At 43.9% G+C, this 284,265-nt stretch overlaps 4 protein-coding genes across 5 annotated transcripts; 1 reads left to right on the forward strand and 3 right to left on the reverse strand.

Annotated features, from left to right (window-relative positions):
* Positions 1-118,990: 118,990 nt before the first annotated feature.
* plekha6 (pleckstrin homology domain containing, family A member 6) lies at positions 118,991-168,642 on the reverse strand (the record flags this gene model as incomplete). The annotated part of the gene is made up of 21 exons (XM_080494428.1): positions 118,991-122,128; positions 126,338-126,448; positions 128,654-128,802; positions 129,710-129,843; positions 130,489-130,635; positions 130,843-131,001; positions 136,434-136,573; positions 136,678-136,789; positions 137,833-137,928; positions 139,272-139,421; positions 139,936-140,016; positions 140,259-140,330; positions 143,359-143,845; positions 147,224-147,790; positions 149,604-149,785; positions 161,556-161,656; positions 162,027-162,072; positions 166,973-167,077; positions 167,277-167,388; positions 168,404-168,469; positions 168,542-168,642. The coding sequence occupies 20 exons, from the start codon at positions 168,640-168,642 to the stop codon at positions 126,348-126,350; spliced, it is 3,108 nt and encodes a 1,035-aa protein (XP_080350554.1). The 3' UTR covers positions 118,991-122,128; positions 126,338-126,347.
* Positions 168,643-189,951: 21,309 nt separating this feature from the next.
* On the reverse strand, positions 189,952-208,622 carry aldh1l1 (aldehyde dehydrogenase 1 family, member L1). Its single transcript, XM_080495071.1, has 23 exons — positions 208,580-208,622; positions 207,536-207,676; positions 206,729-206,963; positions 206,490-206,655; positions 204,390-204,491; positions 200,560-200,649; positions 199,396-199,530; positions 198,600-198,725; positions 198,416-198,507; positions 197,917-198,061; positions 197,713-197,832; positions 196,134-196,261; positions 195,864-196,014; positions 195,690-195,760; positions 193,400-193,505; positions 193,230-193,317; positions 193,066-193,159; positions 192,876-192,975; positions 192,704-192,802; positions 191,737-191,902; positions 191,213-191,318; positions 190,929-191,128; positions 189,952-190,296 (listed from the first exon to the last, which is right to left on the reverse strand). The coding sequence occupies exons 2-23, from the start codon at positions 207,660-207,662 to the stop codon at positions 190,241-190,243; spliced, it is 2,703 nt and encodes a 900-aa protein (XP_080351197.1). The 5' UTR covers positions 207,663-207,676; positions 208,580-208,622; the 3' UTR covers positions 189,952-190,240.
* A 4,182-nt stretch (positions 208,623-212,804) lies between these two features.
* Positions 212,805-228,339, reverse strand: LOC308129647 (zinc finger protein ZXDC; the record flags this gene model as incomplete). Of its 2 annotated transcripts, none has more annotated exons than XM_080495638.1 (10): positions 212,805-213,394; positions 214,420-214,521; positions 216,358-216,512; positions 216,598-216,682; positions 219,639-220,396; positions 221,184-221,354; positions 221,486-221,616; positions 222,779-222,857; positions 224,876-225,028; positions 226,431-228,339. In XM_080495638.1, the coding sequence occupies 10 exons, from the start codon at positions 228,337-228,339 to the stop codon at positions 213,308-213,310; spliced, it is 3,630 nt and encodes a 1,209-aa protein (XP_080351764.1). In that variant the 3' UTR covers positions 212,805-213,307. The 2 variants fall into 2 exon arrangements, with proteins under 2 accessions (XP_080351764.1, XP_080351763.1); XM_080495637.1 differs by having other exon boundaries at positions 221,169-221,354.
* A 22,097-nt stretch (positions 228,340-250,436) lies between these two features.
* Positions 250,437-274,135, forward strand: nucks1a (nuclear casein kinase and cyclin-dependent kinase substrate 1a). The gene is made up of 8 exons (XM_080495502.1): positions 250,437-250,685; positions 257,922-257,968; positions 260,201-260,291; positions 263,970-264,016; positions 264,104-264,253; positions 266,553-266,702; positions 270,625-270,777; positions 272,989-274,135. The coding sequence occupies exons 1-8, from the start codon at positions 250,669-250,671 to the stop codon at positions 273,246-273,248; spliced, it is 915 nt and encodes a 304-aa protein (XP_080351628.1). The 5' UTR covers positions 250,437-250,668; the 3' UTR covers positions 273,249-274,135.
* The last annotated feature ends 10,130 nt before the right edge of the window (positions 274,136-284,265 follow it).

Here is a 284,265-nt window from a genome sequence, read left to right on the forward strand (position 1 = left end):
ATTTATGCTGTTCAGGGTTGTGGGGCTAACTCTGGCTGAAGGCAGCTTATGCCCTGGCCAGGAAGCAAAAATTTTCTAGCTAATATTCACATTTAGACTCAATCAGGGGTGTCAAACATGAAGCCTGAGGGCCAAAACCAGCCTACAACAGGCTCTAATCTGGCCTGACACACTGCAAAGCAAATTCTAAACATTTCAAAGAGAGTACTTTTTTAAAGCAAATTTTTGGACATAACATGACACAGAGCACGCTTTCTCATTGTTAAACTATCGGTAGCTTTAGGCCCTATTTACAAGACATTAAAATGGAAAACAAGTGAAAATGGAAAACTTAGGTCGTGTTTTGCAGGTCTTTTTGAAAATGGTCCAACTTTATCTCCTTGTAGATGGTGGAAACACAACTACTCTGCTACTACTCTACCACTACCACGGACACAGTAACTAGTAGTTCTGCACATGCTCAGTAAATAGACAGTAAAAACAATGTTTCCTCTATCACGTCATGACTCCCAGTGTGCATTCTACTGGGAAGATTTCATCAGCTGAAGACTTTAAAAGATTAAAACACAAAAACAGAACGGAAATATCTTGAATGTTAAAATGACGAAAATGGTTTTGAACATCTTCAGTTTCACCTCTATAGGGTTCCTTCTTCACTACCACTAAAAATGTTTACGATATTAAGATCAAGCTGTATCTTTCACAAGCCTAACCTTCCTCATCACTACACCTTACATTGAGGATCCATCCATCCATTATCTGCCGCTTATCCGGGGCCGGGTTGCAGAGGCAACAGTCTAAGCAGGGTTACCCAGACTTCCCTCGCCCCAGACTCTTCCTCCAGCTCTTCCGGTGGCACCCCAAGACGTTCCCAGGTCAGCCGAGAGACATAGTCCCTCCAGTGTGTCCTCGGTCTGCCCCGAGGGACACACGCCCACACCTCCCTGTGGAGGTGTCTGGGTGGCACCCGAAACAGAAGCCCGAGCCACCTCAGCTGGCTCCTCTACTCCATGTCCTCCCTGGTGACGGAGCTCCTCACCCTATCTCTAAGGGTACGCCCAGCCACCCTACGGAGGAAACTCATTTCAGCCGCTTGTATCCAATATCTCATTCTTTTGGTTATGACGCAAAACTAATGACCATAGGTGAGGGGAGGAACGAAGATTGACCGGTAAACTGAGAGCTTCATCCTCTGGCTCAGCTCCTTCTCCACCACGACGGTTTGATACGACGATCACATAACTGCAGACGCTGCACCGATCCACCTGTCGATCTCGCGCTCCATCTCACGCCCACGCTGCCTGGGGTTGGGGCTCGTATGCGAGCGCCTGGTGGCCGGGCCCTTTGCCCGCGGGACCCGGCTCAGCCCGAAGGGACGATGCAGGCCCCTCCTCTTCTTCCTCCTGAGAGCCCACCACCCACAAAATGCCACCGTAGGGGTCGGGTGCAGTGTGGATTTGGTGGCAGTCGACAGCTGGGGCCTCGACGACCCAATCCCCAGACACAGAATCTGGTTTTTGGGACATTTAGGATCAGCAGCTGAAATAATTACTGAACTTCCAATGAGGAAAGAACAGTCATGGACTGAATTTGGTTGCTTTTTGCAGTCAGACTTGATCTCACCTCTGCAGATGTTCTCTAAATAGCATCTCCACCTCTGCTGTCAGTCACCAGTGTGCCATTTATAGTTCAATGTATAAAAACCACAGCTCTGCCATTAATCCAACCACATGAGGTCTCTAAAATATCAGACACTGCTGGATTTAATGCTTGAGAAAATGGACAATTTGTCATTTTAATCTGTAAGAAGGAGGAAGTATCCACATTAATAGCATCTTCAGTAACCAGTCAGTCACTCGCGTCAGCTCTGGAGGACATGTCTCTTTATTCTATTAATCCGCCAGGACCTGAAGCAACATTTGCATGTATCGCTTCCAGACAACAGCAGCGGCATGGCTCGGTTGGTAGAGTGGTCATCTCACAATCTGAAGGTTGCAGGTTTTATTCCCATCTCTGCCTGCCCACATGCCGAAGTGTTCTTGAGCAAGACACTGATCCCCAAAACTGCCTGTGTGAATACAGTGTGAGAATGAGTGGTTGGTGGTGTTCAGAAGGGCTGATGGTGCAGATCGGCAGCCTCGCTTCCGTCAGTCTGCCCCAGGGCAGCTATGGCTACCTACGTAGTTTACCACCATCCAGTATAGAGTGAATGAATAATGCAATGTAAAGCATTTTTGAGTGCCAAGAAAAGCACTATATAAAACCAATGCATTATTACTATTAACAGTTGTGTGTTTCTCTCTCTCTCCAGCTGGTGGTAATTTCCTTCTTTCATTTCTATATTTCAGCTAAATGCAAGGTATTTCATCAGTGGTGGATCTTGAAACAATGCCATCATTTCAAATATCAGAACCAGCTGCACATGGAAGCATTTTGAAGGGTTTTAATGGGTTGTATTCTTAATGATGTGCTCATTTCGAGAGATTTGTTTTTTCTTTTTATAGATTCTCGTATAAATGTGCAGATTTTTTGCCTCACTGACCATATTTCCTCCTGGTTTCCCTCAATTGAAGGTCAAACCCAATACTCTTAATTCCTGGTTTATTGACGGGTACATGGACATTCTAGTGGACAGCAGACGAAGTTGGATTGGTATTACGGTGACTGTCAAAATAAAACTACTAAGTCACAGGAGAATATGGACTGGGAGTCATGACACAACGGAGGAAACGTTATTCTGATCATCCATCTACTGAGCATGTGCACAAAAGTTAGTTACGACATTTCAGAAAAGTCGCCTTTCTGCTCGTTTACACTGTGATTGATTTGGTGCGTTTTCAAAAATGAACATTTTGAGTGGCTCTGACCACTGTTGTTGTGTAAACAGACAAAATTGGCTTCATGTTGAGATCGTAGTCATTTTCAGTACTAGTTATTTGTTTTGGTTAAAATAGATATTTTCATCACATATGCTCTGCACCACAAAGACAGAAACACTTAAAGTTTAAAGTTTGTCTACCAGAAAAAAAATATTTTAAACATACTTCTCATCAAAAGTCTCACTTCTGCACAGACAATAAACCAATACACCAAAACAAGACCATTACCACTAATTTCCAACCTGGAGTTTCCTAAATCGATCACACCAAAGCCAATATGTTTACAAACAAACCAGACGTTGTCGCCATCAAAAGCTAATTGACGTCATTAGATTGCGTAGCGTCACCTCCAGTGAAAATATAAACATTTGACCAAGTCAGGGTGAAAAACATCCAGTCTTTCTCAAAGAAAGAGTCAGGACTGTTGCAGTCGCCACAGTGGAGCGTCTCGAGACATTTATTGATCACTACTACTACCAGTGAGCCCTGCAATCTACCGGCGTCCCGCCCCCACACAAGACGGCAAAGGGACACAAGAACAACTCGTCCACCGATCCTGCGGACCTTTGAAGCAACTCGGATGCAGTAAGTATCCTGGAAAGGATACATAATTGTTAATTGTGATAATTGTTTGAGTGATTAGGTGTTCTCCTGGTGTAGTGTATTGTTATTCACATGGACGTTGCACCGTCTCGGTATAACTTTTGGGGGGGCGGGGGCTAATTGCGCAAGTCTCCAATATTGGGGGGGGGTTGAGCACATGAGCACTCACCCAACCCCCCACCGCCACCCTGGTTCCTATGCCTATGGCTCCCATACAGTGATCATGTCAGCCGCTGAGTCAGACGTTACACAGGCGAAGCCAGACTGGCCTCATTCATGCTTCCTTTTTATATTTTCACTATTTTTTTTCTCTTTTCAAAGCTTCCCTTTCTGTGGCTCACCTTTGAACCGTGTCACATTTTCAAAGTAGCTATAAACACCTCTGCCCTTCAGCCTTTCCACCCTGCTCTGCTGACCATACATACTTTGCTGATTCGACTCTTCATCCAAATCGATGCATATTCAAACAGAGCACATGCCCTCAGTGTCAGGCAGCTGTAAGATGCTCACAGATTTACATGAGGACCCTCTGTGAAGGCATTTCAGTGGGCAGTGTTTGCTCCAGCATGACATTTAAACACAATCAGCTCACAGCTGTGAGCTTTAATGAAGGTTCAGCAAAGTGCCACATCACCGGAGCTGCAGCGGTTTGCACCTGCACATCTTCAGAAGCACAGCTTATTACTGTGTCACACAGCTGACAACTGAACACAATGGATGCTAATGGAGCACTTAAAGACAACATACAGTGATTTTCTTTACAAAATCACATCTTCATGTTTGAGTCTGTCACTTCTGCTGCAATGCAAACAGCCTGTGTGTCGGACTTGTCATGCTCCACTCCTCAGAGGCCTCATCGGGGGCGTGGTTGGGCTTTTCCCTCTCCTGTCTCTCCAGGCTGTGTTTGAGGATGTGGAGATGCTGGGGCTTAATTAACTGCTTCAGTTCAACTGCGACGACCGGGTGGAGCTCGTTTCTACTGATCATCTGCACTTCTTAAACGGGTGCTCGACGCCACTCTGGGCTGGATCATACAGGCCAATTCATCCTCCATAAGAACAAGACGAAACTTCGGCATTACGCCCCTTCTGTCGTCGAGCTCCGTCAAATTTGTTTCGGCAGTGCCAGCTGTCCTGGTCGAACTGTGTGGGAGCCGAAACTTCGGCACTGACGTGTGTTGCTCATGGTGTTCCAGCTCTCTAATCACTATCAGTCATATTTTAATCATATTGAGCTTCTAACATCGCTACTGTCTGAGCGCCGCAGCTCGTTAAAATGTCGTGATGCACCTGAACGCATCACTCAAAGCGGTCAGCTCCCGCAGTTAAAACCGGACCAACATCGCGCTCGTTTAAAAAGTCTCTTTTATGACTGGAACAGTTCAGAGGAGTATATTTCTGACAGCACAGGAGGTGAGAAATAAGCTGTGCAGTTGAAAAGTGAAAACGCCATTTCACAGACATGTGGCTCCTGTGAGGGGGCGTGGCCTGTGAGACCTGATTACGAGTTGACACTTGCTTTAACTTTTTTCACTTTTGGGGGGTCCGTTTACACGACACCAGTGTGAGGATGCACTGTATCCGCAAAGTTGTTATCCCGGCTCCCAAGGTGGAAAGATTCTTTCACGGCCACTAATCTCTCCTGCAGAGACTGCTGGAAGCTATTTAGTCTGTTACTGTGCGTGCGCAACTCCCCCCCTCCCTTCCCCTTCCATCCCTTGTAAACCAAAATGGCCGACCCATAGTGGTATGGCCCGTGGTCCGTATTCTCATTTTATTGTCCATATCAGTAGTTTTATAGTTGAGGCTCACCCTTGATAGCATCCAATCTCCATTTTCTTCATGTTTATAGTGTATTCTTCTCTGCACATATGTCTGTGTAGTTTCATTACAAAATCAAGCAACAGCACCCTCCTGTGGCCCGGCATACCAACTCCATCGTTGTCTCTGTATCCGCTGCTGCAGTGTAAACACACTTCTTTTTTTTTAACGGATTAGGTGTCGCCACGTGAAACGAGCCTCCGAAGTCACACCATAACAGGACCTGGTGCTGCAATGTGAAGCAGCCTCATTATTGTCGTCACCGCCACCACCTGATGAAGCCATCGGTCAGCAAGTTCACAAACAAAGAGGCAAAATCACATAAAACTTCAACACTGACATTGAAACTTTGAAAGTTTTGAATCAGTTTCTGCGACATGTATGATATATGAACAATTGATAGGAAGCAGAATCTAGAAAATCCCCTTTAATCAAGGGATCTTAGCTGGTTAGCTTTAATATTTTGATATATGTAATACGCTGATTATGTTTAAAATCTCATATCAGCATTCCTTCCATATGGGGAGAAAATACTTTGATGAGCCACCTTCTATACCACTTTATCCTGTTCAGGATCCCGGGGCACTGGAGCCAATCCCAGATTACTATTGTCAGGGGAAGGAAACACCTGGGCAGATGACGGCAGGTGTCCATTACATCACAGGACAAACACACAGAGACAGACAACTACCCACACTCACATCCACACCTTGGGGCAATTTAGAATCACCAATTAACCTCACACCCATGATTCTGGACTGTGGGAGCAAATTGAAGTACTTGGAGGAAATACATTGCAAACTCCACACAGAAAGGCCTCGGGAGGTATTTGAAAACCCATGACATACTCGCTGTGAGGGGAGAGCTCTTACTACTGCTCCATCATGCAACCCTATTTTATTCATCCCAGAGGGGAATTCTTTACAGTTGCTGTACACCAAATAAAGTAATTAAATATCAAATAAGTAAGAATAAAATATGACATAAATACATATGAATATTATATTGGTATGAAAAATGAAATATTAATATGCACATGGAAATATTAATATTTACAAGGCAAATGGTTGGTAAATATATACAGAGCAGAATATTGAAAACTATTTACAAAGCTTAATTTACTGTCAAGTCTGATTAAAAACAGCATGTTGGACAGAGCAGCATGAAACTCCCCAAACAGAGAAGAAAGAAACCAAAAGTGATGACAATAGTTGAAAGAGTGTGAAAAGAGTGAATGAAAACAGCGCAAAAGAAACGGCAAGCATCAATAAACTGTACACACGACGCACATTTAAGTCAAAGAAAATGTCCGAAAAATGTTTTACCTTTACTTTTCAATGAAGTTCCTCTGCAGATACTTCTGGACAAAGTTTGATCCAGCCTATATTATCCTCCATTTTATAAAAAAAAAGTGTAGATTTTAAACACTGCAGCTACAGCAGAAGAGTCTCTGGACTCATGAGCGCCCCCTACCAGGAGGCGGAAGAATTGCCTGCTTCACCTGCTGCCTCTTAACTGCTGCTGGAAGATCAAGAGTCAGTAAACACATTACACACATCAGATAAACTCAGCTTCCTCCGTCTCCTCAGTCCCACCGCTGTGGCCGAGTTCCACCTTGGGAGCTGCTCTGCAACTCCAGTTGCCCTATGGGGACGCAAACGAAAGCTGAACTGAGCTGAACCTGGCTTTTCTTCAGACCGGCCACTTGTAACTTTTATTTTGACTACTTAGCATCATTAACCGGAGGAGATGATTGGTTTGGATCTGTGTGAAATAATCAAGTTAAGTAGTGTTTCCCCGAGGTTTACAGCTTAGGAGGCTTTATGATGTGTGCTCGTGCACACCAGGCTGTCTCGAAATCCAAACACACAGCTAGCCAGGACACTTGTTTCCCTTTCCACAGCCCAGCATGGTCAAAACCTGTCCTTCGGTGGCGCCTGGACGTCTACGTCAGGGCGTTATGCACTCCAGCTGTTTTCCGTAGCAAGCCAGAGCATCTGAGGCACACTGCCTGTCTGCTTTTGGGAATGTGCTCACCGGTGTGTGTGCGTGTGTGTGTTAAATAATTGCGCTATAGAAAACTAAACTGAATCAGATTTCCAGGGAATTCTGTTGGAGGACCAGGTGATGACAGCAGACGAGCCAGACAGGGGGTTACGACTCATTGTTTGCTAGCTTTCAGAGACGCCAATTATATGACAATGAAAATGTGGCTTAATTAATTTGACATTAACCAAATTGAAACCCACTGTCTCATCGCCTAGGGCTAAAACACAGAGCAGTCCTTGAGAGTTTGTCGAGGACGGCTAACATGTTATCTGATTCACGCAGGGTGTGCTGGGCTCAGCAGGGTGGCGGCTCCACGAACTGAGGCCCCATTTCACTGGGCGGAGAAAAGTTTTACCAAGTGAGAATATGAACTGGGAGTCATGACACTCGGAGGCAAATGTTGTGTTATTATCCATCTACTGAGCATGTGCAGAACAACTGTTTACCATGGCCGTAGTGCAGATGACCAGCAACAGCATTGCCACCATCTACAAGGAGCCCAGGCGTCTCCATACAGGTTTTTGTTGGGGTTTTTCTGGGGGTGGGGGGGGTTGTATTCTGGCATGCTGGGTATTTTTTCAAACTCCCCCTGACAGCATGGCTTTGAGGCAAGTTTGGCAGGAACAAGGTAGCTTTCCTTACAGTGTCGCATTATCTCAGCTCGGGTCTCAGTGTTGTGTTGTGTCCAAAACTCTGAAGAAATTTGTTTAGAAAATAAAATTGAAACTTTTACAGTATCATTGGTGGTTTGGAGTGTCCTGTCAATTTTGGCCCCCGGGGCCTAACTGTGAGACAGAGAGAAACAAGGTCTCGCTGCTCTACCTTCTTGTTTGCATTGTGTTCATGGATGAAGTTATTTTGACTGTTTTAACCTGAATTATAAAATAAAAAAAATAAAAAAAATTGTCCCTGTATGTGTAGTTTATGTTTTTATCTCAAGCAAACAGCCGCCGCCGCCGCTGTGGTTGAGAAGCATGTCACCTCCTTCAAGCTGACTTTGCCCTGGATATTATGTCATTGCACGCCGCTGTAAGCTGAAAAACAACAAACGCTGTTTATGTGAACATATCTCACAATAATTAAAGCACCATTTGTTTATTATGGTGAATGTTAGTGGGGGAATAGTCACCGAGGAGGAACAGAACAGTGAGGGGAACCTTTAAAAGTGTGACGGCACGCACCTCCTCCTCCTGTCATCTCCAAACACATCGCCTCCCCTCATTTCCACTTCTGAAGCGAAGTCTACCTGCCTCGCGGACGCTCTGCGCGTGCACACAGGTAAGTATAGTCATGCCTGTGCCAGGCTAATTAGTGGAAGCGATCCGTCTCTGTACCCTCCAGGGTTATTTTACAAGCTAGAAACACTGGCGTCAATTCATTTCTCTATGTTTTATGATTCTCCCTGCGCCCATTTTCATTTGAGGCGTTAGAATCGATATGGGACACATTTTGCAGCTGATAAACTGTGACGGCCCCTTTGAGTGTGTGTGTGTGTGTATGTGTGTGCGTGTGTGTGTGTGTGTGACCCATCAGAGTCCACACAGCCCTATGCTTGAATAAAGGAGGATAGAAATAGAGCTTCAACTATTGTGCAACTCGCCACAGAGACAAAAGGGTCGTCTTCGCACAATCCGAGCCTGCATCGAAGGAGCCTCTTTATCCATGACAGGCGCTCTCAGAGGGGCGGTTTATTAAAAAAAAAAAAAAAAAAAGAAAGAAAGAAAGAGAGGCCAGGAATAAGAAGAGGAGGAGAGAGAAGGTAAACAAGGACTGTCACCAAAAAGCCTGAGAGCTCTTTGTCACTGAGAGAGAGAGCGAAGCAGAAGCTGGAGCAGGGAGACGGAGTGTGTGGAGGTGTGTGCTCATGTCAGCAGCTCTGCATTAAGTGTGCGTCTCTACCAGCCACTCTCAATGTATCTTTGTGCCCGTGACTGAAAAGGACAGGAGGGATTGTGGGAAGCCGTGGGAGGTTACTCGCAGCGTTGCATGATGGGAGGTGGGGTCAAACAGAGTTCAGCGCTGAGCGAGTTGACCCAGAAGCATTGTCAGGATAAGGCGCAGCAAAGGATAATAAGCGAGTCCAAAATTTTGCATCTTGGGGGCATAATACCCGTGGTGCCTTCAAGCACTGTCTAAAGCCTTTAATGCACACACACACACACACACACACACACACACACACACACACACACACACACACACACACACACACACACACACACACACACACACACACACACACACACAGAGAAAAGCATACAGTTGATGAGCTTATCTGGTGTGAATGTGAGCTATTCATTTGTTTGCCAACGGTGCAGATAAAGCTGAGGGACAAAAAAACACCAGACACTGTAAATCCATTTAAGTGTGAGAAGTATGTGTGTGTACGTGTGTGTGTGTGTGTGTGTGTGTGTGTGGGGGGGGGGGGGGGGGGGGGGGTAACCCCAGGGTTCCACTACAATTATGGGGTCCAACCTTTCTTTTAGGGGCTGAAGGACCCAACAACATTTTCCATCTTTTTTCAAAGTTATAGGGCTTAGTTGAACCAAGGTTAGGGTTGGGTGACAGGAAAAGACTCCAGGGGACACAGAAACATGGGGATTTGAGCCAGATTAAGAAAAAAAACCCAAAAAACTCTCCTCTTTGGAAACTGTGTAAAATATCAATTTCAAACATGAAAATGAAAAAGATGCTGCATTTTGAGTGTGTCTACACGACAACACAGCCATTGAAAACACAACTTTAAAAAATGGCAGCCAAGGTGGAACTTTTCCAAAATGCTCGGGTTCCCTCCTCATGGGAAACGGACAGATTCAGTCCAGAAGACACGAGGGACATACTGTTCCTGCTCCTGGTCACCACGGCTACAGTAACTAGTACATCTGCATATGCTCATTAAAGACAATCAGGACAATGTTTCCTCCATGGTGTCTACCATGTCCATTCTCCTGGGACATTGGTAGTTTTATTTTGACAGTCACATAAACGTTTGTCCACTCGAATATCCGTGGCCGTTGTTAATGTTTGTAGAGTATTGTTCTCCGTTTTGAATACCATGTCCTGTTTTTGTGATGAAACCACACACACATGCAGCAGAGAACAATACGCCATAAACATTAACGGTCAACTATGAAACTACCAAGTCCAAGCAGAATATGTACTGGGAGTCATGACACGACAGAGGCTGCCATGTTTGTTATTGTCCATCTACTGACCATGTGCAGAAGAACGGCAGCAAGTGTAGCATCACCATTTCCGCCGTCAACAAGCATGAGCGTGTCCAGCTGGAGCCCGAGCTTTCCCAAAAGCTCTACCTTGGACTCCATTTTCACAAAGTTGCATTTTCAGAAGCTGTGAGCATCGCTGCTGCGCAAAAGGACATTTGGAACACATCTAAAGTTTTACAAGTTCACTTGAAATTGTTGCCATGGAAACGTGGAAGAGAAAACTGTTTGGGCAAAAGTACATGAACTTGTTTGACTCATGTTTGACTCCCATTGACACATAAAGCATCTAACCAAGCAGTCTGCCGTTACAAGCCTCCGTGAAAGAATGGGTTCATCCAAAGGGCTCAGTGAATTCGAGTATGGTTCTATAATAGGACGCTATTGTTGGCAAGAAACCTCCCATGGAGCAGAAGAGCAACGACTGGATTGATCTTGATAGTCAGTACACATTGAAAGCCTCAAAGCGGGGCCTCATGATTCTTCCAGTTCTTGCCGTTCTCAGCAGGAATGTGTCAGAAAACTTTTTACAGGCGTTTGGGATTGGTGATTGGGAAAATTACTATGACTTTGTACACTGTGGGTTCCTCACCCTCGTTCACCACACAGACAGGTAAGTGTCCAGAATGACCAGGACAGGAGGCGGACAGCTCACAAAAATGTAGAAGTTTATTACAGTAAAATGAGATACAATTCAAATAATCAAAGGGGAGCAACAGACGGGCTATGGCCACGGAGTAGCAGATCTGCAGGTGGAAAATGCAAATGTACATTCTGTTAAAATAGACTGTAATAGGGAGACGATAGAATAGAACAGTAACAACACATTTCAATCAGATAAAAGACCACTGCACACATTTAAAAATCACCAATAATAAAATAGCACACAAAAGGGTCACTAAATAAATAGTCCACAACTCCTAGGCAGCTACTACACAATGTCCATTATGTATTGCACCGAGCCGTATTATAATAAAAATGCCAAAAGAAAGCAAAATGAGAAAACGGGTAAATAAAAAGGCACATTAAGAGGTGGAAAAGAAACCAGTGACAGTCATTGCACTTGTGGACAGTCCTATAAAACAAACAGGTGCTAAGCAACGTATGGCATATTACAAATCACTTTTGGTAAGATAATTAACCTATATGCCATACCTTCAAGTTTGATTTATACTCACTCCAGTGGTGTGTGTAGTGTTGTGTGTGTGTGTGTGTGTGTGTGTGTGTGTGTGTATACATATATACATATATAGATATATACATATATACATATATATATATATACACACACACACACACACACACACACACACACACACACACACACACATACACACACACACACACACATTTCAAAATCAGAATTTTGGAGGAAAAAACTGAAACTTTATACTTATATACATGTATATTTAAATGATTTTTTTTTTTTTTTTTTTTTTTAAACAAGAAACAAAATTGTAGAATAAAGAGAAAAGTGCCACTAAAAACCAGTGTGTACTTATTGTTTATTTCACTCAGAGGTGTTTAAGCATCTTCCTATTGAAGCTCCACGCGCTTCGCGACACAGTTCAGCAGGTCCTGGAGAGGCTTGAAATGCATACGCAACTCACTCAAAAGACTGAAATGACTCAGACACCCGGTTCACTTGGGTGGACAACTCAGAAACCCGTGAGTCAGTTTAAGGAGTGGGGTTTCTCATCACGAGTGTCAATTGTTAGGTGTGTTTCATGCGTCTGCGCACTGGTAGAGAGAGAGAGAGGGAGAGAGAGAGAGAGAGAGAGAGAGAGAGAGAGAGAGAGAGAGAGAGAGAGAGAGAGAGAGAGAGAGAGAGAGTGCTGTTTCCGTCCCGTTTAAAGACTGCCCAGGGTCCTAAAACCATCCCTGTTACACAGGGACAATCATCTTATGGTGCCCAAGTGTTGGTCAGGATTACCCGACCAGCGATGTTCCACTGTCCGATTAAGTGGGTTCATTACACAGTGAAACAGCTAGAACCCAAAGCTTTGCAGAACATGTGAGTAGTGAACGCTCTGCAACAACGGCAGAGGTCCAGACCTCTGATGGCAGGCAGGGCATGGCTGAACAGCTGCATGCAAGCACAATGCCAACCGTTGAAGGAAGTGTGCAGGCTGCCACCGCACTCTGGAGGAGTGGAGACGTATCCTATAGACCAGTGATTTTCAACCACTGAGATATAGTCAGGTGTGCCGTGGGAAATTATCCAATGTCACATTTTTTCTAATAAACATTTGCTCTCACAGCCACTGTCAGCTGTGAAAGCAGTGTGCGGAGTAATTATGTATAAATATCACGGAATAATTACTTTGAGTCGAGATTCTTTTCTGCCAACCGATCACCAGAGGCTTTTATTTTGACATGAACACACACAACCAGATCTTCATAACAGCATGACACTCCCCACAACACATTTCTCACACATGGTTGCACACCAACATCCAACAAACCAAACCAAACTAGACGAAATAATGAACTATCTGAACCGAGGAACAAAAACACAACACAAGCACAAATCAACACACACAACAACCCCGACAATAACCCTCAATAACCTCCGGCAACACATAACCTGAACTCCCATCATGCCCTGCAGCGACCAACCCCGTGATTGCTACAATACTCTTCACCAATAGATGGCAGCACAGAATTTTGCCAGTGAAATCAAAACTTTTAGTGCGGTGGAAACGGGGCTTTAACTGATGTTAGTCTCGTTAATCACCACCACCTCCTGCTCCCATCTTGTATCAAAGTACTGTGTCAGTGACAGTGATGGAGAAGTTTTTGAAAAGGAAGAATCTCACCAGGATATCAGCTCTTCATCCATCAGGTCCAGGTTTCACACTGAGGGAGTAAAAATAAAAAATAGAAATTGGGAAATACTTTTTTTCTGTATTTATTTGATTCCTGTTGATAAAGCATTGATGAGAATGACTTTATATTGTTAATAGAGGTTACAGAGTTTTACATTTTAACATTTCCGGGTGGTGGTGTGTCTCCAGATTTTTCCAAAGACAAAAGTGTGCCTTGGCTCAAAAAAGGTTGAAAAACACTGGTATAGACCACATGTGTCCAACTCAAGGCCCCCCGAGGACTTAAAGGTTTGATTGTCCAACAGATGAGCAGTGCACGCCTTGGGTTGTGCATCTATTGAGAACAATACGGTAATTACACGTGCCTTTGTTGACACGGACGTAGTTCCCCACACCGACGTGACAGCGAACAACCCACCGTGAGAAACCGCACGTGGGGGCCACATCTTTGTGAAACTGTGTTGACCATAAACTACATTTCCCACAATGCATGACTGCATTTTGTAGACTGTGGATTGTATTTTTATTGTACTAAACATTTAAATTTGCAGTTTTCCTACAATCTGGCACATTAATGTGTGTTGTCCCAGTCAAATGAATAAATGAATGAATAAATAAATAAATAAATATTATGTTACCCGTGAAGATTGCAGTGTATAAACGTCAATGCAATTTTCAACAAGTAGAATTTAGAAATACAAATGATCCCAAAATGCCGAGGAAAAGAAAACTATGCAGATGAAAAGCTGTTTCATGAACGATGGGAAGGAGAACACACGTTTGTACTTCAAGGAGAAAAGACGGTTTGTCTTTTGTGTTCTGAAGCTTGTCGGTTCTCAAAGAGACAATATTAGTCTACATTTTGACACCAAGCAGAGCCAAGTAGGTCAAAGTTAGACTGAACAGAGCAACTAGCAAACACATATTTTTACATCAATGCAAATGCATATGTAATGTTTCTAATATGAATAAGTAATAATGTCGGTTACTTCAAATTGAGTAGTTATTTTACATTTACTTATATTTATACCGTCTTGGCTACAGCTGGCCCCTCGAGGGCAAACATTATGCTGATGTGGCCCTCGGTGAAAATGAGTTTGATAGCCCTGTTGTACACTTATCTACCATGCCCTTTCGGTGTTCTCATAGTTGAACCTGAGTATGTAACGGCCAGATGAGCATCACCGGCGTATCTGCACTGTGAAGATTGCTAGATGAGGGATAATGGTCGATACTGTTAGGTCATGGTCTCTTCCTGTCATTGTCATGTTCTTCAGAACAGATAAACAGAAAGAACACATAACCTCTGTGCAGTTCGGATTCCAAGAGTGTAATTTAACCATGAAAATCCATAGTATGAAAAGTTTGCCAACAACATTACCCTCACCCGAGGGTTCTACGAAAGGGAAAACTTTAATTACTGAGGCCTTGTTTCCACGGGAACGATTTCAAGTGAAAGCGCAACACTTTTGCTGTTGGGTGTCTGTTTCCAATGGTGCTTAGAGTCATTGAAAACACAATTTTTTTTCAAAACAACTCCCAAGGTGGACCTTTTTGAAAACGCTCGGTCTCCATCCTGAACAGATGGTCAAAGTTTTCTGCCGTTGCCATGCAGACAGACATTGTTTTCATAACAGTGCTCTTTTCTAACATAAAAACACAAGAACAATGCATTATTTCACTTGAAATGTTGTTATATATATAGTGCTGTCAAAAACAACATGCTAATTTAATTAATTCATTTGACACATTTTATTCATTAAAACAATTTCACGTAATTAACATAGTTTTGTTTACTTCCTTTTTGGGTTTTTTTCCCCCTCCCTTACCGGAGCAGCAGTATGAGCAGCGTCTCTTGCTGCAACATCGTGACTACAGAGCAGCACAATACCAAGTGGAATAATATTAAGGAAGAAAGTTTCACTTTAAAAGGTCCCTGATGGCTGATTGAGAAAGTGAAAGTCATGAGCTTTACTTTAAAAAGCCGAATTTAACGACCTCAGTAGTAATTCTGCAGCAGGTTGCCATGTTGGCTGACCAGGAGCCACCAAACTGGTAAAACTGGAGGAAATACTTGCAGGCAAAATATTAATTTATACTCTTATATGTAGTGTGTGTGTGTGTGTGTGTGTGTGTGTGTGTGTGTGTGTGTGTGTGTGTGTGTGTGTGTGTGTGTGTGTGTGTGTGTGTGTGTGTGTGTGTGTGTGTGTGTGTGTGTGTGTGTGTGCGCAGTATATTATTGCCACTTTGTTTATGTAATAAGTTATAAGTTCACAACATGTTTCTAGAAATACTCAAACCCTCAAAGTGGTGGACCTGCACTCTGACAAAACCCAGACTTATGTTAGATATGTGTTTATATTCTTCTCATTTTGCTGATCTTGGAGTGAAAAACAGTTTCACCAAAATCTAAAAGGACATTATAAAATCATTGAATTTAAATGTAGTCTCTGTGTGTCGAGTCAATATTAATTTTGTGGTTTTCACTCAATAAATATCCATTTTCAGGAGAAGACCATAGCGATTAATTGTGCAATTAATTAGTAAATTGTTTTAATCGACTGACAGAACTATATATAAGTGATGCCTTAATCTAAAACTTAATTGGCAGAGCCGGCTCTCTACTAAAAGTATATAAAATGGTTGAGGAGAATTTTTAAGGAAGTGAACTGCACTATTCTCAGGGTCCGTCCACACCATGAAACCGGTTCACCTAAACATGCTCTTTTTGGCCTGTTGTCCACATGAGGCAGTTTTAGAAGCATGAAAACAGGTTTTTTTGAACACGGGGAAATTCTAAAACCCCGGCTCGTGCCGTCCAACCCCCCGGGGTCTTGGCAGCAAAGTTAGCAAAAATGAACAGCTGTGGAAATAAGATGACGTAATCGCCCCCCGCCTGCGGTCCATGATGTCATCAAATAACCACAACAATCAGGGACTACAAGCTCCGGTGGAGCTGCATAAGGTACATCACGCTAGCAGCAGGAAGAGCGCTGCCATAAACCTATAGAATGAGAATTATATAGAGGTTTCTCAGCAGGATCTACTTCCAAAGTTCTATGTGCTTTGTCTTCTTCTGCATTTTTGGTGTGTTTAGTGAGTCACAGCCCCCTAAAGGCCTGGCATGTGTACTACAGGCCCTGAAGCCTCGTGTTGAGCCGTGTTCATAGTGACGCTTGGGTGGAGGTTTTTTGTAGAAGGCTGGGGAGAAAAAAGATATTTTTTCTCATTGTGTGGCCTCATTTTGTTGGGAAAGTTTTCATGACGATCCTCAGTGAAATGCTTTGCTTGCCCGGTACAAACCGTTACAGAAACACAGTCGAGTGAAGAGGTTCCATATAATAAAATGTGCTTATGTCAGAAGAATATTGATGGCAGAAGAACGTGTAAACAAAATGGTACAGAGGCGCCTTGTGTGTGAAGAAGTGTGCACATGTTACAAACAGTATATAGGATGAGAAAGAGCTTCAGACTCTGAACCTGTACCACACATGAAACCCTGAACCAGGCAAAACTCCATTTACCAAAGCCAAACAAGACAGCGCCATTGAAATGCAAAACAGGCTACTCGGTGTCAGAGACGCACCACAGTCAGTCTGGAATCTCGTTCTGTGGGCACATGAAACCAAAGTGAATCTCCTTTGGAATGCAGAGCATCAATGTGCATCAATGAATGAAGCCCAGAGGAAAGAGTCACGCCGAACATAGTGGAGGTATCATCATGCCGTGGGGCTGCTGTGCAGCATTTGATTCCGAAGGCTTTGACGTTTGAAAGGAATCCTTAAATTTGAAAACTCTTTGAGAGAGAAATGTGCTCTGCAGTGCCTCAAGTATGAGGAGAAACCTCTTCTCTTGCTGATCGAACAGCATGAAGTGAAATATGAACATTCCTCAAGTGGCCAGAAAAGAGTCCTGATCTAAATCTTACTGTCAACATTTGGAGATAGCTGAAACCTGTTACTTTAAAAGAGGTTTGTCTATTCTATTCTTTGGTTGCGACTTGTTTCTCTTGAATAAGTACTTCTGCCTCCCTTTGGTCCACAAATACGTATAGTCTGTGGCTGAATTTAAAACTACTGAACTATTATACTACGCTGGCTTGAACTCAGTTATAGAGTGAGCCAACTTTACATGCAGTACAGGCTCAGCAAACAACATAGTACACATAGTTGCGGCATGCTAACTGAATATGATAACTTCATACAACATTTATTGATCAAAAACAACCAACAGATGGGTTCCTTTTAACAATCGATAACGTTCCTTCTTCAAGAATGCATTTTGGGTTGATGAGAAGCTTAGACATATGATGTTTAATCTAAACATCACGAGGAGCCGACAACGCACCTGAGCTGTCCACAAAGATGCCCGACTAAAAACTCACATCACATCCTAAAATTATCAAAAAATCACTTTGCAACAGCTTCCACCTGAATACCTTAGCTATTCTGAAATAGAGTAAATTCACTAAGAGGCTACAATGGACACTTCCAGGTTCCTGATCAACACCGTCATCTGGAACAGCCACCACCTTGAGGCGTGCTGCTGGTATTACATAAGTCCCGTCCCTAATTTTGAGCTCAGCCCAGCGAATGCATATTTTGGCACTTGACCACCTTCCCGATGGGCCAATAGGCACGTGGAAGCTGAAGATCAATAATCATCAGTGTGTCACTTCAGCTCATGGCAGAATTGATGCAATGAACTGCTGGAGAAGTGCTGCACCATCATCTGACAGTGACAGAACCTTCTGTTAGTGAGTGGATCTGAAGCACAGGACATTTATGGCAAGGAGACATCACGCTGTAGGTTTCCCTACATGAACCCCAGGAATGGACGGTGCTCAGGTAGGAAAGAAACTTGATAGAACATTGACCTGATATCCCCACCAAGGGTGACAACAAACTGCCGGAATCACTGGAGGACTTCAGAGATGTGATGGTGTGAGTGTTGGAGTTGCTCATTAAGAGAGAGACCATGAGCTTCACCGTGCCTCCAAGAGCCCGGCAGCCTCTTGGTCCTGACAGGATTACACTGCTTGGTACAAGGTGCCAGAAACATTCAGCATGTTGGTAAAGAAGGAAATACTGGACCTGTGTATAGGCAACAATGCCTAAAGACACTCACTCAAGCACATGGACCGATTGAGACTGGGATTAACCTGAAAAGCATGAACTCCTCTGCTGCCCGATCACCACACAGCCTGGTGTGTTGCAACATTACATCACATTCTCTGGGGATTTCTGCTGTTTTGGGAGACGGTTTATCCCATTAATGCATCAGCTGATAGTTGGTCAACTATCAGAACTGTCCAGCGAGACCTGGATTTAAATGGCTCATTTAAAGGACCAAATTTGGAAATATTACTTTAAATGACCAAAATGATATTGACATCTGGGAAGCAAGAATAAACTGACATGATGCAACTGATTCCTCAGTTTTATGAAGAGTGACTGAAGCGCTTGCAGTTCAGATATGTGGCATCTCTGACAGATCCTATGGAAAATCATCTGGGCCTGTAGATACGCCTTGGGGAAAACTCTGCCCTTTCTACATATTTCACAAAATTAACTTTTATTTTTCTATTTCCGCCTATATTGTCTTTGCTGTGCAGCACGTAAGCTGTGAATAATATCGACTTCATGCTAGCCAGCGGCCATACTTGAATGAAATCCAATGCATGGAAAATTGTGTTGTTAAAATGGGCTTTACTGTCATTAAGCATTAACAGACAAAGCAGCAACAACCGCTGGGATGGGGGCATGAGGCTGCATTCACAATCACCCCCTCAAAGTCCGTGTGGCTTTGAGAGATAGTTTGGCGTATCAGGTGAGAAATTCCAAATTGCATATTGTCTAACACTTCAAAGGTCAAGTTATGCGTAACCATGATAATGCGTGCTCAAAAGTAATGGCCGAGTTACATGGTCATTATCCACGCTTTCGCACTGATTGTTGCTGTGAGTGGCTGTCTCAAATGGTAATGAGGCTAAAAACATCCACATGTAATTCAAATTATTATTACAGACGGAATTTTACTTCAGAATCTCACAAGAAATGAAAAACAGATCAGATGGAGCAGTGTTTTATTCACAGTGACACTTCTCAAAGACAATCATTTTCATCCACGCCTTCATTTTCTCTAAATCAAAACTTCGTGGAGGAGCTTCACTCTGTAACCGCTTTATAATTCTGCCAATCGTTTCTGACACACTCACGCTTATGTAACCACTGGAGTCTAGTATGTAAAGTTATGAGAGGGTGCAGCAGGAAAGTGGCAGTGACGCTTATATGAATTGAGTGGTACTGGAATTACTTTGTTTATGATGGAGTAATACAAGTTTCACTTGTACACACTGCAAGAGCAGCTACACCTTTTACTGTTGGATTCACCTTCATTCTTAGTATTGTAGATCCTGCAAGGAACTAGAGACCTGCAGAGATTCTCCTCCATATCAACTTGACAGCGTTGTGTGAGGCTGTCAAGCTGATATGGAGCAGACTGGAGACGCTGGAGATTTGTCTGCTGCATGTCCATGATGTGAAAAAATAATAATGAAGAAATATACATCCATCCATCCATCTTCTTTACGGTTTAGTCTGTTTGGGGTTGTGGTGGCACTATAGAGAGCAGAGAAGCTCAAGCATCCCTGTCCCCTGCAACTTCCTCCATCTCTTCTGAGGCGACCCTGAGCCGCTCCCAGGTGCCAAGTCAGAAATATGATCTCTCCAGCGAGTCCTGGGCCGACCTCGGGGCCTCCCCCCAGTTGGACGTGCCTGGTAGACCTCTAAAGGGAGGCTACCGAGGGGTGTCCTGATCTGATCCCTGAACTACCTCAACTGGTTCCTCTCAATGTGGACGAGTAGCAGCTCGACTTTCAGTCTCTCCTGATAGCTGAGCTCCTCACCCGATCACGAATAGTGACGCCCGCCACCCTGCGGAGAAAACTCATTTCGGCCGCTTGTAACCGCGACCTCATTCTTTCAGTCGTGACCCAAAGTTCATGACAATAGATGAGGGTGGCGATGTAGACCAACTGTTATTCTGGTATGGTATGGAGAGCTTTGCTTTATAGCTCAGCTCCCTCTTCACCACAGCGTTCTGATACCATGGCTGCATTACTGCAGTCACTCATGAATAAGACCCCAAGATACTTGAACTCCTCCACCTGGGGAAGGTCCATCCCTCCTACCTGGAGAGGGCATGCCATCCTTTTCAGCGAGAGGACCATGGACTCAGACTTTGAGGTGCTGATCCGCATCCCAACAGCTTCACACTCCGCTGCAAACCATTCCAGTGAATACTGGAGGCCCTCATCCGACGCCTCCAGAAGGATGTCATCCGTAAACAGCAGAGAGGTCACCCTCCAGCCCCCCCAACATGATGCCCTCCTGCTCCCTGCTGCGCCTTGATGCCCTACCCATGAAGATCACAAACAAAAGCGGTGACAAGGCACAACCCTAGCAGAGACCTGCTAGCCTGGCCTGTTGTCCACAGGAGGCAGTTTTAGAAGCATGAAAACAGGTTTTTTTCCACAGAGTCGGCAACCCTAACCTGTGTCTGGGTCTAACCCGGCAATTTACTCCAACTTCTTCACACACATGCTCCGTGTGGCGTATCTCAGGTGTTGTTCTCCATTGTCATGATCTTGTTCAGTTTTGTATTAAACTGTGTGACAACTTGAGTGAGAGGAATGTTGCTGTGCTCTGAGTGATGTGTTTAGGTACGAATAAAGACAATCCAAACTCCGAGTTTTGCACAAGAAGGAAGAACACTGCTGAAGTTTTAATCAAAAACATCCAAGGGCTGCATATTGACAGGCAAAGAGCCGCATGCAACTCGCGAGCCGCAGGGTTGGCCACCCGGAGTATGGTATAGAACAGAGTGAAGTAGTTCTGGTGTCTGATAGATGTGACACAGCTCTATGAGACTCTGGTGTTTTGATGACATACAAAAAAAATCATTGAGGAGATATTAAACAGAATGTAGGATGATTATTGGTGTAGCCACCCTGACTGATGAACTGCAGTTGTTATTGGAAAATTAACTCAGTTTTTACAGTCCTTGGCTCCATAAACAGCTCTGAAAATGCTTTGTCCTGGTAAATGAGCTCACAAATAGTGAAACACTGTAGTAATCTCTAACCTGGCAAATCCGCTTTTCTATGTTCTGTTCAGAAATTGATGATTTTTAACTGAGAGTTTCCGTTAAGACCCATAAAAACCAGCATCACACTGCAGTACATTATTCATGAAATAACAGATGAGAAACAGCAGCCAGGATCATTACAGAGATCAATGAGTATTAGTGGCTACAATCAGGTTTATGCACCAGATAGGATCAATACACACATGTGTAGTGAGGAGGTAGAAACACTCATTAAGACAGCCAGGGCTTCGGGAGAACATACACAAGAGGGGAATCTCCTAAAGGCGAAGCCAGAAGAAATGGTTCAAACCAGGCATGAAATTAATAGTGGCTAAAATACACTGGCCTGTATTCAGGTGCAAACTATTACATTCTGTTGTGTTCAGTTGCTCAGTCTTAGTCACACACCTTTGGTGGAGCTCACTTCACTTGTTAGCAACACACAAACCGTTTGCAGAGTACCCAGTGCAAGGTGCATTTCATGAACAACAGTATTAACATCAAGTCACACTTCACATATGACAACAAGGACCCAGAGGCCGTCCAAAAAACCACTATGTGGAGCAGAAATCTTTGGAAAAACTCCACCGAGCGAGAGAGAGAGAGAGAGAAAAAGAGGGAGAGGGAGAGAGAGATCTGAGAAGATTGGAAGAAAAAAATCGCTATATTCCTCCTTCATTTATTTACGCAAGAGTATTAGGGCCACTCGCCACCAACAACAAAAATATTGGAGGTAAAAAAGAAATTCATCTTCATCCAAAGATCAAAACACAATGCTGAGTTTTCTGGGTTGTTTTTTTTTTTTTTTCATTGTTCATTTAAAAAAAATAAAAAGGAGAAAAAAAAGGCAAAATACAAAGTGGAACTTCTCCTCTGGTCCATCCCTCATCGTGTTTCCGTGGTTGCCGAAATAATCATAATTAAATCACATCATTCTGACTCTGTGGAGTTTCTCACCGCTTCTGATCATCTGAGTTCATCATCTGGCTTGTGGGCGTCCGATGTCATGGTTGTGCCATAGAGCTAGTAAAGGGCTGTCTTTAAGTGGGCAAACAAGGGGATTTATATGATATGGTATGATTGATAGATAGATAGATAGATAGATAGATAGATAGATAGATAGATAGATAGATAGATAGATAGATAGATAGATAGATAGATAGATAGATAGATAGATAGATAGATAGATAGATAGATAGATAGATAGATAGATAGATAGATAGATAGATAGATAGATAGATAGATAGATAGATAGATGGATGGATGGATGGATGGATGGATGGATGGATGGATGGATGGATGGATGGATGGATGGATGGATGGATGGATGGATGGATGGATGGATGGATGGATGGATGGATGGATGGATAGATAGATAGATAGATAGATAGATAGATAGATAGATAGATAGATAGATAGATAGATAGATAGATAGATAGATAGATAGATAGATAGATAGATAGATAGATAGATAGATAGATAGATACATACATACATACATACATACATACATACATACATACATACATACATACATACATACATACATACATACATACATACATACATACATACATACATACATACATACATACATACATACATACATACATACATACATACATAAATAAATAAATAAATACATAAATACGTAAATAAATAAATAGCAGACTGAGCCAGAAGTGTGTGAGAACTTGCTTTATTTGTGCACAGTTACCACGTTAGCACGTCTACATACAAATGCTTACAAAATAAACAAGAGTGTCCAAACTGGATCGCAGACCAATGGGAGCCTAGTGAGATGGACCAACAAACACAACGACAAGACACAGTAAGCGGTTTGATAGCGATCAAACTTCAATGGAGGAATATCTTGGTGGTAGCTGAATAGTAAACTGCCCAGGAAAAGGCAGGTGGTCATATTGTTATGGCTGAATAGTGCATGCAAAGTGCATGATATCTAGAGCTATTAGATATTCAAGCAGCATGCCACCATTTCTGTCCTTTGTATAGGACACAACACCCATCAATGCTCTCCATAGCCCACTGATGTTGTTCATTTACATACTTCACACATGATTATCTTATATTTTATGTAAATCTTTGGATAAAGGACAAGTGGCTATCTTTTCTTTGACCTTCCCTTGAGCTGCATGTTCTTGAAGTAGAATCATTTGAATCTAAAAAAAAAAAAAAAAAAAATCTTTCCCCATTAGTGATGCCTCAAATCTTACATTTTTTTAATAGAAAGCTATTTGACAGAAGAATTTGCATCGAGAAAATGATAATCTTTCTGCTTTGGAACAGGGTCAACACCAGTTCCTACATCGTCCCGCATGTACACCAACAGGGCTTCGTGTCGTACATGCGCAGGGAATGGGGAACAGTGGAGTAATGTTTCCCAGCCCACAGCTGCTAAGTGACAACAAAAGGCCTGTCAGTGTGATTAATGACGGGGGAAGAGTTCCGGCGAGTTTCCTGGGTGCACGACTGGAGCATCGGCACTGGATGAGGCTGAACGCAGGATGAGGATCTGTGTTGATCTTTTCCCGTTTTATTTCCCCACTTATCTGCGACCTTGTCTGCTCCCACTGGCTGTTCTCCCACTAGCTCTTAGCAGGCTCATGTTCCCCGATGTGTTTTGGATCAGGGATGAAAGGGAAAAGAGGACGGAAGAAAAAGACAAAGACGAAGCCAGAATGCGCCGTGACAACATGACACATCTACCAAGGTGTTCTGGAGGCTACACAGCTTTGCCTTTTTGTCATAAAGTTGTTTTCAAACCACCTCACTAGTCTACCACAAATGACATCTCTTTGATTGGCCAGTCTTTTGAGGTGAGGAAAACCAGAGAGCATCCAAGCAGGAGGGAGCGTATTGATCAACGTTTCTGATTCTCCCATCAGGTAGCAAGCACCAAACCCAGCTGGAGAGAAATCACATCAGCCATGGGTGATAAACACCATGAAATAATCCATACTTTTAAGGTGTATTCCTGCAATTTGGTTGCCCTGTGCATGCAGTGCTGCACATTGAGCAAAGACGAAGGACCCTCCTGATTTGTTTTCCCCCCAACGCCAGTTCCAGTTTAAAACAGCTTGGTCTTAAGTCACATTCACGTTTACCGAGGGCCTGAGTCAAGACCAGCATGAAAGACTGCATTTAGACTGTCAGTGGTGAGTTGAAACCAGAAACCAGAGATTGTGGAGAAAGAAAATGCGGTGGTGCGTAAATGCAAAGCGCAAAACTTTGTTGAGGCTCCCGGTGATGAGCTTCATTGTGATGTTTAGGACATGGTCATGGATGCAGTGGTGGGTGAGGAGGGACACCTGGGACTCGACTCTGAGTGGGTCAGGGAGCAAGTGGAGCGTCTTCAGGTGCTCATGTTTATTAACCCTCGTCAGGATCCTGGCGACGAGGTTCTGCATGTACTGTAGTCTCTGGAGGATCTATTCTCTATAGCTTCTGCAGTCTAAGAAAATCTTTTTTTTGCATATTGATATCTTTTCTTTAGGAATCACTTTGGGGCAGGATCACCATAAATGCAATTAATTTAAATAATGTAAACCAAACTCATTCATTTTGTGATTATCCTTAACATGTTTAAGACTAATCAGTTTCACTTCTGAAAAAAACATGGTATATTAATTTTGTATTTGTTTTTCCACAACTCTTTACCTACAAAAACTTCAATCATGAAAATAATTGAACGTTGGATGGTTTGTAGAGGGTTTGAAGTTAAAGGGAACAATAAAAAAAAAACCTGAATTGAAAATTGATGTATGCTGATCCAACAACAGTTGAAGGGTTTATATACAGTGGGAAGGATGAGAAACAGGACAAGCACATCGGGCAGAGAGGAAGGACACGTGTGAAACGACAGAGACGAGACCGATAAGTGTCAAAGTAAAGCCGTCCTCACACCGACTTCTTTGGTCATGGTCAAACTTTTCATATATTTGACAGGCTCATATTTCATGAGGTGAACGAGGATATCTTGAGGCATCAGTGATGCCGTTCTACATTGACCTTTAGGCTGAAATCAGGAACTATCAACATAAACAAACTGTCCCTCGTCTTAACAAGTTTTAAAAAAGAAACCCAGAATCTTGAGGCGTCAATTGACGGTCATGTTCTGTAAGTGGTGCCGTCTTTATAAACTTGTTAAAATCAGGCCATTGTTTATTTATTTTTTTAATATAGAAAAGGTCACTCATGTTCTAAATAGTAGCTTTTTTCCTAAATATTGCTGGCAAGTTTTTTTTTAACAAGTTCTAAAATACACAGCATACCTGTGCTGACCTTCATGTTTTACCTGTCCTGTTATGTGCTCAAATCCTATTTTAGGCTGTTTTTTAACGTTACAATAGGACGAATGTGAGAACAGATTTTTTTTCTCCACTAGTTTGTGGGTTGATCACTAACAAAGCACCATATGGTAGAAAATAGATCATTTGTGCGTGAGAATCTTCCCACAAAGCTGCCTTGACATCTCTCTGACCCTTTTATTGATTTCTGAGGTATTTGATGTGAGGTATTATTTATTCCCATTGTGTTAAAATCCTCTTTCATACCCTCCCAAACGCAGCTTTAACCAATGTAGACGAGAAACCCAACACTGCAAAGTGAATTAATGAAAACACGTGGGAGTGGGGATGTAATGTTTATGCCATTTCAGTGAGTAATCAGATTATTGCCCCTAGTATCGTTAATATAGTTAATAAAGTGTTATCTGACAGCACAGTGTTTCTTCACAAACCTCTCCAAACATTTAGAGTCCCTTTACTTGAATGGAGCGATGATCTCTTGTTGGGTTCCACCAAACAAAACTCAGATTTAAGCTCAGAAGCTGATTGATTGTTGACAAAAATACAATGACAAGAACTGTCCTTGTAATCTTTCTGATCCGCCACCAGGCACCAACATAACGTGTGGCTGTTTGGTGAATGCCAAAATGTCCTAGTGTCACTGACTTCACATACAGTTAATTGAATATTGTATGATGGCAATGGATTGTTGCTTCCAGTTCCAATAACAAGAAATTCAATGGAGCAAGACTTTTAAGAAATGTTCTGTAAGAATCTATTCTGTTGCACTATAACTGTGTTCCAGTGCACAAAGCTGAAAAGAAAGAAACAACCAGAAGACTCTGACAATCCAAACCTCAACCCAGGATGAACTGGGGCTCCCCTGACACCACACATTTTTTTGTAAATGCAGTTTTTGCACGTTTGTCTCTGGAAAGTTTAATGTTCACATGGCAAATGGAAAACAACTCTTGTTTACATGTTTACACGTCAGAAACGCTGAAACAGTGTAGTTTTCATGTAGGACAACTAGTGGATGTTGTTTGTTTTTATAATGAAACTACACATGCAGCAGAGAATAATCTGCTCTAAACATTAACGAGGGGAGAATCCAGACATTCTAGTGGACAGACGACCAAGTTGGATTGTTATTATGGTGACTGCCAAAATAAAACTACCAAGTCCGGGAGAATTTGGACTGGGAATCGTGACATGATGGAGAAAACTTTGTTTTTGTTGTCGATCTGCCGAGTATGTGCAAAAGTGTAAAAGTGTAAATGTGCAGTAGCAGCTTTTCAGAAATGTTCGTTTTCCCCTGTTTCCACAGAGACGGAGTCAAAGCATTTCAGAAAAGTTCCACCTTGGAAGCTGTTTTCAAAAAGATGTTTTCAATGGCATCATGCACCATTGACATGTAAACGGACTAACTAATCAAACCTTATTTATCCTGTCTGAGAGATTTTATTTTCTGCATTACCCCATTCTATTTCTGGAGTGCAGAGTGGCCACATGATGGCGCTCCAGGGAGCTGGTGGGGGTCAAGGGTCATGCTCAGGGACCTTTATAGGGCTTTTCCACCAAAAAGAACCAGGTGCTAGTTCAGGGCTGTTTTTCCTTTGTCAACAGAGCCAAGTGATGGCCACGTCATTGTGTCACTCCAAAACGTGATACTCACCAGCAGTGCACATACAGGAAGGAGGATACGGACTGTATTCATTGGGTTCCTCCAGGTCGCTCCACCTCGTCTGTCCTGAACCTCGGATTCAGACCAAAGAGACAGAAACATTTCGTCTCCTCGTATCTTACCTGCAGTAAAAACACAATCCGAATCCAATGTAAGGCCATTACTTTGCATCAGTACTTAATCCACACCAACATGGCAGCTGATCAACAACTACAACACATCAAGACACCACTGTGCAGCTTCGCCATCACATCATCTTCCAGTGTTTCCAACAGGTTTAGTCTTGTGCTCTACTGTCATGCATGCACACTTTGTCTGTTTGTGGGAAACACCACTTTACAATCAAAAAACAGCACCAAATGTCAACAGCAGCGCCATTCTAATCCAGAGAAAGTTAAAAAAAGAAGAAAAAAAACTATCACTCACCATCTCTTGTAGATTAAATCCATCCTGCTGTAAAATGCTGCACAAATCCTTTGTCGGTCTGAGTTTAGCTCCTCCATTTCTGGTGTCGGTCTTCTTCTACTCACAACTGAAAAAGGTCCTGAAGCAGGTCCGCTACCGCGTCATCGATCTTACTGTTAAATTAGCCGCCATCATCACTCCAGAGTAGCAGATAGTAACAGTATGTCATCGCTACCTGCCTATAGGCCAATCAGTCAAGCTCATTTCAATGACTACAACAAGACCAGCGCGAGATTGAAACCTTGCCAGTGCGGTATAAAAATGGCGGTGTACAGCCACTGACATACTTGTTTGCGGACGCCGCCATTATTGCTCACGGTCAGCGCCATACTATTCTCAAAACTCAAACCTCGCCAGTGCGGTATCGTAATGGTGGCTTACGGGCGCCGACATACATCGTTTGCGGTTGTCGACATACTTGGCCACGCCGCCATATTTAAAAGGACAACTGACGTCAGTGGCTTAACATTGCGTTACGGTTTCATGGATCACGTTCAGTTCGAGGAAGCACAAGAACACTAGAGGAGCATCCTGGTAGATATAATGTGAATAAAGCTCAGAGAGTATTTATAAGGGCCAGAGTCAAGTGGATTGAAGAGAGAGAACCACCCCCATCATATTCCATATTCAATTTATACAAACACAGCCTAGGAAAAAAACTCATGATGAATGGGGAAGAATGATTTGAACAAGAAGTATAATGAAGGAGGTTTTGAGTTTCTTTATCAACCTCTATGCATCTTCTTAAGAAAATGCTGAATAACCTCAATTACATAAATGATCTGATTCTCGTAAACCAAGAAAAATGTACAAATGTAGAAGAGGATGTAACCACATTTTGAACAATTCAATTCAATGTCTCATCATATAAACAGCCTCTGATCTCCAGGCTCAGATGGAATAACTACAAACATTTTTGAAAAGGAATTAAACGTTGCTATTTGAGGCAATAATGTATTACTGGTTTGGAATTATTGACAATGAAATGAGGCAGAATTCTTTCAGACTTCCTGAATAAGCTTTCATTCTATTTGACATGTTTCCTGACCTTCAGGACAACGTAGTGTCTCATCAAACTCCACTCTTCTCTATTCTAAATACTGTAGTACATTTACATTTCACATCACTGCACCTCTTATTTTATATCCCAGATTGTTGTTGAGCCACGTAGCAAGTATTTATTCTGTATACACTTTCTGTGTACATGATTGACCAAGTTGTCCAACTCGCTCTGAACCTATTTCAGCAAGACACTGCAGCTGGAACCACATCTGTAGAGTTCAGCTACTAAACTGATCTGCCTGCTTCATTCATGCAGTGACAATGTGTGGTGCATTAAGCAAAACAAACTACAAGAATGGAGAGTAACTGTAGTTACTTTAGCAGGAAAGGAGTAAATGTCCATGACAAACCTTCAAAAAGTACCTCTGACAACTGTAAAAGAATCAAACCATCCATGAATCATGTGATTGTTCTTTATTTTATACACAAGCACAGGTGACTTTGATAGAGAAAACTCATATGAGCAAGTGTGGAAAGAAAAAGTCCCTCTAACAGGAAGAAACCTTTGGAGAAACCAGAGTCAGAGGTGGCGTCTTTTCTGCTGACCTGTTGAGGTGAGAGGACAGAAGAGAGGGCAGAGGAGAGGACAGACAGACAGATAGATAAGAGAGAGATCCACTCTGAAAGCTCCGCCTCCATTCTACTTTTAGAAAACCTAGAACCTCCAGTAAACCAGCAGTCTGAGAGCCAAAAGTGAAGGTAAATATTCCAATAGATAAGACAGTAATGAGCAGCAGCAGTGCAGCTACACTCTACTATCAGGTGAAAACAGGAAGTTATAAGATTACTACACTATAACCAGATGTATTCAGACTCTCTTGTTCATCATGTCTGATTGGTTAGCCTGTGAGAGTGTTAGAACTTTCTCCCACTGGCTATGATGACCTCTGCCTCAAGTTTCAAAAGACACAAAATATTGACCAGTCTACTTCTATGATGTCCTCCATTTGATTGATCATCTTATTTCTGGGACTATAACATCAAAAACATAACTGATGAGTCTCTGGTCTCTCTTCTTGGTTCCTGTGACCTTCTCCATCTCTTCCAGTAGCTCCAACATCTGTTGCAATACAGAGGAATACAAATAAACAAATCAAGCTTGTGTTACGTAAAAACTCTCAAACTTGATTGAAGAGATGTTTTCTGACCTGCTGGTCACTGAAACATCTTCATGATGACGTGCTGCTGGAGGGCAGGTAATGCAGGTGACATCTTCCAGAGGTTCATTCTGTCTGAACGGACCCTCCAGTCCATGAGATCGTCATGAAGCTCTGAAGCCAAAGCGCAAAGAGAGAAGAGAGAACATACTGTATATTAGCACAAGAGAATAGAATCACTAACAGCACAGTTTGTTTCACTCACCTTGATCTCCTCTCTGGAAAACACAGTGAGGATCCTCCTCCTCCTTCAACAGCCTCAATGATCCTGCAGAGAAAAATACGTTGTGAAAACCAATGAAAAGACGCAGCAGGAAAGTTACACTTAAAGTCAAAACTGTCTGGGAATTATTGTTTCTGTGATTTAAACAATATTAATCAGTCAACTGTAGACAAGATGCAGAATCAGTTGATATTTTACTTTGACAATGTGATCATCAAACTACTGTTGATGATTAAACCTTTATGAAAGTAGTGACCTCATATAAAGACACAACATCAACACACAGAGTGCAGAATAAATATCTCACCAAGTGGTTCAGTCATTTCTGCCATACGACACACATCTATTGAATAACTGTACAAACTATTGTTGTAGTACCTTGTGCTCTCATTCATGGTGTTACATCCACAGCTGGATGACTCCTCCAGATGTTTGTGGGATTTTCAGGCACAGCCGACATGCAGACATTTCTGTGTCTGGACTAAAAAATCCTGCAAAACAAGAGACGTATTCACATTATTTTTGTTTAATTTAATTTAAAATAGAAGATTGCCTCTGAAAAAAGAACAAGTCAATCATCATCATTTATATTTGTTATAACTTTCTGTTCACTTTACTGTGTTGATTTCACTGCAGTGTTTACATTATTTATCTTTTTATACTTCTCTTAACTTATTATATCCATAGCCTGTATATATGTTACGTCAATTATTTCTATTTTTAGTGTATGAAATTCTTTTTTAAATCCAATTTCAGTTCTCTATATGTGTGGCACAGACAGATATAAACATTTAACTTTATTGATAAACATCCAAATGATTCATTGCATTATGTTATACATTTGATTTAAAATTTCTCTCAAAACCTTTAATAATTTTCTCATGTGAATGCACTGATAAAAAGTTTCATCCCAGATAGATGACTGAGGATGAATAGTAATGTAATTTAACACATAAAGACACATAGGGACACAAAGGGAATATATCTAATTAAAAAAAATTCCCCTCTCGCCCTCCGCGGGCGGTCACCTGTTTTTCTATTCCAAGCTCGGGTCCTCTACCAGAGGCCTGGGAGCTTGAGGGTCCTGCGCAGTATCTTTGCTGTTCCAAGTACTGCACTTTTCTGGACTGAGATGTCCGAGGTTGTTCCAGGGATCTGCTGGAGCCACTCCTCCAGTTTGGGGGTTACTGCCCCGAGTGCTCCGATTACCACGGGCACAACTGTCACCTTCATCTTCCAAGCCCTCTCCAGCTCCTCTCTGAGCACCTTGGTATTTCTCAAGTTTCTCAAGTTCCTTCTTTCTGTTGTTACCATCACTTGGTATTGCTACATCCACCACGATTGCTTTCCTCTGCCCTTTATCAACCACCACGATGTCTGGTTGGTTCGCCATTACCATCCTGTCTGTCTGTATCTGGAAGTCCCACAGGATCTTGGCTCGGTCATTCTCCACCACCTTTGGGGGTGTCTCCCACTGTGACCTTGGGGTTTCCAGACCATACTCCGCACAGATGTTTCGGTACACTATGCCAGCCACTTGGTTATGGCGTTCCATGTATGCTTTCCCAGCCAGCATCTTGCCCCCTGCAGTTATGTGCTGGATTGTCTCAGGTGCCTCTTTGCACAGTCTACACCTTGGGTCATGTCTGGTGTGGTAGATCTGGGCTTCTATGGCTCTGGTGCTCAGAGCCTGCTCCTGTGCAGCCAGGATGAGGGCCTCTGTGCTGTCCTGTAGGCCAGCCCTCTCTAGCCATTGGTAGGACTTCTTGAGATCAGCCACTTCAGTTAAGTTCCGGTGGTACATCCCATGTAGGGTCTTGTCCTCCCATGATGGTCCCTCTTCCAGCACCTCCTCATCTCGCCATTGTCTGAGAATTTCGTTGAGTATGTCATCCGTTGGAGCCCTGTCCTTGATGTACGTAAGGAGCTTGGATGCACCTTATATATATATATATATAGCATCTATCTGGGATAAAAACACAGCAGCAAGCTTGTTGTATACATCCATTAATACAGAATGATATGATTACTGGTGCAGTTCAATGTCGGCACGTTCTTAATTCTTAACACACCAAAAGTTACTGAAGAAAGACTGGAAAAAAGAAACGATAAATGTGCGTCTTTTCAGCGAATGACTTATTTTTAGCGTCATGTGTTCATGTCGTCTCCATACCTTCCTGCATGTTCGATCGGAACGTAACTAACTGTGGGTCGGCCTCCGTAAGCGGGATTCCCTACGTTTTGAGTCCCATACATCACTTCCTGTATGTCGCTTATGTGAACGTCACTTCCTTGCGTCATTTTGCGTCATTTCCGGTCACGCTTCCGCCTCGCACGATTTCAAGATGGCGGCGACCTATAAATAAGTATGGTGGCGCCCGCAACACCAGCTTCCATCAGAGGGCAGCAATGAAGTTCCTGCTGGCCCCAGCAGAGGAAAGGAGCTGTGATGCGTTTAGAGGACATAGGAGATTTGACCTGAACAAAATGTAACCAGTCGTCTTCCGAATAAAGTTGCTAAAGTCACTAATTGATTCCAGACACAGATTTCACAATCACTTTTTAATTATTAAAAAAAATAATAATAATCATTTTTGATAGGGCTAGCAGTGCTAACTCTGCTGCCCCGGACTGCACACCACTGCCCAACGCATGACCAGCATCTTCTAATAACACCCACATGCCAACTTTTCTGAGATGAAACAAATGTGCTGACAGAAAGTGATATGTTCCTTATTGGCTTTTCGGTTTAGAGTAATTTATGAACAGAGAGTTTGAACCTCATATGTACTCACTTTGTTTGTTTTTTTTTTCTTGTTTGCAAAGTATCAGGATTCAATATGCTGGTTCATTGGTTGAGAATTAAATTTCTCCCTCACTGGAAGTACTTCCTGCTACAACTGGAGTTATCATACAAGTCAACATGTTCCGAACCAAAAAACAAACAGATTTAAATCTATTTTTTTTTACTTTTGGTTAAACATCAAAACAGGAGGGAAAAAAATTACACAGCGAGAAGTTATTCTCATTTATTTACCAAGTTTCAATACTTGTGAATAATGAAACATCACAGTCATGATATGTCATACCATCTGAGGAAATCAGGTAAAAATAAAACCAAAGATCCAAGTTTTAATGAAGTAGAATTACGGATGCAACACTTTCCACTCTAGCAGTTTCTGGAGAAGGCTCATCACTAATTAAAGTTTGACTACGGCCACTTGAGAAGCTCGCTGGGCTCCGCACTCACAATGAAGAGGCCGTCTGGTGTGACTATGAATGAGACTGGCTGGTGCATCTGTTGTCCTTGCTTTTTACTCACTGAAATTTGGAAGAGCTTGTAGAATTGTTTTGAAAAAGAATCAACGACAGGCAGCATGATGGTTCAGTGGTTGGCCTCAGGGCAAGTAAATCACAGTTTAATTCCAGACTGGAGTCTTTGTATTTGAAGTTTCCTTGTTCTTTCTTTGTCTGTTGAGAATTTCCTCTGGTACTTCACCATCTTCCAACGATGTCCAACAAATAGTACCACTTTTTAAGAGACAAGTACAAGTACGAGAGTAATGTATCAGTCATACCAGCAATAAAGCATTGCTGGTGTGTGAGCCTCGGAACTCTTTAGCATGTAGCGCGACTCGTTAAAGTGACTCTTCCAGAATCCACACAGGAAAAATGAAAACATCTAGGAGGCAGTTTTAGTTGCTGATGTGCGGCGGGCTGTGGGCGGCCGCTCAGGATGCAATCTGTGAAGGGGTGTACAGGGCATGGGAAAAAAAGAGAATCATATATATATATACAGTATATATATATATATATATATATATATATATATGGCTCCAAACATCCAAACGCACCCCAGTCTTTCTATCATCAGGTGCTGAACAGTTCACGTTGCTCCAGATCGCTCAGCTTTCAGATAAATGCCATAGAGTTGTGCAGAGAGGAGGATGCTGCCATGCTCTATTACGCCTCACCACACATCACAGCTCATGGACATACTCAGTTGCAAACTTCACGTATTGAGGTGTGTCTTTTTATTTTTTGCAGCCAAAAACATGTTCCACGATTATCAGGAAAGTCACACACGGATACGCCCATTTAAGGAACTTATTCAGATGCATTACGGCACATAAAGAATGTCAGGAATGTTCCAGGGATGACAGGAAAATGATATTCGTATCTCGTCGTGCGCATGTGTAAAGGCACCGTTCCTGGTCACGGACACTCCTGAGGATTTCAGATGCATTGTGTCACAATATCCCATTTCTACACTCAATCTCGTGAGATCTGGTTTTGTACTGGAAAAATGATCAACGATCAATTTCACAACATTTGAGACTATTGTCGTGGCTTAAATTCTCTTTCTTTGAAAAAGTCAGTTTTTTTCTGGCTGATCGGTCAAATGCTGATATTTTCGCCTGATCTACCGCAGCAACATCTTTGATATTCCAGAAACCCTTGTGACAGATTTTCCAAGATGAAGTCCATTAGCAAAATACAAACACAGTTGGATGGATAAAAATCTTGGTTTGGTTTCGCTGGCGATTAAGTTGCTGGTCAAGTACAAACTTTCTTTCTCCTCCTCTTGATATTTGGCCAGAACATAATTTACAGTCAATCTTATTAATATTAAAGAATCTCCAAACTGCGGACATTGCTCGACCTCTCTTGTCTACCTTCTGCTGATGTTGCTGATGGATGATGTCACATAGTACTCGGCAGGTTGTATCGGCAATCATTTTACTAGTACTCAGTGCAGTATCGGAACCGATATCCAATACTGGTATTGGTCTTGGTGCATCCCAAATTTAAGGCAGTGGTTTTCAGGGCATTTTGATGTCTTATAATCAGTCATAAATACTGTGTGTAGAACAGTTGAAGTGTCTCTGTTTGTGCTGTCATGGACTACTAGTCATGAATGGATTTCACTTACATAGCACGTTTCCACTGATTGATCAGCCTCCAGAGTTATTTACACTGTTAATTACATTCACCCATTGATACTTTCACACACCAATGGAGAGAGCTGCCATGCAAGGTAGTCAGGTAGTCAGTTTGGGGTTCAGTGTCTTGTTGAAGGGCACTTCAACGTGTGGAAAGGAGGAGGAGGGGAATCGAACCTGCAACCTTTCAATTGAGAGACGACCACTCTTGTGGTATTTACTGATAGCTGGTGTGTTTAGATGCTTCTGGCTTACAGTTTGTGGTTGGGCTTTTGAAAGGTGCTGTGTTAGTGTCAGAAGTTCAAGAACGCCACTATGCCCTCTTGATAAAGTATTCCAATAGCAGTGGTGTGCCGTGCATTTCAGACCCAGGCCTTCACTGCTGGTCTGAGTCAATCTACCCCCCAATGACTTTTTATGGCTACAAAAACCATGTTACCATGCAGAAATGCAGTATAAAAAGCATTTGCATCACAGATAGATACTTGTGTAGCCAGAATAGATACCTTTAGAAAGAAAAATATCCAAGTTCACGACTCTCCTTCTGCGGCAGTTACATAAAAAAAGCTGCTGCTTTTCCCAAAACTTCTGGGGGTCAAGGAGGGAGACAAACGTCAGCTTTTCATGGTCTTGAAAACAACATAATGACAAATTATATAATCCTGAATCCTGCCATGGAGTTTGTAGTGAGTGCAGGGAAATTGCATTGCGTTCAATGACCTCTTGGAAAAGTTCGTCTTGAATATTGTTTCGACAATAAATCTGCAACAAAATGTCTTTAACTTCTCCTTTAGTCATTGTAGGTTGACAAAACTGCGAATAAATAAACACAACTATATTTTTGTTGGTGCAGTTAACTACAGATGGAGCCGGCGAGCTGGAGGGTGAACTCTCGGACCCTCCAATCAGAGGGCTTGAATACGCCGACGTCACCGAGGCCTTCTAGAAGCCTCCCCACTATCAAAATCTGATTGGTTCAAGCAGCAGTGTGACCAACACTAGTTTTACACTGCAAATGTCTGCAGAACTGAATCTGAAGGGCTCAGGCAGATTTCTTTACCCGGAAACAGATGATAGCTAAAATGTGATTGGTTAAAAGGTTTCATGTAGAAGTACGCATCTGGAAGCAGCGCAGCCGGGGAGAAGCTATGAGAAGAAGTAGACAGACTGTTTCAAATTATTTTATAAGTATTCATTGACAACATATAATCAACATCAGTCTGTGATTCAGATCTTTTTCTCAGGCCTGCAGAGAATCCTTGAAGGCCCTGACGGCCCACTACTGTCCAATAGGCAGCAGATTCCACATCAACTGTGCAAGTAATGGACAATAGTGGACTTGAATTCACTTCAGGTTTAATAAACAGTTAATTTGGGTCATAAATCCTTATTAGTGTTTGAATCTGGACCCAATGGCCTCCGTTATATCACCAAATATTCCGTGTCTTGATTATAGACATCTCTCCCTTAAAAAAGCGTGAGACCCTGACACCAATCCAAGGAGAAGACATGTTCAAATTCACAAAAGTTTGATATAAATGACGTAGTGCCAGTCATAACCATCATCTCACACTACTTTACAAAATGAGGTTGAGATTTAGGACAGGGACACCAGCAGACTCAAGGCTGGCGCTCAGACAAGAGCTATTGGTGGTGGTGTTGTCTTGAATGATGTCCCAATGTGCCACCATGGAAGTCATAAAACTATCTGCAGCCTCCACCTACGTCAAAGCTCTCCTGTTTGTTTGCTTTGCAGAATCCATATAGTTTGTAACCGATCTATATCGGATAAAATCAGAATTCTATTGCAGTTCAACACAACAGATACAGACTTTGTGAGGAACTTGTATTCAGTGGTGTCCTGCTCCCTGAAGAAGTGTGTATAGGCACGATTTTTACCTTCTATCAAAGCACCTAGAAACGCCGTGTTTTACGGACGGCAGAATGTAAGACGACTATTTAGTGAATGTCTTTCAATAGTATGTGTTTATTGTCACATAACTTTGGTGTAATCTACTGGTTAGCAATATTTGCCTTGTCATCACTACTCTGTCTCTGATTGGCTGGTCAGTCCTCATGCTGCACAGTAAACATTGACATTAACCAATCAAATCAGTGAATTTAGAGAGTACAAGTCAATTAGAGGCAGAGTCATGTGGTTCATCGCTTCATCCCCCGTCATTTGAACGGTCAATTTTTGGAAAGGATGGCTGAAAAATAGTGGATCTGCCTCTGAGATATGTGCATTATGGTCATCACTACTTGTCACTGTCTCATTTTGTTTAAATGAATCTTTTTTTGCTAAAATATAGCGAATTATCGGTTCGGGTACACAACTCACAACTGACTTCAGCTTTAGTATTATATTGAGTAACGAGCAACATGATTGGTCAATTGAAACCAGGTGGTATATAGTTTTGAAAGGTGGCTTCTAATTGGTTCATGATTCTCTGACTCATCCTGATGCCTTCAAATGGTAGGCCAGAGATTAGATTAGATTAGATTAGATTAGATTAGATTAGATTAGATTAGATTAGATTAGATTAGATTAGATTAGATTAAACTTTATTGTCAATACAAATGCAACTAAATGCAGTTTAGCATCTAACCAGAAGTGCAATATCGCAAGTACTAGATAGTATATACACAAATAAACATATATGCATGCAGAGGGGGGGAATTTGGACTGATTGTCTTTCCTAGATGCTGAGGAATTCTATCTGCAGAATCCAAACAGGTGGGACTGATTCTAAAGACCTATGATCAATCTAATGTTTCATTTCCAAAATGTTGACACATGTTTGGATACCTGCACATCAATCATGCTTTTCATAGAAAAATGAAATATTTTTGCTGGGAAAATTCCGATTTTGATATAAGTATTTACAGTCATGGTCCAGCACCAATTTATTTGTGACTGACATACCGAGGCCTTGGATTAACATGTAGGAGTCTTGCAGATAACAAATAATAATCTAATATTAAATTAAAAACTAATAAGAGGATAAGAGAAACTATTTCAGAGTTCAGAGTCTACAGATTCTGAGTTTAGGGGGGCAGATAGAAGTAGCATCCGGTACTGCAGCCTTGAGGATTGGCCGATAGCGATCCGATTCTTTTTGTCACTCTAAAAGTTGTTAATAATACGTGGATGTAATTTGCTTGATACCAACATCTGAAAACATCACGTTCACTGAACCACAACTATTGTGGCCCCCTAAAGAAAGAAGGAAAATATGTGAGCACAACTGAAGTGATGTAACTCCTGTGGCTTTATTAAAACGTAAAGCTCACTTAGCTTTTAACAGCATTTGTAAAACACAACAGACCAGCTGCACCATTCAAATGTTTGAAATAAAATAAAAGTGCAACTTGGTGCAAATATTTTAATTAAATTAAATAATTCCAGTGTATAAACAGAAAAGTCACATTATACCTCAATGACATTGCAAAGCTCCGATAAATCCTTTTATGAATTAACTTAAAAATATAGCATCCCCACTAGAATAACGTAGGAAGACGCAGGTTACATGTGATTTCTTAATACACACAATCAAAACAAAACAACTCTACACTGCTATACACCTGAGACCTGAACTACAAAGCGTGATCAACATATCCAGATATCCAGGAGTTTCCTGGGTTAACTTATCCAGACACACACGATCCTGATCACCGTTACTAAGAAGCAGGTTTTCAGTTGTTTTGAGTTTCTCTTGTGAGTTTTTTGTGTTGGAATATTAATTCGTCACCGCGACGGGACGAATAGTTCTGGTTCCATGGATTCATGTTTCTGCAGTTCTGTCAGGTGAGATCATTAACCTCATCATCACAGGTCAACTCTCGTGGAGATAAAAAGACTTGGAACAAGTAAAAAAAAAAACATTCATGAAAGCCTCAGTCATGAGGATTTATTTGATCATATCAAAAGATCGCTCTAAATTAACTTCTCATCTCCTCTCCGCTGCAGCTCAGCACTGAACCCGTCTGGTTTTGCTGCCTCCCCTTGAGACACTCGCTTTGTAAACGTTGCACTCATCTGTTTTACTTTTATCCTCCTTCAGTGTAAAATAATTCCACACGGCAGACATGACTACAGCTCTGGAGGCTTCTGGTCACATTACAAAAAGAGGAGCATGGTGACCATGGCGACAGCGAGTATGTGTTACGGCATGTCACGCAAAGTGAAGTTGAGGATATATGAGATAGTTTTGGCTTATGGATTGGATCGGATGATTTTTTTTTTTTTTTTAATAAAATAATCAGATACCTGATCCATTCATTTTGGTCTGGATCGGACCCGGTACTGATCCAGTGGATTGGACCAGACCATCCCAAGATAGAAGCAACAGAAGAATCTACAGGGGGCATAAACAAGTACATGTAGTGATGTTTGGAGTGACGTGAGTCAAGTTATTACTGGTGACGGCCAAATGAAGCTTCAATGAAGGTTAACGAACCACTTTCTTTATTTTCTGACTCCACCAGAGGGCTCTCTTGGTTTGCAGATTGAGTCTGAAAAACTGGCAATGAAGTGTGCATTCAAACATTTATTGAACAGACAGTGCCACCTAGTGGCTTCAGAAAATAAAGGCAGTGGTTCATGAACCTTCATTGAAGCTTCATTTGGCCGTCACTAGTTATTACCTTAAAGAATACTTTCTAACAAAGCAAGAACGTTTATTAGATGCATCAGCAAAAATGTCAAAGAGAAAAGGAAACCTACTGCTAAGAAGCACAATCTACATGTCACAATGTGGTGTTTAGTAGTCCAGAATACATTAGAATACAACATTTATGAACGTTATGGTCTATCTCTATCTATGTTCCCTTTTAAAGGGCCACACCCCAACCCCCATTTTTGGGATGAACACACAAAACACAGATTACTGCCTAAATCCATGATGAAGAGCCTCCTTCCCAGTCTCATACCAGCTGGGTCAGGCCCAACAGAGCCTGTCCCTCCTCAGGATGTTAAAACAGGCTCGTCTTTCACCGAGTGCCTCTCCACTCGCTGCAGACATATGTTTATTTCCCATAACCTGTTTGCCAATAAGTTAGAACCAGGCCGGATGGAAAGACCCACCTGAAGGTGCAGATTCGCCGGTGCAGTGGTGTTGATCGTAGATGTGAGGCGCCCACTGGCAGGCGTGCTAACGAGGCCACGGCGCCGCTCGACGTGCTCTGGATCTGAGCTGGTAAAGTGTCCTCTCCCCGAACACTGGAGACAACCACAGGGGGAAGTGAACCGTCTCATATTGTCCCAGGTGGACTCATTATCCGATTAATGAATCTCTCCCTCATGCACACTTGTGCACTCACACTGTTTCTCTTTTTCTTCTCTCCTCCTCGTCCTCGCGCTCTGTCTCTCCGTCATGTCTCTCGTGAGAACATCAAACAAAAGGCTGATGAGAGAAAAGTGCGGCAAGCCAGACGAGAGCAGAGCTTTTCCTGATTAAAGATGGCGGGAGGATTTTTCTCAGTTTGCCGTCTTCAGCCTCGCTCAACTTGATAGGCGTCCACTGACACTTGAAGATGGCCTCAGATTTCAAACTCGGCGAGGAAACAGACACAGAGTGTTCACGCTAATCAACCGAAAGAGAGTTTTGAATACTTTGCCGCCACTCCGCACACCGTGCTTGGCTGGCGAACTTAGCGCCGGCCACTTGGCAGTGGTGTCTTTGGACAGTGTGTCCTGGGGATTCAAACACACACACACACACACACACACACACACACACACACACACACACACACACACACACACACACACACACACACACACACACACACACACACACACCCACAGCAGGATTAAACTGCATAGCGGGGGCAGCGGTCTTTCTGTGCTGCTGTTGGCAGCTTGGCCATCGCTGAAAATCAAGTGTGAGCGTGCACGGGCAATGGTGGCCCGTCGTTGCTGCTTGTTTTTGTGTGGCGCAGAAAAGAGCATTGTGATCAACACAACGGTGCCTCAGTGCCTCTATTGGCCCCCGCTAACACCGGAGACTCTGAGCACAATCGAAACAAGCTTGCTGCAATTATCAGCAAACTCACCTCCTCATCTCATTTCTTCTTCTTCCTTCTCCTCCTAATTCTCTCTCACCTCCTCCTCCTTCTCTTTACCCTCCCTCTTCTTTTCTTTTTAAAAACAGAGATAAAGCCGAGCCTCCACTGACTGTAATCTCCGCCATTTGGAAACACTGCAGACCAAAGCAAAAGGAGGGACTGAGGACATTAAAGATCACATTTAAAACAAATCAAAATAGTTTTTGTGTGTTTCTTCTATTAGCTGCTGATCGCAGCATGTATATGTGGGGAGAAATAAATGACCCAGTAACATTAAAATTACACTGAGAAGCGGCAATGTAATACTGAGTGCTTTGAGACATGTTAGATTTCCTGGAGTCTTTTGTATCTCCTCCTTCTAAACACTAAACTATCTGAAATGATGCACTATAAGAATTATAAGATGTAGTTCAGACTGGAGCAATAAGGGTTTATACTGTCAGCAGTCTAAAAATTCTACATTTTCACTGGAAATGTGTAAACGGGGCTTCCATTTCCCACTGGATTTCCATGAAAGATTAAAAAAAATAATGTTCCATATAACCTTGCAATAGTTTCATATGCACTGTCCACACAGAAAAAGAAAACATTTAATTGTTTATACTGTGAATGTGACCAAGTTACAATTTTTTTTGAAAGGAAGAAATACAGATGTTTTCCAGTTGTGAAGCAGGAAATTATATCAAAAACCACATCAAGAGGTTAACTTGCGTGCTCATAATAAGCTTGCAATAAATAACCATAAGATTAAGTAGATTTTCCTTTAATTCTCATATGAACAATATCAGTCTCCATCTGCTTTGGTCAGATTATTTGTGTGACCTTTTAATTAGAGATGCACAGATCAACATTTTTTCACTTCCGATCCAATCCCGATACCTGAATTTGGATATCTGTCGATGCCAATACTATTCTGATACCAGAGCTCTTTAAGATTGTTATTATCATTATTGTTGATTTTATATGAGGCTGTAATAAACTCCTCTCTACAAGAAAATTATGAAATGTATGCATCTATTCTCTCAAAAGACAACTTGAGGTTAGTAGAAGGTCAGAAAAGGAAGCAGTACAAAGTATTTTTGTTCACTTTGGACAATGTGGGGTTTTGCAGTTCTGCAGAGCTGCAGTTCATTGTGTTGATGCCGCGGTCTGCGCCGTTCTCCTCGGCGAGCTGGCGTTCTAAAACGGTGACGTCTGGCGGCAAAGAAAGCCGCCTCGCTGTACAACGGCTTTGCATTTCAGCAGACAGCTCATGGAAATCACTGCAGGTTGGATTAGAAAATTCCAATCCGTGAATTACATTGGTATGGGAACCTGGAACCAATGCTGGACCGGATCGGCCACATCCCCGCTTTTAGTTGTTTATTCAAATTTGCGACTGTCGTAACAATTTGTTTCGGAAGATAAATGTTAGAGAAATCTTGTTTTGTCTCATAAATAAGGATGTGTAATTTTGTAGTCTGTGTTCCAGGATGATGTGTCAGCACTGTTGAAAGCTCTGTGTTGCTTTTGGTGTCTCTCAATGCAGACTCAAAACAATCCCAGCCTGTAGGAAGGCACTGACTTCAGAGTTAGACAAACTCCTGGACAACCAGGTTGTACTGACTTTGACTTTCTCTTCTTGCTAGAATAATGTAATAAAATTGTCTTAAACCTTTTCATATCACTTTCAGTCTGAGTCCTGTGTATTCTGTCTCCCCGAGGACTGTTACAAAGGAAAATACTCCTGACATTAAACCTTTTTTTTTTTTTTTTACATTTTTATTTATTTCTGAAAAAAAAATGTAAATGAAAAGCAGGTAAATGTTATGATGATGCATCTGCACATAATGCACTGGGCTGCACATTGCATTATGTCAAAGGCCTGTTTCCACCTGGTGTCCGTATCGTGTTTTTCAGGCTAACAACTCGAGATCGGACGGTGTAACTCCCTTCACGTCACTTCCACGAAAAGGCCCGGCACTCTGTTATGAGTCACCCAGCTTGTGTTGCACAGATCTTCTGCGCAGGATGCTATAAGGCTCCGTGTCTCTGCAGACCCTCAGGCAGGACGTCCATGTTCTTTTAACAAATTTGGAGGGAAGTTAGAAAGACTGGAACTCAGGCCGACTCATTCTCTTAAATGAAAACACGGCACGCACTCATCATGTTTACGAATTACATATGATGTATTGTCCTCTGCGACGCATGCTGTTGACACTACACTGACCCTGTGGTCAGAAGCTCCCTGACCACCTTGAAAAGACGTTTGGTGAAATCACTTTGAAACGTATTTACACTTTGCTTTGGGGCACGACGCTGTGATCGGATCACCTGAAACTCATGTTAACACAGGTGTGAACCGGCCCTCTGTGATACAAATGGCCATGCATGCGTGCGTGCGTGTGTGCGTGGGTGCGTGTGTGCGTGTGTGTGTGTGCGTGTGTGTGTGCGCACGCTCAGGGGGTGGGTGTTCCTAATCTAAGGTGGAGGCCTGCAGCTCTGTCAATCTCACACTGTTTAGGAGAGGCTTATCGAGAACTCCAGCTTAGTTACAACACAGCACACTTCAGTCTCTCTCGCTCTCTCTCTCTCTCTCTCTCTCTCTCTCTCTCTCTGTCACACACACACACACACACACACACACACACACACACACACACACACACACACACACACACACACACACACACACACACACACACACACACACACACACACACCTCCACCTCGAGCTCCCACTGCGCCTCTTGGAAGACAGCAGAGGAAGCAGACAGTGGAATGAGGGCAGAGCACCGATGCAGGACGACGGCAGGCCGAGATGTCATGAGAGAAATGAAGTGAGATTTCAGACATGGAGGGAAAGAAGCTGCCAAAGGAACAGCAGGGGTGAAGTCCAGCCAAACTACACCCACACACACACACACACACACACACACACACACACCTCTCGACGGAGCCGCCCTGACTCTCCACCCGCTCACCCTCCTTCCTCTGACTTCTGCTCCGTTCTCTTCTTTGACATGTTGTGTCTCTGTCCTGGCCTCACCCAGCTTAACCCTCTCCTTCTCCCCCTTTTCCTTCTCCTCCTCCTCCTCCTCCCCCCCTCTTACTCCACCCTCTCCTCCCTCACTTGCTCCTCTTCCTCCACATCTTCCTCCTCCTTCCTCCTCCGTCAGCCCACCCCCAGCGTCACCCTGGAAAGCGGTGCAGTGGGCCTACGCTGTGCCTCACTGTCCTCACACACTGATGCGGGGATTGTGCCAGAAACCATTTCCACGGCTCCTGATCACAAAGTGGAGCTGAGTAGAGATGACACAGGCTAACCAACAACAACAACAAAAACACACGACAGCCTTAATACAAATTAAGGAAAACAAACCTACAGATTTAAATACGCGAGCTGTAAAAAAAACATTGCGGTTCCTGTCCTGGCACGAGCACCAAGCCCAGTTCATTAGTTCAGCTTACATAAGTATGCTAACGAGGCGCTGATTTTATTGGCCTCATTACACCACCGGGAATCGGCCTCATCGAGTGGAGCTACATAAGACAGGGAGGACCAGGGTTTAACATCTGGCCCTGCGTGGCTCTGAGCCCACCAGACTCACCTGCAGCACCGAGCGAGAACTGGGTGGAGATTCACATTTGGCCGGCGTGCCGGCCTCTAAATGCCGGTGTGATTTCTCTATTTCTCTCTCGCTCTTTTTTTCTCCCCCACCCTTTGTCTCCTCTATTCATGCGCCCCGCGTCCCCTCCAAAGCTGAAATTTCATGGCTGGGGACCATCAGAGGTGACCGTGAGTGCACAGCTGAATTATTCCTTTTCGTTGTCTGCTATAAGCGCGGCGGGATGTCCTCGTGTGTTCTCCCAGCAGAAACATTCTGTTCGGGCATTTGTTCTCATTCCAGTGCATCGGCAAAACACCGAGCTATGAAACGGACCGCTTCTGGGAGTCGGGAATGAGCTGCCAGTGAGATAACCGCATCACGGACTTGAAACGTGAAAACCCGTTTTATTGTTTGGAGCCGAAAGTAAAACAGGGAATGCAGTCGGACGTTCCACAGGAGGCTTGGGGTCACATCAGATGAGAGAAAAACAACTGTGAATGGACGGAGATCAAAACTCAGCAACCGTGGTTCAGGCTCTTTGAAAACGCCGACATGGATGTAACGTTGGTCGTTCCAGACTCACCAGAGCTCAGATCACAGCACCTGACTTCTTTATTACTCATTATTAAAGCTCATTTATGTTTCACAGATGCATGAGGACAAATGTGTCCACTTCAAACTACGTTTTTAATTGTTCCCGCTTCTATAATCCTTCATAGACGTTATGCTGTACCTCCACCAGGGGCAGCAATGAGTCAGCGGTCCCTTAGCAACCATTTCTATGGCAACCGACTTGAAAAGGTAGTGTGTAGAGACCATCATAATGGAATGTTTAAGAAGGAGAATGGAGTGAAGGAGAGGTGGTCCGCGGTTGCTGACACCGTTAAATACGTGGCGTCTGGAGGACATGCTTTTCTCTCTGCTGTTGATGTAGTTTGATGTGAACTAACATTTTCAAATAATTCAGAATTTTCACCGGGGCGTTTCATGACTTTGAGTCCGAACAGCTTGCTGTCCCTCTGAGCTTTCTCACTCCAATCAATGCAGGAAGCTTTGAAAACATGTTTTTCAAACAGCGTGCTGCGTCGTCATATTGAGTCTTTAGTTTGTCTTTTCTTTTCAGTCAGTCAGTTGTTCTCAGTGGCCACACTGCCCCCCCCCCCCCCCCCCCCCCCTGCTGGTACTGCTCTGAAATATGGATGGAATATGGAGGAAAGGCTGGATGAACCATCGACCTTATATGAACTTTACTCCCTGATAGCTTTATTTTATTTTCTTCTGAATTTTTCCCTGGGTTTTTCTCCAGGTTCTCCAATTTCCTCCTGCAGTGCAAACATCTGGAGTTTTACTAATGACTCTGACCATAGATGTGAATGTGACTCTAAAGGCCTGATTCACTAAGACCCCCATTTACACAGTGAAGTGGAAATGTATCGTTTTTGAGTTTTGGTTTTAGAAATCTTTTATATTGAATGTTGCAATGTTTTGAAAATTAACACAGAAAACTATGTAGTTTTCATGTTCAACCACAAGTGGGCACTGTTGGTTGTTTTTGTACTGAAACAAAGGGAGGACACAGACATTCCAGTGGACAGATGACCAAATTGCATTATTATTACGGCAACTGTCAAAATAAAAGATAGATCAAAATAAAATAAGTCCCAGGAGAATATGAACTGGGAGTCATGACACAACAGAGCAAACATTGTTCTTATTGTCCACCTATGTCGCCATGGTGACCAGGACCAGTATCAATGTTTCTGTCGTCTTCGTGTTCCATCTTGGGAGACATTTTCAAAAAGTTTCATTTTCTGTAGCTCCGAGAACTGTTGTCGTGTTTTCACTTGAAAATGTTGCAGCATAAACAGGGCCTTAATACCCTGTGTAAATCACACTAAATTGCTCATATATTGCATTTTGGTTTGTGTCAGCGAGTAATACCACCATGAGTGACACTATGCCCAATAGAATTATTCAAATCTATTGGAAATGTATTGCTCGTCTTTCTTGTTTTGGCCACGGAAGGATTGGAAGAAGCTCAAAATCAAATGGGATTTTATGGAGATGAATGTGTTGGTAAAGAAAGTTATCAACCTTATCAGAGCAGAACATGAATACGAATTTCAAAAAAGAGAAAATGAAAAATAAAAAAATAAAGTTACAAAAAATTCTGAAAAAGAACAATAGGAAGAATATCTTCTAATAAAATATAAGTAAAAGAAACATTTTATAGTATTTTTACATGCATAAAGGATGTAATTTTATGCAGCGAGTGGATTCATCACTTAATATGTTTTGTTTTATTTTTGCTTGTCACTCCAAACCAAACTAGGATTTGATTCCTGCCCAACAATCTGTCTGTCTGTCCTCTCCTTTTCGCTCCTGTCATCCAACACTTGAACAGCAGAAAGTCTCCACCTCTGAGTCACTCTGTAGGTTTCCTCTCGTTCAAGATTTTGCTCTCTATTATCTCCTCAACTTGCTCAAGTGTTGTTTTTCTCTATAAAAATACCTTAAAATGACGGTATTGTATTTGTCACTATAGAAATTGAATTGGATTGAATTGAATTGAATTGAATTGAATTGAATTGAATTGAATATATGTGCCACAAATGATATGTTCTCCATGCTGACAAGCTTTGGGACTTGCACAGTAGCGAGGCTACTCGCTAAACATGATTAAAATACAGTGTGACTGATACACTCTTTAGCGAGCTGGAATGCAGCACACGGCAGTGTGTAAATACAAAATGCACAGCCGTGTCGCGGACTTGTGGCAGGATGCAGAAGAAAAGAGAAGAGTTTGCGGCAGTGTGGCACCGAGACACTTCGGCCCCGAAGATTGGCACTGCCAAACAACATTTGTTTGGCCAGAGGGAGGTGGTCGAGGAAAATGATGTCATTTTGTCCAGCAAGGCCCTGAAGTGCTGAACTGTCTTCTTGTTCTTCCAAATCAGCCTTTACTCTGTGGAGTTTGCATTTCTCCCTGTGCGTACATAGGTTTTTCTCAGAGTGTGTTGGTCTCCTGACATCCCATCACTCAACTCTATTTGTATAGTGCTTCTCCATGCATCGTGTGCTCATTGGCGGCACCAACAAGCTGAGATTCTCATTTCTCACAGTGTTTATATGAAGCACCTGTGGAAAAGCAGCATCGATATGCATTCATCTCACAGTCAAACTAACCTGAGTGACAGTTTTCACATATGAATATATGCAAATGATCCCAGCAGCTGGGCACTTGACAGGTAGCTCATGCTGAGGTTATCAGAGCTGGTTTAATAGGCTTAATGCAGCTGCTGGACCAAACAGTAAATGTGTCATCAAACAAAAACAACAAGCTGAGGAGAATGTACAGCAGCAGTTTCACCATCCTGTTGCCCACTGTGGAGGCCTTTATCATTATGGCTGCCTTTCAATTATTCCAAGCATTGTTTTTCACATTCATAATTGGTAAAATGTATGTTTTAATTACAGTATTTACAACGGCTTCGTATCACCTCGGTGTCAGGCAACATATTCTGACAGTGCCAAATTCAGATTGACAAACAAGAAAAGAAACTGAAAATTTCTGCAGGATAAAAAGCCCGCTTGTCTAAACCAACCAATTTAAATACTGAAACAACACAATAGTTTGACTTTCTCTCATTGCCAAAGCAGCATCCTGACTCTTACACAGTGTAGACACACATTGTAAAACACAGCTGAGTCAATCGTATAGAAAATGAATGGATGGTTTGCATCAGCAGCAAATTATGAGACTTCATTTAAATCTCTTTAATCTTAAATAATATTTTATCTACCATAAATGCTATTCTCATTAACTGATAGCAGGTTTAATGAGGATGTTGATCCAGTATTTAGACCTTGATGATCAATCCCCGTCTGATAGGGACTCACACTGCAGTCCATTGTGCTTTCAGAGCTTTTCCATTAAAATGTTCCCAGCTTTCTATCTGCTGCTCCTCGGCTGTCTCATCACTCCTGTCCGCTCCGCCGATGTCCTGAGAGCTGCATCATAGCACATTTAAGCCCAGAATAAATGCATAGACGATGGTGAGACCCAGACCGTCAGGATTTATTCACCGCGGCTCAAAGAGAAAGATTAAAGAGGGAATGAACTCATACAACTAAATAAGGACTGCAGGATTGTATTAGAGACGGAAGATGAGTATGGGAGAGATGCAAAAGGACAGTTCTGAATGTGAAGAATCCAAAAACACTAATAAATATTGGAAGGAAAAGAACGTTCATTAGCTATTTGCAATTTGTTTACGATCACAATATGTAATGCTGTGTCTTTGGTCCATATCAGAGGAGGTTTTATTCACACTTACAAAGAGTTCATGTTTATGAGGTGTTTGCTGTTGTGACAATGAGAGATCAGTACTGCAGCAGTGGAAGTTACACACATATCTGTCTTTTGTTTGGGGCCAATGAGGAGCCGTAGAAAAACAACACCCACAGTTCAAATTGCCATCATGTTGTACTGACATGAAACTTAAAGGTGGAACTAATGTGAGCAGCAGGGCTCAGCGGACAGGTTGAGGAACACTGAATGATTTGGTGCGGAGCTGCCATGGAACCTGAGGACAATCCCATGTAGAGTCCATGTGGTATTTGCACAAATGCTCGCTGGGTCGTTAATCGTTGCCAGCAAATTAGCATCAGCAGCTCAGATTTAATCTTTTTTTTAAAAAACACATTGTATATTCTTCAGCTTTAGTAAAAAAAAAAGATAGGAAAAGGTATTAAACGTGGATTTCTTTCTGAGAGAAAACATGTCGTTGTGAGTTTTAAAGCTATTATGCCAATACTTTACTGTCCCGACCAAATGGGACTGTGTGTGCATTAAGATATAGAATGAGTTCAACATCCTGTGCAGCACTCCAGAGAGCAGGTGTATCATCATTAGACTATTGGTATTCATGAATGTAAGTAATCTTTTGTCAGTCAAAGGGCAGTCCTATAACAGGCCAATACATCCCATGTGCTCTGTGAATATTCAGGTTACACATTTAATGACTTTTTCTGTAGAATTTAAGACTGATTTAATTCAGCACACAGAACATTGGAGAGTCCAGAGATAAAAGTGGACTAAACTCACGACCTGCTAAATGTTATGATCCTGGTGAAGGAAACTCAACATGGTGAGAAAAGATGTGACATACTTAGAGCACAGTGAGCAATAACCTGCGGAGCTCTGTGTGTGTTTGTGCGTGTGTGTGTGTGTGTGTGTGTGTGTGTGTGTGTGTGTGTGTGTGTGTGTTTTACAAATGAAACTGAAATTTTGGTATTAGCTATTCCCAGTTTAGCTGGTGGTGCCCCATTTAATTATTAATTAATAAATAACCAATTTATTCAAATTAATAATTTTTCAATAATAAATTAGTTTTGATAAATCATTAACTTTTAAGTAATTACTCACTTACTTTAGGAGTTGTTAATGAAGAAATGTCAGTCTACTTCCATTCATAATTTCTTTACTTCCAGTGATTTATTACTTTCAATAATCTATTACTTACAGTAATTTAATGCTAACAACCAACCATGAGTCCCAACAGTGAGTATTCATAAATATGCAGGCCAGATGTTAAACATGAGGGTAAATAAAGTTGGTCAAGCAGTACATGATGTAGTGTATTGTCATTACAGATAGAATATAGTCTCTTGTGGTGAGTGAAGTCATATCTTGTCCACTTTATTTACCACGTTAGCCAGGGAACTGCTCGGAAAGGAGAGCCTGTGCTGTGTTAGCTTTAGTTCAGTTTATCTTAGCTGAGCTCAGTTCGCCTCCGTCACCTCAGTTTATCTTCTGGACGCCGCCTGCGACGTTTTCTGGTGGATCTCGTAGACTTCACTAATCTGGAGATTTCAGGGATGAGTTTGGTAGGTTGGTAATAAGAATGTTGGCGTAGCAAAGTGAAATATCCAGACACTGTTGTCGGGTGTAGGATGTTAAACCGAAGCTGTTCTGTAGGAACAGACCTGATATGAGCTATAAAATAACTGGAAAAATGTTATACTGTAATTATATCTACTTATTGATTCCTGTGAAAAAAAGGATCAATCCTTGAAAGCCTTGTGAGAGTTGGGAGAAAGTTCCGCCTCATCTATCTTTGGATGTAATGTTGTAAAGCAGGCTGTCTTCGGCATTAATAACTTCCAGCCCAGTAGAACTCGAAATAGCCTTTATTCTCAGATGCCTTTTTAAAATAGTTTATTCTTTGTTTCTGTTCAGTAAAACCAAACAGCAGCTGAACCGTATTTGCTGACATGTACAATATGGCGGAGCTCTGGAGAACTCCCTCCTATTACCGAATGACAGTGACCTTTAAAGCCTCCCATCAGGCACCCTGGGTGTTCTTGGTGAAACATCTGGTACCGGAGCGCCAAGCCACAACTGAGTGTCCTGCTCTGCTCGCTTCAGTTCTGCTCTAAAAACCTCACATCGCATTCTCTGGATGCTGCAGGATTTTGCATAATACATAGCATGACAGAGGCCATACTCTTCTTTACTGTCTGCTGGACATGATTCAACAATCATAGCGTTCGGCTGTTTCACAAACAGACTTATTCTGTGTCTGCGGCTGATAAGCTTGATATTTCCGTATCTGGTCGACATCTTAACAGAATGCAGCCAGTTTGTTTACAGTGTAAAATTAGGATTATGGACCGTGATGCACTCGACGCAGCGGCTTCGCTGTGACTCTGCCCTCGCACAGGGTTGAACCCGCTGAAATATCTGCTTTGTCCCAGAAACGCAATTTGTAACGGCACTATCGGGTTTTCCTTCAGCCTTTGGCCAACGCTGGGCCACATCAAAACAAACACACTGAGGCTCGGTGTCAACACGGCAGGACGCTTATTTAGTGAATGCTCTAAACATGAAATATCTGAAAGATCTCTGTCACAGACAAATGCCAGAGTTAACTGATAAATCAAAATAACTACAAACAGAAAAAGGTTCCTACAGAATAGTTTAGCTGTCTTATATACTGAGTTACCTGCTGCACTGAGCTGTTGATTTCTTAACATGTGAATAAGTTTAACTGCACGCTATGTTTTTCCACTGACATCCACAATGACGTCCGCAAGAATAACACTGTCATACTTCTATTTACACCTCCAGCGCGTTCAGGAAATAAATAAACGGAGGCAACCAGGAGTGGAGTCATTGCTCAGTATGGATTTAGATCAGGAATGAACAAGTTTTACCTCCTGAAAAACTAGTTACAGTGGAGCGTTTGTGTAGATTTCAATAGTAGTATTAGTAGCTGTAGTTTGTAGCAGCAGACGTGCCGTGCGGTTTAGACTGACGGCGATCCTCCTGTGAGAAGATTATCCAAGGCCGTCTATGCTCACAAGATTATTCTATTCAAATCAATTCCATTTTATTTATGTCGTGCCATTTACAATACATTTCAAGACACTTTTACGAAGACAAATCAACAATTCCACATGAGAAAACCACAGACTATGACCAGAAATCATCTTTCTATCATAATTATGAAAGAAGTTATAACGAATATGAATAGTGAGGGTTTTCACCTGTACCTGTACCTGTACCTGTACCTGTACCTGTACCTGTACCTGTACCTGACTCACATCACTCCAAACTACATGTACTTGTACTTATTCTCCTCTAATTGGATTTTCCCTGAATATTGGATCTTATTTGTTATCTGCATGCCACCTGGAGCTTGGTCCCAAGGCCTCATAATGCCACAGACAAACATAATGAAACTGCTGATGGAGCGAGCATTATTGTCAACACTAAATCAGCATTTTCACAAGGAAGAATGTTTAACTCTTCAATGAAAAGCATGGAATGTGTGCAGGTATCCAAGCATGTGTCAACATTTTGAAAATGAAACATTAGATTGATCATAGGTCTTTAGAATCAGTCCCACCTGTTTGGATTCTGCAGATAGAATTCCTCAGCATCTTGGAAAGACAATCCGTCCAAATTCCCCCCTTTAGACCTACCATTTGAATGCATCAGGATGGGTCAGAGAATCATGAACCAATCAGAAACCGCCTTTCAAAACATGGTTTCAATTGACTAATCATGTGTAACACCAAACCTGGAGTCAGTTACAAGGTAATTTGCTATATTTTAGCATAAAAAGATGGATTTAAACAAAATGAGACAGTGACAAGTAGCGATAGCCATTATGCACCTATCTTAGAGGCTTTGTGTTGTGGTCCAGCGTCGTTCTGTGTATCCCCCTCTACCTCTGTGTTTCTCTGCAGGCAGTGTGAGGCAGGGGGCGTGGCCTACTGCGCCTGGAGTTGCAGACCAGGACCACCTGTACCTGTTTGACCAATCAACTCCAGTATAAAAGCTTGGCGGTCTCAGCACCACGCTGCCAGGTGATTCCCTCCTGTTCAGTCTGGCTCGTGGTTGTTGTTCCTGCTCCAGTTGGCCAGCTGCCTGCCTTTCCTGCCTGCTCAAGATTTTTTGTGAATGAAAGCCTTAGTTTGAAGTTGCCGCACGCCTCTGTCCCTGCTTTTGGGTCCGCTCTGCTAAAACCTAACACTTTGAGCATTCTTTCCGCTGTCTTTTCCGAAAAATGAACCGTCCAAATGATGACTGGACGGCTCCCCACCTAAAACCATGACCCACAGTCTCAATGTCCAAATCCTTCTTGTTCACTAGTGTGAAGGAGTGCGCCCGCCTGAATAAGTCAATTGTCATCTTCTTTGTCCTACTATAAAAGTTTGCTTGTAGCCAAAAGAAGTTATATCATCACAAGTTCACAGTCCCATGAAAAACACAGTAGTGCGTTAATGAGATGGTTTCCAGTCCGACTTCAGTTGCTTTCTTGTTAAAATCTGTTTGTACTGCATCAGTCGGTGTTCTGACGTTTGACCTGTCGTGGAGTCACAACCACAGATTTTACGAATGATTCTCCCGTGATCCAGTCACTCTTTTCCGACGGCCAAAAATTGCATATGTATATGAGCCATTTGAGTCAATACTCCAAACTCCAGCCGCTGTACCTCATCTGTTTAGGAGTCATTGTGTTTGGTATTCAGCCCCACCAAGTTCATGTCACCTGTAAAATGTAGCTGTAGTACATGTGCTCGGATGCACCAAGAAATGACTGTGTTGTATTCGGTGCCATATCAATAAAGTTGAATTAAAAGTCGAATTCACCTTTTCCAAGTGAAAATGCAAAACTTCTTGGGTGTGTGTTTACACAACAGTGCTTGGAGCCAGTCTGTTGTCTTGTAAATGGGCAAAAATGACACTTTCAGGAAAGAGTCCAACTCCGTCTCCTTGTCGATGGCAGAGACGCTGCTCATGCACATGGCCACCATAACTAGTTCTTCTGCACATGCTCGGTAGATGGAGACTAAGAACATTGTTTCCTCCATGGTGTGATGGCTCCCAGTCTATAATCTCCTGGACTTGGTAGTTTTATTTTGACAGTCACCATAATCAAAATCCAACTTGGGCATCTGTCCAAGAGAATGTCCGTGTTCTCCCATTGTTAATGTTTAGAGCCCATTGTTCTCTGCTGCATGTGTGTGTGGTTTCAGTACCAAAACAAACAATAGCATCCACTAGTTTCTGATCAGTTTCTGCTGTTAAAAATGTTAAATAAACATGAAACGAAAGCGCAAAAATTACAAGTTTTCACTTGAGACATTGTCATGTGAACGGAGCCTGGGACTCCATGCTGACTTTTAGAGGAATGTGCCTAGTTTTTCCAAGAAATCCACAGACAGCTGTTGTACTCCGTGCCCCCTGTTGCTCCAGGTGGTGCAGTAATGTTTGGATGACCGTTAACGTGCCTGCAGACCTGTTTGCTCTGTATGCATATTGAGTGGCTGCACGGGAGCCTTGGTGTGCTGCAGAACCACTCTCTCAAGGTAAATCATGAGTCCGGCTGTCAGTGCTGCTGGGCTGCAATCATGGAGGGACGTTGTGTCAGTCGACTTAACTGGTGCAATCATGGACGTCTGCAGGCAGGTGGGGACTTTACATTGTTGCACAGAGGATGAAGACATATATGGAAATTCTCTGCGGGACCAGCCACTTGGTTATTTTCACTACTCTGATCATCGCTGGTTTTAAACCTCATCCTATGCTTGTGTGCTTTCAATTGACCCAATGACCTCTCAAATCCTGCAATGTGGGTTTTACCAAAAACTGAATATTGATCATTTTTCCTCGTGTCATTGACTCATGTGCAGTGATGCCAGTAACGTGTTACTATGTAACTTTTCCAAACCAGTAATCAGATTAGAGTTACTTCTCCAAGTCACTGTGTGTTGCTATTGTAGCGTTCCGCAGGACGAGTCTCACGTCTGCAAAGTCGCTTTATTATTAGACAGAACCGGGCCGCTCCCCAGTTCTCCTCCAAATGGACACATAGGCAGTGAATGCAATCTGACCCGCCCCCTTCTCCACTCTCAGCCAATCACAGACCAACTCGGTCTAACATTCGTTCAGTTCACACAAAAGAATTGGAACGCAGAAATGTCAACATTACACCATATCATTGCAACAATAACACAACTGCAGAGATGTTGAACTCTTTTTGTAATTTTTTTCTTTTTCAATCAATCAATCAATCAATCAATCAATCAATCAAAGACTTTATTTGTCTCCAGGGGGCATTTAAAAGATTGCGCAGTGCAAATATATCAATATATAAATAGTGTAACAACAGACTACAAAAGTACAAATCTGAGTCATATATAAATACAACAAAGAATGAAGGTCAAAGGTTAAATATGTATCAGCAGATTTTTTGTTAAAACCAGTTGTCCTTTTTATTTTGAGACGCTAGGGCTGGTGACAGCTATTGAAAGTAACTAAAAAGTTAATTGTAATCTAACTTAGTTACTTTTAAAAACAAGCAAACAGTAAAGTAACTAAATTACCTTTAGAGGAGTAACTAGTAATCACTAATCAGATTACTTTTTCATGGTAACTATGATAACACTGGTCATGTGAGAGTCCTGTGTTCCACTGACGGTGTCATACTCAAGCCAGCTGCTGGCTATGTCCACAACTACTCAACGCGTCCACATCTATTTTTTTTCAGCATTATTGATTTGAAGTATATTTGACACATTTGGAAGGATTATTAAGTGTATTTGGGACGCTTAAAATACAGCGCCCCAAATACACACTGTGTGCACCGGCTCAGATATGGTCTTCAGAAATATGGTTTTCAGAAAGGTATTAGCGCCGCTTCGTAGGTGACAGCTTTGAGTGATGCCTTCAGGTGCATCATGTAAGAGCACCTTCCGACATATTAATGAGCTGGGGGGGCTCTTATACAGTAGCAACGTTACATGGTAAACATGACTGATTAAAATATGACTGATAGTGATTCGCCTGCTGGAACATGCATGCGCAGCACAGTTTCGGGTTGGGGGGGGGGGGGGGTCACAAGCTCAAAGAAGATCATTCTTCGCGAGAAACAAAGCCATTTATATTATACTAAATATATATGGACATATACTAAATAAATGAAAAATATATTAAATATTGTAGCTCCGCAGTGCACATGCAGGGACCAGGAGACTCGGGAATGTCGTTATTTGAACCACACTTAACATGCCCTGCTCCGAGGGGGGCGCTCACCAGCCACCTCCCCTCAGCTCAGGGTGTCACACACAATGCACATAAGTCCCATGTAAGACAAGACACAGAAATGCACAAACTGTGACTGACAATAACAATAACACTCAAACATGGAACTATAACACATAACCAGGGCAACACAAACAAAATTACAAGGAGCACTTCCCATGATCCCTTGCGCTGCCCACCCTCGCTCCACAGCGGCCGCTACAATATCAATTAGAGACAATATGTAAAACTACACTGAACAGGATTTATTTTCTCCAAAAAAATTCTGAAATCTCATCCGTGGATGAGGTCCTCCGATGGTTCTGTCCGTGGACGAGTTGTCCGGGGTTGCAGTCTTGTGGACGAGTCGCCCTACAATGGGGTGTTCATGACTCAGCAGGCCTGATGATTTGAGCAGAGGACCTTGTCAGATCAGGACAGCCTCTGGCAGCGTCTCCTGTCTGGCACTGGTTGTCTGGTAAGAGTGTTTTCAGCTGTCTAGTCACGGAATTTGGATGACTTTAACTTTGTGCTGTGCCATGGCGCCACGGAGCACCTCGGCTGCACAGCATGCGAGCAGTCAACCAGTCTGCCACTCTGCTGCACTGACTCTCCGCCCCTATTTCTGCCATACATACCAGCATGTATGCATTGTGTGTGTGTGTGTGTGTGTGTGTGTGTGTGTGTGTGTGTGTGTGTGTGTGTGTGTGTGTGTGTGTGTGTGTGTGTGTGTGTGTGTGTGTGTGTGTGTGTGTGTGTGTGGCGGTAGCGTGAGCAGGAGTGTATGTTTTCAGAGCTTCCGTGACTTGCCAGGAAGCCCCCCTGCTGTGCTGCTGAGTGCCTCCCCTTCAGATGCATTAAAATAAGATGAGTGTGTTGCGACTGGTGTGTGTGCGTGCGTGCGTGTGTGTGTGTGTGTGTGTGTGTGTGCACGTGTGCACGTGCGTGCGTGTGAGCTGCTGCGTGTTTGTGTGTGAAGTGGAGAGCGGGGGATTGAGATAGTGAAATAACAGAATGGGGAGAGTTAAAGGGGGAGATTAAAGGATTGCTTACACACACATCATGAGGCCGATCTTTGTGTGCACAGTCACATGAAAAAAGTGTGTGCGTGTGCGTGTGTGTGTGTGTGTGTGTGTGTGTGTGTGTGTGTGTGTGTGTGTGTGTGTGTGTGTGTGTGTGTGTGTGTGTGTGTGTGTGTGTGTGTGTGTGTGTGTGTGTGTGTGTGTGCTGGAATGTGTGTGCCGGCATCCCTGTGGGCCATTAAACTAAGATGAGTACCATGTTGGAAAGCAGAGAGGGAGACATAGAGGGAGGAAGAGGAGGAGATGTGTACACGGTGGGTAATTGGCTCTTAAGTGCAGCACGCGTCTTCACCCGAGAGCCTCTCCTCTCATGGTTGCTGTTTGTGGGGCTGCAACTCCGTCCACTTATCTCCGCAGCCAGCAATCGCTGCAACCTTAAACACACACACTCTTTATCAGTGACTTACATGTTCTCTTCTCCTCTGCAGTTTTGTCTGCCTCTTCCATTACTCCGCACACACACACACACACACACGCACACGCACACGCGCACACGCACACGCACCACACGCACACACACACACACACACACACACACACAGAAGGAGAGAGAGCTCCGCAGGTTATTGCTCTCTGTGCTCTAAGTATGTCACATATTTACTCACCATGTTGAGTTTCCTTCACCAGGATCATAACATTTAGCAGGTCGTGAGTTTACTCCACTTTTATCTCTGGACTCTCCAGTGTTCTGTGTGCTGAATTAAATCAGGCTTAAATTCTACAGAAAAAGTCACAGCGCACATGGGAGATATTGGTCCGTTGTCCTGAAGCAGACACTAGTTTCTTATTTGAGCAGAAGGGGGCAGTGATGCACCGACAAGCTGTTCAAGACTGAAAGCAGACTGAACACAAACAGACAACACACTGATCAGAGACTGATTGTAGAACCAACCCACAGCCCGGAGACAGACTAAGTGAAGTCTGAATGCAGAATGAATACTGACTGATTACAGACTGATTGCAGATGAATCACAGACTAATCACACACTTGATGGAAAGATCACAGGCTAAATACTGACTCATCAAACACCAACTTCAGACTGCTTGCAGACAAAACCAATCACAGTATGACTGCAGAGAGGTTGTAGACCCAATGAAGACTGATCACTGACAGAAGTAAAACTGATCGTCAACTAAATAAGGACAGATTTCAGAGTCGATACAAACTGATTAGAGTGATCAGGGACTAAATGCAGACAGATCACAGACAGACCATTCACTGACAGAAAGTCAAACCAATGGAGACTTTTTGCAGATTCAAGTCAGATCAACCACAGAATGACTACAACAAGCACTGTTGACACAATACAAACTAACTACAGACTGGGCCAAGTGTGAGGGGCTCCTTCCGGGGCAGTGGAACAATCAGCAACCCCAACTTTACCTGCTGGGCTGCAGTGGAGCACTGAGGGAATGAAATGTCTTGGCGTCTTTGTAGGAGCCAAAAAACAACAACTGGGAAGGTTTGGCAGAGAGAGTCAGTTCCCGATTGTCTCGATGGACCTGGGTCGGGCCACAGCTGTCTTACCCGGGGAGGACTTTGGTTGCTAACAGCCTGGCTGCTTCGATGCTCTAGGACTGGTTCATGTGCTGGAGCTTCCTGCAGCCCCGATAAAAGATATACAGAGCAGACTGGTGAACTTTTTCTGGAGCGGAGCTCACTGGACCAGAGCCTCTGTCCTGTACCTTCCTGTAAAATCAAGAATTTCCTTTATAACAAACATCTGTTCCTCCTGAACCTGGCTGAAGTGGATCCATCGAGCACATCAGTCTTCTACCAGTCTGTCCTGGGAGCCTGTAGAACTGTCTTCACTGCCTGGAGAGACTCGTCCCAGGTGTTTGGCAACATAAGAGAAGAGCCACTGTTCCATGACCACATGATCCAAGCCAGGCTACTCCGCTCCTTGAGCATACAGAGGGTCTTAACATCAACTGGTCTGACTCGAGTAGAGTAGAGAGTAGAGTAGAGTAGAGAGCTTTATTCCTCCCCAGGGGGAAACACAAACTTACAACAGCTCAAAGTAAAAAGGTGAAGAACCTAGAAAGTTAAGGAATTAAAATATGTAAACATATGTAAAAATCTAAACAAGAGCAAAAAAGAGCACAAAAAATAGAATTAGATAGATAACAATCCAGTAAAAAAGAAAAATCCTCTAAAAAAAGAGTAAATTGCCAGGATTGTTATACACACGCTGTAGATAGGTAAAGAGCTGTGCACAGTGCAGGTGTAACGGTACATGTAGGACATTACAGTGAGTTGTTAAATGTCTTAACAGCTGTTGGGTTGAATGACTTCCGGTAGCGTTCTGTTTTACACTGTGGGTGTCGGAGGCTGCCGATGAAGGAGCTGCTGAGCTCCTCCACTGTCGGGTGCAGTGGGTGGAGTGTGTTGTCCATGATGGAGGACATTCTGGTTAACGTCCTCCTCTGTCCCACCTCCTCCAGCGAGCGGCCCAGGACAGAGCCGGCCCTCCTGACCAGCCTGTTCAGTCTCTTCCTGTCCCGGTCCGTGCTGCCCGCTCCCCAACAGACCACAGCATAATGGACGGCAGAGGCCACCACAGAGTCATAGACAGTCCGGAGTAGAGGTCTGCACAGCTGGGCGACCTGAGGATGGCGGGACAGTGGAAGACTGCAGGTCAGTTGAGCCAAGAGACCAAGCTCAAATCACAAAGACTGATGGAGAAACCGCTGGAGGAGGTGATGAGAGCTCGGCCAGGCTCCTTCCGTAATGCTGGAAAGGCTGGAAAGCCGTGTGTAGACGTTTTGTGAGTTTGGTTTTGAGACACTTTAATAAACAACTACGGTTAAGCTCGGACTCTGCGTCTCTGTGAGGGAACCCGGTGGTGGCATGCTCAACTGCCACACTGGCTCCCTGTCAGACCCACAGAGCACAGAGGTGCACCCTGGGAGCAGCGGCCCCAGAGAAGACGGCGGTGGAGACGGGCGCCCAGCTGCTTATTAACTTTACCTGGTGGCGGGGGGAGCAGATAGTGCAGAACCAGGAGCTGATGGCAGCAGTAGGCGAGGCAGGAATGCCTCCTCGGTGCACTGCTGTCGAGTTGGGGAAACACGCTGGAGGACAGTTCGGGCTCAGCGCTAGTTGAGCCGGCATCGCCGTCCCACATCCTGGAAGGGGAGAAGTATGTAAATGTTGACATCAATTACTATATGACTATATCATATACTCCACCACGGTATACTGTAAGAAAATATGTTTCAGTACATCACTGTGCCAAAGTATGGTAGTATTGTAATGGAGAGTTAGGCTAACTGTTTGTATGCCCAGTATTCCATGTATATTATTGTAACTGCATGTTTTGTTTTTGTAGAATTGGAAGAGTGCCACATGGGGGTGGTAAGACAGGTATGTTCTCCCCACACCAAGAGACCTTAATTGTTGATATGGGCTGTACGAACAACAGCATTAAACTGTGTGAAATTGAGCAGATGATCATTGATGACCATGTAAATTTTGAGGGTATCAATAGTGTCAGCCTCTCTACTGTTGATCGTGTCCTCAAGTGCAAGAGACTGCTCATGAAACCACTGTAGAAGAGTGCCCTTTGATTGCAACTCAGAGTCAAAGAGCAAAGGTTCCAGAATGTACAGGTTGGTAAATATATCCAGACACATTCAATGTTGATTGCTGCAAGTAGTGATTCACTGTAGTGGCCTAAATCACTTTTCCTGCATCACTTACAAAACTACATCTATTTCCACAGAGAGTTTTTCAATTGCATGTTATGGAAAGACCCCATGAATACATCTACATGGATGAAGCTGGGTTTAAACTCACCAAAAGGAGAAGGAGGGGCCGTAGTGTGATTGGCCAATGGGCCATTGTTGGTGTCCCTGGGCAGCGAAGTGGCAGTGTCACAATGTGTGCTGCCATCAGCAATCATGCGCCTTTCTACCATCATGCCAACCTGGGGCCCTACAACACTCAACAGCTCCTTATTGTCCTCAATCACATGAAAGATGCTCTGTTGGGGCAGCATCCCATCTCTGTTGTTTGTTGTTTTGGACAATGTGAGTTTTCACAGAGCCCCCAGGTTACAGATATAAACCAAGGATTTATCAATCTTTTCCTTCCACCATACTTCCCTTTCCTGAACCCCATTGAAGAATTCTTCTTCTCATGGTGGTGGAAGGTATATGAACACCAACCTTACACCAGGGTAAATCTCCTGCAAGCCATGGAACTAACCTGTAGTGACATAGGTGCGGGGGCATGCCAAGCCTGGATACAGCATGCCCGGGGCTTTTTCCCCCGTTGCTTGGCCAGACAAAATGTGGCATGTGATGTGAATGACGTCCCGTGGCCTGACCAAGTACAGAGACATGATGCTGTGGCTGAGTTATGCACTTCTTTAATTGTGTATTTTTGTACTTTATTTTTACGCAGGCTTACTGTACAAAAGTGTGAAATGCACAAGAATTCCATTTGTTTTCGAACAGTGCAAGTGCTACGTCAAAATGCACAAGATTTCAGTTTTTTGTACTATTTATTTTAATATGTACCAGTGTAAAAGCACAGGTTATTTTGTTTTGCTACATGCATTTTTTTCTACAGTGAACAATAAACATTCATTTCTAAAGCTTCATGTTCTCAGCACTGTTTTCTATTTGTCTATGTCGTATTTAATGACTGCTCAGTAGTGTTTTGAATTTTGACTGACTCGGGGCACGATTTGACACCATAGTTCAGTTTTGGGCACAGATTGAACTGTTCTGAGGTGAAAGTTTGGTTTTGCAAGGGGAGTCTGAGGTCTTCTGCACAGAGCTTGAGAATTGGGTTTTGTGTTCCACGTTTAGAGAAAAGGAGAGCAACTTTTGAGAAATGTGTCTTTGCAATCGGTAAAAACTGTAAACTGGAATAGCAAATTATTCCATCTCATGGTTTTCCATGTGAAAATGACCACTGGTGGCAGGTTAGGTCCATCTCCACAACATGGCAGCACCACTGTGAAGTGTGATTTCTCCTGACCAGTTGTCACTATATTCACACATGTTATAGTATATTGTGACATATACAGTGGTATGAAAAAGTTTGGGCACCCCTGTACATTTTCATGATTTTCCTTTATAAATCATTGGTTGTTTGGATAAAAAAAAATTCCAGTTAAATATATCTTATAGGAGACAAACACAGTGGTATTTGAGAAGTGAAATAAAGTTTATATGATTTACAGAAAGTGTGCAAGAATTATTTAAACAAAATTAGGCATGCGCATAAATTTAGGCATCACAAAAGAAAAATGACTCAATATTTTGTGCATCCTCCTTTTTCAGAAATAACAGCCTCTAAACGCTTCCTATAGCTTCCAGTTAGACTCTGGATTCTGGTGGAAGTTATTTTGGACCATTCTTCTTTACAGATCCTCTCCAGTTCAGTCAGGTTTGATGGTTTCCGAGCATGGACCGCCCGCTTTAAATCACACCATACATTTTCAAAAATATTCAGGTCTGGGGACTGAGATGGCCATTCCAGAACGTTCTACTTGTTCCTCTGCATGAACGCCTTAGTAGATTTTGAGCAGTGTTTAGGATCATTGTCGCAACTTCAACTTTGTTACTGATTCCTGGACATTGTTCTCCACAATCTGCTGGTATTGAGAGGAATCCATGCGCCCCTCAACTGGAACAAGATTCCCAGTCCCTGCACTGGCCACACAGCCCCACAGCATGATGGGACCACCACCACATTTTACTGTAGGCAGCAAGTTCTTCTCTTGGAATGCTGAGTTCTCTTTCCGCCATGCAGAACGCCCCTGGTTATGCCCAAATAACTCTATTGTAGTTTCATCAGTCCACAGCACCTTATTCCAAAATGAAGCTGGCTTGTCCAGATGTGCTTTAGCAGACCTCAAGCCACCCCGTTTGTGGCGTGTGCAGAGAAAAGGCTTTTTCCGCATTACTCTTCCATAAAGCATGTCCTTGTGTAAAGTGCGCTGAACAGTTGAACGATGCACAGTGACACCATCTGCAGCAAGTTGACGTTGCAGGTCTTTGGAGCTGCTCTGTGGGTCGACTGTGATGTTCTCACCATCCTGCCCTCTGTTTATCTGACATTTTCCTTGGTCTGCCCCTCCGGGCCTTAACTAGAACTGTGCCTGTGGTCTTCCACTTCCTCACAATGTTCCTCACAGTTGAAACTGAGAGCTTCAATCTCTGAGAGAGTTTTCTATGTGCTTCCCCTAAACCATGATGTTGAACAATCATTGTTTTCAGCTTATTTGAGACTTGTTTTGAGGCTCCATGTTGCCACTCTTCAGAGAAGATGCAAAGAGGAGAAACACTTACAATTGGCCTCCTTAAATACCATTTCTCATGATTGGACTCACCTGTGTATGGAGGTCAAGGGTCACTGAGGTTACCAAACCAAATTTGAGTTCCAATAATTAGTGCTAAAGGTATTAAAATCAATAAGATATAAGGGTGCCTACATTTATGCACATGCCTAATTTTGTTTAAATAATTCTTGCACACTTTCTGTAAATCATATAAACTTTATTTCACTTCTCAAATATCACTGTGTTTGTCTCCTATAAGATGTATTTAGCTGGAATTTTTTATCCAAACAACCAAAATAAAGGAAAATCATGAACATTTACAGGGGTGCCCAAACTTTTTCATACCACTATAAGTAGCTCCTGACGAGCCAAAATATGAAAAAAAGTGGAACTTACAGTCGAAAATATGGTACTTGTTGCTCTCTATGTCTGTCCTGACAACCTGCCAACCACAATTGAAAGACTCCACCTCTGAGACTGGTTTTGCAGGTTTCTTGCACAGAATCTTCCTCGATCTTATTCTCCTCCACTTTGACCACAACACATCCTAATATGATCCTGAAGCCTGCTCTTGCTTCTGTTTTCTCATCAAAAAGTCTGTAAACCTCTTTTTGCAATCGTTAGAGCCAAAGTCCATTGTTCACTCACTTCACTTAATTAATTATAACTCCTTCTTGATTACTTCTCTGATTGTTGATAAATAAATAACCACATTTGTTTAATTAATAATCTAATCTAAATTACTTATGGATCGCTCTCAGTGATTCATCCCACTGAAGTAATTTAACCTACCTTCAATCAATAATGTATAAATCCCAGATTTATTCCATTAATAATCTGAATCGTAAATTACTTCCCGTAATTTAATATGTAATCAAGTACCGATGATTGTTGATTGGTGAAAAGCCATTCATAACAGCTAGCAGTTTGACTTATTCTCAGGTTGCTTCAGCGAGTCGCCTCCTGTGGGTTCACAGACGCTTCAGTAGTTCACGCTGGTTGTCAACCAAGGAGTGACCAGTCACTCCTATTGACAGTAGTATCACTTGTGAACCAATATAGCGCTCTGACGTCTTTGGAGGATCCTCCTGTTGGTCGATAACGGACTATTTACTTCAATTAATACTCGTAGTCCTGCACAACTTGCACTCAGTAGATTGCATTAGGAATCATTACCTTAGTGGTTTACTGCTCGTAATCAGCAATTATTATTGAGTAAAGAACAATTTAATTCCATTTGATAATTAGTTTATACTGTATGTAAATTACCTCCAGTATCTCAGAACCTTCCAGTAACTTATCACCATCGTAATGTACATATTCTGATCAAACGCTGACCCCAACACAATGTCAGTCATTTTATGAAAGAGATGTCATGTATATCTGCACACAAGTGCCAGATTATGGACAGTGAGATCATGTCTCCTTTCCTGAACCCGAAGGTTTAAAATCTAGTGATTTACTTTTTTTCAAGCACACGTGACACAACCGTGCAGCTATGAGAACCAGTTGCAGGTGATTTAATGGTCCTTTCCTTTGATAAATACACTCTTAAAATGCTCCCCCTCCTCTGCATGTTGAGCAGGTCTGTGAGCCTCGCATGCATGAACACGCTGAACAACAATAAGAAGTAATTTATTCCAAAACCAATAAATCTCTTTTTTTAATTCTGTGGCACACCTGAGTGTACTGTTACAAGGTTTGCTGGAAGCCGTGAACTTTCTCTTCTCCTCCCCAGTGACACCATAGTGTCAAACACTTTTAAAGTTTGTCTCCCCAGTGCATTTTAAATAACATCTGCTTCGTGCTGATAGCATTTGTTCCAAAGACCGAAGGGACCTAGAAAAGGACAAAAAACAATCTCCCTCCAACTTTCTCCTGCTGGCGTGGAAAGCATCTGGCAAGTATAGCTGGCCAATTAAATTATGAAATACCAGCCGAGTCTTTTTTCACATTTTTAGGAATCATACAAATGATCAAAACCTTTCCGTTACGAAATCTGGCCTGGCGGGCCCACGGCCAGATTTAGCACCAGTTCTTTGTCTTTTCACAGCCAAAGCCCCGGCCTATCAGGTGCTAAACTGGCCCCACTTGGTTGCTGGGCCAGAGGTGGGGCCAGAGTGGGGCCTGACATGTCACCAGCTGGGGGCGGAGTAATCAGTGGAATTATCGCAACCTACGAGGTGGAAGAGAGGCTGAACCGGCTTTCTGAAATCTACAGCGAACACGGAGCCCCGGAGTGGTTATAGAGAAAAAAAAATAATGCAAGGGAACGAGATGAGTCATTCCCTGAAGTTAATAGTACGAGGGAACGAGCTAATTTAATCCACGATCGCAGAGCCGTGGGTCAAGAACTGTTGTGCTGCAGAGCTCCTCCGCTGTCAGTCAGTTGTGTCAATATATCATGTAGAAGCAGTTTTCCGTTGTTGGTTTTTTCACGCTTCTCATCGTAACATCATTGTGACTAACTTCACTTTCACATCATGTATCACATTATAACCGCAGGCTGAGGTCTGCATGCGGCTGCGTTGTTCTCCGGTGTGAGACGCTCCAATATTATCTTCTAACCCACAGAACGTCTTTATAATGAAGTCATACTTTCGGTTTCTCAGCAAATACTTGCACACCTCCATTGCTCCTGCAATGTTGAAGCATTTGATTCACATACAGAAATGAAGTAGAAGGAGCAGAAATTCAGAATGTGATGCTTAAATGTTGAAACATATTGAGTCCCAAGCTCATTCATTTATGGTAAAGAGGGCATACATGAATCAGAACTGCTGAGATTGTACATCCTCTCCTTATGGACCAAGATGAGTTTTACATGTCTGTATTTCATATGGTTTAGAAAAATCTTATGTGGTTTTATGTGGTAAGAAATATAAGGCGAGGGAACGAGATAGTAACTTGAGGTAACGAGTTATTATCTCGTGGCCACAGATTAAATTATTTTATTCTCTTCACATACATTACATACATCAGGGAATGACCCATCATCTCATTCCTACGTGTTATTTTCTTTTCCTCTATGGCCACTCCAGGGCTACGAACTAAAGCAAGACGGATGGGAAAAACTACCAATAGAGGGGTGAGGAGACTCAATGTTTTCTGTCTCTTTGGTCTGAATCCGAGGTTCAGGACAGACTAGATGAAGAGACCTGGACCAAACAGGCGAATACAGTCCGTCTCCTGGTTCTTCTAGAAGCACTGTCTGCTACATTGGTGAAATCAGTGACGTATCACGTTTTGGAGAGACGTAATGACGTAGCTCTCACTTGGCTCCATCAACTGTGGAAAAAGAACCGGTTCTTTGGAGGTGCTCATTTAAGAACTGGCCCTGAACGAGAACCTGGTTCTTCTGGTGGAAAAGCCCTAAAAGGCAAATTGGAAATTTAAACCCCCTTTTAGACGCCATTCCTGCAAGTGAATCGCATAATCTTTACATTTTCATTTGAGAAAAGTTTCACATTTACACATCAGCGTTTCGAAAATAATGTCCGAAAACACAGAAACAATAGAAACGCTGACAGCATGCCAGGCCATGAGTTAGCACTGTTGTTTGTTTTTGTAATGAAACCACACACATATACAGTACATAAAGAGAACAATGCGCTATAAACATTAACAATACAAGGACATTCATATGGACAGACACTCACTATTCAGGGGGACTCTACTTGATGAGCAGCAGAACTATTGATCATAACCATGTTGCACAAGTGCCAGAGATGTACTTTCACTGTCTACTTAGGATGAGTTTTCAAAAAGTTCCACCTTGGGAGCCTTTTTTAGAAAGTTGCGTTTTTAGTGTCTCCGAGCACCTTTGTCATGTAAACAAAGCCTATTTGACTGAATAGAGTGAAGGGCAGCACATGTGAGGCAATCCCATCCCATGACCCTATGTCCCCCCCCCCCCCCCCCCCCCCCCCCGCTGGTAACAAGAACACCAGACGCATGATTTTTAGAGTGTTAACAGTGGAAGATAAGCCGCTCTGCTTGGGGACAGAAAAAAATACTCCTGCAGTGATAAACAGCTGCCAGAGAGGGAAAGAAAAATAATATTCCTCAATAGAGAGAGAGAGAGAGAGAGAGAGAGAGAAAAGGCTTATGTTTATGATTTCTCAAAACAACTTTTTTTCTGACCTCTTCGTAATCCCCAGAAAGTCTTTCAATTAGAGAATGGCTGAGATTCCCCCTTATTTCTAAGCACCGTGCTCCCAGACAGACTTGGGAGAGCGGGAGATAATTGGCCAATAAAAATGTAAATAGGCTGGTGAAGCAAACCAGCATGTGATGTGGAAACGTGTGTGTGTGTGTGTGTGTGTGTGTGTGTGTGTGTGTGTGTGTGTGTGTGTGTGTGTGTGTGTGTGTGTGTGTGTGTGTGTGTGTGTGTGTGAGTGAGAGAGAGAGTGATGGGGATGTGTTGGGGTGTTATGGAGAGGGGGTTAAGGGGGGGAGGGGGTGTTAATCCACTGACAGGTTGTGTTGGTTTTGTTGGTTGCTAATTGGATGCTCGTGGAGTTCTCCTCTGCACGAACACCAGAACAGAACACAAGCGTGATTACTGACGGGAGCTAAATGAGAAGAGGGAGGGTCCATAGATGTGGCTCTTCAAGATGGGACCCGCCTGAGTCCCCCCATACCACACCTCAGTAGACCTCCCCACAGATTCATGGAGCTGGTGAATTGTACGGTGATATTATTTGATGTGTTTGGGTGAAGTTCAGAGTGGGTGGAGGACCTGTAATTGTAACTGTAATTGAAAAACCTCCCTCTGACTCTCATATACTCATGGAAAACACCAGCAGCCAATTCACGTGTAATGTCCTCCTGAACCATGCTCAGAATTTTTTGTTTGAATTCTGACTTTTTCTCCATCTTAGTACTGAGTTTAGATAAAGTCATTATAGTGGGTGACTTTAACATTCATGTAGATGTTGACTATTGTAACTCCCTATTATCAGGGTGTCCAAATAAATGCATAGAAAGTCTTCAATTAATTCAAAATGCTGCAGTGAGAGTCCAGACAAGGACCAGCATAAGTGATCACATCACTCCAATACTAACCTCTCTTCATTGGCTCCCTGTTAAATCTAGAATAGAATTTAAAATCCTTCTTGTAACATATAAAGCTCTTAACAACCAGGCTCCATCATATCTTAAAGAACTGTTAGTCCCGTATCTCCCAAGAAGAACACTTGGTTCTCAGAGTGCTGCTTTCTGGAGGTTCCTCGGTTTTCTAAAAGTAGAATGGAGGCAGAGCCTTCAGCTCTCAAGCTCCCGTCTTGTGGAACCAGATCCCAGTTTCATTTAGGGAGGCTGAAACAATCTCTACTTTTAAGGTCAGACTCAAGACTTTTCTATTTACTAAAGCTTACAGTTAGGGCTGCATCAAAACACTCTGAGGCCACATTCACACATACCTGGGTATCTGAAAAAAGGATGATATTACTCTGCGTTCGGGCTGCTCAGCTACGACTCACCACAAATGATGCATCCTGAAAACTCCGGCCACAGTAGAGATCTGGATAAAATCCATGGGGACGTTTGAGTTGTCCCTCCTATCTCCTTATCTATCCATTTTCACTTAACCCCGGATGTGTTTTGTGTAGCGGCCATGATAAGGACTGTCAGAATTTGCAATAAGCAGAGGAACGGAGGCTTGTTGCTTCCTTTAAAACCTCCTTTAGCTGAGGAACCACTGATGCATCCTTTGCCAAAGGAAGTGAGCTCATGCTGCCCCACAATTCCTTGTGGCGATAACATTTAAAGGGACCCGCTCATCCGAGTGTTCAGGGAAACTCAGGATGGCGGACAAAGATCATGTAAGTTACCAAAGCAATAATCTGCATTGAACAACTTTAAATCATCTGAAACCCAAATATGCTTTATATAGTCCATTTTGGAAGACTTGTAGTTCTTCCCCCGCCACAGCCAACGTCACTAACTCGTGCCACCGTTGGATTATTATGACGTCACTGTGAAGTGACAGTGTGGTCTGACTGCCACACCAACATGATGGCCTTTCACTAACTCCTTTAGGAAGCCTCCTAACTCCTTTCCTTAACCCTGTGATGTCATCCAAGGGGTTAAGTGAAAGTCTATACAGAAGGACAAACCAACATCAATTATGAAAAACCTGAAGGGGGTCTGTATCCCCTACCCTACCCCTACCCTCCGCCCGAACTATTGCTCTATAAATAAAGTGTGACATAAATAAAGTTGAATTGAATGGAATTGAAATCCCTCAGTCACATCATTGCTCAAGAACAACAAGCTCGAGGTTCATGGATTAATACCCTTTCATGTCCAAATGTGTGTGAACATGTTACTGATGTGTTTGTCCTGAAAACACTCACCGTGACACAAACCGACTTTAATCAGTGCTCCGCTTTGTATTTACTCCAACAGCGCCCAGCATGCCTCTTTGATATGTTTCATCACTCTGGAGGAACGAGGAAGTTGTCACACTTTGAAATCACTGGGAAACAAATGAAGATATTTGGGAATGAAGAAACAAGTTCAAAGTCCTTTCCTGCTGCTCATATTACACGACAAAAGCAACATAATCTCTGTCAACTCTGAAGCTCGGCTCTCGGAGGGTTTGTTCTTTGGAAATTCTCTTTCATACTGTGTTTTCTTGTGTTCTCGTGACCCTGCTGCTTTATAAAAGAACAATCACAGCAGCAGCAGTAACCAGCGTTTGATTAACGAGGAGCCATGATAGTACTCAGAGCAGGACCGGGGGCAGAGCTTCAGCGGTGGCATGGTGGTGTCAACGGCCTCGCCCACATTAGAATCTTTAGATTTCTGCCTCGATGTCGATCGGATTTTGAAATAACAGACAATCCACCTCTGTGGCGCTTCAACAGACATTGTCCACTGACAGGTGCCTTTATATGAGGTCATTCCTTCAGTTGCTATTATGTAACGGACGTGAGCACATTGACTAAAAGTGCATGTCAAGCGTGGGAAAAATCTGGATTTTTGGTGAATAACATGTTGCTATATTCCTAAATAACATTGCTAATTTATGGGCATATTATTGATGTTTTTTGACAAGGAGACTTCTGTATCTATCTGCAATGCAGCGGCTCTTTGCTGCATTTCTGCATGATAACATGGATGGATTGATTCAGACGGAGTCCGACCGAAGGCCCCGGTCTGATATGCACAGCTCGCCACTGACATAACAACAATCCAACTTGGTCGTCTGTCCACCAGAATGTCTGTGAACTGCCATTGTTAATGTTTAGAGCGTATTGTTCTCTGCTGCAGTTGTGTGTGTTTTCATTACAAAAACAACACCCACTAGTGGTCCAACATGACAACAGCATTGTTTCAGCATTTTTGCCATATCTGTGTAAACAAAGAGTTGCTTTTAAAAACGTTCCCATAAAAAAAATTGTTCAGAAACAAAAGTGCAAAGACGATACAGTTTCACTTGAAACATTGTGGTGTAAATGAAGCCCCACTTCATCGTGTCGGCGTTCAACTGGCTTGAGGGCGGGCCTGTCCGATTTTTCTGATGGTGTCTTTAGAGTCAGCTTTGCGTACAGTCAGAACGCAACAGAATGGATTCGTACAGAAAATTGTCTTAATTGTCTTAGTATATTGATTTTCTCAATCCATTGCATTCATACAATATCCATCAAACTTTATGTGCAGTCAGTGACCCGAGGGCATTTTGGCATTGACCAAACCAAACAGCACCCACTAGTGACCCAACATTAACAGTTCATCGTTTTAAGTTTGCTGCCATTTCCGTTTTCAAAACATTGTGTGAATATTTTCTGAAAAGCTTTCATCTGAGAAATTGCCGTATAAACGCTTGAAACCAAAAGTGACTTTGTTTGTTGTTTTTTTAATCCATGACTAATTTGTCAAAAGGTATAACTTGAAAGTCCAGAATACACTGAATGGCTATTTCTCCTCCAGAAGCATGACTCAGAGCACAGACTGGACACGTGGAGGGTTCAAGTGTTTGTACAACTGAGTCTGCGACCCCATGCAGAAGAATGAAGCGCTGCAGCGAGCCCACAGTGAGGGAGAGCTTGGGGGCATGCCAGCGTGTGGACAGTGTGGGTTTCCACTCTTCTTCTTCTCCTCTGTTCAATGATTTCCATTCAGCAGGTTCTCCAGACCCCTGAGAAAAATCTAACCTCGGCATGAACCTGCATCCCACCTCAAATATGACAGCTTACACTTCCCTTCTCATCTTCCTCTGCTGCGCTCCTCACTCTGACACACACACACACACACACACACACACACACACACACACACACACACACACACACACACACACACACACACACACACACACACACACACACACACACACACACACACACACACCTCAGATTCCCTCTCATCTTGACACACAGGCAGAGGAAAGTTTGCAGCTTCACCCTTCCCTTCCTCACTCTTCTTTCTCGCTCACGCACACGCATGCGCACACGCAGTGGAGAAGTACCTGGAAGAAAGAGATGTCTGATGTGTCACTGTGACCTTTGATGGTGACAAGTGTGAGAGTGCTGCCATACAACTGGTGTCTTAACCCCCCCACCCCCCCACACACACCTCCACCCTATGCCTCCTTTCTTCCTGCTTCGTCTTCCTCCTCCTCCAGAATATGTGGATGAAGAGCAGCTCATGTTTGTTTCAAGATGTGAGAAGAGTCTGGTTTTGAAGTCTTGCCAGCTGAAGTGATTCAAAATTTATTACAGCTGGTTGTTTGGTTCCAGCGAGACGATTCAGAACCGCCTGCAGTGCCAAAGAAGAAGAAAAGAAGAACAGCAATACAACCAAGAGCGTCTCAAAAATATTGCATGTAAACAGAAGATCCAAAGTGCCAAAACATTTTTTAGTTTTCCTTTAAAAACGTCATGTAAATTGAGTTTCAATTGTGCGTCCACCTTTGTTTTTATGGACATTTTTCTTGTCGGTTAAACACAGCAGTTTTGTTTTTTTTGGTACTTTGCTTTCTGTCATCATGCAGTGACATCTAGTGGTCACATGCAGCCCAGACTCTACAATCGCACTTAAAACAATTATCCCCGAAAACAGTACATTAGGAAAGAACTCTTAAATGGTTTAGTTATTTATTTCAAAATATAATCAAATGTTTTAAGTAGATTTACATGTAGGCAAAATCAAATGTGATTAAAGAATAAATACTTGTGTAAATAACATTGGATTTAGTCACAAATATATACATTTGATAAAAGCTCATTTAAAATCACGGCACTATCATAAATTCTATTATATTTATGGTGAAAGATAATTGGAAGGAAAAAAACTTGGTCATAAGTAGAAATGAAATTTTGTGCATTTTATTGTGAAGGGCCAATTCAACAATCCTCTGTGGTACTCTATAAGCCTATGGGCAAACTCTGTGAGATGTTGGCAAACTCCATATCTGGGTTACAGACAGATGGTTTAAGTATTTGAGCCGGAACTGAAGCTCAAACTTTGAAACTGGTGGACTCCAGTGGTTTCAGAAACACTTCAGAAATCATTGTCAACACTCTAAAATCCACTGATTCAAGCTATATGCATCCCAAAACATTTATCTTCAAAATATTCTTATTTAATGTTACATTTGCGCGGCTCATAAAATATTGGGAATGCTTCTTTTTAACACATGGCGACAAAGTTGAAAGAACATTTAAAATAAAAATCAACATGGGAAAGGTACAGTAAAATAAAAAAGGGTGAAATTAATATAATAATGGGGGTATAAATGGGGGTTTAAAATTAAAAGATAAAACTAAACAGTGGAAAAACAAAGTAAAAAGTAAAACCATATGAAGGAAAAAGAAAACAAAAATGTAATGCATAAAAATATATAAATATATAGAGAAATAATATACCTATTGTTTAATAAGAAACAAAAAAATGCCATTAAAACTGTGAGAATGTAAAAAGTTGGACAATACTACTCTGAAAAAGAACAAGGAAAAACTTTAAAGTTGAAAATGGAAGGTAATTATGGCACTATGTTACTGAGCCAGTATTTCATCACTCAGGATGAACTTTTTTATTTTTTTGCTGATGTTTAGTTACATGAAGTAAAGAGGAGAAATCTTAGGCTGATGAAAGAAACTCCAGATGAAGAGGCTAAATGAAGTTTGAGAGACTCAATAAGATGCCTTCAACCTCATTGTTTTAGACCAAACCTGTTTTTTTTCCTATACCTCATCAATAAAGTAACTTTTTCAAAGAAGATTTCTTTATTTCAAATATCAGCATGTGTCCTGTTGGCCATTTCTCATTGTGAATTTTCAGGTAAAAACCCATGGTAATCCAGCCAGTCATTAGCAATACTTCAGCTAACGCAAATAAAAGACTGTGGACTCCTTTGACTTGTTTTTTATAAAAAGGTTTTTCCTCGTCTTGGCGTATCTGCAAATGGAGAGCTGAAAATAGTCCTGACTCAAAGCAGTTAATGAGTGGCTTCCTCGCTCTGATCCTCTCTCACATCCAGCTCTATTTTAAGAATAAAGCCTCGCTCATAAACCCACGCACTTTTACACATGCTGATGTTTGGTAATTGATGCAGCACCTTGTCTCCAATTAGTACATTAACTTCTAATTCCAGCCTGCGGTTTTCTTCGTCTTCTTGTGTCTCTGTCTTTTTCTTTGAGATCTCAGGGATGTTTTGGTCTTTCGTTTATACGTCCCTCAGAATCCACATGAGTCAGACATCCAGGAATATTCCAAGAAATAATTATTTACTAGTTGCAACCTAATATACACCTCCTGCAGTTGTAACCATAAGAAAAACAGCAGGCTGAGCTTCAGTAGCAGCTTTGAGCTTTCATGGAAATATAAATATTCACATGAATCATTAACCATCATCTATAACGTCTTTGTGCGGCTAAAACAGCTGGTGGCACTGTTCCGCCTGTCAGTTGGCAAAAACTACACAAACATTAAAAATATGAAACATTTTTATTCAGCTAAAACACATGCAAGTAGAATCAATCAATCAATCAAATCTTGAAAGCTCAGCGAGATAGGGCCTGGTCAGTGCCTGGATGGGGGGGATGGGGGGGGGGGGGGGGGGGGGCATGAGGGGACACCAGGAAGCTGCAGTGAGAGAGTGAATGGTGGGCGGAGGGGCCGAAGGCACAGATTGGCATTATTATTATTATTGTTATTATTATTATTATTATTATTATTATTATTATTATTATTATTATTATTATTATTATTATTATTATTATTATTATTATTATTATGTACAGCCCACTCATTAACTATTTCACCCAAGGATACAAATGTTTCATTAATCATCCGGCTTTCATTCATCATTGTTTCCTTCATTTTACCATCTCAGGCCATGTTTACAATACAAAGAAAATCCCCCCAGCATGATTCTGCAGATTTCTTCCCATAACCACAGGAGTTTTTTCTTTAAACAGTCACTTATTGTTGCACGCACCTCAGCTTCCCTCTCATCCTCCCACACAGGCAGAGGAAGGTTTGGAGGCGGCTTGTGTCTCAGTCCATCCAGTGGGAGCAGTTTGGGGTTCAGTGTCTGGCTCAAGGACACTTCAACGTGCGACACATGAGGCATCAAACCGGCGACCCTAATAATTCTGGTTTTATCTTCTGTACAGAAAAATGTTAATATTCAATAAAACATGTTCTTTTCATTCCCCAGTATCTTTTCAAGGTGACTTTAAGTGGCGGCTTTCTTCAGTTCTTGTCATTCAGTTTGCTTCAATTCGCTGTGTCCTGATTGGAAGCAAAGCTGCTCACACGTCTGCTCGCCCTGTTTGTGAGAATAATACATTCACCACAAAGATTCACACACATCAAAGCACAGGACATAAAAAGTGGACGTGTCCAGGCAGAGAAAATGTTCGGAGACCAGAGTTAGAATGACTGTGCTTTTCCGGCACGAAAAACTACAGCAGCCAGAACGAACTGCCACCACGACGTCATGTAAAACTCTCCTGGTTGTATCGGAGGGTTTTAACGAGTACGAGAACTCTGTGCAGTACCGGGCCTCCGTACCCCGGTATCTGTGTCGGTGCATCTCCAACACGGACACTTGAACACATCAGGCCGATCAGCGAAGTGCTCCACAAATGTGTTTCTCATGAGTAAAACTCACACTGATAAGAGAATCTGTATCATATTGAACCTCGCGTTCATTTGGAACCGCATTTTAACAAAACACAGTTGAATCCACTAAAGTAAAATTAATTCTGTTCTGGCACTGAGTTGTGTTGTGGAAGCTGCATTAATGATTCATTTTTAGCAGAAATGACTCGGGTGTGGGTGGAAATCGCAAGCCTCAGAACACACACACACGCACGCACGCGCATACACACACACACACACACACACACACACACACACACACACACACACACAGAAACAAACATGCTGCTTCATTGAATTCATTTTTCAAGTTTGTCTTTTAGTCATTTTTGGAATTCCTCACAGAACTTCTTTGGTCCGCTGTGAGATCACAGCAGCAGAACATTAGACGTCTGATGTTTCTCATGCTTCCTGCTGGTTGTGGGCGGTGAAGCCGAACTTTTCTCATGCTGTCCGTGGAGGTTTTATCCCACTTTGAAATCCTGCCCATGCTCCATGTGATCCTTCACTCTCACTCGGGCACATTCACATCCATGTCTCCGTCCCCACCTGTTGTTCAGAGCACCTGCACCTCCCTCCACCTCCTCTTAAAAAAAAAAAAAAAAAAAAAAAAACCCTCTGGGGGCCATACAAAGCCCGGCCCGGGGCCCCCAGCCATCAATGCCCCTGTTGTTGGGCGCTGAGCTTGTTCCCGAGCCTGGGAATTAGATGCATTAGATGCTTCTGTTCCCACTGTGTGATGCCGGTCCGGGCATACCTGCATACGCCGTGCAAGACAATCCCCCGGTATGTGGGAGCTGCTGTGAGGGGCTGCCGTTGTTCGCAGCTTTACAGGATTTCTCCGAGGCCCCGAGGGGCAGACCTGAGGGAGTATTGGTTTGTGGTGTGCAAAAAAAAAAAAGAAAAGAAGCAAAAATACATTTTTCTCTTGTTTCTAAACAGATTCTTCTGCTCAGCTTACCTCTCGGCTTCTGCAACATAGCGAGGAAATACGTGAGGGAGAAAGATGGTCGTGGAAAAGAGTAGAAAGAGAAAGCAGAGTCGGTGGGGGAGGGAGGGGAGGGTGAGGGACGGGACAGTGGGGGGGGGGGGCAGTTTTGGTCTGCGCATCAGGGCGCCGTCACATTTATAAATAACAGTAATCAATGGCTCAGCTGGCTCTGTCCTCACCGCTAATTGCTTTAAGTGCTTAAAAACCGTCCGGGGCACTTTGGGTTTTTTTTTTCTCCTGCATACAGGTCTTATAGCGTCCTTATAGCGGCTCCAGCACAGCGTTATGTTTACAGTTCAGTATTGTTGCTGGTTGTTTAGGCTGTAAACAGCTCAGTGCAGAAGAAGCTCACCGCCTGAGGTCCCATCTACACAATAACAAGTTCAAGTGGAGACAGAAGAGTCTTTCATAGCGTTTTGGTCTCAAACAACTTTCTAAAAATGCACCATCTCCGTGGAAACGGCGGAAAAACGCAACTTTTCTGAAACGCTGACGCTATGCTGCAGTAAACTTGGTAGTTTTATTTTGACAGTCAAAGTAATAATCTAATCTGGTCGCCTGTCCACTAGAATGCCCGTGTTCTCCCAGTGTTCAGGTTTAGAGCCGATTGTTCTCTGCTGCATGTGTGTGTGGTTTCATTACAAAAACAAACAAACAGCCTTACGTGAAAACATAGGGCCGTGGAAACAGACATTGTTTATTGCCGTTCAGCACCATGTCAGTAACCCAGCTGATAAAAGACACAACATCCAACACCGGGGGACGTTTCTGATGGAAGAACAACATCAAAACATGTTAAAGGTATGTTGGAAAAACCTTGCCTGAAGAGAATTTTAAAGAAACAGTATCTGCGAGAGTTTGAAGAAAACATACTGTTATACATTTACTTCTTTTTTTAATCATTCAATATAAGAACAACAACAAGTTGACCGAAAGTCATCAAAACTAAAACCTTTTTAACTTTGTGTTACACATTTCAGCCCCCAGATTTCTTTGCCTGGTCGTTCACACTACATTTTAAACGGGACGGCCATCAGACAGCAGTTGTGAATGTCATCGACCCCAAAGTGAGCCGCATGAAAGCAGAAGAAGGTGTGACATCACGCCAATTACGCTGTTGACGAAATAAATATGGATGCAACACAGGTCAACAGGTGTGAATCCATTTTGTTGGTTGTACAATACAAGCTGACAAAAAGGAGAAGGGAAAGAAGAAGATTGAGAAAACAGAGAGCAGAACTTCTTCCGATGGCCGTCAGTGGAGCAGCGGCAGCTTCCTCCGTACAGACAGAGGAGCGGTGGGTAAGACACCAACGTTCACTCCGTCACTAAACAGGTTGGGTGTGGGTCAGCTGTGAGCAGAAAACCTAAACCCTGTGACAAAATCTCAACTGAAAAAAAATCGATTGAGATTTTGAGACAACTGAAGGGGGAAAAAAAAGTTTTCTTCATTAACTTTTGGTTTAATGTCGCTTTATTTGTGCCTTTATTATGTTAAAATAAAACTTCCACCATCCTGCCAACATGCACATTGGATGTGTGTGACAGACAGCAGAGGATGAACTTTGGACTGAAGTATGTCTGTCAAAGGTAACATTCATATCTAGAAAAACACGAAGGATTCTCCTTTGGCGTCTGTTCGTCAAAAAACGTGTAAAAAGAATCAGTTGGAGATTGAAGGTTACCTGCGATCCTTTACCTTGTTTCCTTGTTGCACAGAAGATGATGGGCTCAGTGCCGAAACTGAAGAAGACGGGGAAGCGTTCGCTCGTTAGGCGCTCTCACACACACACACACACACACACACACACACACACACGCTTCTGAGTGTGAACTCAGCAGGTTGGGTTCATCTTCACACATCCCTCCCAGAAGCACTTGGACCAGGGACGTGTCCTATATTCCAGCTCCTGGCAGGGATCCACCGTTGCCGTGAACACAGTGACGACGCCAAGTCTGCTGCCGCTCGCAAATGACAAATAAATCCTTTTGACTTTTTGAGTCTCCACTTTTAGAAAGCAGTCTGTTTCAACTCCTAAAATGTCAGTTTCTGAGAATTAGTGGAATTTCAAACACACATAATTGCCATTAATAACTGAGACGTCTCACAAAGGACTCATAAAAGATCTGTTGAATTAAGAATGATATAATTGCCCTTCGATGCCAAATACATTGAAGTAACTGCATAGAGTGTATTTTCAGGGTCAGGGTACAGCCTGGAGTGTCAACAGATGGTATATATGTACAGATTCCGCTGCAGTCTGGAAATAAACCACATCTCTCTCAAAGTGAGTGAACCTGGTCAACTGGACTGGTCAGACACCATGACAGCGTTTCATCACTTTGTGCTGCTCCCTTAACTCATCAGCACTGATGGGCAGTAACGCATTACAAATAATATGTGACTGTAACCTGATTACTTTTTTCAAGTAATGAGTAAAGTACAGGATTGCATTTGCAAACAGTAATTAGATTACCGATCATCGGTGAATCATTAGCCAGTAACTAAATACTATTTCCAAATAACTTGACCAAGAGGAGCTTTAATACGAAAGGAAAAAGAATGAATGGATGAATGAATGAATGAAGGTTTATTTGGTTACTAAACATTGGAAAAAATGTTTGTACAGCAAATTCATTTCAAACAAGAAGGGTAACCGAAAAGGTGTAGGCTGATAGCCGTGGATGATTATGCCTACCATAGTTACAGAACAACACCTACCCATCCAAAGTAAAAAAAAAAATATATATATATATATATATGTTAAAATAAATAAGAAATACAACTCTAATAATCAACAGTGATTGCAATCAACAATCACTTTGTTGCTTGCTTTGTTTCAATTTCTGCACAACCATTTTACATAAACTCATCTAAGCCATGTTCTCTCAAGCATCCATATATTTGTCAAAAATTAAGATTTTAGACTGGTTTTTTTTATAATGAATGGAATTGCTCCTCTTAAGATCATCGGCGAGACCATTCCACAAGTCGACCCCTTTAACCGACCTGGTGTGCATTCTCAAGTTTGTTCTGGCCATTTGTTTTTTAAACATGTTCTCTCCTCTCAGGTTACAGTTCTGTTCCCTGTTTTCAAACAGACATGGTATATTTTCAGGCAATATTCTACTCTTGACTTTGTACATAAAGACGTGACCAAACTCCTTTGTCAACGGCTTTGTGAGCCACGCCCACAGACATCCCACATCCTGTACTTCACCTCCGCCTGCTGAGTCGGCTAAAGGAGTTGGAGGAAGCTTGTCCTGTGTCTGCGTGTTAGACGTTCTCCTCCACTGAGTCTGGTTCTGCAGCTTCCTTCCTGTTAATAGGGAATGTTTCCCTCCCATCACCTTCTCTTTCTTGCTCATGTAGAATTGTTTTTTTTCCTCTGTTGAAGTTGATGTATTTGGTGCTATTGAAATAAAACTAATTTGTTTGTGCTTTTCTTCCCCAGGCCAGAAGAAACTGGTCAAAGTGCTCCAGTGAAAGCCCAGTAATAAATGTGATCTCTGCTTAATTGTGATCTCAAGGTCCTGGGTAAGATATTAGCAATATGGCTGCAGGACACTCTCCAATCTGTTATTCATAGGGGTTAAAATGGTTTTATATCAGGACGCCAATGTCCACACAATGTAAGGAGGGTTCTTAATGATATAAATGGGCTGAACAACACTTCAGATAAGGCCTTACTCTCGCTAGACGCTGAGAAGGCATTTGATAGGGCCACTCAACCCTATCTTTTTAATGTTTTGAACCGATTTGGCGAGGTACAAGTGTTGCAAAGATGGATACAATTACTACATAGAAATCCAACCGCTGAAATCTGGACGGACAAAAATGTTTCTAAGCCGATAAGGGTGAAACAGGGATGTCCACAAAGCTCACCGATAAGCCCATTCTTATTCACATTGGCTATGGAACCCTTTGCTTTCGCTGTACATTCGAGCTAAACATTGACAGGAATTGTGATAAAACAAATAGAAAATAGGATCTTGTATGCAGATGATGTAATTGTATATCGTACAAAATTAAACAAGTCTTTACCTGCTTTGCAGGGATTAATTGAGGAGTTTGGCCATACCTCAGGATAGGTCATCAACAAACCATTTTATTGCTAGAGGAAGGAGAAACCCACCCTCAGTCGCATCACATTTCAAAACGGTAAAGGAATTTATATATTTAGGAATACAAATTTCATAAAAATTAAGCGAGATTGTTGAAAACAACTATTAAAATCTAACCAAAGAAGTAACGGATAAAGTAAATAGATGGATATCTCTTCCCATGTCTGATTGGTCAGGTCCACAGCTACAAAATGTATATACTGTCTGGTTTATGGTCTAATATTAAGCTTGTTAGCTTAAAATTAGCTTAATACAAACAGTGAAGAATCAAAATAATTACATCAATTATTCATCAGTACGAGTACATGTTTGAAACTCTTACTTTAGTGGAGAAAGTGAAGGTAACTACTGTATTGGTAGACTCAATTACATGGTGACCAACAATTTCTAAAGATCTCCTGAAGCTCATAGCTGCACTGGTGGTTGAGTTGTGAAGCTTCTGTCAAAAAACAATTAGACCTGGTTCAATTCCTGTCATTGACCAAGATTTTAATTTCTTTTTAAAATGGAATAATATTTTCAATCGGACATCTCCAAGGCTCAACATTTTTTAAGGGATCAGCACCTGTGGCTAAAAGGTTGTGCACCCACTTTACTTTGGAATTCAGTGATATCACTAGAAACTTAAATAAAATCTTGCCCCACCAAGCATTTACATCTATAAACACCACTGGATTTAAGAGAAGATGTGACCGTGGAAGAATGGTTATTGGTTTGTGCAAAAGCTCACACACAAACCATTCTTTCCAGGTTCAGGTTGCTGTAATACAAGTGGTTAATGCAAATATATTATTACACCTGTAAAATTAGATAAATATAACCCAAATATCCCAGACACGTGTACCAAATGTAATGAAGACAAGAGGTACGCTCTGGCGTTGTATTTGGGAATGCAGGAAGATTAGAGCCTTTTGGGTTGCGATTACATAAACTATAAAAGAAATGATATCCAAAGAGGTTGCACTGGATCCTGGTTTCCTCATTTTGGGATTATATCCTGAAAATATAACATATACAAAATGTGAACAATTGTTTATTGACATGAGTTTGTTGCCACCAACGAGATTAATTGCACTAAAATAGAAAGTGACAAGGGAACCGAGTATTGGTCGTTGGGTAAAGCAAATGATGGCGGCTTGTCTGTTGGAGCGAATGACATAGAGACTGAAGAGGCAACAAGACGTTTTTGAGAAGGTCGAGAGACCATTTGTGTACTTTGTGGAGGGCTGTACATTATCTGGGAATGAAGAGGGGCACTGTGGACAATGATATCTGTTTGGGGAAATTTAAAAAAATGTAAGCCTTTAACTGAGTGATTTTTCTAATATTCTTTTTTTTATTGTAATCTGAGAGGGTTTATGTGTTCATGTAGTGTATAGATTGTTCCAGTGTTCATACTTTGTTAAAAATGTAAAAAAAAAAAAAAAAAAAAACAGTCTACGGGTCTATATATAATGGGGACTATATTTATAAGTTCCTGGTGTAGTAGTTTGGTGAACGTGAAAGAGCTCTAAAAACAATACACTGTTGTGTTGGTCTGCTGAGTGAAACAGTTGAGCACTTTACAAAACACCCATCTTCATCCAGCCATTAGAGGTCTGGTCCAAACATGCTCAAGCTCTGTGATTGGATGTTTTCATCCTGCAGTGCTCCTGAAGTCTCATGGTTGACCTCTTTCCAGACTGTTTCATTCATTTTTAACATGCCAGTTGTTCTTTGTTTGAGACAGGAGAGTTTAACTGGGCTGAACTCCTCCAGCTTCCATCCCACCTCACAGTGGACACGACAAGAAAACAGTCTTGATGCACCATAATCCCACATGATGACACAATCCAGTGTCTTAAAAAAAACATACGTGTACGCTGTGACTGATGTGTAATGAAGCTAAAAAATAACTCATGTTGTGTGTTGAAACAATATAATCCTCTGCAGTTCACAAACACTCTGTATATTACCAGTCAATAGATACGCATATCCTGCTGTTCAACAGAGGTGTATCTGTTAGAACTGATCGAGACGAAAAAAGAAAAGGTTTAGGATATGACTACTATATAAATCTGTGGTTGACAACCTTTTCCTTGAGAAAGACAAATTTCTAGAGTCTGGGTGTGCTTTGCTTGACCATACTGTCCGGGCCCGCCCCACTCCGCCATGCACTGCGCGGTGTGACTAATGTTTCAAACTTTCTCCACTTTTTCACCACAAGAGAAGCATTTTGCTCTAATTTTGTTTATTGAATCAATGAAACCATATCCTGGATCGCTCCCTCAGTACATTATTTCCCTTTTGAGAGATTAGTCTCTCTCTTCAGCATGACACTCCATCATCAAGCCTCCCCTGTTTCCGTGGGTATTTTACCTCCGTATTTATTGCAGATTCTAAATGGTTTATTTTTGTCATACATATTTAAATAAATGATAAACTTCTGATGTAAACCTATGAACATAGCTTTGTTTTGTGACATGAATAAATTAAATGCTGATTAACAATATTCTTAAAACAGAAAACAACATTTCTACCCCTTAAAATCAAGAGATGGCACAGATAGATGCTACACACGGTACGCTGTAGTCATATACTGGAGCCTTCAGTGTCAGGACGGACCCCAGCACAGGAAGAAAGGAAAGTGAGGTCACAGGTGGAACTCATAATGGCAGGTGCACACAGAGGGAGTGTGTGTTTCACCTCACATTTCCAATTGACCAATGATATTCTTCCTCTGTGTGCTCCCTTCCTTATGAGTTCCACCTGGGTGGGGACTGGCGAAGAAGGCAACAATCAAAACAAACATAGGTATATACATCATGTTGGCAAGAACAGAAGGGAAATCTATAATAAGGGGAGAAGCACAAAACATGGCAACAACAGTGGGACAAGGAAGAAAGAGGAAGGCATCTGTTCAATATTCAAAATAGAGTGGGAGGAATGAGGAGTGGAGGGGGCAGTAGGGAAGAGGAGAGCACATATACCGGATTAAGAATTGGGCACACATATCTGAACAGCAATAAATACATAATGGGGAAACATCCAACAGGCAGTTGGAGACAGTGGAGCAGGTGCTGGTGACCTGCAGGAAGTATGGGGTAGAGGCGGAGTGAAGGAGATACTGGTGTGGGGAGAAAGTGGAAGGGGCAGGTAATGTTTAAGCAGCTTCTTAAAAGCAACGGGGTTACTGGGGAAAATATAGAATGGTGGGAATTGATATAGAGCTGTAAAACCAGTAGATGGCGCTAATGCAACATACATGGATGCAAACTGCCGTAAAACCAAACGGAAGAAGAAGAAGGGCTCAGAGGGCACGGGGCCCCGGGGAAGCTCTGAAGTGAGACACACAGAGACCTGTGCACCAGAGATCCAAAAGCTAAAAGTAGCTCTTAGTGAGTTCATTCTTAAAAGAATCTTAGAATTCGTCGACATTTAAGATTTTTCTTACTACGATAAGGAGGCATCTTAAGCCATAAGAGTGCTGCGAAGGTGGAAAACCATTAAAAGCAGTGAGACGTCGTCCTTTTCAAACTGAAGTGGACTCATCTGTAAGCCCTTTAAGAAGTCTACATAAGAGTTTCTTAAGCAGACAAGATGACGGAAAGAGAAAGGAAAGATGTTCTCCTTTTGTTTAATCAGTGGCGCCGTGCTCTGTGCGTTCAATTTTGTTAAGAATGAAAAAATACATATTTTAAAAGGGGTGTTTGTTGTTGTCTCTGTCTGGTGTGCCATTTCTGTATGACACCCTTCATGATTACACATATTTTTACTACAGCCCAAGATATTTAATGGTTTAATTTTACACTCCATTCATTACTGCCCTTAATCACGAAACGTCTCGGGGAGTCAACCACACCTCCTCAAGAAGATAAAAGTTGCTGTCAACTCCTTGCTAAGAGTTACTCTTAGACATATCCTGAATCACTTTTAAGCTAAGAATTCCTTGCTGAGGGACTTTTAAATTTATGCTCCCTGAGACGCTTCGTGAATAAGGGCACTGACATTCACGGCTGTTGGTGGTGGCGGAGCCTCGACACAGAGGCCGTATGGAGGAGGTTCGCTGCAACACGTCTTTGTGTATCGTTTGGATATGAGTATGAATTAGGCTTTATGTTATTCACTAAGTACATTGGTGCTCATTATCAGTAAGTAGCTAAAGGTAAGTACTTGTCCATTTAAAAAGGGGATTAAAAATAACCCTTGCATGGCAGCGACTTGGTGTCTGTGAAGATTATTTACAAGTCTAAAACAAATGAACCTTTCTAAAAATGGGCTGTGGCTCAGCTGGTAGAGCGTTTGTCTCCTAATTGGAAGTCCAAGTGTCCTTGAGCAAGACCCTGAACGCCAAGTTGTTCTCAATGGATGGGTTGTGCACCTTTCATGGTGGCCGCCTCCATTGGTGTGTGAAAGTGTGTGTGAATGGGTGAATGTGATCAACAGTGAAAAGCGCTTTGGGACTGCTCAGTTACTGCAGTTAAAAAGAGCTATGTAAGTGATTCCATTTACCGTTTGAAAAACATTCTGATCCTTGGAAACAACAGTCACTGTTTATCCCGGATACAAAGTTTGATACCTGACTGAGGTGGAACAGTTTTCACACAGTCCAGTTGATTGTTCAGGCATGTGAAGGTGAGAGTAGCAGTACAGTGGCTGTGCTTTGTGCTGATCTGTCCTGCTGACATGGATCAAATCACAATAAAAAGAACAAAACCCACAGGACACACCAGCGGCGGAGCACACTGGAAAACATCTCCTGTCTCCTTTGTCTTTGGTTCCCCTCTTTTGTTTTCTCCTTCATACTTTCTCTGTGTTGCTCTTATTGTTGTTCCTCTTATTTCCCCACTCTCCCGACCCGTCCTCACCTTCTTCTCTTCTTCCTGTCCGATCGCTTTGCTCTCTAAGGAAGATAACAAGAAGACGACTTTCTCCACTTCCTTCCATTGCAAAAGTTTGTCTCTTCCAGCACAAAGCTTTTCAAAGCACTTGTGTTTAATTGAGTAGACATCAGAGACATTAGCGTGCCGTCTGGGAATAGCTTTACATGAACTGGAACTTGGTTTCACAAAATATCCTTTTCTATTTCGGCCATCATTCACGGTGTCGGAGTGACGCCTGATGGAAACTTTGAAGAGAGGAGATTTTTCTAGATTGTGTGGCAGATGTCCTCCGATCAGCTCCCCCGAGCATCTCTCTCCAATGAGGCCTGCCACTGTGGCTTCTTTCTGGCTTGTGTTTCGTGTGTTTGTGCAGCCACAGCACTGAAGTGAAGGGAAACAGCTGTGAAGAGATGAGTGTGAAGAGACATCAGGTCAGTGTGTCTGAGGTCCTGTCCTCATGAGCCAAAATGATCTTTGTCTCCCCTGCGCTCTCAAAACCCAAAAAAATCTGTCCACACGTCACTATAAATGCGGCTCAACATGATGTAGTACATATGCTAGGCCTTCGAGGAGCTCTGTGATTCACCAAATACACCAATAATTCAGAAGACATGGAGACCACAAACACTTAGAAAAAGAGAATCTTCCTGCTCCTCCTCGTACTCAAGATATCGCCTTAATCAACCTACTATCATCAGTAGCTTGTGCAGCTCCACCTGGAGCATGTCGCCAGCCATTGCTCTGGTTATTAGGTGACATCTGGGATGTCGCAGAGGACATTTTACAATTTCTCCACTCTGGGACTCGCCACAGCTGTTTGAATACAGCCTATGAAATGTCTCGTGATGTGTTTATTTTATAACCTCATGACTGAGCACACTTCTGTCAACTCTTTATTTAATGGCAACAACAAAGAACACAGTTTTCAGATGTACTGTTGGACGGCCAACTGGACAGGTCAGGCGCCCGGTGGCTGCGGCATCGTTTGAATTGCCAGTTAAACAAGGAATGGCAACATGACAGCAAATTCAAACAAACTGACTGAAAAGAGAAGGAAACAACTACAGAGAGAAGTGGAATGAACACAATGATCAACACTGATAGGACTCAAACGTAATATATGAGGGATCGAAGCACAACAAAACTGGAAGTTAAACAGTTGTAAATGAACCAAAATTACTTTACTTAATTTTTTATCCAGTGTCACACCCAAGAACATAAATTCTGAAACCCTTTCAATATTTCTTCCATTCAGAGACAACTGGATGTCAACATGTAATTCGGTTTGTGATTTAAATGGAGCTTTATCAATATCTAGCAATAGTTTACTTTTATCAAATCATTTTTTTTTTTTCTATTTCACTCATGTCATGAATTATTTCCTGACAAACAAACAAAAAAATTATCGTCAGCAAATAACACAAACTGTAATATTTCCGATGGGTCAGTTGGGTGAGGAAATTTGCCCAAAGGGCTAAAGTATTTATTGCCATCTTAGCATAACGGAAACTCTCGCAGATTTCTGAGGCATGGTGTCACAAGATCTTGTTTGCAGCAGGTTTCCCAAAATGGCTTCAGTTCACAAAACATCAGCCCAGTTTGATGGCTACAAATTCTGATTTGTTTGGAAACACATCGACTTTGGTGTTGATTGATTTAGGAAACCGAAGGTTGCAAATGAGTGGAAATGAGTAGTGATGGTCTTGTTTTCATGTATTTTTTTTTTAAATTCTCTTTGCAGAAGACCTTTGAGGCCTTTTTTTGAAAGTATATTTTTTCTGGTAGCGCAACTTTAAACTCTGGAATTTGCCAGAACATTCAGCTCCAGCTCCATGGTCTATGGGCTTTGTTTAAAAATCACATGTTGCTACGATTCCATGCTGGTTTAGCAAACAACTAAAACACACCTTTTAAGTAGGTTCTTTGAGGTTTGAGGTTCTTTTTAGAGCATCCAAACTGTTTACTATTAGACTTTGCATGTCACACAGTGGTGAGACTGTGTGACAACCATTTCGAATGTGTGTTTAGCACATGACACAGCTTAGAAAAATGCAAAGGGGAGAGTTTTTACTCATAAAAAGGTGAAAAGAAACATGATGCCATAATAATGTCAGTGGATTACCTTTATTGCTCAAAGTTCCTTTGCATAAACATCATAAATGAAAAAAGTAACTGCTGTAGGGAAGTATTGAGAGGATTTATTTTTGCTCCATGCTCTGTCCCACCAGGACACTGAACTCTGGTGTTAACAGGCTCAGCGGGATCACGTACCAGAAAATGAATCCCAATGAGGACTGAAAGGTTCAGATCCTGAGCCAGCTCGCTCCACTCGGAGGTCTCCTCTGTGCCGACGGCAATTCAGGGGAGCTCGCATCGAAACTCTCCAGCCAAACACCGCCGATGATCCGCCAGCCAGAGTCGATCTTCTTTGAGATAAAAAACAATTATGTGCCAGAAGATTAGAGAGGACAATTAGCAGTGAAATGACGCTTTTATTCAGCGACACTGGCAACAACAAAGAAGACTCCAGGCTGTTTATTTTGCATGATAAAAGCCGGGGGAGAGTGAACCAGATAATGTGAGCTTGGACAGACAAAGGCAGTCCTTCAGAACTCATTAGAGATGAGAGGGAGACGTTAGCGCTGTACAGGCCGACACTCTGAGACACGGGGCGGAGGCGTTTATAGGATGGGAGCGGGGATCTCAATGTAAGGAACACATTCTGTGTTGAAGATTTCAAATATTGTCTTTCTCAGATGGTTCAATAGACACTTTGTATTCTGCAGAGATGCCTGTGGCGCCCGGGAGCAGATAAAAGCGCCGCGATCTGAATGTTGTTAGCTGAAGACACGGCGCTACTACCTGTAGAGAGATACCAGAGGTCAGGAGGACAGCGTCACCTCAGGTGATCGCTCAGTCCTGTCAGAGGGGACGAGCACCATCTCGGAGCGCCGACAGCCCACTTTGTCTCCAAGAATGTGAAAGTCTCATGAAAACTTTATTATTTATCTACTTGACTGCAGCTCACGCTTAACATGGAAAAGAGAGGCAAAGGGGAAGGAAAAGAGGGTTAGAGCCAAATTGCCACAATAAAAGTGATGTATAAGGTGTCACCCTGTGATTGGCTCCATACACCACCCTCAAAACATGAGCACACTGGCATGACGCACGCACACACTCACGTAAGTAAGTACATTTTATTTATAAAGCGCTTTTCACAGATAAAATCCCAAAGTGCTGTACAACAGGGTGAAACTAAAACAGCAGCAGCAACATCAGGCAATAGATAATAAAACCTTTGTGACTTTAAAAAAAAAAAAACAGGAGCCACATAATAAAAGTTAAAAAGCAATTTCACTAAAAGCTTTTCTGAAAAGCGCGGCCTTTTTAAAAGAGTCCACACAGTCAAGCTCAGGAAGGGACTGGTGCAGGTTATTCCAGAGTCTGGGGGGGGGGGGGGGCTGCCGCCTGGAACGCCAGGTCACCCCGGGTTTTAAAACGGGTCTTTGGGATCTTTAAGACACATGGCGCAGCGGAAAGTCCTGTCCACCTGCCGGCTAATAGATGCGGGATAAAATTAGAACTTTGCAAATATGGGATGGAGAAATCCTTTATTGGAGTGTATTAGCTGCACTTGAGCACACACACACACACACACACACACACACACACACACACACAGACACACACCCTCCTGGTTAAGTGGAGGAGTTGTGAAGCTCGGAGCGTTGAGGTTGAGCGGAAGCAGGTGGTAACTAAGTGGGCTAACAGCGACGGCGGCACTCTGATTGATGTGTCTTTTGCTGCTTGTTTCTCGCCGTGCGCAGGTTTGAAACCAGGATGGTGTTACAGGTCATATCTGCAGTGGAAAAAGAGATTCCTTCTGTGTTCACTCCATCATCGCTTTTTCCGCGTTACGTGAATTTTCTTTCCTTTGTGTAACTTGAATTTCAGCATATATTTGACTCTGGGGGTTTTAAGTTTACCTTTCTGCTGTTGCTTGCATTGTGTTTTGCGGTCCGTTTACACATCCTCAGCGCTTGGGGCCACTGAGAATGCAACTTTTTGAAAACAGTCCAACTCCCTCTCCACGTACAGGCCTGGTCACTACGGTCATAGTAATCAGTTGTTCTGCACATGCTCAGTAGCTGGACAATCCAAAAAAATGTTTCCTCCGTGATGTCAGGACTCCCAGTTTATATTCGCCTGGTCTTAGTAGTTTTGTTTTGACAGTCACTGTAATAACAGTCCAACTTGCTCGTCTGTCCACTACAATATCTGAGTTCTCCTATTGTTCATGTTTAGAGCATGTTCTCTGCTCTATGTGTGGTTTTTATTACTAAAACAAGCAACAGCAGCGACTAGTGGCCCCACAGTAAAGATAATAAAAAAAAATGTCTGAATGATTGTTGTTTGTTCTGCCTCTGTAGGTGTTCCGGCCAAAAGAGTCCCTGGGGAGCCGGAGCACCTACAGAAGGTTCCGGGTTCATCCACCCTGTTAATATGGGATGGGTTTTAACTGAGAAAAATGTTGTATGTTTTTGAAATACAAAATTCATTGCTAAACTAATAAACATATATGTTTGTAGAGAGATTGTTGTAATCTGTTAGCACTGTTTTAATTGTTTGGAAAATTGGACATTTTGTAAATGTACCTACCCGTAATTAGCTTTGCTGAGGTATGGTGCAAGCCAATTAGTTCCACCTGCTATAAAAACAGCCTTGCTTCCTCTGTCGTGGGTGTGTGCTGCATGGCACGTTATGCTGATAAACATGTTTGTGAATTTTTTTTTTTTTTTTTTTGGGGGGGGGGTATATTTTGTAAATAAAAGACACTGTGGATCTGCACTGGGAATCCGCCTCAGCTCTGCTTTGTACCTCCAGAACTCAGTAGTGCTCTTTTGACATGACAGTGTCATAAGATCAACTTATTATTTAGTTGCTGCCGCTGCATATTTTTTAGGCTGTAACATTGCCATCCTTCTTATAAATACTGAACTGAACAAAAATATAAATGCAAAACTTTAGTTTTTTGCTTCCATTTTTCATGAGCTGAACTCGAAGATGTAAAACATTTTCATATGCGCAAAAGATCAATTTATCTCAAATATTATTAACAAATATGTCTAAATCTGTGTTAGTGAGCACTTCTGCTCGTGGCATATAGTAAAATGAGTGTGGTGTCCCTAAAGTACAATTCAGCTCTACTTATGTTCTTTTTTTTTACATTGTTTTTTAAAAAATAAAAATGTCTTTCATTCATCCATCTATCATCTGGAGCCAATCCCGACAAGCTCTGGGTGAGGAGAGGACACACCTGGACAGAGCCATTTCCACCCAATAACTAAATAAATTCAAGGAATTTGCAATATGGACCTTGAATGCAGTAATTGTGCAGTTTTACAGAATTCAATGACATTCTGAGACATATTTCTCCAAACCGTGGAAAGTCTACTAATCTTTACTTGTGGAAGGCTGATGTCATCTGTACTGACCTGCAGTCATTTATAGACAATTTTTTTGTCTTTGTTTTACATTCAAATCACTTGTGTGCCTCATTTGTTTGCCTCTTTCCACTAAAATCTAAACGATCGAGGAGTTTTGATCACAGTTGGCTGTTTTTGTTGCTCATGTGAACAAAACGTGTTTGCAAGCTGGTTTTATTGACATTTCACACATTGTCCCACTCTTTTCAGAATGGAGTTATAGTTCAATCATTTGCGTTCCTTCACCTGGAGGCACCAAAATGGTTAAAACGTCTCCCCGCTGAAATGGTGACGGAGTCGAGGCTCTCCATGCCGGCCGGCCGTCCTGCCGGCCTCGCTGCTGACAGCGGCGCTGCCCTCGCGCTCGCAGATGTCAGCGTTCCCGTGTGTCCGTGTGTGTGCGTGGGCAGCACAGGCCGGGACGGAGACACTTAGATGGCAGTCACTGTGACAGGGTCAACCTGGAGGGAGAGCACTGACGCTGACATCACTCGACCTTGGACGGCCGCACTGTGCACACATGGGGATGCTCACAACACTTTTTGCAACAGAGGCTCCATCACACTCATATATACATACTGTATATAAGGACACATACCAAATGTACACAAAGACATGTTCAAAGTTGAAGTAGTGTCCGAAGAGCCAGGTTCAACTGATTCACACAGATAATCCTGCAGTAACGACCCAAACCTTTAAAGGATTGTGGTCAATTGAACAACTACTCCTGCTGACACTCATTTTACAATAGTGAAAAAGCTCCGATTCATTTCAGGGAGACTCTGTTTGGTGCAGCCACACTAAAGCACTTTAAATGAAAGCTGTCCATGAAAACAAAGTGGGTGGACACAGAGAAAGTGTTTAATATTTGTTCGCTGAAAAATGTACAGATATGATGTGACCTCGATGCTGTGGATGAGCTGGCAGGAGTCGATTCTCAGCAGCGTCCGACTTGTGCTCGGGGTTCTACCCACTTTGCATAATTTAATTCCAGATATTTATATTCTATTTAAGGCTATTTGTCCAAGCTTTCCGCTTGGTTGCTCGCAGACTCCTGGAGGCTAAAGGAGGCTAAAGAGGTTGTCACGGGTCAGTGGGCTGCACCCAGTCGGAATACCTGAATGAGCCAAGGCGTTTAGAATCTTATCCAGCACGTTGGATGGCTGTCACCAAACGCTTCACGGCGATGAAGAGCCCAAAGGAAATAGTGGATAAAGCCAGGTGTGGTCTGATATAATGAGGTTTGCTTTTCGTGGGTGATTTATGTTCTTCTCTGAATCCATTGTCAGGTTTCTCTTACTGACTGAACGGACGTCAGCACAGAAAAATAGCGTTCCCACAAGAGCATCATTCATCTCAGATTATAGGGGGACATGTCTCTGTCACCACAACAATAAAATGCCAACTTTGAATGCAGCATAAAGTTCTGGACACTCAGAGGCACACAAGTTTTTTCCTGCTGCGTCATCTACACCTTCAGTCGCTGAAATCTTGAATCATAGTGAATTTGGTCCTAAACTTTAAACAACACACCAACAGTATTTGGGCCAAATGGGACGATTGATTGGGACATTTCATGACCAAGTTTTCAGAAGAACCAGGCAAAGTCCTTGACTTGGATGAACTAGATTGACATCAACAGTTGTTGGATTTCTTAGCTGCTGTGACTCAGGTGGTAGGAGAATCTGAACTGGGAGTCATGACACTCTGGAAGAGACATTGTTCTTACCGTCATTCTACTGAGCATGTGCACAACTACTAGTTGCTACGGCCATCGTGACCAGGGCCAGTAGTAGCATTTCAAAAAGTTGCATTTTCACCCGTTTCCACAGAAACAAAGGTAGAACATTTTCAATTTTTTTTACATTACCTGCAAATAAGGCACTGTGTACATTCAGTAATTGAGAACTTTGAAACTATACCAATGGGAAATCCTATTTTTGAAGCTTTCCAGAGCCCTTCAGACATCCCATCTCTTAGTATTTGTCTCTGTTCAGTTCTTACACTGAATGCACGGAATGCTTGGATGGAGGAACTGGGTGTTGACATATCTGATGCCAAATGGGCCAAATATTTGTCAATGATTCAGGCTGGCTCAGTATCAGCAGACATCAACTCATTCAGTTTAAAACTGTTCATCATTTACATTACTCCAAGTTTAGACTACATAAGATCTACCCTACAGTCTCACCACTGAGTGACATGCAAAATATCAGAAGATACAATATCTTACGCCTTCTGCTTTTGTCCCTCTGGATCCTCTGTCCACTGGATTTTGGACCAAAGTCTTGGACTTTTGTTCCAAGGCCTGTAAAAGAGTTTTCCAACCAGATACAGAGCTTGCAATCTTTGGCTGTTCTCTTTTAGCTGATGGTCTCTCCAAATCTGTACAAAGATCTCTGGCATTAGGCATGATAACAGCTAACAGGCTTATCTTGAGGGAATGGAAATCTCCCACCTTTTCAAACATGGATTGCAAAAATGCTTTTAGCTATCAGGATGGAAAGACTTCAATTTCAGAGGACTGGTTCTGTAATACATTTTCTTGCAATCTGGGATCCATTTGTCATTGTTCTCCATGAAGTGGAGGATGATTAAAAATGTAATTTACATTGTGACCATGTCAACACTTCTTCTTGTACCATTGCATCCATTATCAAATTTCCAGTTGCTTAACCAGACATGTCTGAGTCTTTATTGTTGTTTTGTTTTAAAACAAAAACTATCGTCACATTTAAGATGTTGAGTTCTTTTGTGTAATAAATCATTATTTTGGACTTTGCCAATATCGCCCAATGTTAACGCTGGCGACCATTTATTACGGTGTGTCCTCTAACTGCCGGAGCTCATGAGGAGCTTTTGAGCATGACTGGAGTATCATTAGGAACAGGCTGGATTTCATAAACATGATAGATTGAGCTCAGATTGAAGTTCCATCCAACAAAACTGTGGAGAAGGGCCAGCGACCATTACAGGTCATATACCAGGAACCTGTCGTCGTGGTTATCACTTAATAGATCTTATATGGCGAAAGAGACAGATGGAGCACGATTGCAAAGTCACTGTAATGTCCTCCGCTTCATTTTTCTCACCTCGCCCTTCCTGCGGTGCACCTGAGGTAACCGCCGCCACAGTGTTGCACGCGTCCAGGCAGGAAGGATGAATTCTGCAGAGAAGGTCATTTATAATTAGTCACCCAGCACGACAGTTGCCCCACTTCGCCGCACACAATCAAAGACAACTCCATCCGCTGCGTGCACAACAGCAATCAGTCCTCAAGGCAATCAAGAAATCACATTTTTAATAATGCATCTCCCACTGGGGCCCTGTGTACTGTCTTGTCAAAAAAAAAAGAAAAAAAACGACATTTGTGGTCTGGGTCAAACGATGTCGCTGCGCCATCATTTCCCCCCCATTATTTCTCCAAAAGATCATCATGGAGGAGAGTTGGAAAACACAGACTGAGGAGATATGCAGGACTTAATGCAAAATAAAGTTTATTCTTAAAGACATAAACCTGAGTCAGATCATGATACAGCCTGACAAACATGTGTTCTTTTCCTCTCTCACATGCATCTGATGTTCCATACATGGTGAGATGGCTCTTGTCCATCTTTAAAAGGAAAGCATTTGGACTTTCTGTAAATAACCACAACTTTTGAGGCAATACGGTAACTGGAGTCTTCTTTTAATCCCTTACTGATGTATTCCTTCTCTACCCGCCTCCTGCAAGTCTCTTTCTGAAAGCCAAGCCATCCTGTGTGTGAAATACCTCTGGCTCTAGTTCTGTAGCACAAGCAGTAAACATGTGTATGCAATAGATCGCTTCTATATGTGCAATACCATACATGTTTTCGACTTGTCTTGTTATGTAATTCTCTACCCGTCAAATGCATAGACCGACATAAACTTTTCCTCAACAGTACGACAGCGCTGGCTGGATATTAGACAAAAAGTGCAGAAATGAATAAAAAGCCACCATTAGGCTCCTGCTTCCTGTTGCTCTGCTCGTTTAACCGCAGTCTTCCACTGAGCGGCAGAGCAGTGAGTAGAGGGTGACTGCCAGACAGCGACAGCTCTACACCATACCTCCAGCAGGGACAGACACCCAGAGAGAGCTGCCGGCAACTTCTCAAAAGTGCCGCTCAGCACAGCTATTGCGGGTGTCCGTGGCTCCAGCTGAGTCTCGGTAAACTCTGGCTTCAGCGGGAGAGTCCGAGCGCAAAAAAAAAAAAATCACACATCATGTCAGAACTGTTGTCTGAACACAGTGGAGTCGAACTCACCTCAGTTCAGGAGAAACACGCAATCTGTTTTCATCTCCAGTGGACCGGACTGATAGAATAGAATGATGATGACCTTTCTCTTCCAAAATGAAACAATTTGTACATAAAAGCACATTTGAATTATACTTGCTGGTATAAAATGTAGTGAAATGTCCAAAGATCCCCTCCTGTGATCACATTGGAGCATTTAGCATGTTGGCTTTGAGGCTAATGCTGCTTTGGGTTGAAGTGCTGTGTTGTGTTCAATATTATACAACAATAGAACTGGTATGAAGTCAATATTTTCTGTTGTTGATGCCGTTGATTCACGGGCCAGTTTGGAGCTACTTTTGGCCTGGTTATTGCTCATGGACCTTATGTTTAACACCCCCGTGAAAAAGGTTACGATAAATAAATCTTTATTGTCATTGCACAGTCATCCTATAGGATAGACAAAAGAAAACGAATGCAATTATCAAAATATGTGCAGAATAAATTAACATTGTAGAGATAAAACATCCAACATGGACAGAGGATAAGTTGTGTGCATTAATAAACCGCTGGAGTGTAGTGGCGTTGATCCACACCCATTCATTAAAAGTTTGCAGCCACAGAATAAATGTTGCAAAACACATTAGATGGTTATAAAACTGTCATCAGGCCTGGACGTGTGCTGAACAATGATGGCGGCAACACCTTACTTGGAAACTTACAGTAATACTGTTGGACTACTTCCACTTGAATCCTCATGTGCTCTGCCACCATGTGGCCTCAGTGACTCACAGACACAATAGCATTTAATATGCAAACATGGACCCAGGAAGTACTGGAGTCTTAAGTCTTCAAGATAGGAGGTTGGCTGTGGCACAAGGAGTCCTCCACCGTGATTGGGCTGGAGAGGACAGGAAGTGAGCCAATGGTCACAGGGAGTGGTCTCTAGAAGTTTATTAAAAGTGTGTGCACATGTGAGTTCAGCTTCTTCCTTCACCCTAAAGGCTGTTTTATGCTGGACGGACAGACGGGCGTAACGTGTGGAACCGAGACATGCGGAATCAGCACGAGAGAACGTGTGTGCCATTTATACTACCCGCTCCCAACCTGCAGGGGGCAGTGCATCGCAAAACACACTTCCACACCCGATACACACCTGGACTCTGTCAACTAGTTTTATTAGCTCATAACCTGCCAGTAACCTGCCAATACCAGTACTGGTGCTGATGGGAGGAAGTCATTCTCAATATGTTTAGAGGATCTCATGTTTTAGGGATTAATTAGGGCGACACACATCATAACTTTTTTTTTTTAATTCTGCTTGTTGACTGAGTAGCGGGTTGTTCGGTTATTATCAATCAGTGATTCATGCTGCAGTCTGGAGGCAGAATGAGCAGTAATGTGGGGCAGATTTTGCAGCAGATTGACAATGTCACCTTGTGGCAGAAGTTAAAAACTGCAGTGGTGCAGCTGGCGACAGAAGATTAAAGTCGTCATCAGGCGCACACAGACCTGCGGCGATAACCGTCTTCTGGAAGGACGCCAGCCTTGTTGCTTTAACCTCTCTCACAGGATCACACGGGAGTCTGTTGTTTTCTTTTTGTTGGTTAAAAGGGCTGTGATGCCTCGTGTTTGATCGCTGCAATGGCGCATTTGTAATTGTTTGGAGTCTCGCAGCTTCTCGTGGAGTCGCAAAATTCTGCGGTTTTGCATGTGTGTGTCACGGAGCTCCCGTGTCCTCTCTTTCACCCCAAAAAACAGAAATACTCTCTCTATACCCCCCACCCCCCTCCCCATCACCACCAGCGCTCTGCCTCCCGCTCCACCACCACCCGGCTCTTTGATCCGCCCCTGCAGCCACACTGGAAAGATGACAGAGCGAGGGGAGAGAGAGTGGAGAGGGAGGGAGGAAGACATGACAGCTCCTCAACAAGTGAGGAGCGTCGGGAGAAAAAGAGTACAGCGCCATTCTGATGATGAGATCCTCACCACGGGAGGAAGAGGAGGAGGAGGAGGGGGGGAGGGGGGCATATGCAGCATCAAGAGGTGCACACACACACACACACACACACACACACACACTGATGAAACACAAATACTCATGAAAGACAAAAATCTACTAAAATTGAAAGAGATGTTGGCAATTTTGTTTCCATCCTTTCAACCATCTTCTTTCTGGTTTCCTGCGCAGCAGAAACAGATAAGTGCGCTTTAAACATTGTGAACAATTCATATTTCATTACGTCCATTTAGTTTCCTTTCATTCCACCAGGGGGCTCCACTCTACGGGCTCGTTTACGCAGCTACGATTTCAGCTGAAAACGCATAAAATTAATTGCATTTTGTGTGTCTGAAAATGCTTTTTAAAAATGGCTCCCAAGGTGAAACTTTTCAAAAGCGCTCCGACTACATTGTTGTGTACACAGAGGAAGACGGCACTTCCCAGAAACACTTGGGCTCCATCCTGAGTTGACGACGGCAGCGTCGCTGCAGTGCACGAGCACCATAGCTGTGGTTAATAGTTGTTCTGCACTGATACAAGACCATTACAAAAAATATCACTTCATGAAGCAATGGATAAAATTAGAGCCGTGGTTTACGATGGCAAACATTCGGCTCCCTCCGTAAAAGGTTTGGAATTCTGAGCTATATACTTTGCTAATTATCCCAATATTCCCATTGTTAATGCTTATAGCATATTGTTTTCAATTTTTCAACCATTTTTGTGCAAATGGTGCAAGGGGCCCGGCAATATGTATATATATATCACAACACTGCAAAAGTTTCGCCACCACTGTTTTAATTTCTTTTTTTTTTTTAATGTTAGCACACGACTGATATTTGCATATTCAACAGACATGAGAGACTTTTTCTTTTCTTTTTTTTGGATCTCATTTATTTACAACTCATCATTTTTCATAATAGCATATCTGTGTAGTGTGTGGATGGAAGATAAGGCAGCGGGCCGGGGCACCGATGGCAGATAAAACCAGTCTGATGGATGTCTGCTGTGGAAGAAATCCTTTTTGTGCCGCCAAAACACATTATGAAGAAAGGATCGATGGAAATACACCATCTTCACATTCAGCCCGTGCACTTGTTTTATGAATGTAAATGGAGAAACTGATAAGAGTACAAACACTATTTCTAATATTTACTGTGATGCATGTTTTGCATATCACAAGTCTTGATGTTAATCTGAAACAACGGGTTTACACCGAGGTCCCCCAAAGAGCTTTCATATCATTCAGCTCCTCTCTATTAGCATGCATCTCAGTCTGCATGTCATTTACATTCAGCTAATTGAAACCATCTGTCTTAAGATATTTAAATTAGATTTTTCTTCTTAATCTACGAAAAGCAGTCAGAGTACGACCAAACAGAGGAGTAACTTAAATATGTGTGGATGCGGTTTGCCCTGTTATAAAGTGACACAAATGCCTTTGGAAGAGGGTTCTAATAGAATTTAATCTGACTCAATTCATCGTTTTATTGCCAATGTTTGACTGTGGTCGTGAAATGTTTTTACACACCTCTAATAGCACAAACTTTTTCCTTGAATTCCTGATTAACTCTGCTGGTCGAGACACAATTCTGATTTTTTAAAAAAGGCCCAGGCTTCATTCACATAACCACGGTGGAGACCCTGAAAACACGGCTTCATGAAAACGGCTTCAAAGATATTTCTGACAACGCTCCAACTCGGTCTCCATGGGAACAAGGGAAATGCAACATTTTTAAAAGTCTGCTGCCATGGTAATAGTAACTAGTAGTTGTGCACATGCTCAGTAGAGCCAATCAGAACGATGTTTCCTCCGTGGTGTCATGACTCCCTGTCCATGTTCGCCTGGACGTCTGTCCACTGGAAGGTCTGTGTTCTCACACTGTTAATGTTTCGAGCAGAATGTTCTCTGCTCCTTGTGTTCATGGTTTCATTACAAAATCATCCACCGGCATTACGGCTTAGTGTTTGCATGTCGCAGTGCTAACTTTTGCAATGAATGTGTGGGATGGAGAGGAGCGCTGCATGCAAGAGACAGATGCTGTCAATGGCATTGACACGCACCACGCACACACACACACACACACACACACGCACACACACACACACACACACACACACACACACACACACACACACACACACACACACACACACACACACACACACACACACACACACACACACGCAACGATTCCCAAAACCTGACAAGCACAGCCATGAAGCTCATGTGCTTGGCTGTCCCACGGATGAACTCCAGCTCCAGAGATTCACACTAAAGCTAGAGGAGCCTGATCAAATACTGCTATTCCCCACTGCACCCCCCCCCCCCCCGCCCCCCCACCCCAACACACACACACACACACAGTGTAGGGGATGACAGTGGAATGCTAATGTCTGGATCTATTTACATTTCAAGCTGTACGACTGTCAGCACATCTCTGTTTGGAGGCACGGGAGGAGAATTGTTGTGAGCCTAACTTTTAAACCGGCGGCTCACATCAAGGCCTCGGAACGAAGCTTGGCGGCTCCTTTCATCTGCCATTTTGATTACAGGTCCCCCTGTTTACACCTGGAACCCGCGCCCTGACAGAGATTAGCTCAAAAAGCCGTCAGATAGATAATGAAGACCCCTTTTGTCAAACGAACCGAGAAAGTGCCATGGGGCGGTTGGTAGAGCCATCGTCTCCCAATCGGAAGGTTGCAGGTTCCATTCCATCTGTGCATGTCTGTGGTGTAATAAAACGAAAACACATATGACAAGGCTGGAAAAGGCATGTAATTTATTCCCCTCATGTATCAGAAAGAATCGCTTGTCTCAACAGCAAACATTAAATTGTTGAGGGAACAGATGTTTTGGTGTGATTCCATGATGTTCTCCAACACGGTCATATAGAACTGCCATTGTTTGGTGAGACTCATATGCTTGTAGGGTCAAAAGGTCAATTGGAAACCCTCTAAGTTTGAACAAATCGCTAATTAATAGATTTGTTTGAGTGTATATGTGTGTGTGTGTGGGGGGGGGGGGACGTCATTGTTTGCGTCTCATGTTGGCCCCGCCCCTTTAGCTGTCAAAACAATTTCCCTGCTGGTTTGACGAGAGGGATTGTCGTTCCATCCCTGCCGTCTCGCGGCCTCTCAAGCCACGTCGAGCTGCTGTGTGAACGGCGTCGTCTCCTTTCACAGTCCAGACGCACTCATTAGGACGCCCCGTACTTGGCCGACAGAGAGAAAGCCGCCGGCTTTTTGAACTCGACGTGCCGTGAATGGAGACGAGAGCGGTGGAGCCCATGTTGCAGAGCACGTGGCGGTTCGTGAACTCGGCGCGGCTTCTGCAGCGAGACGAGCGCCGTTTGATCACCTCTGATTCAAGACGTCGGCGCACCAACAGAGAGAGCGCCATTCCTCACATGTCGCCCTTTAATCCTATTGTCATTATCATAATAGCTTCATGCACTACATTGATTGTTATATATCATCATGGTTGCTTGTAAACTCACTTAGCCGGATTCAAGGCTTTGACATTTTTCTAAATTTCTTTCATTTTAAAGACTAATAACCGTGAAGAAATAGTAAAACAATCCAAGAGTTGTAATAGATAATAGGTGTGTGTTTCACTGCTAATGCTGATGAGAACTTATAGAGCGCACACACACACACACACACACACACACACACACACACACACACACACACTAAGGATGAACTCAAAATAATTAGCTATTTGAATGAATTCAAATATGAACATTCATTGTGAGACGGTTAAAATTATTTTTAACTTTAGTTTTTAAATGTATTGACTGGATTATTGAACATATTTGTAGCAGGGTTTATTGACATTTGTCGCATTTTGTCAATTTAATGAAGTTGCTTTAACTGGAATTGAGCTGAATAAAAGGAGTTGATTCCTTTTAATAGCGTTTCTTTCCCCAGAGCGTTTTCTTTCTCTCGATGTGTGTGTGTGTGTGTGTGTGTGTGTGTGTGTGTGTGTGTGTGTGTGTGTGTGTGTGTGTGTGTGTGTGTGTGTGTGTGTGTGTGTGTGTGTGTGTGTGTGTGTGTGTGTGTGTGTGTGTGGGTTATGAACATGCTCACAGCTTGAATTAATATTCAAAGCCTTTGCTCTGCCGTTCTGTAGCGTATATGTTTCTACAAAGTCCCACTCGCTATGAACGGAGACGTTTCAAACACATTGACGATGTAGTTTGAGTTTCCCACTTAAAATTATTTGAATTAATGAAAATATGACCATCAATTGTGAGACAGCAGAAATGTTTGTATTTTTTAAATTCTTTTTTTTACCTTTAATTTCATTGACTAGATTATTCCAAATATTCAGAATGAGTTTGTATCATTTCAATACAATACATACTGAACTAGTTTGAATGAGTTCCTTTAGTTTAAATTGAGCTGATTCAACTTAAAAATTTATTTTATTTCAAAATGTTTTCTTTGATGGATACGTGTGTGTGTGTGTGTGTGTGTGTGTGTGTGTGTGTGTGTGTGTGTGTGTGTGTGTGTGTGTGTGTGTGTGTGTGTGTGTGTGTGTGTGTCAAACACTTTGTAGTGTAAACATTTCTGCACTGAGACGTTTCAAACACATCAACAAAGTGCTTTCATAACTAAAACTGAGTGCTTCTACTTTTATTTTTTTTACTGTTGTGAATCTGGTAGTGATGAAGAGGATGAAAAAGGACTTCTGCTGATGTCTTCTTGCGTGCAAAAAAAATATGTTTATTCACAAGGTTAGTAACATCAGGATAACAGCTCGTATCTGGAGAGAGCGGCGGGATGGCGGGATGGCGGGATGAGACTCAGAGCAGCGGCTGTCTGCGTGTTTTAAACCAGAAGCACCACCAGACCATAATGTTGGGACATTGTAGTGTCAAATCATATTGATATGGAAGCCCTTCTCTAGCACTCCTTAATGAAACACTCACTCAGCAAAAAGAAGGGGGAAAAGAGAGAAAATATACTTCAGTACAATTTAAGAAATATAACAACACAATTATTCAGTACACACACACAGACACACGCTCACACACACAACACACACACACACACACACACACACACACACACACACACACACACACACACACACACACACACACACACACACACACACACACACACGCAGTCTTTACAGGTTACAATGAAATCACAAATTAACAGCAGTGTTTAAAATAGAATGAATGCATTAAGTTCTTTCAATTCATTATTTCAAGTTCAATCAGTTCTTTTTTTTTTTTAAATCAGAAAGTGAAACCAAAACACCCAGATTTCACCCAGAAAGGATGGTTTGAAGTCATAAATTATGAATGCAAATTTTATTCTGATTAAAGTATTTTCAGGAGGTTTTTTTTTTTAATCAGTAATTGTGCTAATTTAAACACAAGAGGAATGGATTATTTCATATTTTTCCCATGTTATAATGAATGAAATAAGTCTTTGTTAATAATAATGGGATCCAGTGCCAACAGTAACTTATTAGATATCTTCTCCACAGAGCCTGAAATAACACAAAGTGCCCGAAAACTCCTTAATTGATCATTTTCAGGAGCTCGCTTGATCAGGACAATCAAACAGGACGTGCCACAGGAAACAAGCATGTATTAAAGCAGAAATCTAGAAAGATGACAGAGCAAGTCTGTGTTGTTCTGCACATTAGAATGAGAGTTTTTCCCCTGAAATGCTCTGTGAAGCTGCTTCGTTTGGGAATAATAGGACATTAACAATGAGAGCGCCGTACAGCCCGGGAATGTTATTAACATTCAGGAGAGCAGTGGGTTTGTTCACAGGGAGAACTGTGAAACAGACAAACTTCTGACAGGCAGCAAAACAGGCGGAGCGCGGCTCATCATGCAGACGTGCAAATGTCGGAAGAAAGATGGTGGGGGTCTGTTTACTGGATGACTTCAACAGAAAACGTTGTTTCTATGACGGTACTACAAGTCAGTGAAATGGGGCCTTATAAATAAGATCAATTCTGCAGAGGAAGTCCAGACTTGTTCTGTACATGTTCCACGAGATCAACAACAACTGATCTTACAGTCGTACTGTCGAACTTGACAGCACTCCTCCAGCAAAATGCACATTTACTACTCTTCACTTCACCAGTGTTCAACATGCAGCTCCGTGGCCTTGTGGCTCCCTGAAGGGCTCAGATTATCTTTTTTAAATGAACTTTTTTTTTTTCCATTTTACCTACATATTGTGCTGATTTTCAAAAAATGGTCTGATAATATCCAGGATGGAAGCAGGTAAAACAGAAATAAGGTAAAACAGCTGAAAGCGCCACAATAGAAAAACTGACAAATGATACGATTAAAATTGTCAGCACAGCTTTTCTTTCAAGGTAAAGAGTGAAATAATGAATGGGGAAAGGATAGAGATAAAAAAGAAAGGAAATTAGAATAGAAAAAAGTATAGCTTTATTCAGGAAAAGAATAGAAAGGGATTGAGAAAAGAAATAAAAGAAAAATGGGAGAAGAAAATAGAAAAATGAAAAAGGAAAAGAAAATTGGTTGCACCTTATTTTCAGAAAAGAAAAGGGGAGACAGGAAATGAAAAATGAAACAAAAAGAGGAAAAAAGAATGGAAATAAGAAAAAAGTAAGTCGTTTCTTTATCAAATGCTTTTCACAGATAAAAATCACAAAGTGCTGTACAGAAAATCGGCGCAATAAAACAGGACATGAATTTCGTGAGAAAAGTATTTCGCCAAAAGCGTTTTTAAATTAAATTGTCTTCAAGTGCGTTTTAAAAGAACTTGTGGAGGGACGGGGGCAAGACGTTCCATAGCCTGGGGGCTCCAGCCTGAAAGGACCCCCCCACCCCCCCCTCCCCCCCAGGTTTTAAAGTGGGTCTTTTGGACCTGCAGGAGACTCTGGTCTGAAGACCAGCGGGACGCTCTGAGGCGTAGGGACACAGCATGTCCACCATGTACTGAGGGGCCTGACCGTGCAACGCCCGGAAAGTGAGAGTTCGAAATTTGAAATTCTAAAGTCAATTTGAAATTTGACTGAGAGCCAACGAAGATTTGATAAGATGGGGGTGATTTGGGCAAACCGCTCAAAAGTCTTGCAGCTGAGTTTTGATTGACCTGACGTCTGCCGGGGACGGTCTTATTTACGCAGGTGAAAATGGAATTGCAATAATCAAGGCGAGACGGAAATCAAAGCATGACGACCATTTCAAGGTCTGGTTTTGACAGCATCCTCCTACTTTACAGAGATTTCTCAGCTTCTGGAGGTGCAGATGAAGTTCATTCATTTATTTAATTTGCAAGACGTTTCAACACCTGGAAGACATTTCAAAGCCTGGATCACTTTGGGCTTAACGACTGTGCGGACTTGTCCTCTTCGCTCTTTCACTTTGCTTCTGCTCTTTTTTTCCCCCTGATATTATTTCATGGTCTTCTTTTTAAATACAAGAGAACTTTTCAAAGAAATACTTTTGTGTTTCTGTCAACATGATAGTTATTAGAATCAACTGATAAGAACAAAACTTCACTTTTTTGTATGATGATACGTATCAATGCAAACAGCTGTCGTATGGAAAGTTTGACTCTTCAGGTGAACTCTTCCTGTCGGATGATGTTAGTAACCGTCTCCAGACCACACAAATACAACGACAACCTCTTTCATGACTCTAGCAACCTGCCGTCTGCTGGATGTATTGATTATGACTGTCGTGGTAACGGGTGATTTTAATATTCATTGTGATAATCCAGAAGAAAACGATACAAAGGAACTTCTGAACACCCATCGTGTGACTCCACACACAGCAAGGGACACGTCTTAGACTTGGTTGTTTCCAAAGGTCCTAAACATTTCTGAGGCTGTGGTGAAAGATTTCCGACCACGACCTTGTTTCATTGAAAGTCTCTATCTGAGCTGACGGCAGTAGAAGTCACACAGAGTTGATCAGAAAACGTCACATTGATGTGTTTGTTTTCAGCACACATCAACCCTCTCAGGGAAAAACTTCCTGACTGAAAATAATATTTGGTGTATTTCTTTTTCACAAGCATGAATGACTCATATAACAGGTTTACGGTTAAATATAAACTAACCCTTTTAGTTTCATCGTTATAAATGTATATAAAATAAGGCAAGACAAAAGTTTTAATTTGTGTTACAACCCTCAAGTGATAGTCTGACCACAGCTAAAAGCTGTGATAGTGTCATGAAAGAAATACTTGTGTGAGAGAGTAATAAACTACTTCTAAACCTGGTGAATGGATGACGGCTCTTGGTTTACCAGTAATATTTATGTATGTATTTGCTCGATCCGGAGGTATTTCTGCCGCCGCAGCGTGAAGTCAGGACTGGAATCACACGCAGACAAAACATACATAATAGGAAAGATAATGAAACCCAAAAAAATCTAACAAATGGATGAATAAAACCCACATTTTAGTGTAAAAGACATCAGGTTTGAAAAGTTACTGAAATTATTAGAACATAATGGGAGTTAAATGTATGCTTGACTGTATGTGTGTCTGAAGTTTACGTCACTTGCTCTTTGTGACGACCGTAAACTATGATTCATTCTATAAAGTTGATCATCACAAATTAGTACCTCACATATTGTTCCAACTAAATCGATTCGTTCACTGTAGTTTTACAACTTCAGTTCTTCAACTCAATATTTTCTAGTTAAAAAGAAATTGCTGGTAAATATTTGCGTCAACTCAGTTAACAAAAGTTCTTTTTTTTAAGAAGCCAGTAGGTTTATTTGTGAATCTGTAATTCAGCCGACAGCCTCCGAGTTGATTTTATTAGCCACCTCGTTGAAATTCATTGAAATACTTTTGCTACGGAACAGTTAGAGGGTCAGCTGACTCCACTGTAAGCCCCAACAAGCTCACAGAACGCAAAACGTTCTGTGTAACAGTTTATACACGAATATTAAAGCTATATTGTTGTTAAATCTTTAAAGATGATATTCAAATTATTTATCTGAGATAAACTTAAAACACCACTGAGCATCACTTAAATATTCTTGTGTGATCTGTTACACAAAACGTTTTGAGTTCTGTGAGCTTGTTGGGGTTTACAGTCCAAATCAAAACTTAAAATACTTCAACACTTTTCCTTCACTGTGAAAATAAACATGTTGTTCCAAGCCTTACAGCAGGTGTGCTAAATAGATTTTAAGTTTCGTGTCATGACAACCTTAAATTACATTGTTTTCTTTGTTGTGCTGCAGAGAAAAACCCTGGTTGACATCAGGTACGTCAAGACTTCACATGGATTCCTCCTTGAAAGACTGACTAAAGTCTGGAATCAAATAAACAATTTAGAATTTGTCAGTATTTATAAATCATAGAAAGTGCCATTTAAAGCCAGGAGAGAAATTCTTCAGCACAATCAAATGACTTTGAGTGTGCAGGTTCTGTGTGATAAATACAAGTTTCATCACAGTCGCTGAATGAGTTGGATCAACACAAACAATTGTTTTCATTCACACAAAATATTTTTTTCTTTGAAAGAATTATGCAGAACGGACTTGAAATGATTGAATCATTGCAGTAATTAAATACCACCAATATACTTACCCACCACGTTCAGGCTGGCTGAAAATGAATGAAACGTATATTTGCATTAATTTGAGTGGTGATTCGTGCAACTAATTTATTTATGTTTCAGCACGTTATGCACATCATTTTATTTATTAATGAATACATCCCGTCTGTGTTTGTTTCATTGAATTTCAAATATGTTTTCATTGTGGATTTTAGCGCCAGCTCCGATGTCAAATCATCACACAAATTAAATATCAAATAATGAATAGACTCCTAATAATCCTCATTCAAAGATAAGGTCTATGTGTTAATAATAGAAATGATACATGAACTTTTCACAGCTGCATTCAGCGGCCACAACAAGCCGGCTTTCATCCTGAGTGAGCGGCAAAATAGAACCATAATAACCGTTAAATTAAAACTTTAAAGATTTTCTTTGTTTGCACAGAGTGTAAGTTATAAAAACTTTCACAAAACTGAGCAATCACTACCGAAAAATTACAATCTCAACATGAAGACAATCTTAATAAAACCCTCTGCTGTAAAATATGGTGAAATGTCCAGAAAACGTCTGTCACTGTTGCATTCTGGGTGTTTTTACAAACGCCCCCCCGACAGCACGGCTTTGAGGCTCGCTTGGTAGCAACCGGATAGCAAACTTTCACGGCAGCGCCACTGAGACCTCAGCTCAACGTCTCACATTATGTGGTGTCCACTTCTCAAAAAAAACTAATTGTAATCAATGTTTTCTTTGAAATCTCCACCATCACCTTGGTGGTTTGACTGGATTGGAGCCTCTTGGGGGCCTGTCTTGTCTCACAGCCTCATGTTTGACACCCTGGACTAGATTGGATTTACAAGATGAGAAGGCAGCAAGGAAATTATATGACTTATTGTTTTTTTTTGTTTTGTTTAAATTCACCTTCTTGTTCAGATTTTAAATGTTAAGTTCTGACACGTGTGTTAATGTTATGTGTGACATGAACAATCCTGAAAGTTTTGATTAAATTTCAAATGTTGTCGTCTTTTTGACTATTTCTGAGTTGTGTGTTCTGGTCGTCCTCCTTTTCATTGTGATGTTTGATTGGACAGGATCAGACTCCTGACGTTTAATAATAATAATAATAATAATAATAATAATACTGATGATAATAATAGTATTTGAAGGTACCTTTCCCAGCACACAAGGCCACTTCCAACATCTGTAAGAACAACCACTCTTCATCTGTGTTGCTTTCTTTTCTTTTGTCCTCTTCCATCGGCGGGTTCATAGAGTGACAGATGATGAGTTTGCAGAGTGAGGATGTCGAGGCGACAGAGGCAGGCAGGCAGGCAGGCAGGCAGGCAGGCAGGTCTCCAGCTTATCAGTGGAACTCAAACTGCTCCAATCCAGTTATCACGCTCCTGTACTGCCCTCATCTGGCCAATCAGGGAAGTGATGAAGCCTCAAAGGCTTCAGTGGGTTGTACAATAATTATAATATAACATATTATGTCAAGGAAGGCCATTTATACCATTTTAAATATATATGTATATATATAGTCATACATTCACCTTCAGGATCTCATTCAAAGTTGAATATTATTTAGACAATTCAATAGAATTTGATGTTGTATTTAAAATACGTTTGTTATTATCATAAGGTATTCCACATGAGCAAGCAGAGGAGACTAGAAAGGAAAAGCTCCTTTTGAACAGGAAGAAAGCTGCAGAAGCAGACTCAGAGGAAGACTCTTTGCGGTTCCTGTTGGGGTTATAGGACAGCGGGACAGAAAAGGGTTGGACAGACAGACTGTGGGAAGAGATTCAAACTGTGGTTCAGGTCAGGGGGAGGGTTTCTTGAGCCTTCAGCTCCTCACCTGCTTGAGCCATCATAACCTCACACTTTTGAGCCTTAAGCTCCTTGCCCTCCAGTACCTTTAGCTCCTCAGCGTCTTGAGTCTTCAGCTCCTCACCTCCTTGATGTTCAGTTCCTCACCTTCTTGATGTTCAGCTCCTCACCCTCTTGAGCCTTCAGTTCCTCACCTTTTTGAGCCTCCAGCTCCTTACCCTATTGAGCCTTCAGCTCTTCACCATCATGAGCCTACAGCTCCTCACTTTCTTCAGCCTTCAACTCCTTACCCTATTGAGCCTTCAGCTCCTCGCCTTCTTAAGCCTTAATCTCCTCACCCTCTTGAGCCTTCAGCTCCTCTCCCTCTGGTACCTTTAGCTCCTCAGCCTCTTGAGCCTTCAGCTCCTCACCTCCTTGACGTTCAGTTCCTCACCTTCTTGAGCCTTCAGCTCCTCACCTTCTTGAACCTTCAGCTCCTCACCTCCTTGATGTTCAGTTCCTCACCTTCTTGAGCCTTCAGCTCCTCACCTTCTTGACCCTTCAGCTCGTCACCCTTTTGAGCCTTCAGCTCCTCACCTTCTTGATGTTCAGCTCCTCACCCTCTTGAGCCTTCAGTTCCTCACCTTTTTGAGCCTCCAGCTCCTTACCCTATTGAGCCTTCAGCTCCTCACCATCATGAGCCTACAGCTCCTCACTTTCTTCAGCCTTCAACTCCTTACCCTATTGAGCCTTCAGCTCCTCGCCTTCTTAAGCCTTAATCTCCTCACCCTCTTGAGCCTTCAGCTCCTCTCCCTCTGGTACCTTTAGCTCCTCAGCCTCTTGAGCCTTCAACTCCTCACCTTCTTGAGTCTTCAGCTCCTCACCTTCTTTATTTTCAGCACTTCACCTTCTGGAGCCTTCTGCTCCTCAACCTCCGCGACCTTCAGCTCCTCACCTTCTTGAGCCTTCAGCTCCTCGCCCTCCGGTGCCTTCAGCTCCTCACCCTATTGAGCCTTCGGCTCCTCACCATCTTGAGCCTTCAGCCCCTCACCCTATTGAGCCTTCAGCTCCTCACATTTTTTAGCCTTCAGCTCTTCGCTCTCTTGAGCCTTCAGCAACTCACCTTCTTGATTTTCTGCACGTCACCTTCTGGAGCGTTCTGCTCCTCGCCTTCTTGAGCCTTCAGCCCCTCACCCTATTGAACCTTCAGCTCCTCATCTTCTTTAGCCTTCAGCCCCTCACCCTCTTGAGCCTTCAGCTCCTCACCTTCTTTAGCCTTCAGCTCCTCACCTTCTTAAGCCTTCAGATCCTCGCCTTCAGCTTTTTGCCCTCCGGTACATTTAGCTCCTCAGCCTCTTGAGCATTCAGTTCCTCACCTTCTTGAGCCTTCATGTCCTCGCCCTCCGGTACCTTCAGCTCCTCACCCTCTTGAGCCTTCATCTCCTCACCCTCTTGAGCTTTCAGCTCCTCAAATTCTTGAGCCTTCAGCTCCTCACCCTCTTGAGCTTTCAGCTCTTCAAATTCTTGAGCCTTCAGCTCCTCGCCTTCTTGAACATTCAGCTCCTCGCCCTCCGGTACCTTTAGCTACTCAGTCTCTTGAGCCTTCAGCTCCTCACCTTCTTGATTTTCAGCGCCTCACCTTCTGGAGCCTTCCGCTCCTCACCTTCTTGAACATTTAGCTCCTCACCCCTCAGATCCTTCAGCTCCTCACCCTCTTGAGCAATCAGCTCCTCACCTTCTTGAGCCTTCAGTCCTCACCTTCTTTAGCCTTCAGTTCCTCACCCTCTTGGGCCTTCAGCTCTTCGCCTTCTTAAACCTTCAGCTCCTCACCGTCTTGATTTTCAGCACTTCACATTCTGGAGCCTTCAGTCCTCGCCTTCTTTAGCGTTCAGCTCCTCAAAATTCCTGAGCCTTCAGCTCCTCATTGTCTTGATCCTTCAGCACCTCACCTTCTTGAGCCTTCAGCTCATCACTATTTGAGACTTCAGCTCCTCACCATCTTGAGCCTTCAGCGCCTCCCCTTCTTGAGCCTTCAGCTCCTCGCCTTCTTGAGCCTTCAGCTCCTCACCTTCAGCCTTCAGCTCCTCACTCTATTAAGCCTTCACCTCCTCACCTTCATGAGCCATCAGAACCTCACACTTTTAAACCTTAACCTCCTCACCTTCTTTAGCCTTCAGCTTGCCACCCTCTTGATCTTTCAGCTCCTCACCTTCTTGATCCTTCAGCTCCTCGGCCTCCGGTGCCTTTAGCGCCTCAGCCTCTTCAGCATTCAGTTCCTCACCTTCTTGAGCCTTTAGCTCGTCACTATTTGAGACTGCAGCTCTTCACCTTCTTGATGTTCAGTACCTCACCTTCTGTAGCCTTCAGCTTGTCACCCTATTGAGCTTTCAGCTCCTCACCTTCTGGAGCCTTTAGCTCCTCATTGTCTTGAGCCTTCAGCTCCTCCCCTTCTTAAGTCTTCAGCTGGTCACCCTCTTGTGCATTCAGCTCCTCACCTTTTTGAGCCTTCAACTCCTCTCCTTCTATACCCTTCAGCTCTTCACCTTCTTATGCCTTCACCTCCTCGCCCTCCGGTACCTTTAGCTCCTCAGCCTCTTGAGCCTTCAACTCCTCACCTTCTTCAGGCTTCAGCTCCTCACCTTCTTGATTTTCTGCACCTCACCTTCTGGAGCGTTCTGCACCTCATATTCTTAAGCCTTCAGCTCCTCACCTTCTTGACTTTCCGCACCTGACTTTCTGGAGCCTTCAGCTTCTCAACCTCCGGTACCATCCGCTGCTCACCCTCTTGAGCCTTCAGCTCCTCACCTTCTTCAGCCTTCAGCTCCTCACCTAATTGATTTTCAGCACTTCACCTTCTGGAGCCTTTAGCTCCTCACCTTCTTGAGCCTTCAGCACCTCACCTTCTTTAGCTTTCAGCTCTTCGTCCTCCGGTACATTTAGCTCCTAAGCCTCTTGAGCCTTTAGCTTCTCACCTTCTTTATGTTCAGTACCTCACCTTCTTTAGCCTTCACCTTGTCACTCTCTCGAGCTTTCAGCTCCTCACCCTCGAGCCTTCAGCTCCTCACCTACTTCAGCCTTCAGCTCCTCACTCCATTGAGCCTTCAGCTCCTCGCCTTCTTGAGCCTTCAGTTCCTCGCTCTCCGGTACCTTCAGCTCCTCACCCTCTTGAGCCTTCAGCTCCTCACCCTTTGGTACCTTTAGCTCCTCAGCCTCTTGAGCCTTCAGCTCCTCCCCTTCTGGAGCCTTCTGCTCCTCACCTTCTTCAGCCTTAAGCTCGTCAACCTCTTGTGCATTCAGCTCCTCACCTTCTTTAGCCATCAGCTTCTCAACCTCTTGAGCCTTCAGCTCCTCACCTTCTTTAGCCTTCAGTTCCTCACCCTATTGCGCCTTCCGCCCCTCACACTATTGAGCCTTCAGCTCCTCACCCTCTTGGACCTTTAGCTCCTCAGCCTATTGAGCCTTCAGGTCCTCACCCTCTTGTGCTTTCAGCTCCTCACCTTGTTGATTTTATGCACCTCACCTTCTGGAGCCTTCTGCTCCTCACCTTCCGGAGCCTTCAGCTCCTCACCTTCTTAAGCCTTCAGATTTTCGCCTTCAGCTTTTTACCCTCCGGTACTTTTAGCTCCTCACCTTCTTGAGCCTTCAGCACCTCACCTTCTTGAGCTTTCAGCTCCTCGTCCTCTGATACATTAAGCTCCTTAGCCTCTGGAGCCTTCTGCTCCTCACCTTCTTGAGCCTTCAGCTCCTCACCCTCCGGTGCCTTCAGCTCCTCACCCTATTGCGCCTTCAGCCCCTCACACTATTGAGCCTTCAGCTCCTCACCCTCTTGAGTCTTCAACTCCACGCCTTCTTGACCCTTCAGCAGCTCGCCTTCTTGAGCCTACAGCTCCTCACCTTTTTTATTTTATGCACCTCACCTTCTTGAGCTTTCAGCTCCTCGTCCTCTGGTACATTTAGCTCCTCAGCCTCTTGAGCCTTCAGCTCCTCGCCTTCTTGAGCCTTCAGTTCCTCAGCCTCTTGAGTTTTCAGTTCCTCACCTTCTGGAGCCTTCTGCTCCTCACCTTCTTGAGCCTTCAGCTCCTCACCCTCCGGTGCCTTCAGCTCCTCACCCTATTGCGCCTTCAGCCCCTCACACTATTGAGCCTTCAGCTCCTCACCTTCTTGAGCCTTCAGCCCCTCATCCTATTAGCCTTCAGCTCCTCACCTTCATGAGCCTTCAGCTTGTCACCCTCTTGTGCATTCCGCTCCTTATATTATTTAGCCTTCAGCTCCTCACCTTCATGAGCCTTTAGAACCTCACATCCTTCAGCCTTCAGCTCCACACCCTCTTGAGCCTTCAGCTACTCAGACTCTTGAGCCTTCAGCCCCTCACCCTATTGAGACTTCAGCTCCTCGCCTTCTTGAGCCTTCAGCTCCTCACCCTCTTGAGCCTTTAGCTCCTCACCCTCTTGAGCCTTCAGCTCCTCGCCCTATTGAGCATTCAGCTCCTCACGTTCATGAGCCTTCAGCTCGTCACCCTCTTGTGCATTCAGATCCTCGCCATCTTTAGAATTCGGCTCCTTGCCTTCTTGAGCGTTCAGCTCGTCACATTCTTTAGGCTTCAGCTCCTCACCTTGTTGAACCTTCAGCTCCTCGCCCTCCGGTACCTTTTGCTCCTCAGCATCTTGAGCCTTCAGCTCCTCACCTTCTTGAGCCTTCAGCTCCTCACCTTCTGGAGCCTTCAGCTCCTCAACCTCCAGTACCTTCAGCTACTGACCCTCTTGAGCCTTCAGCTCCTCACCCTTTTGATCCTTCAGCTCCTCACCTTCTTGAGCCTTCAACTCCTCACCTTCTTCAGCCTTACGCTCCTCAGCCTCTTGAGCCTTCAGCACCTTATCTTCTGGAGCCTTCTGCTCCTCACCTTCTTGAGCCTTCAGCTTTTCGCCCTCCGGTACCTTTAGCTCCTCATTGTCTTGAGCCTTCACCTCCTCACCTTCTTAAACCTTCAGTTCCTCTCCCTCCGGTACCTTTAGCTCCTCACCCTATTAAGACTTCAACTCTTCACCTTCATGAGCCTTCAGAACCTCACATCCTTGAGCCTTCAGCTCCTCACCCTCTTGAGCCTTTAGCTCCTCACCCTCTTGAGCCTTTAGCTCCTCACCCTCTTGAGCCTTCAGCTCCTCGCCCTATTGAGCATTCAGCTCCTCACCTTCATGAGCCTTCAGCTCGTCACCCTCTTGTGCATTCAGCTCCTCATATTATTTAGCCTTCAGCTCCTCCCCTTCTTTAGCCTTCAGCACCTCACCTTCTTGAACCTTCAGCTCCTCGCCCTCCGGTACCTTTAGCTCTTCACCCTATTGAGACTTCAACTCCTCACCTTCATGAGCCTTCAGAACCTCACATCCTTGAGCCCTCAGCTCCTCGCCTTCTTGAGCCTTCAGCTCCATGTCTTGTTGAGCCTTCAGCTCCTCACCTTCTTAAGCATTCAGCTCCTCACCTTTTTGATTTTATGCACCTCACCTTCTGGAGCCTTCTGCTCCTCACCTTCTGGAGCCTTCAGCTCCTCACCTTCTTAAGCCTTCAGATTTTCGCCTTCAGCTTTTTGCCCTCCGGTACTTTTAGCTCCTCATTGTCTTGAGCCTTCAGCTCCTCGCCTTTTTGAGCCTTCAGTTCCTCAGCCTCTTGAGTTTTCAGTTCCTCACCTTCTGGAGCCTTCTGCTCCTCACCTTCTTGAGCCTTCAGCTCCTCACCCTCCGGTGCCTTCAGCTCCTCACCATATTGCGCCTTCAGCCCCTCACACTATTGAGCCTTCAGCTCCTCACCTTCTTGAGCCTTCAGCCCCTCATCCTATTAGCCTTCAGCTCCTCACCTTCATGAGCCTTCAGCTCGTCACCCTCTTGTGCATTCAGCTCCTCACCCTATTGCGCCTTCAGCCCCTCACCTTCTTGAGTCTTCAGCCCCTTAGCCTCTTAAGCCTTCATCCCATCACCCTATTGAGCCTTCAGCTCCTCACCTTCATGAGCCTTTAGAACCTCACATCCTTGAGCCTTCAGCTCCTCACCTTCTTGAGCCTTCAGCCCCTCATCCTATTAGCCTTCAGCTCCTCACCTTCATGAGCCTTCAGCTCGTCACCCTCTTGTGCATTCAGCTCCTCACCCTATTGCGCCTTCAGCCCCTCACCTTCTTGAGTCTTCAGCCCCTTAGCCTCTTAAGCCTTCATCCCATCACCCTATTGAGCCTTCAGCTCCTCACCTTCATGAGCCTTTAGAACCTCACATCCTTGAGCCTTCAGCTCCTCACCTTCTTGAGCCTTCAGCCCCTCATCCTATTAGCCTTCAGCTCCTCACCTTCATGAGCCTTCAGCTCGTCACCCTCTTGTGCATTCAGCTCCTCACCCTATTGCGCCTTCAGCCCCTCACCTTCTTGAGTCTTCAGCCCCTTAGCCTCTTAAGCCTTCATCCCATCACCCTATTGAGCCTTCAGCTCCTCACCTTCATGAGCCTTTAGAACCTCACATCCTTGAGCCTTCAGCTCCACACCTTCTTGAACCTTCAACTCCTCGCCCTCCGGTACCTTCAGCTCCTTACCCTCTTGAGCCTTTAGCTCCTCATCCTCTTGTGCATTCAGCTCCTCACCTTCTTTAGCCTTCAGCTCCTCACCTTCTTGATTTTATGCACCTCACCTTCTGGAGCATTCTGCTCCTTTACTTCTTGAGCCTTCAGCTCCAAACCTTCTTAATGCTTCAGCACCTAACATTCTTGAGCCTTCAGCTCCTCACGTTCTTCAGCCTTCAGCTCCTCACCTTCATGAGCCATCAGAACCTCACATTTTTGAGCCTTCAGCTCGTCGCCTTTTTGAGCCTGTAGCTCCTCACCCTCTTGAGCCTTCAGCACCTCACCTTCTTGTGCCTTCAGTTCCTCGCCCTATTGAGCCTTCAGCTCCTCACCTTCATGAGCCTTCAGAACCTCACATTCTTGAGCCTTCAGCTCCTCATCTTCTTCAGCCTTCAGTTCCTCACCTTCATGAGCCTTCAGCTCGTCACCCTCTTGTACATTCAGCTCCTCACCTTCTTTAGCCTTCAGCTCCTCGCCTTCTTGAGCGTTCCGTTCCTCACCTTCTTTAGCCTTCAGCTCCTCACCTTATTTAGCCTTCAGCTCCTCACCTTCTAAAGCCTTCAGCTCCTCACCATCTTGATTTTCAGCACTTCACCTTCTGGAGCCTTCTGCTCCTCACCTTCTGGAGCATTCAGATCCTCACCTTCTTGAGCCTTCAGCTCCTCGCATTCTTTAGCCTTCAGCTCTTTACCCTCTTGATCCTTCAGCTCCTCACCTTCTTGAGCCTTCAGCTCCCCGCCTTCTATAGCCTTCAGCTCCTCACCTTCTTCAGCCTTCAGCTCCTCACCCTCTTGAGCCTTCAGATCCTCGCCATCTTGAGCCTTCAGCTCCTCACCTTCTGGAGCATTCAGATCCTCGCCTTATTGGGCTTTCAGCTTTTTGCCCTCCTGTACCTTTAGCTCCTCACCTTCTTTGGCCTTCAGCTCCTCACCCTCTTAAGCCTTCAGGTCCTCGCCTTCTTGAACCTTCAGCTCCTCGCTCTCCGATACGATTAGCTCCTCAGCCTCCTCAGCCTTCAGCTCCTCACCCTCTTGAGCCTTCAGCTCCTCACCTTGTTAAGCCTTCAGCTCCTCAACCTTCTTAATTTTCAGCACTTCACCTTCTGGAGCCTTCTGCTCCTCACCTTCTTGAGCTTTCAGCTCGTCACCCTTTTGAGCGTTCAGCTCCTCACCTACTTGAGCTTTCAGCAACTCACCCTCTTCAGCCTTCAGCTCCTCACATTCTTGAGCCCTCAGCTCCTCACCTTCTTGAACATTCAGTGCCTCACCCTCCAGTACCTTTAGCTCCTCAGCCTCTTGAGCCTTCAGCTCCTCACCTTTTTGAGACTTCAGCTCATTGACAATTCAACACTGTAACAATATTTTAAATATTGTTTATGTTAAAGATTAGCTAATTATCTTTGCATTACTATATATTATATATATTTGTTGATCAATCATGATGTTTATGAATGTTGCTGTTCTGCGAATCGAATAACTCTTGAAAGGACATGAAACTGTTGTCAGGAAATAGTTGCCCAGAATATTGGCCTGCCAGTCTCTGCATCCCACAGACTTTTTTGTCGCCTCATAGTTTGAGCAATATGCTCCTGCTAAAATCAACAGACTGATGTAGACTTGGAGGTCTACCAGGTCCATTTCTCTCCAGGTGTCCCCAAACACACGCTTCCCTTCCAGGTTTGTCATCTCCAGTAGAATTCCCTCAATGGACTCTGGTAAAAAAAAGAGTTGGAAGCTGGACTTGATGTCATCCACATGAGATGTTGCATACCGTATTGGCCCTGGTGTCATCTTTATGATGTTTTCCACTCTCGCTCTATTTCCTCTATCCTGGGGGGATGAAGACCAGAGCAAGTGTCCTCTCAGACTGGAATGTCTCCTCAGGTGCCTGTTCTTCAGGTGCCTCTGCCTCTCCATCTGCTGACTGGTCAGTCTCCTCAAAGTCTGGATCAAAATCTGTGTTGTCCTCCACTTCCTAGACATCCTCCTCTATCTCTGGCTCAATTTTAGTGCCCTCTTCATCATGTCCAAAATGCTGGACGAGAACGTCTTCGACAAGAACCGCTTGGTCAGTCGCCTCCTCATTGTGTTCAGAGTAAAAGGACTGCAAAGCAAACATCAAGCTGTATATATGAGGTCTGTGTGAAGATGTTGATTAGTCTAGAAGGTGTAGTTCACATAATAGTCTGTGTGAAGATATGATACATTGTTTAGTGTGGAAGGTGTGGTTCAGGTGGAGGATGGTTACAAAGTGTGGGGAAGAGATGGTTTACATAACAGACACCTGTGAAGTCTGCGTGACGATATGATACATTGTATCACCAGGAATCATGTGGGAGGATCACTATGAATGAATATAGCAGGGCTGCCATTCATTTCCTATGGTGGTCACTTTGGACCGGGACACTACAGGTGTAACAAGGTTGATTAAAACACTTAAAATTCAATGAAAGAGGTGATCACCACTTTTATATGTCCAAGTGCATAGTGTGGAGGATATCATAAACCCTTGAGGAAATCAGATGTAAAACACAATATTTATGAGTGTTTTAAGTTTAAATCGGTCCGATTTGACTGGAACACGGACGGAGGGTGAAAGAAATTTACAAAATCATTACTGCTCAAAGTTAAAGGGATATGAGGTTTGACAGAGCTGTGACTTTTTGTCAGTCTGGCTATAGTATTGAAGATTAATCTAGGATTGTTCTTGTTTTCTTCTATTAAGGAGGAATAGTAGGTGTTTCGTGTTTTGCAAAGGGATTTGTTTTTTATCATAGCTTAACAAACTATCTCTCCAGGCTGTTCGAAAAACTTCTCACTGAGTTAAGTACCATTTCTTCTCTAATTTTCATGCTGATGTCTTTAGAGTTGGTAGATTGTCATCAGACCATGGAGCTGTCCTCCTCTGAGTTGTTGCTTTTGTCTTCAAGGGTGCAACAGAATCAAGTGTGGAGCGAAGTAAGGCTGCTGTTCCATCTCCAACCAAGTCAACCTGAGTAGGGCTGAAGGTGTGGCAGCTGTTTACTGCTGGTTCCACGGATGGTACTGAAGTCAATATTGGTGGGAGGACTTCCCTGAATTTGGTTCCAGCATTGTGTGATAGCTACACAGTGGCTGACAGAAGTATTTATTGTACAAAATAAAGGAGGAATTCATCAGCATTGAGACAAACACATCAGGTATATACATTAACTTTATTTATTTATTTTTTATGGAAGCAAGCACATATTCATCATTTGCATAGTTTACACAACTTTCCCCAATATAACAACAGTAACATGTATTAGCAGGATAAAATATGACTACACTCCCAAATATTATATACACTGACACATTTTTATCATGTGTACTGTATATATATTCTTCTTGTTTTCCATCGTTCACAATGCGACATCTAGTATCAAATATTGAACACCTCTATTTGGCTATGACATTTTTACACATCAAATCCCAGTTAATTAAAAAAATATAATATTGTGATCCATCAAACAACCCGCAAAAGCAATAAAACAAATTCCTGTTTGTGAAAAAATGCAAAAATGTTGTTACAGGGTAAAAATCTGAACCTGTCACATCCATACACCTAAAAAAAAAAAAAAAGAAAAGAATAAAAAATTACAACCTCTTTCCACTTTGTTTCCTTTCTTTGAGAAAAACAAATTAAAAAAAGAATTATTCTATTTTGCATGGACATACTCTTTAGAACTATTCTTGACAAAGGGATGACGCACGCACACACACACACACACACACACACACGCAGAATGTGTGTACTGAGGTACTGTTGGAGTTACGCAGGTAATTAATAGCTGAAGTTCAGGTGAGTAAATGGATAATTGATTCTCAAATCAATTATTTTCATCGAGTGATGAGACAGTTGATAAAAGTCATTGTGGTATCTGGAAGACTGTTTGTGTATGGGCAGGGTACGTGAAGGGAGCTGCAATAAGTGATTAATAGTTTGGCAACTTGGAAACTTGGTCTCCCGAGAGGATTTATACATTTATCTGACACACATTTAATCCAGTGAAAATAGAATCAGATTATTGTAACAGATCTACAGCTTCCACTTCCCACTGGGATCATGCTATAAAAATGCAGTTTCGACCTGAACTGTGAAACAGTTTGTGTTTTCAATTTGTTATTATAAAAATGTAAAAGGGTACATTAGTCATTCAGCTGTGGAAATTAAAAAAATAAAAACAAAAAATAAATCTGGCTTGCAAGTCATATTTTCTACGGTATTCAGTCAGTATATATTATAGAGAAATATAAAAGGCATGTGTTGAACATATATGGATAAGTAAACATTTGATCCAGTTTGAAATATGACTAATAATGAAGAAATTGACATTTTGTCAAGCAAAAGATGGCAGCCACATATTTATTACACCTTCAAAATCATCTGCAAATCCATTTTCCTTTTCTTTTTTCTCCCCCCAATTCCAAATTCCAGTTTTGATGATAATATGTATAGAAGTTATTCTGAGCTTATCAACATCACACAGTGAGACAGCGCTCAATCAACGGTCAATGTTCACTTTCCATTTCTGGACAGATACTGCGTGTGTGTGCTCACGTGTCACACATTGCTGCTGTATTCTCTACAACTGGATGATTTTTTTATTTTTTTTTTAATTTAAACATCTTCAACAGGATCAATTTCTTTTTTCATCACTTCCTTTCAACATGTCAACATTCGGTTTGCATTAATATCAACAAAAGTTTCCTCGGACGAAACATTTCTGTCTCAAAACTTTCATTGCTGTCGAGGATCAGAAAACGTTCTTTTGCCACACAACAGACGCCACCGACCAACAGCTTCATCACCATAATAATGTGGCTGAGCAGTGTACCGAGCAGAAAGACTTTCTTCCATGTTGGTATATCGACTCTTAACTTAGTCATTTTCTCTCTATGATTTCAGGCTTTGTGGAGCAGAAGTGCTGCTCGTCTAATCTTAATTCGTCACTGTGACGTGCTTTTAGTGTGTGACCGTTTTCACCCGTTCACATCATAAACAAGGCCTGGGTCACCGTCGACTGTTTCCACTGCAGTCCAGATCACTTCCCGTTGAGCAGAAGCACGGGAACATTTTGTTGTTCGCTGCTGGAAAAGCCCTAAACTATGGAAACTTCCTGAATTCTAACTCCGTTCATTCAGCAAAGTGTTTTTCTGACGTCAATGTGTCACTGGCAAAACAGTGACTGTCGGCAAACTGCTGAAACAATGTTTAAATGAGGTGAACCTAAATATACTACTACATATGAGCCGATAAGGATTCAGACTGCACTATAACGTATGTGTTCCAATCCAGTGTGAGCACAAGGGAAAGGTTAGCATTAGAATTTGTGCTGACTCTGACCAAGTTAAGAGATACAAAAACATGTAAGAAGCAAAACGCAATTTCAGTGAATGGTTTTACAGCCAACCCTCACACGTCATTAGAGACAACAGACAGCAAAGAAAAGGCTGCAGAGGGAGCAGTGGGAAGATGGCAATAAAACGGCATGTCAGTGAGTTCAGGAGGCTTTTCAGACATTTACAGAGAAACGGGGTCGTTCCCGTTGTCACAGCAGGGGCCCCATTTGGCCTCATTGGACCTCACAAGTCACTGGTGGCTTCACTGGTTGGTGCTTTCACAGTTGATTATCCAAAAGTATTTAAAAATCCAGAAGCATCTTCATCTTCAGCTACATTTAATCTGACATTTTACACAACACTTTCTCTTAAAATGTCTCCACAGTATTTCCCTTTGTTTATCCTACTTGTGGCCATGAGTAACTGATGTCAACAGGTCAGAAAGACCTGAAAAAGTCTCCTCTATTTAAGGTCCTGAGATCAGTGATCAATAAATACTTGAATAGCTTGAATGTGAAAGAGATGTGGGGCTTCTTAGAGCTCAGATTGCACTTTATTTTCATTTTCCAGCAGTATTTTGTCTTTAGTAGTTTTCTATCATGTATCGTGGGTGAGTGGATGACACCTCTGTGAATGTATGTATGTTGTGCTGATAGAATTTGTAATTTCTGTTAAGTGCCCTCTTTAAAAGGATCAATTAAGTTTTAATCCAAATAATTGGAATCTGGATTTGTGTGCAACACAGCATCCAGAGTGAGAAGATTAATTGAATTAAAGAACTCACAGGTTTTCATAGGATCCTTTACATTTTTACACTTGCTCTTGCCTCATCAGAACTTTCTCAAGCACATTTGAATTATCCTGGTGCATCAGTATTCCAGCTGCTGAAAGACGAAAGCCTTTTGTTTGGGATTTTTTCCAGTGAGTCCTCAGAAAGTAGTTCCTTCGAACTTCATGGCAGCCAGGGCTTGCACTGAAAGAGACAGAGAACGAGTGTCAGTAATTGCATTTCTTGGGAAAGAAATATGTGGTGTCGGTTGTTAAAATGACAAGTAGTCGTTCTTTTAAATGTGTAAAATTATCACGGGAATCAGCACTACAGCCGCACAGAGAGCGAAGTGTGTGACAACGGATCAAACTTGTTCCAGTTCGGGGGCCAGTTTCTTTCTTTCTTATGGGCCAGACCAGTAACCCCAACCTAGATTGGCTGGGGTTGGCCAATACAGTGTAAATATTATATATTGTACTGTGCACTACCATGTGCATATACATATACATATCATCCAAAATTCTGTTGTTCTTTTGCCACTTTAATTCTAAATCCATATACATTTATACACCAATCCTTCCATCTTCCACAGCGCTTATCCTGTTCAGGGTTGTGGGAGCCAATCCCAGATATATATATATATATATATATATATAGCGTTTGGCAGTTGATGCCTTTCATTGCCGATCACAAAAACCAGCTCCCTTTCCTTCACACTGCGCAGGCACGTGGCTGCAAACGTCAACAACCGTGTGGAACTTTTTTAAGATCTGTGAGAGTGATGTAAAGTTTTTATGGAAGAATATTAGGGCCACTGAAGAAAAAAAAAATCAGAGGCTAAAACAAAAACAAAAAAACCCTTCATGCACTCCAAAAAAGGTCACAAATCAAAGTCGAGATTTTTTTTTTTTTCTTAGTTTTTTGCACTGCTGGGGTGGATTTGAGCCACTAAACGCTCAAATGTTGGTCAAATTTGACACACTCATCAAGACTGGTGAAAAAATTAAGGAAATGTAAAAATTAACCCCCAGAGTGCTATAATGTCTATCTAGCACCACCAAGAAACACCAAACAGCCACCACGGCCCGTAGGAATGTCGGAGAGATCAAACCAAAACTCAATTGTTCGTCTTACAAAAAGACCTACAAATCACACACCGATACCCCTGACCTAAATTCAACAAAAAGTCTACAACTTGCCTTTCAAAGTAGTGACATTTCATTGTATTTTGCAACAGCACGTTTCGTCCAAATTGACTTTATGTTGAAATTGTAATAACTTTCAATACTAACTGTTTGATCTTGCAGACATATTGCCAAGAAGTTGGCACATACGGGGAAGACCTAAAAGCAGGACTCAAGGCAGGAGGACAGTTCAAGGGTTTTATTGAGGCAGAGGTACCCAAAGGGTGAGACAAGTAGAAAATCCACAAACAGAACTGAGGCGGGCAACAGGGAGTCAGACAGGAAACCGCTGGGACGTAGTGACGAAGACATACGAACTGTAGGAAGGGAGAACACAGACTAAATACTCTCGGACAAGACGAGACACAGGTGGACACAACGATGGGAGCACACAGAAGGAGACGATCATTGGTTAATTGAAAACACGAGGTGAGGCACACAAGACGGAGGGGCAGGAAGACAAACCTGAAACAGAGACGGAGGTGAGTGATTTAAAAACAAAACAGGAAACAAGACATGAAAAGTGAGGAAACCTGACACATAATCTTGGGAGATGTGACAAATATAGACCATTTCATTACACACACTGTGGCTACATCAAAGCAAAACTGTATATTTACCGGTTATTATAACAATATTTTACCAGTCTGGTCCACTTAAGATGAAATAACATGTTTGGTGTGTCATGTCCCACTCCTCAGAGGCCTCATAGGGGCGCCGTTGGCCAGCAGTTGGGCTTTTCCCTCTCCTGTCTCTCCTCCTCTTTTGTTCCAGGCAGACTGGTGGAGCTGTTTGAGGAAGTGGAGATGCTGGGGTACTAATGACCTGATTCACTTTAGCTGCGACGACCGGGTGGAGCTAATTTCTCCTGATCGTCTGCACTTCTTAAAGCGGGTGATGAACTCCATTCGGCACTGGATCGGAACACTCTCGGAATCACTATCGTTATGCATGTGTACGCTCAGTCTCTGTTCAGCACTAAACTCCTCGTCTTGGCTCCCGCTGCTCCCGGACCAGCCGCGACTGGACCCGACTCCAGCCCCACCAGTATCTCCTGCTGGCGCAACTCAGTCTCGACTGTCTGCCACCAGTGGAAATTCCAACTCAGAAACCCGTCCCTAATATTCCGCTCGGATAAATGACAGCCTTGTTCTTGGACAGAGAAATCTGAACTAAGCTAACAATTTCACTTTCACTTTAAATTCCTTTGGTGAGAGTTTTTTTTAAATAAATATTGGGAATCGCAGAGTATCTGACTGTCTCCTGCTGGTTTTGTCCGCACCCGAGCCTCTGAAGTCCATAACGGTACGATCCAGCCATAATGAGCTCAGCGGAGAACAAGCCAGGAGCTGACTTGACCGCAGCAGTCCAGCAGGCCTCAGCTAATCAAGAATCTCGGTTGAGTCACGACACCCTGCTTCAAAGTCTGGTGGAAAATAACTGCCGTATGAAGCCAGGTCTCACAGCTAACCTCCCAGCTCTCTGCTTCATCTCGCACCTCGATCCAAGTTCCAGCCTCCCCACCTGACAATCCAACTCTCCAGCCCGCCTGCAATTCCCGTGAGCCACCTGCACCCGCTCCTGAGAGGTATGTGGGAGACCTGGGATCCTCTCAGGCCTTTCTAACCCACGTGGGTCTGGTTTTTGAGCTGCAGCCCATAAGTTACTCGTCTGACCACGCTTGGGTGGCCGACCTGCAGGGACTGGGGAACCACCCGGTGGGAGAGCCAGGCCCCAGTTTCCCAGTCCGACCAGGTCTTCACAGAGGAGATGAAGAGGATCTTTGGCCACCCTGTCCATGGCAGGGATGCTGGAGACCGACTCACTTCTGCTGGAAGTGGTTGGAATGATTGAGCCCTCCAGGGTGTCTTCGTCCTGGGACTTTCAGAGCATCTGAAGGATGAGTGCGCTGCCCATGAGTGCCCACCAGACTTGGAAGGACTCATCTCCTCCTGCATCAGTATCGATAACCGCGTCTGGAAATGTCGGCGTGACCACTGCCTCCGTTGGACCTGGTCTACGTCCCTAGGCTTACCCTGCAAGAGAAGAGCCGTCGCCGTTCAACCAACCTACTCTCCAGGGCCACAGTTGTCTATACAACCTGTCTCGACCAGAACATGGTGCTGTGGAGACCTCCATCAGGGATACCCTGGCAGCAGACATCAGTCGTCCCTCCTCGTTCCCAGTGGGAGCTGGATTTTTCTTTGTAAATAAGAAAGACACCTCCCTTCGTCCATGTATTGATTTCAGAGGCCTAAATGACATCTCCATTAAGAACCGGTATCCATTGCCTCTTCTCATCTCGGCTTTTACCCCTGGCCACAGTGCCACCATCTTTACCGAGTTGGATCTCCAGAATGCTTCTCACTTGGTACGCATCCGGGAGAGAGACGAGTGGAAGACCCCCTTCAACAGTCCTCTTGGGCAATTGGAGTATCTGGTGATGCCATTTTGACACAAATGCACGTGGTGTCTTTCAGAATCTGATGGACGACATCCTGAGAGATATGATGGACCGTTTGGTGTTTATTCATGTTGACGACATCTTGATTTACTCCCGTGATCCCGAAGAACATGTCCAACACGTCTGCCAAGTCCTGGAGAGGCTCCAGAGGAACCAGCTCTATGTCAAGGCTGAAAAGTGTGACTTTCACAAACGCACAGTATAATTTCTGGTATAGATAATTTTCTCAAGATGAGATAAGGATGGACGCCTCCAAACTCGTGGCGGTTCTGGAATGACCACAGCCTGAGAACCGGAAACAGCTCCAGCGCTTTCTCTGGTTCGCAAATTTCTATCGACGGTTCATCAGAGATTGCAGCGGAACAGCAGCCCCCCTCACTGCCCTCTCCTCTACCTCCTGTGAGTTTGTATGGGCCGCTGAAACTTCCCAGGCATTTCAGGAACTCAAGAATAGTTTTATGTCCGTGCCCATCCTCATCCAACCCGACCCCACCCTCCAATTCATGGTAGAGGTGGATGCCTCCGACTCCGGTGTCCGAGTCCAAATATCAACGTTCGTTCAATATCAACTGGTCCTAAAATTTGTCTGTGACCGGTCCCTCCCAAGAGAGGACACCTGCCTTCAGGGGACACTTGCCCTTGGATTTAAAGGCGTCCCTACATCAGAGGTATTTTACTATATATATAAAGTCCTCCTATAGACCAAATTTAAACCATGGTCTCAGGTGGTATATCTGATATATGGTATAATCACCAGAAACTCACCTTGTGAAACTCACACCTTCATGATGTGAGCTGATGAGCTGGGGAAGTCAGCAGAGGAAGAGGAAGGACCCAAAGTGGATGGGTTGGTAGTGGGGCTGGAGGCGGACTGGGCTGGAATGAGATGGAGGGGTGATCATGAGGTCAACACCAGGAAAATGGAAGCCGTAGGAGTGAAAAGGAAAAAAGATAGTGAAATAAGTTGGTGAAGAGGAGAGACTGTACAAAACAATTTTCACAATAACATGGAACATATCTGCTAAATACATGTTACATCTGTGTTTGGCAGCACTACTGTGAAAGGGGTTGATGGTGAATTCAGCCTAAAGACACAGAGATAAGTGTGCTTTATCTATTCCATGAGAAGACATGGAGTAGGCTATCAGCGGCTCAATGTCTATTATTTTGTATCACCACTAATGTGGGTGCATGTGCATTATTAATTAAACCACAAACTTCAGCATGAACTATTTCATTCATTGGAGTTGCAAACAAAAGCATCCCCACACACACACACACACACACACACACACACACACACACACACACACACACACACACACACACACACACACACACACACACACACACACACACAAACCTGAAAGCCAGCCAGCGATGAACTGTTCATGATCTTCACAGTTATCATGTACAGGCTCTTCTACCTCTTCAATTTGGAGAAATTGGCAGTTGTGGTGTTGTGAAAGAAAGAAGTCTGTTGTCCCACTCCTATTCTCAAACTGCAGCACTGATGGACATATGGGGGAAATAGTTTGGGCCTGGTTGGTTTCTTTGAGGTTCCTTCTCCCGAGTGTCCCAGAAAGAGTTATTTTTCTGAAACCAAAAGAGCCGAGTGCTTTATAAAATTGATCCAACTCCGTGAAAATGCTTTCTCCTGGTCAATAGAAAACAGTCCAGCATTTAATTCTTGTTATAATGTCAATTGCAGGTGCCTGTGGCTCAGTTGGTCGTCTTTCGAACAGAAGGTTCCACCTTTGACTCCACATATCTCCTGTGTAACCAACACAGGAGATATGGGGAGTAATGTAATGAAGAAACTGTGTTTGCATAGTTTAACTTTCATTCAGAAGTTCTCATTTAAAGCAGCCATGCATTCGCTGTTGAAGATATCCTGCACTATGTACATACAGCTTAACGTATGTTACTGCTCTCTTCTGGTCAGATTATGCAATTCCCTGCCCACATGTCCAAGTGTCCTTGAGCAAGACTATAGACCCTAAACTGCTGCCATTTGGACGGGATAATGCACCTTGAATGGCATCCACGCTCATTAGGTAAGGAAGTGGGCAGTGGTGGCTGAGGGGAGGGAGAGCTGGGCTTCGGATGAGGGTCGATCCCCACAGTGGACAGGCCACAACCATGGGTCCCTGACCGCCACCAGATCCCCAGAGTGCTGTACGGTGCCTACCCACCGACTGATCAACTCAGAAAAAGAAAAAAGCAATTTCCCTACTGGAGTCCGATTTGTTTAGATTAAAGCCGCGGAGTCAGTGTTCTGGCCTCACAGAGAGAATATTGTGGTTCAAAGAGCACCCGGGGCCTTTCTGTAGGGAGTTTGTGTGTTCTCCCCCTGGCGTGCACGAGTTTCCTCCAGGTGCTGTGGTTTCTGGATTGCCCAAAGGTGTGAAAGTGAGTGTGTGTGATTGTTTCTGTGTGCCCTGTTATAGACTGGCGACCGGTCCAGGGTGTATTCTACCCCAGAAAACTAGGATCTGCTCCAGTGGCCCTGAACAGGAACAAGCGTTGTAGAAGATAGATGATGTCCACCACAGTTCATTCTGGGACACCGTATGTTTGCGTTCCACATTAATGATAGTGTCCACAGTCTGTTAACAATGCATCAGGCAATTATTTTATAGTTAGTGTAGAGGAGTGACATGGGCCTCAAGTTTGTCCGCAGGCCTGGATCTCCCCTTTTTGGCCAGCAGAGCCAGGACGACCCTCATGTGGGAGTTGGAGTCAGACCTGAGGTTGGACTGAAGATGATCGAGTGAGGCCTGATGACAGAATGAACCCTTTTGATGGTGAGCATGTCACGCTCTCATGACTATCAAGAATTCAGACCTCTCAAAAATCTATGGTCTTTCAACTTACCTCATTTACCTCATTTAGGTCAATGAAAACTAGTGTTATGCGCGTCCTGGTGGTTAAACCAGTCAGAAAATATTCTCTACAACCACTTCTACTACTTGGGGGAATTTTTTTTTTAACATTTTCAAGCAGCACGTCAATATCTGCACTGAAGTGGACTTGCGTTGATTGAATCGAAAGTAGCAGGCGGTGAATGAAGTTCCTCACCAGAGAGAAGGCGGCTGCGGCGAGATGCCTCTGCAGCTAAAGCGCAGGAGATCTCAATCCGCTTCTCCTGCTCCTGCAACTGCTGCTGGGAGCTGGCTGGAGCTCCACCGTCCACTGGGCCGTCCAGGAGGGGAACGATGTTCTGCAAACTGATTCACAACCATTCAAACGGAAACAAACAACACAAGAACAGAGAATGTCATTTCTTGAAGTGATTCTGGTATATGTGAGGAGCAGAAATGTCTTGAACTGCAGTTTTTGTTTGTTTAATAACTCCAAAACAAGTTTAACAGTTTGAATTCAACTATTAAAATTCATTATAATAGTTTGAGATGTGCCCGCTTGTAGATGATTTTAATGGACTACATTTTAAAATGAACTCAAAGCCGTAACAAACAATTCCTCTCAATAAAGTAGCAGAGAGCAGAGCTTCTCTGCTACTCGGAATAAAATATTCTGTGTCAAGCCAAAAGATCCAAATATCTTTGGAGGGGTCAAATTATGCAAAACTCAATTTCTAATGGTTTTCCAACAGTAATAATCGTCCCCACACCTGGAATGACGCCACAGAAGTAAAAGAAAAATCTGTCATCTCTCTCGCTGGCTTGTTTAAAGTTTTAAAGAGTTTGTACTCCAACGAGCGAATCGGGAATCAAACCCTCATTGTGACCCTCCCACAAGTAGGCAGCTCTGCTCTGGCACATGGCGCCATGAGCGGAAGAGGAAGTCAGCTCACACAGAACACAGCAGATTCTAAATGCAGCTCATGTGAGCCAATAATCAAATGGCGGGAAGATCAAGGAAAAGCGGGAATTTGGGGCAAAGAACTTTGAATGCAACATTTTTGGACCCATGTGAAAGTGTTGAAAAGCTGTAAAATACGACCCCTTTAATGGCTTTTCAAAAACAAAAAAAGTATGTTTTCCTACTGCTTCCAGTATGTATTCAAGATACTTTGTGAAAGACCAATATAATTTTACTCTGCAACAGTGAGTAGAGCTTTGGTAAAATAAATGTCAAAGAGTGAATTAAAATGGATTCAAATAAAAACTGTACTTTGATTTGGCAATGAGAGTTTTGATGCGCTCCAGCTTCTTCTGCTTCTCCTTTTGCTCCTCGGGGCTCATGGGCGCGTCGTCCTCTACATCCAGGTAACGCTCAGGGATCACATCCTTGTCAGGACCTGTCAACTACAATAAACAACTCCTTCAGTACCGTCACTCGATGCAGCATCTCACAGGATTCACGGTTGGCAAGGTCTACGTTTCATCAGGAACACTCTTGTCCTACTACAAATGCACATCTAACTTGAACATAGACGGTCTATAATATGCTACAAGCTACGTCACAGTCATTAATTAGCACATTTTTCTCTTCTTTGTATGAGAATCATCAACTGACCACACTTAACATCTCTATGACTTCTGGCAGCAGTTTACACTTGAATTGGCAGAGCTCGGCTTTTTAGAATAAATATAATCAACAACAGATGTCTACAGGCAAACATACTAACACACACACGCGCACACACGCACGCACGCACGCACACGCACGCACACACACACACACACACACACACACAATGAATGACATGTCATTGGTCACTTGTAAAACAATCCAGCTGGTCTACAGTCTACAGTAAGGCATCTGGTATAAGGAGAATATTAGAAGCATATCCAGTACAAGCTCAAAAATGAGCGGAATAAATTGAAACCTCTGATTACATTTATAAAGCTTTTTTTTGGTATTTACTGAATCACACTGAATTGTAAAAGCAAATCTTAGAACTTTAATTTTAACACGAGTGAGTGAATAAGTGACATGTCTTCTCCCACCTCAGCTTTCATGTCACCGTGTTCTGGTTCAACATGCAACCGCTTCAGGCGAGCGATCTCTTCTTGTGGAGACTCGTGTCCTTGGCCTCGAACGGCAACCTCCAAATCTTTTATGTCGATCTCGTGAGCTGTGAGCCGCCTCCGGATCTGTCCGCAAACAATGGGAAATGATTTAAATGTTCAGACACTGGTCATGCATTCCCCACCGAAAATTAAAAAGTGTACCGTGACAGGAATGCTTTATTTCACTGGAGACATATCAGTGAAACTAAACAAATCTTGGTCTCCTTCCACTGGTTTCTATATGTAGAGATCAGACATGTCCATCTCATAAATGGTAACTGATGATCTCACCACTCTGTAGTTAGCTGGAGAATGACCACTGGACAAGTTGAGGCTCCTCCTCTTGTCTCTCATGGAGTTGCTCTGATTGCGACGGATTCGCTCATTCTGCTCTTCGACGCTCATCTTTGACTTCATGTCTGCTGGAAACACAGCGCTCTTTGGGCGTTCCTGTACAGTGAGATGAACGTTTGCTTTAGTCCAGGTCTCAGACCTCTTCTGTGCACGTATGTGATACGTGCCAGCGCTCCTTCCCTTTCTGCTCTGTGACTCCCCTGAATACCTTTCAGTGGTTCTGCTGCCAGAGGCCTCATCCATCATCATCAGCCTCACCAGCTGGCTCTGTGGTCATGTTTTCTACACATTTATTCTTTTTCACTGAATTGACTTTCACATCTCGGACGTCATAAAGACAGAAATGGAAATAAGATGTAATAAATTGATAAACATATAACATTTTCTAATTTTATAAATTCCATTGGAAATGTTTTGGCAAAATGCTGACAAAAAATACGGACTGAGGCTGGAAAAGTTATGACTGAATAAAAAATTATAAAAACAAGCTGAAGGGCAATGTGCCACCCACACTGGTTTATTGGCTGCTGGCTAGTCACATGACTGATTAACTTCAGTTTAATGTAAATTGTAAATACATGTGAGATTCCACTATATACATTACATAGGATCTCCAAACAATTCAGGGAAACAATGGTTTCAGAAGGAGAGAGGCTCCTGGATTGTCCTCCGCCTGTGCTGTCAGGCTGCTTTCAGAATAGAAATTATTGTGCACCATTATTCATCTAAAGAGCTTTTATTCCACTATATCCTGTTCAGGCGGAGTGCTGGAGGTGACCCCAGCTAACTATGGCTGAAAGTAGGGTACAAGTGGACAGTTGAGGACAGGTACAAGTGGACAGTTGAGGACAGGTACAAGTGGACAGTTGAGGACAAGTACAAGTGGACAGTTGAGGACAGGTACATGTGGACAGTTGAGGACAAGTACAAGTGGACAGTTGAGGACAAGTACAAGTGGACAGTTGAGGACAGGTACAAGTGGACAGTTGAGGACAGGTACATGTGGACAGTTGAGGACAGGTACAAGTGGACAGTTGAGGACAGGTACATGTGGACAGTTGAGGACAGGTACATGTGGACAGTTGAGGACAGGTACAAGTGGACAGTTGAGGAAAGGTACAAGTGGACAGTTGAGGACAGGTCCAAGTGGACAGTTGAGGACAGGTACAAGTGGACAGTTGAGGACAGGTACAAGTGGACAGTTGAGGAAAGGTACAAGTGGACAGTTGAGGACCGGTACAAGTGGACAGTTGAGGAAAGGTACAAGTGGACAGTTGAGGACAGGTACAAGTGGACAGTTGAGGAAAGGTACAAGTGGACAGTTGAGGACAGGTCCAAGTGGACAGGATTCAGCTGGACTGGTCAGGGCAGGTGTGCCTTCAAACATTATTATTCACGCAGGCTTTCCATCAAACAAAGATGTTATTTCTATAATTACCTCTATAGAATTGATTTTAGCTATCCTTATTTTATGCCTGTCTTAATCAATTAATATTGATTATCCTGTTCAGGTTGGCCGGGTGCTGGAGCCAATCCCAGCTGAGCCATCGGCCAGGCCAGGTCTCCGCTCCATCACAGGGCAAACACACCCAGACAGACGTCCACACACACTCACAGCAGGTCTCTCATGCATGTTTGTGGACTGTGGGAGGAACCCAGAGTACCTGGAGGAAACCCACGCAAACACCACAGACTCCAAAGACCTCCACACAACCCAAGCCCTCCTCAGCACCGACCACCACGCCACCGTTTGGCCCTTGTTTCAATATATTTCCTTACATTTGTTTTCCTCCATCATTCTGTGCTGCCATTATTATGCATCATCATACTCCACTATTATTGTGAGACATTTTTCTGTATCATTATTTTGCACTATTATTATAGTATTATAGTATACTAACATTCTTTTTCTCAATAACAAGATACTTCATTCTATAATGTTGAGGGGAAAAATGCAGTTTTCTTGAGATAATGAGAAAAATAACTAAACGACAGAAATTCATTTGTCATCACAGCAAAAATTATATTATTATTATCATTATTATTATATTAAAAAATTGAAGTTTGCGCTGCGTTGCTAAATAATTTCTCCAGGAATTAATAAAGTGACTGTGAGGTTTTAAAGCTATAACGAGTTCATTATGAGATGATGACGCCACACAGACCCCAACATTGTCCTAATTGAATAAAACTACTTTGTACTGTTTCCTTTTCTGATCTTCTACTAACCTCAAGTTGTCTTTTGAGAAAATGCATTCCTACATTTCATACTTTACTGTAGAGAGGAGTTTATTACAGCCTCATATAAAATCAACTATAATGATAATAATATTATTAAAGCAAGCCGAGCTCCGGTATCGGAATAGTATCGGTATCGGCAGATATTCAAATGTGGGTATCGGGATCGAATCGGAAGTGAAAAAACATGGTTCGGTGCATCCATATGATAATGATAATAATAATAATCTTTGCAATTTCAATTTCAATAGGGTCCTCCTGCACTTTCAGTGCTTGAACCCTAACGATTTAATTATTCAGACCAAATTAGAGGACCAAATTGTACCTTGGAAAACTGAAATGATGTGTATGGTTATCATTTTCAGTTACTTAATAATTGTTTTATGTCATCTGAATTGATTTCAACTTAATCGCCAGCCAAACTCCCTGCCATAAAACACAAGTTTACCATTTTTCCATTTGAAAAGCACCATAATATAGTGAAATCTCTATATAGACACAAGTAGATAGACGTCCACAAAAACCATGAGCAATTGGTGTTGGGAAAGAGTTTTTATAAATGTGTAACCGGTAGCACTAAATGCTGGCAGGATTCTATCTGGAGCATATCCGTTGTTTTGTTACAGTCCACAATCAATAAGTTTCATGCAGGTACGAGGAGATGAACACTGCTTGCCCTTACTAAATGTGTAGAACATTTTAAAGTCAGATTTTAAATGAAATGCTGAAATATGTTTTAAAATGAGCTAAAATGATGTCAGTGGCCAAGATAAAAGCTTTAGAGCATCTGAATGAAAGCCTTTTAAAAACAATGTTAAATGGCCGTCAGGACAGGGCAAGAGAAAAGTCAGAAAAGAGCAAAAATGCTTAAAGTACCTTTCTGATGTGAGAGTCTTCTCCATCAATGCCCAAGCTGCAGAGCCAAGCGGTGCTATCAAAAGGCAGGGGAGGAATGGAAGGAGGAAAGGTAGAGGAAGACTCCAGCGGGTAATACGACTTTGGGAGTGGAGGCCTGGCGGGGACACTTTCCTAAACCATTGTAAGCGGAGGAAGGAGTCGGGAAGAAGCAGAGAAAGAAGAGGTGTAAAAGAGAAGGCTGCACATCAAGTGGCGACATAATAAGCCAAGTGTAGAGTAGAAGGAACTCCTGACTGGGACAGGTGTGTTGTTGAAGTTAAGACGGGAACATTCATGGCTGTTATGAGATTATTTAGACTTTTTATGAGCTCTTAATTTTATAAACGTCTGAATATGATGTCCGAATGAAACATTAATTATCAAATTGACTGGGCAAAGAAACTTTAATATGTGTCTCAGTGAGTTGGGCTTTGAATTGATTGCATTGCATCATGAGGGTCAGCAAGTCCAGAGACATTAGTGAAACATGCAGATTATTTCTCTTTCATTGGCTCTATGTAAAGAAGTCCAAGGAAAAATACACTTTGAGGTTACACAACTAACTGAATCAAGAAACTAGTGTTGGGTGATAAGCTATCATTAATCTAAAATAAAAAAAAGTCTGCTGCACATATTGGCCAATAAGGGCAAATATAATGTCTTTAATGTCTAAACAATTAGTGTTTGTGCAGCACTTATGTATGTGTGGTTGAGTTTTCATTTAATGCTATTAATAAATGTGTTTTTCTTCAGTGTTGTTTCGGGAGAAAGCAGTGAAGAAAGTTTTTGGATGTGATGTCGTCACTTGAAGCTCACAAGCGAAAGTGAAAGTGATGACAAGACAAGTCGCATGACTTGGTCTGAAAAAGGACCCGAAATGCCCAGAACAAGATGCCTGGATGAACAGCCATTCCAGGTTTATATAATAAAGTTAGAAATGGTTCACAATTGGGTTCACATAAGGGTTATGAGGGATTATGCTGCTGCATGTGCTGACATGAGCACCACTGCTCCTGATTTATCAATCATTTTTTTCTCCATCTGAGCTCTGTAGAAACTACGGTTATATGATTTGGCTCTCTGGAAGCATATCCAGGTCAATTCACACCCTTGGGAATAAACATAAAAAGAGAGGAGAGGCTCTGTCTCTCTTCATATACGAGTTATATTATTTATTTGTATGATGGATGCTTCATTAAATAACATAAAACTACACTATTTGTATTATGCAGTGAAACATTTCACCTTATAACGTGATGACGTATCATAAGAAAATAATGAGTGAATTATGTTTGAATGAGAGCATTTTATGGAGCGGGTGATTTTTAATGAGTGAAGGTAATACTGTTTAACCCTCCCAACTCTACGACAAACGTTAATAAAAATATTGTTGTCCAAGAGACAAAAAGGTCCAGGAACTGTCATAACCTATAAAAATGAAATACGGTAATTATATTCACAATAGTGGGAACTTTTGTGAAGCGGTGAACTCATGCCAACTGTTCCCTTTAGAGGTGGGTCTGCATGAACACTGTCCCTGAACGAGTGCTGTGTGAACCAGGCGGGATCCTGGCCACGAGATCAGGATCAAATTGTCCTTGATTGTTGGGGTAAGTAAGAGGTCTTGGTTCTGTTCCAGCCTGAGAGCTTAGCGGATGATACCACTGACTATCTGGGCTGAGACCTCTGAAACGAGAGACAGGGGGTGTGAAGAGATCTGGGCTGTAGCGTAAGCAATGCACAGCATCAGTCCAGTAACAGTCCTGAAATTCAAGGATGCTGGATTCAGGCAGAGAAAGTCGTCTGCCGTTGGACTGTCTCCTGAGGCCACTCGGCAGGTCAAGGTCTGGATACACATCTTTACGAAGGCCAATTCGAACGTCTTTGCTGCATCTGTCTTCAGGTAACCAACGGCTGTGTTGAATGTCAACATGGGTCTGGACCAAGTGTGGCTTCACATTATGGTATTTGGAGCTCTGGCCTGCATGAAGGAACGTTATCTTTTCACGCTCTTCACCTTCACTTGGGTTCATAGGTTGGTTGTAATTGGAAATAATTCTACAGCTCAGGTTTTGGTCTTTTTCCTCTCCCACAGTGTTCAGTATCTTCACGGACTCTCTATAGTTCTGAAAACTGTCCGTGGACTGAGGAAATGTTTGTTGATGTAGTTTGCAACCATAATGGTTTATGTGTTGGTGATAGTTTACTGGTTCAGGCTCTCTGTAACTTCTGGGTCTACACCTCGGCTTAGAGTCAGCGATGAAAGTAGGCAGGGGGCACGACGTAGGACGAGGTTTAGAACACACTTTCATACACACTTCAGGACTCGGACTAAGTTCGGTGCCAGAATTTGGACTGGGGATAGCCCCCGGCTGGGAGTGTCCGGTGCTTACCTCCGGTCCAAACTGTTTGGTGGGGGAGGCCTGGCAGCCCGGCATTGAGGAATAGGGACTGAGTGGACTGGTTACACTTAAAGAGCTCAGGGGACTGGCTGAACTAATAGTGCTAAAGGAGCCTGATGCACCGCTGGTCACTGTTCAGGAGAAACATACAGAAGTTTAGTCACGAATGAGTAAAAAAAAAAATCATGTTAGACATACAAGAATCCAGTGTTATTCGCTAAACGCAGTGTGTTACCTCTGTGCTTGGCAGTGTCAGTGCCTCTGGAAGAATTATTTTTGTGCAGCCCTTCCAACACATCCTGGACCCTCCAAAACTCCTTTTGAATATGTCGATGGACAAGTTCGGTCTAAAAGAAAATTCGGGACAAATCCAGTAAAATGAAAAGTGAAAAGATACGAAACATCGTGCAAAGTGTGTCTGATACATTTCTGATACATCTGGATGGCCACGTATTCAATCCACTATTAAAAGCCTCAAATTGAATAAAGGTAGAATTCTCCAACCTCACAACCAAAAATGTCACAAATACCAATTGACTTTGGTATTCATGGTAAGAACAAAAACAAAAATCAAAAACCTTAACCAGTTAAATGAAAAACAAACATCTTTGCACTTCTTGACTTCAAACCTGCTGCAGGAGTGACGTCTGCTGTAAATCATTTACACAACGCTTTACTCTTTTTCTGTTCAACCGTCAGCAGTTTGAATGCCAAATAGATCCAAAAAGGATATTCAGGTCTTCAAAAGAAAGCCTGACTCGGGACTTTAAAGATGTCTCACTACGTTTCATCAGATTTCAAGAGAAGAAAACCATTTTCAATGGACAAATGAGTCGAAAAGGATTTTTTTTTTCTAATCAATTTTTGATCTTAGTCTCAACTTTTTGAATTAAGCTGTGGAGGTTCTTTCACTTCACACACTGATGTTTCATATTGCATTTCAGTAATATTGTGCTTCTGTCCTGTAGTCTGGGCTCTTTCTCACTCCCTACTCAGACCAGGCTCTCAATCCCTCCCCACAATCTGTCAATCCAGCTGGAGCAGCGCAAAGTCCCCACTTCTCAGTCTGGTTCTACATGAGGCCAACGTCTGCTCATGTGCTATTGTTGGTTTTTAAAAGGCAAAAGTGCTTTCTGATGACTGTGTTGTTGCTGGTGGCCTATAAATAAAATTTTATTATTTTCAATGGAGTAGTTTCTACCATGACCCAGACTTTATGCAAATCATTTTTACATTATTGAAAATCCCTTTTGGACCTGAAAAAAAACTTCTCTGGTGATCATCATATTTCGAGGGACAATCTATTAATACATAGACATGTGAATCATCAGTTGGCATAGGGTGATGTGAGTTGAAAGAAACAGGGTGATGATGAACGTGTGAACTTTACCTGTCCTCCTGCATTAAGCTGCTCCCACAGATCTCCATGGATAGCGTTCGCCTCGTCCTCTAAAGCTTCAAATTCCATACGAGTGGTTGTTAAAGCCTGAAATGGGATCAAACAATAAAATCCGACTCAGTTTATATTTGAAAGCTTTACTGAATTTCTTTCTTTTTTCAAAGGATTCTAACCATCCTGTGAGCTATTTAGAGCGAGGCGGCTCTAATTCCAGGAGTACACAATGAGTAGTGACGGCATCAGGGAACACTTTGATTGGCGCTGCTGTACCATGTCATTAAAGAAGCAAGTTGAAAGGGTTGAAATAGCCTGTGGCTCCCTGGTGCATGGACTGAGGCCAGATGACGACCTGCTGACACATTAAATTAGTTGTTTGGCCTGCAAATATCCTCACCTGTGCCTGTGTCATGCGGTGACTGCTCTCCTTGACCTGACTTCAGTAAAACCCAAATGAAATGAAACTGAATTTAGGGGCCGTCCACACCAGGAAACCCGTTAACCTAAACCCAATGTTTTTAGCCTGTCATCCACACGAGGCGGTGTTTTTGAAGCCGGGTCCTAGAGTGGGGAAATTTTATGACCCCGGCTCGTGCCGTCCAACCTCCCGGGTTGTGGACGGCAAAGACGGTCATCTGTGGAAAAACGATGACGTAACCGCCCTCCTCTCTCCCCAATGCATCACTTAAATATTCTTGTGCATTCTGTTCCACAAAAGGTTTTGAGTTCTGTGAGCATGATTGACTATGATTGACTTGCATCTTTGACTGTTTTCACTTCCTTGTTTTCCAGGATAACGGCTCGTTTCTCATACTACAAGTCAATAGTGACTCATACCGGCGTAAATAAGTTACACCCTGCACTGTAAACCCGAACAACCTCACAGAACTCAAAACATTTTGTGAAAAAAAACATTTAACATCACTTAAATATTCTCACTTAAATGTTTGTTACACAAAAAGTTTGGAGTTCTGTGAGCTTGTTCGGGTTTACAGTGTAGAAATACCTAAAAAAAATAAAAAATAAAATAAAATAAACAAGTTGCACACAAGGCCTAAAATTGATTTAAAAAGAAAAATAAGCAAGCCAATCAGAGGAACTAATAATTCTGGAATTTACAGTAACCATCAAGGGTGCCACAACTGCAATTGTAAAAAATTATGAGTAAAAAAGACCAACATGAAAAAAGTACTTAACATGTTATGAATGGCTACATCTTTTTTAACACTTGAATAATCCCCTTAGGGAAATTCCTTGTCCTTCTCTACATTTAACCCCATGCTATTCTTAGCTAACCTTAACTATACATGCTAGGAGCGGGGGGCTGGCACACTGCTAAGCCCAGGGAGCTGACGGGGTATAAGGGCCATGCTCAGGGACCACAGCGGTTACCTGCAAGCACAGTGGTAGTAGTAGTAGATGAACTGACTTACACTGGAGGCCTGGGAGAGTTCCCCTCTAATGTTGATGAGCTGGCTTTGATGGGCTTCCTTCTTAAACTGCAGCTTTTCAATGATCAAAGGCTGGTTTTGGTAGAACTCCATCTCCTGATGCGTGACCACGAGTGCTTCTTCCAGGTCGTCCTGAGAAACGTAAACATGTCAGAAAAAGGAGATTGGAAATGTGCTATCTTTTGATATTTTTGATTGAATTTCAGCTCGATTTCAGAAAATCATGTTACTAGCTAGCTAGAGCTGCTCAGGCTGGTTTAATCTCATAACAGTTGTGAAGTATTTGGATCAGTCTGATAACTGTAAATAATATATGTAGCACTAATAAGGGTATTGTATGTTGTCCCCCACCCATCCTGTTCAGTCAGTCTTTTACAATATTTGCATTCCCAATATTGATATTCTGACGACAATCTATTTGCAACATGGATGTCTCCATGATGAATATACAAATATGAATGAGCTATATATGAATCTTGACAAAACTTGAACTCTGTTGAATGTCTGTATGTGTCACTTTCTGATCGGGCTCGAAGACCTTTACATGCTTTCTTCACCATAATAGACGATTAAACTGCATAATACCTTAACAACGTCATAGATTTAGCAGCATACAATTGGTCGGCTGAAAAAACAAACCTGATACCTTATCCATTCTCAGCCTGTGCACTACAGCCTCGTGGTCTCTCACAACACGATTCTGCTCACACAGCCGACCCAATAGTTTCTGCTCCACACAGGAGAAAGTCAGGTGAGCGCATTTGTTTTATACACATAAGAAAAGACAAATCAAACAAACAAAAAACTGTTTTTAGCCATGTACAGTATGTTTCCCCTGCTTTCAGGCATAGGGCCAAATGTGAGAAAGAAAAGAAAGAAAGAAAAGAAACATTTTGCCATCACAGTATGCATGCGTTGAAAATTCAATAATAATTCATTTGTAAGCAAGAAAGTAATAAAATATCCTACGCTGGTTTCGATCTCGTTGAGTTTCAATGTTGTATGTAGTTCTCTATGATAGACATCATGGAAAGGAGGCACCTGTGAGAAAACAGAAAAAAAGTGGACCAATCAATCAATAATTGATATAAATGTAAATTTGGTAAAAACTAATGGTGAGATGATGTGCCACAAAGTGACAACTGAGTAAAAAAAACAAGTGGAGACGTGGAAGAGATCCATAAAAGACCACAAGCTGAAGGTGAATAACAGTGAGAAGCGTCCTTCAGAGTTCTTCCCACCACAGCAGATGTTCTGCTAAGAATTGTGACTTTTGTCTCAGAATTGTGACTCAGTGAAAATGAGAGGACACGCTGTACTGGGCGGACACGTCACCGTGCACAGACATATATTTAACTGTTAACACACCTCGATGAGCGGACAACCTGCCGAACGCAGACAACGGACAGGTTTTCCGGGCAACTTTCAAGCTGAGTGACACCGAAACGGCCAAAATGCTTGGGCTGGACCTGATTATTAAAATATCCAGACACTGTGGTGGTGTCAGGAGATTACTTTAGAGATCTGAATAATCGTGGATTCCCCGTAGCACGGTGCCGCACTGTGAAGCTCCTCTCTATCAACCCCTCCATGATCTCCACATTGAGTGTCAAAAGACACCAAACAGATGCCGTCAGCTGGCTCCTCTACTCCATGTCCTCCCTGGTGACGGAGCTCCTCACCCTACCTCTAAGGGTGACTGAGCTCCTCACCCTACCTCTAAGGGTACGCCCAGCCACCCTACGGAGGAAGCTCATTTCAGCCGCTTGTATCCAGGATCTCGTTCTTTCGGTCATGACCCATAACTCATGACTATAGGTGAGTAGGAATGAAGATTGACCGGTAAATCAAGAGCTTCGTCCTTTGGCTCAGCTCCTTCTTCCCCACGACGGATTGATACGACGATCACATAACTGCAGACGCTGCACCGATGTGTGTGTGTGTGTGTGTGTGTGTGTGTGTGTGTGTGTGTGTGTGTGTGTGTGTGTGTGTGTGTGTGTGTGTGTGTGTGTGTGTGTGTGTGTGTGTGTGTGTGTGTGTGTGTGTATCTCTCCCTTCTCCTTCCCTCCTCCTCCACCCAGTTTTTAAGTAGCAAGCCTGACGAGGGGAGGAGAGGTTTTTTCCAGTTTTTTCCAGTATTTGTATTATTTGAGAAAGTGAACCACGGATAATATTTTCTGTTTGTTTAAATAAGTTGTGAATTTTTATTGTAGACCTGGAAAATCTCTCGAATACTATGTAGTGTTTGAAATCAATTTCTAAAATGTTGAATCTAAAATGTAGAGTGCTTTTTAGCGATATTACTACTTTTCTATCATCTCTCCAGTGTTTTTTCTTGAGGAGAAAAGCTCTTCGAGTTGTTGATATAATTGATATAAATGCTTGTTTAGAATTTGTAACGTTGCCTTTTTTAGCTCAGCCACGTTTCAAGAGGGTCAAGTGTGCCGCCCTCCAATTCACCCGGTCCCATTATGGTGACTCATCAAATATCAGTCTTAAATATATGTTCATAACTCTGTTGTGTTCTATGTTCATAAAACGTTTTTAATTTGTTTATGTCGCTGACAAATAAAAATTGACACAATCATCTGTGTTTCAACAAAACTCTACAGATACATCCAGAGACATTAGACACACACGTCTCCTATATCCATTCAAAGCGACACCGATGTTGAACGTGACAATTTGAATCAGACAACTCGGAGCCCAGACTCAGGAGCGTGAAATGTCATAATTCTTTTACCAGACACTGGTCCAGTAATCATGCAGTTTTTACTGGACCGAAGTAAAGTTTCATGAAACGATTTTCTGGAATAAACTCGTCTCCACAGGAAAGTATGAAATGCATGAATTATGACTGCATTCGCTCAAAAGACAACTTGAGGTCAGTAGAAGGTCAGAAAAGGAAGCAGTACAAAGTATTTTTGTTCAATTAGGACAATGTTGGGGTCTGTGTGACGTCATTGTCTCATAATAAACTTGTTCTATCTTTAAAACCTCGGAATCACTTTATTAATTCCTGGAGAAATTATTTAGCAACGCTGCACAAACTGCAGTGTTTCCAGCTCTAAAGCAACACAAACTATAGGGACTATTTTCAGGGAGTTTAGGGTGTAAATTGCCTCCTACAGCCTGGAGGAGCTGCTGTTCATTGTTTTGATGTCTGTCGTTCTCCTGGAGAGCTGGAGTTTTAAAATGGTGACGTCTGGCGGCAGAGCGCCACCTGGCTGTACAACGGCTTTGCAAACATCCACGTTGATACGTTGTGGTGATTTAAGTGTTAAAATACGTCCAAACAGCGACATGTTGTCATGTAACGTTGGGCAGCCAGAGTGCTCCTTCCCCAGCCTCCTCGCTGGCTGCAAACTGTGGAATGGATTGCCTGACTCATTACTCTACGTTCCATTGAGACCCGCCTCCGTCCAGGAAATCCAGTCCACAGTTTGCAGAGCAGCAGCAGGGAAACAAGTGTGGAGTCGTTTCAGCAGACAGTGAAGCAGACGTGGCTTCATGGATCTGAAATCTCAGCAGGTTGGATCAAACAAAAAAAGTCAAAATATTGCAAAAAAAACCACTAGCCCGTTCGGGCAAGGTGGGTAGATGATTCATTTGCCAGAGCAAAGCTTTTAGCGAAGCCCCGGACGTTCAGACAAGCCTTAATGTCGAGCCCTGACGATGATAAATGAAAAATACGGATATGAGACCAGTTTTAAGAGGATATTAACCGGACCAAGGGCATTTTTATCGCAAAAGACGACTGTCCGACATATTTTGTGATCACTGTAGACTGAAGGTGGTCTCTCTCTCTCTCTCTCTCTCTCTCTCTCTCTCTCTCTCTCTCTCTCTCTCTCTCTCTCTCTCTCTCTCTCTCTCTCTCTCTCTCTCTCTCTCTCTCTCAAACACAATGATGTAATTCTCTCAGTCTCTCTCTCTCTGCCCCCGATTCAGAGGTGACACCTGTTACAACTGTCCATCGAAGATAACGCCGATTTCTACTGTTCGTGACACAGTCACTCAGACTGAGGCTGGTGGGCGCAACCCCCCCCCCCACACACACACACACACACACCTTGGGTGAGCTCAGAGACCTCCTGAGGCTGTAAACGGACGGGTCAGCATATATCAGGTCCTCCTTCATCCTGCCTGGAAATGGATCAAAACGGGTCGAGGTTGATCGAGCTGGCGAGGCGAAGTTGGGCGGGACCGGTGAGTAATGACCCCCCAGTGACGACGAGGGGGACCTGGGGACAGACCTGGAGCGGGGCTGGATGGATAAGCGTCTCATTGATGTTTCCATGCCACTATAATACTGCGGCCCCCATGAGTCCAGAGGGATGTGAGGTCCATACAGCGGATGGCTTCCGTCTCTCAAAGAGCGGCGCTTTTCCTTGACCGTCCAGTGTCGGTCATAAGCCCCCAGAGCAGAGACAGAGCAGATGCTGTCAGGTCGGACCCCCGCTGGGTACACAGGGTAGTCATCCATGTACTGGGAGCCACCAGAAAAAGAATAGTAGTCAGCCGAGACCCCCCTGTTCACCGGGAAGTAATGAGTCGGGCTGCAAAGACAACAAAAGGCAGTGATTATTTCAACCTAATCACTATAGAAATTGTGACATTTTAATCCCAAATAGAAATACAGAATCACTACATATTTGAAGTACAATCTTGTTTGTGGGTCGGTTATCGAGTGGAATAGTTGAAGTCACTTAAACCCAACCAGAGACCCACACCATGACTCTGGATACTCATACGCGGGACCTGGGCTCTCCGTTACCTGGTTAACTCGTACAGACATTCGCGATCGTGGCAAGCGTTAACACGAAGCAGGTTATTAACTCGCCAGTTCAACCCAGAGTTTCCCCTTCGGGATCAGAGCGTGGGCACGTGAAAGGGGCGGAGTTTGCAGCGTTTTACCAATCAGACACGGAGAAACTCTGCAGTACAGCTTACTTTACCATAGAGGAGCCGTTTTCTCTGGAAACATGAAGAGTTAAAAGACAGCCAACATAGATAATGTTGCTGCACCTAAATTCCTGACTCGTCAATCCGTGACTTTGTGAGATTATGCAAGATTAATACAAACATACAAAGATTCATCTAAATATTTTTCTCTGCTCTGCAGAATCACTGATTTTACCTCAATAAGAGAAAATCCAGAGTCGTGGCATAGGCCCCTGATAACCTCCTAAGTTCAGCTCACTATCCAGCTCCTACATCAACAAATGGTCCTAACATGGTAAAAACAAATACTTCCATGGTAAGTTTAAGATTCCATGTCTATATAACAATGTGTTTTAGCAGTAGTGGAAATTGGGTTTTCTCTGACTAAGCTCCATGTTTATCAATGAAAACATCCAGTAAGACTGTTCGTTTCACTAACACTGTGCTCTCACTTGAAAATGTGTAAACATGGCCACAGAAAACACATTGAAACATACAGAAATGCCAAAAATACAAACATAGAGAAACACACAGAAACATACAGAAACATAAAAAATATAAAAACTATACAGCAGCTGACCTATGTTCAGATTTGTTTTGTCTGCTGTCTTCTACACTATTAATGTACTTATTTCAACGACAAAAAAAAAAAAAAAGTTAAAATGGCGCTTTGATCATCCACATGATAGATCACAGGGTCCAAAATAAATAAAATCAATAAATGAATAAATCCTGCAGTGGAAAAGGTTTGTCAGAATGGCTCCTCAGCTTTCCTACTTTACAGGAACGTTATCCAGGGTTCTTGACGACACGTTGAAGTTGGAGGACTTCCTCAAAAAGTCTGTCTTAGAGGCAGGTTACTTTTATTCTGCTGATGATGTGTTGCCATAGTAATTCTGGACACAGTGAAAGTACAGGGGGAGTTCACTGAATGAGTGAAGGATGCGCTATCGCCACTTCCCTTTAATTCCATGCTATTCTCTGTCTTATGTAGTTTTGTTAGGCTTTGTTCCATTGATGGGAGCTGAACTTGACTGGATCTCATTGTTATGTTGTGTGTTGTCTGATAGGAACCTCTCGCCCAGTCAATAATTCTATACTGAAGGGGATTCGAAGTTCACTTTGAATCACTACAAAATGAGCTTAACATACGATGGATATCTCTCCTGACTGACTCCTGCACAATTCTTGATAAGCTTTACTACAGAGCTGATAATGAACTATATTTCAACCCGGGTTTTTCCCATTGTGATCGGAGCACGTTCACATAAAAATTCTGTTAATGCACAACTTTTTTATTTTTAAAAGAGATTTTTATTTATTTATTTATTTAGAGGGGAAATTCCTTTCCGAATTGACCCCGTGTGTAGCAGCCACAGCATTTGGGGCAGAAGTGCATGTTTTTTGGGCATTGAGTTGCCATTCTGTGGTTCTTATAGTCGACCTGTGAGCCTGTTGCCTGCCTTAAGAAAATGTATGTAGTGGATTGTGTTCACAGAGATACTATCTTAGTTCCTAGGTAATAAATACACATTTCCAATATGTCTACATAAGAGGACATTCCACCAACACATCTCTGACCCAAATGACGGATGCTTGGCATACAGAAATTGGTGGTAAAACATTTGGAGGAGCTTTATTGTTGATTTCAGTTTGGCTTTTGACATAACTGACTCATAACTTGTTATTATAACTTAAATGTTTTAACACAAATACAATACTTAGGTTTGGGTTGAATCACCTCCGAACCAAAGAGCCAAAATTGAAGCTTCATATATAAGATGTGGCTCTTGAGCAAAGAGACCAAACTTGTGGGCATAATTAATAAATAGTCTAAGAATATTGACATTGTGGTAAGTGAACTGCTCCGGGGCCTTTCAGCTGTAAGACGGTGCTAAGAAGACCATTGTGCTGAGGGTTGGTTGAGTGCAACTGGTTTTCATATAAAGAAACTGTTCAGAGCAGAGCAGCTCCTTGTTTATTTTGTTTTTTTATAGAACACACTAATGTATACATGTCTATCATGGTTAAAGGTCAAAAACACATTGACTGCATCGTTACTAAATTTAATCAGAAACATGTCTGTATGTCAGAAGTGATGATGGTGTTTTAAATAAAGAGATGTGCTTCAGGTCAGGTTAACATGACGTGACACTAACAGACATGCTGAAGGCCGGTTCACACTTCTTTTGGTGACAACAAACATGATGAAAAGTGCTGCAGTGTACTGAGCCATGGCAACATGGAATCCCTTCCCTTCACATATTATTCAAGAAAATAAGTTACAATTTAAAATTCTACTGAAGAAACAGCTGCCATCTCAACAGTGTTGTAGAAGTGCACCAAGATTAAAAAAAAAAAAAATGTTGTTAGCTTGAATGAATAGAATGTTTAAAGATGCTATGTAGAGCGGAACTATTATTAATCCATATTTCCTCTCCATTATACAAATAGTGTAAGTTAAACCTGGTCCTGTGTTTTTTGCCATGTTCCTTTTTTAAATGTATTGATAAATGTATTTTTGTTCACGAGGACATTGTGGTGTATGACTGCGATGTGATTAAGGTTCATAATGTACCATACTTTTATTTTGTTGTCTTTTGTTCTTGTGGATGATATTTTTTATTGACAATTGTGACACGACTATGTGCCGACAGTCCACTGTACTTTTGCTGGACTCCAGGGAGAGTCGCTGTTCATTAGGCTGCAGCTAAAAGATTTCAGAATAAATTACATGAAATCCAAACTGTTAATATACAAGTTTTCATGAAGCGGTCTTTTGAAGTGAGTGAATTTGTCGTGACGCAGAAGAACCACTCATCTAGGAGTCTGAATGGATCCAACATTTCAGTTTGTAAAACAAATGAAACCGTTGCTCCATTACCAAAAGAAGGACAACAAACTCCAGAGTTCCTATGGTCAAATGTCCTCACAGTGGAGCCAAAAAGGTTGATAAGTTCTGAATGGAGACACTCTTTTCTCGAAGGATTTACCTGCTGAGGTCTTCCTGGAAGTTCATCCCCCGCCGCTGGTTGACCCAGTGCTGCAGCTGGGCCATGGAGCTCTTCCTCTGAGCGACTCGCTCCGGCACCGTTCTCGGTACGAAGCCCCTCCTCAGCGTCACGTGTTCCTGGGGCTCCTTGCTGTTAGGGGTCGCTTCAACGTTCGTCTGAGACTGTTTGTCAGCAGAAAGGTATCCACTGTGATTCCGGGAGGGCTTCGCTTTGCTATTGCTGTCGTGGGACACAGTGTTGGGGGGGTCGTGGCTGGCCCATCCGTTCGCTCGGTGGTGAACGTGAGCAGTGTCTTCGGGTCCAGGTCGCCCCCGCTCACGCTGGACCTCGCCCGCTTTGGTTTCGTGTCCTTGCCTTGTATCGCTTTTTGTTCCCGCCTGATCGGAGGAAGGACTGGGGGGTCGGGGTGTTTCGGGGCTGTTGCTATCAAGAAGAGGGGCCGTCCCACCGCCACTTTCACCCTGTGTGTGTCGAGACGGGTGTGTTTGGTGCTCCGGCTCCTTGGTGACCATTGTGTTGCTGAGATCAGCTGTGTCTTGGTTACTTCTGTAAAGACACAGGAACAAGCAATGTCTGAGGATTAACACACATTAGCACAGTTTGTTTTTTGTTTTGTTTTCAAGAAAGTAAATGAGTAATCCCACTGAGCAACAGTGGCCCAAATCGCGTCCTCAAGACATGATTGACATACAGCATCTCCAGAAGACGTCTTCAGGGAAGCCAGAATGAAACTATTTTTGTCTGTCTTTCCTGGGCATTGCGTGAACGTCCTGTCTGGACATCATACGAACGTCCAAACAAGACCTCAGGATGACGTGACGCAGTGAAAAACAAACAAATAAATGTGGCCACACCTGGAATCAAACCCAAACCTCTTTTATGACGGGCAAGACTCCTCTCCTCTGGACCAACATCTCACTCTGGATTACATTGATTCTCACAATAGTTTTGTAAGCATGTCATCTAGGGAACACTGTTGGTCTCGTCACAATACTTTTTTTTAGAGGGTTTGGTTTGATACCAGTTGTAGTCATAATTGTTAGTTTTTTTTACATTGTTGTGATGATTATGTTTGTTTTCGTTTTGTTTTGCAGTTTCATCCTGCCGATAAAGGCCAGTGCCCGAATTCTCCAAGTGTCTCAGGGAACTCTTATCTTAACCTAAAAGTCCCTTAGCAAGGAATTCTTAGCTTAAAAGTGATTCGGGACATGTTTTAGAGTAACTCTTAGCAAGGATTTGACGGCAACGTTTATCTTCGGCAGGAGGTGTGGTCGACCCCGTTGGCATGTATGACGCAGTCTGCTGAAAGCTGTGACTGGTTGTTAGAGAGAGGAAGACGCTCTGTGCTCCTTGCCCGTATCACAAAGGCTAAAAGTAGCTCCTTGTGATGTCACTCTTGAGAAAATCTTAGAATTCCTCAAAATGTGTGCAGCAACACAACGACAGCAAGGAAAGTATGTAAATCTACAACTGAAGTGATTCATAAGCAGAACCGTTGTGGTGTGACCCAGACAGAGACTGGCCTCAATCCAAAATAGAAACTGTGAAACGATTCCCAAGAGAGCCACCAGACAGACTAAAAATATGACCAAAAAATGAAAGCAGTTTGGTCTCGACAGTTCATCGGGACTGATCAGCTGCAAGTGGAAACGGAGGTTCAACCATTTACTAAATACATTTCTCTTTTGCATCAGTTCGATGAATCTTCAGTTAATATGTTCAACAAAACCACAGTATAATGGTTTGCGTGGTATTAGATAGTTCTCGACAAGATCGGATTTTAGGGCCAACAAAAGATAAGATTCTGTTGTGTTCACATCGTCTTTCCGTTGTTTTCCAGATGTGTAATTTACCCTAAGCGCTGGCGCCAACGCAGCCTCATAAAATCAGAGCGTCATATCAAGTCTTTTTCACTGTCCTTTAAATGCAGGAAGAAAAAGTGCAAAACACTTGCAAAAAGTCCCTTTTCCTTTAATGTTTTGCTGCAGCTGCTTAATCTTGATGTGTCTTAAAATAGAGTTCACTGCAGTGGCAAAAACAGGACAGCATTTAAAAAAAAAAAAAAAAAAGATGTCTTCTTTATAACGTTTAGACTCTGAAATGATATTTTTGGATTGTACAATCTGGCTCACAGGACATTTGACATCCTCTGATTTTGACAGACTTGTTGGAGACCCTTAACATACGGTTCAATACACCACTAGGTCCACTAGATGGCATTAAAGTTGACTACCCTTCATGTTAAACATGCAATACTGAGTGCCACGCTGGGATGCGTTCAAATCAAAACAGACTGGGGACAATCCTGTGAAGCCAGTTGACTGTAGGTGGAATATAAGAGTGCATGTGGTCGGAGCACCTGTGTATTAACTGATCGTTGTGGACCTCTGCAGCCCCGTTCATGGCTCTGATCCACTCCATCTGCTCTTCATGGCTGTCTGTGCTGAAGTAGTAGGTCCTGGTTCCAGCGTGCTCAGCCTGCATGCAAAGCACAATGGGACGCTTCAAATGGTCATCGTCCTTCTCCTCGTCCAAACACACCTGCAGGGTGAGACAACATAGAGACCGAATGCAATCAGCACTGAATACTGTAAATATTATAGATTTTTACTAATCTAGTTATATTATTACTACTACTATGTGTGTTGTTTCCCCACCTTGGGCTCCTATACTTCTATGCATATATCTAGATATATGTGTTTAGGTTATCTATTTATATCTACATGGGCAGTGTGAAACTATCCCGTCATAAAACTATTTGTGCAATGTGAAGCTGCTGCTGTGATGACCGAATTTCCCCATGTGGGATTACCAAAACCTGATCTAATCTAACCTAATCTGATGTATACATAACACTGAGAAAAGGTGATTATACATCAGAATCCAGAACAATCGTCTTCTAAAGCTCAGATCGTCATGTCAGAGCTGAGAGAAGTTCATATGATAGATGAAAAAAAGAATAAAAAGTAATTTTTTTTGTTGTGTGCTTTTTATTGCTGACAAAAACCCAAATGAAAAAACACTTTTAAGTCCTTTCTGTTAGCAGACAAATATAAAGTCCACCTGAGACATATGCACAAAGTGTCAATGATGCTTTATTTGGTGTCCAATCAAAGAGGAGTGCAGCGGCATCACACATCAATACTAGCAACTAACAATAGTACGATATATCTTTACAAACCAACATGCAGTTGAGTCAGAGTTGCAAGCAGTGACAGTTGACACAGTTTCATCATCACAGTCAACAAGCATGCAGACATCCAAACATGCACCTCCGACAGAACCAACGATCACGACCACTGAAGGAAAATCATCAGCAATGTACCTCTGTACTATTACCTTCAGCAGGAGGGGAGGTGCCGGTTGGCCTCACAGTGACGTAGTGAGGTGGGAGAGACAGGACACAACATTGAGAGGAATGTTCTGTGTTGGCAGCACCAAATGTGATGATACATGATGATACATGTATACCAAAACAACCCAGGGTTCTCAAGAAAAAACTATTCCGTCCACACGTCACTATGAACTCGTCTCAACACGAGGCTTCGGGACATGTAGTACACATAACAGGCCTTTAGGGGCGCTGTGACTCACCAAATACAGCAAAAATGCTGTATTTGGAGACACAGAGCAGATAGAAATTTAGAAGTAGACTCCAGCTCATAAACCCCCATACAACTCTGAGTACTATAGGTCTATGTTAGCATCATGTAGCTTCTGCAGCTCCACCAGAGCTTGTAGGCCCTGATTGTTGTGGTTATTTGATGACATCACAGACCACGGTGGGGGAGGAGGGGGGGGGCGATAACATCATCTTTTTCCCACAGATGATCATCTTTGCCGTCCCCACCTCGGGGTGTGAACGGCACATGGCGGGGTTTTAGAATTTCCTCACTCTGGGAACCGTGTTTAAAAAAAACCAAAAAACAGTTTTGGAGCTTCTAAAACGGCGCCTCGTGTGGATGATCGGCCAAAAACAGCTCGTTTAGGTTCTCGTGGTGACGGCCCCTCCGTCTGTGGCCTTCCACACACAGGTCACCACTGTGGCTCTCACACACACCACCCCCCACACCCTTTACTCCTGTTCCGGGTTATGAATAGGATGGGCAGAGAAGGAATTCCCCCAAAGGGATAAATAAACAAGACTTTATTTCTAATTCGACGTGTATGGACCTCAGCGATTTTGGAAGTTGACCACAAGATGAAACACTAGCAGAGAGGTTGCACACTGCAGCACTTTGTTCAAATATGTTTTTTAAACCACAGAAATACTGATATTCAACTGATTTTTTCTTCCCTATTTGGTTATGAATATGAAAATATATATATGTATTTTTAAAAGATTGATTATTCAATTTCTGGTACATGTGCATCTGTGTCAGTGACATGAGGAGAGATGCTATTTGAAAACACAAGTTCTTAATTCAACCTTAACACGCGCACGTGTGTGTGCATGTGTGTGTGTGTGTGTGTGTGTGTGTGTGTGTGTGTGTGTGTGTGTGTGTGTGTGTGTGTGTGTGTGTGTGTGTGTGTGTGTGTGGGAGGGGGAGCATCATAATATGACACCAAGGAAATTATGTCACTGAAAAGGAAGAGTGTTTCCTTCCACGGTGGAGTCCCGTGTTGCTCCACCTCTGGCAGCGACACAAACCTGTGATTGGCTGCAACTGTATGGTAAGAAGCCGTAGTAGCCTAGCAACAGAGGGGTGTGTGTGTTGGGGGGTGGGTGTGTGTGTGTGTGTGTGTGGGGGGGGGGGGGGGGGGGGGGTAGAGGGTGAGCATCGTAATATGACACCAAGGAAATGATGTCACTGAAAAGGAAGAGTATTTCCTTCCACGGTGGAGTCCCATGTTGCTCCACCTCCGGCAGCGACACGGGTCTGTGATTGGCTGCAACTGTATGGCAAGAAGCCGTAGTAGCCTAGCAACAGAGGGGTGTGTGTGCGTGTGTGCGTGTGTGTGTGTGTGTGTGTGTGTGTGCGTGTGTGTGTGCCTCCCTCATTCATTGTCCTTTCTTTGTTCGTACCAGGTAGTTAAAGAGGGAAAAAAATAGAAAGAAGGAGAGAGATAGGATGACTGATATCAACATGATCTTTCCAGTAGTAAAATATTATCAGCATTCAATTTTTTTTGGGGGGGGGGCTCCATTCACATGTTATGCAAACCTCCATAAAGCAAGTATAAAAAAATAGTCAAAACTGTTCCACTGTTTGTGGTACTTTGAGAATAAATACAATGCCATTCACACATTGTGTAAACATAATATGATTAGGGTTGTATACCAAGACGTGAAGGGATTTCTTTCCTCATAAGGATCACTTGGCACCATTTATGTAGTGTTTGGGCTGTTTGGATATCAATAATGATTAAAGATAGTTATTAATTATTGTGTTGAGAATTGAATCTGATCTGTATCAAATACCTCAGAGCATCACCTGTTTAACAGGAAATTATAGCCAATTCAGTTATATCAGTCTCATAAGATACACTAAACAATTCCACTTGAATCTGAATTAATAGTTAAATTAATTACAAAAATTAGAGTTAACAGTAAAGCTTGAAGGATTTTGGAGTTCTTGACACAGAAGAGGTCGACATTTCATTTAGCTTTGTGCTCATTAATAAAACAGCATGTATGATTCCAAAAATTATATTTATGTATAATGAAAACAAACAAACCACACAGATTCTAACTACCTATATACAGCTGGGTGTGTGTAGGAGTGTGTTTGTGTGTGTGTGTGTGTGTGTGTGTGTGTGTGTGTGTGTGTGTGTGTGTGTGTGTGTGTGTGTGTGTGTGTGTGTGTGTGTGTGTGTGTGTGTGTGTGTGTGTGTGTGTGTGTGTGTGTGTGTGTGGAGAGAGAGAGAGAGAGAGATAGAACTGAGATAGAACTACAAAACACAATCACAATCACAATAAAGTACATTCAGAATGGTGGTTATCAGAGAGCAGGAAGTCTGTCCTGGGTCTCCACCATGGGTACGTCTGAAAAGTTCCTCCTCACTCCTCATCTATTGACTTTCACTGAACCCCGGAAGTGTTTTATGTAGCAGCCATGATAAGGACTGTCTGAATTCTCAATAAGCAAAGGAAAGGAGGCTTGTTGCTTCCTTTAGAGTCTCCTTTAGCCGAGGATAGCACTGATGTATCCTTTATCAAAGGAGGCGAGCTCATCTTGCCCCACAATTCCTTGTGGTGACAACATTTAAAGGGACCTGCTCATCATGTATCATGTAAGTTAACAAAGCAATAATCTGCACTGAAGAACTTTAAATCATCTAAAACCCAAATGCGCTTTTTATAGTCCATTTTAGGAAACTTGTAGTTTGGTGGCGATGGTGTTCGGTTACTGTGTGACGTTGTCTTTGATGTGATATGTGTAGGATTGTGAGTTAACTAGTTAGTAAAGCAAAGATTAGCATGCAGACCCTGTGTCTGTGGCAGAGCTAACGTTGGTTTACAGGTTGCTAACTGCTCCTAATATCATTATCTATAGAACTCAATCACGAGTAATAGAACTAGCACTTCTTCATAAAAGTTAACATAGCATACTGTTTAACTAATCATCTCATGTAAACTGCTTGTCGAGGGGAAAGCACAAAAAGGTTCTGTGAGCCGTAGTAATGCACTTGAGCCTGACTGTGTCTGTCCTCTGATTCAGGGGAAGTTCTGATCCTGGTGGTCGGGTCAGGAGAGGGGTTGGGGAGTTGAGACCATCGGCTGCAGGTCCAGAGCAGGAGCAAAGAAGGGGGGCATGAATCTCTCCCAAGGGTTTTGATAAGGTGGGGGCATTTCACGGTGTTAAATCCTGGGGACCCCCAACCAGTCGGTGACTGTCTGAGAGCATGGAGTCAATCAGAGTCCCTGAGAAGGGAAGGAGGGGAGGACTTCCATTGGGCTGCAGTGGCTGCAGGACCCCCCTGCCGATTGTGGTGCTCAGGCTGAATCCTGAGAGTCAGACTCCACATAGCCTGACCTTATATCATGAACCAACTATTCTGTGGTCTTGTAAGATTCCAACACATGGAACTCCACCCATCCTCAAAAAAGCTCTATCATGTTCGGGATTGTGGGCACTGCAGCCAATCCAGGCTCACTGAGAGATCCGGACAAATGCGATGGCCATCACAGGACAAACAAAATCTGCCGTGTTAATGTTTTGAATCCACCTTCAATTATAACCCCCATCTCTGTTAAAACATTATAAAAAAGCTGGTTCTGGAGTGAACTAAATTTAAAAGAGTACGGACATTGAAAATCAGCTGTCGCCTTATGATAAAACCGGTTTGCTCTTTGGAAATGATGGCTTGAAGAATGTTTTTTAAATGAAGTGCTAAAACCTTAGCCCAAATCTTCGCATCAACGTTTATTAATGAGATTGGTCTGTAAGAGCTGCACAACTCAGGGTCTTTCTCTTTCTCTTCAGGACGAAGAGAAAGAAAGAGAACGGCTCGGTTAAAGTTATTCCACAAGAAAAAAATTCTTTAAAATATACTTCTCATAAAAGGAATCACTTCTGCACAGAGAATAAAGCAACACAAGAAAATGAGACCAACACCGCTCATTTCCACAAATTTCCAAGCCACATCGGCTTAAATCTACCACACCAAAGTCAATGTGTACAGACAAACCAGAATATATATCATCAGCTGTGTTTATTTGTTTTCTAACTGATGTTATCTTGGGGAACCTGCCGCGACGGTTCCCGGGATAATAAAGATGGAGTCGCTGCAGCTCAAGCGATAATATTCACTTCAATCACAAAATAATGTCACCGCTTTAGACGCTGCAGCGACAGCGACATCGAGAATCCCCCGCACGGGGCCCTTTCAGAGTAGTCACTGGCTAGTTTCCAGAAGGGGGGGCCCCCCGACAGACGGCACATATCAGCGACACAACTTGAAACCCCAGGACACATGTCAGTGACACGTCGGGAATCTCCCTAATGGGGCCCCACCACTACCTGCGTCAGCGTGCAGTCCTTGTTGTCAAACACACCGAGAAAAAAAATTTAAGCAGACCAACCCCTCAGGGCACAAGAAATGAAATGGAAAGAAAAACAAGAAGAGGATAAAAAGAAGGAAAAAACGTGATGAGTGATGATAAATGAGTGTGTTACATTATAGAAAGGTTAATCCCAGTTAGTCCCAGACACTTTGTCCCAAGCTCCCAGTCCTCCACCAGGAAAGTTCACGGAACATTTAAGTCAGTGTGAAGTGAATCCAGCCATTTGCTTCTCAACACATTCCTAAAGTGTGTATATATATATATATCAATCACTCAAACTTGACAGTAACAACACACTTCTGTGGTTTGATAAACTGAGAGCACATATTTAATCTTACTTTCCATGTGTTTGGTGTGCAGCTGGAGGAAGGTCCTCGCCCCCAGAGTGGAGTGGGTGTGTCAGTGACCGTGGAGGTGAGTTGATGGGGAGGTGTTGAAAGACCAAGGGTGGTGACGGACGGGAGAAATGCTTGACACGTAAACTGTTACGCTGCTGGTTATGCTCTATGTAAAAAAAACAAAAAACTGACTCGACTCTTTCATCTATCTCCTCTTTCTCTGCCTCTAATATATATACATACATATACATATGAATGAATGAATGAGAACATGAACATGAACATGATTGTTAGTAACAAAACATATTTTAGCAGAAAATAAGAAAATTAAAAGTCTCAGCATGTTCCAAAAAAAGAAGGAAGAAGCTAACTTATGTTTGCCTTCCCCTTTTACACATCTAACTTTGAAACGGCGACTGTTTACTCTGTCAAGATGTCATAATCTCTCCTTATTGAGAAAAACTTAGTCATTTGAGGTACATTAATCTGAAAATTAAAAAACAACAACATATAATGTAAATAAAAGAAAAAAATGTTTTTAAATATATGCAAAATGGCAAAAATGAGACTGTATGGCGATTCAAATCAACCTCTTGAAGAGGAAATGAAACATTTGTCCCATGTCTACCTTCATTTATGTACTTTTCTAATGTAAACATTTTAAACCTTCTTTTGAGTTGCGCAGTGTTCGCTTTCTTTGATCATTGCAGGTAGACTATTCCACAGCCTCACCCCTATATAATATATATATAATAATTATATATATATATATATATATATAATAACAAAAATAACAAAATGCCTTAACCCTTTTCAAAAAATTATTATGTGATCAGAACAGTTTTGCAGTTGTTAAGCGTACATCCTCTGTGCAGACAAATGACCAAATCATTTTTAATAATCATTTTGTGAACTTTTGCAAAGTTCACAAACTGGAATGAGAGCAGACATGTTCAATGTTTGGTTTATTTTGAACACTCAGACCTCCGTCCAAGAGAAATGTCTCTGACTAAGAGCTCCTCAAGCGGAGGCCACACCTGTACAGGTAAAACAGGTTTCAACAGGCCTCACTCACTACTCATGGAGGGAAAAATCTTTTTCAACAAAGCAGATTTCCTCAGTGAACTGAACAGCCCAGTGGGTAGAAAGGTGAGTTTGAGGTGCTCAGGTTTGCAGGTTCAATGCCCACAGCGGACAGGTCACCGCTGTGACTCCCTGAGGATGACCCTTGACCCCCATCGCCCCAAGTGCCCTGACAGTCAAGATGTACGGTAGGATGGGTATATATTTTCCTCAATAGGTGTAAGAAAGTGATTTTAAAGTAGCTTAGAATATGTGGAGTTAAAAAAAAAATTTTTTTTAACATACAGTCACTAAAGCGGGAAAAGACACGGACCAAGAATATTGACATGTGGTCAGATGACTGTCCTCTCCCTGCAGGACTGTCTTTATCGGACAAACTAGGACGTTCTCAGCCAGTCCTGTGGACGGTCTGGTGGACGTCACAAGCTCTCATCTTCATCCGGGATGAAGATGATCCAAAGTCACAACCTCCACGAAAAAGCAATAAAGTACACGTAATTGGAAACATCCAAAAAGATCAACTCTGAGAGGTGAAGGTGGAGAGATAAGTCATCTCACTCTTGTCTGTTGGTACAATCTAGCCATTCAACACCTCTGGAATTTAGCATGCAAAATCCACTTTCTAATGGTTTTCCTCCAGTAAAATCTCTCTCCCAGGTAAACCAGTGTCCTCTGCTCTAGTGGACCTTGTTGCACTAGTTTGTAGTGGTGGGGTGTCTTTAGCAGGCCTGGAGCACGTCAAAACCCCAGTATGTCAGTGGCCATCCTGAATCTTTGCTGCAGTCCCTTTGACATTTCAAGGAGGTTCCCAACAAGTGACAAGTTGTCATGTATACTGTGCTGAGTCAGCAGGAAACCCGCTTATTATCAGTGGCTACGGGAAACCCAGTCCGTAGACTGACAGCTGAACTGACCTCTGTCAAGTCATCAACTCTGAGAAAAACCTTCAACCTGGGGACCGTCGTCCACAGCAGGGACGACACAGGCCACAACACAGACCACATGGTCTACATGGTTCACAACACAGACCTCATGGTCTACACAGTCTACAACACAGACCTCATGGTCTACATGGTTCACAACACAGACCACATGGTCCACACAGTCTACAACACAGACCTCATGGTCGACACGGTCCATAAGACAGGCTTAATGGTCCACACAGTCCACAACACAGACCAGATGATCCACATGGACCACAACCTGATCTACACAGTCCACATGATGAACCACATGGTCCAGAAAGACCACAACACAGACCTCATTGTCTACTTGGTTCACAACACAGACCTCATGGTCTACACAGTCTACAACACAGACCTCATGGTCTACATGGTTCACAACACAGACCACATGGTCTACACAGGCCACAACACAGACCACATGGTCTACATGGTTCACAACACAGACCACATGGTCTACACAGTCTACAACACAGACCTTATGGTCTACATGGTTCACAACACAGACCTCATGGTCTACACAGTCTACAACACAGACCTCATGGTCTACATGGTTCACAACACAGACCACATGGTCTACACAGGCCACAACACAGACCACATGGTCTACATGGTTCACAACACAGACCACATGGTCTACACAGGCCACAACACAAACCACATGGTCTACATGGTTCACAACACAGACCACATGGTCTACACAGTCTACAACACAGACCTCATGGTCTACATGGTTCACAACACAGACCACATGGTCTACACAGTCTACAACACAGACCTCATGGTCTACACAGTCTACAACACAGACCTCATGGTCTACATGGTTCACAACACAGACCACATGGTCTACATAGTCTACAACACAGACCTCATGGTCTACACAGTCTACAACACAGACCTCATGGTCTACACAGTCTACAACACAGACCTCATGGTCTACATGGTTCACAACACAGACCACATGGTCTACATAGTCTACAACACAGACCTCATGGTCTACACAGTCTACAACACAGACCTCATGGTCTACACAGTCTACAACACAGACCTCATGGTCTACGTGGTTCACAACACAGACCTCATGGTCCACACGGTCCATAAGACAGACTTCATGGTCAACACAGTCCACAACACAGACCAGATGATCCACATGGACCACAACCTGATCTACACGGTCCGCATGATGAACCACATGGTCCAGAAAGACCACAACACAGACCTCATGGTCTACTTGGTTCACAACACAGACCACATGGTCTACATAGTCTACAACACAGACCTCATGGTCTACACAGTCTACAACACAGACCTCATGGTCTACACAGTCTACAACACAGACCTCATGGTCTACGTGGTTCACAACACAGACCTCATGGTCCACACGGTCCATAAGACAGACTTCATGGTCAACACAGTCCACAACACAGACCAGATGATCCACATGGACCACAACCTGATCTACACGGTCCGCATGATGAACCACATGGTCCAGAAAGACCACAACACAGACCTCATGGTCTACTTGGTTCACAACACAGACCACATGGTCTACATAGTCTACAACACAGACCTCATGGTCTACACAGTCTACAACACAGACCTCATGGTCTACACAGTCTACAACACAGACCTCATGGTCTACGTGGTTCACAACACAGACCTCATGGTCCACACGGTCCATAAGACAGACTTCATGGTCAACACAGTCCACAACACAGACCAGATGATCCACATGGACCACAACCTGATCTACACGGTCCGCATGATGAACCACATGGTCCAGAAAGACCACAACACAGACCTCATGGTCTACTTGGTTCACAACACAGACCACATGGTCTACATAGTCTACAACACAGACCTCATGGTCTACACAGTCTACAACACAGACCTCATGGTCTACACAGTCTACAACACAGACCTCATGGTCTACGTGGTTCACAACACAGACCTCATGGTCCACACGGTCCATAAGACAGACTTCATGGTCAACACAGTCCACAACACAGACCAGATGATCCACATGGACCACAACCTGATCTACACGGTCCGCATGATGAACCACATGGTCCAGAAAGACCACAACACAGACCACATGGTACACAACACAGATGACATAGTCCTTAACACGTCAGGCGAGGGTTCAGCAAGAATAACTTGAAATGAAAAGTATTTGATGAATCACTGCAGTTCTGTTCAAGTCACTTCAGTTCATGGGAAGATGCTCGACACGCTCTGGGGCATTAAGGTTCCATAACTGTCACTCCCGCATTAGAGAGCATTATATTATATAATGACATCTCATTTTGATTTCATAGTCTAATGCTCCATTTTTTTAAACTTTTTTTTCACATACGGTCATTTTTATCTTATTTCTATTTAATTTTTTCTGTGGTGTACATACACTACATGCAATCATTTAAGTTAACATCTTACTTTAAGTCGTCAATGTAACATAAAAAAAAAAAAAATCTATTTTGATATTGCATTTTTGGTCACTGATTGACATCGGTGACCAATTATAAGGAAACCGGGTGTTTGTTCAGTCTGTCAACCACTGCAGGAGTGTATGGCGGATCGATGTGTGAGTGTGTGTGTTTAAACACTGCAGCACAACTGGACAATGAACTGGACTTTGTACCAGTGTAGCCTGACGAGGGGAGAAAACCAACAGCAGAGAACTGGACGTCCTGACGGGTGAAGAACTACAAACAAACTGTAGGCGCAGCGGGAGCAAGCAGGGCCACTGGGGAGACTTTGCCTATTACATAAAGCTCCATTCAGCACAGTCAGGCTCTGTTAACCTACAAAACACAGTCAGTCGGATTTATTCAGCTCTGACAAACAGTTTTGTCTGGTGTTTATGGGCTGTCACTGTAGGCAGGATAACACTGTTCTCGTGTTTCAGACCTTGTGTACTCATTCGTGCACCTAAAGTACACAAAGTATAATAGAAATACTTCATTAATCCCTGAGGGGGAATTCTTGAAACCGATGGGCACGGCTGCCACATGTAAAAGGTGTTCTATCCATCCTCAGCATGGAAACACAAGTGAAAAACCATCAAGCTCACAAAGAGCAGAAACTCCCTCAGCTGTCACTGAGTAACCAGACCAACACCCGCGACATGCAGCCAAGAAACATGTCCAAACGCCAGCCAAGTATTTGCAAATAGCAGTCACACCCGCACGAGGAAGATTTCTTTAGTTACATAACAAAATCGGTAGCTCGTGTTATTTCTGCTAAGAAAACACACGCAAACGTTTTTTCATAACGCAAGACGTAAGACAATTTTATCAGATAAAAATTTTTGAATTTCCTTAAGTATTATTTGTATCGTCTATATCTCTTTGTCTTTATATACCGTTTCCCAGTTCAGTGCTATTAAGTGTCCCTCTGTCCTCACTCACTTGTGACTACGAATTTCATTGGGGTGATTTTTTTTTTCTCCTGAAGTTGCTGTCATACACTGTAAACGCTGGCCGTGGATCACCGCCAGTCTGCTCACGGTGTGGTTTTCACCGTCGCTGGTCAATGTGTTGGTCAATGTGTTGTCAGTGTGGCAGTGCGGGATGTGATCCTACTGGGTCTGGTCATTCCTGGATCCAAGCTCAGCCGTACATTGTACTGATACGTTCACCAGTCACCTTCCGTGGAGTCAACATACCAATATTATAATCACTACCGATGAAAACAAGTTTTTGATTCACTTTAGAAAACCTTTCTTCCACCCACCCTTTAAATGTTTTATACTTAAGCATATATCTAGCTTATTATCACATTATTCTTTTTATTCCTTTGCATGAAGTTTAGGTTTGTGTGTGTGTGTGTGTGCGCACGCGTGTGTGTGTGTTTCACATGTGAATCAAACTACAGGTACTTGTGAATGTCCCACCTCCCTCTGCCGGGTTGTTACTGACCTTAAAGGCAAACTTGCGAGTTATGTTATCTGAAGCCTCCACTCGTCCAATTCGGAAGCTGAGCAGGGGCAAGCTCCCTAGTACAGTGTCCTCCTTTTCATCTGCAAAGAAAACATCCCAACAGCAATTAGAGAGACAGGACGGTGCAGAGCTTTGCTCCAATTTCCGAGCGACGGAATAAACAGCTCCAGCCAGAGTCTATTCATCCAGTCTGGTAATGACTTAGCGCAAGAAACCAGAAGCAACGCGGACAAGAAGAAGCACACTGACATCTTTCATTACTGTCCTATGGATCCTGTGAGTGGAAGAATAACGACTGGCTCTCTCACGCACACACACACACACACACACACACACACACACAAACACACAGCTGTAGATACATCAGCCTCCCGCGCTGAGGAATAGGACTGTAGAAGTAGAGCAGGCTAAATAATGGAAGAAGCCATGAAGAGATCTGGGTCCTCTTACCTCGAATGCGCACCGACTCTGAGCTGCTGCCTGACACTGATTGTTTCTGATGGGGTGTGTACGAGAGAGAAGGTGGGAGGGACGGAGGAAAGGAAGGAGGGAGAGAGAGAGAGAGAGAGAGAGAGAGAGAGAGAGAGAGAGAGAGAGATAGAGAGAGAGAGAGAGAGAGAGAGAGAGAGAGAGAGAGAGAGAGAGAGAGAGAGAGTCTGACCATGGGGGAAGGGCTTGTGCAATCATACAATAAGTAGATCTGTGCACTGTGTGTGTGTGTGTGTGTGTGTGTGTGTGTGTGTGTGTGTGTGTGTGTGTGTGTGTGTGTGTGTGTGTGTGTGTGTGTGGGGTTGGTTGACAAGAGGTAATAATCAGCCCATGTTGCAGGAATCTTGGCTCCCAGCCAACTGTACCTGCCGCAGAGACAAACAGCCCCCCCCCCACACACACACACACATACACACACACGCACACCAAAAGGAGACTTCAGGCTCTCTGCCACCTCAATCTACTAAACTTCTGAATAATTGATTCGGGTGCTGTATTTATAGGCTGGAGGCATGAAGATGGATTCTCCGGGACCAACCCAGAGGTCTCCGACCTGCAGCCCTGCAGCCCAGCTCCCTGATGCTCTCGCCACATTTTACATCTTGTGCTATTTTTGTTGACAAATACGATATTAAGAAAGTTCAGCTGTCGACCACAATCTGCAAAATCTTCACACTTCCATTCAGACAGCTTGTAAACACAAAGGATTTTTATCTAACCAGGGAAGACTGACAATAGCAGAGGCTTTATCTGTGTGATATGTGGCGTCAAATTGAGTCACAGGCGACGATGAATGAACGGAACAGTAAAGTGAGAAAAATGCTAAAAGAAGGTAAAACAGCCTAAAAAGGACGCAGTAAACTGGTGGGTTTTAATAAGATCTTACGTCTTTCCTACTCCTTTTAGAACATGAATAACTGGTGTTGTGCTCTGCTGTTATTATTAGGGTCCGAGCACTGACAGTGTAGAGGAGCCTATTGAAACCAGAGGGATTATGGGGGACCGAGGTCCCTAATAAACATTACAAAAACAATAGGGACCTGGAGGCAGGGACCCTACTGTTTCTGTAATGTTTATTATATATTCTTCTTTTTTTTTTCTTCTACTCCTGATGCATACACAAGTAAAAGTGAACCCCCAGAGTTCCAAACTGGGCTCGCTAGCCCTACCATGACAGCCGCCACGGCCTGTAGGACCACACCAAAACTCAATTGTTTGACTCATCAAGACCAAAAAAAACCAAAAAAAAAACACTCAATGGTACTCCTGACCTAAATTGAACAGGAAGTCCACACTTTGCCTTTCGAAATAATTTTTTCACCCAACAAAGGCCCCGGCTCAAACGCTATCTCCTCTGAGGGACGATATTGTATCGGCTTAGAAAAAACACGACTAAATGACAGAGGAGATGCTCTAAACTTCAGGACAACTTTTTTTACTCCTCAAGTGGTTTCAGTTGTATTCGCCGTCAAAGCTCCGAACGCCAAATCCCACAGGTGTAGTGACGCCACTGAATGCTGAAGTGAAGCACAGCCTTTTATGCCATTTGACATTATGACGCCCGTATATAGACACTGACCCTGTGAAAAGGTTGTGCACTGGGAATAGGCGATGAGAAAAAAAAGGCAAAGTCGGAATCAAACTTGGGTCGGCCGTTTCAAAGATGAAAATCTGAACGATCTAAATGAACGGAGCCACAGTCTGAGCATGCGCACTCACATGTCGCTGCGTGCAATACACACTGTACAGTGAGGGAGGGGCGAGCCCCAGTGACGCACCACCCAGAAGGAAACAGCCTTAAACAGCAAGAGAGGACCAATAACCGGGAAATAAAATCCTCACACACTGATTATGTGCCAGATAGGAGGACGTTTCATTCACAGACTAAAGATATTGTAGATAAAGCATCAATAAGGTACTTTGCATGTCATGACCTGCTCCTCTCCAGCCTCACAGGAGGGTTATAGTGCCGCAGGTGTGTTTCCCTCTCCTCTGCTGCTCGTTTCAGGCGGCAGTGCTTCTATCGACTTGTTGCTTTTCATTTCATTCTTGTCCAGTGTTTCCTGGTAACTGTAAGTCCTGCCTGTACTTCGGAGGCGGTTGAGGCAGGCTTGTAAAGCACAAACTAGATAACAGAGGAGCCAATGTTCAGGCCCTTGATTCTTTCTGGCTTTGGAGTCGGGGTGGTAAATTTCACAGCTAAACATCCCTCCTTCCTTAGATCCTTTTCTCAGCCATTTTTTTTTTTTTTTTTCTCCCCCGAACGCAGCTGGGCCAGTCAGAACGGGAGGAACAAAACAGACGTGTTCAGCATAAAAACACCAGAACTCTTGTCAGAAAGAGTCAGGAAAGAAAGCCAAGGTGAATTACAGAGCTTTTTCAAACCTGACTTCTTATCTGTGAGCGTAAAAACACACGTGATCGTGTGTCTTGGTCCCATAGAAAGGAAGAGAAAAGGTGCAAAGATCTGTGAAATCAAGGACAAAGCGGAGACAACGTGCGGCATTTAATCCTGAAGAAACATTTGTTTTCAGACTTTCCACTGGCTGTGAAATAAACAGAGCACCCCTCGCTCACTGAGTCATGCCAACACCAACACAGCAAGGAAAAAAAGGTTTTTTTTCCTTGATTTCAGAGAACTAAGTACAAATAAACGTGAATATTTTTCTCTATTTCAAAGTTCAATTGTTTTCTAGTCATTAATAATGGTGGTAGTGGTGCAAAATACCGTACACCCCTGAGATAATAATACAATTAATTGAAGGGACAAACAGTTTGACACGATACACAAAGATATTTTTTGAAAGGTGAGCATGTTTATATTTTTCTTAGAGTCTGAGTAAAGTGCAGGAAGGCCCCATTGAAATTCCTCGGATTATTAAGGTCTGAGCCCTGAAAGTGCCGGAGGACCCAATTAAAATAATAACAACAACAATAATAATGATAATTATTATTATAAGTTGTGCAGCTCCCAGCATGTTGTGTTCAGTGGGAAACAGGAGTGTTAAAGGTGGCCGGCCCCTGAGCTGGTGGAACAGCGCCGATAGAGAGACGACATTCTCGTTCAGATCAGCGAGGACCCGTTCAAGGCTGCTTGCACATTTAATTCCTATTGTGTTTTCTGTGTTGCGTGAATGCGTCATGTCGTTCTCGGCTCTTTGTTACCTGAGTGTCATTAAAGGATAAAGACGACTCGTCACTGAACCTCAACACATTACTGATTGGGATCTTTGATATATTGGTGAATTTCACCACTGTGTGTGTAAAAATGTCAGTCCTTCTATGTTTTTTTTTTTTTTTTTTCTGGTTCCTGACAGTTGGTTGTGCTGGTTAATTAAAATCTCTCTATCTTTACATAGAAATAAATACAAACCAGAGTCATACATTCAATCAATCAGTTGTCCTTGCAGCTCAGGCTCATCATGTTTTAACTGACTTTAGTTGGTAGAGTGGACATCTTTCAATCGAAAGGTTGCAGGTTCGATCTTCCATGTCCCGCTCACATGTTGAAGTGTCCTTCAGCAAGGCACTAAACCTCAGAGGTCTCCAGTGGATGGACAGTTCACCTTACATGTGGCAGACACATCCATTGGTTTGAGCAGTGGTGACCTCGGGAACAGAGATGGACTGAGGATCGACTCTCTCCCCATGGTCAGACTCTCTCTCTCTCTCTCGCTCTCGCTCTCGCTCTCGCTCTCGCTCTCGCTCTCTCACAGAAGTTGCACGAGAGCTGCCCAGCTCGCCACTGGAGCACGCTCAGACGCGGGCAGAGAAAACAAAACAACGAGTGCAAAGCGGAGGATGTAAACAACAACAACAGAGGATCCATAAGATCCAGATCTGCCGCCCCGGCTGAGATTACTGTTGCAAAGTCACATATCTGTGGAGCTCTAAGCCCCGCCTACATTTTAACCTACTTTCCGTGGAGAAAACGTGGACCAGATTCGGCTGTGGGTACACTGTGCCTTACTGCTCCGTAACGTTCCGCCTCTGCACTTTTTGTGCGGTGGAAACGTGGCTTTTGTTTAGATTCAGGAACAAACTGGACCCTAGACAGTGAGCAGGACACTGAACTCTATAGTGACCAATGATCGTCAGCCACAGTGCCACCTGGAGACTTTCAGAGGAAGTACCTTCATCCACAAACTGTACCAGAACACAGCAGCACGTCTTTCAGCCACAATCAGACTCTTTAACCAGAGCTGCTACTGGATATAATATATGTGTAAAAATATACATATTTATCCTTTTATTTATGGGAGAATTCAATGGCGTTGTGAAGCCGACACACTACAAAACCCTCAGACGTGACACAGCAGTGAGGTGACATTACAAGTTGAAGACCGCATGAATAAAGACTCACTGGCTTCTAAACTCTTCCATCAACTGTTATTCCAAGAGAAGAATCACACACCTTTGTAGTAGAAGAGACATCTGTCTGCCAGGACGAACCACCTCCTGTTCCACTGCTTCACACCACTGCTCGCCTGCACACACACACACACACACACACACACAATTAACCACATGCTCCTCAGTCAACAGGGGGAAGAAATTATCCTGTGCAAGTTAGAGGTTTTAAGTTTGGCCTTAATATATAATTTGAACCTGTGAAAATGTAATTGATCATTTTTCAGTTTTAAACAAAATAATAATTCCCCCATTTATTTATGTTACCATTTCCCCTCAACAATCAAAAAGGGGGGGGGGGGGGGGGATCAAGCAGGGAAAAGGCCCTACTTGCCCCACAGAATCCTCCTGCTGCTGTACCCCCTACAGAAACCCTCTGGTAGAAAATGCACACTGAGCACTTTGAGAACCATTGAACTTCACCATGTATTCCTTTGTGGTCATTGCGAGCTGGTTGATATTCAGTGTTTTGTTTGTATTAACAGAAAATGTTGTACCTGCTTGTAAATCCATCCTTGTTTAATGACCTCTGCTTTGGGACTCCTGCGCATGGAGTTGGAGCGCTTCCCAAATGTCGCGGCCTTCCTGGGAGCACAAGACGTCTGCAGGGAAGCACACAGTTACCCTCACATACAAGAGTCTAGGTTAAATAAAGTTCCATTACCAAGCTACAAGCACTGTGTGTGTGTGCGTGTGCGTGTGCGTGTGCGTGTGCGTGTGTGTGTGTGTGTGTGTGTGTGTGTGTGTGTGTGTGTGTGTGTGTGTGTGTGTGTGTGTGTGTGTGTGTGTGCGTGCTCTCACCCGAGAGAAGGATTGTGCTGGAGACAGATGTGAAACCATGATGGCACATTTGCAGTTGACGCTCTTCTGATCAGCAGTTTTCACTTGTCCATTCATATCTGAATCCCAATGCCTGTACAGAAGAGGAAAAATACTTGATAGAGGTCTCACTCAAATCAGTCTCAATTCAACGTTTCCATCGTGGCGTGTTGTTTGGAGGACGTTCATAGAGACTTTAAAGCCAGGAAAAAGATTCACTTGAAATATGGATTATACCATCAAAAATGACTAAAATCACACATATTTCACCATTCTTGATAAAGAAAGATAAGGTCCATGCACTACACATTGTTGTTTTTAAGTCTCCACAGCATAGTTAAGGGTGTCTAACCACGCTGGAACAGGAATGTCTCAAAGTGCGAGGTACTGGTATAACATCTATACCTGCGCCTTGGTTGTAGCCTGAACAGCTTTTAGTAGCCCACCCACAGTGATGGGGGAATGGAGAAGTTTAGCTTCCTCTCATGAAAACTCAAGGAGAGTTGCTAAGGTGTGTGGGGGGGGTGGATGTCTGTGGGCTGAGGAGGGACAGTGAGACTGAGAGAGGAGGCAGATCTGCGACCGGGTGTGTGGACGTGGAGGACGTCAGCGAGGTCTGGAGGAGAGAGGTTATGGAAGGCTTTGAATGTCAGGACTAAGATTTTGAAACTGATGCGCTGTTGGATAGGAAACCAGTGCAGTTCATGCAGAACTGGGGCTATGTGATGAATGGAAGGGGCTCGGTGCAGCGTGGGGTGTAATGTCATTCGTATCGCTATAAAGCCAACCAGGCAATAAGCAACACTGCTGCTGCAGCCAAAGTCCAAAGGTTCCTGACTTGTTAATGTGTGACATTGTGAGATCCTCATACAATATTCATTCATTGGACAATATATACAGGCGGCACGGGACTGTGATCACTCACTTTCACTTTATTACAGCAGTAACGTGTCAGGATGAGTTTCCTCACCGCTCTTCTTTGAGTTTCGATTTTCCATCCAGTTGTTTTGAGGCTGAGTTTCTCTTGATTGCCACAATAATTACCAAACGGGTTTCATCGCAAAGTTTCACTCTACAAAGAGGAACTCACCTAGGATGACCACTCTCACCTCCACTGCTTGCCATATGCATTGACCCACTTGCAATAGCTATTCGCCATCGTAGCACTAGAAACTCTGCTTGCCCAAGGGCGTTCTGTCAATAACACATCAAAATATGATGATACTGTGGTGTTCAGCGCCTCACACCTGTCGAAAAAGTTCTTGAGGTCATTCAGGAAGTCAATGTCATCCTTGCAGGGGGCCTGGGATCCCTTGTAGTTGGTGATCATCTGGATGGCTTTCAACATATTCCTGGTGGTTTTAGGGTCCTGAAAAAACTCCTCGATTTTGAGTCCAGGATTTTGCTCTCCTTATAGCACGGTTGATATTTGCACTTGGTGATCTCAGAACTCCTGCGTCCTCAGATTTAAAGACAACATTCTGAGCTTTCAGCATAGTGCGTACTCCCTCAGGCATCCAGGGTCTGTGGTTGGCCAAAGGTGGTGATGTTTCTGACGTCCTCCATGCACGTCTGTATGTATCCTGACAGACAGGGCATATTTATCCACATTGATGCTCTGGTTGTACGTTGCTGCTGCTCTGAATGTGTCCCAGTGCACTCAAAACAATCCTGTTGTGCTTCCTGAGCACCATCAGACCACTCTCACCTGCTTCACTGAGGGCTTCTCTCGCAACAGCAGAGACTTATATGATGGAAAAAGCATGAATGAGAGTTAAAATAGGAACCGAGGTGGGGGCGGGGTGCAGCTCTGAATGCATTCTTGATGTTACTGTAGGCCAGGTCTCATGTGTTCGCTCCTCTGGTTGAAAAGTCCATATTTTAATGGAGGTGGGGGAGGGGAGTTCTCATATCGGCCTGATTAAATTCCCCAGCAACTATAAAAACTCCCTCTGGATGAGAGCTTTGCAAGTCACTGATGGAGTGGTGGAGAATGTTTAGAGCCTCTTGATGTCAGCAGTGGGAGGTTTTATATACAGCTGTTAAACTCCCTGTGGTGAACTCAGGTACAACGGTCCACATTTTACAGTCATAAACTCTCTATCAGTAGAGCAATGACTGGTGGCATTATTAGTCCAGTTAGTGTTCAGGAAGGTAGACAAACCTCCACCCTGGATTTTCACAGCTCCTGTCCAGGCGGAATGTTTTTAGCCCCTTTAGGCTCATAGCAGCATCAGGAATGGATGAGTGTCGCCATGTCTCCGTCAGAACCAGAGCTCTGCAGTCTCTCGCCTCCCGTTCTGTGGCTTAATCCAGCTGTAGATAATACAGTTTATTCTCCATGGGGTGGACATTTGCCAGCAGGATTGATGGAAGCGGAGTTTTCCACGGGTTAGCCTTTAGCCGAGCTGCTAAGCCTCCCCGGCAGCCATGCTTCTGCAGTCCGTTGTGCCGCCTCCGCTGCTTCGTAGGCCGCTGGGCGGTCTCTCAGTTACGTAGCTTCTCCCTGCACATCGGTCACTACCGTGCCTCGATTATCGGCTACCTTTAAGTTCGAGTAGTGACTTGCGATCGTAAGACCATCTTACAACTATAACGTTGGAAGTTTGTATGACAGAACCGAGGTACATCGGTATCAAAGTTCACCTTTTTGTCACAAGACGGTGCACCACAGCCGACGTGGGCACCGCCATCTTTGACCCCCCCCCCCCCGATTTAAAGAAGCACCTTGTGCTCTCTCCCCAATCTGGCATAACCCAGACTTTGAAAACCTCCAGTATATTTTCCAAGACAATACATTCATGGCGGAGGCAGAATTATTTCAAGAATTTGAGATATGAAAAGAGAATTTGAGATATGAAAAGAGAATTTTCGACGGTATCCACAATTAAAGATCTCAATTTTAAAAAGAACCTTATGAATGCAGAATGCATTACAACCACATGATTTGATGAATAGCATCAAGAAAATCTCTTCAAAAAGTAAAAGAAATCTTTCCAAAATATACAGGTTACTTATAAACACCTACTCAATACATCTACCGATGTTAAATGGGAAGAGGATGTGTGCTTTTCGTCTGATACAAGCTTCTGGTCCAGGATATGTGAAAATACATTCATTATGACAAGAGAACTGACAACCGATCCAATTTAAAATCCTCCACAGGACACACATCACTCAACAAGAAAATGAAAAGAATGGACTTCTTATCGTTTATTACGTTATTGTCACATTTTCTATTGTGTGTTTGATCTTTATAAAGAGTTGTTTTATATTTATTTTATTTTATGGAACATTATCTATATTGTTCAAGAAATGTGACTGGATGCTGTCACAAGGGGACATAAATATTAATAACGTGACGAACCTTCAGTGTTTTATGCATGTCAGATCGTAACACCATGTATAATCTCTTTTTACATTTTGTAAGGCAAAAACAATCAGCAGAGAAGACCTTTTTACACTATTAAACATTTATTGTGTGCATTTGCGCGTGCGTGCTTGTGTGTGTGTGTGTGTGTGTGTGTGTGTGTGTGTGTGTGTGTGTGTGTGTGTGTGTGTGTGTGTGTGTGTGTGTGTGTGTGTGTTACAGCTACTTACTTCAGAAATGTCTGTAGTGGTGGCGGCTCCTCCAGCTGGCCTGAGCTCAGTGCTGCTCCTGCTGGTCCGCTGGGTTCATGATGACTAAAAACAAACCAGGAGGACAAAGAGGTCAGTATTTATATAACGGCTGTGAGCTCAGTGACGTAACCACAAGAGACACACCAACCGCTGGCAGGGCTCCTGTTTCAGGCCACAGGCCAAGAAGACTGACACACATGTTCATTTGCATTTAAAGAGGAACTTGTTTTTGGTGCTGTCATGACGAATGAAAGACTCAGAAGCCAGCAGGTAACTTGTTAATTTTTAGGTAACTTGGAAGCAACTTGCAGATAACTTGGTAGTTCACGTGTATGTAACTTGTAGGTAACTTACATATAACTTGAGGTTAAGTTGTCGGCAACCTGCAGGTAAATGGTGACGTGTAAGCACCACTGAAAAGAATCACAAGCTTCCAGGCTGCAGTTTGTGAAAAAAAAAAAGCAGAAATTGGAAACCACCCAGAAATAGAAATAAGCCAGAATATCTGATAATGAAGCAATGAGTAGGGGTGTTGAACTATGTTCACTTATAAACTCTTCCATGGTCTACCATTTTAACTGATACAGGGACAATAGTTTTGCGTTCAGCCATGTGCTTGTCGCCATGTTGGTCTCAGTGATACTCAAATCCAGTGGCCGTTTTCCAGTTCTCAGAACGCCAGTGCGTACTCGCATACATTATGAGTAACGACTTGCAGGGCGTCCTCCGACATGCGGATCTCCATCACTGACAACGATTCGAGACGCATGTCGATACACTACCAGCGATGCGATACTTTAGCGATTCATTAAAATCCCCTGGTGATGCAATGCCATATGATACAGTCCTGTTCCCGATTCGATATTGATTTGATGGCGATTTAATTCTACACAATACAATACAATACGACTCAATATGATGGAATTAAATTATACAAAAAAATGTAAATAGAAAACAAGAAGTTGCAGTTCCGTGTGGTACCAGAGGCAGAGGATTTATTCTTTATTCCTCACAAGCAGCACATTTAACAAAAAGTTCACATTTTGCTTATAATCTAAAAGAACGATGATTCACTTTATGCTTCTTCTTTTTGTCCTCTTAAAAAGCACAAGACTAAAAACAGGCCTTTTCACAGCGTTGGGATTTAGAACCAGATTCAACATCTAGAACAGGAATCGTTTCCTCACATTTTGAACTCGTTTTACTCGTTCCAAACTGTCACAACTCAAACAGGAAGACAACAACAACAATCACTATCAAGGAGTAACTTAAAGTGACACTTTCAATAGAGCAGCGTCCACATTCCTTCTGCCAGACTGATACTACACTATGAGTTCAAATCTAGATCATACAAATAAATAACCTTTTACAATTATGGTCGGTGTTTCACAACTGTTATTTAACTACTGTTTGGCAGAAGCAGCTGCTGTAAACAGACTGACTCTCACTGAGTGTCTGACTCACTGAGTCGTATTCAATGTAAGTAACACCAAAAGAATTAAATACACGTTTGTAAACAGAAGTGTCTGTAAATGCCACTCTCACTGCTCACACCTAACTTATTGGTTTATTTCATGTGGCTTTTTTTTTCGTTTTTTTTTCCAGTAAGAAGAGTTAGTCCAAATGTCCATGAAGAAGCAGACTGCCTCTGCCGCCACAATAATATAGTGATATTGTCAATACCACCTGCTGTGTTGAACAGAGAATCACTTGTTACCAGTGTTCAGGTTTAGCAGCATGACATTCTGTACAAACCGCCTGCGTCTTGTCAACTTTACCATCTTTCTTGTAAAAGCCAAAGTACTTCCTAAACGGCAGATTTTAAATGTTTGGGTTGCGTGAAAGAACTCCTCTACCTGCTTTATGCTGCTCTCCTGGACCTCCGTGCTGTGGGACTGGCTGGAGGGAGAAATGTGTGTCCTAGAAGATCTAGGATTCAGTTACTAGCCTGGGCCCTTCTCTCCAAAAATACACATTTAAGCTTAATTGGTGACCTTAAAACTGCCCCAAGGTGTGAATGTGAGTGTGTCCGTCCGTCACCTGTCCAGGTGAACCCTGCCCTGCGACCCCGAACAGGATAAGCAATGTAGAAGGCGGCTGGATGAATGGACAGTTAGGTAGAGGTCGAACTCAACAGGTAAAAACGGTTGTGAATGTGTTTCTTTATCTTGTATTCTATGTAATAGATATGTGGCTTCTCTCAACCTCCAGAATAGTAGTTGTCACTACTAATTGGGCTCCTTTAACAATAAACAATTCTGCTTCCTGATCTTGAATCTAAATTCAAGGGAGCATTTATGTTATTTTGTGCAGATTATGAACGATTTCCCACAAACTTAGTGGCAATGAGAAGAATGACAGAAACCGTCTGTCATCTTTCCACACATTTGATCTTGTGGCACTACTATCAGACCATCAGTGTGCATAAGGGCAGAAGTGACCTGCAGCTACAGAGTTGTGATTGAGAGGCAGCAGGTTTGAATCCCAAACTGGACTGTGGGTTCCTGAGCAAGACTTTTGATCTCCAGCAGTTCTTTGAAGCGCCTTAATGTGACAACCACATCCGAGAAATAGGAGGGATACATGTATGAAAAGGTGATTAATACAGTATGTTTAGTTTAGTTGTACACAAATGAATGAATATGTTGCCCAGGCATACATTTTATTTTTTTTGTCTTATGACTGATTTTATTGTTTTTATCTGCATGTTTTATGGCTTGGTTAAATTTTTTTTATCATGCTTTTATCTTGAAGTGCTGACTTTTAATGTTGTACTTCCTGTCAAGAAATCAGTGCTGCCAAACCATAGACTTTATTTGGGGATTTCCACGTAATGTCAGAGGTCCAGCGGTACCACTATTTTGGAAGTCCCCTGGCTGTAAACAACATGTAACACGTCATACTTTAGGCATAATGTGATCAGATATCAGAGAAGACGAGCATCTTTTGTGTTGCTGTCGGCTGCAGTAACAGGCAGGAGACCTGCAGTAACAGGCAGGAGACCTGCAGTAACAGGGGGGAAACCTGTCATTTTATCGTTTCCCTGTTGACCCTGGGAGCAGGGAGAGATGGACTGCAGCTGTGAGGAGGGACGGCTGAGAGACAACTGAGAACTCCAGACTCTGCAGGGTGCATTTCATCATCCTGTGAGCAAAGAAGACCATTCTTCATGAGAAACAAAGCCATATCATGCTATATTAAATATATATGGGCATATACTAGATATATGAAATATTTCTAAAATATCAATTAGAAATAATATGTAAAACTACATTTTACAGGATTTATTTTCTCCCCAAAATAATAAGAAATCTCCACCGAGGAAGAGTTGTCCGTTCACCCTTCTCGAGTTCACTTTTATAATCATTATCAACATGCTTCCACACCATAACTCAGATATGGAAGAATGAGGAAGTTATTTAACAAGTTGAGTTTATTTTGATCTAATTCTGGAATGGGATTTTACACATTATACCAATATTTTTATATGCCGTTATCGTTAATTTATGTATTCATTCCTGCATTTATTTCTACAAGCTTTGCAAAACAATGTGGTTCAGGGGCGGAGGGGCGGAGGGGCGGAGGGCTCCGGCCAGGTGAACGGAGCAGCTCCCTAAACGACTGCTGCATACTGACCTACCCAGGGGGGAGGTGAACGACTCTTTCGAGTTTCAAGCTGAGTCAGGCGTCGTGCTGAACCACTGAAACGAGCTGAGTCGGGCCTATTGAACGACACTTGTGAATTGACTCAAGCATGTGCACTGAACACCTTGTGAGCTTACGGAGCTGGTAGCAGCTATTAGCGGTAGCAGCTATTAGCACCAGCAGCGTGGCGACTCACACTAATAGTCGCTTTCAGCGGCTATTAGCGGTAGCAGCACGGCTGCTTTTCCCACAGGGCGACTAAAGTGAGTAATGTGATATATTTATTCAGGTGCAGTTCGACAAGCAGCAACACAACAGTGACATTTACATTATCCTCTCTACAAGAATGATTCAGTGAACGAGTTCAAGATCACGAGGACTCGTGAGTCACCGTTCGGTTGGTTCAAACTCTCGCACGCCACTACTTCACAGGTGTCGGGACTGACTGTGGCTGTTCTCGCGCATTGACAGGTGGTAGAATGCAGACGAAGTCCCTCGATCCATGGACTGGCTGTTTGTGGTTCCAGTGTACGGTGGGAACTCTTCCCGTTGCCTGTCACTGTAGTTATACTGAAGTAGTTTTTAGCTTTGAGTTGATATTCCGGGTCCAATCTCACTTGAATATTACTTTCCTCTTCACTGCAGTCGCAAACTAGGAGATGTCTAATTTTCAGATTATCAAGTGTCCCGTTTTGCCCGTCTTCCTCTAACTTTTTCCTCCCAAGTACTAAAAGTAATATCCCTTGTAGTTTTCACTGCCTGCCACTGGATAGTTTTGGAACCTGTGTGGCCTGCTGTAACTCTGTCTGCAACCTCTGATTTGGCAAGATTAGGGATGATAAAGTGGCAATAATATACTGTAATACACACACACACACACACACTCCTGCAATCACGCTCATATTCTTCTCCTTTAAAACGTCTTCAGCTGCCGCTGAAAGTGTGAAATATCAGAAAATAGCCGTGTTTCTTCACTTTTCCATCACTGAGTGTTGAGTGTTGTTCCTCTGACGTCACAGCAAGACGGAGGAGGCTGAAAAATCTCGACGAACGGAGATTGAGTCACTACTTAATCTCACTCGTTCATTTAGTTTCTACTTGTGGGTGATGGTAGAATGACAAAAACATTTGAAATAAAAATATTCTTCTTTTGTATTGCTTTTTTTTTTTTTCAAAAATGTTTTGATGTCATAAGCTCTTTTAAACCTAATCCAAGCCTCAGGCTGAGCTTAAACTCAAGCCGATAGGAAAGATGCAATCATAACAAAAGCTACACACACACACGCACGCACGCACGCACACACACACACACACACACACACACACACACACACGCTGCAGGACATCTGAAGGAAAGCTATGCTCCAGTATTCATCACACTGCGTGACAGAAAAGAAATGGAAAACATCATAAACTCAGCGTAATTTCAAATTCAGTAAAACAGTAGCAGACCAGTTACACCGCCTCACTGTGTACACACACACACACACACACACACACACACACACACACACACACACACACGCACACACGCCCACACACACACTGGCACAATGTAAACAGATGCTCATGCACAGACACACCCCGTTCACACCAACATACAGTTGCCGGGGTCCACAACTGACGATGTGTGGTATCGGAGGCACCAGGTGGTCTTCTTCAAATCAACCCCCCCCCCCCCCCTACAGCACGTTGCCGTCAACAGCCAGGATCCGACTCACCGAGGGATTTTTAACATCTCATCCTCGTAAGAATATCAGTGATCAGCAGGAGCTTTCTTGCTGGCACTGCATTGCAGTCATCTCTGACCTCCAAGCTTCTGCAGTCAACGCCACAATAAGCATCTCCTCCTCCTCCTCCTCCTCCTCTCTTCTTCCCAACCCTCATGTCACTTCTTCCTCCTCTCTCCACCTACCTGACTCTCTTGTCCACCCGGAACTTCAGCATCCTCCGCTGGATGGCTCATGTACAGGCAGCAGGTGGACGAGCAGACGGACAGTTAAAGGAGAAAGGACACGAGGACTGAAGGACACTGGAGCTGCTGGGACAGAGGTGAGGAGAGAAGCACGGTGCTGACATGCCTTTCTCTCTGCCCGTTTCCTAACCTGGTTTATACTCCCTCTCCTCTTTTTTTTTTTTTTTTTTTTTTTATATCTCCTTTGCTCGCACTCCCTCCTTCTCGCTGAGAAATGCAACCCTCAGCGTATTCGGTCCCCTTCCCCTGACTGGTAAGAGGCTCTCCCTGGATATCACTCTCTCAATCGCTCTGTCCCGTCCTTCTCCCGGCCTGACGGCCACTCCTGCACCAGACCGGAGTGTTTGTGTGGAGACATACTGCTGACCGTGACAGTGTCCTCAGCATCGGTCAGCTGAGCACAATGGACAAAACAGCCTTTAAAAATAACTTTTCATTCTCATCCTACTCATATTTTACATTAATTTCCAGTCCCTTTGAAACATCATACCCTCTGTTTGCAGACATTTTCCTTTCGTTCAAACAGATACCACGAAATAATTACACCTGGAAAACAAGACAACCCAAGGAACAAGCCAGTGAAATAAAACAAAGGGATTTCATTGTCTTGTGGTATCTGTTTAAATAAAAGGGAAATGTCTGGAAACAAAGGGTCTGATGTCTCACAAGGATTGGAAAGTAACATAAATACTATGGTTGAAACACTCAAAGATCTGAAAAAAGGCCAACAAATGAAGTTGGGTTTGTCGACCGCAGAAGAACGGAACAATGAAGTCGATGAAGAGGTTTGCAGTACTGAAATTGCCTAATTGAATTTGAAATGCTGTAAAGAAATGGAGGAAAATACAATACAATAAAAATGGACTTTATTGACTCCTGAGGACCGAGAACAGGAGACAAATGAATGGTATCGTCCTAACATGGCTCAATAACATGGATTTTGCAAAAGAAGTGTAACAGTGGATCAAAAGGGTTGAAACTGAGGAAGAGGAGGAGGTCGAAGCCAATGGAGCTGAAGAATTGAATGATGAAATTAAACGTCAGGACAGAGTTCCCAATGTTCGGGACACAAGTGGTCCCTCAAGAAGATCAATTTGAAATTCTTCCAGGACATCTCGCTCATCACATCAGCAAAGTGTGGAAACCCAAAAGGCCTAGTTACTGGTACGAGTTACTGGTACGAGTTACTGGTACGAGCTGCTGGACTCCAAGGAAAACAAGGACTGGAAAAGGAGGAAGCTCCTGGAGCCAAGAAGGAACAACTGAAGTTTGAAACTGATATAGCTGGAAATCAAGCTAAAATCAACATCCTCAAGGGTTATGAGTCATCACACACTGATGTTTCTCTGCAAGGGGATTCGATGAATGAATACGGTGAGAAGAGGCGGAATCCTTTTGCTGCGGATGTGAGAGGTGTGTACACACAAGCTGGGGCCATCCGAACGAAAACACTTCCTCCCAATGCGGACGTGCAAAAACACGTCTTGAGCTTTAGAGATGCAACGCCACTGTGTGGACGAAACAATTATGGAACACACACAAATGTGACAACGTCCTGCTCTGCTGTAGATGTTGACTCTGAAAATAGAAATGACTCCTTGCCACTCCCTCTGAACACTTTGACTTGAAAGCAATAGTATGATGAAATGGTCACAGCTGTAAGCAGTAGAATCTCACAAAATACAGACGGGCAACACAGTGACGACTGAACTATTTAGCAGCTATGATGGAAAAAAACCAAAACATCACAGAGGTGTTTGTTAAACAGCAGAGTCTGGCTTCCTTGCCACCACTCAACATGTCTGTCTTTGAATGTGATCCATTTGAATTTCAGTTTTTTTTATTCAAGCTTTTGAGCATGGTGTTGAGGATGGTACTGAAACACAGCAGGTTACATCAGGATAACCAAGAGAGTTGGTGCCCAGCGTGTCAATATATACAATCCAAAAAAAGACTTTGGCGGTGAATACAGAATTACAATTGACTACATCGATAAAGCGCTGAACTGGCCATCTATCAAAGCTGATGATGCAGAACCTTTGGAATCTTTCTCACTGTTTCTAAAGGTCATGACGCGACGGATGCAGGAGAGCACAATGAGGAAGTGGATCAGCCATCCATATGAAAGCAATTCTTTCAAAGCTTCCCCACAAATTAAAAGAAATATCGAGAGCCAAAGTTTTGCGATTTGCAAGATAATAAGAGGTAGATGAGCTGAATTCACAGACTTGGTGGATTTTATGAATAATCAAGCGTGAAACTTGTCACATCCGGTCTTGAAGGACACCAATCCAGCTAATAAAGTCGGCGAGACGAAGCAGCTGCCTCACTGCAGTGTAGAAAAGGAGCGTCCAGGCTCTGAAGCAAGAGCTGAGTCCTGCTTGTTTTCCAACGGGGCTCAGAACCTTCCATCCTGTTCACAATCGAATAGCAAACCTCACCTGGAAAAGTTGGAATTCTTAAAAAAAGGAAAGGAGTTTGCTTTGGATGTGTGCAAGTAGGACACATGAGCAAAGGACGTACACTAAAGCGCCCCACTACTTCACGTATAATCAAAGAAACCAAGACCAGAACAAAAACGGAGAAGTGGATTGCAGAGGCTCTCGTAGGAATACATTAAGAGGACGAATGGAGTGCTGCTGGGGCCGGTGATACTCAAACCACAATTGCGAGTGTTCCTGTGAAAGTATAAAACAAGAAGGGTAACAAAATAATAGAAACATGCATTTATTGATCCAAGCAGCACCGATTGCTTCTGTACAGAATCGCTCCTGAAGCGACTCCACAGGACTGGAGGGAAAACGGACATACTTCTGCGGAAGATGAACCGATATGTTGTCAAGACAGCCGGTGCAGCGGATTTCAAAATAAGTGGCTTGGGTGGTAACGAGTGAATTGAACTCCCAGAGACCTATACAGAGAAGGAAATACCCGTGAAAAGAACTTGGAACAATTGTTATATTTAAGAGGAGTTAAGCGCCAAGAGATTGAGGCTGAAGTTGACCTGTTGATTGGAAGCAACGTAGCAACGGCTTTTGGATTTTAATTTCACGACCCGCGAAACCACCCGTCATCCAACAGTGAGTCAAAATTTAAAAAAAGAAACCACCTGACCTGCAGCGTGAAAAAGTGAAGCAGGAAAAGCATCAGTTGAACTCTGACTGGACTGAACACTTTAGTTTTATATTACCGCCCTCATGCTCGATCTGCACGCAGACCGGAGCTCCAGCAAAGTGGATCATCAGTTTAACTTTCTGCACGCCGCCAGCTTTAATGCCAACGACCCTCCAAGATCCCACTGCCGCAAAATAGAAATTGAAAACAAAACGTGATACAAGCCCTCAGTGTCTACGATATGTCGGCACTGGTACCAGGGAGCACAACAGCACATCATCGCTTGTTTCATGGAGCCTTGACAAAGCTGAGAAAGATTTGCAGATGCTGAGTTAATAAAAAAAAATGTACAATTGATATGGTTGATGAAGCTTTAAGTCACGACGAGAAAAGCAAGAAAACGGCCGTGGAGCTGTTAAAGGTGCGTTTACACAAAACGACGACAAGTCTCAGTTCCAAATGATTTTGACCTGAGTCATATGATTCAGAGCCGAGGCGTCTCGCCATCACGCACAGTCGCCACCTTTTAATCATGCGTGACAAGTAAGAGCAGGAAACAGCTGCAGAAAACGACGATGCCCCCCCCCACTGTGGTCCACGACGGCGCCTAATAACCACAACAACTGTGGACGACGTGCTCCAGGTCAAGCTGTAGAAGCTACTTGTATTGATACTAGCAGGAGGAGCAGAGGGAGCATAGACCTATACAACCTAGAGTTATAAAGAAGTCTGGGAGCAAAAGTCAACTTCTATATTTCTATGTTCTCAGTGTCTAATTCTGTGTTTTTGGTGTATTTGGTGAGTCAAAGCTCCCCTCTGGCCAGGTACTACATGCCCTGAGGCATCTGTATCTTCCTTTTCATAGTGACTGTATTTGTTTTGTTTCGAACACAGAGGAGGTAAAAGATGATCTTGGTTGGTGTGGACAGGGCTGGAGGGACAAGTGAGAGAATCCCCCGTGACGAGTGTGGTGCTCCCTTTTGTTTACCACAATACTGAACACACCACCCCAGTCAAACTGGCTTCAGGGGGCAGAAACACATTGAGTTTAGTCTCAGGACATATTTTCCATAAAAAGAAAGTTAAAATAAAACAACCTCCACTTAATGTTGCTAAAACAACAACATACATGCACATTAAGTGCACACTTTTGGTAAGATGTTCCAGTGAAACGTGTTCAAATACGAAAACATAACTTTGATTACTGGCTTATCATCGAAAACAGAAACTGTCAGTACCTCCTGAAATACTTTAATCATTTAAAGTGACCCTCAGAAGGTTAAATGGTTCACAATTTATGTAAATAGACCATATAAATGAAGTATTGTTGGTAAATAATGTCCAACATGCTCCTGCACAACATCGACCATCCACACTGAGTTGAACCTTTGCAGTCATTGCTCATCTTCCTCATACTGGACAAAATAACCACATACTGTCAAAGGCAGAGAGATGCTGATTGATAGTTCAGCAGAGTAAACAAGCAGAGTCCAAAAGGGGGTAATTCAAGCCGAAGTCCGAATCCAGAAGTCCAACAATCCAAAGACACCAGAAACAGACAGGGAAAAGACAGAGGACACAGGCTCTGTGAAGAAAAGACTGGAGTAGAAGGAATGATCTGGCTCTGAGACAAGAGGGGAGGGGGTTTGAATATAGGGAGACATCTGGAGACATCTGGAGACATCTGGAGACAGGTTGTGAAGGACGGCAGAGATGGTCGGAGACTGAGAGGCAGCAGTTAGAAGCTTGATCACAACCAGTGTTTATACATGGGCTGAGTTCAGAATGAGGATGTACTCAATCAACGGCCCGAAGGCCACGGCTCAATGACTTGTGTCGGAGAAGCGTAGTAAAACTTCTTTTTAGTAACACTGACATGTGTATGCATTGTGTTGTTGAGGCGGCGCATTTGAAAAGTTAACGCGAGCAGTTCTATACACAGCAAGTCTTCTTCTACTCTGAAATGAAAAATCGACAAGGAAAATGTCAATTTAATCCAGCATGGACCGACAAGTACTTATTTATTCATTTATTTTAACACCAAGTCCAAACCTCAAACTAATGTGTTTACTCTGCAACAAGTGCTTTGCAGTGCTGAAGGAATGAGCTGAAATTGCTGAAAGAATTAGCAAATAATATTGGTATAATGTGTAAAATCCGACTAGTACTGGATCAAAATAAACTCAACTTATTATAGAACTCCCTCATTGTTCCATATCTGAGTTATGGTGTGGAACTATGGGGAAATAATACGTTGATAACGATTATAAAAGTGAACTAATGAAGGGTGAACTACAACTCTTCCTCAGATGAGATTTCAGAATTTTTGGGGGGGGAGAAAATGAATCCTGTACAATGTAGTTTTAATTCAATTATTTCTCATTGCTATTTTATATGTATGTTTCATTTATCTAGTACATGTCCATCAGTGGCGGACAGTGCGTTTCAGACCCAGGCCTTCACTGCTGGTCTGAGTCAATTCACCTTCAATTACTTTATTATGGCTACAAAATCCATGTGACCATGCAGAAATGCCGTATAAAAAGCTTTTGCATCACAGATTCATTGGTTTTGTTTTGCTTTATTTTTCATTCACTGGTGAAGCCAGAATAAATACCTTTACGAATAAAAAAAACAATTCAAGTTCAACTCTCACCTTCTACTGCAGCTGCATAAAAAAGCGACTGCTTTTCCCCGAAACCTCCGAGGACGGTGACAGACGTTTTTTCGTGGTCGTGAGAATAATATAATGGCAAATAATATCATCCTGAATCCTGCCATGCAGTGAGCGCGGGTAAATTACATGGGATCTCCGCGCGCTTGGAGTGCTGTGGTGCGTTCAGTGACCTCTTGGAAAACTCCCCTTGAAAATGATGTTGACAATAAATTTGCAACCAAATGTCTTTATCTTCTCCTTCAGCCATTGAAGATTGACAAAACTGCCATTAAATTGTCGTTGTCCACATATATATATATTTAGTACAGTATCATATGGCTTTGTTTGTCATGAAGAATGGTCTTATTTGCTCACAGGACGCACTGAAACTCGTCATACACGTTCCACATCAGTCATATTTAAATCACGTCTTGACACCTTTACAGAGACGCTTTCAAATCCAATCCTTCAAATCAATAAGTGTCCTGCGTGGCTCCTGTAGAGCCCTGCAGCTCATGAACATGTCGTTTGACAGTTTAACGAGCACCTGAACGCACCACGGAAAACTGTCGTCTATGAAGCTGCGTTTTAACTTTACGGCTTATTTGCTTTCAGAAATACAGCTGCTGATGCTTCCCATTCATCCGAGGTCACTGAAACGTTACAAATAATTCACTTAATTATATTAAGTTGTCTCAATGTGTTCAGTTTGGCATCGGACTGGCTTTTTATTTATTTTATTTTTTTCTTACCCCGCTGTGATTTTAAACTGTCTTTTTTGTGTAACAATACATTACTATTCATCTGAGGTCACTGAAATATTACAAATAATTCACTTAACAATATGCTTTTTTTCCCTTCTTTTTTTTTTATCTTCCTCACCGCGATTTTAAACTAAGTTGTCTAAATGGAATCGTCTATCTGGGACTCATCGACCTGGGGGGGGGGGGGCACAACCCACTGTCGTCTAACTGAGAATCGTCTCTCTGGGACGACACCCTGGCAGGGCAAAGACAGACGTGCAGTCAGTTCATCACACAGTCGTGATGCGAAGGTACAATAAGTGAACGTCCTGCGTTCAGCTGCACAAAGATCGACCACGGTGTCGTTCCCGCGCTCGTGCCGGCTTCACTCTGAAGTCACACAGATATGAAGAAGACAAAGAGACACAATCAGGTGAAATCACTTCCCTTATTCCTGCTGTAACTCCTTTCATTTCTCAACTCCCCTCCTCCACACTGTCCTTTGTCCTTGCTCCCCCACATTCCCCACAAAGGGGTGACGGTCATTATGGGTGTTGCCATGGTTGCAAATGCAGAGTGCGTGCGTGTGTGTGTGTGTGTGGGTGTGTGTGCGTGTGTGTGTGCGTGTGTGTGTGCGTGTGTGTGTCATATTACAAAAGATAACCCATCCTTGGGAGCAGTGCACTTGCATATGAGCACTAAAGGTTGGTTTCTGGACACACAGTGTTCGAGAGCAGCTGAAGTCTTGAATCAAAATCTTCTCATCCTGCTGAGCCAGTGATCAGCTCTGCTGGAGGATTGGCCAAGACTTGACTGGGATTAGCTTAACGCTGCCATGTGGCATTCAGGAGCCGCCTGCCAAATGGTGCTGCTCTCACTGGTGTTTGATTGAACACCGACACGTATGATTCTTCTATAGATCCTCAACGGCCGAGGTCCATATGCAGCCTGATTCTATCAGCATACGGTCGGATCAGTACCCTGGTGACATGTTAAATACAGATTTTTGCACAATTCCAAATGTTTATCTTTGTTTTAGTGCAAAGAAGTTTTAATACATTATGAAGAGTTTACATTTAAAATAACGTTTATAAATAAATAAGTGAAGCAAGATTAAAGTCAGCAAGACAATTCTAACAATTTCATCACTACGGCGCATGTCGTCCACCATTGTTGTTCTTGTTAACTGATGTCGTGAGGAGGGTTGTGGCTTTTCCCTTTCTATGGTGATATGGCCTTTTATCATTATCTCCATAGTCTTAGGCCAGATCACGAAACACGATATATACCTTGATATCTTGCCTGAACCTGATATATCAACACTTTTGATGCATGTAATCACTTGAGTGTGAGGATTTTATGTCTTCAGTTAAGACATTCTTGTTCATACGACATTAATATATGTAGAGAAGCACCGATCCACATTTTTTTCACTTCCAATCTGATCCCAGTATTTGGATATCTGCCGATACCGATACTTTTCCAAACAGTGAACTCGTTTGTCTGCAAACTGGAATGGATTTCCAGACTCATGACTCCACGTCTCATTGGGACCCGCTTCCGTTCAGCGAGCAGAGCAGCGGCAGGGAAACACTATGGAGTCGTTTCAGCAACAGTCAAGCAGACGAGGCTTCATGGATCTGAAATCTCCGCAGGTTGGATCATAAATTTCAAGGGTTGAAATCCCAACAAAGTGAATCTTGCCAAACAGTATTTATTAACCAGCACAATCATGAACTTGTAAATGTTTCTCTCTCTCTCTTTCTGAGTAATACAACACAGTAGAGCTTTCTCTGCAGAGTATTTGGCCGGTGACATTTTGGGTCCAGTATTTTTTCCTGAATCTGGACTTTTCAACCACAGTAACTGGGACCACGTCTTCTGCTATGTGGTGGGTTACCTGCGATGCAGGCCTGGGGGGAGGGGCAAAGCCTGGGCCGGGCCGCCATGACAGAGTTGACGGTCCCAGTTCAGAGCGCCCCCCCAGTGTGGAGCTGGACATGGAGCCCCCACCACGCCATCCTCCCCTCCAGAACGGGCGCCCCGGCTGACACCGGGAGTCCCCCGAACGAACAACTGCGATGGTGCGTGTTGTGAATTGAGAGCTGCATACGGACACTAATGTGGTCACAAGGAAACACATGCTCTGCTCTGGTCAAGCAAAGATTTGTGTTTGTGTTTTCCTCTCCTAAAGCCTCCGTTACCACAGTTACGGTGTGGAGGGCCTGACCGACAGGTTCAAATGTCAATTAAGGTCTCAGAACGAGACGTTTTGGGATGGATGTGTCTGGATGGTTGCTCTTTACAGTGGTAACCATGGTAACGCTGAAAGCTGTCAGCCAAAGCAGTGACAGCCGATGCTTCACGATGACCCTCGTCTCCATCGCTGTGTTAAAGGCTCACATTCATCAATGTGCTCAATGCTTTTAATTCAGATTTTACCCTTCAAAACATAAAGGAAAGAAAATACATTACAAACCTTTAAAATCACCAAAACCTTTTCCTGCAGCAGCAGTCGGCAGTGGCTGTTGTATTTTAATTTAATGAATTACAACTGCGCACATGCGCACGCACACACACACAAACACAAACACACACACACACACACACACACACAGAGCACTAGTGCAGTGCTTGCAATAAAAACAAGATGTAGAAGATGTGACACATTTCCTACCAGACGCTGTGACGATGTCCCTCCGAGCTTTGCCAAGCATGTATTCCAGTGTGCGTCCGAGCCGCCGTCTAACACGCCACGCTCAGAGCCATGACCGACGTGAGCATCAGCTAACAATGGATTCGGCAGGAGAGTCATTGACTGAAGCAGAGCGGGAGAGAAAGCCTCTGCTCACTTGGGGATGTTGGTGGGAGGAATCAGACAGAACAGAGCATGCCTGCCAGATAATCCCCGGGTATTAGAAAATCACATGACCACCATCTACTGCCAGTCACAGAGCAGCAGAGAGAAGAAGGCAGAGACTCACAGGGTTGAATTTGTACAAGGAGACCACGTCTCAAATGGCTTTCCACGACAGTGACACACACACACACACACACACACACACACACACACACACACACACACACACACACACACACACACACACACAACAGGCGGCAGCCAATAAAATACGAGTGCTGCATGCTGCTCTGAACTCCTCCCTGATGATCACAAAGGAAGGGATAAACATGGGAGGGCCACGCCACACCACTCTCAGAGAGACAGACACGCTGCTAATTAATGTTTAATCAGCAGCTGATTATCACAAGTGCAGCGATTTGGAGGCAAAAAAAGAATTTGTCAAATATCAAAAATCATAATGTCACTGAAATTGGATGATGCTGGTTATTTTACAGATATACATTTTTTTCATCTTAGCATTGAATCAGCAAAACATATCGTGCTGCAGACAAGCCAGGGGCTTGAAATAACACTCAGGTTCTGCCCAGTGGAGAAAATGTGATTTGAAGATGATCTTAAAGTGATTCATGGTGGACAGAAAGACATGTTGACTTTGAACTCAAACTGAAAATACGACACAGAATTATCCTCCGTGATTTATCCACACATGAGATGGTGCTGCGACCAGGAGGTCAAATTGAGCATGACATCCTTTTTAATTTCAATTGTATTTCAAGTGCCCTCCACCATGAGGTACGACTTGCTTCGTATGCGTCACTGACGATGACGATGAGCCTCCGGGGAACTCCAGCCCGGTCGAGTTGGATGTTGGTGAACCGTATCAAAGGCCTTCTTGAAATTGACCAATACGACGTGCAGTTCGTGGGACTTATAGCGGGTCAACAGGCTGTAAACAAAGTGCAGCTCATGACAGCTGCTACCAGTTCACTGGTGGACAGAAATACAGAACAATAAGTTTCTATTCGCTAAATTCAAACAGTCATAATGTTAAATCCTACCTGTGAAAAGTAATCCCCTGGGCCCTGCGTCCTGCACTGGCCGATTTGTACAGAAACACTCCACACGGTGCTCTGGTGTCTTGATCCTCTGCTGCGGCAGTTTGTCTTTACAGGCTTGACAACTGGACCAAGATGGCAGGAAATACTGCCGACCAAGACAGCGGCCGTATTTCCTGCTCTGCGGCGTCGACTCTTTATAATGTCTGTGGTGGAAACAAGACAACTCTGGAGTTTCACAGTGAGTCAGGATTGACTGTAACATCCAGACCCACCCAGGGTATCCAAACATAGCCACTTACTCTGCAACAATTCTTTATCTGAGACACATCTCTTCTGACTTGATGTGCAGGGGAACCGTCCCCAACAACACCCTGAATCCCAGGCAGAGCTTTAGAGTCTGTCTGGTGAGGAACAGGTCCTCATTGTGCTTCTATGCACCTGGGAACCACGTTGTTGGTGACAACGTTGGAGTGGACAACTCAACTGTGAGTGACGTAGTGAAAGCTGTGTCAGTCACATTGGCCAGCCTCAATCAGTTTGTGTCACTTCCAGATGACCACATTGTCCAGCCCAAGCACAAGCGGTTTCTTCAGGGGAATATGTCCAATGCTATTGGGGTGATTGACTGAGCTCATGTCCAGATGATAATATTAGGAGACAGTGCCTCGCCACGCCTACCATGGCTGATTACTGCTTGTCTTGCAGCAACCACACCTGTGCAGGCACGCTGCAAGGCGGCTCATTGCAAAAGAACATGTGCAACTAAGGGAGTTCTGAAGAGAGGCTTTGCATGCCTTAACTACTTCTGCGTGGAACCACAGGGAGTTTGTGACATAATACTTGGGCGTATTGTCCTGCACAACTTCACTACCATATGCAATGTCTCTCTCTGTGGTGATGTTTCTGATGAAGAACCAGACCAAGCTTCTGTCGGGATGAGGGACTGACTGGACGTCTGGCTGGATGCAATAGTTAGAAATTATTTTTGACAGGTTCATCTCTGATGATTGTTTTTGGACTATACAGTGATGACTGAGAGAAATATTGAATATATCGTTTTTGTTTGTTATTCAAATCTGTCTGGGGATTCGTTTCATGGGGACATAATCGTTTTTATTAAAATTTTATTTTTACTTTACGATACTGAAAGGCTTGATCGGTAGCCTATGTCTACTTGATCTACTTCATCACTGTAACAGTTGAACAAATCAAGTGCACAATATAAAGAAAAGTATATACACAAAATTATACTAATTGATTTTTTTTTTACCAATTTTAAAGTTTTGCTACATTTTCTTCCTGAAATCCACCTTGAACCCCTGCTGGGATCAGGAGAATCCTGCTGTTATGGATCAAAGTTGTCCTGATCCTACTGAAGAGTTTTGAACAACGCAAAGTGAAGGTTTGATCCAGATTAAAACGAGGATTGGATTACATGATCTAATCCGGTTTCACAATCCCTCTTTCCCTTTTGAACAACCTTTTTTCAAGATATGATCCAATCTGATGACCTAAATCCAATCAGATTACCTTTAAACAAACAGCCCATTAAGCTTTAAAACACATCCACTATTAATGCGTGGCCTCATGAGATTATTCATTATTAATTAATCAGCGATATAAACAGACGCCGTGGCACTGTCACCACTCAGCTTCACTTTATTACAGCACAAATGTGTTGGGCTGAACTTTGTCACTGCTCTTCTTTTATTTTAACAATTAAAATTATGTGCAAAAATATAATATACAGATGAACTATGAATGAATTACAAATTATAGGTTTAGCTGCCAACTCCTCTGCCAGAGCTTTCCCAGCCTGCAGCCAATGTTTACATGACTCAGCCAGTTAAATACACCAAGTCGTCAGTTCTTAAAATAACTTCTTTTTTTTTATCAGTCAGTGATCAAATATATCTGTATAAAAATAATTACCTTGAACAGTTTTTCACCACAAAAGGAAGCTGTGTTTCATGGAGCGACAATCTGAAATGAGCAATTACTAGAACATGCATCCGAGTGTTTTGATTTGTTCAATCTTACTGATGCTGCAGCTGCTTTACCTCAGAAAAGCAGTTTAGCGATCACACCTATCGCAGGGGGGGAAGAAAAAAAAGGAGAGGACAGTCTCCACAGGATACGAAAAAAATTGATTACATGTCGTGACCATTTGACAAACTGCTGTGAGACTGGGTTGGTGTGACACAGAGACCTCTGCAAAATCACCGTGCAAATGCAGTGCACTTCCAGGGTACGTTGATGAGGGATATCTGTTTCAATTCAAATGCTTTCATAGCGACAAATATTGTTGGATGACTTGGGGGGGGGTTGTAAAAAGGAATTAGTTGAATCAAAAAGTTTCTCACAGGGTGCCGGAGTGCCTGTGTCCCTGCACCGCCACGTTGTTGTGTCGTAAGCCCAATAAACTCTCCGTAATCTGAACTCAAAATGCCAAAGTGTTTCTTTTCAGGAGAACGAGAGAGAGAAAAAAAATCAAGCAGCAAATCAGGATATTTACTGCTTTAATCGAGACAAATATGTGAAATAGAATTTTCAGTATGACTTTTCAGTTATTTTGATTTTCTATATGGGAGAGGCATTATTTCCACCAATGTTTATTTCTTTAGATATTTAAGTGATTTTTGTATCATTTAAATGTTAGAGAGATTATTTTACACATTTTTAAACATATGGGGTAACATCTGACCAGCCTATCTCAAAGTGTGTTTTTTTTTCCACGCAGCCATTGAAGTCGTTGTTTTTTGTCACCCCATAAATGATCGCAGAAGGCGTAAGTTTAAGACTTCAGTTTTATTTATACTCCTCTGTGACTAAAATACTCATGGAATAGCAGTGTGTCCATGTGGACTTGAAGGCACTTCATCCTAGTTTCACTTTATTGAATAAAACATGGTGTGTTGGACTTATTCATGGTTCACTTATTCATGCACGAAGAAGATAAACAGAACAAAATGGGACCGTGAATCCAAACATAAGTCCAGTTGTCACATTTTTAATAAGCGTTTTTTAAATGGTATAAAGTGGAGGGATTGAAAGATGTGCACTGAAGTGTCCAGTTGGTTTCATTGAGAAGAACATTTTTACAGGAATGTTTCAGTTTAATTTTCTGACCTAATATAAGCCATATTAGACAATATCAAAGTATTTCTAAACTAAATGATACTTAAATTAGCCAGGTTTACAAAAATCCATTGTGTTAATATGATCAGTACGGTCCAGTGTGTGTCCCTCAGTCACAACGGTCTTGTGTCTTCTAGTACTCAATGGTCACTGCCTTGGTCTTCAGGTATTCGTTGAGAGCTTCTTGTCCTGTTGAGGAAACACAGTCAGGACGTCAGTCCTTCATGCCAGTAGAGGTGAGCTGCTCACCACCTCCTCCTTCCGTGGGGCTAAAGCCTGAGCATGTGACCCACATGGAAGTCTGCGTCATCAAGACGCAAAGCGTTCTGGGAAATACAGTCAAAACCACACGGATAAGCCCCGCTGGCTTTTCTAGTGTCTGCCGACCGGTGCTCGCTGCTGCATTGACGATAACAGTGAGCGGGCCGATTTGTGACCTAAATCCAACAGGAAGTCTGCAATTTGCCTTTCAAAATATAATTTTCATGTAAAAAAAAAAAAAAAGGCCCTCGCGCAAACGATGTCTCCTCCGTTGCTGGCCCCGACTGAAACACCACCGCACGCTACTGATGGTGGTAAACTCCGTATGGAGCCACAGCTGCCCTGGGGCAGACTGACAGAAGCAAGGCAGCCAAACTGCGCCGACCACCACCGACCACTCACTCTCACGGAACACTGTCACTCTTGCCCAAGGACACTTTGGCATGTCGACAGGCAGAGATGGGAATGGAACCTTCCCCGTTGGGAGGCGACCGCGCTCCCAACCGAACCTTGCACTTGAAGCATCGATAAATACAATTGCACTGTGGCACATGTCTTACCGAGGTCTTTACCAAATCCAGACTGCTTGAAGCCTCCGAATGGCGACGCCACATCAGTCTTGTTGTACGTGTTGACGAAGACGGTGCCGGCGTTGAGCCGATCACTCACATACAGAGCTTTGCTGATGTCTTGTGTGAAAACGCCGGACGCCAGACCGTACTCAGTGGCGTTGGCTCTTCTCAGCACGTCGTCCACTTCACTGATAGGAGGAAAACGCCACGATTTAGTCGAGGCAGAACAAGCATTAACATATCAGCAACCAACGAAGGCTGAACGGACTGACCCCTTCTGGAATGTGGAGATGATCATAACGGGGCCGAAGGATTCCTCTTTGGCGATGTACATGTGGTCCTGGACACGCGTGAAAATTGTGGGCTCAAAAAAGAAACCTGCAGGCAGACAGGACAAGGCCCATCAGGTGGACCAGGCGACCTTCAGGCTCTTTTATTTTTAGAGGGACACGTGAATGGACGTGATTCACTGTGGGTTTGCTTTATTCTCAAAAACAGAATGCAAACGAAATATCACACACGTTGTCTTCAGGGCATACTGCTGGACCTAGCTACATCACAACACCTATCTACATCCACAATCAGCTGCTGGTGGGGAGAGAGAGAGCGAGAGAGAGAGAGAGAGAGAGCAAGAGCGAGAGGTAATATGTATTTGATCAAAGTGTCAACTGACTTGGAGGCTGAACTTGGATTTTACTCACAGTCTGCCCGTCAGATTAAATGTTTAAAAAAAATAAAAATTAATGTTTTAAGCGTGTGTGAATTCCGTCTAAGGTGAATATGAGCAGTTTGTCACCTGGCCTCTGGACTTGTCTGCCACCACAGATCAGGGCGGCTCCCTCCTTGACTCCAGTTTCACAATACTCCACCAGTTTGTCCAGGTGGGCTTTGTGGTTCTGGGGGCCGTGGTCTGTGGAGCGGTCCAGAGGATCCCCGATCTTCATCTTCTTCACTTCCTCAATCTGAGATACAATAATCTCATCAGTAAAGTATTTTCATGAACAAAGCGGTTGCTCGTTGTCTAATGAATCTTTTTCTTTAATTCGCGTGAAAAAAAACATTGTTTTAACGATAGTTCAATGTAATTTCTTTAAAACAATGTCTTGTCTGTGAGCAACAAAGACTGCTTAAATTGTCCTTTTCATCAAAAATAAGCATCTTGCCAACTGCAGTTTGAAACTCAGCTCTGGTTGTGGTTCTTCAAGTGTCACTTCAAGCTTACTGATGAAACACTTCTGTCAAAATGACAAAAGTAACTAAAAGGTTTCCTCTTCTTGATGTTGCCTCTGTATCTGCACTGAAGTGATCATTAGGGACTGAGCCCGAACGGCCAGGACCCGATTGTATTTGTAATGTTTCTATTTGGTTTTTTCCCACTCCTGAAGCGGTTTTGAGCCCAAATATGAGCCACTAAACGCTCAAATGTTGATCCAGTTTGTCACGCTCCTCAGGGCTGGCGAAAAAAATTAAGGAAATGTAAAAATGAACCCCCAGAGTGCCCAAATGTGCTCTTTGTCACCGCTGAGAAACAGTAAAACGACCACCATGGCCTGTAGGAATGTCGTAGGGAGATCAAACCAAAACTCAATTGTTCATTACATCGCATGCCGATACCCCGGACCTAAATCCAACAGGAAGTCTGCAATTTGCCTTTAAATGTAAGATTTTCCACCCAAAAAAGGCCCTCATGCAAACGCTATTACCTCTGAGGGAGAATACATTTGACCACCTTTGACCCCACCCTAGGGTGAAAAGCCTCATACCACTCTTTTAACAAACTGGTCATGAATGGAGTCCTCCACAAACAGTCTGCCAGCTGCAATGCAATTCTCCCCCTTGTTGAAGAAGACGGAGCTCATGCCCTGAAACGACAAGAAGACGGTTCACTCCTGCAACAGAAATGACAGAAAAGACGGTCGTCCCGGACAAACCTACCATGCGTATGGCCTTATCCATGTCACAGTCGCTGAAGATGATCAGTGGAGATTTTCCTCCAAGCTCCAGAGAGACTTTCTTCACATTGCTGACTGCACAGCTTCAGGAAGTCCAAACACCAAAAACCCTCGTGAGCATCCAACGTTTTCTTTCTTGGAAAGGACATTTCTCCTGCAGCTGAACGCCTCACCTCTTCATGATGTGTTTACCAATTTCAGTCGATCCGGTGAAACCCAGTTTGCGAACGTCGGGATGGTCAGACAGGCGCTGCCCCACCAGAGCACCTAGACGAGGCACGGACCTTGAAGCCGGTCCAAGAGCGTGTGGTGGTGTGGCGTCATGTGCGTTCCTCACCTGATCCCGGGAGGATGTTAACCACTCCTTTAGGAAGTCCCGCTCTAGCTGCCAACTCTGCAAACTTCAGTGCCGTCAGTGGAGTCACCTGGGAACGGAACAGATACTCGTAAATAAGTTGATTTTTGTTTTGGTTTTTTTTAAACACAGTGTGCAAGCGGTCGCCTTACTTGTGCGGGTTTGAGGACGACGGTGTTCCCAGCTGCAAGGCAAGCTGCAGTTTTCCAGGCCAGCATCATCAGAGGGTAGTTCCAGGGGATTACGATGGCACAAACTCTGCCGACAAAGAAAAGGACGATAATGAAGGCCGTGGTGTAATGACCCAACAGTCTGCCGGTGAAATGCCGTCTCTGTTACACAATAACAAAGCTGCATGCCAAGTGTTGACGGCGAACTCTGCTGTGTAGATCTACCCTCACATTAGAAATCTGGAGGAAAAAAAACAAGCATTTCATTCTCTTGACAAAAATGTTTCTCTCTTCTTCATTGCGTATGCATGACTTTATTTTCATTTAATTACTTTTATTTTATTTATTTGAAACTGTGGGACAAATGTAGCCTCAACATTTATTTTTTTTTATTAATTATTATTAAAAGTTGAAGCAATATATCTGAGACTCTTTCCACCATCATCTAACCTCCAACCAGAACAGCAGAAATCCTCCACGTCTGAGGCTGGATCTGCACAAAGCCTGAATCTATTGTATTCACTGCCGTACAAATGAAACTGCTCACATTACTCTTTAGCTCCATCAATTTGATCAATTCGAGCTCCTATTGATCTATTTGTCCCACTGTCATTACATTCTTTCTTCTTCATTCCGACAGACTTAAATCGAACAGAATTTAATATTTTATGTGATTTAATTACACTTTACGACTGGGGTCAGCAAATAGCAGCCCGCGGGCCACAATTGGCCCGCCGACAATAATACCTGGTGGCAGTGGAATGATAAAAAAAACTGATTAAAAAATATTGTAACAGTTCGTGTGTTCTTGATGTTCTGAATTCCCACTGTTAGAGGAGTCAGTGAATGAATCCCGGAGAGTGCGATGGGATGGGAAGGGGGGGGGGGGGGGGGGTCAGCCAGGGACTGGTACCTACTGAAAAACTGATTTTTCGACATTTTGTTTACGGCCTTGTCATCCTTACAACATTCCAATATATTCACTATCACAAAAATGACAATTCCACACAGATCGCACATTGACACACATCTGGCTTACATCTGTGTTGTCAGTGTTCTCATCAATGGCCAGAGAAAAGTGCCTGGCGTGACTCAGACCACTGATCATGACTCCATGCACAGCGTCCGACAGTGTGTTTATGTGGTTGAAGCTGACCTTGTAGAGAGAAGCACCTGTTTCACCCAGGGAATCACGCTATCCATTTATTTATCATTTATGTATCCTCCAAAACAACCACCATCACTTCTTCAAACATTTCTACATCAGTGACTGGTTTGTTGTGCTGTCAGTGCACTAAGTTTCAGCTTCCGCACCTCTGGAGTGGATTAGCTTCTCTGAAGCTTCCATGCTTGGCTTCCTGGGGCCTTCGGATGTTATATTCCTTACAAACTGCAACAACCTCATTGCAGATGACACAGGCCGGCTTGGAATTTATAAAATCAGGTAGGATGAATGCATACGTTTCTTTCCACTCTTCTTTGACAGCCGACCTTCACGAGAAACTTCTCTTTTCATTGCTTTTGACAGTGACATCATTCTTGCTAGCTAGCGATCTCTAACTGCCTTACACAACGTTGTCTCAGTATGAAAACAGCTCCAGGACGTCTGGTGAGAATACAGCCAAAGAATTATGTCCATGAAATGATTAATACGTCCGTTAGGCCCAAATAGGTGTTTATTACTTAATGTGGTACTTAAAGCGGCCCCACATAGCATTCACCAGCTAACTCCTTCCGTCATCATCAGTGTGAAGCCACCGTTAGCATCTCCTGCATCGCAACCACCGCCGTGCTCAATTCAGTCGTTGTCTGCTTTATCGTAGACACATCCGTAGCTACGCTTTGAAGCCTTCCACTCATTTTGATAACCTCGGTAAAGAAATCTGCCAGGTTAGGAGATGTTGCGTCGCGCTCATCCCGATGTGGAGGGCTGCTGCGAGTGGCCAAGCGGCCTTATCCTTCACAATGATTCGAGGTGGCCATTACAGGGCAAAATTGATTATTTTTCTTGGAAAAAAACAAGCCACTAGTTCTTACACAGCACAGTTGAAGGAGAACTACGTTGAATGGAAGTAACTACTAAAAGTAATTCACAAAATTAAACATCCGAAAGCAGAGAGTCTCGATCCTGCTCGCTGTGCCCTACGTGGAATTTGTATTATTAGCCAACACAGTAAAACTCATTGAACAGCAGGAGAACAACAAAGCTTCAAGTTGCCAACATAAATGTGATCTCTCAATCCTCTTTGACATAATTCTTCTCATGTCTTACCCAATGGGCTCCTTCTTGGTGAACGTGAAGTTACGATTGGGCCTGGCCTGGTTGATGGGGATGGTGCTGCCCTATAAAGTAACAACATCACATTATTTACAAGTCTGTATTTGCATGATGTGTACTGATCGGTCACGGGGGACAAACCTACGGCAGTCATATTAGCTGGCTTACCTGAATTTTGTCACACCAGCCCGCAAAGTAACGGAAGGTCTGGATTGACATTCCGACGTGAGTTTTCAATGCCAGGGTGTAGACAGCTCCGGAGTCAATGGTTTCAATGGTCGCCAGCTCCTCCTGGTGCTCCTCCATCAAGTCAGCCAGTCTGTGAGTCAGTGGCAAATCACACAGGAGGAAAAACTGAACAAATGACTTTACCGCCTTCTCTTTTATCAAACGGTAACTGGATTTAGTTTGTGTGTGTGTGTGTGTGTGTGTACTGACTTGTAGAGGAGTCTCCCCCTGTCTCTTGGGTTCATCTTGCCCCACTCTCCCTCTTCGAAGGCTTCTTTGGCAGCAGCCACAGCTTTGTCCACATCAACAACCTGAGCCAGAGACACGTCGCAGACCGCCTGGAGGTCCCAACATGTCAGTCACACAGCCAGAAGGGAAATTCTAATCAAGCGTACATTGATCACAAACCCATGAGATTTATAAGAGCGTCACTTCCCTCACCTTGACTATGGTTGAACTACACGTACAGAAAGTGAGTGAAATTGTTTAATGGACCAATCGATGAGTCCGAAAGGCCACAAGGGACAGATGGCTCTGTTGGTCCAGGTGTGAAAGCTCACTCAAACTCTAGTCCGCCTAAAAACGTGGGTCTTATGGTCTCATTGGCGTACATTGTGAAAGCCTCAGGGACTCTCCGGCGGACCAAGAGAGACAATATGATGTTACGGCGTGGAGAGGTATCGGTTAGGTAACGAACAAAGCTCACAGCCAAATGTGAAGAAGCAGGTCGTGAGGAAGACCACCATTGATATCTGGTCTGGAGACCATCTGTCACAGTTGCTTGAGGCTATATCCTCTAGCCCAGGGGTCGGCAACCCGCGGCTCTTTGGTCCCTCCACTACGGCTCCTTGAGCCTCCGTCCCACTGCAGTTCATCCCGGAGGGACGTAAGGAGGCAAAGCCACCCAGATGGACGTAAGGAGGCAAAGCCACCCAGAGAGGGACGTAAGGAGGCAAAGCCACCCAGAGAGGGACGTAAGGAGGCAAAGCCACCCAGAGAGGGACGCAAGGAGGCAAAGCCACCCAGAGCACAGTCCCGCTACAAAGAGTGGTCAAATGTAGGGTTGTGAACGACGCAGCGATGTGACGTCATTACGCAACAACAATGGCATGAAGAACGTAGAATTGCGGCTGCAGGTCATGACAGCGGCTCAACTGGTGTCTGAAGCTGGGAGCTTCCTGTACCTTTCAGAGTAAAACTGCTGCGCTGCGGAGCACCGACAATTCCGGGAGGTTCATTGGAGACTTGTTGAGTGTGACGGAACATTCTAGTGAATTACACAACAACTACAGGACAATAAAGCCACAACACTCACACTCATGGTTCTAAAAATCCACATCTCCCACATTTATCTTCTATTTTAATAATGTGTAGTGATAAAGGAGCTGAGGGCTGCAATGCATTATGGGAGTTTCTGTTTGTCATGTTTTAAATGTATTTATTGGGGGTTATATTAGGTTTGTAGTGTTGGTAATACTTGTGTTGTGTTTTTGTTGCTTAGTTCATGTAGTTTAGTTTATTAGTTGTAAGTTGGCAACCAGCAGTGAAGAAGGTTTTGTGTGTAGTGTCCTCCTGGCATGGTCTGCCTGTGGGAGTGTCAAAATAAAATGTGTACGGCTCTTTGGGTGTTGTGTTCAGTGGGAGACGAGACCAAATGGCTCTTTGAGCATAAAAGGCTGCTGGCCCCTGCTCTAGCCATTAGCCATTAGCTGGCTAACATGAGGAATTTCTACTACCCCCCCAACACACACACACACACACGAAACCTTCCCAAATAAAAGTCCCTCACCGTGCCGTCAGTGGGGTTAATGGTCTGATAGGTCCTTCCTCCCTCTGCGTCAACGAACTCCCCATTGATGAACAGCTGATGAGGCATCTTTATCGTCATGTTGTTGATATTTTTCTCCACCTGAGGCAGTGAACAGCAGCACTCAACAACGTGTCCTCGACTTGACGAGCAACACACACGCTTGGATCTGAGCGGTCTCCTCACATAATCGACGACCAGCTCCTCTGCGTCGTCCTCCCCTCGGAGCTTCCTCACACACATCTGGATGAAATCCTGGAAGGTGGTGTTCATGTACACGTCCTCATTCTGCAGCAGGCAGCTGGCCCGAAGCTTCACCTCCTCCACCAGCCTGAGAGCAACATGGACCAGAAAACCTTCAGACCGTACGGGACGAACGAACAGTCTGTTTTTTTAAACGTCAATAATTGAGATGCCTTAAAATGTTCATATGTTCAAACAGATAGAAAATTCTGTTCTCAAGCGAAATATTTCTCTATAAACCAGATACACACATTTAGCTTTTCAAAGGTTACTCAGCATGATTAATTATGTCAATATCATGCCTTTTCTGTTCGAGAAACAATGTTGTGTGCCCTGTGACAGACACAATGCCATCCGGCCCACATGCTCCTGGACGGGCCAGCCAGGGAGTGAACATTCCAGAAATGAACCTCTTACACACTTGTCATGGAGGTTTTGTTACCTGACTACATCCATGGAAGCGGCGCCAGACTTGAAGAAATCAGTGGAGTCCTCTATCATGCTGACGTTGGTCAGGATGCTCTTCCACACTGCCTGAAGAGTGAAGAAACACGGATCAGCGCAACGACGAAAAGGAACGTTAGAATCAATCTTAGTGTCTCTGGAACCGTCGGGAGATTTCCTACCTTCATCTGCTCAGCGAAGGATTTCTCTTCCTCCGTCAGCTCCAGGGCAGTACTGCTGCTGGACTGAAAGTACTGCGCTGCGGCGATCATCTTACCACACTCGAACTGGAGATTCTTCACCAGCAGCTGCACCGGCACACAGATAATCTGCATGTTTGTACGTCTACAGCTGGAGGCATGATCGCGAGCTTCATCGAGACAAAGTGTTTCAAAACTCGAGATAACGCAAAGAAAAATACATTATCCTATACTAAATTATGCGCAGTGCACAATACGCATAGATGGAAGAATAAAATGCATCACATAAGAAAGATATCAGTGTATATTAAAGAACCATGCCTTACATGTATTCAATAGAGAGACTTTTTTTTATTGATTAATAGAAGTTGATTAAAAACTTTAAATATATGACTGAAAGGTATCATTTCAGGAGTTGTTTTATACATATCATTCGAAAACTTACTGAATGTTAAGGACTTGTCTGCTCTTGGCTTGTGCTACCGCACAAATAACACACTGACACAGAAGTGACAGCACGTGTTTTATGCTGCTCTGATGATTCCTGTTTCTATTTGTATATAAAGGCATATTTACATAATGTTGCACTACATTGCTTACATACTGTACATAGTTGGGTTTTTTTAATTGCACTGCTTCTGTTCTTTTTTATATAAGCTGTTTTAACACTGGCATTCTCTGCGGACAACAGTTTTTACTGTGTTGTCCAGTTCATCTGATGACTCGTAACAGATGAGTATAAACCTGAAAGAAATGTTCACGTGTGCTGTGGATTTACCGCGTTTCCATCGTTGCCAAAGAGCACCAGGCCTGCTTTGGTGACCGATCCAGGCCGGCTGGCTCCGCTGATCTCCAGAGGTTGACCATCGGCTGCGGGGCTTTTCAACAGACTGGAGCCATAGAAAATCACTTTCTACACAAGGAGAGACACAAATTAGGAGCAAAACCACCAGGCTCAGGAACAGCTTCTTCCTTGAAGCTGTGAGACTTGTGAACTCGAGCCATGTTCCGTAGACTCCCTCATCTTCCTGCACTACAAACACTTTACACTTTACATTCACCACCACTTCCTCACTTTATCCCTTGTACCGGTATATATTTTTACGCTCCTGTATATATTTTTACACTCCTGTTATATATATTTTTATTACTTTGGCTTACCGGGACCTGAGTCCAAATTTCGTATCATTTTATGATATGACAATAAAGAATCCTTGAATCCTTGAATCCTTGAAATCAGCATCCGGGAGTGAGGATGACTTCTCATGCAGCTTCATCATCAGAATATCATAGATGTATGTATGATGGACATGATGAGTCATCAGTGCTTGACCTGGACAGGTCATGTGACATCACGCTCAGAATTACTGAGCAGAATTATAATTGTGTTTCTGAATGTAGTCTCTTGTGAGACGACATTTTGCTTCTCGTCCAATCACACGTCTACTTTCTCTCCACCTCTATCTTTCTCACACTCATATATACAGTGTATATATATACACACACACACACACACCAAGTTTTATATAGTTAGTTATGTGTGTTTGTTATGTTTCCTTGGGCATAAATATAATTTTTGGAATGATACTTGCTGTGTTATTCATGTGCTCAAAGGTGAATGAAATGCTGTCTCTTCTGTGTCAAGAACTCTGAAATTACTCAGGCTTGACTATTAAATCAATAACAATGACCAAAATGTACTTTTAATTTAAATTCCAAATTAATAGTCGAGTATATTTTATGAGACTGAGACAAACAAAATTGCTATCGTGTCCCGTTAAACAGGTGGTGCTCCGACTTTATCTGACAAGTATGAGATAAAAAGGATGCGTTAATAAGTAATAACGCTCCTTCATAATTATTAGTCGTGATCTAATAGCCAAACTGTCCGAGGTGCACCCAGTGTTCCCAACATATCGGTGCACCAGTGTGAGTTGTCCACCTGTCCGTCGATGTCGGCCCAGGCTCCAGGAACTTTGTCATTTCCTCTGATCCAGTTGTGAAGAGCTTCAGCAGACTGGTTCCAGTCAATCTGTGGAGAGGCCAAAGTGTCTGTTCAGAACCACTGCTGAAACAAAATAAACGTGTGTCAATGAACAAAAAAAAGTTCCAAACGACACACTTATTTTTTTTTTTACGTTAAACATGTTCATTATGGGCACGGAACATTTTGTAACATTGAACATGTCTCTCTTCTCACAGAGTTGGTGAGCAGCCCGAGAAGCTCTGTGAAACCATACCTGGTACATATCTATGAAAGAATTGTCTCTTATTTTTGTGTGGGGAAACACGTGATGCAGTTTTTCAGAGCTCCACATTTCACCACAGTAGAATCATGTCAGCCATGGTTTCTTCAGGTAAAGTTTGTAAACTGTGGATCCGTGATTGGAGCGGCTCTTTAACAGCAGCTGGACGGTCGTGTGATTTTTGGTTCGCTGAGTCGACCTTTATGTAGTGTGAAGCTGAATTTCCCTGACTGTGAGTCCTCTTTGCTAAAGTCTGGCCAGTTTAAGGTTCCAGCAGCTACAAATGTCAACAGAATTTTCAGAGTAAAACTCCTCAAGGGAGACGGAAGACACAGGAATCAGACTGAGAGCGATTTGAAAAAGTTGAAGAAAATTTTATTAAATTACCCCATTTATAAAATAACTAAATAATCTTTTTAAATGTAATTTATCATTATTTTAATTTAAAGTCATTTCTATATATCTTCTATTTTCTATAAACACAAACCGCAGTGGAGTCTGTTGAGGGACTGAGGACGGTCGTCAGCAGGACGAGAGGCATCCATAGTTTTAATTTTCATTATTAAACAGTCAGACTAGTTATTTGTTTCTTTCCTGGTTACTTAATTTATTTATTTGTTATTAATCTTGTTCCCACAGCCAGTGGCGTTTCTATACATGGTGGGGCAAGATTTAATTTCAGGTGTAGTGACAGCACTGAATTCCAAAGTAAAGCGGGTGCACCACCTTTTAGCCAAATTATAACAAGCACATAGGTGCTTATCTGGTAAACCAAAAAAAATATGGCACCAATAATCACGGAGGACAGTCCTGACACAGCAACTACAGTATATGCTATATAAGAGGAAGTTTTATTCACAGACAAGAAAATACCCTAGATAAAGGGTTTAAAGAATGAATAGCACTGTTTGCATGCAGTCCTTTCTGATGACACCAGGTGGTGCTCACCTCCACCTAATGACCAGTCGCCACTGCCCACAGCTGGAGAAAGTTCAGGTAAATCACTAAAATTGGAGTTTGAAAGTCGTGGTTATCTTGCATCTGATGATTATTACTGGGCTTGTTAGTGCACATCTTTCAAATAAATTGTGATGAGAAGATTAATTCCTGAAGACGTGCAACACCACACCATGAAATAATTCATTACATTGTGAATTAATTCTATATGTTTTTGCATAAAAGGAATTCCTATTTTAATTAATTAATGACACATTTATATATTTAATTCCAATTTGAATTAAGCAATGACACATTTTGATTAATAATTTAATGGCGTATTTAATCATTTAAATATTTGGAACACTCAGCCCTCCATAATGAAGGACTGGAGGCAGTGAATCAAAGAGAGGGAGGGACGGAGCAGAGCAACAGGTAAGAGACAGTAACGTAGAACAGTACATGTTATATTCAAGTTCACTAAAAAGTACAACATTTGAGCTGCTTGCTCGTAGTAAGTTCAAACTTATTCTACTTTATTGGACAAAAAGTCAATATGTGAGCCGTTTATGGCTGCAAATGACAGGAGGAATAAACTTTTAGTTTGTTTGGCTCCTTCCAGAGTTTTTCTACCTTTTGTGTGTCGGTTCATGTTTGACACTGAATAAATCCTCTGACATGCAGATGAGCAGGGCAGTGAAGAGCAGAACACTGAGTGTCAGTGAGGCACGAAGCTTGTCTATTAGAAGAGGATCACTCTCATTTAGTTCTGATGGCCACACTTCTGCACTGAACCATCTGAGTTACTGGAAAAGAACAAATCTTGTTATTTATTAGGCTTTATTGTCCTTGTCCAAATCTGCTGCATTGAGTTTCAAACTGAGTCGGTCTATTATACTATCTACTGTTTTACTTGAGGTTTTAGTAGGAGGCATAACATTAAGAAGTATAATTATACAATGTGAAAACTTCTTTTTGCATTTTAATCATCTGACATTCAAACGTGAATAATTTTTGTCACATTATTCGTCTTGTCAGAAAGTTGTTATGAAAGAACCAGTTCACTTGCCAGACAACCTCATTAGATGCATTTTATACCACAATCAACTGGATTTTGACCAATATGAACATTAAATCATGCACCTGTGTGTGATGCTAAATTTGAAATATTTAGCATGCTAGTCATTGTCCAGTCCTGTGAGGACAGAATCATTATGCTTTACAACTCAAACCCTTTTGTTCTGGAGAAAGGAGGGAGAAGCAGTTTGTTTCTGAGTGGTTTATGTTGTAGTTAATGTTTGACACCAATGTTAAACTCGTTGCTACGCCCTTGGTAAGGACCATGGATAATAAGTGACCATGGTAAAGTTATGTCAATAATACACATGGTGTCTGTAATGTTATTAGTTCTATACTCCCGGTAATCTTAGATTTGTCCAGTAAGCTCTGAGGAATAAATGTACTCCTCATATTACTGTCACTCTACGGAGGCCCTGAAGGGACATGGAGGAAAAATTAAAAACTTCCTCGGGATCTCGCGAAACTATATTGTTATATACGCGCATCGTGTATGTGATCGACTAAGTTTGTCCTTTCAGAGACACCGTACTCCCTCCTTTTGTTGAGGGAAACTAAAGCTAATGGAGGACACCCACCGGTACGAGAGTTTTACTGAGTTTTATTTTGAAATCGGCCCAAGATATAAAGACATTCAAGCAGAAAGGACATGTTTTTGCGAGATCTCGCAAAAGTTATTGCGAGATCCCAAGAAAGTTTAGTTTTGTTTCTCCATGTCCCTTCGGGGGCTCCGTAGTCACTCACCTCTGGGACTAGAATCATTTTTTCTTTTCTTTTCGAGAACTCCCTTTCAGCTCTTATGCCTGCCACCTGCCGTCCACCCGCTACCTTGCTGTTATAATAGATGACCATTGTCTCTACGGTGGAGAGGCTGCAGAGGCCCACAGCTCAGGGGAGACGACAATCTAAACTCCACAAATCAAGTCTTTCTAGAAGCGTGGCAAGGAGAACGCCATTGTTGGAACAAAGCCAGAAGAAGACCTGTTTACATGTTGGAGTCACAGCAAACATGGAGGAAGGAGCTCTGGTCGGAGGAGAACCAAAGTGAACGTTCTGGATGAGGTGTGGAGGGAAACTGTCACTGCACGTCACTGGAAACACTCTATTGGTGGCTTAGAATGGACCAGAGCTGTTCAGACATTAGAGACAGTAGACTGGAGCTGGAGGAGGGTCTACAAAGGACTGACTCGGAGGGGATGAAGACTTTTAATACGAGATTAGTGTTCCTGGTTCATATTGCAGCAAGGCTTCACTGAAACTAGTAACATTTCATGTGTCATAGATTTTTCAAATGTAGTTATTTTCTCTGATTTTTCTTAATTTTTTTATTTCAGTAGTTTTTAATGACACTCATTTTGTTAACTTTTGAATTTTGTGGATTGTAAATGAGTTTATTTTGCTCTCGGGTGCTTTGGCCTCCACTACCATGCATAAAAGAATCAGACCTGTTGACTGTCTATGTCTCTGTGACGAAACAGCTGCAGGTGAGGTGTGGGTTGGTCGTGAACCTTACCTTGGCATTGCCCTTATTCTGGATGCACTCGTACGTGGCTCCAGCTTCAGGCTGTGTGATCCTCTGGGCCTTCCCCTCGGCAATGAGCTTCACTGCTTCCACCTGAAACCACAACCCACAGTGAGAGTCGGCACAATGACTCACGAGTCATTATGTTCATTCACTCGTTCACTGAGTCATTCTTGCTCCAGTCGTCCAGCTGCAGAGAGGAAAACATAAATGTCACTGTTGTGCTGCTGCTAGTCGAACTGCACCTGAATAAATATATTACATTACTCACTTTAGTCGCCCTGTGGGAAAAGCAGCTGTAATGCTGCTGCTAATAGTTGCTAAAAGCAGCTACTAGCGCTAGTAGTGCTAGTAGCACTCAGCACTTGCTCGAGTCAGCTCATAGGTATAGTTCAGCAGCATATATATAGATATACCTTAGTTCCAGGTTAAAACAAAATTCGAAAACAACCCCCCCCCCCCCCCCCCCCCCCCACGTGCTTTATGATGCAATTCAGCTGAGTGTCCAGGTCCAGGAGAGGGTGGAAATGGTGCGCATGACTCAAATGACTCATGATTCAGACACCCGATTCACTTGAACGAAGGACTCAAATACCCTTGAGTCAGTTTAAGGCAGAGGTCTCCAGCCCTGGTCCTGGAGGGTCAGAGTCCTGCATGTTTTAGTCTCTCCCTGCTTCAGCAGACATGAATCTAATGATGATGTCATCAGCAAGGTTGTGAAAAAGTCCAATAATTAGCCCCTCATTTCAATCAGCTGTGCTTTAGGTTTGGGAAATATGCTGACAATGTTATAATCCTGCCGTGTGAACCCGGCTTTAGATACACGCCGTGCGTGTCTACAGTCTGCTCGCTCACCTGAGCTTAAAAATTAAGTGGACTCAACAGGTTTAACCTTTTACAAACCAGCATCTTCAGAATCCCCGACCCCAAAAAACAATTCAGAAAGCCCCTTTAAAAGGGTTTCAGCTTCAGTGAAACGGGGACCACATGAGACTATGCAAGTGTCTTGGATGTGGTTTATATGTGTCTATAACAGCAACACGGTTACTGTCTGCCTCGTAACCGCCAGGTTTTTTCATTTTTCTTCAATAAAGAGGACCAGGAGGAGAGACCCAGTCACCTCCTATAACAACTACACAACTGTTTAGATCTCAGTCATGTGATATTGTGCTCCGAACCATCGAACAAGACAAAAACAAGAACAAAAACGAGTCGTTACAACAGAAGAGAACTGAAGACAACTTAACATGGCATCAACACGTCAGCTTTTTTTTTTTTGTAGCAGCATAAAGTCATTGTGACGGCTTGGTCATTCACAGGTCAAAGTTTTGGATTTACAATCAGAAGCTTTTATTGCTTTGATTCAGTTGTTTCCTGCCACAGTGTTTCCAACTGCAGGCAGGACGGGGACAAAAGTCACAACAAACAAACAAGCTTGAGGAGTGTAATTCAAACCAGGGCGAGGCATTGCATGAATTGTCACTCATCCTCATTAAATTGTCAACTCATGACCTCAAACGAGTTCCATAACAAACTTGGTCCTTACCAAATTTATTTCATGCAGAGCGTCCGCCTCGCTGTACAACGGCTTCACAAACACTCACGTCCATACTTTGTGGTGTTTTGAGCGTAAAATACGTCCAAACAGTGACATGTTGTCAAGAAAATTCGCTACATCCCTAGCATGTTGAGCTGGCTGCAAACTGTGGAATGGATTTCCTGACTCATGACTCCGCGTCTCATTGAGACCCGCCTCCGTTCAGGAAATCCAGTCCACAGTTTGCAGCCAACGAGCAGAGCAGCAGGGAAACACTGGACTCATTTCAGCAGAAGCACAGATGAAGCTTCATGGATCAGAAATCTCTGCAGGTTGGATTGGAAATTTCCGACCCGTGAATTAAGTTCATATCAGAACCCGATACCGATACTGGATCGGATCGGCCCCATCCCCAACTATAACAATAATGTCATCATGTTAACCTGAGAAGTAATCCCTCAATAGGGAAATTAGATGCCTTATAGAAAACATGGAGATAGATGAGTGTATGGAATGTGTTGCCAGCAGAGTCATGGTCTGGAGCAGAAACTCACGGTGCCTCTGACGCCCTCCGGGAAGAGAAACCTCTTGTAGATGGTGTTGACGGTGTCGTTGGGCTCCACCTCACACTCCCTCTGCAGCAGGATCGGTCCAGTGTCCAGCCCGTCGTCGGCCCAGAACACCGTGAATCCTCCCTTTCTGTCTCCGTGGATCAGGGTCCTGCAAAGGTCAAAGGTCACAGGTGTAACGACCGTACATGTTGTATGGCAACCCAGTAGGCACGTGCACCCACCAGTTGATAGCAGAGGCCCCTCGATGGCGAGGCAGTAGGGAGGGATGGTAGATGATAGAGCCATGCTTGGGGAGGTCAATGACCTCCATGGGGATGAACTGGGAGCAGAAGGGCAACACGTTGAGCTCCGCTCCCGTGGCCTTGTACTGAGCCACCACCTCCGGGATGGCCTGACCTTTGACCCGCCAGCGGGGGAACTTAAACACAGGCACTCCATCCTTCTCTGCTTCAGTGGCTGCACCAAACAAGAATTAAAATCAGAGATCAACACAAGAGGAAAGATACAGGTTCTGTAGCAAACGACCTGGAGAATTCTGAAGTATTCAGTTTCTGAAAGAAATGATGACTGGATATATAATATTTTCACTGGATTTATAAAGAAGCATATCTAAAGCTTCTGTATTAAAGTGTCACAATAGAGGGAGAAATTCTGCTTAAATCTGAGTTTTTGTTGAGGTGCAGAAATGATGACCATGTGAGCTGTAACCACTGGTACAACAGGAAATACCTGAAGGCAGCAGACGGCCTGTGGCGCACCGCATCTCACAATATAGCCTTTTTCTGTTGTTTTTCATTAAGAAGCAACAAAATGATACAAGAAAAAGAAATTGTTTCCTCACAGTCACAGTTTTTTTTTTTTTAAATCAAAAATGATGATTTCATAAATGTGACATTTTTGTCAACGACATTCAATATTTGCTCATATTTTAAAGCAAGAGCAAGACATTAAAGTCAAAGCTAAGGTGAAGCGGACTAAAGCTCAAATGGTTCACATGTCCGTGAACACAGAAGCAGAGCAGTTCTCACCTAGCGGGTCAGCCTTGCCATCCTTGTCTGGGATAGTGAAGACTCCTACAATGATGTGGCCGTCCTTCTTGAGCTCCTTGTAAACCTCCTGTCCAAACAGACTCTGACCAATCACTGCAATCTTCATCGTGTCACCGTCTTCTGAAGGACCAATCAGAACAACCGGAGAGCCGGTCCAGCATCAGTGACGTTGGGAACAAGGCAACATCCAACAATAATAAATCTCTTCAGACCTTTTCTGAATTCCAGATCAAGCTTTGCAATCTACTTGGTGGAGACATTGCAGATTCAAAAACATGTTTGTTTGTTTGTCTGTCACTCAGATGTAAAGATGTGGTCCGCCAGCCTAACGGACGTCTTTTAAACTGCACAATATTTCAGCTGAGTGTTTCTCATTGTATATTTTTGCTTTGACGGTCAATACCACTGCAGACGTATGTCGCTGCGTCTTTAAATGAATGCAACAAGTAGACCAGGTTGACAGAAGACTAATTTGTTGTCTTAGTGTGTTTGGGCTCAGAGTTCAGGGAGTCGGCGGGATTGAGATCAAACCGCTTCAACCCGAAATGGTTTTTTTCTGGAAAACACACTGGAGGCTGCAGAGAACAGAGTGCAGGTCTTGCATTCAGAAGAGAGGGGTGGAGCTTTCCACCTGCTCCACCCAATCACGTTCCTCACATTAGTTCATGCCTCCAGTGTTGACCAATGAGATGCACTGTGAAGCTGCAACCAGGACAAAGTTCTCTCCCCCTCTCTCTCTCTCTCCCCCCCTCTCTCTCCCCCCCTCTCTCTCTCTCATATATATATATATATATATATATAGAGAGAGAGAGAGAGAGAGATTCTGTGTTTTATATATATATATAAAACACAGAAACAAACTTCTTTGAGTGATATTAAGGCATGTTGGACTGTTTGTGCAAAGCAACAGGTTGGTGAACTGTGTGTGTGTGTGTGTGTGTGTGTGTGTGTGTGTGTGTGTGTGTGTGTGTGTGTGTGTGTGTGTGTGTGTGTGTGTGTGTGTGTGTGTGTCAGAGCTCTTACCCAGACAGCAGGTCCACAGATGCTCTGCTCAGTTAAAAGAGTGAGACCAAGGTGAGAGCCTCTTTTCATTCACTTCTCTACCAAGGGAGGCGATTACGTAACATGGAGCCCAGAGGAGAGTGATTGGACAGAGTGGGACTCACGCTGTAGAGACAGCCAATCGTCTTTCAGAACACAAACACACATTCAGGTCCTCTGCAGGAGGAGGGCTTATGCAACTATCATACACTCAACAGTTTCATGTGGTGTGTTTTCTTTTCTTAGGGTCCGAGCAATGAACAAAAAACCTCTCTTACGGCCATACCGAGTTTTTCGTCAAATAGTTTTAAGGTGTGGCTGTGGCCACGCCACAAAGATCGTAGTGTAAATCGGCTGACCCCGGTCAGATCGGCCTCAAGTTTGACACATTTGCATCAGAGTCCTGATCACAACTGCATGATGACTCAGTCGTAGCGCCGTTTGAGGGTGTTGGTAATGGTCAACAACACCATGGAACAGGAAGTGCAATGTAAACAGACTGACTGGGATCAAACTTAATCCGCTGCATCAGAGTCTGACCCTCAACACCTAATTAGCATATGAGTTCATGTTAGCACACGTGCTAATTGGCATACACACAATCCACGCTAATTCCCATGTGGGCAAATGTTAGCATCCGCAGTAATTAGCATATGGGCTAATATGAGCATCGGCGCGAATCAGCATATGCGCTAATTAGCATACGCGCCGAATGAGCAGCCACATCTGATCACGGTCAAGAGACACAACCATTGGGTATAGCGCCACCTGCTGGAAACAGGAAGGACATGCTCGGCTCTGGCTCCATTCAGCTCTTGAACAAACACTTGCAAGCAACAAAACCCCAAAGTGCATGCAAAGCTAGCTCTGGATGAGGACAGGTACACCTGGAGACGTGAGGACAGATACACCTGGACAGCTGTCCACTCCATCACAGGACAAAGACAGAGAGAGAGAGAGACAACCACAGTCATATCAAGAGAGAATTTAGCATCACCACTTTAACCTCACAAGCATGTTTTTGGAATGTGGGAAGAAACCGGAGTACCTGGAGGAAACACACACACACACACACACACACACACACACACACACACACACACACACACACACACACACACACACACACACGTCTGGCCGGTGTTTGAACCTGGATTTGTTGCTGTGAGGTGAGAGCACTAACCACTGCCCCACCGTGACGAAGGTACCTGACAATAGATTCTGATCATATAGAGTATAAGAGCAGAAACAGTTCAAAGACGAAAAACATCAAAAATGTATTTTTGATCCACACACCAATAACTCTTGTTTTTACAGACGCTCCACCTGTGGTATTGATAATTGTCAGGGTCCGAGGACGACCCAGGAGCAGACTCCAACCAGGAACCGGCGTTTCCTCCAGGTCCAGTGTCCTCCATGTTTTAAGGGTCTCTCAGTTGCGACACACCTGAATGCAATCAGGGCCTCGTTACTTGGTTTGTTTACAAGCTTGACGATGACGTCATCATCAGATTGAGGTGTGCTGAAGCTGGGAGAGTGAAAACCTGCAGGACACCAGACTCTCTTGCTCTCGCTCTCTCTCTCACACACACACACCAATGAGAAGAATCATTTTGTTTGCTTTACGTGAATTGTGAATAAATATAATTTTGGGAATCACACTTTGTGTGTTAATGTGCACAAAGGTGAATATGACGTCAACCATTCCTGTGGGAAGAACTTTGAAATTCTATACTTGATATTTTTGATAATCATGCATCAGTGTTTGCTCTGTTTTGAAGTCACTCAGAACTGACGAACCCGACTGTTTAGCACTGAGCTCAAGTTGAAAATCACTCAACATGGGTTGTTGAATGACTCACTGGTCAAATTTTAATCTTCCGGAGGACCATTTAACCAAAGTGTCACACACTTCCGTCTGTACATAAGACGACAGACATATACCCTTGAAGGACGTTACTTCAGTACCAGTGGACCTGGAAACGCACATACATGCTTAATTGTCTGGAAAAGTGAAGATTGTTGAATGTGTGGCCCCGCTGTTGTAACGGCCAGCAGGACCAGCTTCTTGTCTGTAAAGCCGTTTTATTATGAAACAGAACCAGTTTGCTCCTCCGCTCTCCTCCAAACAGACAGTGTCTGTGCACTCACCTGACCCGCCCCCTTTCTCCACTCTCAGCCAATCAGTAATCTGATTACTTTTTCATGGTAACTGTGGCAACACTGCTCCTATCAGCTGAGCCTGAGGCGATACAATAAAACCACGCTGATAAGCTTGTTGTTCTCCCTCCGTTAGGAAAGGACAAAGTTCGTCAGTCTAAAAAAAACAAAAGAGGCGCATGGACTTTCAACGACCGGACATGTTGTGTAACATGTAAATAAAAGAGATGGGACATGTGAAGCCTTCAGATCTCTGCTGGATTACTGGAGAACATTCAAAGGTAACTGTGAGGCTATGGTCTTAAATTTGATGGATTGATCAAAGGTCAGGTCAGAGGAACGTTTACGACTAACCAACTAGTCGACTGGGGAATAATTAGGGGCCGAGCCGAAAAGGCCAGGACCCTGTTGGGATCTCAACACCACAGAAAGTTGGTTCATCAAACACTGCAGTCCCCCCCCTTCTGCTCAGAGGAGACTGACGTCCTCCATGTGCTCAGCCAGTCACAGATGGGTTGAGGTTCTCAGGATTCGACACCTTTGAATTGCTCCTGTTCTTCAGTGGAGGAGGAGGGTTGCTGGAGGCAGCTAACCCAGTGTTGGCATACAGCTGACAGCAGAGGCCTGCAACCAAAGGCCTCCACTCCTCAGCTCCTCTCTTGACCCGACCAGGAGGGTCAGACCTTCCCCTGATCTAGAGACCAGCACCCAGAGTCTGATCTCCCACCAAGCAGGGAAACCATCACAGACCTGAGCGACCAGCTCCTCCGTCTGGACAAAAGGAACAACCAGGAGGCTCCTGAATCATCAACTTCTTCTCCTCAGCCTGCAGAACCAGCCAACCACAGTTAGCAGGAAGTGCTAACTACAAGAGAAGAAACCAGCTTCCCTTCAGCCTGGACAATAACTGAACTCCTTCAAGGAAGTGGTAGCAACAACCGGGCATTACCTGAGACTAGTTAAACCTGATGCTATGATAGAACTGTTTAACTTCATGAAGATGTTGATTCTGTTACAGTGATTGAGTTCTAATGATAATGATATTAGGAGCAGCTATCAACCTGTAAACCAACGTTAGCTCTGCTATAGACACGGGGTCTGCATGCTAATCTGCTTTACTAACATGTTAACTCACAATCCAACACATATCACATCAAAGACAACGTCACACCGTAACTGAACACCATCTGACGACTCCTGATGTTTTATAAAGCAAATCACATTCACATCAACTCATTCTAGAAATGGTCCTCTAGCAGAGACACACAGGAAGCAGACGCTAAAGACTAGCTTCCATGTTCCATTGTTCTCCAGCACATGGTGGAGACCCAGGACAGACTTCCTGCTCTCTGATAACCTCCATTTGGAATGTGTGTGTGTCTGTGTGTGATGGAACTACAAAACAAGATGGCGGATCACAAGAAACTACAATCAAAACTGAGGTTATTGTCCAGGCTGGAGGGAAGCTGGTGTCTTTTGTAGTTAGCGCCTCCTGCTGACTGTGGTTGGCTGGTTCTACAGGCTGAGGAGGAGAAGAAGTTGATTCAGGAGCCTCCTGGTTGTTCCCTTGTCCTGACTGTAGGAGCTGGTCATAGGCCACGCCCCCTCACATCGGTGAAGCAGCGTTTAACTTTTCAACAGCATAACAACTTATTTCTCGCTTCCGATGTTTTCAGAAATACATTTCACTGAACTGTTTCAGTAATAAAAAAAATGCAAATGAACTGGACATCCAAAAGTAATCTGAATCTAAAGTTATTTAAAAACTTACTTCTCGACCACATCACACTGGAGAGAATGTCTGTTTGTAGGAAAAATCATTTGGCACAATTTGAGTTGACACAGTCCCCAATAATTAAATACACCATGTAGCCCTGTGGGGGGGCTTGAAGGATTGAATATTCAACTGGTTGAAAATCAAGGACACGCTGGATTTGGGGAAAAAAAAAACTTTGAAAACAATGTTTTTGGAAAAAATAAGAACCATGTGAAAGTGTTGAAAAGTTGTGATCTGACTCCTTTAAAAAAACGGTTGTTCCACACAGGGTTCCAGTCGTACTTTTTTTTTTTTATTCATTCGTTTGGCTCTACCAACCCGCAGCTCACAACTAGCATAATAAATAAATTGATTACGAGAAAGGTGGTCAGACTGTATACAAACACATGAGCGGGCATGTGTTACACATGGACTGGACCGCTCCCATAGAAAAATAAATCTTGGAAAAATAAGGACGAACAAAGCCAACAACATGCCAGTGGAGGGGCGCACGGGGCGGAGCTTCTGTAAGGCAGCTGCAGCGTGGACAGCCCACTGTGTGCATGAAAGGCAATATGGTACCGCGACTGCAGGACAGCACGGTGTGCACAGCTCGGGTTTTGGTACAAACTCAACTTTATGAATGAAGAAGTCTTCTTCTCAGTCCATGATCCTCTTCTCACACTCCAAGGTGCTTTATATGTGCGACCGTATCCGTCCTCGAGTCTATGACAAACGACCTCCAATGTCCCGGGAACAGCCGCTGCTGACCTTTGACCCCTGACAAGGCGCAGTCACTCCAAATCCTGCAGGTTAATTGTGCTTCCTGTGAACTGGGAGTTGTCCGAGTTGTTGTCGTCCTCGGCCATCACTGAGGGTTCCTGCGGAGACACCGGGACACGGGACTCAGCCGGCAGCAGCTTCAGGGCAAAGACACTCAAATACACAAGTCAGTGGGCATCATGTTGGTGTCTCTGTGGAGGTGGGAGCTCAGGTAAACACCAGGGGCCTCGTTTATTAAAACCTTAGAGGAGGTTTCCTACTAGACAGGTACGACCGCCCAAAAGCTGACAAATAAATAAATAAATCAGAAATTAGACTGATTTCTACACTTTGTCACAGTTGATAATCAATAGTTCTATCCTCTCTGTGTCACTAGAAGATGAAAGTTGAACATAACAAGGTGCTGATCCAGTAGTAACGTTCCACTAAAGCAACATCTAGAACACTGCAGCTTGGCTGTTCATGATTATGTGGATCTACAAGTCTGATATTTGAAGACGTTACACTTTGAGATGAACCTGGCTTCAGTTCTCCACCTCACAATCAGCACTACCAGGTTCCCCGTCTCCACAATGTGCTGCTCAAGGTTCAAAGTTTGCCTACTGGTACGCAAAGTGTATTTTTTTAAATCACAAACTTTGCGTGGGAAGTGGCGTACGCATCTTTCAGGACCTGTTTGGTGCTGCAGCAGCTTTATCAATGAGGCCCCTGCTCTGCTGAAAACCACACAGCCTGGGGCAGCTGAAAAAAATCTGATTATAATGAACCTTAAATTTGCTCAAAAGCCCCGTTTCCAGTGCAGAAAATGTGGCGGGGTGGTGTGGTACATCACTTCCCCAGACTTCAGGTCAGTCAGACTGACCCACAGAGACACTGCCACACTGATACGTACATATTAAATGTACATGTAAACATGTGACTATAAGTCAGTTGTTAATAGTGGATGTTATTTCTGCCAGGCAACTTGTGTCGGCAGTGGTTGTTGTTCTAAGACAACGCCGAGTTAAGAAACACTCTGAAATAGAGCTTAAACTCTTGGCTCAGACAAAAGGTTGAAGTTGATATCAGAACACTGTGACGGACTGATTAACAGTGAGAGTTGAGGTGTGTGTGTGTGTGTGACCTGTAAAATGTTGGCGGGCAAGTCGACGGTCAGCTGAGAGTGGGAGCTGGAGGGCTGCGAGCTCAGCTGGAAGGCCAGGTCTCCGTCGGCAGCGGGGTCGTCCTGCGTACACAACCAGCACACCAACAGGTGAGGTCACGGTGCTCATAGAGCGGGGCTGCTTGGATCACTGATAAAATCCATTTCATGCATCATTCCAGACAGGAAGTCACATCATCGGGCATGTAGCGCAACAACACCGAGGGTCAAAAAGACAACAGAGAGAGAGAGAAGTCAACAAATCAGCCTGTCATCTCAGCGGTGAACCTCGGTGGTCTGGTTCCGGACGAGATGGCGGTCAAACCAGACACCTTTTTCATTTGACCATCACCTTCTTTCACCAGGCTTTTTTTTTTTTAATGATCCCTTCTTTTGTTTCAAATTGTAGACAGTTGCTCAGTATGGATCTTGGAGCGGCACCTGGAGGGGGTTTTGCTCCCGACGGCTCGGTGTGACCTTTGTACCTGTGGAGAAAATCCCTCTGGAGGCTGAAGCTCAGTTGTTGAGAGATGGTCGAGGTATTTAATCATGTCGCTGCCTTCGGGCACAGCGAGGATTCGTACGTTTGTCCATTAGGGACCTCGCTTCAAAGTTACCTCCTTATCTCCACCAGAGTATTTTACTGCTTTGCTTTCATCCAGTGTTTGTTGAAAAGCAGTCCTCTCTGGCTTTAGCTCTTGTTGGAACATGTTGAAGTTCTTCCTGGAAGGAATCGACCGTGGCGATGTTTCCATTTGAGGAACATCGCCAAGGCCAATTTTATCCAACTCTGATCTAGAAGTGGTAATTCATGCTTTTATCTCATCTCGTTTAGATTATTGTAACTCCCTTTTTACTTGTTTTAACAAATCTGCTTTGAACCGACTTCAAATGGTCCAAAATGCTGCAGCGCGGCTTTTAACAGGATCTAGCAGACGGTCTCACATTACTCCTATTTTATATTCTCTGCACTGGCTCCCCATCAAATTTCGAATTGATTTCAAGATTTTAGTTCTGACTTTTAGAGCCTTGCAAGGTCAGGCACCTAAATATGTGTCTGACTTGTTGTGCCCCTACTCCCCCGGTCGCTCCCTTAGGTCCTCGGGGCAGAACCTCCTCACTGTCCCACGGACCCACTTTAAAACCAGAGGAGACTTGTCCTTTAAAGCCGTTGCTCCTAGATTGTGGAATGACCTTCCTTTGTCGCTGCGTGTAGCCGACTCTGTTGATTCTTTTGAGAAGCAGCTGAAAACACGGCTGTTCAGACAAGCCTTTAGTCCACATGGCTGTGATTGGTTTGATCTTTATTCCGTCCGTACTATTTGATTGTTTTTATGCCTCTGTGAAGCGCCTTGTGATTTTATCTGTGAAAGGTGCTATATAAATCAAGTTTCTTCTTCTTCTTCTTCTTCTGGAAGTCGTGTTTTAGGCTTTGTACGTCACTGCAGATGCTCGCTGGTCCTGCTGGCGGCGCTTCCTCACGTTCCGAGGCTCCGTGTGTGGTTTTCTCCGGTGCACCTTGTCTGTGTCTGACACCTTTCACGTCACCGGCGTAAAGTCCTAATTGTGAGATATAGCGCTCCTATCCTCTAGTTTAGTCAACCGGCTTGGAAAACTCTTTCTTGTCTGGCTGCATCGCCACCTTACCGGAAGTCAGACCTCAGTTTGATTAACTCTGGGTTTTTTTTCTGGATTAACTCTGGATTCTTGTCCTGTGACGCTGGTTCACTCCATACCTTGTAAATCACCGTGGTAACTTGCCGAGTTACCACGGTAACTCCCATTGGAGGGACAGCCTTCGTTGGTGTGTGAACGTGAGTGAATGTGTGAATGTTTAGCAGCTGAAAGGCGCCAATATAAGTATATAGTCCATTTACAATTTCCAAAAAGCCAAATCATTGGCTTTCCCAGCATTCTGACCTGCAGCAGCTGGATGTGCACGTACTGCCCCCCGCTGACAGGGTCCCGCAGACTCGCTGCTCCGTCGGGGTAACGAGCTCCAGAGGGGGTCAGCAACGTGGACGCAGCGGCGGCGGCGGCCTTCAGTCCTTTACCTTTCCTCTGGCCTGGAGGTCCTGGATGAGGTGCAGGGCACAAGGCATTAAGGTCTGGTGACGGAAACCGTGAGAACAAAGTGAGAGTGTCCTTTTGAAGCGTTACCAGAAGAGACTGCGGGGCCTCTTTGTTTCCTCTTCTTGGCCAGCTGGATGGCTCTGTAGTCCGTCCTGGCTGAACCGCCACTCTCCTGAAAAACATGCAACATCAGGGCAAGTCAACAGGTCTGTTCCAACACCTTGGCACAATACTGACTGGAAGACGGACAGACAAGACCAAATATTTATTTCCACTAAACCCTAAAATGGATTGGGAATGAGTCAGTCTTTTTTCTACAAGTGTGTCCTTTTAGCTCATAAAAGAAAGAAATCTAATCTTAACATACAAAAATGCACATGACATTCCTGTGATGTTTCATATTCAATTGTTGAATTCAATATAGAATTCAACTGCCACATAAAAACTGTTTTTTTAATTCATTAATTCCAGGCATGTGGCATTCAGACACTGACTCTTTCTATACACAGTGTTCACAGCTTGGCACCGTCAGAAACATTTAGATGGGAGTTTTGATGAGTCACTTGTAATAGTCAGTGGATAAAACTTGTACAGAAAAGACCAACAGATATGGAGGAGGTGTTTGCACTTTATCTATGCCGCCATGTTCAGAGGGTTAGGATTCATTTACCATTCAGCAAGCCTGCATTAATTGGCTGCTGTTACAGGTCTCCCAAGTCCTAACGCATGCTATTTGGATGAATGATGTAAAAACCCTGACAGGGCCTATGATGAAAACAAACACGTGTGTATTTTTGGTGACTTTAATGTAGATTGGTTTTCCAAAGATTGCCTGTTGTATAAGATGTTTGTTATGACCAGTATTTGGCTTCTTCCTCTCAGATTGTTGGGTAGGCCACAAGTGTCTTTCAGTGAAAATGGTGTAAACACATCCACTTGCATAGATGTCGTATTCACTAATGTACCTGAACTCTGTTCACAAGCTTGATTGCAGTATCACGAAAAACTAAAATACCTAAATCAGGGGCTGGGATCATACATAGGAGGTCTTTTCAAAGATTTCATCCAGATTCCTTATTAACAGACATTAATAATTTGCAATGGACTGATGTTTGTGATCGACATGATGTAAATATTGCTTTAAAAGTGTCTATGGCTAAACTACTGGACGTCAACACACATACACACCTTAAGAGCTCCCCCTCCTTGCTGATCCATGCTCATTTTTATGACAATGGTCGTCACAGTAGAGACTGTGCTTGTCAGTTCAGAGGTATCATACAGTGAGGAAAATAAGTAGTTGATACAACGCTAACTTGGCAAGTTTTCCCACTTCCAAAGTATGGAGAGCTCTGGCATTTTTATTGTAGGTACATTTCCAAATGTGAGAGACAATCTGAAGAAAATCCCATTGAATGACTTTCTAATATTTAATTTGCATTTGACTGCATGATAAGAATTTGACACAGTAGTAAAACAGAAGTTAATAATTGGTACAGAAGCCTTTGACAGTTGTTGGTTTTGTCCCAGTCCTCCATACAGCTCTTCTCCTGATCTTTCTGGTTTCAGTTTCCTCCAAAGACTTTCTCCTGGGTGCAGGTCTGGAAACTGGCTTGACCGTGATCGAGCCCTTCAGAAGCCACGCCCTCCCTCCCTCCCTCCGTCCAAACACAGAGCGGAGTTTATACCAAAAAGCTCTATTTCTGCGTCCTTTAATCACACGACCATCTGCCATTCCTCCTCTGGATCAGACGGGTTCTTATTGACAACTTGTGTCACTAATGGTAAACCCAGAGACTGTGGACTCGGCTCCTCTTGTGGCGTTCTGGGCTGATCCCTCATCTTTCTCAACATCATGATACCCCACCAGGAGAGACCTTGCGTGGAGTCGCAGACTGAGGGAGATGGACAGGTCATCCTCAGTTTCTTTCCTTTTCTAATTATTCTCATTAAGCGAGTGTCCTTGTACAGTTCTTTCTTCTTGGCCGGGGGTCGGCAGCTTGCCTCCGCTGCGGCTCCTTGAAGCCTCGGTCCCACTGCAGTTCATCCTGGCGGTATGGCGAGGCACAGCGCACCCAGAACCAACTGTGTTACACGGTCCCACTACAGAGAGTGTGGTAAAATATAGACGGGGGCTGCAACGTCATTACGCAACAATGGTGGCCTGAAGAGCACAGTAGTTGCGGCCACAGCTCAGCGGCCATGTGAGGCCATGAAGCTTCCTTTATTTGGGACACGGCGGAAAACTTTCTCAATCCGAACTGTAGCGTCCATCTCCCGCCGGATCTCGACCGTACGCAGGGAGTGGGTACGCACACGACTGTATCCATACGACACTCTGGGTTCACTTCCGTGATGTAACGCAACGGTCGGGCTCTCAGTGAGTTCTGTTCAATGGCGAACTTTGAGTGTTGAAGGTTGGCGACCCCTGTTCTTGGCCATGGTGGAGGGTTGGAACAGGACAGCTTCTTCAAGAAAGACTTAACATATCTGTTGGAGCCACAACTCTTGCTGGTTGGAAGGTGATCAGATACTTATCTTGTGTGATACAATGCTAATTAATCATTTAAAAATCACACAACGTGACTGGATTTTGGTGTACATCGTTTCTCACAGTTGAAGCGTACCCATGATTAAAATCCCAGATCTCTCCCTTGTTTGGAAGTGGGAACATTTTCATCATCAGGAGTGTATCGAACCCTGTCATACAGCGGTTTCATATCAGAGGCTACTTTAATGTGCTTTATGGAAGCATCACGTGAAGGGAGTCTTGTGGCCGATACTTTGAACTTTGTTCAGGGTATCTCATCTGTGACAAGAGACTCATCAGAGCGAAAACGGCTCGACCAATGGGTTTTTTTGGCTCTGATGAGGTTTTGCTGTCAATATTTTAGGCCTTTGCCGGACAAGGGGTTGTACCCGTGACATGTCCATTGAACTGCAGCTTACCCCACTACTCTCCTGACTACACTGCATGAGCTGGAGGATGACAAGTGTCAAGGGGGACAGCAGAGCAAGATAAAGCAATAAATACAATTGACAGTGTGTCCTTCATTGGACTGATGGCTAAGCTGCAGTAGTATTCTAAAAGTGGAAGGTTTGTGTTCCCCGAGTGTGTGGCTGCTCACCAGGAAGCCGCTGGGGCCTGAAGCGTTGAGCTCCGGTCCTTTCTGTGGGCTGAAGCTGCTGCTGCTGCTGCTACTGCTGCTGCTGCTGCGACTGGGAAACACGTACTGGGTGAGGACTTTTCCTCCCTCCTGAGGTCCCAGAACCTCCACGCAGCCGAGCAGGGGCCCAGGACCGCTCTGACTGCCGAAGTCCCCCACTTTTGAGGGCGAGGCCAGCAGCTCTGGTATGGGTGCTGCTGCCAGGGGGGCTGCAGAGTCCACGCTCAGGTGGTGCTGCAGGCAGGGGTCCGCGGAGGAGCCGGCCCCCTGCATGGTGAGGGCCGCGAGCGTCCCCAGGGCCTCGGGGGTCACCGTCTGCACGTCGTCCAGATTGAGGGTCCCCTGCGGGGGGAGGACGCTGCCCACCGCGCCTTCGAGACCGTGGTGAGGACACAGGTCGGCGCACGCCGTGAGGATGAGAGGGTCCAGGGCTTTGGGGCCCACTGAGGAAGGGTCGATGGTGAGGATGCCCGAGCTGACCAGGGACAGGTCCATGGTGAAGATGCTGTTGGAGCAGCCCCCCGCTACGGGGATGCCCACCCCTATGCCAGCGGTGGGCACTGTGCTCCCGGGCACGACGGAGAACAGCGAGCCGAGGTCCAGGTTGGCGAGCTGGTCGCTGCCGACCACACCGGGACCGGGGGCCGTTGTTGGAGGGAAGCTGATGAGCTCGCTGCTGGGGGTGAGGGTCGGGGTCGTCTCCATTTGGCTGAGGACATCTGAGGGGACAAAGCGTGAAGATGGTGGTCAACACGCCCCTTAGACCAGGGGTGTCAAACATGCGGCCCGCCAGAGGATCTAATCCGGCCCGACATGTGATTATTATTTTTTTTAAGCATAAATATGAAAATTGACAGAAGCTGATCTAAAAACACTAGATTGGCAAAAATGACATTCAAAACCGCCCCTGGTCAGAATTAATTAATGCAATCTGTGGAGGTCACATAACACAACACCTTTCACAATAAAGGTGTCCAATTTATGTGAAATGATACTTTAGACACGTAAACTCAAAACAATATCCAGATGATGACAAATTGTTTTAATCCTGAATAAAAATACGATATCCAGATACAGGTGACTGAGGGTTTTTTTTGTTTGCAAATATAATATTATCTGATTAACTTTAATATGTAAATTTCAGAATAGACTGGTAAATTCTTGCAGTTACTAAAGGATCAAAAGAAGGAAAGACTTTGACATGTGTCCATATCTGCAGTTTAATATGTTCTGTTTGACTTGTTGGGCCTCCAGAGGTCAGATCATTTCAACTGAAATCAGTTTGACGCCCCCGCCATAGATACAAGTAATAAACACTGAACTCAACAATGGGCCTCAGGATCTCTCACAAGGTATTTCTTGGATTTTTCTCCCCCTTTTTAAAAAAAAAAAACTACTGCCATCATTCTCAGAAATTCCTCCAACATCCATGTTGATATAAAAGGTAGCACGGACATAAATCCTGAGTGTGGGTCTGGCCATGAAGCCCACCGTGGTGATAGGTACCAGCATTGAGGCGGTGGTGTTTGACCATGTGGCTCTTGAGGCTGCTGCGAGAGGAGAAGTGTTTGGAGCAGTTGGCCACAGGGCAGCGGGTCCTCAGCGTGCTGGCGTCTTGCTTGTGCTTCTTGGAGTGAATGTACAAGCTGCTGCGTGCGGAAAACTTGGCGTTGCAGCCTGAGGGACACACAGGAAACAAGTGAGTGGGTGGGTGTGTGTGTGTGTGTGTGTCTGTAACACGTGAACGGGCTCCACGTCAAACCACTTTGGAAGCAGCAGGGTGCCGCGACCTGCTCCCACGCTTGTACCTTCTGCATGGCATTGGAAGGGCTTGGTGCCCAGGTGGGTGATACTGTGACCCTTCAGGTGTTCGGCCCGGGTGAAGGACTTTCCGCAGCCTTCCTCTGTGCACACAAAGCGACGGTCGTCGTCGTGTTTCCTAAATGAATGAAGACACAAAGACTGCATGCAAAAATCCATCTTGAGCCATTGAAACATTGAAACACATCTGAAATAAACCGTCGTAACGCAAGAATTAGTGAGGATTCATGTAATAATTTAGAGCTGCTGACAGACAATCTTTTTGTTCCTTTTACGCATCTGATGCTGTTGTTTTCACCAATTTTAGCCACAAACTAATTTGATCAGTTTTACTCTTGCGCTGCTTCTGGTGGTTTTATCTATTTTAGATCATCATTACTCTACATTAGTTTGCATGCAGGGCATTACCTGGTAAAGCTCCAGGTTGTCAGTGAAAGTAACGGAGCGAAACACTATTTTCCCCCAAGCTTTTCTAAATTTAAGGTCCAAGCACTGACCGTGCATTGAACCGTAGGGATTATTATGGTGCAAGTGCTTCAAGTACCGAAGGACCCTATAGAAATTGTAAAGTTTTGGAAGTGAGCACGTACTGAATATTGGCTGTATTGTATATTGTATACATATAGTATGTCACAAAAGTGAGTACACCCCTCACATTTCTGCAAATATTTCATCATATCTTTTCATTGAACAACATTGAAGAAATGACACGTTGCTACAATGTACAGCTTGTATCACAATGGAAATATACTGTCCCTTCAAAATAACTCAATAAACAGCCATACATGTCTAAACTGTTGGCAACAGAAGTGAAAAAACCCCGAAATGAAAATATTATAATTGCCACTACTGTAACTATTAATCTAAACCATGAACGTATGACCCAGTACAGTATACAGGATTTTAACTGGCCCGTGCCGTTTGTCCTGTTCATGTTTCATTTTGTTTTGAAAATAAACTACAAGTTGAAAAAGAAAGAAAAGAACAAGAAGTACAAACTAAAAGTGCAATTTGATATGTCACAGTATGTTTGTCTGGCTTGAGTTGAGCTTTTATTATATTCTTGTTAAACCAATATTCCACCTATATCATTTTAAATTGTTGTATTTATAGAGATTTCTGTAACATTTGTCACTGAAAGAGACATTTGTGCATCCTCTATCAGAATTTGAGATAAATATCCTCTTGTAAAAAAAAGAAAGAAAAAAGGTGGGGGGGGCTGTAGATCATACGAGGCTGCAGAGCTGCAGGTTTATGAAAATGTGTTGACGGACACTTACCGTTTGTGGCGGAGCAGTTTGGACATGCTGGTGAAGGACCAGCCACAGTCCTCCGAGTCGCACACGAAGGGCCTCTCACCTGCACACACAACCACACCATCACCACGGTGACAAACAACACGTTGGGGAGTGAACCTCAACCTGAATGTTTCCCAGACGCCACCATGTGAGTAGCAGCTCATGACAGCAGGGCCCGGCTGTTAACACTGGGTCATCGTTAAGTATGTTTAACCACCGTTAACTTCAGCAGCACTGTTATCTTGTTGGTCAAAACGTAGTTAACTTTAACCGGGTGTTATCCTGACGTTAAAGTTAACGCACCACCGCTAACCATTTAACAGTGTGGTTAACTCTCACCATGGCTAACGAGTGAACAGTGGTCGACCCACCATGGCTAACTAGTTAACAAGTGTGGTTAACTCTCACCCTGGCTTACTAGTTAACAAGTGTGGTTAACTCTCACCATGGCTAACTAGTTAACAGTGGTTAACTCTCACCATGGCTAACTAGTTCACCGGCAGCGCTGCGTTCATGATGCCAGTTCAACAAAAGGACGGACAGGATGAACCGTGGACTGAACTTTGATATAATCAATAGTGTAATGAAGAGTTGCGTCTTTATAGAGCCCCAGAAGGAAACAACTAAATAAATAAATACAAATCATATGTAGTAACGCGTGGAAATTAGATGATTTGTAACCTCAAATCAACAACTCGAGACACCGAGTTACCACCTCTTTCCCTCGTATTATATATATATATATGGCTCCACACACACCCCAGTCATTCTACCATCAGCGACTGTACAGTTCACATGCTTCACATAGAGAAACACTATAGAGTTGTGTCGCGAGGCTGCTGCAGTGGAGCGAATGCTGCCACACTCTATTACGCAACACCACACGTCACAACGCATCAACACGCTCAGTTGCAAACTGGAGCAGGCCACCAGCCCATGTCACAAACTGCGGACTGGATTTCCTGGACGGAGGCGGGTCTCAATGAAACGTAGAGTAATGAGTCAGGAAATCCATTCCACAGTTTGCAGCCAGCGAGGAGGTGGGGAAGGAGCACGCTGGCTGCCCAACGTTACATGACAACATGTCGCTGTTTGGACGTATTTTAACACTTAAATCACCACAACGTATCAACGTGGATGTTTGCAAAGCATTTGTAGAGCCAGGTGGCGCTCTGTATAAAATATAATAATTATAATTATAATAATCTATAAATAATTTCTCCAGGAATTAATAAAGTGACTGTGAGGTTTTAAAGCTATAACAGGTTTATTATGAGATGACGTCACGCAGACTCCTACATTGTCCTAATTGAATAAAAATACTTTGTACTGCTTCCTTTTCTGACCTTCTACTGACCTCAAGTTGTCTTTTGAGAAAATACTTTCCTGTGGAGACGAGTTTATTACAGCCTCATATAAAACAATATTTTCATCAAACTTTACTTTGGTAAAAACTGATTACCGGATCAGAGTCTCGTAAAAAAAAAAAAACGGCATTTTGTGATCCCTGTACTTCATCCTGTATTGCATACATTTTAGTATTGTATAGTACCTACAGGACGGAGCCTAGACTCCTCAGAGTTCCAGCAGAACATCCTGCATGTGTGCACTGATTTGGTACATGCACGTCTCTTTTCTGTGTAGTATTACTGTTACACTTTTCTGTTGTATTGAATCTTCACTGCTCTAGTTTGCACAAATGTTTGCAGTGTATTTAGTAAACAACACATGTTAACTATTAAATGTAATTAAATACAGAGTCTTGCTTCACCGTGTCAAGTATTTACACACATTTTATTCACAACAGTAGACGAGTAATTCACTAACTTTAGATCTCTGCACCGAGAAATCATTGATGTCATCTGTAAAAAGCCGTAACAGCAGACAAGTCGTTTTATATTTTGAAATATTTTACTTGTTAAAGCTTGAATATTGGGTCCATTTACTTCATCAACAACATAATTAGAGAATAAAACTTTCAGCGACATGTCAAGGAGTGAACCTGCCCGACTTCTGGCCGTCTGGACATTCCATCCTCAGACCCCAGTGAGCCGTCGTCTCTGTGTCGGTGTGACTCACCCGTGTGACTTCGCATGTGGATTTTGAGGCGACAGGCCTTGTCGTAGGTCTTGTCGCAGCCTGGGAAGGTGCAGGTGAAGTGTCCCGACTCTCTGAAGTGAGTCCGATTGTGAGAGAAGAGTGCACTGAAGGTGATGAAGGTTTTCTCACAGCCTAGGAGATTAGAAACAAGAGGGAAAGGTGAAAGATCACATTTAAAACCTTTGGAGGTTTTGTGTTTTCATCATCAGTCCAGGTTCTTGGTGCATGGTCCAGGTCTGAGCTGTGTCTCCTGCAGCCGTACGTGCAGCTTTCACTGAAGTATACAGAAATAGAACGCTTTCTGGAAGACTGTGAGTTACATTTAAATTAAAGAAAGGTTGAATAGTGGAGCCAATATAATCTGCACCTCCACACACTGCCTTTAATGTCCACTAGGTAATGTTTCCAAAGTCTCCCCATGGGAAGATCACCAGGATTAAATCACAAACTGAAATAAACGACTTTCATTTAAAACATTATTAGGGCTGCAACTATTCGATTACCAAAATAATCGATTAATCTACTGATTATTTTTTATGATTAATCGATTAATCGCTTGGCTGTGAAAAATGCATTTAAAAAATTTTTTTTCTTCAATTTTATTTACCACATGTTGGAGTAAACTTAAAGTGAATGGTCGTAGGAGGCTCTTAGTGTTCTGCTTTCTGATTGGATGAGACCCATATTTATGAAATTTAGTGTACAAATCACTACATACCCTAACTTTAAAAAAAAAAGTAGGTTTTCATAAAAAATACAAAATTGTCATGTTATTTTTCCTCTATTGGAGTCTGTTTACACTAGAAAAGGATGAATCGATTACCAAAATAGTTGTCAACCATTCCAATGATCGATTAGTTGTGGATTAATACAGGTAGTAGAAAACTGAACTATAGACTAAATCTGTGCTTGTTCGCCTGGACAATAAAGTGCAGTGGAAACACCCACACCCTGTACACCAGGGGTGGGCCACTCCGGTGCTGGAGGGCCGCGGCCCTGCATGTTTTCAATGTTCCCTCACGTCAACACAGCTGACGGCAATTAGTGGCTCCTTATCATGAGAACTCAGGTGTGTTTGAGCAGGGAAACATCGAAAACGTACAGGACTGCGGGCCACCGGGACCGGAGTGGCCAGAGTCCCCTCCACCTGCTGAGGTGACGGAGGACTCATTTCAGGGTCTTTTATGACTCTGGTGACTTTTTCCATCTTCTGAGCTGTGGTCTGCTGGACAGGAGGGGACAGGGACAGGGACAGGGACAGGGACACTCAACCAGCTCATTAAAAGAGCCACCTGCTAAAATGTATTTTGCACACTCACCTCTGCAGTCGTACTCAGTCGCTGCTTTATTGTCAATGTGTTTCATAGTAGCGTTTCTGTTTCTCTATAAGCTTCATTGCACATTTTGTTTCTTTCTAAATTCTCTGTTGCCGTAACAAGTGAATTGTGAGATTAAGTACAATCTACATAAAGAAATAGGGGAACACTGTTAACGAGAAAAAACCAAAATGGATTTCCGCGGTGGTTTCCGTTACCTGGGAATTCACACTTGTGTGGCCTCTGTGGCTCAAAGTGGACCCTCTGGTGACTCGACAGGCGCGTGGCGCTGCGGAAGCTCTCGCTGCAGATCTCGCAGATGAAGGCGCTGTCCTGCTCGTGCACTTTGACGTGAGCCTTCAGGTTGTAGACGGTGGTGAAGCGGCGCCCGCAGCCTTCGAACTGGCAGCTGTGCGGCCGCTGCTTGTCGTGGGACCGCAGGTGGCGCTTCAGCTTGTAGGACGTGGCGAAGGCCCAGCCGCAGCCCTCCACCGAGCACTGGTACGGCCGCGGCTCCTCCGCGTGGTTCAGGAGGTGAACCTTGAGTTTCTGGCGCGTGTCGAACAAGCAGGAGCAGCCGGGTTCGGGGCAGCCCAGCGTGGTCATCATGTCCTTCTTGGACCGGATCAGCGGGGCGGTCTGGGCTTCGTCGTTGCCGCAGTCCGCCACGACCACCCTGGACGACGGACTGACGGCGTCGCCCTCCGTCACGGCGCACAGCAGCCCGGCCTCCTGCTTGACGACGGGGCAGGAGTCCAGGGAAGTGCCCAGCTCTGACAAGGCGCAGTCGTCCACCAAAGCAAACTCGGAGTCGCTGACCGACAGTCCGAGTCTGGGCTCGTCCTGCTGGCCGGAGCTGGTCAGTGCCACCGTACTGATCTTCCCAATGGACTTGGTGCCACTGTCATAATTGAGAAGGACAATGTCCTCGTGGTCCTTCATGCCCAGGTGCTCTTTCAAGCTGACCATGTCGTCCTCTTTGTGAACACATCCCTCCGGAGGAGCGGCTAGAGTCAGGACCCCATTCTCAATGGACACGATGATGCTCTGGTTGTTGATCGTAATGGTTCCTGAAAATGTCTCACTGGCAGGCGGACTGACGGAGGCTCTGACCGGGCTCACGCTGCTCTTCGGGCCCAACGGATCCGTCATCAGCTCCGACGTGTCCATGTTCTCCTCCATCTCCACGATCCCTGACAGCAAGGCCCTGCTTACCCCCGCCTCAGGCCAAGGGGACCCGACCTCGCTGCTCTCCGTGGACATCTGCCCACAAATCTTATCGCCATACTTGTTGGTCAAAACAACGTCCTCCATAATGTGGCGATCGGCCTCTTGCTCGGCATTAGCCGCGACGGGGGCGTCGTGGAACGAACGAGAACCGGTCCTTTTAAGGTTTTGCGCGTCCAAACAGTTCAACTTCCCATCAGATTGAGCAAAAGCAGCATCGCCGCCGTTCCCAGCCTCCATGGAGACGGTCACATCGGACTGGCGGGGCTCTGCCGTTTTACCTCTCGTGTTACTTCCGTCCTCGCCGGATAAATCCTCTTTCCCCTCCTGCAAGAAGTTGAGAACGACGTACAGCTCCTGCGGTCCTCGGTGGGGCCTGCTGGCCGGCTCGGGGGGCTGCTCGGCGGGGCCGTCCTCCCGCTGCTGCCGTAAACCTGCGGACGCTAACGTTAGCTGCTGCTGCTGCGGCGGCGGCTCCAGTTCCTCTTCCCCCTCGAACAGAGGCGCCGTCATTTGCACGGCATCGTCCCCACTGCCCGCGTCGTATTTCCAGGCGGCCCTCACGCATCCGTTCGGTCCGAAAAGCGCGCTGAACTCGGCGTCCTTGTTCACGTTACGGAGCTCCGCGGGCGCGTCGCTGTTCCGCGGGCAGCCTCGGAGGGCTGTCTGCGGTTTACTGACAGGCGAACAAGCCGTCTCGCTGCCATTTTCCAACAGCTGGCGGAAATCTGCTGTCCCCGACTTGTTCTGGCGGCCGGCCGGCGCGTCGGGCGGCTCCTGTGAATCGGCCGGAGCCTTTCCGGGGGAGCTGGAAGCGTTCGCGTCGGCCGCAGCTGTCCCGTGCGAGGCGCCATGTTGAGAGAGGATGTTTGGGGCTTCAGAAAGCCCCTGGATTTCCATCTTGGTGTCCCTGTAGCAGCTGCACGGGCTGGGCCCGCCCTTCGACACGAGCGATGATGCGTTCAGGCGCAGCACGGAAACCACGGCTCTGCCACAAGGTGCACTCTGGAGGAGGTTTAAACGGCGGCGTGCAAAATATCTCATTTGACAATACTATTAAAATCTCATTGCGAAAACGTTTTTGAGTTTTTTGTTTACCGTAGCTTACAGCAAAAACAAAAAAGTATTTATTAGGGTCCAAGCATTGAATGTGAGAAAACCCTATTGGAATGCAAGCAATTCGGCAGTGGTTGTGAAAGCTCATTTTCTACATGAACTCATTCAAAGTTTTAAATCGAACTTGTTTAGTTCACATTGTACATAATCCAAAATTATAAATTAAGTTCACAGTTCTTTTTCTTTCAATGTGTTGCTGCGAGCAGGTGCCCCTGTTAACTAGTGACTTCTGCCATGAGCCGTTAGCAGCAGCTGATGCTAAGATAAGACAAGCAAATGCTACCATACTTTAAACTTTAATGGAAATGTGGTTAAATGACATTCACCAGAACAGCTACAGATTTTGGTCATGTTTTGAACATCTGATGTGAAAAGGAGATGCTCGAGGAAGCCTGTTAACAGGGAAATCAGTTAATCCAAAACACCGCAGCTCGGATACCTCCCAATACCCATAGTGGGTTGCTCCCTGAATCCTGTGGTCATCAACCAGACAAAAAAACAAAATGCCTGCACATTGTTGCTGCTCCATTGTTGCCATTGGGGTTTATTTTTGTGCATCTATCTCTGTTTGAGAGAGTTTTTGTTGTAAACAGATTTTTTTTTAAATTGACGGAGTGAATGAGCCGCCTTCTGACTCATGTGTGTCTTGACGGACCAGCCAATTCGTGGAATGCTGTCTGTACTGTCTGTAATACACAAAGTGCCATTAAGCCACTTGCTGGATATGCAGATGAACAGAGCTAAAGCTCGCACATAGCAACAACTGTGGCGCTATGCCCGATGGTAGTAACTGTCTTTGGACTGTAATCAGACGTGGACATGGACATGTGACGTGTGAAGTCTGACCCAGATCTGACCATCGACACCCCACTTCCTGTTTCCAGCAGGTGCTGCCATGGCTGGTGGTCGTCATTGTGAGGTCGCTGTGATGAAGGCCCGTCGCTGATGCAATGTGTGACATTTGATGCAAATCAGACCACATTCAGGGTATTTACATTGCACTTCCTATTTAATGGTGTGATGACCCATTGCCACACACCCGAAATGACATACGGACAAAAGTAATCACATTGTTGAGAGGAGGGCCGGTCTCGGATACAATTTGGCAAGTTTGACACCGATCAAGTGATGTTTTGCTCTTTCACACGTCACTTCCCGTTTTTAAACTACACTTCCTGTTTCGGCTTTGCTCGCCAATCTCTATTCTATGAACCATGCCAATTTTCAGGTCATCTGGAATTACCCCCTCAGACTAGTTCTCTCTGGAAAATTCAATTTGGTCCAAAGTTTGTGAAAATCCAAGATATACTTCAAAATTACAGACTTCCTGTTGAGTGTAAAAGAGTTTTTTTGTGCGTCACGGGTTGTTTCATATGTGTGGCGACTTTCATAGCTCTCGGGTCATAGGTCGGCAACCTTCAACACTCAGAGAGTCGTTTGGACCCTTTTCCCACTGAACACAACACATTTTATTCATGTTTTTTTCATGCATTTACTTCTACAAGCTTTCTGAGCGGAGCACTGCTGCAGACTTTCAGGTGAGGGAGGGAGTTCACCCTGTGAGCCTCACCGCTCACCAGGTGAACGGAGCAGCTCAGCTCACTACACAAGTGCTGAATGATTCAGTGGAGGTGAACGACTCTTTAGAGTTTCGAGCTGAATCGGGCATTCGAGCTGAACTACACCTACGAGCTGAAGTCGAGTAAGCGAGCTGAAATCCTCATGTGACTTTAAGGAGCCAGCAGCTGCTATGCTTAGCGGCTATTAGCACTAACGGTGTGGCTAGTAGCCGCTGTGCTTAGTAGCTATTAGCGCTTGTGGGGCGGCTACTACCTCTGATAGCTGCTTTTAGCAGCTTTTGAGCAGTTGCTCTTCCCCCAGGGCGACTAAAGTGAGTAATGTGATATATTTATTCAGGTGCAGTTCGACTAGCAGCAGCACAACAGTGACATTTATGTTCTCCTCTCTGCAGCTGGATGGCTGGAGCAAGAATGACTCAGTGAACGAGTGAATGAACGCGATGACTCGTGAGTCACCGTTCAGTAAAATGACTGTGGGTTTTAAACGTTTTGTTCAAACTTGATCTTCACACACACACACACACACACACACACACACACACACACACACACACACACACACACACACACACACACACACACACACACACACACACACAATTCACACACACGCACACACAAACAAAAAAACCAGGTCGTTTTTTTTCGCCTTTTCATTTGGGTCAGAAAACAAAAAAATTACATTTTAACTCGTTTTTTGGTTTCTTTCAGGGTTTTTTTGGACACAAAATGAAAAACAGAACTCCAACTTGTTTGTCTTACTTTCTGACGTCACGCTTGCAGCGCATGGACCCCTATTGTCATTGATGGGGCGGGGATTCAGTGCCCCTTTTATTGTGATTGGTTCATGTTTGCCTGTGCTTTCCAAAGTAAAACCAGGTTAATTCAACCACTGGGACCTCCTGTCATAGCTGTCAACTCGCTGCTACCTGTTTGCTTGTCTGTGATACAGACATGCTCACGTTCTCTCTCTGCACAAAATGTTTTCTACTTTCACACTGAACTACAACTTCCGTTGGGTATTGAATGAACGGAGTTACAAGAAATGGCCGGCAGGTGGCACTGTGGGGATATGTTTGTTCTTTGCAGCCCTGATTTAATGAATGTTGGCGTGTAAAAAAAAAGATACAGTCAACACATGAGTTGGAGATCATCTTTTTATGAACAACACCTGCATATGGCCTACCCAGTGATGTCATTTTGGAGCTTTTGAATGAGCTCAGGGCAGGTTTGGTTCATTTTGTATTTACTTTTTGGTCATACTCATTTATATTTTGTATTATTATTATTATTATTATTATTGAAAATCTTAAGGCCTCTTTAGATTTTCTGACTTGTGAGTGCAGAGACAGCCTTGTGTGGTTATCTGAGGAATTCACAGATGCACCTTGGTCCTGTTCCACTCCCGCGTGCCCTCAGCCCGTATATTATGATCCATTGTCAGGCTGGTGTCACTCTATCAGTGATTAGTAGACTCTACTGACGCCGGAGGACTTGCTGTGTTGTCTATCACACTGTTTATGGGGACTTCTAAGTGCTCCGCTGACGCTCGACCTCGACCTCGGGGAGGTGAGAGTGGAAGAGGTTCAGGGGGAGAGAGGACTTAAAGGAAGGGTTGGAGGAGGAACGGGAAGGTCTGTCCGTCTTGCCGGTGTCTTCCTGATGTGTGGAGCTCCAGCCGCGTCTGTTTAATAAACACCCGATGCTTTGCGTCACCGTCTTTCCTTCATTCATCGGTCTGAAACTGGGCATCGCCGGGAATCAACGGAAACCTGATCACAACTATTAATATAACACCTGGACAAAACTTAAAGTTGTCTTAATATAAGACGTGTTTGCAGTCAGTAAAGACAATGAAGCCTCCACTGTGAGGGTCAGGAGGCCTTTTTATGAGTCTGTTTTCTTTTTTTAGATCAGAATGGTTAACTTGTACATCACTGATGCTGCCAACGCAGTGGGGTTTTTTCCCCCTTGGCCGATGGGAACTTCAGCTCCTTTGACCTCTGTGATGGTGGTCGCTGTGAGGGAGACGTTGGACAAAGTCCAGGGGTGTCAACAGTCCCAGCAGTTTGCCTTTGGTCAAAGTCAGTTATTGATTACTGCAGGTATGGGCCAGTGTCCAGAGCAGTGAGCATCTTCGGTCATATCAAAGGGACATAGGTGTTGTACTGAGCGCTATAGTGGGATTCCAATGATTAAAATAGAATCTATTTTTTTTTTAATACATTTTATAGTTGATTTTCTTTTACAGTTTACAGCTCCTTCACATCGTGTCCAGCTCTTGCTTCATCATGTGTCTCCACCCGCCTGTGACTGACGTGTGATTTGGATTATAGTGATGTCTGAGCGTAACGTCTGTGACATTCAACTTAATGTGGAGGGGTAAGAAATATACCCAAGTCTCATCATTACAAATGCATGCAGTCCACTATGTGCCACTTCATATATGTCCTGTATTTCTATAGACCCCAGAACATCCCACGAGTAATTAATTGTTACATTATTCCTTCTTTTGCATCACTGTTTGTGTATTACAGGTCAATTCACATGTCAGACATATCAAGTCTAATGATGGTTTCCACAAGAGGAGTCATTGTGGAAGTGGAGGCAAATGTGACAGTCATCCGTGATAAATTAAAGGTGGCAATAGCAAACGAGGAAGACGACATCCTCACCGACAATCTTGGGAACAAAATTGTGGAGTCTGAAGGGACAACTGCTAAATTATTTTTGTTTTGTTTTTTCTGATTCACTGAACAAGACTTGTGCTTTTCTAATTGTTCAATTATTGTAACACACGTATGTAAATATGTTCATTATTTCTGTTGTTTAGTGTTCAAAATGATTCTGTTGTCTGATTTTTGTTGCGCATGGGTTTTTTTTCTTTAAACTCAGTCTTTAAAAATATTTTTCAGTTTTATCTGAGGTGTTTTTATTCTTCTCAGGACATAAAAGACTCACAAAAAAAGTGATTTAAAACATTTTATTTGACTGAAACGTACACTCCAGTGGACTATATGCACCCGAGCATTCCACATAAAACCTTATAAACTTACTGTAAAAATATATAAATTTTCTTGTTATTGTTAATATACAAACACTTGTTTCTTCTCGTGCTTTGAAAAACATTTTCACAATTTGTTTCAGACATTTCATCACTGTATATGTGCACAGACTTACAATGTTGATACTTGAATATGAAAACCAATGACATTAATCGAGATTTGATTGGAGTCCCCGCATCGCTGAACTCTTCATGGTCGTCACGCCTCGGCTGCATGAAAGTGTGCAAAGCACAAACGCTTATATTCTAAAGTAACAGCTTGTGTATTTAGTGACGATTGGTACCTTTTGCAAATCACATTGTCACATTACACACATTGTAAGTAATTATTGTGAAGTACTGCAAAGCTCTCAAACTCACCCAAAACTATCATGTACAAGTTAAAAATGCATCTCATGAGTTACCACGATTAATGTAAAGCAATCCCCAAAATACACACAACTTGTCTCTTGATGATCTAAGACTGGAAGCGTCGGGCTTTACTACTAATGACCCTCAATTTCACTTCAGCACCTTCTGTTGTCTCGAGACCACGAAGGAGTACACAGCTTCTCCTGGGCTTCTTTCTCATCCTCCATTTGCATCAAAGACCCCCAAATACTACTGATGTTATCTATTCAGTCGTCTCCTGAACAGGGATGTGTCTAATTAGAACGAGCCACGACTGCTTTACAGCTTCTCCTCCAGCAGGACTGTGACAGAGGCCGACTGCAACAAACACAACAAGAACACTCCGGTACCTGTACTTCAAACACTCATCATGCTTCTAAACATATTTGTTTGTGTGTTAGTATTTGAGAACACGGAGAGGATCAAAGAAGCTGAAACACCTGAAAGGAGCTTCTGTGCTCACCATTTCTCCCAAAGAGTGAATTGGAAAATCTTTCTTACTGTTAATTCATATTTGAGTCCATCTGGTTATCGCCACAATGTTTTTTTGAACATACAATCATGGGAACCAGTATTACCAGTGTGGTTGTTCAAAAAGAAAAATCAGAGACCCTATTTGACCAAATCATAAACACTTCTATTATATGTGGATCAAGAACAAGTTCAATTTCACTGACTCCTTTCATGCTGTGGGAATATAACAATTGAGTAATGTCAAACTTATCCCTGTTATTATTATTATTTTTACATTGGGCGTGATAAATATGATAAATCATACATTTTGTATTGAGGCACTTAGGCTTGACAGTTTCCACAGTAAATTCTGTGATTCTGCCTTTAACACTGAACACGTTTCCTTTACATCCCAACAGGCTTCAGCAGCAAGAAGAAGACATTGTCTGAGTCACTGTGTATTCAAAAAAGAGAAATATAATAATATTATGGACTGTTTCAGAGATATGCACTCAATACAAAACCTACCAAATCCAAACCAGAAATAGTTAAGAAGACTTAATTTTGAAATTAAAATCATTTACAGGAGTAGCAGGGGAGTAATTATTTGTAGTAGAACAAAATTAGATTTTTACGCATTGTCTGAAAATAATAATCTCTTCTATTTTGTATCTTAATTTGAGATTTCTAATCTCTATAAAAACGTGAAAATCTTTAAATATCAGACTATTGTTGAACCATTAATGAACCAACATTACATTCATTTGTTGTACATTACACTATATTCTAAGTGGCAGAGTGGAAACTACCTACAGATCAAGCAGAGACAAAGGTGAAGAAGGTACTCTATGTACATATGCCAGGTTATTTCAGTATTATATCAATAAGGCTAAGCTGGGTTGTGCGGGGCAACCACAAAATGAAAGACTAATATGAACAAAAATAAAATTACTTTGTTTTTCCAGTATAAAAAAATGTGGCATGTATGTAGATCAGGTGTGCTGGCTCACCTCTGTGGCCATGAAGGGAGAGGAGGGACCCCATGGTGCGGACACACAGACCACCAGAGGAGCCTGTAAGAGGCAACAGTGTCTGTGAGTTTGTGTTTGGTGAGTTGATCTACTTTAATAAAAGTATGGAAATTGGACAATCTGCCTCTGTGCCTCTGTGGGGGAACCTGACGGTGGCGTGCTCAACTGCCACAAAATAAACTCGTAGGACACAAATAAACCAAACCAGCCCTGAGATCATCCAAAAGCTGATCACTGGTGTGTTAATACGCACGTCTGTTGTTTTATATTAAGTTTTTACACACACTAACATTCATTTAGGCTGCGTCTCAATTCTCCCCCTTAGCCCTTCATCTTACCCCTCACCCTTTGAAATGCGTGTTCACGAGAGTCTGAGGGGTGTCCCACTTCAGTACTGTGCAGCGGCGGAGGGGTGAGGGGAAGGACTATTCACCCCTCTAAACGAAGCGTTTACAGATACACACTTTAAACAGAGGGGTAGGAGGACATGGCGCCGAAGGACTCGCATTTCACATATATACGCTTCTAAAGTTATATAAACCTGTTGTGTTTTATACTAGTAAGAACGGCAGTAGCGCTGCCGTGTGCCGTATGGAGCTTCCGTGTGTATTTTTTTGGTAGAGACTGTGTTTATAACATTTTACTATTACACTGTAGAGTTCCAAAGTCTTCTAATATGGGTGTTTTGAAAACAGGGACCCCCGAGCAAACAAGGAAGCTCCTCCGCTTTCACATGGTGAATGAGGAAATATTTCTGAAGTCCAAATACAGCGCAAAAAACTGAAGTAATCCATGTCTCCGTCTATTTCTTCGCCTTGATGTGGGAAAGGCTGAAAACGAAACAAAGCAGCCAAGCTGCTGGAACACGTTGAATTTGGGACGGCAGGACGATGCTCCTGCTGGAAAATCAACAAACATTCGTGGCTCAGCGCTGCTGATATAATGGCGCCGTATTATGACGTCAAAACTGTGAGACGGAGGGAGAGGGGCGGGGCTGAGCAGAGGGAGAGGGGGGGTCCCAAATCTAAGGGCTGAAACTGCCTTTGCCCTCGTTTTGGAGGCGGAGGGCTAAGGGGTAGGCGGAGGGTTAAGGGGTAGGCGGAGGGTTAAGGGGTAGGCGGAGGGGTAAAAATAGAATTGTGATTGGCCCTAAATCAGGCCTTCAAAGGACAAACATGTCTCCACAGTGCCACCTGCAGGTATTGTTTGTCACTGCTGTTGGCATGTCAAATAGTTGCCTGCAAACAGCAGCTTAACATCCAGGAGTTCCGGGGTTAATCAGGAGTGTAAACATAACCCGGTGCAGAGTGAGCACGTGTGTATCGCATTGATAAAAACCAAAGACCAAACGTGATATTTCCAGTCGTGACGACACAGACTGGAGGCCGCAGAGGTCGTTTCACATCGAGGTTATGTTGTGTCAATGTGGAGCTTTACTGTGAAAAGTTCAGGCAAACATGAACCAATCAGAAACAAAAGAGGCGCTGCAGCCCTGCCCAGCAATGACAGCGTCAAATTAAGTTTTTTGGGGGATTTTTGTCCAAAGACCAGAAAACGAAAAAACTAGTAAAATTCTTGCCCCCCCCCCCCCCCCCCCCCCGCCACCACCAGCCCCATTTCCTGGCTCAAATTTTAAATAAATAAATAAATAAATAAAAAGTATCATTTTTTTGTTTCTGATTGTGTGGATTTGTCCCACAAATCAAACTAACTGAGGAGTTGGGGAAGGTTACTTAAAGACTGCAATGTGTTACAATTACAAGTTCCCTGTCAAAAAAATTTAATCAGTAACTTGCTCTAAGTACTAAAATAACAAAACAACATGCCACAATACGTTTAGTTACTTTTGGATTACTTCCCCAGAAAACATAAAAGATAAAGACCAGAAAGAATAGAGTGTGTCGTCTGCTCAGTGTGTTGACACATCTTATACGCAGCAGATACAAATTACACTTTACAAGGTTTGAACTAAATCAAAACTCAGTAACCAATCAGGTGTCAAACACTGATTAAAAAAAAAAAAAGAATCAAGACCACAATACAAATAAAGTTTTCAATTATTCAAGCGTTTGTCCTCAAAATTATTTCTATTCAAGAAAATGTGCTCATTTCTTTCAAAACTCTCTCCGTCTCTTTCTCATATCCCATTTCCTCATTGGTTTTAATGTTGTCGTTTTTATGTTCTGGCAGCATGAATCACTGATTGATAATAACTGAACAACCTGCTACTGTCAACCAGCAGACTTAAAAAAAATAAGTTATGGCGCGCGTCGCTCCAATTAATCCCTAAAACATGAGATCCTCTAAACGTATTGAATTGTCTTCCTACCATCAGCACCAGTACTGGTATTGGCAGGTTACTGACAGGTTATGAGCTAATAAAACTAGTTGACAGAGTCCAGGTGTGTTTCAGTAAAGTGAACAGGTTTTATCCTACCAGATGTTTCTTCAGGTGAGACGTTGAGTTCCTGGATGTTGACGTCACTTTCACTGCTGGGAGGCGTCATTAGCCTTGTACAGAGAGGTTAAGAGACTCCTCACACTTCAAAACATAGTGATGTTTGAGTTTCCAGCCAGAAAATGTATTTATTTCCCCGGGAGCAGCCGTGAAGAGAGCAGCTGGCTGCAGTATCCATGGCAACGCTTCAGTCCCAGCCAGGCAACAACAGTGTGTTGTTACCTGAAAGCATCAGGAAGCGTTGCCATGGCAGTGGACGGCACATGTGATCTAGTTTATTCCATCCCATTTTCTATTGTCATCCTCCTCAGTAATCCCAGTTTTTATCCAATATACCTGTAACGAGATTACAACCTTTTTTATGTACTGTAACAGATTACAGTTTTTTTTTTTTGTATCACAACACACTTACAAATAATCCGTTAATACCCAACCTTGTATGTGTTATAGTTCCGCGTTTTAGTTTCACTGTCACAGTCGGTTACAGTTTGTGTATTTGTGTGTCTTGTCTTCCATGGGATTTATGTGCATTGTGTGTGTGTGTGTGTGTGTGTGTGTGTGAGACACCCTGAGCCGAGGGGAGGTGGCTGTTGAGCGCACTGGATGTCTTTGCCCAGATGGGGCGAGAGCCAGACGACAACAGGATGAGGTGATGAGGGGCTTCCAGTCCCGACCCGTCACACCCTTCCCAGACTGCTACATGCTGGCGGGACGTTGTGGCTCCATCAGAGGACTTTACTAGACTCTGTACGCTGCCAGGCTCTCATGGACACGGGGTCCACCATTTCTCTGATGCGGCCGGGAATACTACCAGGCACCACTGACCCACTTGCCACTGCGTGGGGTGTCTGCTCAGAGCCAGGAGCTGAACTGGTACCACTCCCAGCTGGGCAGCATCGAGCTCCATGACGGGTTGCTGTATCAGTGATGGAAGGCTCCAGGGCACGGGAATGACATCTTCCTGCTGCTGGTTCCTCGTCCACCCCGCTCTCAAGTCCTCCAGATGACGCACGGCTCGGCAGCAGCTGGCCACTACGGGAACACCAAGACTCTTCACCATCTCATGGCCGAGCTGCCGTGGTGACGTGGAGCTCCACGTCCACTGCTGCAATGACTGCACCGCTCAGAAAGGTCTGTCCCAACGCTCCCGTGCACCGTTGCAGCAGTACCTGGTGGGGCAAGTGGGGTTGGACATCCCCGGGCCGTTCCCAGTGACGGGCGCCAGGCATCGCTACGTCCTCGTGGTTGTGGATTATTTTACGAAGTAGCCAGAGGCGTATGCGGTGCCAGATGAAAGCACCGCCACCAGAGTGGAGAAGATGTTTTCACACTTCAGGGTCTCCGCTGAGCTCCACAGCGACCAGGGCAGGAACTTCGAGGCACACGTGTTTGGCAAGGTCTGCTGGTGACGGGCTGGTGGAGCGGTTCAACCACACCCTGGTCACCCAGCTGGTCATCCTGACCAGCCAACACCAGTGGGACTGGGACCGCCACCTGCCCCTGGTTCTGTGGTCGTACCGCACTGCTGAGCAGGAGTCCAGCCAGTGACACCTGCTGCCCTCATGCTCAGACGAGAGCTTCGGACACAGGTGGAACCGGAGATTGCTGGAAGATCAGAGATGGACCATTACCGCAGACTGGAGGACCGTCTGTCCACGAGTTCAATGGTAGATCAATTTGGGTTCCATTTAGATTATTCCATGTTGTGAGGTATATTTGGCATTGTCTTATTTGAATAACGTAGTAAAGTGTCACAACCCGTGCAGGTCTCCTACTGCGTTGTTGTTTTGTGTGTGTGTGTGTGGGCGTGTGTGAGTGTAGGCGGAGCGGACGGAGCAGGACGCACACCTGAAGTGAATGAGGGAAGCCAGTATTTAAGGACCGGGATCCCAGGCTCTCATTGCAAGATCGTTACGTTTACTCTGCGGTACCTAGACTCTGCTCCTCGTGATTATTGTTTTGTGTTTGTTCGCTTCTTGTGTGGAAGCAGCTCAGTATTCTGACCTCCGTTTGTTCTCCCGTCCAGTCCCGGTGTGCGCCGCTCTGTCCTCCTGGGAAGACCCCGTCTCCGTGATGTCCGCCTCTGCTTCCCGATCCCTCGCCACGGACTGCCGCCCCGTTGGAGCGACTTAAAATAAACTTTATTTTCAAATTACATCCCGGACTAGTTGGCGTTTGAATCCTGTTCACCACCAATCCTGACAGAACGATCTTGCCACCATGGATTCAGCCGACCCGGAAGTCCTCCAGCGCGCCATCTCCTCACACGGAAACCTCCTGTCTCAACACCAGGTATTCCTCCGGGAGATTGGGACGTCACTAAATGAACTGAACGCCCAGATGTCGCGCTTCACCAGCCGCCTGGACGGACTCGTCGCCGGTCCGCAACCGCCGGGTGACGCTGCCGCGGCTCCTCCCCCGCCCGCGACAGTACCGCCGACAGCCGCTAGGGAGCCCCAGATCCCCACTCCGGAACGGTATTCTGGAGAACTGGGAGGTTGTGGCCGTTTTCTCCTCCAGTGTGAGCTTGTGTTTCGCCTGCAGCCAGCCACCTACTCCACTAATGACTCTCGGGTTGCTTATATAGTTGGGCTACTGTCCGGTAAGGCGGCCAAGTGGGTGACAGCACTGTGGGAGCACGGGTCACCCATCTGCGGATCAAGCACACGTTTGATGGCGGAGATGAGGCAGGTGTTCGATCACCCTCTCCAGGGGAAGGAGGCAGCCCGTCGTCTGATGTCTCTGTCCCAGCGATCGCGGTCGGTTGCTGAGTATGCCGTGGACTTCCGGATCTACGCAGCGGAGAGCGGCTGGAATGATCCAGCGCTTCAAGGAGTGTTTCTCCAGGGGCTGTCCGACGAGGTCCATGATGAGGTGGCCGCTCGGGACGACACGGCTGATTTGGAGGAGCTCATCGCCCTTGCGATCCGTGTTGATAATCGACTCCGGTTCCGGCGCAGGAATCAGAGGACCCAGCAGCCAAAAGCCTAGGCTCATCAGGATTGGAGGTGGTCCTGATGAGCCATAGCCCCAGCACCCAGCCTTCGGCTCCCTCTCGCCTCCAACTCCCAGCATCCCTCACTGCTGAGAAAGGCAGTTTCTCGCTGCACGCGCTTGTGGATTCCGGTGCGGATGACAACTTTTTGGACCAGGAGTTCGCTGTGAAAGCTGGTCTCGCATTGGAGCCTCTTCCTAACCCCTGGACTGTGAGTGCCCTGGATGGCAGGAGGTTGGCTCACATCACCCATCGCACCACTCCTCTTCATCTACTGGTCTCCGGGAACCACAGTGAGGAGATTAGGTTCCTGGTGCTGTCATCTCCTCACGTTCCGCTGATCCTGGGTCTCCCCTGGCTACAGAGACACAACCCGCAGGTTGACTGGAACTTGTGCACCATTTCCAGCTGGGGAACCTATTGCCACACTCACTGTCTCCAGTCGGCTCCAGGACGCCCCCCAACACCCCCCTCCACCAACCAGGAGCAGATCGACCTGGGTTCGGTTCCTCCTGAGTATCACCACCTAAGGGAGGTATTCAGTAAACAGCGAGCTACCTCCCTTCCCCCTCACCGACCATATGATTGCGCCATTGAGCTCCTCCCGGGGGCGCCCCTTCCCTCCAGTCGCCTGTATAATGTGTCCCGCCCCGAGAGAGAAACCATGGAGAGGTACATCCACGAGTCCCTCGCTGCTGGCCTGATCCGTCCCTCATCGTCTCCCGTGGGGGCCGGGTTCTTTTTTGTTGCCAAGAAAGACGGTACGTTACGGCCATGCATTGACTATAGAGGACTGAACAATATAACGGTCAAGAACAAATACCCCCTACCGCTAATGGACTCTGCTTTCCAGCCTCTCCATGAAGCTACCGTGTTTTCCAAGCTTGACCTCCGGAACGCCTATCACCTCATTCGGATCCGCGAGGGAGATGAGTGGAAGACGGCGTTTAAGACTCCTCTCGGGCACTTTCAATACTTAGTTATGCCGTTTGGACTCACAAATGCTCCTGCAGTATTCCAGCACCTGGTCAACGACGTGTTGCGGGACATGTTGAACCAGTGTATATTTGTATATTTGGATGACATTTTGATATTCTCTCGCAGCCAGGAGGAGCATGTTCTTCACGTCCGGGCAGTGCTCCAGCGTCTTCTGGAGAATCGGCTATTTGTGAAGGCGGAGAAGTGTGTCTTCCATGTGACCTCTGTGAGCTTCTTGGGGTACATCATCGAACGGGGACAGGTGAAAGCGGATCCAGCCAAGGTCCAAGCGGTGGTGGACTGGCCCAGACCAACTACCCGTAAACAGCTGCAGCGGTTTCTCGGGTTTTCCAACTTCTACCGACGATTCATCCGGAACTACAGTAAGGTCGCAGCCCCTCTCACGCAACTCACGTCCACCTCAACCCGTTTTCAGTGGACACAGGCAGCTGAACAGGCGTTCAGCACCCTGAAGCAGCTGTTCACGCAGGCCCCGGTGCTGTGTCATCCTGATCCCACCAAGCAGTTCATCGTAGAGGTCGACGCCTCGGACACTGGCGTTGGAGCGGTGTTATCCCAGCGTGCCGAGGACTCCAAGACTCACCCCTGCGCCTTCTTTTCGCGACGCCTGACTCCGGCTGAACGGAATTATGATGTCGGTAACCGGGAGTTGCTGGCAGTTGTACTGGCATTGGAGGAATGGAGACACTGGCTGGAGGGAGCCCCCCAACCATTTGTGGTCTGGACTGACCACAAGAATTTGTCATACCTTCAGTCTGCCAAACGACTAAACTCCCGGCAGGCACGCTGGGCATTGTTTCTGGGTCGGTTTAACTTTACCCTTACCTACCGGCCAGGCTCCAGGAACACGAAGCCCGACGCCCTGTCCCGGCAGACCACCATTGAGAGGACTGAGGGGGAACCAGAGGATATACTTCCCTCCACCTGCATGGTTGCATCTGCCTCCTGGGACATCGAAGATCAGGTCAGACAAGCCCTACTCACCCATCCCGATCCGGGTAATGGGCCGGAGAACTGTCTCTTTGTTCCTGAGCCTATGAGGTCTAGGGTTCTGCAGTGGGGCCATTCTTCCAAATTAACCTGCCATCCAGGCTCCCAGCGAACCCTGTCTTTCCTGAGGCAACGTTTCTGGTGGCCCTCCATGTCCCGGGATGCCCAGACGTTTGTGGCTGCGTGCACAGTCTGTGCCCGAAGCAAGGCATCCCACCAACCGCCTGCAGGGCTGCTCCGTCCCTTGCCCATCCCGAGTCGACCCTGGTCCCACATTGCTGTCGACTTTGTTACCGGTCTCCCCCCGTCTGAAGGTAACACAGTGATAATGACCGTTGTGGATCGCTTTTCAAAGGCTGTGCACTTTGTCCCCCTTCCTAAATTACCCACGGCGACGGAGACGGCTGATCTGCTGGTCAGGGAGGTGTACCGGCTGCACGGGATCCCCCAGGATGTGGTGTCGGACCGAGGCCCACAGTTCACGTCCCAGGTCTGGAAGGCTTTCTGCAGAGCTCTTGGAACTTCTCCCAGCCTCTCCTCAGGGTATCACCCCCAGACTAATGGTCAGACGGAGAGGGCCAACCAAGACCTGGAGACGGCACTGCGGTGTGTGACGGCTCGGCACCCATCCTCCTGGAGCTCGCAGTTGCCATGGGTGGAGTATGCCCATAATTCCCTCACCTGCTCGGCCACTGGTATGTCCCCGTTTATGGTGGCCCTCGGCTACCAACCCCCCCTGTTCCCCACCCAGGAGGAGGATGTTGCCGTGCCCTCGGTGCAAGCCCACCTTCGACGCTGCCGGCGGGTTTGGAAGGAGGCGAGGGCCGCCTTGGTGCGTTCATCTGCCCGCAATAAGAGACTGGCGGACCGTCGAAGGTCTTCAGCTCCCGTGTATCACCCGGGTCAGAAGGTATGGCTCTCCTCCCGCGACCTTCCACTCCAGGTAGAGTCCCGCAAGCTGGCGCCTCGTTTCATTGGGCCTTTTGAGATCGAGGAGATCATCAATCCGGCGGCGGTGAGGCTGAAACTGCCGGCGTCCTTAAGGATACATCCAACGTTCCATGTCTCGCTACTGAAACCAGTCCACTCCAGCCCTCTTAGCCCCCCCACCGAGCCCCCGCCACCCCCCCTGCTCATTGACAACCACCCGGCCTACACAGTCAACAAGATCTTGGATGTTCGTCGCCGGGGCAGGGGGTTCCAGTTCCTCGTGGATTGGGAGGGTTACGGTCCTGAGGAGCGGTCATGGGTACCGCGGGGTCACATCCTGGATCGGAGTCTGCTGACCGACTTCTACCGGGAGCATCCGGATAAGCCGGGTAGGACGCCAGGAGGCGTCCGTTAAGTGGGGGGTACTGTCACAACCCGTGCAGGTCTCCTACTGCGTTGTTGTTTTGTGTGTGTGTGTGTGGGCGTGTGTGAGTGTAGGCGGAGCGGACGGAGCAGGACGCACACCTGAAGTGAATGAGGGAAGCCAGTATTTAAGGACCGGGATCCCAGGCTCTCATTGCAAGATCGTTACGTTTACTCTGCGGTACCTAGACTCTGCTCCTCGTGATTATTGTTTTGTGTTTGTTCGCTTCTTGTGTGGAAGCAGCTCAGTATTCTGACCTCCGTTTGTTCTCCCGTCCAGTCCCGGTGTGCGCCGCTCTGTCCTCCTGGGAAGACCCCGTCTCCGTGATGTCCGCCTCTGCTTCCCGATCCCTCGCCACGGACTGCCGCCCCGTTGGAGCGACTTAAAATAAACTTTATTTTCAAATTACATCCCGGACTAGTTGGCGTTTGAATCCTGTTCACCACCAATCCTGACAGTAAAGGATTACAATTAAACTAATCAATAGTTTTCGTACAGAGTCAATGTAATGATGTACTTTTACTCCTGACTACTTTTCATTTGTCCGTGGTAGTTTACTCCTGCAGAATTTCAGTTTCAACGTGTACTTGGTTATGTTAAAGACATATTGATTGGTCTCTTCAATCAAGGTTCTTGTTCCAGTACAAACACACTCCTGAAAACTTTCCAGGGTAAAGCAGTGAAGGGGCAGAAAATAAAGAGCATCGTCACAATCCAATGTAAGGTCAGTAAACATGTAAAGAACATTGTAGGAGCCTAAATGCAGTTCATTGATGTTGGTTAAAAAGATTTAAAAAAAAATGTAAGTTAATCTAAAGTAGCAGCAATGTAAGTTATTTAATTTGGAAGGAACTACGAGGAGCATTTGCAGGTACTTCAGTTCATATGGGCAATAATGTAATAATTTAATCATTTAAAATGTTTGTGGTTAATTAAAGTGGATAAAAGTTTAATTTACGTGTTATTTGCAATGTTTGGAAATGGATTAGCCGCACAGTTGTTTTTTTTTATACCTCTTCTCCTTTTCTTCTTGTGTCCTATACTTATCGGGATTTAACGGACAACTGATGTAACCTGGAACACCTTTGGACATTTTGTCTGTACCCCCCTTTTGTTTGTTTTCTTTGTGAAGTAAACTGTTTACGAGTGGTCCTGTGGATTTTTTTCTATGTGGATAAAGAAGAGGAGAATGGATAGAGCGTCACGCTAAGGCTTCATTCAGTGGAAACTACAAACATCATTTTGGTGCATTTGTGAGGTTATGTTACAGGAGACCTGATTAGTTCAGCATTTTCATAATTTTACATGTTCTAAAGAGTCAATTTTCTCACAGTTTGAGAGAGCATTGAGAAAAAGACAAACTGTCGGGGATATCTTTCCATCAGTGATTATGAAGCATGTTATTTCCAGTGTTGGGCAGCGTATTCAGTTTACTCCATGCACACCCACAAACCAGCCCTTTGTTTACTAGAAATGACAACAAGAGGTGCATTTGTGTCATTTTTAGACTGTTGATAATCTTCCTGGTTAAAACCAGTCAAACCAGGCCGTCTGCACTTCATACACTTTGAAATAAAGAGATGACCATCAATCAATTGGTGAATCTAAATTGTCCATAGTTGTGATCGTCTGAGCGTTTGCCCTGTGAGGGACTGGCGACCTGTCCAGGGTGCATCTGGCCTTCGCCCATTGTAAACTGGATTGGCTCCAGTGCCTAGCAAACCTAATCGGGGTCGCCAAGTACTGGAGGGATAGTGAGGATTAAGCAGTTTAGAAGATGGATGGATGGATAATCAGTCGGAGAGAAGTGTAGAATACATTATCCTCTTTCCTGCTGTATTACAGTTGACCCTTTCGTTCTCACACAGGTGAAGAACTGATCTTGTGCCTTCAACTTCTCCCCAGAGTGTAAATCAACATTTCCAAACCTGAACAGGTCACGAGTGAGATGTGGATGTGAATGGATGGACTGCCACAAACATTGCACGGTGTGTAATTTCCCTTTTCTAGCTGCAGGGTGGGAGGATGACGATCCGGATTAGTCATCAAAACCTGGGGGAGATATATGAGCGCGGCAGTAAAGTTCAAGGACTTTTGCTGGAGTTGCCAGCTGAAGGCAGAGCCCAGATTTCTTATTCGTCCTGGAAGTCACAAACACAGGAGAGGAGAGGCTGGAGTCACGTCGCCGGGTTGCCATGGAAACATACCTGCTTCTCACTCGGAACATCATCTCTGAACAAGGAGGCAGGAGTCTGTCGGATGGGGAGGAGAGAGGCGAGGCATGCATTTTAACAGCTTTACATTTGCATTGCCTGCAGAGTGCTCATCAGAGTTCTGATGCCCGTCTTCCCAAAAAAAAACCCGACTTTACATCGTGTCCAACCACACCAGCTCAAAAGGTGCGTGCAAGCAGCACATTGCTACACGACAGTAACTCGCGTTCGACACAAGCCTTCAGCACATCCCACAATTTGACAGACTCTCAAACTCACCACATGTGTGGGTGGACCTGAAATTTAATGAGCCTAAACACAAAAAAGGGTACTTCCACCCAGAGCCTCCAAAAATGTCTGCTGCACTTCTCAACAAAAGGCTGCAGTGTGGCCAGTGTGTGTCTTTACAGACACCGCAGATCCAGTTCACTGGAGAATTTCATTTACTCAGTCTATGCAATCAGGCTGCTGTACTTGTCAGCTCACGTCAAGATGCACTGTGGGACATGACACATTTTTTATTTATTTTTTTTACATATAGTCATTTTCAAATGCGTTAAGACCTAGCATGAAGAGCACATCTTGATACAGTTTACGCTACTCAATATCAGCCATGTAAAGTGATTACCTGTATTGTATTGCATGTGTTCACTGTATAATTGCACATTTGTATTTGTTTATTTTCATTGGGTGATTATTTCTTATTATTATGTTATTTGGCTAAATATTCAGTCAATATTTTCTATGTTTCTGTTCCTCTTTGGTTTTGAGTGACTACATGTTTACACAGTGGGAGGGCAAGACGTTTTTTTATTTTTTATTTTACTTGTGCAGTAGTAATTGACAATAAAGCTCACTTTGACTTTGATTAATTCACATCATAATTTACTCTGAATTTTTACAACTTCATATAATTCCTCTACAGGAAAAGGTGAGGGCCAATTACCTCTAACATTACTTTTCATTAGAGAGTCATTATTGATCCTGACTTGTGAAATGTGAATAGCAGTCGGGATGAAGGTGGACTAGCGGGCCACCTTCGTCCCCGTCGGACCGGCAGGGAAGTGGACCAGCTAGACCCTGGGCTGGCTGCAGAGGAGCTGCTTGCCGGGGGGGGGCTGGCCGCCGACCAACTCACCTGACCGGAGCTGGCACCCTGGGAACCGGGCAGCAGCGGTTCGTTCTGTTACGGTCCGTGTGGGGTTAGGTGGACTCAATGGATGCCAGACACTGCTGTGGAGTGAAAAAACTCCCTTATTTAAAACAAATAGAAACTAAAAGTCCCCCCCCCCAAAATAATCCAGCAGTCAGGTAGCAAACGTCTAACGCAAAGGGAAGCTGCAGCTCAAGGGAGAAGACGACCGACAAACATGAACCCTGACACACACATGAAGTCAAGATATGCGTACAAGTCACACTCAGTAAAGAGATATTTGGACGTATGAAGAAATCAGAATTGATTTTCGAAATAGACTCATAACTTAAAGGAAAACGCTGTTCCAAGTAATCCTCAAGAGGAAATCATGATAAAAAACAAAAAAGGTGTGAGACAGAAAGAATAATTTCTGGTCAGATGTATTTTCAAAATGACTCATTAACCAAACTAATAACTGAGAGTAAAAAGGAGCATCAGCTGCATTCGAAATAGGAATAACCCATATTCATATTGTTGATTATTTATTGTGTTTGAAGTTGCTGCATTTGAACAAGAGAGTTAGCTCGGTGAAGAATTTCTCTCACTTAATGCTTAAAACAAATGTGAAGCAATCGTGGCTCTGAAGGTTTAACTGGAGGTGAGACGCGTCTTGAAAGGCTCATAACCACTTTACACTGGAGTTACAACACGGTGTGGAAGAAGTGATATGGATTATATGCACTTTGTGTCCCAAGATACATGTTTTAGTACAGAAACAAACCTTATTTAATCCCCAAAATGGAAAAGTACGAGACCAATATGAGACCCAGGTCCTGAGGTTGACTCATTTTGGCACCGTTTACATGACAAAGTTGTCAAATGAAAACGCAAAACTTTCATAGGGTTTTTGGGGGTTACACCACCACGGAAAACACAACTTTTTGAAAACACTCCGACTCGACTCCATGGAAAAAGGGGGAAATGCAACTTTTTTGTAAAACGCTGCATCAGGTGCTGGTCACCACAGGTGTAGTAACTTGTTGTGCACATGCTCAGTAGATGGGCAATTAGAATGTTTCCTCCGTGGTGTCATGACTCTTAGTCCATATTCAAGTTGGACTCTGTGGTTTTATTTTGACAGTCACTGTAATAACAATCCAACTTGGTCTTTAGTCCACTAGAATGTCTGTGTCCTCCCATTGTTAATGTTTATGGCCCATTGTTCTCTATGTGCGGTTTCATTACAAAAACAAACAACAGCACCCACTAGTGGTCTTACATGAAAACTACTTTCAGTGTTTCTGCAGTTGCCACAGAAATATTTCATAGGTGGAGCGTCTATTCGTTGTTAGTTGATTAGTTTAAGTCTGTCAGTCACTCTGGTGTCAACAGTAGCGTGTGGTGGTGGTTCAGTCTTTGTTGGTCTAGTTAACACATCCATTTCTGGTGTTGGTCTTCCTCTACACACAATTCACATTTCGTCTGCAAACGGGCGCCTTGAAAAAGGTCCTGAAGCAGGTCTGCTATTGTAACATCCCATCTTACTGTTAAATTAGCTGCCATCACTCCAGAGTAGCAGATAATAAACGGAATGTCATCACCACCTGCCCATGGGCCAATCAGTCAAGCTCATTTCAATGATACCAAGTCTAGCGCTAGAAACTCTGCTGGCCCGAAGGCGATCCGTCAATAACACGTCAAAATCTGATTGGCTGATGATTCTGTCACTGAACATTTTAACCCCATAGCGGCGTCCAGCGTCCATCATAGGTGAGCACTGGGGGCTAGCGGGGGCTAGCTTTACTCTGCTAGCCCAAGAATAGGAAAGAAGCTGCGATGCGTTTAGAGAACATAGGAGATTTGAGCTGCACAAAATATAACCAGTCTTCTCCTGGATAAAGTTGCTAAAGTCACTAATTGATTCCAGACACAGATTTCAGAATCACTTTTTAATTATATATAAAAAAGAAAAAATATTTTTGACAGTGTTAGCCCTGCAGTCCCTGACTGCACACCACTGGTATTAATCAGTAATTGGTGAGATTGCTACAAAGTCCCGCCTCCTCAGGGCGGCTTTCCTCATCTCCTCAGGCTGCTCACACACAGACAGGGTACGTTGAAAATGTCCTTCCTAACTCCTAACTTCTAACTCCACAGACTACTAGAGAGAGAGAAATTAAGAAATCCTCTCTCTTTTTTTTTTAAGATTATCTGAAGAAGATTGTCAGGAGAATTCCCAAGTAAAAACGTCAGGAAATAAAATACACAGGAATCAGACTGAAAGTGATATGAAAAGGTTTAAGACAATTTTATTACATTATTCTAGCAAGAAGAGACAAAAGTCACAGTACAACCTCTGCATGGTTGTCCGGGAGTTTGTCTAATTCTGAAGTCAGTGCCTTCCTAAAGGCTGGAATTGTTTTGAGTCTGCATTGAGGAACACCAAAAGCGGCATAGAGCTTTCAACAGTGTCAAAAGAGAGCGTTCCGTCACCCTCTATTGACCAGCCGCCACCGGTACATCGTTTTCAAAACTTTACAGTATAAACGCAAAACTTTTCCGAAACAAAGACGTGAAAATGATGCGTCCTTGCTTGAAATGTTGTGTAAATGGAGTCTAAATACTACGGTATTCTATGCAAAGCTCCGGTCTATGTAAATGACTGTGAGCAACACAAGATTCACTAGAGGTGAACTGTGGACATGTTTGGGCAACGGGGGATGATTGGTCACCCTGAATCTGTCAGAAAACCAATGCATGGCCTGCAGCCGCAACGTTGCAGGCTTCAACATGACCTGCTGTGTCCATGAAACTGTGCTACCTGCAGCTGCCTGCTGCAGCAGGTGAGCTGGGAGAAATGCAGCCGTCAGTCATGCAGAGCGACCCTGACATCGCACGGGCCGGCACTGTGCACGAGCCTGCATGTTGGTGTTTTGGGAGCCGCGCAGAAATGCAATGTTTGCATGCAACCTGAGGGCCTCTTTTTGTTTTCTTAATATTGCTTTTTCAACCGAGCCTGCTTAGCGAAAGGCGGGTGGGGGGGTGGGGCTGGGCGCTGGAGACGTTGCGACGGGCAGATGCCTGGGCCAATGGGAAGCGGCGTCGAGGTTCAAAACGACCAATGGCGGCGCCGCGGCCGCGCGCTGCGCTTGTCAGGGCTCGGCGGGGGCGGGGCTTCCCGGCGCAGACCCTGCCTTCCAGGCCGCGGGGTTTGGCTGCACACAGGCTGCAGTTTCAGTTTGTTTTATTCACCATTTTGAAGCTGAAGGTAAAAAATAAAGAATATTTGCGTTTGGAGCACGAGCCGCGGCCGCACTTTTATTTTCACGCGTGAGCTGGGACGTCGGAGTTGTGCGTCACCCTCGCTCTCCCCCCCTGGGTATTTTGCAGAGCGGGAATCTACACTTTCTTTTTTTCTTATCCATCCTTACCTCCTCAGTATTCCTGCAAAATGTCCAGACCCGTGAGGTAGGTGTGCTAAACCCGTCCTCGCACCGCCGCTTCACTTAGCGCGCAGCACGCTGCGTCTCCCTCCACCACGTTGTCTTTTATGAGCGGACGAATGTTTATTTCATGGAAAAAAATAATGTGTGTGCGCGAGGGGGAGAGCGAGCGAGAGAGCGCGCGCGTCTCCTTCTCGTGTGTGCAGCGTCGCTCTCCAACATGGATCCCAGCGGCGTGTACGGCTCGCCATGTCTGCTCGAGCTCCGCCGCGTCGTGTCTCGTTTCAAACGTGACGGGCTTTGTTGGCGGCTTCGCGGAGGCCGAGAGAAAAATGGAGTCGGGCGTGATTTAATCGGCGGCGGCGGCGGCGGCTCGCGGCTTCGCTCCAGCCGGGCCCGGGAACAGTTGTTGGCTGCGAATGAGAATATGGCCACCCCATTCATCCAGGAGAGGCTCTCGACACGCTAACACCCCTCGCCCGCAAACGAGGAGGGGGGGGGGGGAAACTGGGGGCGGGGGGGAGGGGAGGAGGGGGCGGCCTGTTACCGCGCAGACTGAGGCTCGTCGCCAATGCATCACATTTTTTACACCGTTTCACGCATTTTCGACGATATTCGTAAACCAAAAAAAAAAAAAGTGGGGGGGGATATCGCGGTTTGCGTCCACATTTCAAGCACCTGGCGGTAAATGAAAACGGCCGGCTGATGTCCGTAGAGGCGGAAAGCCGCCACACACACACACCCCGGGCCGGAGAGCCGCCACACACGCCCCCTCCGCCGGCCCCGGAGAGCCGCCACACACCCCTTCCTTTCGGCAGGAGAACACACACACACACACAGGGCCCAGGGAGATGGCTCATGACAACATTTAACCCCCGTTTCCCCCCAAAGTCTCGAAGTTTATCGCGAGATTTCGATTCGATTAGGGTTTTGGCCTAACGTGCAATAATCACATGTTTACCTAATATTTTATTAATATGCTGTTCTACTTGTTACTTAAAATAGAATGGCATTTTGGCTAGTATAGTAATATTAAGTTGTTGTACAATCCAAATTTTGCCGTTCATCTTGAGACTTTTGTAGAACGGCACAGAATCACAAAAACATGTAAGCATATGTTTTTCCAAAGCTTGCGGTCTATTGTGAGACTTTGCCTGATTTAACATTGGGCTGTTGTACAATCCATGTCCAGCAGTTTACTAAAATGCAACAATAATGGGTTATTTGCTAAATGTGGAATATCTCATGTTTACCTACTATTGTGCCATTCTATTAAAATCTTGCATTTTTTTCCATAATACTTTGCTAATACAACACTATTCTATATAATATGCATTATTACACGGTTACCTAATATCGGGCTATTCTACTGTTAAAATCTTGCAGTTTATTGCAAGACTTTGCTTATTAAGCAGCACGATATTAGGTTAACATGCAGTAATCGCACATTTGCTTAATATAATACTTTACTCTTATCAAAATGTTGCGTTTTATCTTGAGACGAATAGAACAGCACAATATTCTGAAAACATGCAATCTCGGTAAAATGACTCCTCGGGTAATTTGATTACTAAAATGGCTTTGGGGAACTTCTCTCCCTTGAGGTTTCATTTAATTCACTACTTGGTAGACATCAAGTAGGGCTGCTCAAGTAATCTAATTTTAATCGTGATTACGATTTTGGCTGTAAATGATCTCAAAATTCATATAATCGTGGAAAAGGGATAATGTTGTAGAGCCAATGAACGGGAGTCGGAGGCAACGTGTTCAGCAAGGAATTACGAACTTTATTCTCCATTAATACACACTTCTTAGTTACTCTTCTTCTCTCTCTCCAACATGAGAGCGCAGCGCAGTGTAACACCAAAATACTATTGACTGGAAACCCCGCTTCTCTATAAAATAAAGTTCCCCACTGTGGTGATCAGCTAAGGTCATAACTCACCCAGCTACTGTGGGGAACTTTATTTTGTAGAGGCAGGGTTTCCGAGCGGAAGTAGTTTTGTTGTTCCATTGGAGAGATGAGATAAAACATTAGTGAAAAGAAAAGCGTTTCTGAGAAGTCTGTGTGAATGGACCAATTTATCAAAGTATTCATGTTGGACTTATTTATTGAAGTACATCTATCTCTTATTGTATTTTATTTCTTGGTTTCAAAAGATGGAGTGCAGTACAATTGTTTATTTTGTTACTACTACATTACAAGATATTTTTAGATATTTAACAGGAGTCTTATTTTTCAACATGTTCAATAAGTGCGGTTCCAAATTCAAAGACATAATCGTGATTATGATTTTTTTTCTGTAATCGAGCAGCCCTAACAGCAGGCTCACTTCCACTGTAAAGCGCAGCGCGGAATGCTCAATGGTAATGCGGCGCCGTTTCCCCCGGGGGCCGGCCAGTCCCCGGAGTGTCCCAGGCAGGTCGGTGGAGACGTGTGTCACAGAGTTGTCTGGTCCTCCTGGGCGGGGGGCTTACACTCACATGGAGGAAGCTGACAGGAGGCGTGGGTGTAGGACCCTACACCGCCGGGTGCCTCGGCATTGATTTTTTTCCCCCCGTTCTCATCATTTTACTCATCTAATTAGTGCTTTACGTCCCTCATACACTGATGCAACACGTGCGTTTGTTGGAGTAGGAATTTAGTTGTTGTTAGATTCTCCCAGGGTTTTTCTCTGAGGTCATCAAAGCCAGATTTATACACTTCAAAGAAGAAAAAAGCAGAATAGAAATGTTTCTTTTGTGAGGAATTAAATTGGTTGTTCATTTGACTGACTTTTAGTATTTTCTCTGTCATGTATTACTGTTAAATTAAGCTCAGGTACTTTAATGGAATTAAATAAACTTTCCGATCCGATTAATCCCCCTAATGATTGATAGAATACTTGATAAGTAAAATGAAATCATCCCATTGTGATGTGACTTCCAATGAAGACATTTAAATATTAGGCATTCATGTTTTTTGTATGAGGCTTTATTTTTACTTCCACATAACAGTTTGGATTTTAACCAGACCTGTTCTGTTTGTTTTATTTTGTTTGTTGACATTTTTATTGAAACAGGAGCAGTTGTTTGACATTCACATTTTTTCCGTAATTCTTGTGGCGATGCAGTGTGGTGCTATTTGAGCAAAATATGACAGTTGGGATGGCCGATCTGATCCAGTGTTTGGAGGGAGCTGCTATTTTAAAACGGCGACGCCTGGATGCAGAGCGCCGCCTCGCTGTATAACTGCTTTGCAAACATCCACGTTGAGGCTTTCCGGTGTTTTTGAAATTTCTGATCTGTGAATTACGTTGGTATCGGAACCCGATACCGATACTGGATCAGATCGGCCCCTATCCATAATTTGGTGCTGTATAAATAAAGTTGAATTGAATTGTATTCGTGGGTTTGATCCGGGTCTCTCCGTCTGATTTGGCCTGCACCTTGGATGCAGAACAAAGACTGACAAAACATTGCGTCTCCTCGTCACGCCATTATTGTTTTTTCACGTACTTCCTGCTTTAGTGTGAAAAAAACCCAAACATAATAATGCATAAATAAGCTTGAGGCTTATTTTTAAGCCCCAAGCTTGTCTCTTGAACTAGTGACAACTTCAGCAGCCTCTTACCTGGGCTGTGGAGAAAAAGACTCATTTATAAAACCTTGCAGAGGATCCCTACTGAACAGGTGCGCCCAAAAACTGAAAATGGCGTGTGCCAAAAATTTTTTGGGATCAATGAAACCGTGCACACGGACATCTGTACACACTTTCCTTTTGTGAATCACAATCTACCAGGAAGGTTGACGGTTCATCTCCCGCCCTCAACACGCCCACTTTCTACCATAAATGGTCAATGGAAAGTACCTCAATATTTTTACATCTCAATCGGCCTGTTGATCGCCGTCATTCGACGATAAATCCTGACAGAAAAACAAGGAATTTTACAGAGTGAACTAGTCACGGAGGAGGTGGAGGTCAGGAGATGATCTTATTTAGTGTCACAAGTAGTGGAATCACTAATAATAACAAAGTAATTGACTGGCTGGACGTCGTCACCGCCGTGTGAGAGTCACAGAGGTGGAGGAGAAGAGTCTGATCTGAAGGTGGAGGTCAGAGGAGAGTGACATCATGGGTCCAGCACCAGAGCTCACTGCAGTGTTGGTGGAGACCACAGCAGGCCGGTGAAGCTCACTTTTATCTGTATGTTAAATGTATGAATTACATGTTTGAACAGGGATGGTGAAAAGGCTCAGTGGACTTTGTTCAGTCCTGTCACTCGAGAGGTGTAGGTGTAGGGTGGAGGAGGAGGAGGTCGTTCCCGAGCACATGGCCGTACCGGTGTTGTGCCAAAAAGTGAGCGGCTTTTATCGGGATTTACAGCCATAACGTAAAAATATGTTAAAATGTGTCGCGGATCAAATATGTATAAATATAAAATAAGCAATATACATGTATCCCACGGTGAATCCATTGCAGTTCTTTTTTTCATGAACCTTTCCCAGAGACTCACTTTGGTACCGTGTTCATACAGTTCAGTATATTTGTACATTATTGCTGTAAATTCTAATAAAAGCAGCTGGAACAGGCGTCCCCAACTGGAGACAGTCGGTCAGTGTTGCTCTCCACACTGCAGCTTTACTCACGACCGTCACCGCACTGTTTATGTGTTTACTCTGAAATGACACTGATTTCTACACTTTGTCACAATTGATAATCAGTCAGTTCTATCCTCTGTGTCACTTGAAGATGAAAGTTTAACAAAACAAGGTGCTGATCCAGTAGTAACGTTCCACTAAAGCAACATCTAGAACACTGCAGCTTGGCTGTTCATGATTATGTGGATCTACAATTCTGATATTTGAAGACGTTAAACTTTGAGATGAACCTGGCTTCAGTTCTCCACCTCACAATCAGCACTACCAGGTTCCCCGTCTCCACAATGTGCTGCTCAAGGTTCAAAGTTTGCCTACTGGTACGCAAAGTTAATTTTTTTAAATCACAAACTTTGCGTTGGAAGTGGCGTACTCATCTTTCAGGACCTGTTTGGTGCTTCAGCAGCTTTATCAATGAGGCCCCTGGACTGTTGCTCAGTGGTCCAAAGTCCTTTTTTTTTCAGATTAAAAGTACATTTTGCATATCATTTGTAAATCCAGGTCCCAGAGTCTGGAGGAAGAGGCTGAGGCTCAGAATCCACGGTACTTGAAGTCCAGTGTGAGATGCCTGCAGTTTGTGATGACAAGTCCTCTGCTGGTGTCTCTCCACTGTGTTTTCTGAAGTCCACAGTCAACGCAGGGAACTTTCTAGCACTTCACGCTTCCTTCTGCTGACAAGCTTTAGGGAGATGCCGATTTTATTTTCCAGCAGGACTTGGCAGCTGCTCACAGTGCCAGAGGTACCAAACGCTGGTTCAGGGCCTGAGCAGTGCCACCAATGCCTCCACATCACACCGCATTGACGCAGTCATTCATGCAAAACGAGACCCAACCAAGTGCTGAGTGCATAGAAATGAACATACTTTTCAGAAGATTTGCATTTTTGTTTAAAGGGGACATATCACACGACTTTTGTTCACACAACATATCACGCCGTTCAACCAATAATAACCAGAATGTGACCCAGAAGGAGAAGCTCCTGAAGAAGTTGTGACTCTGCTGCTGCAGCAGGACGTTTCAGAATGTTAGTAAAACATATTGTGTGTCTGAATATGTTCATCAGCTGCACTGAATATTTTCATTTACAAAGAAATGTGCTGTTTTAACAGCAAATAAATGACTATTCAGACCAACCTGAGTGACTCTGACTTTAACTATGTGCATGCCACACTGAGATCGGATAATTTAATGATCCTCTACTAATAATCATAATTAGTAGCAGACAGGAGAATATCCTGAACCTCCATGTAATCATAGAAAGGAATAAAAAAGATCACCTCACAACCCACAGAAACAATTGTACGCACGGTGCGTACACGATTCTGGCTGCCGGCGTTCTGCCCATGTTCTGAGAAGATATGTCCCCTTTAAAATATATATTTTTTAATATTCTAATTTGCTGAGACACTGAATTTTCGGTTTTCATTATCTGTAAGCCATAATCCTCAAAATTTCAAGAAATAAAGATTTGGAATATTTCACTCCGTCATGAGCTTATATGGGTTTGACTTTCTGAAACGAGTGACAAAAAGTAGTGAACATTTTCATGATCTACTAGTTTTTAGATGTACCTGTACATTGTGAGTTTCTGCTCCTTTCACTTTTTTTCTCAACGCGTCTGAATCAAATTCTTCATCAGCAGGAATGGAAGTGTAGAATGATAGAACGCAGCTCTGAAGCCGTTTCCAATGGCAACCTGCGTAAACACACTGATTAACAACAAAAGTTCTCTTTCACACGGAGCCATTAAAAGGCACGTTTTATGTCTAAAGAATCCCAGGCTTTCATTTACAGTAGTATGTAGTTTTTGTAGTTGCCGATGAACCAAAAGTGTTGCTTCATTATAAAGAAGCTCTGTTGGTAGAAAATAGTGGAGCAACTCAGCCTCATGCAGACCTCGGCCTGCAGTCACAACCCCATACAAGACCTGGAAGTGAAGTTGGTTACAATGTGATGAAAAGTGTGATAAAAACAATGGAAAACCACTTCTAAATTCTATATCCCACGCAGCTAAACTGCAGCACAACGGTTCGAGAGCCTCGCAGATGAAATGATCTCGTTCTGCAGATGAATTTCATTTTCAACTCGCGTTAGAGTCAGTACTACAGTATGCAAATAAGCCATGTGCACCAGAGAAGTCGGTAACAAAATAGCAAGCGAAAGCTAAACCAGAGGATTACTGGGACACTGGTTTCTCTCCAAACTCAGAGACGACCATAAAATCACCTTCATTTACACAAAAGCATGCTTCTACTTTTTCAAGAGGGAAAAATAAATACAAAAAGCCTGCAGGCACAATGCAGCAACTATTCAGTCAAGAAACAACAGAAAAACCATTAAAATGACCTGCCATTAGTCATACAATCTTTAACAGATTGAAACCATTAAGGCTCTCAACAGGCTAAATAGTGTAGAATATCAAATTAATAAAAGGAAATATATCTCACAACACTGCCTAAATCAAATAATGTGAAGTAACAAAGGATATATTCAAAGTCAAATATTCCAGCTTCTCTTCACATCAGCAACCATAACGTATCGGGGGTCTGTGGCTCTTTTCAGTTACAGTTACTGTTTAATATCATGACAACATTGAAGTAATTCTGTGTTTTCTTTTTCACAGGAACAGAAAAGTGGTGAATTACTCACAATTCAACGAGTCTGATGGAGGTAAGAGGTTTCTAATCTTCATGATATTAAAGACGGTGGATATTAAAAGTCTACACAACCCCTGTTCAAATGCCAGGTTTTTGTGATGTAAAAAAAATAACCCTCGTATAAATAATTTTACAACTTTTTCCACCCTTAACGTGACCTATAACCTGGACAATGCAATTGAAAAAACAAACTGAAAACCTTTCAGGGAGGTGAAGTAAACAAACAACTGAGATGATGAGGTTGCACAAGTGTGCACGCCCTCTTATTTCACCCTCATTCTACATTCAACCTCATGTTAAATTGAAGTGGGCACACACCTGTCACCAAGTGCCTTTGATTAATCTCAAATAACGTTGGGCTGTTCTCGTAGGCTTTTCCTGACATTTCTGTAGCCACACCTTCCAGCACAATCCATGGTCCACGCAGAGCTTCCAAAGCTTCAGAGGGATCTCATGATTCAAAGATATCAGTCAGGTGAAGGGTACAAAAGGATTTCCAAGGAATTAAATCTAACGTGGAGCACAGTGAAGACAGTCGTCATCAAGTGGACAGAATCTAGCACAACAGTGACTTCAACAAGAACAGGACGTCCGTCCAAAATTGATAAGACGAGAAGAAAACTGGTCAAGGTGCCGAGAGTCCCATCTTCTTCATATGTCTGGGCTACGGGGAAGGGTGGCAAGACTCAAGCCTGAAGTTATTTCTCTTGGTGTTGTTTTTTTACATCCCAAAAACCTGGCATTTGAACAAGGATCTGTAGATGTATAGATGAAGACATTTACACTGTACAATGAAAAGCTTACTTTGCTGGTTCCTAAACTTAGAATTAACTTTAAAAAAGGAACAGTATGTACAGATAAATAGCTACTACTAAGTAAAGTTTACAAAAAATAAATGAAATTGAAGCTGCAACCCGTGTTGAACGGGCATCGCACCCCTACGCATGTCGGAATGTGTTGCGTGTTGAGGTTTTGTGCACATCTCCCCACGTCCTGTTGCACAAGGTGGCGTCTTATGGCTGTGACCAAACATGGGGTACGTCCGAAATGTCCCTCCAAACTCCTTATCTATGGACTTTTCCTGAACCCCGGAAGTGTTTTGTCTAGCGGCCATGATAAGAACGCTCTGAATTTTCAAAATTGATTCGACAATAAATCTGCAACCAAATGTTTTTATCTCCTCCTTTAGCCAGCATAGGTTGACAAAACCGCTATTAAATCAACACAACTATATTTTTGTTTGTGCAGCTCACTACAGATGCAGCCAGCGAGTGCTGGAGAGTGAACATCCAATCGGAGGGCATGAAAACACTGATGTTAGCCTCGGCCTGCTAGCAGGCCCTGACTTACCAATGTCAAAGTCTGATTGGTTGAGGCATCAGTGTGACGACACTTATACGCTGCAGACGCCTGCAGAATTGAATGCGAAGGCCTCAGGCAGATTTCTTTACCCGGCAACACATGATGGCTAAAATGTGATTGGTTAAAAACTTTAATATGGAAGTACGTGTGTGTGGAAGCAGCGCAGCAGGGGAGAAGCTGTGAGAAGAAGCGGACAGACCAAATTCAAATGATTTAATAAGTATTCATGGCCAAATTATAATCAACATGAGTCTGTAAGTCAGATCATTTTCTTCGTCCTGCAGAGAAGCTTTGCAGGCCCTGACGGTCCACCACTGCGTTTGGTTCTGACCCGGCCCATCTCTCATATTTGAAAAGTCGGTGTGGAAGTTGAGCAAAAAAGTTAAGCCCACGCCTGCAAAATGCCACAGTGCAATGAAGACGTTTACATGAAGACACAAAAACAACGCGTCTTCACCTGAAACATTGTGGCGTAAACAGCCTCACGCTGCAAGATGAACATTTGGAGAAAACCAGGTCATGAAAACCCATGACAGAAGCTCCTACCTGGACTTGATCCGGGGAACAGTAACCACCGCACCAACCTAAAAGTCCTGATATAGGAAGACGAAGAGGAGATATCATTGTGCTTTCTAGCAAAGGTGTCACTCTTATTTTAGTTCAGAGGCCACGTACCAGCCAAGTCCCCCTCAAGTGGGCCGGACAAAGAAAACGGATAACCACAACTCCAAATGTTTATTGTATTTCAGAGAATTAAGAAGGACATTGACGTTAATTCAACACTGACCAGTGAAAACCTTTCTAACCGTCTTCATTCCAGTTTCATGCCCGTTAAGCATGAAAGACTTTTAAAGCTGGTCTTTTGTCCTTTTTCTTCCTGCAGAAGAGGAGTATGGGGACAACAAGCCTAAGAAGGTGCGCGCAGCCCCTCGTGAGCCCAAGCACAAGCGGTCAAAGAACTCACAGGAAGACAGGTGAGTTCTGAGTGGAGGACGGAGGACACACGATTGACCTCAGCTCTGCCGGTGGTCCTCGATTAGCCTTTGTTCTCTTTGTCGTCGTCATAAACGACTTAACTGAAAAACGTGCAACCAAGGGTGCTTTCACACCGGTACAGGGAAAGTCCGCGCTGTTCGTCCCGGTGTCCAAAGTCCCCTGGACTCTGGTCCACTTGAAAACGTGGGTCTCGCATCAGTCACTGCCAGTGGACCGAGCGAGAACCAGTGATGTAGAGCGCAGTGCATTTTGGGTAGTAAACAAAGTGAACAGCGCAAATCCAAAGAAGCAGATGCAGAAAGATAAAGTTGGGGAATATGTTGTGGGCAGACGGGCAGAGTTCAATTAACAGTTTGGACATTTGTCTTAAGGTGCCTGAGCAGTGCCGCGCCAAATGTGGTGGTCCCGCGTTTCCTGTCGATTAGTGATCTCACTCACCTGTGTGGTGCCGCAGCCGTTTACAACCCCACCTACATTGTAACCGTACTCCCCGCGGTGGAACCACACGACAGAGTTGGGTCTGGGTGCACAGTGACTAATTCCACCGGTGGCGGCCTACACTGCACCACCCTGGAACTCACTGGACTCCTGAGCGCAACACATTCTCTCACTTCTTTCACTCGTGTTGGTGGAAATGGTGAGTGAATGAATAGTTTATTTCGGTTACAGTTACAGTGCAAAAATGTACTTTTGTGTATTCAGTTTATAGTGCTTAAAAGATCGCGCACACGTTTTTGTTTTTTCTTTTCTTTTCTTTTTCAATTTCTGTAGCTGAATTTGGTATAAGCTGAAGTCGAGGTTTATTTTTGTCTATCCCATAAAAACCCATAAGTTACCCAGGACACCAGTGATAAAAGGAAAAAAAACCTCAAAAAACATTAAAGATGCTGGCCCGTCGGGACCCGCCCAATCTTGGCTCACAATGTCACATCCACTTTGATGACGTTTTTTCATTTTGATAAACAAGGATTTTTATTTTGAAAGGGTTCGGGGCTTTTATTTAGAAAGTCAGGACATGCAGGTTAAGTGGTCAGTTTGATTGAAATGGTATTGCGTAATTTTTTGGTGTGAATGATGCAACACTGGATGTAGCTGTAGTTGGCAATGTCATCTGGCACATTAGCATTTTAGCTCGTTTATGTAGCAGATGTGTAGCAGCATGTTAGCTGTTCCACAAACCACACGTTGGCATGTTGGCTAGTACACGTATCACACATTAGGTCGTACATAAACCACACATTAGCATTGATGCAGCACACATTAGCATGTGGGCGATTCGTCAAACCACACGTTAGCATGTTAGCTCGTTTATGTTGCACATATTGGCACATTAGCTAGTCCACAAACCACACCTTATCATTTTAGCTCATTCATGTAGCACATGTTAGCATGTAGGACACTCAGGACATGCAGGTTAAGTGGTCACAGTTTGATTGACATATTGACATGATATTGTATAATTTTTGACAGAGTTTATCTAGAAACAACTCAACATCCACATTTTTCCTAGCAAATGTTTTCATAAAATCTGAATTTCTTGAGAGGAAAATTTGGTGTCTTTCAATCTCTGTAGATTTCAAAGCAGTCATACGTAAAGTTTAGACACAAGGAGGCGAGACTGGACTTTCTTGAAGATGCTAATAAAGCTCTGGAAAATGAAAGTAGATATCCCTGAGAAATAAAATGAAATAAAAATAAAGTGCATCCCATGGTGCACATTCTGCACATATATCATGTCCAAGCAGCCCTGAGGGGTAAAATGCATCTTGAAGTCTATTCAGTGTATTTTAGCTGTTCGCAACCAAAAAACAAAATCATAAAAAAAATTTTTAAAAACCACAAAGTGTGTGATGTCTCTGCACAAACGGCGTCTCCAGCAGTGGAGAAAACCCTCTGACTCGGGGTTGAGGATGTCTGAACACACAAATACGAAAAGGCCATCTGTGATAGAGAAGAGCACGTGGTTCTGTTGTTCCACCACCAGGTGGCAGCGTCATCAGACATCAGCAGGGGTGGTGTCTCTTGGTACATCTTCAGCTCTGTCTCCGTTCGGTGACGGATGGACGTGGTTCTGCTCGACAGGATTTCAATTTTCAGGTTATCTTCATGAGCAAAAAGCTTCTCCAGTGGAGACTTTTTAGCCATCTTGCAGGGAGGGGGCGTATTCTCCCCTTCCTCACTCTCCTTCTCCTGTCTTTCGCCCTCGCCCTCTGACAGTGTCACACCATCTTCTTCACACTGCTGCTCTGTTGGCTGCTCAGACTCAGTCGACTTTCCTGCCATCATCTTCTCCTCGACCTGCTCCCGTACAGTTCTGTCCTCCACAGAGTATTTGAAACGTGGGTGTACTGCAGTGGCCTCTTCCAGAAAACCTCTGTCGTCATCATTTTGGTACCACTTTGACATGTGTCCCCAGGCAGCCCGCTTAAGGGTGGATGCAAAAACTGTGTCTTGTTCTTTCACAGTGTACTGAGTCTCAAGTTTCTTCAGAGTTGGTAGGATCGGACTGCGTGTCGGACTTGTCTCAGATGAAATGCCGAGTGTGGATGTGTACTTTAACACTTGCATCAGATAAAGAACTCCTCTCCCCTTCTGAACTCTTCATCTGTCAGTCGAACAAGCCGGTGCCTCTCCAGTGGCTTCTTCAGACGGTCATCATGGTCGGCTGCCCGAATGTCAGGAAATTGCTGGCAGAATTGTTCCGTCGTCATGGAGAGGGAATTCCAACGCATCCTAACATCAAGGATCGGGGCTTGCTTGAGGCAGATCCACAGTGTGACATGAACAGAAAATCACAGGAAATTAGATTTTTTTTATTATTGTTATGCACTAATTGATTAGCTGTTCTGTGAGACAAACGCTGAGGGATAACTTACTGAGGATTGTTTGTTTCTCTTTGAGCACAATCTTTGCCATGATGGCTTCTTCATCCAGACCACAGCATGTCTGATCTTGGCCGTCCATTTGGCCACTGGCGGAACAGAGCGGAGCGACCGCCTCGCCACACAACGGCTTTGCAAACATCCATGCCGATGTGTTGCTTTGCGGTGCTTTGAGCGTAACATACCTCCAAACGGCGACATGTTATCATGACTAGTTGGACAGCCAGAGTGATACTCACCTGCTCGCTGGCTGAAAACTGTGGAATGGATTTCCTGACTCATGACTCCACATCTCATTAAGACCCGCCTCCATTCAGGAAATCCATTTGCAGCTAGTGAGCAAAGCAGCCGGCAGGGAAACACTCGTGGAGTCATTTCAGCAACAGTAAAGCACAGACGAGGCTTCATGGATCAGAAATCTCGGCCGGTTTTATCGGAAAATTTCCGATCTGTGAATTACGTTGGTACCGGAACCCAATGCCGATACTGGATTGGATCGGCCACATCCCCAGTTGGTGCCGTTTCAACCTTCTGGCAATGCATCTTCTACTTTTGATCAGGTTTTCAGACTTGGAGTTGGTCACATTCAGAGTGCTGTTTGCATTTGAAAATAGTACGGATGGTCCTCAATGGTATGTAATCAATCTTTGATCGGAGTTCAGTGAAAAGGTGTGAAAGTGAGACATTCTGAAATATTTGTGATCAATAGGTTTGCCTTAAATGAATAATCTCTAAACGGTGTAATGAGATTTATTTCCTCTCCTTTTTTTGCAGCGAGGACTCTGATGACAAGCTTTCCAAATCCAAAAATGATTCGGCAGGTAAGCCCCGCCCCCTTCGTACCAAGTCGCACCAGAGGACTGCCGGGCCCTCGCTCACCGGGTCGTGTTTTTGTTGTCGACTTGCAGAAGACTTTGGCAGCGACGAGGACAACGAGTTCGGAGAGGAGGAGGAAGAAGATGGCGGGAGCGACTATGAAGAGAAAAAGGGGAAAAAGGGAAAGAAAGCCAAGGTGGAGAAGCCCAGCAAGAGGGGGCCAAAGAGGAAACGGGCCACAGGTAACTATCACTTTTCAAAGTTTTAACTCTCACCCATATATTTACGTTGATAAGTGCCAGTGATGAAAGACGAGACACACACTGGGGATGCAGCGATACCTGTATCTGGTATTATACTCACCGATACAATCCGACGAGTATTACATGATGTCATCTGTCAGCAGCAGGACAACAGAGAAACACCAATGTCTAAATTTAATTCGGCCAAAATATCAAGGGGAGGAGAAATACATTTCGTGCAACTTCGTCACCAGAGACGTTTTGACCAGCAGAATTATCCGATGTCACTCGGGAGTTTAACTGGCCAGTGGGTCTGGAGGGTTTTACTCGGGGGGGGGGGGGGGGGGGGGGGGGGGGTCACACAACAGTGACGCTCCGTGTGATTAAAGTCTGACTGAGACACTCATTAACAGTGTGTGGTGACACACAGCCACCTCGGCCCGTCGTCAACAGTACACATAGTGCAGCGCCTCGATGGATGCTATGCTATGCTATGCTGCACGGCACCGTACACACAGTGGTATACTGAAACCTTCTCGGCTGTTGGATGTGATGTAGCATCGACACAGAGGCTGTGGGGAAGTGAGCCGCTGCAACACAAAGCCTTCACATGGAGGTTCTGTAGGGAGTGTGAATGAGGCTTTATTGTACGTGATGGACTGGCGGCCTGTGGAAGGTGTACGCTGGGATCCAGTGCCCTGCACCTCTGAACAGGGCTGGATGGATGGCATGTTCAAGTGTTCTTATCTGTACTCCTATTGGCCAGTAAAGGTGAGTACTTGTACTCGTCCTTTAATCGGCCCATCCTCAATAACCACTCAACAAGACTAAACAGGAGAAAGTGTTTAATGGTAAAAGGTACAAAGTCTGAACAATCTTAATCCAAACCGGTTGTGTTGATTTGGAGTCCGGTGGGTTGCACGTCCATCTGTCCCAGTTCTTCCTGTACGTCACTGGTAGAATTCTCTTCACATCTTCTCAGTCTAATCATCCATCTTCTTGCGTCAGATACACTTTATTCATACTCCTGTCATGGCCTCGCAAATCTGATGTGAAATATGTTACAGCAATGTACAGAAATGATCTCCAGCATTTATAATACGTTGGGTCTTTTTAAAGGATCATTCCTTAGAAAGTTGTGTTCTGTTTAGACTGGTGCTGGTTCTCTGGAGAACATTTGAAGAAATTCTTGTAACAGTCACAGGAAAACCACTGGCTTCAGAAGCTGAAATATACAGAGAAAGCAATGAGTGTAGGATCATGTGACTTCAGAGATCGGCTCTGAAAATCATTTTATTTGCACATTTGTTGTAAAATGCTCCAAAATGTTGGGCATTTTAGTTTGGGATGCTGCTGCACTTGAGTAACTCACAGCAGAGACGGGGTGAACAGAAGGAGGCGTCACCCCAATACAATTCCTCACCGAATATATCTTCACTGTAAACTTACCGTCATCACACATTAACATCATCATAAACATGTGACAATGGGAAGAAAAGCTCCCTTTCTTTAACTTTCCCTCTCCTCTAAGTGTGAAAGCTAATTTCCTAATGTCAGTAATGGATTCTCAGAGACGCAGGTCAAAATTCCAAAACATCCATCAGACCAGAAGATTGACAGACTCTGAGCTCTGGTTGCTTGGCAACTAGGCCTGAACCAAACCAGCCTGGAGCACAAACCCAGGAGAACTCCAGCTTCAGTCCATATCAGATGACATGGAATTTGTCAATTAATGAGCTGTTAAAGGTCGAATAAATAGTTTAAATATCAACAAGGACTCAGGGTTTTGTTTTGTTTTTTATACTGTTGTTGGAGGGTTTGTTCTGTGTCGTTTTAAATGTGTTGAGTCCAGCTGGAGGATGTGTGACTGGAAACAGGCAGAACCGAAGGTTAGCGTACTCTGACCTCGTTTCTCCAGCCGGCCGAGACGGATCGAGTCGCTTCCTCCCGACACTGCGACACTCTGAGTGGCAGCTGATTCATGCTGCTCAGGTTGTAGTCCGATCAAAACAACTTCTCCACTCAACAATAAAGGGTTTTAATTCAGGGTTACATTAGGCTGGTGGCATTAAGTATTACGATTGATCATAATTAAAAATAACTGCCTCTGCTCTTACCGCATCAACGCTCAGATGAATAATTAGCCTGCATGTGTTCACATGGCAGCCACATAGGCATCATTTAGGAGCCTAAAATAGGCCACACCCCCTCAGGTTCCCTCTGCCAGCAGCAGGAACCACGCAGCCCTGTTCCCCCGTCTCTGAACGTCGGCAGTAACTGTGCACGTCTTCTCGTTCAGATGACAGCGATGACGACAGGGAAGTGAGTCGAAAGCGTACAGTGCGCCAGGCGGCCTCCAAGGCCGTGTCCAAACAGAGAGAGATCTTGCTGGGAGACGGCGGGAGCGAGGACGAGGAGCACGAAGACCCAGAAGAGCCATACATGGACCGTACGTACAGCACACACACCTTACAGGAGATGCATGGAACCTCTGCAAGGTCACTCACAACTCTGCTGGTGAAGAGTTCCACACTCCAGCTTTACATTTCCCAGGTGGTAACCTGATGACGTAATTGGGGAGGGGGCGGATCCGGCATCGGTGTGAGATTCTGATAGATTTTGTGTAGATATATATTTTTTTTTTTTACATTTTCAGAGAAGTGCATACATGCATGTCATTTTCAATATTCTTCACAAATGAATGAGTGGTTAGGCCCCAAACTATTTAATATACCATGCGAGTCGCTTTTCTTGTCCAATCGTGACCCTCAACCACTTTTCTCCTGCTGCACACTTTGACAAATGTTTAGTTTCTCAAAACAAAGATTTGCAAATAAATGTTACACTTATAATGCAATTGCTAAAACGTAGAGTTTTTGCAACATAAATGAATTAAATGGTGACTCGTCTATTTTTAAAACAAAAAAAAGTAACAACCCTTAAAGTGAAAACAGCTTTATGACCCCCACAATTAATCTTTGATCCCAGACAATGGACAATACAGACTTAATAAAACTTTCAAAACTTTCTTTGCAAATAAAATGTAAACTGCTGATCCTAGTTTATTTATTGCTGATCATACCGTTTTTGGAAGAGAAGTGGACTACAGTCATATATATATATATATATATATATATATATATATATATATATATATATGAGATTTCAGATCTTCCAGACAATTTGACAAATGAGACGCCACCATTATCCATATTTTTAGATTTCAGAGTATCGCTCTACTTATCAGTGAACGTGTGCTCATCCTGACAAATCATATATTCTCCCTTCATGACATCATGCAGGGAAGTAACCACTCCCTCTGGCAGTGACACTCACTTTGACCCTCCCACATGAGCTCTGCCTTCTAAAATGATGAGGCGGCACCAATTTTCTCCTCACAAATGTGACAGGAAAACAGACACGGCTCATGAGCGTTTATAGGTACAGAAACAGAAAGTCTGTTCTCAGGAGAGAAGCCAGAGCAGGGTGGGCATTCCTGTGCCCGTATTCATGAAACATCCTCAGGCCAAGAGCAGCTCTTAGTGACGTCACTCTTAAGAAAAATCTTAGAATTCCCCGAAATGTAACATTTTTCCTTGCTAAGATAAGGAAGCATCTTAAGCCCTAGGAGTGCTCCTAAGGTGGAAAACCACTAAAAGTAGTGAGGAGGACTTTAAGAAGTCTACGTAAGAGTTCCTGAAACACACAAGATGACAGAAAGGGAAAGGAAAGATGTTCTCCGTCTGTTTGATCAGTGGCGCCGTGCACTGTGCGTTCAGGTTTGTTAAAGGTGTGAAAAAATAGTTTTTTTGCACACATGACAACAACAACACCCCGATGAAGACGCTGAGATGAAGGTGATCACAACACTGACGGCTGTCTCCAGGTGAGCAGCAGCAGTGGCGATGCCTGGTCTGTCCCAACCCTCCGTCACAGAGTGTCAGTCTGACCGTTACGGTTCTTTCACTGCCCCACATCGGTGGTAAATCACTGGGATTGATGACGGCTGCGTCCGCGTCCTCCATTAACATCGTTATAATACTTTAAGTGGTAAAAAGAACCAGCGTGGACAGAAAAGATAACAATAAATCAAATCAATATAATATAATAGTCAGCATGTGAACGAGGTAAGTGCAATCATTCTTAAGCTGTGTATAAATTAAATTAGTTTTTCTGAGTTTTATTGAATAGATATTAAAATAATTGTCATGAAAACACATTTTTAATACAGCCCAAGATATTTAACGGTTTAGTTTTACTCTCCATTCATTACCGCCCGTATTCACGGAGCGTCTCAGGGAGCGCCTATCTGAGGCGAAAAGTCCCTCAGCAAGGAATTCTTAGCTTAAAAGTGACTCGGGAAGTGTCTACTAGTAACTCTTAGCAAGGAGTTGACAGCAACTTTGATCTTGGTCAGGAGGTGTGGAACTTGCACAAGTGCAGAGCCACTCCCGTGTCAACAAACGCACATGTAATTACCGTATTATTTCTAACAGACACTCGCCCCGAGGGGTGCACTGCGCGTCTATTGGGAACAATACAGTATTTATTCTAAGACAATCAGACCTTTCAGCCCTCGTGGGCCACATAAAATCACGTGGCGGGCCACATTTGGCCCGCAGGCCTCGAGTTTGACACGTGGGTTAAGTGATCCGTTAATATTGTAATTAAGACATAATCTTAAGGTTTTGGCTATCTGTCATGACTTTTTCTTGATGTTTGGGCTTTTTTTACCCCCTGGAGTTGTGCTGTTAATAAAAGTGTACGTCCCCCCAAAAAAACTCAAGAACCTTAATAACTTAACTATAAACGTTTTGCAACCATTTGTTGTTTATGTCTATTGCCTTCCAATGGCGAGACTCGGTCAAATCCAGCCTTTCTGGTACCGATGATGTAACTGCACTCATGTTGAGAAATCCTTCCACGCCATGTGAGAGGGGCCGTAAAAAAAGGGAGCGTGTCCATAGGTGTCCCTTTTTACTGTATTTCTGTGTCCCGGCTTGTAGCTGTTAGGGGTACTCAGTTTTTGGTTTTTGGTTGTTGTTGTTTTTTCATTTTTCCTTCTTTTAAACTTGAAATAATCCATTTGCCTGGATTCAGTAAGAAACTCACTGCATTGTTTGCACCTGGCCTGTGGGGGCGCTGTTTCACCGCCACAGAAAGACCAGAAGCTCTTCCATGTTTTGTCATGGTCAAGTTGTCTTTCTTTACTAATTGAATGTATCTGCATCTGAATCGCTCTGATCTTGTGTGTTCTCACTCCAAGGTCGGCTGAGGACTCAAGTTGATCTTTGAACTTAAGACAACTTTCATAACCTTCATTTGACTCAGTTAAATTTCACATTGTAGTCTTGCAAAAGGACCAAACCACTGATCACTCAGTTAGAACAGCTGCTTATACAGGTGCTCTGAAATCTTGAAGGTAATCAGGTTACTAGCTAACTAACAAAGCTGGTAAGTCAATGTTGGCAACACCGCCTGCAGGTCAGTTGGGACTAGATAAGCTGAGGAAGTCAATGATCATAGAACTGCATCAAGAAGCACGTTCTTGTCTCGCATTTCAAGCTCAAAGTGCAAAAACGAAAAGTTAATTTGCAGAAAGAAAGTTTTGTACTAAGTAGAGAGGCACTGATACCAGTATCAGGTCAGTTACTGCACACAGTACTTGTCAATTGTAAAAGTTGTGGATGGTACAGAATGAAAGCGCGACTCCCCCGGCTACGATTTTCTGTCACCCCTTCATTGAGGTACCCGGCACCGGGGAACTAGTTTGTGAGGAGGAGCCAAAGCACAGCCGTCTGCTGATTGGTAGTGAAGATCACCGCTTTCGACTTGCCTGCAGTATTTAGTTATTTAATCAGCTGTAAACCCTCCAGTTGTTGTTTACGTGCCCTCATTGGTTACTTTGTTCACTGGGTTTATCGAAACGTCGGCACGCGACACAACAGCGCCGTCTTTCACCGGGGTGCAGACGCTCCTCTCAGTGACAGGAGCTGCACACTGCTGTTCACAATCACAAAGTTTGTGCAGTGTCACAGAGAATGACTGACCGCCGTAGACTTGTGGCGGGGGAAAGCCGTCCGTCGCCAACCGCTTCTGTGTTCTTCGCTCGACGCGTCCCCGAGTCGTTTACAACCCCGCCTACATTTTAATACTACTTTCTGTGGTGGGACCGCGCGACAGAGTTGGCCCTGGGTGAAGCTTTGCCCGTACCGTAGCCTCCCGCCCCGCCCCGCCCCAGCACGTAGGGTGCGGTGGAACCGGGGCTTGAAGCTGTTGGAGGCGGTGCAGCGGCGACACCGAGGCTGCAGACCTGGTCGGCGGCAGCGTCCGCAGGCGAGTTCTTGACCTGTTGGGGTGTCTCGTTTCAGCTGACGAGTCCGGCAGCGACGAGGACTTCATGGTGGAAGACGACGATGACAGCGACTATGGTCAGTCCAAGAAGAGAGGCAAGAAAGTGAGTCGGCGGGGACGGCCGGACAAGAAGGAGAAGAAGAGCCCCAAACCCAGACTAAAGGCCACAGGTGAGACGTCCCGTCAGAGCCCCCACCCCGATACTCAGAAGTCTTTACCTTGAAAACGTCCAAGCCTCCAAATTAAAGATGCCGCTGCAACGAGAGGAAAGAACATTTCGTTTCTGCATTTCAGGTTTTATCTGTCCGCTCTCATCGATACACCAGACAAAACATTAGGTACCCCTCACCAGCTGCAGCCGGGACCCCTCCACTCGTTTCAGCTTGTTTTGTGGCATCGATTCCACAAGGACCTGAAAGATTCTGGTCTATATTGACGTACTGCATTACTCCCATATGATCATTTTTTTCCCCAGTAACGAGTAATCTAAGGCATTACTATTTCCAGACCAGTAATCAGATTAAAGTTACTTGTCCAAGTCACTGTGCGCGACTATTGTAGCGTCGCACTGGACCATTTTTTTTTTTTGTCTGTAAAGCCGCTTTATTATTAAACAAAACTGGGCGCTCCTCCGTTCTCCTCCCAATGGAGACACACACACAGTGCATGCAGTCTCTGGAGAATTTGATCAGGTGTACCTAATGATGTGGCTGCTGAGTGTATCCTGGACAATAACTCATTCATAAAACCTGCATCCAAAAGATGGTGAGAACATTTGAACCTGGATGCTCTAACAGGATACATTGAATTTCCTATTGAGATCTTCAGTCCCCGGTTCCACCGCACAAAAAGTGTTTGAACGGACCGGTACAGTCCGTTCCGGTTCGGGGTTCCACCACGACAATTTGTGATTTTTCCGGAAACAACCGCTCCAACGGCGGTCGCTGTTCGGGTAGCGGTTTACTCCACGCCCTCAATATTTTAATATGTCAGCTGGGTGGATCCCCGGCTGTTAGCGTGGTCAGCTTTGCACTGGCTGGTTTTTTGTTTTTTTGTTTTTTTCTTTGCTGCGCAACTTTCGTGTTGGTCGTGAAAGAGCGGATGTGAGGCAGGGGGAGACCGGGGCAGGTTGGGGGGCTCGCCTCCAGCAGTGGCGGAGAACCAGCGCGGTGTGGAGACGGACCTCGGTGCTCGGTTCAGCTCCCGTGTCCCAGTGCTTCACTTTCTCTGGACCAACACGGAAGTTGCAGCTGCAAAAAAATCAAAGTTAACTGAACAACTAGTGCAAAGTGGAGGATGTAAACAACAACAGAGGATTGATAAGGTCCAGATCTTCCGCCCGGCTGAGACGACTGTTGTAACGTCACATATCTGCGGAGCTCTAAGCCCCGCCTACTTTTTAACCTACTGCAATGGAAATGGGCACCGGGTTTGGCTCCGGTTACGCTTTGCCGTAAGGCTCCGTTCCAGCCCTGCACTATTTGTGCAATGGAAACGCGCCATTTGAGAACTAGAAGTACCGCCAGATGTAGAAGGAAGGAGAGCGTCCTTCTTACTCGCAAAACTACTTTAGCGTCAAATCCAATATTTGAAAATCTGCAATCTAGCGGAGAAAAAAGGGAGGAATCTTAGACCCCATTTAGACGACAACAACGTTTACAGTGAAAATGTCGTTTTTGTGTTTTGCTTCAGAAAAGCAACCTTTTTGGAACAATGTTTCTTCTCACAGAAACGGCAGAAACTAGAAACAATGTAATTAAGCAAGTCGTTAGTTGGTCCTGTTTGTTTTAGTAATGAAGCCACACACACATGCATCAGACAACAACGGGAGGACACAGACATTCTAGTAGACAAACCACCAATTTGGATTGTTATTACGGTGACTGTCAAAATAAAAGTACCAAGTCCAAAGAGAATATGGACTGGGAGTCATGACACCAGGGAGGAAACTGTTCTGATTGGTCAGCTCCTGAGCATGTGCACAACCACTAGCTACCACAGTAGTGGTGAGTAGGAGCAGGAGCCGCTTTTAGCAAGTTCAGTTTTCAGCAACTCCGAGCACCTTTTCAACACTCGAAGCACAACAATAGCTTTACTTTTCAGTTGGCCTTACTTCCTTGGCCCGGTCAGAGAGGTTTATGCTAAGCTATGCTAATGAGCTGAAGCGGCTCGCTGTACAGGCATGTTGCTGGTTGAAGCACCGATGCTTTTCCGTGAAAATGTTCCTGCCGCAACAATTCAGAAAGAAAACATGGACGAAGACTTTCTGAAGGTTAAAAGAGGCTGTAGCTAAATTTGAAGCTAGCCGCTGCCCTGAAACTTGTGAGAATGTTGAATAATCTGCAGAAGGTGTGAACAGCTCTTTTTTTAACCCCCCCCAGTGACCCCCAGTCCTCTGAAGGGGAAGGGGAAGGGGCGCCCCAGCACCAAGACCGTGGAGAAGAGCTCACCCAAAGAGGAGGAGGAGGAGGAGGAAGAGGAGCCCGAAAGCCCCCTGGAGGAAGAGGAGGAGGAGGCTGTGAAGAAAGAGGCCTCCCCGGCCCCCAAAACGACGAAGGAGGAGGCGGGAGCGGAGGAGGAGGAGGAAGACGAGGAGGACGAGGACGGCTCGGAAGAAGAGGCGCCCTCTGGAGACGACTAGAAGATGGTACACGGTTGAAGCCCACCCACCTCGTCTCTCTCTCTCTCTCTCTCTCTCTCTCGCTCTCTCTCTCTCTGTCCCTCTCTCTTTCTCTCTCTCGTTCTCTCTCTCTCTCCCTCCCCATGTTCTCTTTTGTTCTGCGTTTAGAGTTTTTCTAACATTCGATTTTTTTTTCTTCTTCCTCCTGGTGGCCTGGCTCAACGGTTTGGACTCTGATGTGCTTGTTTGTGAAACCCCCTCCCCTCCTCCCCCCCTCCTCCCCTCCTCTTTGCGTTCTTCTCGCTCTCATGGAGTTCGTACTTTTAATCGGCTCGCGCGTTCAAACCCCCTTTGCGACCATCCGTCCCGAGAGCTCACAGAGCCTGTGAGCGCAGTGCTGTGCTTCACCAGCTTCCGTCACCCTCCCCGTGCTACTGCCGCTCCGTTCCCGTCACATTTATCCCTCTGTAGCCATGCGGTCGCCTCTCGGAGCCATGTTTTTATTAACCGCGGCAAACGTGGGAGTTCCCCGAGTGAGACGTGCGCGTTTTTGAACCGTGTGTTTGGTCAGGGCGACGCCTCCCGTCGTTTTGTTTTTTTGCGCCGTTTCTCGTCCACTCGACTGCCTTGGTGACATTTTTTTCTTGTTCATTTTCTGAATGCTTTCTAATGACCTGCTGCGTGACAACCCCCCCTCCCCCTCCCCCTCCCCCTCCCCCCACACCCCCTCGAGCATCCAGCCCCTTGTGCCAGGCACCTCTAAAATCTGTTCATTTTTAAGAAAATGTAAGAAGAGATGTGTTTGTTTTTTTTTGTTTTTTCTTTTGAGAGTTAAAAAAAAATGAATGTTTTTTCCTCCCATTGGTTCATTGTTCTAATTCTCTATTCAGATTTTTTTTTTGTAATGTTTGTTTTTTAAGAAAAGAAATAAAAATGTATCTTGATTTTAAAGAAAAACAAAAGTCTACCCTATCCGATCTGTTCTGCTTGGCCCCGCCCACATCTCCCCCCCCCCCCCCCCCCCCCCCCCCTGGTTACCACCAGTATCCATGTCGATTTCTGTCTTCTTGCCCAAGTGGAACTGTTTTTAAATGCAGAATTCTACCGTTACGGAGACTCAGTAGGTTTTACCACGGGCAGCTCGGTGTTCTCCAGTTGAACTACCAAGTCGACAATTTACAAACTGGGCGACAGCGACGCAGCGATCGGTTCCTCCCTCGCTTTTTATCGTTTCGCCAAAACTCTGCGCTTCTCAAAGTCTCACTTCACACCACGTAGCAACTTGTGGTTGAGTACCAGAACTAACCAGGGGTGAAAAACAACCAGGCGGAGAGAAGGGTTGGCTGGTTGCTTTCTAAATGCTGCTCAGTCCTTTAATACGCGGCAGTTAATAGAAGTACATATTGTTTAAATCCCAACAGCATTTTTAAAAACGCATTAAAGAAGCACATCGCTGTGAAAATGTTAGATTTTTTTTTTTTTTTTTTTGAAGCCGTACTCTGGACACTAGTGGACGTTCACCCAGAAAGCAAGTCACTGAGCTTTACCTGCTTCCCGGAGGTCTCATTCTTTACAGCCGATTTTAGCATTCGCACGGTTTGACATGTTTTTCGGGTCTTTGCTGCACGGCTGGTCAGTGTGAAGCCTGATGGGACCGACCGCTGCGGCGCTGCTGGACAGTTTGTAAGTGAGCTCCCCGGTCCACTCTGGGCCGAGGCTCTTTCTACTGTGAACACGTCACACCTTACAATCCACTGCACTTCCTCTGATTTCTGTTGCGTTTGGCTTTTCACCTCTTGCGCGACTCGCTAGGCTACTCAGCGCTAACTCGCCGTTTGTTTTTTCCCTCTCATTATAATTACACAGTTATTTCTGTGTGAACAAACCCCGAGTGCTGTTTTGCAGGTTGGGACTACGACGCGGTTCAGTGTGCTCGCTCTGTGAAGTCGCTATACAAGTATGTTTTAGCAGATTTTCAGTTGTGTGGTCAACACCGAGGGCGCATACCTGTGTGTGTCACTTAATCATTCATTCACTTGGAAAATTAGATGTAGCACCGAATCGCTTGTTAAATTTGTCGGAATGGGCTCTATTGACGGCGAGAAGTTCCAACGTGGTTTTTTTTTTTTTTTTAATCCGAGTAAAGCAAAGTATTTATTCTCTAGGACAGTGTTTTTCAACCACTGGTGTTCCACGAGATCTAGTCAGGTGAGCCGTGGGAAATTATCCAATTTCACATTTTTTTTCTAAAAAACATTTGCTCTCACAGCCGCAGTGTGTTGAAGAGTAATCATGTATAAATACTCTTCACCAATAGATGGCAGCACAGAACCTTGCCATTGAAATCGAAACCGACAGACGTCAGTGTGGTTAATCTCCACCTCCTGCTCCCATCTTGTATCAAAGTACTGTGTCAGTGACAGTGATGGAGAAGTTTTTGAAAAGGAAGAATGTGAACCAGGATCTCAGCCCTTCATCCATCAGGTCCAGGTTTCACACTGAGGGAGTCACTATTAAAAAAAAGAAATTGGGAAATACTTTTTTTCTGTGTTTATTTGATTCCTGTTGATAAAACTTTGATGAGAATGACTTTATATTGTTAATAGAGGCTACAGAGTTTCAAATTTGGTGGTGTGCCTCGAGATTTTTCCAAACAAAAAAGTGTGCCTTGGCTCAAAAAAGGTTGAAAAACACTGACCTAGGAAACCCCGTTTGGATCCCAACACGGGACGCTGGGCGTAAATGCGGCGCACCGAGCGGTTCTGACGCGGCGCCGGCGTTCATTTGTCTGTTACTGCCTTAATTTCCATGGAGTTGAGTTCCAGCAGAGGCTCGTGACGAGATCACTGGAGGCCTGGCGAATGTAAATCCGTCCTCACCGTTCTCGGGTCTTTGCTCCAAAAGCGGCCCGTCACACTTGAGACGAGTCAACAATTGGCGCGATCAGCGGAGTGTCCAAAGCCATAGGTGATCTCAAAACCCGTGACTCCGAGATCAGGTTGTGAGATTACCTTTTCTTTTTCTTTTTTTTTGGGGGGGGGGGGGTTGAGAAGTGTTTGATGTCAAAGAAAAAGAAAATCTAATTAGAAAAGAGTTCCAATCTTGGGGATGTGTTTCCACGCTGCGTTGTCAGTGGGAGCCGGTCACGGCGGAGACATTTGAACCAAGGCTCTGGATTCAGAAGCACATTTGATTAATTTCTAATTGTCCTCATTGTTGCGTTTTGTTTCTCTATTTAGGTCCTGAATTGGCACATAATCCGTAATTTGGAGACGATTAGTTCCGATTATTAAAAAAAAAAAAGGTTCACGAGACAAAAGGTGTCTAAGTGAAGCTGTGAGAGCGTTCTGAGCCGACGCTCCTCTCCATCACCCCTCGAGAGGCACGAGGCCCCGGCTTTCTCTTTTATCCACTTTGACTCTGACCCAGTTCTTCTGTTTGTACCGCTTCTGTTGTTTGTTTCCCCGTTTGTTTTGTTTCTTTCTTTCTTACCTACCTGCAGTTGTACTGGCAATGTAAATGTACGCCGAGTTGTGATTCCTCCAGAAGAACCAAGTGGAAAAAGCCTTTGTTCAGTTGTGTGGAAAAGGAACGCGGAACTCTTGAATATCTTTTGCATGTTGTGGAAAAGTGCGACGCGATGATGATGCTGTTGTAGAAGATGATGATGATGATGATGATGCTGGTAATGACAATATTGTGGTCTTACAAAAAGAAAAAAAAAACACAAAAAAGTATTTACGACGACGATGTTGATAATGTTTTGGTTTCCCAGCTTCTAATAAAGGCGACCTACTTTTTATACAGATTAAACTACGTGTTTTGTGACATTGGGCTCTGTGTGGGTGGCGAGGAGCGACGGCAGCAGTACACGGTCCACCACCGGGGGGCGCCGAGCTCTGGTTTACTGACGGCTCGAGTTGAAATTGTCGGATCGTCTTGCCGAGCTTAAAAAAAAAATCTCATCATCAAATCGGGCCGTTGTGCGACGGATTTTCCTCAACAAACCAATTTCAAATGAGGTTTTAAAAATATATTCAAACTGTTATTTACCATATTTTCGGCACGATAGATCATATTTTTAGTTGTTTGGCTGGTCGTGTGATTTATATATGAAGAAAATACTGTAAAATACCATGTTAGCACCAGATTCCTCTGTATGTATGTAAGTTACTGTCAGTTAACTGCCATTTATCCTGTATTTGACTGAAAGCAAGAAAAATCCAGACAGAATTTATAGTAAATTCAGTTTAAACTTATTTCATTTCAGGGTCACATGATGTTTGAAGTTAAAATGGTTGAATTGAGTGGGTCAGCAAAAATCATACCGATCCATTAGTGCTTCTTCCCGCTGCACAATATCACGAGCTTTATTGTAACCACGGCAACAATTAGAAGTTTCCATTGACAAAGCTGAATGCTTTCATATCTGGTGGTTAAAGAACAATTGAAGAAATGACCACAAATGACAATAGGAAGCTGCTCATCGCAAGAGAAAGAGCACTGTTGTTTGGAACAACAAACATGAAAACAAAACATGTATGTATTGTATTATTTACTGTAGATTGTTGTGATGATCGACTTCATGACGTCCAGCAAATGTGGCGCAGCTTCATACTGATAAATGCAGTGGTTTTGACTTGTTTTGTCACAAGAGAGTACATTTTGTCGCATGGTGTTCTCAGGTCAGTTATTGTGCTCTTGACAGCTGTCAAAAAACGAAAATCTTAAATGTAGGTCTTATTCTATTTTAATAACTCCAAAATACGTTTCAAACTTTTATACTTTAAAATCACTCAGCAGTGCTCAAAATGGCAATGGGCTCATTTGCTGTTGTATCTCAACCCGGGTGTTACCGTGTGATAAATGCGTTTTGAACAATTCCTGAACGAGCGAGAAGTGCTGAAGGTCCCACGGCACAGTGAAGCCGTGGTTCCACGGCACTTTTCTGTGCCGGGGCCGTTGTGTGTTTTCGCGTGGCCCCACTGGGAAAGTTGTGGGCGGTACGGAAAGAACCCGCGTGTTGTTTTACATGGCGATAAGGACACGCCACCGGCTCGATCGTACAGGAATGATGTTTGCGGTCGACCTCGTCAGGGAGGATCTTACTCCTCCCACAGTGAAGCAACGGAGTAACGCTGAGAGGAAGCTGAGCAGAACACTGGGACACCTGTCTGCAGGTGAGCTCACGCGTCACACCGCTATCCTGCCTGTTGGGACTCGAACACACAACCCATCAGAAATGTGCCCGCGATTCGTACTATAATGAAATGTGATGTGGGGACGCCCTAAAATCAAACCGCAAGTGTCCCCTGAAGACAGGTGTCTTCACTTCGGAGGGACGGGTCACCAGGACAAATTGTAGGACCAGTTGATATTGATTGAACCTAATATGTTGTGATCAGTAGCGTGCGGTGGTGTTTCAGTCGGGGCCAGCACCCCCACCCTAACCTGCGCAAGGTGGGTTGGGGGTCACCAACTCACCATCTCTTGTAGATTAAATCCATCCTGCTTTAAAATGCTGCACAAATCCTTTGTCGGTCTGAGTTTAGCTCCTCCATTTCTGGTGTCGGTCTTCTTCTACTCACTGAAAAAGGTCCTGAAGCAGGTCCGCTACCGCATCATCGATCTTGCTGCTAAATTAGCCGCCATCATCACTCCAGAGTAGGAGATAATAACAGTAGGCCATCACCACCTGCCCATGGGCCAATCAGTCAAGCTCATTTCAATGACGACAACAAGACCAGCACTAGAAACTCTGCTGGCCCGAAGGCGATCCGTCAATGATACATCAAAATCTGATTGGCTGATGATACTGTCACTCAACATTTTAACCCAATAGCAGCGTCCAGCTTCCATCAGAGGGAAGCAATGAAGTTACTGCTGGCCCCCAGCAGAGGAAAGGAGCTGTGATGCGTTTAGAGGACATAGGAGATTTGAGTTCCACAAGATTTAACCAGTCGTCTTCTGGATAAAGGTCCTACAGTCACTAATTGATTCCAGACACAGATTTTAGAATCACTTTTTAATTATAAAAAAAAAAAAAGAAAAAACTTTTTTTACCCTGACTGCACACCACTGGTTATGGTTATTTAAAAACAAATAACTGAATCAATACAAGATGTATACAATATAAATACATATATACACGTGTATATAAGATGTATACAAAATAATAATTGAATAAGATTTGATGTAGTTCAGGGACCACATACAGTCCAGTTTCATCCTGAGTGACCAGACTGGTAAAATATTGCTGTAATAACCTTTAAATTTACACTTCAAATGTTTTTCTTTGTTGTGGTCACAGTGTGTGGAATGAAACTGTCTATATTTTTACAAGATCAGTTCGTACTGGAAATGGTTACAATCTTAACATATAGTACATTTTAATGAAACATTCTGGTGCAAAATACAATAAAATGTAAAACAAACTAGTATAAATCCTCCATAAGCTCCTTGCTGGGTGGGACTAGGTTGGAGCCTCTTGGTGGTAGGACAGGGTGTGGCCTTCAGGAGGGGGGTTGGTCCTCAGGAGGGGGAGTGGTCCTCAGGAGGGGGTGTGGCCTTCAGGACAGGGTGGCCTTCAGGACAGGGCGTGGCCTTCAGGAGGGAGTGTGGCCTTCAGGACAGGGTGTGACCTTCAGGACAGGGGTTGGTCTTCAGGAGGGGGAGTGGCCTTCGGGACAGGGTGTGGCCTTCAGGACAGGGCGTGGTCTTCAGGATAGGGAGTGGCCTTCAGGACAGGGTGTGGCCTTCAGGAGGGGGTGTGGCCTTCAGGACAGGGTGTGGCCTTCAGGACAGGGCGTGGTCTTCAGGACAGGGAGTGGCCTTCAGGACAGGGTGTGACCTTCAGGACAGGGAGTGGCCTTCAGGACAGGGCGTGGCCTTCAGGACAGGGGGTGGTCTTCAGGAGGGGGTGTGGCCTTCAGGACAGGGGTTGGTCTTCAGGACAGGGTGTGGTCTTCAGGACAGGGCGTGGCCTTCAGGAGGGAGTGTGGCCTTCAGTACAGGGTGTGACCTTCAGGACAGGGGTTGGTCTTCAGGAGGGGGAGTGGCCTTCGGGACAGGGTGTGGCCTTCAGGACAGGGCGTGGTCTTCAGGATAGGGAGTGGCCTTCAGGACAGGGTGTGGCCTTCAGGAGGGGGTGTGGCCTTCAGGACAGGGTGTGGCCTTCAGGACAGGGCATGGTCTTCAGGACAGGGAGTGGCCTTCAGGACAGGGTGTGACCTTCAGGACAGGGAGTGGCCTTCAGGACAGGGCGTGGCCTTCAGGACAGGGGGTGGTCTTCAGGAGGGGGTGTGGCCTTCAGGACAGGGGTTGGTCTTCAGGACAGGGTGTGGTCTTCAGGAGGGGGAGTGGCCTTCAGGACAGGGTGTGGCCTTCAGGACAGGGGGTGGTCTTCAGGACAGGGTGTGGTCTTCAGGACAGGGTGTGGTCTTCAGGAGGGGGAGTGGTCTTCAGGAGGGAGAGTGGCCTTCAGGACAGGGTGTGACCTTCAGGAGGGGGAGTGGCCTTCAGGACAGGGTGTGACCTTCAGGACAGGGGGTGGTCTTCAGGACAGGGTGTGGTCTTCAGGAGGGGGAGTGGTCTTCAGGACAGGGCGTGGTCTTCAGGAGGGGGAGTGGCCTTGAGGACAGGGGGTGGTCTTCAGGACAGGGGTTGGTCTTCAGGAGGGGGAGTGGCCTTCAGGACAGGGCGTGGTCTTCAGGAGGGGGTGTGGCCTTCAGGAGGGGTGTGGCGTTCAGGAGGGGGTGTGGCCTTCACAGTAAGACCGCACAGGAGTGAGTGACTCTCTGTCATACCAGGAAATAGCGGTATGGAGTCAATTGGGCTGTGAAAAGCACAAAGTGCTGACACATTCAAACCTACAGGTACTGTAAGCTACCGGAAATTGAAAAATAAATTCTAATTAATTATATTATAAACAAAACAAATGAATATTTCATTCATTTCAATTCAACCTGCCTACCCTGACTGCACGTCCCTCCCCTGAAGCGACCAATCACGCTTCAACACACAGTGTGACAGCAGGAGGAGGAACACCTGAAGGTCCCTGCAGACCAGCTGATGACCTGAGTCATAACAATCCCTCAAGAAGAAGAAGACTGGACCAAGACACTTCATAGAATCAGTGGACGACGTCACAGCTCAATTCATCTTTTGGGGGGGGAAAAACTGGACAATTAAAGTTCGAACCTTCAAGCTGAAGCGACACCAGACCACCCAACACCCCGAGAGGGAGAGAGCGACTCCAAGGAGTTCATCCTCAGAGAAAATCTCTTTGCTTTCTGTGTGTGGCTGTACCGTTTGGTGGAGCACCGCCCAGGTTTACCATAGTCCAGAATCTGGGTCCCTCAGCAAAACGATTGAGGATCACTGGGGTCCGAATAACTAAAGCCATTCCTGCCATGTGTGTGTTTTGCAGCCAATAATTTATTAGATGAAAAGATGGTCATCTCACCACCAGATCAGACACAAGAGGAGACTGTGACGATCAATTCAGACGAACCTCCACTGGACAAAACCCTAGTGAATCAGTGAATGGGTGCACAAGCTGGAATACTCTTCCACTGACTATTAAGAAAGTCTTCCACTTTTACAGCATTTAAAAAAGAGCTCAAACTATGGTTAAAGGCTAAATTAATCTTGCGATCACTTGTAAGAAGTGATTAAATGTTATAGACTGGGGAATTTCTTTGTATTGCAGGGGTGGTTGTATAATTAGTGTATATACCCTATGCCCATGTTTGTTTGTTTTTAAATAATTGTTGTCTTAAATGTATGACAGACGGAAAGTCTCCAACGGCTCAATCTGTTGCATTTACACTGTGTCTGTACTGAATGTCCATTAATGCACCCTGCCCTTTTCAAATGAACTAAAAAATAAATCGTCTCACAGCCAGATGGATCTTCCTCCATGCAGGACTCCAAATGTTTTCCATTATTGTTCAAATGTTGTCTTTTGACTGATCCGTGTGGGATTCGGGGCCCCTGCAGACTAACACGAGAACAAGAAGAAAAGTTTGGCTGTGACTTTCAGCCAGCTGCCGAAAAAAGAAATTCTTGTTTGGCAGGAGAGTTCATACTCCAAGAAGAAGCTGTCAGATGTGCAGGCCACGCCCCCTCACAACAGACCACCCCCCCCTTTTTTCAGAAATACATTTTTCTGAACTGTTTCGGTAATAAAAGAGAACGTTTGTGTCGAGGCCGCCATGTCGGTCTGCTATTAATGGTTTTAACTGCAGGACCTGACAGCCCTGAGCGATGCGTTCAGGGACATCACGTAACTCCGCCCGTACTAAGTGCTACATGCTAACGAGCTTCGGGGTTCATACAGTAGTGAGGCTACTTGCTAAACATGATTAAAATATGACTGATACTGTCATTAGCGAGTTGGAAAGTGTGTGTGCAAATACACAGCTCACATTCACTGTCACGGACTAGTGGCAGGATGCAAAACTAAGAGAAGTTGCACAAGAAAATTTGGTCATTTTGTCCAGAAAGACCCTGCAGTGCTTTCTTCTTTCTTCTTGTTCTTATGGAGTATGAATTGGCATTTAATGCGACCTAATGTACTTCACGCCCACGACCAGGTGGCACCAACACATGTGCTTCCTATAATTCCATGTCACACAACTGCCACGCTTTAATTTGTTTAATGGGGTCGTATTATACAGTTTTTACACTTTCAAATGGGTCTCATTGTCCCAAAAACGGTGTTTTCAAAGTTTCCAGCTCCTCCTTGATTCTCCTCTATTAGAATATTGGATCATAGGAGCTGCATTCAGAATCTGCTGTGTCTGTGTGAGCTGGACTGGCTCCGCCCACACATGCCCATCTACGGGAAGAGGAGGAAGTAATTCCTCTCGTGGTGCCATGTGCCAGAGCAGAGCTGCCTGATTGTGGGAGGAGTCAACCTTGATTGTGATTGGCGAAACCCCCGATGACACTTATAGGGTTTGATTTCTGATTGGCTGGTTGGAGCAACACACTTTTTAAAACCTGGAACAAGCCAGGGGGAGAGAGGACACACTTTCCTCTCTTCTGGTCGTTCCAGGTATGGAGACGATTAGTACTGCTGGAAAACCTTGAGGAATCCAGAAGTAAAGACCACAACTTGAGCTCCTGATGACTTTGATCAAATGCTTTGTTCATTTATCTGTGGATTTGCAGTATTGTGCCCTTCTTAAAATAAGACGAACACACTAGTATTTACTTAAATCACACCTTGAGTTCAACATGACTGTTAGTTGTTACCAAAGTGCCAGACACGCATCTCCATGACAAACCAACATTTTGATGAGGTTCAATCCTGGAAGTGATTATTGAGATATCAGTTCCACTAAAACCAAGTAGAAGGACGAGTTCAGGTTTTATTGCTAACAAGTGTAAAGCAAGGCTGGTCCAGACTTTCTTCACCCTGCAGAGCCTCGTGTGATGGACAGACTGGTGATTGGTCATTGGTCATTACAGCCCAGCGCAGCAGCACCCGTTGTATTTGAAGTGAAAGCAGGACGGGCAGGACGCCGTGATCACAGTGAGAAATTCAGGTTTTTATTCATCTCCATATGACTGTTGACTCTGAACCTTCTGTCATCCAGTCCCTCTGTTGTCACTAAACTGAAGGGGCCTAATGACCTTTCTGTAAAGGTCCGGTCTAGAGAGAATGAGGCCAGTAGGAAAGGATTCCCAGACGACCTCCACTGGTACCGTCAATGTTCTACCTTTCCTTGTCCTGGTCGGCAGCTGAGGCTTGGCCTGGATCGGAACGTGTTCATGTTCAACAAGGTGCAAAACCGACTAATGATGGGTTGGGTCAGAGGTTATCGTGATGTATATCATCATGTCATGTCTTCTCATGTGACACACACACACACATGCATGCACACAGTTATAACAGCCATTGGTCACAAGGAGAAATTTCAACAGGTGTTTTTTGTAGCACTTTGACATAGCTTAAATATAAAAAGTATTACAAATAAAATCTATTATTATTATTATTAGTATTATTATTAAGGGATTATTGTTTATTCTT

The sequence above is a fragment of the Blennius ocellaris genome (genome assembly GCF_963422515.1).
Source record: "Blennius ocellaris genome assembly, chromosome: 4".
Classification (NCBI taxonomy): Eukaryota; Metazoa; Chordata; class Actinopteri; order Blenniiformes; family Blenniidae; genus Blennius; species Blennius ocellaris.

Bases quoted from the DNA above. Each gene is read 5' to 3' on its own strand.
- aldh1l1 (XM_080495071.1), bottom strand. From the start codon at position 207,662: ATGAAGATTGCAGTGATTGGTCAGAGTCTGTTTGGACAGGAGGTTTAC. The intron at 196,262-197,712 runs GTGAGGGACTTT...TGGGACCTCCAG, and splicing joins TTAACCCCACTGACGGCACG to GCGGTCTGCGACGTGTCTCT. The intron at 191,129-191,212 runs GTCAGTCCGTTC...TCCTCCTATCAG, and splicing joins ATCTCCACATTCCAGAAGGG to TGAAGTGGACGACGTGCTGA.
- nucks1a (XM_080495502.1), top strand. The intron at 257,969-260,200 runs GTAAGAGGTTTC...TTCTTCCTGCAG, and splicing joins ATTCAACGAGTCTGATGGAG to AAGAGGAGTATGGGGACAAC. The intron at 264,254-266,552 runs GTAACTATCACT...CTTCTCGTTCAG, and splicing joins AAAGAGGAAACGGGCCACAG to ATGACAGCGATGACGACAGG.